The following is a 288,358-nucleotide window of genomic DNA, read 5'->3' on the forward strand; positions in this document are numbered from 1 at the left end:
TAGTCAGTAAAGCAGAAGTAGATGTTCTCCTGTAACACGTTTGCTTTTTCAATGATCCCCTGGATGTTGGCAATTTGATCTCTGGTTCCTCTGCCTTTTATAAATCCAGCTTGAACATCTGGAAGTTCATGGTTCAAGTACTGTTGAAATCTGGCTTGGAGAATTTTGAGCATTACTTTGCTAGCGTGTGAGATGAGTGCAATTGTGCTTTATGTACTTTATGCTTTGAAACAGCTATTCTTTGAGATAGAAATGAAAAGGGACTTTACTACCCAATGAGCTCTGAACTGAATGGCAGATGGTAGGTCTAAATGCAGACTGAGGACTAGTCTGGAGCTGTTGTGAGTAGCAGCTTTAAGAGCTGTCCTGCTCTTAAATGGCAGCGCTCACACTCCTGGAGATCAGTAAATGCACATTGAAGGAAACTCTTATGTGGTAAAGTTCCTCTTTTAACTAGCTGATCCTAAAGTATGAGAAAGTGAAAGTCGCTCAGTTGTGTCCGACTCTGCGACTCCATGGACTATGCAGTCCATGGAATTCTCCAGGCCAGAATACTGGAGTGTGTAGATTTTCTCTTCTCCAGGGGATCTTCCCGACCCAGGAATTGAACCAGAGTCTCCTGTATTGCAGGCGGATTCATTACCAACTGAGCTATCAGGGAAGCCCAACATATTTAAAATGATGGAAGGTTGTTTTAAATGCCTGCTTGTATGCAGGTGCGAATTCTTATCCACAGCACTTTTTATCGGTGCAATCAACATTTTTAAAAACCTAAGAAGTAAAACAACCTGCACTTTAAAATGTTCATATATGTATTATGTATTATATATATTATATGTGTATTATATATTATGTATATATATGTATTCATATATGTATTATATATGAACATTTTAAAGTGCAGATTGTTTTACTTCTTAGGTTTTTGGAACACATGTAAACCCATGGCTGATTCATATCAATGTATGGCAAAAACCACTACAATATTGTAAAGTAATTAGCCTCCAACTAAGATAAATAAATCTAAAAAATAAAAAATTAAAAAGTTCATATATAATACAATGAATTCAATAAGCTATCTCCTGAAACTGAAGACCAGAGAAAGGAAATGAAAAATTCTGATTTCTAATGCTGAGATTTCAAAATTAAAGCAGCAAAATAAAAGTTAAAACTTCAGATTCAACAGACTTGAACTATTTTCCCCCTTGACTGACTTGCTTTTGTTATTAAGTTTCCAATGACTCATGAAATCAAACATCATTCCTTTGCAATAATTTATTAAATTGGCTCCTTCCTAGTCCAGAGACATAGTTCAAGTCATTTGGTAGATTTCACAAGAGCAATTGGTGGCTGAAATTTTATGTAATGTTGAATTCAGGAACTGTACTAAGTTACTTCCTCTTGCTAACATATCTGATTTAAGACTTTCTCAATCCTTGGCTTAGGTAATTGAGGATTTCCCTTAGATTGAATTGATGGATTATTAACCTCCTATTTTCTCAACTGATTAAAAATAATCCTGATTTGGTGTGTAATTCCACCTATTACTTTTCCCCCTTTCTGTGCTCCCAAATTGCTGCTCCTTCAATTTTTTGCTTCAATTTATCATACAGTTATCATACAATTCATCATACAATTATCATAGTATCCGTAAGGAGCTTCATGGGTAGCTATGCTCATTAGCATCTTCTTTCCTTCCTTCCGCTGTTCCTTTCTTTCCTTTTGAACAGAAGGCATCAACCAGGGTGAATCAAGGCAGTGACTCTCTTGATCTGTTGACATGTTCATAATGTCAGACGTTATGGCATAAAGCAAATGACACAGGTACCCCAGAAAAGAGTGCTTTCACACAACTCTAACAGGAAAAAAGAATATTTGAAAATAGTTAGAGAATCTTAAATTTTTAATTAAAGGTAGTAGTGAGAAGAACAGCCAAGGAAAAGAAACACTTTCTGTAACAATTAACCATTCCATTCGGATTTTCCAGGCTGTAAGCTCCTGGAAAAGCAAGAGCTTTCAGCCTGCAATTGTAGGACTTTGTGTCTCTAGTCTAGCACAGTCACTCAACATGTGTTGCATGAATAAATTGATGAAATCAATGTGAATGGTGAGGTTTATTATGCCCTTGCTTGTTTCAAATACAACCACAATCTTTTCCATGTTGAGATATGAAAATCTGTACATAGCATGTAAGAAGAAAGTTATACAAATGCTTTTAATACTATGAATAGATTTTCTTTTTTTCTTTTTTTAAAGAAAGCAAACCTGACATTCTTATCAAGGTTTCCAGGGCCCAGTCCACTGGTTGATGTTTTCTGATTGGTGCTGATGGAAAAGTGTTTAATCACTTGGAAAATGTCTCCTTGTGATGAAAACAGTTTCATTTCCGAAGTCAGTTTGCTACCTGCAAATTGACTGATTCAGAAAATTTTCAAAGGAAACAGAAATGTGTTGGATTTCCACCATCTTATTTAGAACCGTGTTGACAGAAGAACAGTGTAGGAAAGGTGAGGTCTCATTTGCCCTGTGAGGGGACACCCCCACAGGTTCACTAAGTCACCCCTGTTACTGTACCTCCTTTTCTAGAGCGCAACCCACGGTGACACTTTGTTCCGATGTCTTCAGCTCCACCCTCTCCACCCACCCCACCCCCCCAAGACTGCAGATCCCCAGAGGCCAGGAGCAAGGTCCTTAATTCGAGTTGCTAGTGTCATGGCTGGCATATGGTATGTGCCCAAATTTTTAAGCAAAAAGTAACTTGGTGGCATAAAAATAAAATTTGCTCTTAATCTTAAAAAAAAAAACCCAAACCCCCTTACTCTCAGAGGTAATCCTGAGATCAACTTGGTTATTTGTCATAACTTTAAATAGGCCACCTAATAGCTGTGTGTAGACAGGCCCAGCTGTGTCCTTGTGTTTTGTCCTGTCTTCCCGTCCGATTGCTCTCAGTGAGTGCATGGGCAAGCAGACACCAGGACATATTTACTTGCCACTGAGTCTGCAATAGCACTGAGTCCAGGTGTTACACACCCGTGAAGGAGAAAGTTGGCTTCTCTTCCTTTAGTCTACTTTCAGGAAAATAAACATATGTGCATTCTTAACGTTATCTAAGAAGACGATTGCTTCTTGGCAGGAAAGCTATGACAAACCTAGACCGTGTATTAAAAAGCAAAGACGTCACTTTGCCGACAAAGGTCCATAAAGTCAAAGCTACGGTTTTTCCAGTAGTCATGTACAGATGTGAGGGTTGGACCATAAAGAAGGCAGAGCACCAAAGAATTGATGCTTTTGAACTGTGGTGCTGGAGAAGACTCTTGAGAATCCCTTGGACTGCAAGGAGATCAAACCAGTCGATCCTAAAGGAAATCAACCCTGAATACTCACTGGAAGAACTGATGCTGAAGCTGAAGTTCCAATACTTTGGCCACCTGGTGTGAAGAGCCAGCTCACTGGGAAAGATTGAAGGCAGGAGGAGAAGGGGGCGACAGAGGATGAGATGGTTGGATGGCGTCACCAATTCAATGGATATGAACTTGGGCAAACTCCAGGAGATGGTGAGGGACAGGGAAGGCTGGCGTGCTGCATTCCATGGGGTTGAAAAGAGTCGGACATGACTTGTTGACTGAAAAACAACAACAACAACAACAACAGTATCTAGTAATAGAAGGGGAGGGACTCTAAGCTAAAGCTTGTAGACTCTGGGCTGTCTGTGGCTCTCGGTCCTCCCTCTGTAGAGGCTGTTTTCCTCCCTCTCCTGCTGCCTGTAAGATTATCTCTAGGGACTCCCCTGGTGTTCCAGTACTTACAACTTTACCTTCCAGTGCAGGGGGTGCAGGTTTGATCCCTGGTTGTGGAGCTAAGATCCATATGCCACACAACCAAAACACCAAAACAAAATAGAAGCAATGTTGTAACAAACTCAATAGAGACTTTGAAAATGGTCCCACATTAAAAAAAAGATTATTTCTAAAATCCTCAGTTTAGCCATTGCCCAATGGGGACCACTCACACGAGCCGCAGGGACTTCAATCTGTCCGTTTATCCCCCTCTCAGCCACCTCTGTGACTGGGTAACCCCTCCTGCCCCTCAGTGTCAGTCTTCTCTTCAAGGCCACTTCTTCCAGGAGGCCCTCTGTGATCCACTAGACTAGGCAGTGTGCGGCGCCTCCATTGCATCATGTCCTGAATGTGAGCTGTGTCTCATGATAACACACGTTACATAACTTACTGTCCACCTTCTCTCGGGGCCTCTAAACTTTGTGAAAGCTGGGGATTTCCCTGTCTTGCCCAGCCCTGTGTCTCCAGCACCTGTACTCGGTTTACAATGACTTCATTACATGGAACAAATGAATCATGTCTTCAACATGACATAGGAGTTGCCTCAAAGTAAATGAAATGCTAGACTGGGAGTTTGTAGAAATGGGTGCAAATCCTATTTCCAGTGTGGTGTTTTCTCAGGTTGGGCTTCCCAGGTGGCTCAGTGGTAAAGAATCCGCCTGCCAATGCAAGAGACTCAGGTTTGATCCCTGGGTCAGGAAGATGCCCTGGAGGAGGAAATGGCAACCCACTCCAGTATTCTTGGCTGGGAAATCCCATGGACAGAGGACCCTGGTAGCCTATAGTCCACCGGGTCGCAAAAGAGCTGGACACGACTGAGTGACTGAGCATGAACGCACGCACAGTGTTCTCAGGTCAGTTACTTTCACCTTGGTCCCGGTCTTCTAAAAAAGAAGGTAAAATAGCTTATTTTAATAGTTTGCAGAGAGACTCTCGCACTATAACGTATAGAGCAGAGATTCTTTGGTCCCTTGAAGATGACTGTTACGTGTGCAACGTGGTTGCAAAGACCAAACAGCAGTCTTTCCATCAGGGCAGGACAAAGACTGTCCAGCAACTCTGCCTCCAGGGCTGCCCCGCCTGCCCTAAGTCCTCCAGAGTGGGTATCTGTCTGCTGTTTTCCCAGAGTGCATGCAAGACAGAATCGTTGCTCTTATTTTATTTATGAACTCCAGCCATTACTGCTCGGCGCCAGGACAACTGAAATGTACATTTATGGGTCCCTGTGATTCCCATCTAAAGCCTAATGAAGTCAGTCGAAAGTGAGGCCAAAGTCACCATTCATTATTTATCATTTGGATCCAATTTCCAAAAAGACGAGGTGATTTAGAGTAACATGTGAAACAGGCTGTTTATATTCTACCCTGAGAACAGGAAAGATGAGATACTCTTAGAGGACACTGGAGCCACCGATGGTGGGGTTAGGGCTCAAGCACGAGGGACACTGACTACAGGCTGTTGATCAGAAGTATTTCATTCTTCAATTTTCTCGCTGTTTATCTTGTAGATGTAAGAACATTTCTTTTTATTTATTTACTTGGCTGCTCTGGGTCTTATTTGCGGCATGTGGGACCTTAGTTCTCCAACCAAGGATTGAACCCAGGCATTGGGAACTCAGAGTCTGAGCCACTGGACCACCAGGGAAGTTCCAAGAATATTTCTTTTTCGATGTCAAACAACAACAACAACAAAAAAATTAAAAGCACCTCCCAGTTCCTGACCTGTAGGTCAATGCAGAAGAACTGGTGTTTCTTCTTAGGTTCCCTCCTTTCTAATTACTCACATCTTGGTTCAATAATTAAAATCTATCTGATGGCTAAATCTCTTGATGGGACAATACAGGTAATGGAAGCTCAGTCACATCTAATATGTAAGAATAACAGACAGCTCAGCCAATGTGTCTGTGGTTGTAGGTACTCAGGAAAGGGCTTATTCCCAGAGTCCATGCCCCACCACGAGTGTGAATGTTCATCAGTCAGCTTCTGTCCTCAAAACTGCCCAGTCTCTGTAGATAGGATTTGTGCTAAAGATTTCTGTTTTCTTTTTTTGTTGTTTGTTGTTCAGTCGCTCTTTGGGACCCCAGGGACTGCAGCACGCCAGGCTTCCCTGTTCTTCACTATCTCCTGGAGTTTACTCAAACTCATGTCCATTGAGTCAGCCATGCCATCCAACCATCTCATCCTCTGCTGCCTCCTTCTCTTCCTGCCCTCAGTCTTTCCCAGCATCCGAGTATTTTCCAAGGAGTCAGCTCTTCACATCAGGTGGCCAAAGTGTTTGTTTTTAAAATGCAGGAAAAGAAAATCTTGTGGATTTTTACCTTAACCTATCTAATGGAGCCTATTAAGTCATCCTCTTGGCTATGCACCTCAGTTTTATTTTGCTGACTTCATCCTGTCTTCCTAGTTTCCACCTCTTAACACTTGGCTCTTTAAAAAGACTTAATAATAATAGCCACAAAGCCAGAAACAACCAAGAAACCACGCCCTTGCTTTCAGACAACACATAAATCATCCCAAACAGGTCTCTATCCTGAGAATTTCCCCAGATGTAGATTTTACAATTCCCTCTCTATTTTTATTTGAGTCACAAAACCCAAAGTTTGTATATTTTATCATTCGAAAAGAAATCTGTATCCAAAGTGTGAAGTTAATGGCCAGTTTTTGTTGTCACTTATCATCTCTGGCAACAGAATTATTAATATCACCTCAAGACAGTAGCTATCTGTATTTTACTCAGGTGAGATACTTGTAAACCAAAAAATTCTGGTCTTAAAAAAATTTTTTCCATATATTAACTAACTTATTCTGTTTTGTTGTAGGAACATTTTATGTCATATCAGTGGGATTCCATTTACGGGATGGGTATGAGGAAGGAGTACTCGGTTTTAAAACAAATCATTAAAAAAATAAGTTAACCCCAATAAAAGTTTTTCAATAAATAAAATAAAAACAAATTAACTTATATATAGTACCTATTAAACATTCACTTTATATTCAGCTATTCATGAACATAAATCCCCAAATTAGATCATAATTCATAAAACTAGATACTCTGTCAGGTGAACAAAACCCATATTGTTCACAGAAGCTTGAACCTAAAACATTAACTAGACAAATATGGCATATAATAAGTTATTTCTCAAGTGTAGTAAAATTGGGGCTAAAAGAGATGATTAAGTAGAACATGAATTTTTTAATTCTGATAATTATGTGTTACTCTTAGTAAGTGCAGAAAAAGTAATACCACAGTCCTGTGATGTTACTGGTATCATTGTTTTGTACAAAGCTAAGCTTAACTTTATAAAAGTATATCATTTTAATGAAAAATATTAAAGCAATAATATATGTATGTGTGTGTTTATGTTCAGTCGCTCAGTCATGTCCGACTCTTTTGCAATCCCATGGACTGCAGCCCTCCAGACTCCTCTATCCTTGGGATTTCCGAGGCAAAGATACTGGATTGGGTTTCCTCTTCCAAGGGATCTTTCTGACCCAGGAATCTAACCGGTGTCTCCTGCATCTCCCGCATTACTGGCAGATTCTTTACCATTGAATCACCTGGGAAACCCACTCAGGCACCTCAGGTTCTGGTCAAAGCCCTAAGGCAAAAGCTGGTTTCTCCTCTGAGCTTAACTTGTCTGCTCAGTCTTTGACCTTAGGATCCTTGATTTTCTTGTTACCCACAGGCATATTTATAGAAAGATCATAAAGGTATTCTACATGGTATTTTCAGTTGCTTTCGTCAGCTCAGGTGGCCCTGCACCTAAATTACCATTGTTATGTGGGAGATTCTATCTCCAAGCACAGGTAGTCCTGCTTGAAGATATACTGTACACACGAAAATCTAAACCAGACTGCCGAGTAATGGCTTACAGAGTTTCTTTAAATAATGGGTGCTGCCAGAGCCTTTAAAGAGTTTGTTTTACAGGTTATTAATTTAACTACTTACAGAAAGCCTGGAAGCAGCAAGACTTCAATGATTTGGAACCATAATAGTTGAAGAATAATCAAAATACATCCATAATCTGACCTATTGTAACCACCTCCACAACTGGAATTCTCGTCCATGAGGCTACCACAAGCCCCTGTCTGGATTTTTAAATTAGCCTTACCTAACTGGTGCTTGCTTTTATCTTTGTTCCTTTCCTCGTTGTGGTTGTTGTTCAGCTGCTAGTTCAGTTCAGTTCAGTCGCTCAGTCGTGTCCGACTCTTTGTGACCCCATGAATTGCAACACGCCAGGCCTCCCTATCCATCGCCAACTCCCGGAATTCACCCAAACTCACGTCCATCGAGTCGGTGATACCATCCAGCCATCTCATCCTCTGTTGACCCCTTCTCTTCCTGCCCCCAATCCCTCCCAGCATCAGGGTCTTTTCAAATGAGTCAACTCTTCTCATGAGGTGGCCAAAGTACTGGAGTTTCAGCTTCAGCATCATTCCTTCCAAAGAACACCCAGGACCGATCTCCTTTAGAATGGACTGGTTGGATCTCCTTGCAGTCCAAGGGACTCTCAAGAGTCTTCTCCAACACCACAGTTCAAAAGCATCAATTCTTTGGCGCTCAGCTTTCTTCACAGTCCAACTCTCACATCCATACATGACTACTGGAAAAACCATAGTGTTGACCAGATGGACCTTTGATGGCAAAGTAATGTCTCTGTTTTTGAATGTGCTATTTAGGTTGGTCATAACTTTCCTTCCAAGGAGCAAGTGTCTTTTAATTTCATGGTTGCAGTCACCATCTGCAGTGATTTTGGAGCCCCAAAAAATAAAGTCTGACACTGTTTCCACTGTTTCCCCATCTATTTCCCATGAAGTGATAGGACTAGATGCCATGATGTTAGTTTTCTGAATGTTGAGCTTTAAGCCAACTTTTTCACTCTCCTCTTTCACTTTCATCAAGAGGCCTTTTAGTTCCTCTTCACTTTCTGCCATAAGGGTGGTGTCATCTGCATATCTGAGGTTATTGATATTTGTCCCTGTTAAGTCATGTCCAATTCTTTGTGACTCCATGAAGTGCAACATGCCAGGCTTCCCTGTCCTTCACTATCTCCCGGAGTTTGCTCCAACTCACGTCCATTGAGTCAGTCATGCCATCCAACTATCTCATCCTCTGCCACCCTCTTCTCCTCCTGCCCTCAATATTTCCCAGCATTGGGGTCTTTTTCAGTGAGTCCACTCTTCACATCAGGTAGCCAAAGTGTAGGAGCTTCAGCTTCAGCGTAAGTCCTTTCAATGAATATTCAGGACTGATTTCCTTTAGGATTGACTGGTTTGATCTCCCTGCTGTCCATGGGACTCTCAAGAGTTTTCTCTGCTGCTGCTGCTACTGCTGCTGCTAAGTCACGTCAGTCGTGTCTGACTCTGTGCGACCCCATAGACGGCAGCCCACCAGGCTCCTCTGTCCCTGGGATTCTCCAGGCAAGAACACTGGAGTGGGTTGCCATTTCCTTCTCCAATGCATGAAAGTGAAAAGTGAAAGTGAAGTCGTGTCGGACTCTTAGCGACCCCATGGACTGCAGCCTACCAGGCTCCTCCGTCCATGGGATTTTCCAGGCAAGAGTACTGGAGTGGGGTGCCATCGCCTTCTCCGAGAGTTTTCTCTAGCACCACAGTTCAAAAGCATCAATCTTTCGGTGCTCAGCCTTCTTTATGGTCCAACTCTCACATCCATACATGACTGCTGGAAAAACAATAGCTTAGACTATACAGACCTTTGCTGGAAAAGTGATGGTTCTGCTTTTTAATATGCTAAGTTTGTCATAGCTTTTCTTCCCAGGAGCAAGCATCTTTTAATTTCATAGCAGTCACCATCCGAAGTGATTTTGGAACCCAAGAAAAGAAAATCTGCCACTGTTTCCATTTTTTCCCCTTCTATTTGCCATGAAGTGATGGGACCAGATGCCGTGATCTTAGTTTTTTGAATGTTGAGTTTCAGTTCCTTTCCTTACCAATCCCAGAAGCAGAAACTGTGACTCCGTATGGGTATGGGTTGGGACAGGCCACCCCTTGGCACTGTTGAGGGCCCCTCATCTCATTCTAAAGCCACTGTCGTCACTTAGATCCTAATGCTCTCCCTCACTTTCTCAGCCAAAGCTCTCCTTCCTTCCTTGCTTTTTCCAAAACAAGCAGGAATGTTCTTGCCTCAGGGTCTCTGTAACCTATTGCCCTTTCAGCCTGAAGCCACCTCCACTCAGGCATCCACTATCTTTTCCCCTCAGCCCTTCAGGTCTTGTCCAGATATTATCTCCTCAGTGAGACAGTCTCAGACTCTTTAAAACTGAAAACTTCCCTCACTCCCATCCACATTCCAAATTCCACTTCCCTTCATTTCTTTCCATTGCATTTTCTCTTCTACTATCCCACTTACCGGGGTACCCTGGGGGCACAGTGGTAAAGCTGCATTGGTTGTGCCTGCTGATGCAGGAGACACAAGAGATGCAGGTTCAATTCCTGGCTCAGGAAGATCCCCTGGAAAATGGAACGGCAACCCACTGCAGTACTCTTGCCTGGAGAATCCCACAGACAGAGGAGCCTGGTGGGCTACAGTCCATGAAGTCACAAAGAGTCAGACATGACTGGGCACACATACAGGCACACACCACTTAACTAAATGAGTTATTCTTACACGCTCTTAAGATAATACTTGGCACCTAAGTGAAATACCAGCATCTGATAGCAATATATAACCATTTATATACCTTGTTTATTGTCAGACACCATGACGACTAGGATGTCTGCTCCTCTAGTTTACTGCTGTATCCCATAGTCTAGAAAAATGCCAAGCACATGATACAGGCTCCAGAAACTATTGAATGAATAGAATAGCTATAAATATACAATAAAAGACCATAAAAAGTGATTTAGTTTGTTAAAAATCTTTTTTACATAGTTTCAGAAATAGAAGCCATCCCTAAGATGAAGTTCTCAAAGACCATTCCCCCCACCCCCAAAAAATGGAATTCAAATTCAAATTTCAAAACTCCTTGCAATATGCCAAAAGATACAATTATCTAAAAGACGTCATGTGAAATGCCGGGCTGGATGAAGCACAAGCTGGAATCAAGATTGCTAGAAGAAATATCAATTACCTCAGATATACAGATGACACCACCCTTATGGCAGAAAGCAAAGAAGAACTAAAGAGCCTCTTGATGAAAGTGAAAGAGAGTGAAAAAGTTGGCTTAAATCTCAACATTCAGAAACTAAGATCATGGCATCCAGTCCCATCACTTCATGGCAAATAGATGGGGAAACTGGGAACAGAGACATAATTTATTTTGGGGGGCTCCAGAATACTGCAGATGGTGACTGCAACCATGAAATTAAAAGACACTTGCTCTTTGGAAGAAAAGCTTTGAGCAACCTAGACAACATATTTAAAAGCAGAGACATTACTTTGCCAACAAAGGTCTGTCTAGTCAAAGCTATGGTTTTTCCAGTAGTCATGTATGGATGTGAGAGTTGGACTATAAAGAAAGCTGAGTGCCAAAGAATTGATGCTTTTGAACTGTGGTGTTGGAGAAGACTCTTGAGAGTCCCTTGGACTGCAAGGAGATCCAACCAGTCAATCCTAAGGGAAATCAATCCTGAATATTCATTGGAAAGACTGATGCTGAAGCTGAAACTCCAATACTTTAGCCACCTGATGCGAAGAACCGACTCATTGGAAAAGACCTTGATGCTAGAAAAGATTGAAGGTGGGAGGAGAAGACGGTGGATGAAATGGTTGGATGGCATCACTGACATGATGGACATGAGTTTGAGTAGGCTCCAGGAGTTGATGATGGGCAGGGAAGCCTGGCTGTGCTGCAGTCCATGGGGTCGCAAAGAGTTGGACATGAATGAGGGACTGAACCAAACTGATCTAAAAGACAGTATTTTTTTCTGCAAAATGATCTATTTAGCATTGTTCCTGATCAATAACTACAATGCCATACTTCACTCTCAGTTTACATACAGGCCTAGTGGCTCAGGATGGTAAAGATTCTGCCCGAAATGAGGGAAACCCAGGTTCAATCCCTGGGTCGGGAAGATCCCTTGGAAAAGGGAATGGCAACCCACTCACTCCAGTATTCTTGCCTGGAGAATCCCATGGACAGAGGAGCCTGGCAGGCTATAGTTCATGGGATCGCAAAGAGTAGGACACAACTGAGCAACTAACACTTTCACTTCACTTTCACCACAATAACACCCATGTATGCCATGTATCCCCACAAGTGAAAAATTGTGCAACCAAAGTTCTAAATGACAGTATTTTGAGCTGTTGTGAAGATCAGTACTCTTGGCCCACATCTCCCAGGGTGGCTGTTCAAGTAGTCATTAACATAGAGACACACTTTTAAGTAAAGAGAAAATCTGTTCATTGTTGTTAGAGAATAATTGAAAGGATGATATTTCCAGGCATCAGCAAGGTGGGGAATGACATCATTGGAAAACATAATGCTTATAATTACCAGATATCTTCTCTCAATCCAGGCTTTCCTGGTGACTCAGTGGTAAAGAGTCTGTATGCCAATGGTGGAGATGTGGGTTCAATCCCTGGGTCAGGAAGATCCCCTGAAGAAGGAAATGACAAGTCACTCCAGTATCCTTACCTGGAAAATCCCATAGACAGAGGACCCTGGTGGGCTACAGTCCATGGGGTCACAAAGAGTCAGACAGGAGTGAGCAACTAAGTGTGCACACACGCAAACACACCAACACTCAATCCAGCCTCCAATCCCTGGATCATTTAGGGTGCCACTCTGCGTATACTGAGCCTCCACCTCAATTTCATTTGTATGCAAATTTCCTTATCTCCTCTGCAGTGTATGAAATGGCTTCTAAGCATAGCCTATTACTAAAAACAGACCAATCTTATTGTAACTAATCAAAACCATTCAGAAGAGGGTGCAAAGCGCTTCTTTGTTGTTCCCATTAAGTGCCTTTGGGGCTGCAGGTTGGACGAGCAGGAGACTGTCCCCCTTCCTCCTGGGTGTCTTTCTCCTGGTCCATACCTCTTCACGTCTCTGCAGAGACCCTGTTTATCCAGCTACACCCATTGTGGCACGGCCAGAGAGATTAGGTGAACTGCATCGCCCAGAATCTCAGTTCATTAATATGGAGACCTGATACCTTCAGGACAAACCAGGATCTGTCTTGGTAATATGGCTGGCCGTTGGCTCTGCGTTCTGAAAATATTCAGGAGAAAAATTCCAGAAGTTTCCAAAAAGCAAAACTTGAATTTGTCTAGTTAATGGAACCTGTTTAAATAACATTTACAATGTATTTGCAATTATAATATAGCATTTACACTGCATTAGGTATTACAAGCAATCTAGAGATGATTTAAAACATAAAGGAAGATGTGCAGAGGTTGGGCTTTCCAGGTGGCTCAGTGGTAGAGAATGTGCCTGCCAAGGCAGGAGATGCAGGAGATCTAGGTTTGATCCCTGTGTCAGGAAAATCCCTTGGAGGAAGATATGGCAACCCACTGCAGTATTCTTGACTGGGAAATCCCATGGATGGAGGAGCCTGGCGGGCTACAGTTCACGGGGTCGCAAAGAGTTGGATAGGACTATATATGCACGTGTAGAGGTTATATGTAAATATATACCATTTCACACAAGGGACTCGAGCATCTTTGGATTTTGGTCCCGGGGTCCTGAAACCACTCCCTCAGATATGGATGGACGACTGTACTGCTAATTTGTCAAACCATGACTGTGATACAACAGAGGTGGAGCAGAAAGAAACTCTGTCAGTAAGAGGCACAGAGAACCCACCTGTCATACATAAAGTAAGAGACTTGTCTAGTCACATTTCTAATTTCCCTTCAAGTATTAAAATTTCATGAAATTAAGGTATGAAATTCACAGAAGAAAGATTGAAGTTCTCGGCAGAGTGTGGTTAAATGACGTGGAAAAAGTCTTCAAAACTGAAATTTGTCAAGGTAATACAACAGTTTGTGCGTATAAACTTCCCAATTGTTGAGCACACAAGCAGTTTCCGTTTATTATCTAGGAATTGCAGCACTCATTGTGGTCAGATAAAAACGTAGAACAGTGAATCCTCTTTCCCCTGACCCTACATAAGGGTGCAGTCACCTACCTCTAAAATACTTTCACAAAACATTTAGATCTTAAAAGGCGAAAAGGTGAAGATCTTTTAAGATCTTCTAATTCAAAATGATTAAAGCATGGGGGAGAAAAAGCACTCCCACCTCTACACACATCAAGTTGTATAAACACACTGAAACTCAAAAAGGTTAGGGAAAACAAGTAAAGAACTTCATAGCTGAGGTGAAGCGGGGGGCAGTATGTAGCTTTAGTTTCTAAGACTTTTTTATTTTTTAGTGACAGAAGTACCTGATATATTTTTCATTAATTATAAAAATGATTATGTTATTTTTAATAATGGACTGTGCCTAGAAGCCTTTTCAGACATTTCAGAGGAGCTGCTGTTGTTCAGTTGCTAAGTTGTTCCGACTCTTTGTGACCCCATGGACTGCAGTATGCCAGGCTCCCATGTACTCCACTGTCTCCCAGAATTTGCTCAAATATATGTCCATTGAGTCGGTGATGCTATCTAACCATCTCATTCTCTGCCAGCCCCTTTACCTTTTGTCTTCAATCTTTCCCAGCATCAGGGTCTTTTCCAATGAGTGGAATCTTTGTATCAGGTGGTCAAAGTATTGGAGTTTAGGCTTCAGCAAGAAACATTCCAATGAATATTCAGGATTGATTTCCTTTTGGATTGACTGGTTTGATCTCCTCGCTGTCCATGGATACAAATTGCACACAAATAAAGAAACTGAGGTATAGACTGCGGAGAGATTACCTTGAAAGATGTGACAATTAGAGGCTGGAGAGGGAGTAGATAACTGCTAATTCCAAATCTTTTACTTCCCAATTATGTCATAGTGCAGGGATTCCCAGGTGGTGCTAGTGGTAAAGAACCCACCTGCCAATGGAGATGCAAGAGACTTACGTTTGATCCCTGAGTAGGAAAGAGCCCCTAGAGAAAGGCGTGACAACCTGTATTCTTGCCTGGAGAATCCCATGGCATGGAGAGGCTGGCAGGTTACAGCCCATGGGATTGCAAAGAGTTGGAAACAACTGAAGTGACAGCATGCACGCTTGTCATACTGCATCTTGCTGATGCCCAGAAAGTTCACCTTTTCTTCAGTTACTTTCTAACAAGGATATTTTCTACTCCCGTACATAAATGCAGCGTATCTTCTATCACACAATGATTCCAAATTTGCTTAAAACGTAGAGTGAACTTGTGAAACAAAGCATGTGTGAATTTGCTTTCACTCCCTGGCTCCCAGCATAGCAGGCCCTGTGTGTCAGGCACTGCATGTACCTGGGAAGACAACACCAGAGGAATGGCCTGATGGGGGTGACAGACCACTGGGTAAGTAATGTTAAGGCTGAGCCCTACATGCCACGATCAAATGCGGATGGGGGCTTGGAGAGCATGGGGCAAGGGCTGGAGTCTAAAGAGAATTGGAGCATTCTGGAAGAACGGATGTATAAACTGATTCTGAAGGATGCTTGGGAGTTTGGTGGGAGATAGTTGGTTTTGAAACCAAGAGAGTGTTCCAAGTAAGGGAATAACTGCATTATCATTATGATCCCAGAAAAAAAAAAGAGAGAACTTGACTGTGGACATAGCAGAGGCGGCCTTGCTATGGTCTTTGGAGTAAATTGGGAGGTTTGGGCTTAATTCTGAGAGCAAAAGGAGAAGCTGCTGAAGGGGTTCCAAACAAGAGTGTTAGGAGACAGAATGTGTTTCATTCACCACTTAAATAAACGGTCAAGTCAGAAGAGTCCTTCTGATTCGTGGAGTCTGAAAACAGCCCCGGCTCCCCGAGAGGCGGTATTCTATGGCATTCAATCTAGAAGTGCTTTTAAATAAGCATTTCTGCCTTCACAACACTGTAGGAGCCCATTAACCTCATCAAATGGAAGCCCAGTGACAATAGTCTTTATTCCAGATGAGCACAACTCAGGAATTACCCATCTTTTTAAGCTTATTACAGAAATAGTATTCCATGCCGGGGGCGGGGTGGGGGGGCGGAAGTATAGAGGCAGTATTTGACCTGGTTGTATTCCACATAAGAATAGAAATTTAAAAGTCTCAACCATCTATTAATGTCACAGGTCAATTTCAGAATTTCAGAACTGGAAGGGGTGTTCAAGAGTCTTTGGTCCAACACCTCCATTTTAGAAGAAGTGAACACAGTACACAGAGTATACAGAGTATTTCCTTGCAAGATAATCAGAAATGAGCAATTATTTAAGATATGGATTCTTTTTGAAAGACTTCAGCACAGCAAAATGGTAACTGAATTACTACGAATGATAAGAGAAAAAAAGGAGTATGTTGATTTCCAATGCTGTTCTTAAGCCTCCGAAGCCCCTGGCCTCCTATTATTCACACCTTTCCGTGGCCCCTTTCCATAATGCACCAGACTGCAGCTTCTGGAGTCTTCTCTTTCTCTCCCTCTTTCCGTCCCTATCATTCCCTCTGGAGGAAGCCTGATGCCTTGTCTTGAGCAACCTCATGAGACGTGTCCCACAGTAGCCAGGGAGCCCTGCTTTTAGGCCTTGGGGGTGAACTTGGAGGCAGATTCCTCCAGGCGGAGCTAAGCCATGACTGCAGCCCCAGCTGACAGCCTGGCAACAACCTCAGGAGAGACCCTGAGCCAGGACCACCCAGCTGGGAAGGAGGGTCTCAGAGTCAGTCTGGACTCCTGACTCAGGACTGTGTGAAACAGTCAGAGTTTGTTGTTTTAAAACCCCAAATTTGAAGGTAATTTGCTATGCAGTAAGAGATAACTTTGGGCTTCCCTGGTGGCTCAGTGGTAAAGAAACTGCCTGCAATGCAGGAGCCTCGGCTGGATCCCTGGATTGGGAAGATTCCCTGGAGAAGGAATTGGCAAACCACTCTAGGCTGGAGAATCCCATGGACAGAGGAGCCTAGCAGGCTACAGTCTGTAGGATTGAGGAGTTGGAAACTACTGACTGACTAAACAACAATTGCAACAGTATTCATTAAAAAAAAAAAAGAATTATACCCCTACACACCGGGACTCGCCTCATTCCTCTATCTGAACTTATATTTGCATTATGTACTTGACCTCCATTACTCCTTTTGACCATGTGGTACTGCAATCACTATTGGGCAGATAAGAGCCCTAGGTTCAGAGAGGGTAACTGACCCTGACCTAAGCTGTGGACACACAGCTCATTTTCTAAGCAGAGCTGTGTCAATTCTGCTGAGGCAGCCTGGCTGCAAATGTTGCCAATAGGCATGTATTTTATACTTTGAGTTTCTTTTAAACATAGTTAGGGCTCAGAGGAACTGTGGGCTTTTACAGCTACACACCCACTGGTCAACTTCTAATTTTGTGTCCTTTCACACATATTTTAAGTTCTCTGTGCAAAACATACAGGGGATGACAGGGTCTTCTCTGAATACCATTTCTGCCCCAAACTCCTTCTGTTCACCTTAGCAAGTAATAAGGACCACTTTCAGTGTGCACACCTGCCTGCCTGTGCTCATAACAGTACAAATAAACATTCCTATTTTCCTAATAATAAAAAACTGCGTCCTCTGACTGTGAAAAGGAGAGGACAAATGAAAGGTTTCATTACTCCTGGTGGACCTTAGCTGCTGGTTTCAAATGGAATTATTCCCTCCTGTGACTGGAGTTAAGACCCCTTGAAGGTCACCTCCTCCAAGCCCAGACTCTGTCTAGGGAAGGCAGTTTTGTGGAGGAATCCTCCTCATTTGTAAACAGCCCAAGTGAGGTCTAGAAATCATCCTGTTTCCGCTTTCCAGTTATCTAAGTCATCGGTCCCCAATCTTTTGGGCGCCAGGGACTGATTTTGTAGAAGACAATTTTTCCACAGACTTGGGTGGGGAGAGGGATGATTTGTGAATGATCCAACCTAGATAGCATATTAAAAAGCAGAGACATTACTTTGCCAACAAAGGTCTGTCTAGTCAAGGCTATGGTTTTTCCAGTAGTCATGTATGGATGTGAGAGTTGGACTGTGAAGAAAGCTGAATGTCGAAGAATTGATGCCTTTGAACTGGTGTTGGAGAAGACTCTTGAGAGTCCCTTGGACTGCAAGGAGCTCCAACCAGTCCATTCTGAAGGAGATCAGCCCTGGGTGTTCTCTGGAAGGAATGATGCTAAAGCTGAAACTCCAGTACTTTGGCCACCTCATGCGGAAGAGTTGACTCATTGGAAAAGACTCTGATGCTGGGAGGGATTGGGGGCAGGAGGAGAAGGGGATGACAGAGGATGAGATGGCTGGATGGCATCACTGACTCGATGGACGTGAGTCTGGGTGAACTCCGGGAGTTGGTGATGGACAGGGAGGCCTGGTGTGCTGCAATTCATGGGGTTGCAAAGAGTCGGACACGACTGAGCGACTGAACTGAACTGAAAATGCATTACGTTTATTGTGCATTCTATTATTATTACATCAGCTCTGCCTCAGATCATTAGGCATTAGATTCCAGAGGTTGAGGACCTCTGATCTAAATAAAAATTTTCCCAAGCACGCCTTCCTTTCACTGTTTCTCCGAAGGAGGCGCACAGATGAGCTGGGTCAGAGCCACCTGGGTACAGGTAATGCTTAGATCCCCACACGAACCTGAATTGACCCAGGAGTAGGCAGTAACTTTCTCCATGACCCAGATGACTAATACTTTTATCAATTAAATATTTCAGGTGTTTTTCATTTAAAAAAAAAGAAAAAAAAGGTATTCAGCAAAGTCTCCCTTGTCATATAGGAAAAGCAACTGATTTTGATTTAAGCAGTTGATAAAAATGCTGAGTCAGACAGTGATTTGTATTCAAGCCTTGACAGGACTCCAGGTGCTATATGTACTGGGCTGACACTCATTACTGTGCACAATTATCCAGCCAAGAACAGACCTGACCATATTGTCATCGATTCTACATTTCCCACCGTTGTTCAGTGCAAACATTGTGTGGAAATTCTGACATGAGGGCATCTATGGAATTCCCCAATGTACTAGGTACTGTAACCCAAGTCATGAAGCATATGGAGTTGGTCTGGTCAAATTCTTTATCTAGCCTGATGATTCAAATTCTCTATGTCATTCTAGAGATTTAAACAACCTTGTTTTAAAAATACTTGTTTTAAAGTACCTGCAGGTAAGAGACAATTGTACTAACAGGAAGAAGGATCCATCTTTACCTTCCCCAAACTTAGGATAAGATATCAAACTGTTCAGCTTGCATTAGGCAATTAGGCTATCTCACACGGATAACATAATCATGTGCACTCGGCAGTGCGGTGAGGTGATTGACATCTTTATTGGAAGACAGGGGCACAAAAATTATTTCCTCTGGGTGGGGCATATGAGTAAACATTTGTCAATATCCCTTCCTGGGTAATGTAAGTTTCAGGCAGAAAGGCTTTTAAAAAATACAAATCAAGGAACCTCCATGAGTGGCAAAAATCGGGACTGAATTAGGAGGCGATGAGGGTGAAGTATTGTTTTTAAGCCCTCCTCCCCCCAAATCCTCGGTCCTGAGCCCTTGAACAAGGTATTGCTGATTTAGCACCAGGTTGGCTTTCTTCTAATTAGCTCCAGGTAGGGCGACGACGTACGACACGTCTGCTTTCCAAGAGAGCTTCTGCGGTCCGGTGATACTTGCACATCACACCGGGCCTGGCGGTTACAAATCCACCTCCTTAAGGAGCCGTGTGAAGAAGCGAGAACGATCAATAAGGAAAAAAAAAAAGCCTCCCGGCGATAAATCAGCCACGTGGAGCTGCGGCAGCAGCTGCAGCCCCGACTTCCTGGTTCCCTTCCTGCCGGCCCCGCGGCTGGGGCTGGGGGAACGCGGGGAGGGGGGGACAGGCGTTAGGGCCGGAGTTACAGCCTCAATGGACAATAAAAGTTAGGAGAAACGGGCAGCTTTCAAGTGCTGAGCGGTTGGGGCCGAGGCTGAGGACAGCCCTGGGGAAGAGTGTAAGTTAGTCAGCCGCGAGGTAGCAGGACCTGGAGGGGTCGAGCGGACAGCGGCGGAGCAGGGACTGCAGACCCGGCGGCGGGGAGGGAGGGCGGGGAGGGGCGGCCCGTCCGGCGAGGGGAGTTCCGGATCGGCGGCGGGGAGGGCGGCCGCCGGGCGGCGGGGGCGGGCGGAGGCGGCGAACGCGGAGGGGGAAGGAGGGAGGGGATAGGAGGGGAGGGGAGAGCGGTGGCGGCGGCGGCTGCGCCGGGCTGTGCGCCTCTCGCCGCCGGAGGAAGATGAGGCTGAAGATCGGGCTCCTCTTACGCAGTTTGCTGGTGGTGGGCAGCTTCCTGGGGCTGGTGGTCCTCTGGTCTTCCCTGTCCCCGCGGCCGGACGAGCCGAGCTCGCTGAGCAGGATGAGGGTGAGTGACCCGCCCGCCCCCCTCCGGCGACGGCGACCTGCAACTTGTTTTGTTCGCGCGCTTGGCGGGAGCGGGGGCGGTGGGTCGCGCGCGGGCTCCGCAGGTGGCGCGGCGGGTGGGGGGCCCCTGCGCCCGGCCCCCGCCTCCCCGCCCCACGCTGCGGCGGAGGCTCGGCGGCCGCCCTCCGCGCGGGGACCGCGGGCGGGAGCGGAGGAGGGCCGGGCCGGGACCGCCGCGGCGGCGGCCGGGGACGCGGGGCTGTTCCGGGCTGCGGCCTGTGGCGCGTGCAGGCCTGACGGAGGCGAGGGGGCCGCGGCCGCCGCCACCGCCCGGTGCGGACCAGGCCCCGAGGTCCGGCAGCCGCCGCCCCCGCGCGTCTCGGGCGCCCCCCGGCTGCTCGGCCCTCGGCGCCCCCACCGTCCGCCGGGATGGGAGCGCGCGGCCCCGCCCCCGGCCCCGAGAAGAGCGCCGCCCCCTAGGCTCCGGCGCCGAGACCGGCGAGGAGCGGCCGAGGCCTCGCCCGGGACCTGCCGCCCTCGCCCACCCCCGGGCCCCCCAGTCCCGCAGCCCCTCTCCCGGCCGCCCCGTCGGGCCGGAACACCCCTTTCCCCGCCCCTCCCCAGGCTCCGGCCGAGCTCCCAAACTAACTTGAGCCGAGGGGCTCCGGACGCGCTGTCCGCCGCCCGACGTTCCCCGGCGGTTCCATCGGCGCCCCGGGACGTAGGTGACCGCTGACGCGGCCGCGCCCCCCGTTTCGGCCGCGCCCCTCCTTCCCGGGGGCAGGGGGCGACCAGGCCGCGGCGGGGCGGGGCGGGGCGAGGGGCCGAGGGGCCGAGGGTGGGGTGGGGTGGGAGACGTGCCGCTTCCAGCGCCTTCTGCAAACAGCATCTGCATTGCATCCAAGGGGTCCCCTTTATTAACTTTCCTTCTGGAAAGTTAGCGTCTGGAAGTTGAGTGAGCAGGCATCCTTTCAACCCTAAGAATCGTAGGAAGAGATTTCCTTATCAGCTCCCGCCCCTGTGTTGGGGTTAGATTTACTCTTGAGATGTACTCGAAAGTTGTAGCGTCTATTTGAAGACTTAATGGCACTGGGATCTCTGTAACGTCTTGGAGGGGTGGGGGGTTTCCCTTGAAGTCATTTAAATTAAGGATAATAAAAAGTACCCAGTTTTCCTTTTGAATGTGTTTGTCGTTTTAAGCCCTTCAGCTCTCGTGGAGTGATGGTGACCTCTTTATGATTTTGCTTTCAAAATGACTTACCAAGGACTACCGAATACTGCAGTTGTTTGAAAGTATTTTGTGATCACAAATGGCCTTTAACAGAGCTGGAGACGTTTAAACGCCATTTCCTGGGCGAGAAACTGAGGAAAGAGTGACAGAATTAGCCATATTCAGAATGTCCTGTAGTTCAGATGACAAAATCTTACAAAGGGGTGATGGAGTGTCAGCCCCAAGGTCCTGAAATACTGAAATGTTTTTATTACTGCTAATACAGGGACTGGGCCTCGAGCTCATTTAATAGCTATAGGTGGTGGTTATAACTTAATTTTTGGTCCAGCTTATTGAATATAGCTTGTCGGTGGATCCAGTATAATTTCTGTCATTTGCCAAAGACAGAAACTAGATTTGCCAAAACTAGGTTTGTAAGACTTTCAAACAGTTAACATTAAGAAGATTGCTTTATGTATCTGGAGAGCCAAACGTCTTTATTAAGTTTGCAGGTAAATATTAACTAAGCAGTTGAAGATATAGCGGATAAGTCATAAGAGTGCAAATAAGGTACTACTGCTCAAAACTAACCAAGAGCTTCTGAGATGCAGCTGCCCAAGGACATCTCACTTAGGGACGACTCCTGAGTTTCCCTTCCCTCTTCTGGTCTTTTACTTTATGATTACACATACTCCACCCATGGTGAAACATCTGCCTCTCCTTAATGCTGGTCCATTTATAGGGCTTTCTGGATTCTGATAAATGACCTGAGATAGTCTGGAATAATCCCATTTACCAAATACAAATTCTGCCTCTACTCTAGCAAGCTGGTCCTGGCGGGTTCACCTCATGTAGCTTCTTGCCTTAATCTTTCAGTGTTCCAGGCACAAAAGTCTTCTGCAGCCGGGTGCTTTTTCCTCTGGACTACTTCCTCCTTTAGATCTAACCAGCAAAACAGGTCACCTATGGTCAAGACAACAGAAACACATTTCTTTTCACTTTCTCATCTCTGGGCCTCTTGCTGTTTCTCTGATGTGAATGATGTGAAACATGATCTTACCATTCAAATCATACTCTGTTGGATAAGTTTTCATTTACTCAACAAACATTTTTGAGTACCTCCTATGTCCTGGTGCTACTTGATAGGGAAATACTCCTAAACTTTTGAATCATGTAGGCTACTGGGTCAAAAATCACAATCAAGACTTCACAGGCCTATAAATAAAAACTGTGCCACATGCTGTGGAAAAAAAAACCCCACAGCGGATAACAAATGGTGGTGCTTGGGCATGAAAGCCTTATCTGAAGAAATGGCCCTTGAGTTAGAGTCTGAGGATCTGAAGAAGAGTCACTGTTGATCTGGGAGTGGGTGGGGGGCAGGCCTGAGAGGGAGGAGTATGTGCAAAGGTTCTGCGGTAGGAGGTAGCATGGTGATCTGAGGAAGTAGAATAAGACCAGTGGAGTTAGAACATTACTTTGGCCACCTGATGCAGAGAGCCGACTCATTGGAAAAGACACTGATGATGGGAAAGATTGAGGGCAGGAGAAGTGAGCAACAGGATGAAATGGTTGGAGGCATCACCAACTCAATGGAGAGCAATTTGAGCAAATTCCAGAAGATAGTGAAGGACAGAGAAGCATGAAGTGCTGCAGTTCATGGGGTCACAGAGAGTCAGGCATGACTGAGCGACTGAACAACAACCGTTAGGACATGAAGAGTGAGGGTGCAAAGAGACCAGGCCAGGGATCAGGTCTTTAGAGCAGCCATCAACTCCAAAGACGAAGCTCATGGAAGGATTTTTATATAGAGGAGAGACATGATCAGAGTTGTGCTTTGAAGAGATCACTCTGGCGGTATTGGTTTAGAGCAGGAGCAGATGGGAATTCCTGTTGGAGGTTATAATAGCCCGGGTGGGATCTGATGTTGATGGAATTGGCAGAGTGACAGGGGAAGGGGAGAAAAGTCAGTTAATTCAAGAGCTATTCAATGGAGATGCAGAGGCACCAGGACTAGGTGTTTGCACATGGGAGTGAAGGAGAAGGAAGGTGACCAGAGGCACCCAATAAGTGATAGCAAAGTGACAGGTTGTTTATTACATGGAAGGTTCTGAAGACCGAAATCTGTACATGCCAATGTTACATTTTGCAGTTCTAATGTGAAAGCTCATCTTTTTAGGCTTTGTTCTCAGAATATTTTAAGGTCAGCTTGTACTACAACCATCTGTTTAGCACTTCCAAAGTGTAGACAGTTCTTTAATTAAATAAATTACAGTATCTCCTAGACCATTTCTCCAAGGTTCCAGCCCTGAGTGTTTAACATTGAATCATTAGCCTCCAAAAATAAAGGTCTAAAATGGAGATGTTGAAAGATCTTCTGTGCTTCTCCTATAACAAATTCAGTGCTGGTGAGAAGCTGCATGTGAACTGGTTGTTCTCAGTAGGTACCAATGTTGCTTAAGTCAAACTATTAATGCCATTTAGGTTCAGGGTGTGCAGAGTAGGACTCATTCAAGAACTGTTGCTAGATGGAGAGGTTTTATGTGATGAGCTGAGACCAGTGGAAATGAGCCTTGGTTAATGAGGCTGTGACTGAATTGACTACCCAGTTGGTCAGGTTCTACCCTAGCAAAGCCTTTTATCTCAGCTGTGATCAGCTTCAACCAGAAAAATTCTGCCCTTGACCATGATGCTGCTGCTGCTAAGTCACTTCAGTCGTGTCCGACTCTGTGCGACCGCAGAGACGGCAGCCCACCAGGCTTCCCCGTCCCTGGGATTCTCCAGGCAAGAACACTGGAGTGGGTTGCCATTTCCTTCTCCAGTGCATGAAAGTGAAAAGTGAAAGTGAAGTCGCTCAGTCGTGTCCGACTCTAGCGACCTCATGGACTGCAGCCTACCAGGCTGCTCCGTCCATGGGATTCTCCAGGCAAAAGTACTGGAGTGGGGTGCCATTGCCTTCTTCGCCTTCACCATGATATTTTATTTTAAACAAAAGCTCATTTATTAGGGATGGAGCTGTCACTTAGCAGAAGTGTAGCGTCAGAAGAGGTCACTGTTGTTTCAGTTGCCCAAGTGAAATGCCCCGAGACTGGCTTTCGTTCTCTGTTTTGCTGTCCTGTCCCACTCCTGCAATGAAAACCTCCCATGTTACCAAGTCTAAGAAATTTGGGTTCTATGGGCTTCCTGAAATTAATGCAATTTTGTGTACATGCATTCTCCTGGGTTGAGACTCTGAAGCTGTCGCATTTCTTAAAGGTGCCTGTGAAGCACTGAGTCTTTGAGAGGCAGGAGTCACGTTTCCTGCTCGTGGAATTTCTCCCTCCCCTTCCACGGTGCTGCAGCATCCACGTCTCTCCCCTGCAGGGCTAGGCGCCCTGGAAATGCAGACATCCCTAAGAATTTCTGTGCCTGTCAATTCTGTGGAAGTATTTTCCATCCGGTGGTGGAAGGTCAGACATCAGTCCTGTTAGAGCAGTGGTTGGGCTTAGCAAACACTCCATGGGTATTTGACACATCTGTTGAGGGAGTGACTGCCATGAGTACAGTGCAGATACTCTCCCACTTCTCACAGAACTCTGTCCATGCTGTTAATACACATTCTACTTCCTCACCGTCCCTCTTCCACTATACAGACCCTGACTATCAAAGCATTCCTCTCACAGCCTCAGGCTGTGTCCATTCAGCTCTAGAAATTTCACGTTCTTGATTTCATTACTTTTCTTCCTCTGTCGGATTGTACATTCATTCTTCAGGGATGAATACCCAAAATACAATTCTAATTTCTGGGACACACCACCACCCCCTGCTCCAGACCCCACTGAGAGCACCAAGCCGGCCTCAAGGAAAAGCCCTGCTCTGAAGGGATCACATCTAGTTGAAGAAAAGACTCGAGCACCCACATGGCCTTGCTTCCTTCCCCTCCTTATTCTGGTGTCTGTGTAAGGACACCTCACTCTGGGAGCAGCCACAGGATGTTCCCTTAGCAGGTGGAGAAGGCTCAGAACAGCCGTTCAGGGAGTGCACAATTACTAGTAAAGAAAGTGTGGAAACAGAGTTTGGGAAACTATTTTGTGATGGGACCAGCTGCTTGAAAAGGGAGATAAGGTACCAGCTTCAGTTTGGTTCTGGTAAAGACTGCATTAGATCAGTTAATAGTAAATTAGAGATGAGAGAGAAAGTAATGCATTAATGAACATCAGAGTTCTGAGCTTGGGCCATTTGTAAACATTATTTGTAATTTCCAACTTGAGTTATTAAAAAAAAAAAAAAAAAGCTTGGTCAGCAAGATTTGAACAGCTCTCGAACATTGGAACCGGGTTGTGATTATTCAGCTTCAACCTCAATTGTTGTCTTTGTTCGTATTTTGGATTCTGATTTTCACCCCTGAAGAAAGAATGCACAATCTGACAGAAGAAGAAAACTAGTGAAATCAAGAATTTGAAATTTCTCTAGGGTAGAATGGACACAGGCTGAAGCTATGAAAAGAATGACTTTTTTTTCTATTTGGTTGCATCAGGTCTTAATTGCAGTATGTGGGATCTCGTTCTCTGACCAGGGATGGAACCTTGGTCCCCTGCATTGGGAGCTCAAAGGCTTAGCCACTGGACCACCAGGGAATCTCAGGAATGCTTTTATATTTGGGTTCTGTAGGGTGGAAGAGGGAAGGGTGAAAGGGTAGAAGGTGTATTAACGTGAGAGCTGGGAGAGTATTCGCGCTGTAAGCAGGTAGTCACTCTCTCAGTAGAAGAGTCACATAACCCACCGAGCATTTACTCAGCACCAGGCATCGCTCCAGGCATCAGAGACTCAGTGCCGTAGAGGAGGTGGAAAGCTTTTGACGTAGTCAAGATGTTATTCAGGTCTTGATCCAATGACCACACAGAAGGTATTTGTCTATAAAAATAGCACTTTTCTTTTCATTCATGAATCAGGCCTTTTGACCGTACCTCCCAACCTCCACCCTTCCATCTACCCTAAATAGGGAATGGAGGACCCCCGAGGCACCTGGCTGGGCACGGGAGACGTAGGGGTGTCCCGGACACAGGATCCGTCCCCTCTCGCACCCACAGGGGGGTGTCGCCCCCACCCAGAGGTCCCACCACAGCTGCAGGAGGTGGGTGCTCGGAGGCCAGAGCCCGGTGTTCTGCTCCACCTGGAGCAGGGTGGGGTTGGCACAGGGAAGAGTGTTCTGGACACAAGGAATCTGGTGAGACCAAATGGAGGGTGGTTTTACTCATGACAAGTGGTGGAACTTAAGGTTGAAAGAGTAACATTCTGGGCCACATTCTGAAGGCGCTGAATGGGAGGCTAAGGAACTGGGCTGGGGTGTCACTGGTGGAGCAGGAAGAGCAGCGTTTTGGAAGCCTCCAAGGTGGAGTGGGGGCGTGGTGACATTCCGCTGCTGACTCCCTGAGTAGAAGATTGAAACCCCTCTTATCTCCTCAATACCACCATGTGCTCTGGTCATTGGTGATTCTCTAAAGCAGTAAAATGCATGGCGATAACAGATAACACAGTCAGTCCTGTGTGATGTTAATTGTAGTAATAACCCTCTAGCGTAGTCTCATGTAATCCTCACTGTAGAAGGGAGGCCCCTGAGTTCCAGAGCCATGATCCCTGCCCAAGGTCATGTACACAGTCATTCTCAGGCGTCCTGACCAGCTGTGCCCTCTAACCCTTTCCCCTCCCCTCACTCCCCCCGCCGATTTTAACAACACAGATGAGCTCCTGTGGGCTGTGCTGGAGGGGGCCACAGAGATACTGGAGCGTTCATTTCAGACAGAGAGAAGCATGTGAGGTGGTGCAGGCTGAGTGGCGGGGCGGCAGGGGGAGGGGGGGGGAGGGGGAGAAGGCAGGGGTGATGGTGGCTGAGGCCTGGCTGCAACTCTCTGGGCAGAGCCTGGCTGGCCCAGGGGACAGGCAGGGCCGCCCCGAGGGTGGAAGAGGCCAGAATGCATGAGAAGTAGACAGAAGGCCTGCGTGGTGGTGCCGAGCCATCTGGAGGGCGGGCAGCACTTGATAGGATGCCAGGTGTCCTCAGGGACGCTCCGGGTCAGATGATGAATTATGTGGTCATCGTGCTACGCGTGGTCCTAGGTTGTCAAGTTTGTGGGCCAGATGCACAAGTAACAGTAGCAGAGGGTGAAAGGAGGGTTGCAGTAGCTGCTGGTCCCAGGTCTCAGGGAAGCAGCATCCAGCCTGGGGTGGACTGGCGGGCAGTCAGACAGCTGGTCCCTGGGAGGGAGGGTTGGAGGTCAAGTGCATGGGGATAGGGAATGGGCATGCAGAAGCAGAAAGGATCTCTGCAGACCCTGGGGACAGGCACCTGGAAGAGAACCCGGAGAGAGAAACAGAGTCCGAGCCCGAAACACTGAATACTGTGAATGTTCCGAGCTGGCTCCACAGGTGATCTGGGAACAGTGCCGAGGCCGGATTTCAGTGACGAGAGAACTCTCTCTATGGCTCCTGCCAAGCCCTAAACAGGAGGGGGGCAGGAAAACGAGTGTGTGGGGAGGAAGGTGATGACTATAGAATTACCAGTGTGGCTGGTGGGAGCAGAAGCTGCGCTCACTGGACGAGGTGGTGGGGATCGGATGCTGGTTCCTCCAAAGGAACAAACCGTCTGAAGCGGCAGTCCTCAACCTTGAACAGTCATCAGAATTGCCCATAGGGTGTGTTAGAACCCGGGTCATCTGGCCTCCTGCCCAGACTTTCTGATTCGGGAGGTCCGGGGTGGGGCAGAGAATTTGCGATGGTAACTAGTTCCCAGGTGAAGCTGCTAGTCTAGGGACTGGATTTTTGAAAGTCTGGTCTAGAAGATGAGTCTCTGCAAAGACTGCAAAGTTGTGGTCCAGAGGATGAGTAGAGCTGGGGGCTGAAGATAAAACATTTGTGCGTTTTGGGCCTAAAGTGATTTCAGGTCAGTGGAGTTGGGGTGTCTGCAGGTTATAGGGAGCCCAGAGTGGGAATCAGTACTATAGACAGAAGTAGGATGACCTGGAGAGTGTTTCTTGACCAGAACTGCTGAGAAGGAGAACAAAGGATGCAAGAGCCCCTGGGGCCTGCACCGATTGCTGGCCCCAGGGATGAGGAGGGCCTGTGGCGCATCCAGTTAACAGGATGCCCAGGTACACCGGCTCAGGAGAAACATTCAAGCAGAGAACACTCACCTTCCCAGGGGAACACGACAGATTAAATCAGAGAGGGGGGTTTTACTGGAGAAGTAAAGTGTGACTACCAGAGAGGGACTGCCCACAAATGAGGTAGGTTGGTTGTTTTGTCACAGAGTCCTGTCCAACTGTTTGTAACTGCAAGGACTGTAGCCTGCCAGGCAATAATACTATCCATGGAGTTCTCCAGGGCACATTGCTGGAATGGGTTGCCATTTCCTTCTCCTGGGGATCTTCCTGATTCAGGGATCGAACCTGTGTCTCCTGCATTGGCAGGCAGGTTCTTTACTGTCTGAGCCACCTGGGAAGTGGGGTTATCTCTCTTCTGCCTTAATTAGGTGCCTCTCCACACCGCCCCCTACCCCGCCCCCAACCCATGTGTAGACATAGACACATATGTACATGTATGTTAAGCTGAACCACAGTCATGTAATTTTGATCATATATGCTGTGTATACTATATACATTATATTAAAATATGATGATAATACATATTAGGCATTTGGAGCAGTCTTTTAATCTGAAATCCAGTAACTTGTAAAGCAGTGGCTGGAACAACATTTTAATATTTGGAATTGGGAAGGAAAGGAATTTTATATTGAGGCTATTAGGCAATTTTTAGTTTTTAATAATACATTAATTTGGCTGATGTGTAACCAAAGGAAGAAACAATAACAAAGTTGTGTGCTCAGAGTTTCAGTAGTGCTAGTTTTATGAAATGAGCTCTACAGTTTAATGCTGGTTCAGTCCCGTGATCCCTAAAGCAGCTCTAAGACATGCTGAATGGCAATTACCGAAGGCTTCCTTCAGTCTTTTCTGGAGAGGGGAGAACTAACTTGCAGTTGCTTCATTTGCCAAGATCCTGAATATTTCAAAGTGAGAAACGTTCTCATTTCTGCACCATTATAAATTCCCTCCTGGGCTCCCTGGCCTTCGGAGAGTTTTAAAGAGTGGCTCCTGAGAAGCATTTAAACGCACCAGTAGGGAGGCCTGTTCCAGCTCACTGAGTGTAAGAACCGCTACACCGAAACTTGAGGAAAAAATTAACTTTGCATTATCTAATTAGGTTTGTAGAATTGCCGCAGAACGGCCCAGTCTCCCAAATCTAGAAGGTACAATTAGCTGCAGCATTATATCAATACCAACGAGCCTGCTAAGAGGCTTCCAAGCCAAGCAGTCGGAATATGTTATTACCAAGAATATTTTAAACTGGATGAATTAAAATTAAATCACATACTGTTGGGAGCCATTCTGCATGAGAATAGTATAGCAAAGATGACCTCATCTCTCTTTTTTTTAAATCTTTTATTGGGTCCCTGGGTTTAAGAATACATTTGGTCCTTTGGAGGGATGTTACTCTGCTCAATAGTAAACTGCGCATTCAGTGATTACCTAGCTTACACATCGTTTTTGCATTTGTAGTTCTTGTCTTTATAAATACGACTCAGTGCGACCCTATGGACTGTAACCCACCAGGCTTCTTTGTCCATGAGATTCTCTAGGCAAGAATACTGAAGTGGGTTGCCACTCCCTTCTCCAGGGGATCTTCCTGACCCAGGGATCAAATCCACGTCTCCTGCATTGGCAGGCAGTTTCTTGACCACTGAGCCACCTGGGAGGCCCAAATATTTCATATACATATTATTAATATCTCTTATTCTATAAAATAGCTCCTTTATCCCCCCAGAAGAAACCAAAATGATCCCTATACTTTAGTGTGTCATGTGAGCCTCATTTTTGCCAGAATATATCAAAGGTACCTGGGTAAAGATGTCCAGGTATGGAAAATTGGAGGGGAGATTCCACTGCTGTTTTAGATTTATGGCTCATTAGTCACTTGCCTAAACATTTCAAAAATGACTTAAAGACCTAGTGGGGTTAAATTAATTAAGATATTTTTGTTTGCTTGATTGTTTATTGCTGCTAAGAAAAATATGCTTGTGATGGAAAATGTTTGCCTAGAAAAATTTACCCTGTGGTAGGTTATATTGGACTGGAATTGGTTAGTCATGGCTCTTGTAACTGAAAAATCAAAGGTCTACTTTATAGAGCCATTTGAAAACTTATATGAGACATTTTCTACAATTCTTAACTTATTAGATAGAGGTTTTAATTCTGCTTACTTGGGACAATTTAAATCCAACCCACTTTTCCCAGTATTTCATCACAAAATTTAGTATTTTACCATAGCTTATAGACAATTTGATCATTATGCTTCTTAAAATTTAATCTGACAATTTGTCTCATAGTCTCTAATATAGCAAGGTGTCCCATGTAAGTCTTAGTGTTTTTACCTTGACAATCCATAGGATTTTACATCTTTTCTGTAAAAGAAAGTGTTTAAAACCCCATGTTCAAAAATCTACTAACTCTTGCCAGGGTGTTTAAAATGAATTAAAAAATCCATTTGATATTTTGGCAAATAAGCTCATTTATGGTACAGAATAAATGATGACAAAGTGCTTTTTTAGGATAATGGAATAGAAAAGACTGAAATCTCATTACACATGCAGATTTTTCTACTCTGGTAGAGGCTTTAGTTTTTTAAGCTAAATGATCACTGTCAAGATTGGAAATTTTGATCATGTAAAATATATAATTAGATTTTAGTGCTTAAGCAAAGACTTGGTAGAATGGGGAAATACAGGCATGCAATTTCATTAACTTGCCCTTCATGATGGACTTGGGGAATTCAAAATCCAGTGTTTATAAAAGAAGTTTGCAGGAGAGTGTTTCCATTGTGGTGGTCAATTAAAATAAATTTGTTTACAGTCTAGGGAGCTCTTAGTGGGTGGTCAAGAGAATAATACTTTTAGCAAATAGTTTTCTAAAATTCTCTATTCCAAATTTGTGTTAATAAAAGAGAATGGCTTCCAAATACCTTGGTATTTTAAAGGAGTACATTTTCAGTATGAAATGGAGGTAGTCTTCTTTTCGTAATTATCATTTAGCTCCAAACCATGACACATATAACTTCTATAAATGTAAGTGTGGCAGCCTGGATGGGAGGGGAGTTTGGGGGAGAATGGATGCGTGTATATGTACGACTGAATTCCTTCACTGTTCACCTGAAGCTATCACAGCATTGTTAATCAGCTATACCCCAATACAAAATAAAAAGTTAAAAAAAATAAATGTAAGGATCTGGGGAGGAGGAGTGATAGACTGGGAGGTTGGAATTGACATGTACACACTTGTTGTTCAGTCTCTTAAGCTGTGTCTGACTCTTTATGACACTATGGACTGCAGCATGTCAGGCTCCACTGTCCTTCACTACCTCCCAGAGTTTGATCAAACTAATGTCCATTGAGTTGGTGATACTATCTAACCATCTTATCCCCTATTACTCTCTTCTCCTTTTGCCTTCAATCTTTCCCAGCATCAGGGTCTTTTCCAGTAAGTCGGCTCTTGGCATCAGGTAGCCAAATTATTGGAACTTCAGCTTCAGCATCAGTCCTTCCAACTAATATTCAGGGTTGATTTCCTTTAGGATTGACTGGTTTGATCTCCTCACTGTCCAAGGGACTCTCAAGAGTCTTCTCTAGCACCACAGTTTGAAAGCATCAATTCTTTGGGACTCAGCCTTCTTTATGGTCCAACTCTCATATCCATACATGACCACTGGAAAAACCATAGCTTTGGCTATATGGACCTTTGTGGGCAAAGTGATGTCTCTGCTTTTTAATTCATTGCCTAGCTTTGTCATAGCTTTCCTTCCATGTGCACACTGCTATATTTAAAATGGATAACCAACAAGGACCTATAGTATAGCACAGGGAACTCTGCTCAGTAATCTGTAATAGCCTAAATGGGAAAAGAACTTGAAAAAGAATAGATACTTGTGTATGTATAACTGAATCACTTTGCTGTACACCTGAAACTAACATAACCTTGTTAATCAACTATACTTCAATATAAAATAAAAAAGACTTTCGATGAAATAAATAAAGTAGAGGGCACATAAACACAGTTGTTAACCTGGAAAACTTTGAAAAGCAACCTCAAACCTGCAAGGATGGTAGAGCCCCAAAGGCCCTGCTTTCCTCAGGTCCTCCTTGCCTCTCAGCTTGAGAAGCACTGGCATGGCCTGAAGAGTGGGCCAGAGGATATGTATTCCGCATGGGTATTCTTAGATCCTCTCTTCATCACCCCCTTTGAAATCTGAGGAAGGCTTTAGCGAACCTGGCTTCGCTTTCTTTTCCATGAATCACTGCCACTGGAAGAGTACCGCCGTACCTGCGCCTGAATGGGAGAAGCCACAGCAGAGCCTAGTACGCCATTTTGCAGTGCGCAGGCCTGTTTCCCTAGACGCCGTTATCATCCGCGACCTCTGCTCCATTAACTGGCAACGTGAAGAGAAAAAGTCAACACTAAAGTCTCTGTTCTATGTTGGCAAAAAAAAAAAAAAATCACTTCCTAAAGATAAAGAGTGGCTTGCAACTTGTATTCTGATTTGGATCTCCTTCTTTAGCTTAAATACCAGCTACTTGTGTCTGAAAGCAGACATATCTTGTGTAGTGATTTATGGCTTCAAAGGGCTGATAAAATGCAGACAGTACCTGAAAGGACGTTGTCGTGACCGTTGAGGAATAGATTTTTAATATTATAGAAAAGCAAACTTAAGGTAACAGCAGAGGTAATATATTCATGTTCACTCTTCTTATTTTCTAATGAGTTATGATGCCTTTCCTGCTATGTCTTTCACTTCTTCATGAAAATAAATTTACTCAACTAGTTTCTCCTCCCTTGGACAGAAGATTTCCTTCTTTGGTTATGAGACATTTGTGGAGAAGTTGATTAGTGTTTCTGGGTTCCAGTGGGTACTGAATATGAGAATAATTCCTTCAAGGTTAAAAATGTCAGGCTTATGTTTTCTCGACCACAGAGTAGCTAGAAAACCCCAGCCTGCCATTTGGGCACCTAGCATGTTGCCTCTGAATGATAAGTCCAGCAGGCTTACTCAGAATTTTCTAACACACAGAGATCACATTTTCTGAAAATACCCAGTTCTTTTTAATTAAGATAACCGAGCCTTCACAGTTATACCCATAACTCTCGTGATGAGTCAGTGCTAATGAAAAATTTAAATTTCATTTCTAAATTTAGAGACAACCCTTTTCTACACCTTTCTGCTCATTCTATTACTGCTGTGCAGCCTCTCCCCACAGCTCTTACATGCCTCACTTTTTGACAAGATGCTCTAAGAAGTTGTTGCCTCTTGTGACCTATTGACCAGAAACAGAAGTAACATGAAAGATTCAGTGTTCTTGCAGGAGATTCCTTTCTGCCAAAGAACTGCTGATTTTCCTCGGTTGGCATGGGCTTCATTTAAAACTGCCTCATATATGCAGTGATGAAAGTCAAATGAAATTAAAATTACCAAGTGGAACATGCAACATTACTTGATAACATTATTGAAAAAAAAAATGAAAACCATATTGTGATGCTTTAGTGTGTTAACACCCTGCAAGTGAAGGTTTCAGTCCACGTCCCTCCATGCCCACCATGTCTCATCAGATGATGAGGCATGAGTCCACTTGTCAGAGTCTTTATGGGTTAAAAAAAGAGAAAGATCAGAAAATGTGCAATGCCTTATTAAGTCTGGTCCTGGATTTATTTCTAGTGCCTTCCATTTAGATATGTATTCGATTTACTTACTTCTTAAATCTAGGGGCCAGTGCTGCTCCTCATAGCTGCTTTTGTTGGATGACTGACACCCTACAACGACAGACAAAACCAGCAGGCTTTGACTGGTCTGTGGTGAAGCAGAAACCTGCAGTCCTGTCTGCTCACCACCACTTGGAATCCCATTTGTCTACCTGGAGAATGTACAGTGTCCAGCGACTGGATGGTGGGCACATGGGGGACTCCTGGGGTGTTGACCCCTCTCTAAGATGCCTGCCTGACTGCTGGAGTGAAGGAAAATGAGCCCCAGAAAGAAAGATGGGGAAAGCTCACTTTGCAGGGGTGGGTAGCAGGGGAAGCTAGCATCCTTTAGGATTTGGATGACTGCAGTTACTCACGGAGAGACTTCTCTGAGGTTCTCAGAATACAGGGACTACAGCTGAATGATTTATAAGCCTTCGTAAATGCTTCCTGTCCCAGGCAGTGTAAGGGGTTGAAACGTATTGGGTATTTGGCACAAGCGGAAGAGACCTGAAGCCCAGACATACTCAGCTTAGAATTGCTCTCTGAGATGAGTTACCAGGAGGTATTGGAGGCCACGTCTGTGTTGTGGGGAGGTTTATTTCCTGGTGCAACCGCAAGTCCTGGCTCCTGTCTTCTGATCAGAACGTGTCTCTCCATAGAGAACAGACTTGTAGACACAGCACGAGGCGGGGTGAGGGGTGGCAGGGACACGAGGGGAGAGGAGAGGGTGGGACAAATGGAGAGGGTAGAAGGGAAACATATATTACCATGTGTGAAATAGAGAGCTGGTGGGAATTTGCTGTATGATTCAGGGAACTCAAACCAGGGCTCCGTAACAACTACAGGGGTGAGAGGTTCAAGAGGGAGGGAAAATATGTATACCTGTGGCTGATTCGTGTTGATGTATGGAAGAAACCAACATAATACTGTAAAACAGTTATCCTTCAATTAAAAATAAATTTTGAAAAATTAAAGAAAAAATCTGCCTCCCCTCCCAAAAAAAGAACATGTTTCGCATAAACAGGCAAGCAGGAGATAAGCTCTGTTTAGGGTCAAGAGATTCAACAGCTTTGCGTTTTTTACAATAATCCAGGGCTTCCCCAGTGGCTCAGATGGTAAAGAATATGCCTGCAATTCAGGATACCTGGATCCTATCCCTGGGTGGGGAAGATCCCCTAGAGGAGGGCATGACAACCCACTCCAGTATTCTTGCCTGGAGAATCCCGTGGACAGAGGAGCCTGGTGGGCTGCAGTCCATAGGGTCACAAATAGCTGGACACGACTGAAGTGACTGAGCACAGCACAGCACAGGGGTGGACCATGTATGCACTACTTTGTGGATTGCCTTTTTAAAAATTTTACTGTAGAAATATTTCAATTTACATACTGTTTCTAGGATATAGTTCTGTAAGCTAATCTTTTAACATCTGGTCATTTTAGCATGGAGGTGATTTATGGGAAAGAGGATATTAGGAAGAAAAAAGAAATGCCAGTGTGCTGGGAATCACAGATCTGACATCATCGTGTATAATCATATTTGCAGAGTTGTTTTTCCACCTGCCTCTTACCAAAAAATAAAAAGCATCGATATGATTCTGAGTTTTTAGATGCTTTATAAAAGTTGCTGTTTAACTAATTTTGGGTGCATCCTGGCTAACCCAACAGTTAGATGGAGAAAAACAGAAGTGATTGGAAGGTGAACACAGCTGGACAAGCCTCTGGTCTGTGCTGGACACGCACCCCTCTGTCTCCCGCACTTTCTCCCCTGGCACCGTCCATGTAGTTTTGAGCTGTGGTTGCTGAGCAGTCTGAGCTTTTAAACCTCCACTTAGTGAATGAGCATTAAGAACTTGGAGTCACCACCGTGGGGTTAATTATGAGGCTTAGTAAACGCATCATTAACTTTACTGGTCTTGGTCCTGTTGTCTCTGTGCTGTAAAGACTAAATCTTCTTTTTACTGATTCAGTTTCACCACTTCTGATTTTTCTCAGATATTGTTCCCCATACTAGGAATGTTTAAAAATGAGAATTATGCCTGTTAAGTCCTTGCATAGTGCTTCCCAGGTGGCACCAGTGGTAAAGAACCCACCTGCCAATGCAGGAGACTCACGAGACACAGGTTCGATCCCTGGGTCAGGAAGATCCCCTGGAGAAGGAAATGGCAACCCACTCCAGTATTCTTGCCTGGAGAATCCCATGGACAGAGGAGCCTGGCAGGCTACAGCCTATGAGGTCCCCAAGAGTCGGACATGACTGAGCAACTAAATAATAATGACGACTCGGTCTCCTGCTCATCAGCTGTGTCTTACTGGCTGGAGAAGACAGGCCTGAGCCCTTCTAGAAGCTGCTGTTCCAGTGACAAACACTCCTTGTCTGCAGGTGGTGCCTGCACTTCATCCTTGGTCCTCAGACCCGAGGACCCCATGATCATCTTAGGAAACTCTGGCGAGCTCCTGTGTTGCTCTCCAACAGCTCTCTGATCCTGCCGTATTATTCATCAAACATGATTTCAGTTCTGTTGTTAAATTCTCATGTGCAGCACACACTTCACAATTACAGAAAAATCCTAGCAACCAGTTCAAGTAGGTCTCTTAGAACAACCTTGCTTGGCTTGTCCTACGTCTTGCCCCATTGCTTCAGCAGCCCGATAAGTCTGAGTATTTATATTTAAGAATTTATTTTATCCAGGGAATCCCAACACAAGTGGTTCTTTGATTTGGGCTGTTAGACACATGGTTTTAGGTATAACCCATATTAGATTTCTATTCATGTAGAATTAGATGTCCAGCATATAAATTATGTTTCAGTTCCTGGGAACTATTTTCGTATCATGAAAATAATCAAAGCAGGTCCACTAAACCAAATAAATACTTTTATAGACATTTTGCAGGCACAGAAAATCAAAGCCACGTCATAAATATTTGGTGGATACATTTTTTTACATAGGCAAGGTGGAGTGAAGCTTCTAATTTTAAAATATGCATCTAATAACGTTCACACCAAAAGCACCACCTTTTATTTTGAAAACTCCCTGCAGTAATCACAGATATTCTTCCTTTGCTCCAGGGAAGTTCTGTGTTGAAAATTAGCATCATCTGTCTTGCCCATTTTCAGTGCCTGCTCAGTGAGCACAGTGCCTCTGGAGGTCTCTGAGACAGAGGGCTCCTGCCGTCTTCCCAGCCATCCCGGGGTAAAGGGAGGGCTCTCCTGGCTCCATGTGAATGTGAGGGCGGTGCTTAGATGTTTGGGGTTTATATCAAAATACAGATTTGACTAGTGTAACAGAAGTCTAAAAAGTTAGGACTTTTCCCAGCTACATAAATAGCCACACTGACCCAGCCACTCTTGGTTGGCCTGTATGACATCGTTGGCATCAGTGCTCTTTCTGCCTTGTTGCTCGGTCATTAACTCACGGTCTGCGTCCCCACAGTAGGAAGGATGGACGCAGAAAGGGCAGCTGCTCCATCGGTAGCATCACCTTCAGCCACGTCCCGCTGATCGAATGTCCTCACTCTGAGGGATGCTGGGAACGTATCTGTAGTCTACATAGCCACAAAAATGGATGAAACTGTGAGATTTGGAGGAGTTAGTTAATGAGATGGAAGAAGAGAAAGGAAATTGGGAGGAATAGTGGTCTTTGCCACAGAATAATAATGTGCTTTTTTTTAATGATAAAGTTGTAAAACGGGTCAAAAGCCCCTTGTCACTCAACCTTTAGGCCTCCCTAACTTCCCCTTCCCTGGAAAGATCATCTTGGTTTTGGTATCTGGTATCTAGTCACTAAGTCATGTCCAACTCTTTTGAACCCCATGGACTATAGCCCACCAGGCTCCTCTGTCCATGGGATTTCCCCCAAGAATACTGGAGTGGGTTGCCATTTCCTTCTCTGGGAATCTTTTGACCCAAACTTAAAATCTGTTACTTTTCTTTATGTGGACCATTTTTAAAAGTCTCTATTGAATTTGGTAACAATATTGTTTCTATTGTTTATGTTCTGGTTTTTTGGCTGGGAGGTGTATGGGAATCTCAGTTCCACTACCAGGAATCAAAACCACCCTCCCCTGAACTGGAAGGAAAAGTCTTAACCACTGGACCACCAGGGAAGTCCCTAAAATCTGTTACTTTTTGTGTCACCTGATTAACTGTTGGTGCTGAGACTCTCAGGCTTGTCTGCTGAGCTCGCATCAACAGGACAAGGTTTTACTTAGGCACCCACCAAGCAGCACTTTTTAACACAAGCCTTCAGGAAGTTTGCTGTCACGTTGAGTTACTATGAATTATTACAATCCTGACCTGTCGTTTGTTGGATTGTTAATAGATGGAATGGTTTCTTGTCTTTTCTTTTTTTTCCCTGCTAACTGGAACAGTCCCTCCTCCCTGTGTCTGATGTTTTAGGTCAGAAACGTGGAGGAGGTCTGGCCTTTGCAGGGTTGGCGAAGGTGATCCACCACGCAGAAAGGGTTATGGGTCATTGGAGGAGTAAGCAAAGGGTTCTCATAGCAGCACTGAGCAGTAGGTCTCACAGTGGAGAAGTGACGAAGCACAGTGGGGATCTTGAAACTAAGTGGTTCAAAGAAGAGCTCCCACCCTTGGGGCGGGGAGTGGCCACAGGAAGAGCTGGGGCTATCAGAATTTGGCAGCTCACAGGCGGTCTCGGGGTTCAGACCACAGGGGCAGCCTGGTGGGGGCCCTGGCCTCCTGTCTCTCTAGAGTGTCATGAGGCTGGATGAGGGTGGGGGCTGAGTGGGGTAAATGCTAGCTTCTGGAACCATCCATGCTGCTGTGGCAAAGGGCCTTCACTCAGACAGCAAGCAAACAGGGGATCTCTCCTGTCAGCCTCCCTGCCTCCCTTGTGTGCCTCCGTTGGCAAAGCCTAAAGGGGAGACAGTGGTCCAGGGAGAAAGGTTGAGAGAGTTCCCAAAGCCAGGGTCGAAGAGAGAAGGGAGGGCTAGTGTGGAGAGACAGTAGTTGAATGAGCAGTGCGGTATTTGCTGGGTCTAAAGTCCTCGTATGGAAAGTTCATGCCTGAAGGTTTTGAGCCCAGCAGCACTGACAGACAGAGAAGGCGATGGCACCCAGCTCCAGTACTCTTGCCTAGAAAATCCCATGGACAGAGAAGCCTGGTAGGCTGCAGTCCATGGGGTCGTTAAGAGTTGGATACGACTGAGTGACTTTACTTTCCCTTTCATGCATTGGAGAAGGAAATGGCAACCCACTCCAGTGTTATTTCCTGGAGAATCCCAGGGACGGGGGAGCCTGGTGGGCTTCCTTCCGTGGGGTCGCACAGAGTCGGACACGACTGAAGCTACTTAGCAGCAGCAGCAGCAGCAGCACTGAGAGAACTCAGAGAGCACGTCTGGGCTGGTTCTGATGTGGGTTTATCTTCCCCAGGAGACAGGAACAGGCTTTCTTTTCCAGGTTTCTCACCTGTCTTGCACCAGGACTGCAAAGAGCTCGCCTCCATCCCCACAGCCTCCAAGTTAAGGATGCAGCTTGGGCTTCCCTTTCTTTCCTTTTGAAACCTGTTATGAAACTACTGTTTATACATTTCCTTGAGCCTTTCTTGAGTTTATTTTATTTATGTGACTCATCTAAAAGCCACTTAGACTTTGCCGGTGTCTTGCATTGTTCTTGGTCTTGAAGCAAAGCTGATAAGGATGCAGGCTGCGTCACCGGGAAAGGAGCAGCCTAGTTTGTGGAACCAGGTGAATGTGAAGAAACTAACATTACACCTTCAGTATTAAAATAGAGGGCTTCCCAGGTGGCTCAGTGGCAAAGAATCTGCCTGCCAGTGCAGGAGCCGCAGGTTGCATCCCTGGGTAGGGAAGATCCCCTGGAGAAGGAAATGGCAACCCACTCCAGTATTCTTGCCTGGAGAATCCCATGAACAGAGGAGCCTGTCAGGCCACAGTCCATGAGGTTGTAAAGAGTTGGACATGACTTAGCTAGCAACTAAACAACAAGATTCAAATAGAGTGAATTGTACCTGGAAAGTAGAAAAGAGAAGCTTGTGGAGGAGAATGCACTTTGGGGCTCATCGTCAGAGGGAGGACTTTGGCCTGCTGGGGGGCAGGTGTGGGTGCGTGTGGCGGGAAAGGGGGCAGGTAGGAACTGCAGATTTGGAGGGAGAAGGAAGTAGTTACTATACTAAGATGGCGTGTGTTCTTATGTGTACTTTGTATTACAAAGAAGCCTTATTCAGTTACCCTAGAAACATTCTTGTTTGGACTTTAAGAAGGTCTTCTTGGTTCAGAATTTGGAGTTTGAAGGGTGTTCTCCGTCCTGCGGGTCCATTACGATTCTGTCCTTTAGCCCTGTTCTTGCCTAGATGTCATTTTTATAAGCAGAAGAGTCCTGTTACTTTTTACTTAAATCTTCAAGCTGAAGCTGTCTCATCTTGTCTTCATATTCGTTTTCCCTCCCAGAACAATTCCTAGTTTCCACACATGGGGCCTGTCCTGAGGGGTATCAGAATCGCCAGATGTTGACAGTGGCCCAGCTGCCAGGCCTGGGGTGCCAAAGCGGGCCGGGGTGGTGTCACTTCTGCCTGTGCAGGTGAGCTCTTGTGTGGTCATCATCACCTTGAGAGGCAGCAGAATTAAAGTGTAGGGAAGGGATCAGGTTGCACCTGCCTGAGCCTCCCTCCCTCCGTGTTCCTGTCTGTGCCAGTGGTTAATGTCATCCTCTGGATAGCATTGTCTCAGGTGGACCTGAGGCCACAGCCTGGTGTCTGTCGCTCTTCATGGGGGAAGCCATGGCCCTGTCCCACGGACATAGCTGATAGGAGCAGCCGTATCTGAGCTAGCTTAATCACAGCCTTGGTCCTGGGACCTTTCGGTCACATGGCATTGTCCTCTAGAGGTGGTTTGTAGACACAGCACCATGATCAGCTTTTTAAGCATCGAAGTCACTTAGTGGCAGTCCCCAACTTTAACAATTGGATAGTTTTTCTATAGACAGGCATTGGCGGGATGGTTTCAGGATTGTCCAAGCACGATACATTCATTGTGCACTTTACTTTTATTACTATTACATCAGCTCCACCTCAGATCATCAGGCATTAGAGCCCAGAAATTTGTGGACCAAAAGACCCTGATGCTGGGAGGGATTGGGGGCAGGAGAAGGGGACGACAGAGGATGAGATGGCTGGATGGCATCACCGACTCGATGGACGTGAGTCTGGGTGAACTCCGGGAGTTGGTGATGGACAGGGAGGCCTGGCGTGCTGCGATTCATGGGGTCGCAGAGAGTCGGACACGACTGAGCGACTGAACTGAACTGACTTACAGGGCAAAGTTTGGGGAAGAAAACCTAGAAGTCTTGGTGAAGAAGCCAGTCATCAGAGATAGGAATAAGGCGGACTTTCTTCCCAGAAGCAGAGGTGAAGGGTGTTCAGAGAAGGACGAGCCCAGGAAACAATTCTGCTTCTGCCTGAGAACCTTATTTCTCCAAGACCTACCCATTCTTCCTGCAAATTAGGTTCTATGACATTTGCTTGCATCCTTGTAATAAATGCCATTTTGCTTAAGCTAACTTAAATGGGCTTCTGTAACTTACACACAAATTATTTGCGAGTAACATGCACCTGTACAGAAATAATCTTCTGCTTTAACCCACATGAATCTTCTGCTTTAACCCACATGAATTACTATCATGGGAATTATAAGTATAAGCTAGAGATTTCTGAGCAGGACTCTCAGATCAGAGACAGGAAGTTGCTCCCACCCCCTGTCTCTCCCCAGACCTCACCTTTGTGTATAAGAAACAGCCATCAAAGATGAAGCATGTTTTTGTATAAGAGTATAATTTGTTTTTCCATAATTTTTTAAAGATGCCTGGATTTCTGTTGATCTTTTTTGACAAAGAATCATTAACTGTGATATATAGTATTTTATTGGAGAAGGCAATGGCACCTCACTCCAGTACTCTTGCCTGGAAAATCCCATGGATGGAGGAGCCTGGTAGGCTGCAGTCCATGGAATCGCAAAGAGTAGGACACGACTGAGCGACTTCACTTTCACTTTTCACTTTCATGCATTGGAGAAGGAAATGGCAACCCACTCCAGTGTTCTTGCCTGGAGAATCCCAGGGATGGGGGAGCCTGGTGGGCTGCCATCTATGGGGTCGCACAGAGTCAGACACGACGAAGTGACTTAGCAGCAGCAGCATATTATTTTATATGGAATTTGTAGTAATTTCTTTGTAGATGAATGATAACCCAGAAGTGAACAAAGTAGAAAAAAGGAATTACCTCTCAATGAGTTGGCATTTAGTTAATAGGGCTAACCAGCGAGTAGTACGTTTGCTTTAACTATAATCTCAAAACTTAAAATGTTTTTTCCAGTTAAGAGGAAATATCATTTTTACTTGGTGTCTGAAGAATATACACCTAATGAATGGGGAATAAATCTGTCATTTACTGGGGAGGTATCTGAGTGGATTATAAAATAGATGATTGTACCAGAGCTTTAGGCTACAGTATTAAGTATTTAAAGAAGAGGCTAAACACATTTAGTTGTTAACAAAACTCATCCTTTATTGCTGTATTTACTCTGAGTTTTTGGGTTAATATTAATATAAATTTTGTTCACAGACTATGTAGTTACGAAATTTTATAGTAAAGGTAATTAGACTTAGTTTTCAGCTTTCTTATTTGTAAATGGATTTAAGGTCTTTTTGATGGTCTAATTAAATATTTCTGTAATGGTCCAACTAATTGCTTCATGACTTTATTATTTATTTTACAGTATTTGCTTAGGGTACAGAGTGTTAAAAGCATTAAGAGCTCATAGAAGGTTAAGAAAGCTAATGATGTAAGCTAATTGGAGCTCTTATTGTCAGATTTAATGTAACTCATTAATACAGAGTATTTTTAGAGGAGTGTTTTCTACATGCCTTGGGTTTAGAGGGACAATTTAAATTTAATGTGGGCAATTCGTCTTAGTACCAAGGATTGGTAAATACCATGTTGCAACTTTTAGAAAATGTTTGGAAAGTTTGGGGAATTTTTTTTTTTTTTTTGGTCAATACTTTGATAATTGCAGTAGCTTTGAGTGTAAATTTAGGGGTTTATTACAGTTAGAAACAGGGGAAAAGATGATGTCTGCTGATGGTAAATCAAAACTCATATCAAGTTTTGAATCTAAGGCCTTTTTTGGAGATGGTTTCATGTGAGTCTTCGATCAGGATTTTATGAGAGGTAAATCTGGCTTTTAGCTGAGGGAGCATCCAGACCTGACTCTAGACCTCTCCATCTCTTGTGACTGCTGAAGAGACCAGTGAACAGCTGTGTGAACCCAGGAACTTGCAACCTAGATTTCCTTTGCTAAAGTTCAGCCAGAACCCTTGGTTAAGTGGCAGGAGCCAGTTTTCAATGCCCATTTAATACTAAAAATTCAATTTGTTCATAAGATTTGGTTTCACATGCACATACATGATGTATTTATAAAGCCATTTCTCTCCTTTAATATCAAGACAAAAGTACAAAGTGTGCCTCTGGGATTTGAAATTGTGTGTTGAGTTTGAAGAGGTGTCATTAAACAAGTCTGTCACACCTCTTATACCTTAGTGTTACTCATTCAGCCTCTTCCCTAAGTATTTGTGACCAACTTTAGTTACATCTTAAGGGGTATTTAAAATCATCTATCAGGGACTTCCCTGATGATCCAGTGGCTAAGACTCCATACTCCCAATGCAGGGGGCCCAGGTTCAATCCCTGGTCAGGGAACTAGATCCTGCATGCAGTAACTAAGAGTTCACACGCCACAGCTAAAGATCCCACATGCCACAACTAAGACCCGTGCAGCCAAATAAACAAATAAATACTTTCAAAAACCCATCTATTAAATGGATAGGCAAAACAGTCTTCCAAGGAATGAAGCGGATCTGAGTTACTGACTCGGGTTCTAGGCTAACTTTACAGTAAGTTTCATATTTGGAACACTTCTCTGGGTCTAATGCAGTTCCATTCATTCCAGAATTTAAATTTACAGGCTTGAGTCAGTTCTCCTTCTTGGATCATTCTGCAAATGAACAAAAGCAGCATGGAATACCCCTTCATGTCCTGGGGCCTTCAGTATCTGAGTGAAAGCCAGAGATATACTGAAAGCCAGAGATATACTTTCTTCTCTCGGGACACTGGGTCTGAAGATAAATAATTTCTCAGTGTAGCAACGGAGTCCTCCTTACCCTGACAAATTTCTCTGGACAGTCTGTGATCACTATGAAGGATTTTGTCATGTTCCATGCTTCCTGTGAATGTGGTTCTTGAGGTGGGGAAGGGAACCTGGGCTTGGTGTACTCAGACGAGTGGTCTTAGACAGCAGACAGACACTGGATCAGGTGTCGAATGCAAAGAAGCTTCAAAAATGTCATGTGGAATTTAACAATGCCATATGGAAAAAGACTCACCATGTGGCTTCTATCAACATTTTAATTTAAACCCCAAAACTAAAATGAGCCTCTTATTGATATTATAAAGTCAAACGTGTAGCTGCCTTCAGGCGATATGGAAATTAATAATAGCCCCAACTGCTCACTTCTTTTCACATATGGATGAGACACTTATAGTTGTTTGATAGTTCCCTAATTAACAGGAAAAAGTTAACTCTTGTACAATGCATGACATTAAGTTATAGATAATTACACTGCAGTCTCCTAGTTCACGTTTTAATAATGGAGAGTCGAGAGTTGAAATGTGTTTGACTAACGCATTTCGTGTATTCCACAGGCCCTTCTGAAAGGAGCTTGGAGCTCAAACAGGCGCAGGCACTATTAGTGTGATCATATGAAGATTGTTGTTGGTTGTCAGGAAAACAAATTCGCTTGGCGGTTAGGGTGCTGTAGTGTAATAACGCTGTTTCCCTGGTGGCTCATCGGTAAAGAATCTGCCTGCCAGTGTAGGAGATGTGTGTTCAATCCCTGGGTTGAGAAGATCCCCAGGAGGAGGAAATGGCAACCCACTCCAGGATTCTTGCCTGGAAAATCCCATGGTCAGAGGAGCCTGGCAACCTACAGTCCATGGGGTCACAAAGAGTCAGACAGGACTTAGCAACTAAACAACAAGTGAAGAAATGACCTAACCTCAGAGCCGTTTCCATATTTGGACTTTGCTTTTTGAACGTTGTCTTCATTTATGTTGTTGAAATATCAGATTAATGCATATCCAGGTTTGGTTCTTTACCTGACATCCATTATGTGTTCAGTTGCTAAGTTGTGTCCAACTTTTTTCAGCGCTATAGACTGGAGCCCACCAGGCTCCTCTGTCCATGGGATTCTCCAGGCAAGAATACTGGAGTGGGTTGCTACTTCCTCCTCCAGGGGATCTTCCCGACCCAGGGATGGAACCTGTGTCCCCTGAGTCTCGCATTGCAGGCAGATTCTTTACCTATTGAGCCATCCAAGAAGCCCACCTGACATCCAGGGGCAGATTTGTACATTTGAGAGGTGTGTGTATTTCAGAGAAGGTGAAAATTTTAGATCTTTTATTTTTATTTATTTATTTTTTACAGGGAAACAAAAGGAACTATATCATTTGAGATTGTCAAGATACAGGTAGTATGGGGTCTGATTCCATGAATGCCTTATTTTTTATAAGCTCTAAAAGTACCCCCGGAGTCTCACACTCTTATCTCTGAAATGATATTCCTATCTTAAACAAAACAGATATGCCAGGCAGGACTTCTATAACTTGAGCTTTTATAAATTTGTGCTGCATCTATCATAACATGCTTTTTTAGAACCATCAAGAAATTTCATGCAAATGAAACAAGAGAAAGGATATCAAGGGCTTTGATAACCTTGGACCAGCTCTTATGATAAAAGTAATTTATTTCCCAATCAACTCAATTCTAAAATATGAAAAAGCCTTTTCTTTCTGAAATCTTACCCTGTAGAGGCATAGAAAATGGCACTACTTGACATTAGAGATATTCCTATTTTGTTTTGAGCTTTGCTGAAAAAGGTCCTTACAGTCAGACTATGGTGTTCCCAGTAGTCATGTACAGATGTGAGAGTTGGACCATAAAGAAGGCTTAGCACTGGAGAATTGATACTTTCAAATTGTGGTGCTGGAGAAAAACTCTTGAGAGTCCCCTGGACAGCAAGGAAATCAAGCCAGTCAATCCTAAAGGAGGTCAACCCTAAAAATTAACTGGAAGGACTGATGCTGAAGCTGACAGTCCAATAACAAGTAAAAGAATTAACTCAAGGGTCCAAGGTTACAAACACTGCCAGGGACACAGCAGGTAAGGGATATGGAGACTTAGCAGCAAACATTGGCCCAAAAAGTGAAAAACCCTTCACCAATACAATTTCTAATCAATCTTTTAACTGCTCAAAGGAATCTGTATTTAGACAGTTTAGAACATCTCATGCCTCTCACAGTTGGGAGGCTCTGAGCAATCACATGTGGCCGGAAAAACCTATTCAGGCAGGCTAGAGGACTTCCAAAGGATTTTGTAGGTTGAAACACTATCAGACCCAGGAACTTTATTAACTGAAGCTGTAAGTTAACTCTTTTTTCAGAGAGAGGTAGTGGGGGACAGCCCCCTGTAAAGTCAGAGGTGTAGGTGAAAGCACAAAGCAGAAAGTAGGCAGACTCTGGTTTTGGGGGTAGATGCTCGAGAATTTCCAGGGGGACTCCTGAGGCTCGATCCCGCCTTTGCGTGTGCCGAGCCTCCTTCCTCATGACCTTTGCCACGGAAGGAGTTCCTCATGCTGGCTCCTGGCAGTGATAGAATTCCAGTTGAGCTATTCCAGATCCTGAAAGATGATGATGTGGAAAGTGCTGCACTCAATATGCAATATGCAATATGCACTCAATATGCAATATGTAGGTTCCCAGCAATTATGGGATCCCAGTGTCTCTATTGGAGAAGGCAATGGCACCCCACTCCAGCACTCTTGCCTGGAAAATCCCATGGACGGAGGAGCCTGGTAGGCCGCAGTCCATGGGGTGGCTAAGAGTCGGACCATACTCAGCGACTTCACTTTGACTTTTCACTTTCATGCACTGGAGAAGGAAATGGCAACCTACTCCAGTGTTCTTGCCTGGAGAATCCCAGGGACGGGGAGCCTCGTGGGCTGCCGTCTATGGGGTCGCACAGAGTCAGACATGACTGAAGCGACTTAGCAGCAGCAGCAGCAGTGTCTGTATAAGCAGGGTCAGTGGGAGTTGGGCTGTCCTCCACCTCTGAGGCATCCTGGCTGCCACCTCTTACCAGCCACCAAAAGCCGGGACCCTAGTGAGGGGACAAGCAGGCTGAGAGGAAGGGGGGCAGGACGCAAGGGCTCCAGAGCCTAAACTTGTGTGCAGAAGCCCTCACCCACCCTCTGGGCTTCCAGGTAGATTGGGGACTATTACATAACCTGTCAGAGCCTCACCCTTGTGTGAGATGGGGATCCTACCACCTCACCGGGCTGCCCAGAGGATTTTTTTTTTTTAACTATTTATTTGGCTGCACAGGTCTTAGTTGTGCCACAAAGGATCTAATTCCCTAACCTGGGATTGAACCCGGGCCCTGTGCATTGGATGCACAGTCTCATCCCCTGGACCACCAGGGAAGTCCCTGCCTAGAGTATTGTGTGTGTGCATGCTCAGTCGTGTCCGACTCCTTGCGACCCCATGGACTGTAGCCTGCCAGGCTCCTCTGTCCGTGGGATTTCCCAGGCAAGAGTACTGGAGTGGGTTTCCATTTCCTCCCGATCCATGGATCGAACCTGCATCTCCTGCATTGGCAGTTGGATTCTTTACCACTGAGTCATCAGGGAAGCACCCAAGTTTACTTTTAACAACAACAACAAAGAGTTCTTGAGGATTTGTAAGTCTCAAGTTTGGTTGTCTTCTATTTTGGATAAGTGGAAGGTGGTAAGAGGATTTGAGGGTAGGATGGAGCACATGAGCTCTACAGTGAGCCTCTTGTAGAAGGATGATGTGAGATTAGAGTCATGGTTCTGTAATAACAGTGAATCAACGGCACCCCACTCCAGTACTCTTGCCTGGAAAATCCCATGGACGGAGGAGCCTGGTGGGCTGCAGTCCAGGGGGTCGCAAAGAGTCGGACCATACTCAGCGACTTCACTTTCACTTTTCACTTTCATGCATTGGAGAAGGAAATGGCAACCCACTCCAGTGTTCTTGCCTGGAGAATCCCAGGGACGGGGGAGCCTGGTGGGCTTCCGTCTATGGGGTCGCACAGAGTCAGACATAATTGAAGCGACTTAGCAGCAGCAGCAGCATAATGACACTAGGCACTAAAAGAGTCATCGTGTTCCTTCTGAATCAACAGAAGTTCAAATTTAATGGGAATATTTCAGCATTTTATTGATTTCAAATTCATAGAAGATTTGGCAGTCCTAGTAGAGAATAGGAAAATATCAATTGCTGCAAGCCTTCATAACCCAAAGAATTCATGTGCTGACCATTTAGATAAATGAAGGATTTTCATGAAGCTTAGGATTCAAATTCTACTTGTACATGGAAGAAGTCATTTAGCTATCCAATTACATGTCTACCTTATGTCGCAGGCCTTTGGAATTAATTACATTGCGTTCCACTGAAAGGCTCTCGCCTTCTGCAACAGGACAATTTTATGCCAAGAGAAGGAAATGTCAGGTCTTTTTCTTAGACAGAGCCACATTCCTCCTCGATTATTTAAGGCAGAAAGACAGCCACTCAGATGAGTTGTTTTTAAAGCCTTTTTCAGTTATCTGCACATGTCATCCATGCCAACATGTTCTAAAGCACTTTGTTCTCAGATGCACTTTCTAAAATCTGTAAGCTTCTACACTTTAAGAAAGGGAAAAATGAGTTTATTACTTTACATACTGTTTTTTTTGGAAGGTGGGGGTAATCCTAATTACCACAGTAATATTAGAGATCTGACAACCTCCTACACGTTTTAAGGTTCCAGGTGTAAGACCTAGTAATTTGAATAGTATATATTCTCCTCGGCTTGCTAACAGCAGTTTTAGTCCTTTTGAAAATTAACACTATCTGATCTGGAGAGGATGCTAAGGGGTGCAAAGCCATGTTTTCTCATTAAAGATGTTGCAGCAAATATAATTTGCAGGATATAGTCATTTGTATTCTTTTTAGTACAGAGATTCTATAATCCTGAAATTCTATATTATGGAGTGCATTGAATGTTGCTTTTTATTTCAGTGAGGCAAAAGTAATGTTCTGAATAAAAAAGGGATTAGAATAGCCTTTCTCAAATACCACTTCTGAACCCCGGCTTAAAATCAGGAAATGTATCACAGCAAAGCCTAAGAGAAAGAGAGACTATTTTATGGGACAGCTTCTGTGAGCAAGGATTACACAAGGTGTTTTCACAGAGCATTTAATTCTTACGATAAACCTTCAAGATCTGTGATGTTATCCATCTCAAATAAATTTGTTCAGATTAAGTATGTTGTCTAATGGGTTTGAAAGTGATTGTTTAGACTTTGTTTTAATGTCTTTAAAGTTCAGAGCCAGATTTTTTTCACTTAACTTTTAGCAACTATATAATACCTTTTAGAATGAAGTTTATGTTTGTCTTTTTTTCCCCCCTTGATTTTACTGTCTTTGTTTCTCTTTTCTGCCTGATATTTTTAAAAATACAATTTTTTTTTAAAATACAAAAAACTGTATTTTTATGGTATGTCTTTAGGTTGTTTTTGTTTTTTTTTTAGTCACTCAGTGGTGTCCAACTCTTTGTGACTCCCATGGACCGTAGCCCACCAGACTCTTCTGTCCATGAGATTCTACAGGCAAGAATTCTAGAGTGGATTGCCATTTCCTTCTCCGGGGGTCTTCTCAATCCAGGGATCAAACCCGTCTCCTGCTTGGCAGGTGGATTCTTTACCACTGAGACACCTCGGAAACAATGTCTTTAGGTAGACCACCTCATATCCTTTTCAGTAAAAGAGTAGGATTATTAAGTTAACTGATTTTAATTAACTAATTACAAATTTGGGCAAAGTCACACAGGTAGGAAATGGAAAGTCTCAATATTAATATGATTAATTGCAAAATACTCACTCTTCCCAGTGTACCTTGCTGCCTTGTGGAATCCAGATTAAAATAAAAAAGAAAAAAACCTCGAGTGCTTTGAAGCATTCGCAGTTGTTGTAGGACAAGAATGCAATCTATTTTGAGCAAAGAGAACTGGGTTATATCCTATTTCTGTATTGAGCTGAATTGGCAAGTCATTTTCAGTCTATGGGATTAAGTTCAACACTGTGTTAAATTAATGGAAATGCCCCTCCTATTCAGAGCAGACACCAATCATTGGTATCAGAGAAGGCATCTTAGGAGGAGCATTGTTTTCTTGCTAACTGCGGGCAGCGGGCAGCGTCCTACAGCCTTTCACGTTAATTGCCCTGCAGAGCCTGGGAATGCTGCAGCCAGTCCAGACCCCACAAACATCTCTTCATCCACTCCCGTTACAATGCCATTTTGCTGCTTTTCTTCATAGAAGGCAGCGAACTGTCAGACCTCTATCTCTTAGTGGTTTTTGAAGTTTTGAGAGAAGTGACAGTCTGCCTAAGTTTATACTTCTAAAGCAAGGCAGAGAGGAAAGAGAGTTTTTCTAAGAGAAAACTCAGCAGGTCCTATTTTTATGAATTATGTTGTGTAGTCGCTAAGTCGTGTCTAACTCTTTGTGACCCCATGGCCTGTAGCCCACCAGGCTCCTCTGTCCATGGGATTCTCCAGGCAAGAATACTGGAGTGGGTTGCCATTTCCTTCTCCGAGGGGTCTTCCCAACCCAGGGATCAAAACCGCACCTCCTGCATTAGCAGGCGGATTCTTTATCACTGAGCCACCAGGGAAGCCCTTATGAATTGTTAGAAAGTCTGATTTTCACGTTCATAATATGCATTAATTTTTTTTCTTCTTTATGATAAATATCCCTGTTTCATAGCAATCTTGATATTGTATGCCAGGTGTCTTTGTTTTGCCAAAGGGTGACAGCTATCCCACGTTATTGAGACTTGAGAAGCAGATGCTCTTTAAGGCTGTTCCTGGTCAGTCCTCAGTGTGGGGTGAGGGGCTGGTGCTGAAGGGGGCCTCGCAGAAGTCCTCGAAGGAGAAACAACAGATCGGTGGGTGCAGCCCTGCACTAGACAAGGCAGACATACCACACCTGCGTCTTCCTGGGCTTGATGGGCATTGGAGGGAGGAGAGCATAGGTATGTTCCAGGGTGGTTCTGCGTGGGTGGAGCTGGGAGATCCCTTTCCGAGGGCTGAGCCCACTTCATACAGTGAGAATGGGACCCCCTTCCCCTTTTCTCCTGCCCTTCTGCCCCTGGGGGCCTGCGTCTTCTCTGTGGTCTGCATGGACCGCGTCCATCTCCTCCTGGTCTTGCAGCACTCTCGCATCTGCTCCTTGTCTTCCAAGAAAATGATGCTCTGCCTTCTGCCTTTCTCTTCCCGGTCACAGGTTTCCTCTTTGTACCTTGTCTTTAGGTCTTCCCAGGTGGCTCTGTGGTAAAGAATCCACTTGCTAATGCTGGAGATGTAGTTTTGATCCCCGGGTCAGGAATCCTCCTCCCTGGAGGAGGAAATGGCAACCCACTCCAGTATTCTTGCCTGGAGAATCCCATGGACAGAGGAGCCTGGGGGGCTACAGTCCGTGGGATCGCAGAGTCAGACACGACTTAGCAACTGAATAACCACTGCCTTGTCTTTAGTTTCAGTGGGTTCTCAGAAGGAGGAAAGCCAAACCTTACTGTGGCTTTGGAGGGATAGGATCTTAACGTTTTTTCTGTAATCACACCCACAAATGGTTTTGTTGCTACCTCTGGTACCAAGTTTAGAAAGTTCTTCAGTTTAAGACTATGTTTTCTTTCAGTACTTCTGTGAAATCCTTCTTACATTTAAATCTCAGTTATTGGAATTTCTAGAATGTGTTTTGGTGAGTGGAATGGTTTAGGGATCTAGTTTTTGTCCAGATGGTTTGCCAATTGCTCTAGTATCCATTAAACAAGCCAACATTTTGAAGTACCGCATTTATTAAATACTAAATTCTTACGTACCTTTGAGTCTGTGTCTGAACTTTGTTTCATTAGTCTGTCTTATCTACAGTGGTGCCCAGCCTTCCATTGTTGTAATTTCAGAGTTCATTTTAATATCCGCAGGGCACGTCTCTCCCCACCCCGTCCCGTCACTCTTCCCCACGCTCCTCTGACCTGGTGTTGCTGCTGTTGTGTTTACTGTTCCTTTCCGCAGGAACAAAGGTTTTCGGCCTGGCCCCTTCTGAGTGGGGTTGCCTGGGGCCAGCCCATCTCTTGGCTCCCTTTTCTTTTGGCTGCACAAGGTCTTCACTGAGGCACACAGGATCTTCAGTCTTCTTTGAGGCATGCGGGGTCTTTTAGGTTGCGGGGTGTGGGATCCCTAACCAGGGATCGAACTCAGGCCCCCTGTGGTGGGAGCATGATGTCTTAGCCACTGGACCACCAGGGAAGTCCCACATCTCCTGTCTCTTCTGGGTAACATCAAAGTGGTAGGAGAAGGAGGCACACTTCTGTGTCACATGCACGCCATCCACCTCCATGTTTTGTCTCACTCTCTACCAGTTGAAAAACCCGCATCCTCCCTGATTCTGTGAATGTTTTTGTGTAGTGACTTGGAGCCAAAAGAAAAATGGTCCCTCAGCCGGAATGGCCCTGCATCCATCCCTGCATCTCAGCGCCCTCCCATCTCTGGCAGCCTCGCACACCTCGGCATTGTGCCCTCGGGAGGGCGCAGACAGCCTTAGGCTCCTTGAGTTGAGTTCTTTTTCTACCCCACGTGCCAGCCTATCCCAGCAGCCCAGCACAGAAAGTTCCTGACCTCGTGTGCCTCTCCACTCAGGCAGAGCCTGGCAATTCTGGAAATATTTAATAACAGGCACACGGAAACACCACAGCATCAGCGCGGCTCATGCCAGCCTGGGAAATGAGTGCTTCCACCTCCTGGCAGGAAGGACGCCAGGAAACCTCTGCTTTGAGTCTGTGTGGGCTTGGCACCTGTGTTTGAGGAGCTAGAATTTCAATATCCAGAACTCACCTTCATTGATGATTTCGTAAACACACTGACAGCCACGTGAGAAACAGTCAACCCTGCACACATCTCTATCAGAAGACAATGAAAGCAGAAAATTACTTTCTCTATTTCTTTTTCCTTCTATATTTGCTATATTGGTCCCATCTTTCTTTTTTATTCTTCAAAAAAATTAAAAATTGGGACTTCCCTGGTGGTCCAGTGGTTAAGATTCTGAGCTTCCAATGCAGGAGTCATGGATTAGATCCCTGGTGGGGGAACTAAAATCCCACATGCCTCACAGCACAGCCAAAAAGTAAAAAAAAAGATATATATATATATATATATATAAACTATTTCTGTGGAAGGTACTTGATTGAAACTCTCTTCTGGTGCTATCTATGAGAAAATTAAATGCAGGTCTCATATGTAATTTAAAATTTCTAGTAGCCCCAGCAAAAAGCTTTAACCCAGGTGAAATTAATTTTAACATAATTAACTCAGTGTAGCCAAGGTAAAGTATCAGCATGTAGTCAATACTTAAATACATGAGATACTTTTTAACATTCTCCTTTCCCTTTGACATTTGCTGTGTACTTTACACTTACAGGACATGCCAGTGTGGGCCAGTTTCAAACACTCAACAGCCACACATGAGACCATCTTCTAAATGTAGGGTTATCTTACTTTGTTCTTGTACTGCAAGTAACCATTTCTAGGAGTTCTTGGGGCTTCCCTGGTGACTCAGTGGTTAAGAGTCCACCTGCCAATGCAGGAGACTTGAGTTCAATCCCTGAGTCGTGGAGATGCCCTGGAGAAGGAAACAGCAACCCACTCCTGTATTCTTTCCTGGGAAATTCCAAGGACAGAGGAGGAGCCTGGTGGGCTACAGTCCATAGGGTTGCAAAAAGTCAGACATGAGTGAGTGACTAAACTACAACAAGGAGTTCTCTAGAACCACCGGGAAAGTTTTTCAAATGTGCATTCCTGTCTGGACCCTCGTTAGGATCTGGTATGGTAAAAATCTGTGTGTGAGCCCTGGCATGTGTGTTTTGAAAAAGGTACATAGGTGATTCTGACAGTTACCTTTTTTTATTTTGACCTCTGTAATGCAGCATGCAGGATCCTAGTTCCCCAAGTGGACCACCAGGGAAGTCCCCTGACAAGTTCCTTTAATTAAAAACCACTGAGCTAGTCCAGTTTCTTCATTTTACCTATGACTAAGCACAGCCAGTGCGTCCAGCTTTCCCATGTAGGGGTACATTCACACCTGAGTCTTCCGATAACAAACTTGGCATCCTTACTGTACCCTGCTTCTCACTATTGTTAACATATATGTAAGTGAAGTGAAGTCACTCAGTTGTGTCCTACTCTTTGTGACCCCATGGACTGTAGCCTACAGTGCTCCTCTGTCCATGGGATTTTCCAGGCAAGAGTACTGGAGTGGGTTGCCATTTCCTTCTCCAGAGGATCTTCCCAACCCAGGGATCGAACCTGGGTCTCCCACATTGTAGGCAGATGCTTTACCATCTGAGCCACCAGAGAAGTCCTACATATGTGTAAGGAAGCATACTAATATTGTATGTAGATCTTCAATAACAACAAAGGGATTGGCAGCAAAAATGACTTTCAGGTTACTCTTTTGATTGCCAGGAAATTAAATGTACCATACCATACTGGTATGTGTTCCAGCTCATATTCACATGCGCATGCAGACACACACACATACACACACACTGTCTATGTGCTCTTGTTAATGCGAGTTTCATTGTGATGGACGTGACTAGGTCAATTTTATATGAACTTCCATTCCCTTGATGTCTTTTAGACATTAACATTTGTTTGCAGCATCATGAATTGCTCTTTTGAAACTGCTTTTTAAAAGCTTGTATCAAAATTGCAGTCCATTGAAATTATTTTAATGTATTTCTGGTCATCATGACCTAATATAAAAGTTCGTCAGCCTCTCAGTTTTCAAAGAGTGAAAAACATATTTAGCTCAAGGTTTTCAGGTGAAATTTCCATATCCTGCAGCCAGCGACAGAACGGACCCGTGATTTTATGCAATTCTCTGCCAGTGAGTCACATGGCTTCTTCTCTTTCTCTCAGAGCTGACAAGAGCAGCCCATGTCCTACACTGGGAGATAATAAACCTCAGGTCATCCAGAGGTAACGCCAGGATTGTTTTAGATGAGTCAAAAATACGGAGCAAATTATTTGCTAAAAAGCAAACTTAGTGTTAAAACGACTGAAGCAACTTAGCAGCAGCAGTGTTAAAAAAAACAACAACACTAATTCAGTATGACATGATTAAACTTACCGGATTATCTGACAGTTTTATTTAAGGTAAGTGACTGTAATTATTAAATATTTTCCTAGTTCTTTAATTCACATTCTTATTAAAAATCAGTTTGTCCGGGCTCCTCTTGGTGGCCCATTGATTTAAGACTCTGAGCTCCCAATGCAGGGCCTGTGGATTTGATCCCTGGTCAAAAAACTATTAATCAAGATCCCATATGCCTTGTGGCAGGGCCAAAAAAAAAAAAAACTTTTTTTTTTAATTTTAAAAAATAGTGCTAGTTAAAAAAAAAAAGCCCAGTATACGTCCACCTACAGAAATCGCGAGTGATTAACAAGGCCTATGAAATAAAATATTGGTATTCATTGCACCCTACAAGTTCTGGAGTGTTTAAACAGCCTTTTAACAGTAATTAGGCAGGTTTTATGGCTCCTAGTTGAAAGAGTCTTGAGTCTAGATTATCTTGACTGTCTTTAAAAAAAAACAGAACCTTTTTAAAGCAACACTTTTAGGTTCACAACAAAGTTGAGAGGAAAGTACAGATTTTTAGTGTACCCTCTGCCCCTTCGCACACATAGCTCCCCCCATTATCAACATCCCCCGCCCGATGGTACATTATTTGTAACTGAGGAACCTACTCCCGACACATCATCACCCACAAGTTCGTAGTTCCCCTTAGGGTTCACTCTTGGTGTGGTGTGTTCTTTGGGTTTGCACAGATGCATGATGACATGTGTCCATCATTACAGCATCACACGGCGTGTTTCCACTGCTCTCAAAGTCCTTTCTGCTCCACTTGTTCATCCCCTCGGCTCTTAGCAGCCACCGATCGCTATACAGTCTCTGTAGTTTTGCCTCTGTGTGTCTGTACACTAGTTGCTCAGTCATGTCCGACTCTTTGCGACCCCCATGGACTGTCTGTAGCCCTCCAGGCTCCTCTGTCTATGGAATTCTTCAGGCAGAAATACTGGAGTGAGTTGTCATTTCCTTCTCTGGGGATCTTCCTGACCCAGGGATCAAACCTGGTTCTCCTGCATGGCAGGCCAATTCTTTTACAATCTGAGCCACTAGAGAAGCCCTAGTTTTGCCTCTAACTGTTTACAAATGAAAAATTCCGACCAAGACATGAAGAGATCAAGGTCTCCAGGTCACCCAGGGACTCCTCCTGGTGGGCCCCCATCCTTTGACTTGCCTCACTTTTTCCTTGGTATGATGACATTCTCACCTATGAATATGTGCTACTTTGCTGTGACAGAATGATTAAAAGCATTTTGAGGCCTGACTGCTGGACTCTGGACTCACATACACAATGGAGTACAGGCGAGCAGTACGGCTTTAGCGTTTCTGAGTTCTGTCTGTCTGTCTGCTATTGGGTGTTAGAGAGCAATTATTTCTCCACAAGTAGATTTCTTAGGACTGACTTCAATAGCCAGGTTTTTAAAATATCTTTTATGGAAAATACTGAGAACTGGAACCACAACCCTGTTTTCCCTTTTAACATACTTGTTCACTTCAGGGAAAATTCCACTTTGTGAAACTAAGTATAATAAATAATGCAGTGGGTTGTATATGAATAGAGTTTGTGTTGCTCTTAAACGACTTTTACTGTATTGAATATCTGAGAAAAATATATGTATTCGTTAGTAAGTTTAAGTTGACCAAATGATAAACAGAAGACTCCTTATTTGAAATTATCTGATGTATTTTCAGTATCCAAGATCCTTTTTTCTATTTCTCTGTTTACAGTCTCTGCCTATCTGGTAGCATTTGTCTTTCTGTGCTGGAAAGTTTTATTGCACAATTAAAATGATACCCCTGATGCTGAACTCTGTGTGTGTTCAGGTAGCCTCAATGAAGAGCTGCTTCCTATACCTGGGGGTTTGTTGCTGCTGCTGCTGCTGCGTCGTGTCTGACTCTGTGCGACCCCATAGACGGCAGCCAACCAGGCTCCCCCATCCCTGGGATTCTCCAGGCAAGAACACTGGAGTGGGTTGCCATTTCCTTCTCCAATGCATGAAAGTGAAAAGTGAAAGTGAAGTCGCTCAGTCGTGTCTGACTCTTAGCGACCCCATGGACTGCAGCCCACCAGGCTCCTCCGTCCATGGGATTGTCAACCAATGCCATTTGAGAATGTTAAGAAGTGGGCTGGAAGCCAATGAGAACAATAACAAAAAACCAGCGGTGTGGCGATGTTTGCAAATCTGATCAGGCAATGAGCAGTAGTCTCTGATACAATGAACTGTGATAGACAAATAGGAATGATCACCATTGTCTTAGAAGAGTCTCAGGTTGATATTTTTATTACATACTGTCAGGAAGATCCCCTGGAGGAGGAAACGGCAACCCATTACAGTATTCTTTCCTGGAGAAACTTATGGACAGAGGAGCCTGGCGGGTTGCAGTCCACGGGGTTGCAAAGAGTCAGACATGACAGAAGTGACTTAGCACACACATGCTTTGCAATCAATAAAGGAGACTATTTGCACATATTCTGAAAACTATGATCTGATAACTATATGGCAGTTATTTCTTAGTAATTTTTGAAGGTCTTCCAAACCAAAAACCTTGTAATTAAATCCACTCTTATGAAAATAAAAATTAAGTTAAAAATACAACTGTTCCAATAAATATTAAAGCACTGACATACAGCACATCAAATCTACTTTTTTATCAACTTTAGTTTTAAAAAGTCTTCCATCTCCATAATGAATTATGTAACAGCCTTTCCTTTAATTACTAAGAACAGTTCTCCATAATTCTTTGTAGAGGTTTGATGTTAGAGTAAGGAATTTAGGTGAGTTTAAATGGATGTGTTATTGAGATGTTGATTCCTGCTCTTTGCTAATGTTTTCACTTTATAAAGTTAGTTCAGGGGCTTCCCTATGGCTTCTGGCAAATTTGGTAAACCCCAAACAATCTCCTGTTCACAGAAAGATCAAGAGGCTTCTGGAAATAACACAACCCATCGTTACTTATATTTTCTTGCAAGAAATACCTAACATGATCATTAGACTGTCTTCTCTAACCTGGTGTTTTAAAAGAAGTTCAAGTGTTGTTCCTTTAAACAATAAAGTTCAATTCAAAATGCAGAAGAAGTACCAAGCTCCCGAAAAACTCCAGAAGTGTCCATGTTGTGACGGGTATTTCAGCCCTTGGATTTTGATCGCCTAAGAAGTTTTATCCTGAGAAGTCATCAGTGTGTGTTTTGACCCAGATCACTGTGTTAGGCGGCAGTGACTTCAGGCCTCTTATTGCTGAGCAGCCTCCCCGGGACACAGAATGTGTTCCAGGAGGGAGGGCAGGATGTCTGCAGGGGACTGAGAGCACTGAGGAAACACCAGAGTGTAAGAAATCCTCAAAGGGAAAGAGCGGGCAGACGCAGGCGCAGCCTGAAGAGGAGAACGCTGGCTCCCGTGCACGTTTTTGTGTGCTCTCAATAGAGGCCTTCAGCCAGGGATCCAGGTTCTCGGCCTGATGGAGTCGAGTTACCCTCCTGGGCAGCCGAGGGTTTGCAGCCACCTGCCTGGGTCAGGCCTCACCTGTTGCCTTTGCCTTCCGCCTTGCTCCCAAACTCGCATCTCGGCGGATCGTTTTCATTCTCTTCCTTCAGCTCCAATTATTGCCCGACAGTTTCCAGAGCGTTACTTCACAGCTCTCCGTATCAGAGCCGCGCCGCGCCAGCCCATCCTGGCCACCAGCCTGCAGCCGAGCTTCAGGAACTCTCTCTGCCTGGGCCGTGGCCACGTGCCAGACCGGGGAGCCAAGTTGTGGTTTGGACGCTGCGCCCCGCGCCCTCTGTAACCTGATCATTACTGCCTGCAGCTCCCTTCTCTCCCTACCTGCCCCCAGAGCCTCCGCTCCTCGCTCCTCGCTCCTCAAAGGCAGGTACTGGGACTCTGTTACTTGCAGGGAACACGGTGGGCAGACAAAGGAAGTTAGTTGAAGTTGCAAATCCAGCTGTCCAAGAGGTTCTGAGTTAGCCCCCTCACATTTTTGTCTCTTTTTTTTTAAAGATTTTTTTTTTTTTTGGATGTAGACCATTTTTAAAGTCTATTGAATTTATTACAATATTGCATCTACTTTATGTTTTGGTTTTTTAACCATGGGGCATGTGGAATCTAAGCTTCCCTACCAGAGATCCAACGTGCACCCCCCTCAAGTCCTAACCACTGAACTGCCAGGGAAGTACCTGTTTCTCTCTTTTTAAATGCACTTGAGTCCTAGAGGGACTAGTTAAGTAAGGATCAGAGCTGCTAGCTGGGCAGCGGCCCACTGCTCATCCCAACACCTGAGATGATGTCCTGGATATGGGGAATCTTTTCAAGGAGTGATCTGATAGTCCCTGGGGGTGCTTGGCACCTGGGCTTCTAAAGAAAGTTCTAGAGCTGACCCAAAGGCTGGATCACAGTTCCAGCAGCAGTGACATTGCCGTTTTTCTCTAGCTGTAAAAACAGTAATTTTGTATTTAAAACAGCAAGCAAGACAAACAACCATAAATAAATAAAAGCCTGTATGTGAATCTCATTGGAAAAGACCCTGATGCTGGGAAAGATGGAAGGTAGGAGGAGAAGGGGGCAGCAGAGTATGAGATGGTTGGATGGCATCACCAACTCAACGGACATGAGTCTGAGCAAACTCCGGGAGATAGTGAAAGACAGGAAAGGGGTCACAAAGAGACACGAGACTTAACAACTGGACAACAACAACAACAACGTGCATCTGTTTCTCTAAACAGTCTTACAAAGGCGAAAAATTAAAACATGCCGAAGTTTTTGTTTTATGAGAAGAATAAAATTACATGAAAATGAAGTGGATATGAAAAATTCAGTAATTAGGGTCCTGTAAGTATAGAAAATCTCATAGTGCTTTAGGTTTAGTTGTCATTGAGAGGATGGCAACCTGGAGACTTCTTCAGGCAGGTGGTGCAGTAAAACCACCTATTTGAATTAACCAGGAAGCTCTATGGGGTCGCACAGAGTCGGATACGACTGAAGCGACCTAGCAGTAGCAGCAGTAACTCATTTCTCTAGTTAGTGAAATGTTAGAATTATAGCATCCTCTAAGAACTACAACTCTCTTTGTCAGTTATTTCGAAACTGTTGTTTTGACTACATTTTCCCAAAGATTCGGATCTTTGGAACCGGCTTAGTGGTTACTGACAGGGAAGGCCACATGCTGTTTCCAGGTCAGCTGGTTCCGAGCACTCACTCTCTCCTCCATTAATGTTTTTCCAAGCGCTGATTTACTCTTGCAGACACTTTGCTCATAAAAAGTGCCAGGGTAGATGTAAACCTTGTAACCAGTCAACAGGTCCACATCTAGACCAGTGAAATGTTTCACAGATCCTGTGTGTGTGTTCAGTTGTTCCAGCTCTGTGTGACCCCACGGACTGTAGCCCGCCAGGCTTCTCTGTCCATGGGGATTCCCCAGGGATTGAACCCTTGTCTCCTCCATCTCCTGCATTGCAGGAGGATTCTTTACCACTAAGCCACTGGAGAAACCCTCATACATCCTACTTTAGTCGAAAGATACCATTTTTATTTCATGTGGCATCAGTCCATTAATTTGCCCTACTTATAATTAATAACTAACACCTTTAAGAATGTAATGTTGAGGTGAAAAGCATGTTTTACTTTGTGCATTGAAAACTTTTTTAATGTATTTTTAATTAGTTTGTATTTTATTTTTTAATATTACAGTTTTATTTGTGTATGTATGTGTGTGTGTGTGTGTGTGTGTGTGTTGGCCATGCCAGACCCCATGGGGGATCTTAGTTCCCTGACCAAGAGAACCCCCTGCAGTGGGAGCACAGAATCTCAGTCACTAGATCACAGGGAAGTCCCTGTTTTGTGCATTTTAAAATAGTTTTCTAGAAAAGAAACTTAAAGTTCCCTTGCACAGCCTTCTTATTTGAGGTGGATTTAATATGTACGTTGGCCAAAGACTCAGGTGTCAGAGTCATTTACATTTCTTCACTTTAAGTGATCTGAGGGGGTGGTTTTGCTGTTGTATTTTTCCTTAAACCTTCATGCGCATATTTTACCCTTAGGTACTTAATGATATACAGTGAGAATGGAATTAATAGCCATCATAAATTGGATTTGCAGATTTGGGGAGACACAGATATTCTTCAGCCTAACCTCACTCTGACAGTCTTCAAGGATCAAGCTGATCAGTTTGCCAGCTTGCTTCTGGAAGACTGTCCCCACCGACAGAGGCTCCATCTTAAAGGGAAAAAATGCTAACAGTGCTGACAGTTGTTTATAAAATACCATCATAAAGCCATCAGGCTCCACAGAGTTCTCTGATTAAATTTCATAATAACCTTAATTTATCTGACTGAATCACTTCATTAAATTTTCTCCTGGCTTCTCAAGACAGGGTAGGAAAACAGATTAAACTCCGATACTTTATGCTATTCACTGGGCCTGGTGAAATCTCTTAAGAAGTTTAAATGATAATGAAGACAGATAGTTTACCCTCAAATCTTCACAGAGATGTTTTCTGTAGATTAGAAGTCATTTCATTTGTGAATGAAAAATGGCTTCTGATATATATATATATATATATATATATATATATATATATATATATTAGAGGAAAAAGAAACTTATTCAACTGCTCCAGGCTTAGAAGAGATTGTTGGCGTTTGGGATTAGGTGAGAAGTTCCATTCCAAGTACTTTCTAATTGAATAAATGTGAGAAGTTTTTTTGAAAGCTAAAAAGCTTTATCTTAAATGTGAGAGCATTCTTTTAATTATGGAGAACGAGATTGTATCACATTTACCTAAAATTCTCTGTGAATATTTTGTTTCCTTTGCTATAGAAACAACACCCAACCATGGCTGTTGTGAAGTGTGCGTGTGTGTGTTGTGTATTGTGCGTGCCTGTTTTTTAATGGAGGGCTGTTTGAAGGAAATTCTGTACACATACTCTAAAAGAGAGCAAGTCTGACAAGTTTCTCAACCACTTAGATTTCCTGTTTACATTTATTTTGAGCATTACTGTTCACATTGTGTGTGTTGTAGGATTGATAATATGCTGTGTAAATAATAATAGTGAAATTAAAATGTATACTAAGAGTTAATTGTAATCATTAAAATAGTTTTAGTTGAGAGTGAAAAGCGTATCTTACTTTTGGAAATTGTCCAGTGCTCCCGTCCCTCCATCCGTCCATCCCTCTGCTCATTCATTCATTTTGTCCTATCAGCACTCACTGACCCCTGCTCTTTCCAGCCCTTTAGTAGGTGCTCAGTATGCAAAGGTGAATGAGCCATGGGCCCCGCTCTTAAGTAGCCAGCAGCTTGTAGGTGCTTGGTCATTTCGGTGATTCTCTTTCTTTTCATCAACATTTGTCTTCCTGGAGATCTACTAGGGACACAGCAGTGAAAAGACAGGGATAACCTCCTCCTTTAGGAAGTTAGTCTCCAGTCCAGTAATAAAAGTCAACACGAACAAAACAGAAGCAACAAATATGGAGTTGAACTTGTCAAAGGGAGTGGATCTATCAGTCATTTAGTACACAGACCTGATCCTTTCTTTGGTGAGAAGCTAATTAATAAATGAGATGAAAGGTTTAAAAAAAAAAAAAAAGACTTTTTTAGAGCAGTTGTAGGTTCACAGCAAAGTTGAGGGAATGATACAGAGATTTCTCATATATCCCCTGACCCCCTGCACACACACAGTCTCTTCCATTATCAGCATCTCTCAGCAGACTGGTACACCTGTTATAACTGATGAATCTACAGTGACATATACCAGTCACCGAAAATCCATAGTTTATATTAGGGTTCCCTCTTGGTGTTGTACATTCCATGAATTTGGACATATGTATGACTACCATTATAGACACATACAGATTTTCACTCTCCTAAGAATCCTTGTGCTCCACTTACTCACCCCTTTATTCCCTTTAGCTCCTGATATTTTTACTGTCTTCACAGTTTCATCTTCTCCAGAATGTCACATCTGGAGGTGACATTCATAGGTGTCATTCATAGGTGACATTCATAAGGTGGATTCATAGCCTTTTCAGAGTAGTTTCTTTCACTTAAGAAGTAACTGACTTCCTTGCAACCCCATGGACTGTATTCCACCAGGCTCCTCTGTGAAATTCTCCAGGCAAGAATACTAGAGTGGGTTGCCATTCCCTTCTCCAGGAAATCTTCCTGACCCATGGATTGAACACAGGTCTTCTGCATTGCACGTGGAATCTTTACTGTCTCAGCTGCCAGGGAAGCCCTTCTTTCATTTGTGTGTGTGTGTGTGTGTGTGTGTGTGTGTGTGTGTGAGTCACTCAGTCGTGTCTGATGCTTTGCAATCCCATGTACTACATATTTAATGTCAAGTCAAGAAATGGCTTGACAGCTCATTTCTTTTTAGCCCTGCATAAGAGTCCATTGTTTAGTTGTATCACAATATATTCATCCATTCATCTACTGAAGGACATCTTGGTTGCTTTCAAATTTCAGATTACAGCAGTTGTGAATAAAACTGCTGTAATTATCCATGTGCAGGTTTTTGTGTGACCATAACTTCTCAGGTCCTGGGTAACTGCCAAGGAATGTGGTTGTTGCATTGTATGGTAAGGGTATGTTTAGATTGCTAAGAAGGTGCCAGACTGTCTTCCAGATGCTATACGATTCTGCATTCCCACCAGCAGAGAACAAGCATTCCTGTGGCTCCACCTCCTCTCCAGTATTTGGTGGTGTCAGCGTGCTGAAGTCTGGTCATTCTCATAGCCCTGTCATGGTGTCTCTCTCATGGTTTAAATGGGTGTTTCCCTGACGACACCCTCTTTGGTGAGATGCCTGTTAAGGTCTTAGGCCCACTTTTTTAAATTAGGGGAGCATTAGCTTCCCAGGTAGCCCTAGTGGTAAAGAATCTGCCTGCCAATGCAGGAGACACAGGAGACCCAGGTTTTTTGATCCCTGGGTTGGGAAGGTCCCCTGGAGGAGAGCATGACAACCACTCCAGTATTCTTGCCTGGAGAATCCCATGGACAGAGGAGCCTGGAGGGCTATGGTCCGTAGGCTTGGAAAGAGTCAGACACAACTGAGTGACTTGGCATACACACACACATTTTTTAAAGAAACTAATTGGAGTTGTGGAATCACCAACAGAGATAACAAAACCAGATTCTAAAAAAGTGATTTCTAGACTCAGTCTTGGGACATTCTTAGCATTTAACTTATTGAGAACTCTACTATTTCAAATAACCTCAGATATGCAGATGACACCACCCTTATGGCAGAAAGTGAAGAAGAACCTCTTGATGAAAGTGAAAAAGCCTGTTGATGAAAGTGAAAGAGGAGAGTGAAAAAGTTGGCTTAAAGCTCAACATTCAGAAAACGAAGATCATGGCATCTGGTCCCATCACTTCATGGGAAATATATGGGTAAACAGTGTCAGACTTTATTTTTTGGGGCTCCAAAATCACGGCAGATGGTGATTGCTGCCATGAAATTAAAAGACGCTTACTCCTTGGAAGGAAAGTTATGACTAACCTAGATAGCATATTCAACAGCAGAGACATTACTTTACCAACAAAGGTCCATCTAGTCAAAGCTATGGTTTTTCCAGTAGTCATGTATGGATGTGAGAGTTGGACTGTAAAGAAAGCTGAGTGCTGAAGAATTGATGCTTTTGAACTGTGGTGTTGGAGAAGACTCTTGAGAGTCCCTTGGACTGCAAGGAGATCCAACCAGTCCATTCTAAAGGAGATCAGTCCTGGGTGTTCTTTGGAAGGAGTGATGCTAAAGCTGAAACTCCAGTACTTTGGCCACCTCATGCGAAGGGTTGACTCATTGGAAAAGACTCTGATGCTGGGAGGGATTGGGGGCAGGAAGAGAAGGGGACGACAGAGGATGAGATGGCTGGATGGCATCACTGACTCGATGGACGTGAGTTTGGGTGAGCTCCAGGAGTTGGTGATGGACAGGGAGGCCTGGCGTGTTGCGATTCATGGGGTCGCAAAGAGTCGGACACGACTGAGCGACTGAACTGAACTATTAAATGGTTGTTCAGTTAACTGTTGTAACTTCATCTGGAAAGGGTAAAAGTCAGATACCAGTTTTAAAATCCAGATCTGACTCAGATGTTGGCAAGTGTGGCTGTTGTACCAGACTTTCCTGTATAGGCAAGGACATTAACTAACTGCACTTACCTCAGTGTCGTGCCATTCAGGTTTATTCGACTTCCCCCACTCTTCCACTACTACTGTTCAGAGAGGTTGATCCAGTGAGAGATACACCTGAACTGTAGCAGGAGTCAAAGAGGCAGACTCTTGGTTTTCCTCAGGCCGTGCTCTGTAAAGGGAACACACTTAGTTTTGTTGTTGTTGGTTTTTATTTCTATCCAGTCACAAACCAGTATTTCTATGCCATACAGTGAAAGTGAATTAACAGAAAAATGGAAATTTATCAAAACGTATTAAAAAAACATACACAGGGACATCCCTGGCAGTCCAGTGGTTGAGACTCTGCCTTCCAATGCAGGGGGTGTGGGTTCCATCCCTGGTCAGGGATCTGAGATCCCACATGCCTCCTGGCCAGAAAACCAGAACATAAAACAGGAACAATATTGTAACAAATAAAAAAATCTTAAAAAACATACACAGTTCAAACCTGTATTAGATTTGGAAGACATACTATTAAGCTATCAAATTGCTTTAAAGTTTCTAAAGACTGCCTCTTAGTCTTCTGTACTCCCCTTCTGTGGGTCTGCCCAGCAGCACAGGCTCAGCACTCACATAAACGTCTGGTGGGTTTCACAGAGAACTCGACATCAGCTTTGTGATCCCGCTATGTCCACTTGGTACGGATTTGTTTTAAAATCACCTAATTTTCAAAGTTGTACATATGAAGCAGTGGAAACTTTCACATTCAAAACACCTCTTTAGGAACTGTGAACCTCCCCTCCCCCTCCTGACCTGTCACATCTACTTCTCTGTAGAGTCCCTTCATTTGATGCTCTTGACAGCTCTGTGAAGTCAGACTCCTTCTACCGTCCCTGTTTACCAGTGAGCTGACTCAATTTACCTGAGACTATTTGAGCTTCCCAAGTGGCTCAGTGGTAAAGAATCCGTGTGTGATGCAGGAGACTCAGGTTCAATCCCTGGGTTGGGAAGATCCCCTGGAGAAGGAAATGGCAACCCACTCCAATATTCTTGCCTGGAGAATTCCATGGACAGAGGAGCCTGGTGGACTATAGTCTGTGGAGTCCCAGAGGGTCAGACACGACTTAGCAATTAAACAACAACATATAGCTAGTTAGGAGAAGACGTGGACTGGAAACTCTTAATTCCTGTCTCCTATTTTAGAGCTGAGACTATCCACCTTCTATCACTAAGGTCCAATGTTTTACATAAAATCACTACTAAGGTCAAAGCAGCAGACTGCATTTCTGACTCTGGATCTTTGGGGGGCAATAATAGTATAATTTTCTTCACAGTGAGATTCTTCCTTTAAAAAAATAAAGAACCCCGTCCTAGTTAGTGTCAGCACTTCTCTAAATCAGTTCCAGGAACCACTTGTACTGTGATGGAGCTTCCTAAGGATAAGCAGTCCTCTCGTTTTAACAAGATGAACCCTTTGAAAGCTCCTAATGAGTGAGTTTCAGAATTTTGAACTTGATACTGACTCTAATTATCAAAAAGTCATGCAGTAGCCTTTCCCACCTCTTTTAATACTGTATACTGTCTTGCTCTAACCCTTGTTAAGTGTTCAATAAATTTGATGAATAAATAATAGTAGTCTTTTTAGTATAGTAAGATTTCGAAGCTTGAATTACATGAGTAGTTAAACTTTGATCTAAGAGAAGCAGATGATACCAATTCTTACGTAAAACAACTCTTTGACCAAGAGTAAGGTATTCAACAATAAAAACATTAAATTAAAAAATTGCACAGTGCATTCTGTGGGATATACTTTCTCTGGCAATTCCTTTACTTCCCTTTTGCAGTAAAACTAACTCCCATAAATGAGGTCCCTAGTCCAAAATTTGTCAAACCTCAGAATCATTTTTAAAACTTAAATTTTTTTTCTCTTAAATTTTTTATAATGAAAATTGTCTTCAAATACACAAGAATTTAGGGTCTTCCCTGGCTGGAATCAAGATTGCCGAGAGACATATCAATAATCTCAGATATGCAGATGACACCACCCTTATGGCAGAAAGTGAAGAGGAACTAAAAAGCCTCTTGATGAAAGTGAAAGAGGAGAGTGGAAAAAGTTGGCTTAAAGCTCAACATTCAGAAAACGAAGATCATGGCATCTGGTCTCATCACTTCATGGCAAACAGATGGGGAAACAGTGGAAACAGTGGCAGACTTTATTTTTGGGGGCTCCAAAATCACTGCAAATGGTGACTGTCAGCCATGAAATTAAAAGACGCTTACTCTTTAGAAGGAAAGTTATGACCAACCTAGACAGGATATTAAAAAGCAGAGACATTACTTTGTCAACAAAGGTATGTCTAGTCGAGGCTATGGTTTTTCCAATGGTCATGTACGGATGTGACAGTTGGACTATAAAGAAAGCTGAGTGCAGAAGAATTGATGCTTTTGAACTGTGATGTTGGAGAAGACTCTTGAGAGTCCCTTGGACTGCAAGGAGATCCAACCAGTCCATCCTAAAGGAGATCAGTCCTGGGTGTTCATTGGAAGGACTGATGTTAAAGCTGAAACTCCAATACTTTGGCCACCTGATGTGAAGAGCTGACTCATTGGAAAAGACCCTGATGCTGGGAAAGATTGAGGGCAGGAGGAGAAGGGGACAACACAGGATGAGATGGTTGGATGGCATCACCAACTCAATGGACATGAGTTTGGATGGACTCCAGGAGTTGGTGATGGACAGGGAGGCCTGGCGTGCTACAGTTCATGGGGTTGCAAAGAGTCAGACACAACTGAGTGACTGAACTGAACTGAACTGATAGCTCAGCTGGTAAAGAATCTGCCTGCAATGCAGGAGACACATGAGACGTAGGACATGGGTTCAATCCCTGGGTCTGGAAGATCCTCTGGAGTAGGGCATGGCAACCTACTCCAGTATAGATAATCCCATGGACAGAGGAGCCTGGCAGCCTACAGTCCAAGGGGTTGCAAAGTGTCGGACATGACTGAGTGACTAAGGATGCATGCATACAAGAAGATGAAATAGTACAGTGAACATCCATTCCTATGAACACCTCTTAGATCAACAGTTAATAATATTGACAGACTCACCTTCTCCCCCACCCGCTCCTCCACTTCCCTCTGTACGAATAGACCTCCTCTCTCTGCGTGTCTCAGCTTGATTTAATTTAGGTAAAGCCTCATTGGTAAGAATGCTTCTTCATTGTCATGTGTGCTTCAGATCACAGCACATTAGGAGGCGGACGATGCCAGATCGTCCTGTTATTAACGGTGTTGTGCGATCGCTTGTTCATGGTAGGAGCTGCCAGTTAGATGCAGGAGTGACGCTGGGTACCATGTGCATGTTCCCCAGCAGCTGGTCCTCATCTAAGGGCTTCAACATCCTTCAGCCCCTGCTAAGATCCAGTGTTTCCTCCTCAGACCCAGCTGGCGTTCTTCTGTGAAGCAGACCATTCCCCCATCCTCTGAGGTTTGTCTACAGCTCCTTCTGAAAAGCCAGGGTAAATGCTTAATGCTTTCTCTTTAATTACCATGTCTAGAATAGCTCTCACTAAATCAGACTTTCCCACCATTTTTTCAGTTCCACTGTCCTCTCTGTCACAACCCAGTTGATTCACCTTATAATTTCCTGCCTCAGACCCAGAATCAGCCATTTATCCAATGGAACCTGGTTCCTTTTCTTGAAAGATGATATTTATTTATCTATTTATTATTATTATTATTCTTTTTTGGCCATGCTGCACAGCAGAAGGAATCCTAGTTCCCCAACCTCGTTCCCTGTATTGGAAGCTCAGAGTCCTAACCACTGGACTGGCAGGGAAGGTATGGTATTTAGAAGTAAAGAGCTGACGTCAGACACACTAATTCTATTTTAATGTCATTGCTTCTAGGTCCTTTCAGTATTAAGAACAAAGCAATGTGTGGACTTCTTTGAATCATGTGTTCATACTGGTACTCCGATTTAAATTTAACTAACTTTCTGAACACTTTTATGTCTCTTATTTTGAAAGTCTTGGTTCTTATTAATATATTTGCTTACCTCTTTCATATATACATATGTTTGAAATTACACTATCAGTGTTACTATTAAGAATGAGACCCTGAAGAGGTTGAAATTTTCTTTGCAGTTCTTTTTTGTACCTGGGGAGTTTTTAAAAGTACAAATTTCTATACTCCCCAGATCTATTAAGTCAGAGTCTTAGGCGTTATTAGTAGCTTGTAGGTTTGTGTTTTACAAATAAATTCATGCTGTCTCACCCTGGTCAGTCTCAGGATTTCTGGAAGGTAGGAGATCTGTTTGCTTTGGGTAATAAAACCCCCCCATACCTGTTCTTATTCTTTTTGAGACATTTTTCTAATTTGATTGTAATGTCATTGCTAAATAATTGGCACAGGGAGAAAAATGTAAAGAAACAAGAACGGGATTGACTGTGAAACAAAAGAAAGATCAAGAATTTGGTGGGGGGGCGGGCAGGGTAGGGAATGTAGGGAGCTTAAGAGCAACTACCAGGAAGTAACTTCATATTTTCAGAGTCTGTTCTCTCCAGCATCATCCCTACAGTTCTTCAGAGGGCTTTAAGCTGTAATCTGTCTTGAAAGACATTCTAATGTCTCTTTAATAATGGCCTGCTGTTTAGCACGTATGCTGTGTTGCTGGACACTCGGTGTTTCTATACAACACTGCACCTCTTCCTTGCGGTGACCCTATGCTTGCCTCATATTGTTCCAACTTTAACGGGGAGGAAACTGATGTAAAGACTGTGGTCTCTGCTTATCTAACGGGTTTCTCAGGAAAACACCATGCTTATCTTCATGGATTTGGGTTCTCTAGGAAATGGCCCTGAGCTCGGCTGGGTGCGGGGCTGTGTGACCGGGACTCTGAGGGCAGTGGCTTTAGGAGGGAGGGGCTGCCCAAGGCTGAGCTGTGATGGGGGCTATAGAAGTCCCAGGCCCACCCCAGAGAGCCCGGATCGCCGGTGTTCCCCTGGGGAGAGGGAGGCTGAATCTGGGACCTCCGCCTGGACAGTCACTCTGGGCCGCCGCATCCCACAAGGGGCCTTGGCCTTGGGGGAGGCAGCCTCGTAGCCCCTGCAGCAGAGGTCCCAGGGAGGTCTGGCTGCCAGGACCGTCCTGAGCCGGGCCCCCTGCAGCTGGGGTCAGAGGTCCTGGGGGTTCTCACAGCGCCCACCATATCACCAGTAAACTTGGTATAGTTTCTCTAAGACAAACTGTCCTTGACAAAGACTTTTTAAAAAAGTTTTCTGTTGATTATCCTATTCCTGTTTTTCCTATTGAAGATGCATGTTCAAAGATGTAAAGAAAAAAACATTTGCTCATGTCCCTCATTGTAAATATAAATGCTTTCTTTGTAACTCAGTTTTGTCAGCCTTTAACCCTCGTGTTATAGGAAAATGGCCAGGCCGGATGTTTACCATCAGGTTACCTTTTACCAGGCCTTCCCTGGTGGTTCAGTGGTAAAGAATCCACCTGCCAGTGCAGGATCCCTGGCTTGGGAAGATTCCCTGGAGAAGGAAATGGCAACCCACTCCAGTATTCCTGCCTGGAGAATCCCATGGACAGAGGAGCCTGGTGGGCTACAGTCCATGGGGTTGCAGAGAATCAAACTTGACTTAGCTGGCTAAGCAACAAGAAACCTTTCATTGTTGTTTGTAAACAGCAGATGTTTAGAATCTCTAATCCGGTCCTCAGAATTTTACTCCCTTTTTAACCACATGTGAGAGTTTCTCAAATAAATCAGTGCAGGAAACAGCCTTTATGCTGCCTTAGGGGACCCCGGAGTTCCAGACCTTTCTCACAGCTCCATCTTTCATCCTGTGCCTACTGAAGAAGGAAGTGACTCTCTCCGATCCTGCCTGCCTGTCTGTCTGTCTGTCCCAGCAGTCTGTCCTCTGCATGAAGCTGAAGCAGAGGGCTGCATGCTCCTTACCTGGCTTAGACACTTCCTGCCAGCAGTTTGTTTGGACCTGGGGGTACAGGGCTGAAGTAGGGTGTCCCTGACCCCCGGCCTTCCTCTCCCTTGTGTGGGGCAGTCAGCGCTGTCAGCAGCAGACAGTCCTGCTGGCTTCATCTGAATTAGTCCAGGCTGTAATTTGAAAGTGTACTATTCATTACCTTCTTGCTTTGGGGGCTATATCTATCTTCATTTCTATTGGAGGATCTTGAAATACATACATGCATACAGTATCATTTCTTGATACAAAGGAACTTACTTACAAAACAGAAAGGGACTCAGATTTAGAGAATGACCTTATGGTTGCCTGTACACACTGTTACATTTAAAGTGGATAACCAACAAGGACCTACCGTAGGGCACATGGAATTTTGCTCAGTGTTATATGGCAGCCTGGATGGGAGGGCAGTTTGTGGGGAGAATGGATACATGTCTGTCTATGTATGACTGAGTCCCTTTGCTGTTCACCTGAACAGCAAAGTCATAACATTGTTAATTGGCTATACCTCAATATAAGATTTAAAAGCTAAAAAAGAAAAAATCATTTCTCAGTATTCCAAATTTTGGCACCCACCAACATAATTTGTTTACTTTATCATATCCTCCACACTAGAAATGAAATGTCTTAAAATTATGTGTATGTGATATACTTTAATGTATGGTTAAAAGACAATATAATAAAAAATGACATCAAAATTAATGGTAAAATCCATTTTATCATTAATTACCTTGAATTTCTTCTAATTTACTGTGTGTGTGTCTACGGCTTTGGCGAGAAAACAAGATAAAGACTTTTAACTTCTTTAATTTTTAAAATTTATATCTTTAAATTTAACTCCCTTTAAAGAAGTATCTTGGAATGATATAACTGGGAGATGGTATAGGGGAGATCAGTAGAGAACAGAGTGAAGTAAAGTATTTATTTGTTCTTTTTAAAAAGAAACAGCTTCACATTACTTGCTCTGCAGTGCGCGACGTGGCCTGTTACCTCCTGACTGTCTTATTTTAGAAGATGTAATTCTCATGACATCCTTTGCTTTTAAGTGATTGATAATAGATGACTGAGTGATTAATAATTGAATTCGCATTCTGGCTTTTGTGCTTGTTTTAAGAGTTTGCTAATGCTGGGTTTTGTTTTTGTTTTAATGCTACCTAAAGTTTGGTTGTGTCCGCGAATGAAGAATGTTTCTAGCTGTGTCCTGTGTATGAACCTCTGGTTATGAGCACTGTTTCTCTGAGTCTCCTCTAAGCTGTGCTTGTTGTGTATGCTCTGTCTGTTCCATTCCTAAATCACGTATGGCAACCTCTTTGGCTATCAACAAACTTTATAGCTTACTGTGATGTTCAGCCGACTTATACAAAAGAAAAAAATCTCAAGTTATTATATGAACTGTTTTCTAGTGAGTAAGTTTTATTAGTAAATAATTATTAAAACAAATTTAAAAGGAAGCTGAACAATTCCTAAAAACTTTATACAAATGTATGTTCAATATAGAAACCAAGGAAAACCAGGACATAAGAAAAATACCATCTACAATCTCACCAAAGAGACAACTACTACTTATAACTTTCCTTCTAGTCATTTCTGTGTTTTTCTTTTTGTATTTGAGATCATATGGAGCAAGCAGTATGCATAATTAATGTATGTCTCCTACTTTTAAAAAACTAACATTATATCATGAGGATATTCTGCAAGAATTATTTTTCTTTAACATTTTTATAGTTAAGTACTATTCAATTGCATAAGTGCAGCATAATTTTCTTGACTAGTCTTCATTATGGACATTCTGTTTGTTTCTAGTATACTAGCTGGTATATGTTGCACTGAACTTTTATGCATAATATCTTCCCTGTGATTAGGATTATCCCCCTTGAATACATTCCCACTTCTGAAATTTTGTATTCAGAAGGAAGGTTATTAAGGATGTTGGTACATACAGGTTAGGTGGTTCTACAAAGAACTCTACCAAGTTACACTGTTTGTACTCCCCTCCCCATGAAGAGGGTATGAAATCTTTGTGACCCTAAAAATGTTAGGAACCACTAATGTGTATTTAGAAAAAGAGATTTTTATGTTCCTCAAGTTCACCACTGACTAGCTTTCTAGAAGCATAGCAACATGCTTCAACCAAAGTAGATATGCAGGAAATTTGTTGCAAATAGGATCTTGGTGGGACCTCCATGTGATTGAAACCAAGACTGCCTTTCAGGAAAAGAGGAATGAGGTGTCTTGTGCTGTGTGCTGTGCGCTCAGTTGTGTCTGACTCTTTGCAATCCCACAGACCATAGCCCACCAGGCTCCCCTGTCCGTGGAATTTTCCAGGCAAGAATACTGGAGGGGTTGCTGCTTCCTTCTCCAGAGCAGAAGGTATATGCTCATAAACATACATAAAATGACACTGAAAGAAACATTTGAATGCTCCCAGGTAGGGGCAGAAGACCAACAGTTTAGAAAGAACTAGAAGCCGAATGCTGTAACTCTTCCTCAGTGTCAATCTGAAAACCTTATTGCATTTACTTCATATTTGTCAGACAAATAGAAGGTTTTTGAAACCATTCTCTGTTTCTGTGAAATCAGAATAGGAGGCATAGCACCCCAGTCCTGTATGCCCGAGGAAATTAGTGCCCTAATTTCTATCTTTCTCTGCAGAAATAGTGCTTCTATGATAGCTCAGTTGGTAAAGAATCTGCCTGCAATGCAGGAGACCCTGGTTCGATTCCTGGGTTGGGAAGATCTGCTGGAGAAGGGAGTGGCTACCCACTCCAGTATTCTTGGGCTTCCCTTATGGCTCAGCTGGTAAAGAATCCACGTGCAATGCAGGAGACCCTGGTTTGATTCCTGGGTTGGGAAGATCCCCAGTAAAAGGGAAAGGCTATCCACTCCAGTATTCTGGCCTGGAGAATTCTGTGGACTACAGTGCATGAGGTCACAAAGAGTCAGACACGACTGAGTGACTTCCACTTTTTCTTTCTGCAGAAATAAAGTCACATGAAATGAGATATAGTCTGTTTTCTTACATCCTGATAGTCACCTAGGCTAGTGGGCCTCATAGCAAGTTACTACTAATTCTTGAAATGCTAATTGGATTTAGTATTTCTAGAAGATTATTTATATGAAATATATATGAAATATAAGTAATCTTCTAGAATATTCTGTATATGAAAACAGCACTTTCTGAACTATTTATTACTAATTCTAGCTGATAGTATTGGTTTGAAAGTAAATTTTTTATTGAAATTAACAGTGATTCTAAGGACTGTATTTTAGCTTTCGTACTTCAGAAATCTTAATGATATTTATCAATTTGTATAGTTATAAGGTATGAAAGACTCATGGGTACCTCGGTCCCAGGAGAGAATAAAGTGGTTCAGAATGTGGGCTCTGGCATCAGAGGCCCTGGGTCTGTGTCTCGCCTCTGCCACCCCCAGAGTGTGTGGCTTTTAAAGTCCCTCAGACCCTGTGCCTTGGTTTTCTCATCTGCAGAATGGGACAGCCCTGATACCCAGCTCCAAGGCTGATGACAAGGATGACCGGAGACAGGTGCTCGTTACGTCACCAGGGTTCTACCTCCTCCTCCCCCTGTCATCACCTTTGTGGTCATCACCTTGGAAGTCAACATTCAGTAAAACACGTTGGGTGACAGATTGGTTTACCACTGTGGTCTTTTTTTTTTTCCAACTCCTTTTTCTCTTTTAAGCCTCTGGAGGCTCTGTGCTGACTTTGTAGACTTGGGGCGTACTCTGACACCTTGGCCACTGCCTTCCCTGTGCCTTTTTTCCCTCTATCTGTAGATACCAGGATGAATGTCTTGCTTACCAAGTACAAGAAGGAAATGTTTGTTTTGTTTTGTTTTATAATTTTATCTACTTATTTCTGGCTGTGCTGGGCCTTCGTAGCTGCTCAGGTTTTTCTCTGAGGTGCACAAGCGTCTCATTGAGGTGGCTTCTCTTGTTGCGGAACAAGGGCTCTAGGGTGCAGGGGGCTTCAGTAGCTGCCCTTCCCAGGCTCTAGAGCACAAGCTCTGCAGTTGTGCTGCACGGGCTTTGTTTCTTGGCAGCATGTGGGATCTCCTGTATTGGCAGGTGAATTCTTTACCACTTCACCAGGGAAGTCCTCGGGAGTGTTTTTAATAAGGAAAAAAAAAACCTGAATGATTAATGGCAAAATACAACCGAAGCATTTAGTGAGACTTGACTGTCCCAAGTACCACACTTATTATGCACCAGAATTTTACCACTGGTCGTGAAGGGCTATCAGATCTGGTTGCAGTTGTGTTTGACCGGCCGAGGTTGGTTGGGATGTGTCAGAGTGTGACATTTAGCATCTCTGATGGACTGGCTTCCCTCTGCTCATGGAAGGTGCTTCCCATTTTTCTTCAGCAGCTATGGTTCTGCTTCCCACAGAGACATTCCATTTCCCATGAAATGGAATGATTGTTCCAATCATTTATGAGGTAGTCTAGAAAGATGCACTGAGTACCTACTGACTACACACAGACAACCATCCTCCCCGCCCCCTCTTTGCGCGGCACCACAGGGAGCCTCTGGGGGACTTTGCAGTACACGATCCCGACCTGGAATGCTCTCCCCTCCTCTCTTGACCTTGTCCTGCATAACCCTTCTCTCTCGGGGAGCCTTCCCTGACTTCCCAGGCCAGATCAGACCTCCCAGGGCACCCCGTTTGTGTGATGACTTCATTGCATGTCTCCCACAGGATGGAGGCCTCCCTGGGAGCAGGGGTGCATATGCTGTGTCCCTGCAGCCAGCAGAGTGGGGGCTCAACAATCCGTCAATCAGACGTTTCAGAACATGAAGACCACAGGACACCTATAGCACCAGGTGATAAAACAGTGGGCTCTTTCCATCTGTGGTTGCAGAGAAGATAAACCCGAGGAGTCCCGACGCCCCCAGACCCAGAGTCCTGGCTCCAGCTGGTGTCCTCATGTGTCTCAGAACCCTGAGTGAGTCCTGCCACAGAGCGAAGCTGCCCCTCGGGCCTCAGGTTCTCGTGCATTTAATAACACACCTCGTTTTCAGCCTTGTGAGTGCTGGTTCAGTTGGTAAAGAGTCGGCCTGCAATACAGGAAACTGCCTGCAGCACGGGAGACCTGGGTTCGATCACTGGGTCAGGAAGATCCCCTGGAGAAGGGAATGGCAACCCACTCCAGCATTCTTGCCTGGGAAATCCCATGGACAGAGGATCCCAGGGGGCTACAGTCCCTGGGATCGCAAAGAGTCGGACACAACTGAGTGTGCACACACGCTGGCATCGCATCTGCTGCTTCCACCCCATGTGTCCCCTCCACTCATCACACCAAGCCATCTGTAGTTCTCTGAGTGTTCCCTGTTCTTTTTAATGCTTTTGTGCCTTTGCCTTAGTCTAGAATGGCTGCCAAGCCCCACTTCTTAGCCCCGCTTCTTATCCCCCAGCCGTGCCCCCGCTCGCTCCTGTGCCTCAATGTCTGCAAACACAGATCCAGCCTCTCCCAGCCTCCCTTCCTCTGCGAAGAAGGCCGGGCCCCCTGCTAATACCTCGGAGAGCGTCTAGCAGGAAGCAGACCTGTAACAAATATTTGGATAACCAGAAGAACGGTTCTTTCGCCTTTTAATGATACATGTAAATACTGACCTGAATGCCAGATAACACTCATGATAGAGCTACCGTGTCCCTGGAGAAGCACGCCCCCTTGAGAGCAGGCCTGCTGCCAAAACTAAAATGTCAGAACATTTATTAGTGAATAACCCCAATCTACTCTGTATTTTTCTTTCTCACGTACATAGGTTTCCTTGTCACCACCTCCTAAAATGGATTTCTTGTCACGACCTGGTAGTAAATGTCCCATACTTTAATATGGTGTATCTGCCCTGGGAACATTGAGGTATTTTCTTCCTTGAGGCGATATTACTTTTTTCAGATTTGCAAGATATTATCTTATACCAATCAGCATCTGTGCTTTGAAGCCCCACATGGCAGTGCTGTTTTTCGAGCTGTGATGGAGGCAGGCTTCAGGGCAGAGCGAGGACGCCCTTCAGTCATCTCAGAATGCACGGCAGCAGCCCCTGCCTCGAGGGCGCGCCGTTCATTCCAGAACTCCTGACGCACTTCAGTCATCTCGGAATGCACAGCAGCAGCATCTGCCTTGAGGGTGCTCCGTTCCTTCCAGAACTCCTTCCCTGGAAGGATGAAAGCACAGCTTGCTCAGCTTTCTGAAGGGTATTCCCGACGGTCTCTTTGAACACAAAGGCTATGTCTGACTTCTTTCTGCTCTCCCTCAGTAAAATGCTTTGCTTCACATCCTAAGCATTATTGATGATCCTGGTGGTGGCATACTTTTCAAGACAGTTTTCAAGAAGATTTGGAAATCATTAGGTGTCTTCACTGGGATCGCCAGATGTGAAGGAGAAGGAAGAATTAAACTGTTTGGTTTTATTGGTGTTAGATTATGAAGTTCATTGTTGTGTTGTTGTTGTTCAGTTGCTCAGTTGTGTCCAACTGTTTGCAACCCCATGGACTGCAGGACACCAGGCTTCCCTTTACTTCACTGTCTCCTGGAGTTTGCTCAAACTCATGTCCATTGAGTCAGTGATGCCATCCAATCATCTCATCCTCTGTCGTCCCCTTCTCCTCCTGCCTTCAATCTTTCCCAGCATCAGGGTCTTCTCCAATGAGTCGGCTTTTTGCATCAGGTGACCAAAGTATTGGAGCTTCCGATTCAGTCCTTCCAATAAATATTCAGGGTTGATTTTCTTTAGGATTGACTGGTTTGATCTTCTTGCTGTCCAAAGGACTCTTAAGAATCTTCTCCAGCACCACCATTCGAAAGCATCAATTCTTTGTTATATTGGTGACAAAAACCAAAGGATAGGATTAAACAAGCACGTCCCTGGATTAAAAAAAGAAAAAGATTGTAACAGTGTGGTCCCTAGAGACTGATGAAGGACTTGCTCTTTTAAAATATATTAAAAATAATTTGGGGACTTCCCTGGCCATCCAGTGGTTAAGATTCTGCACTTCCGATGCAGGGGGGTTGCAGGTTTGATCCCTGGTCAGGGAGCTAAGATCCACGTGCCTTGTAACAAATTCAACAAAAGACTTTAAAAATGGTCCACATCCAAAAAAATACAAAAAATAAATAAAGATGATCTGGAAAAGAGCGTGGAGAATCTCAGCACTTCTAGGTAAGAAAGTGGAGCTGATGGGCACAGCTGAGAGAAGGTTCCACAGTGGGTGGGCAAAGGAGGAGCAGATGTGGGGGGCTCGTTTTTCTGCTGGTTCAGCTCAGTAGGTCCTCTGTCTCCACCTGAGAAAATGCTGTGGCTGTTCCTTTGAAGGGTCTATTCAGCAGGGTTAATTTCTTGCTTCTCATCCTACTAGGCTATTTGGCTTTTAAATGTATATTCCCACTCTCCACTGCATACATAATATATATGCATACATACATTATTCATGTGTTTAAAAATCTTAACAGATTTTAATTTACCATTTTCTCCCCTTGCTTTGCCTTTGTCTTTCTCTCCTCATTCTTCCCCCAATCCTTTCCTTATTTTTAGATAGGTCATTTTGTGGGAATAATGTGGTGGGACCCGTATTGTGAAATGTTGACACTTTTATTAAAATACTTTGTGTAACTTATTATATGCTGTTTTTAGGATGAAAATACCATTTAGGAGCTTTCTTTTTAAAATTCAGTAATTGCTCATCTCCCAAACACAGAGAGTTAAAATCTGCCCAACTGTATCCTTTTATGATTTCTGAGAGGTGTTATAATCTGCCTTTTATTACTTGTGGGAGATGGGGCTTTTAAATGACGTTGGTGTGACTTGTTTTTACAGTCCTGTCTTAAGGTCTGTACTCTTGCCACTGAAATCATGGCATAAACTTTGACAAATATAGCTTCATCACCTTTTGAAATCTACTACAAAATGATTTATTGATCAGTTGTTTAGTACTTATAGTTGATTCTTAAAATTCAGTTCTCATCAGCTAAAAATGTAATACTATATATTCACAATAAGAAATATTGTTTTAAATCTGTAATGAATGTATGTGACTCAGTTAATAAACTAAGGCATGAAAAATAGTTATTTGGATTTCATAAAGGTGTTTAAATTGCATGTTTCATAGACCTCTTGGTTAGCGGTGTATGGTAATTAACTTTGATCTAGGCCGTTAAACAGTCTCACAAATAAAAATTTTCTGTAAAAGGATAACCGATGTATTACCCTTTTATTTGTAGACATTAACCTATATTCTGGTCCTTTATTTGCCCATTTCTTCTTTTCATTTATTCCTTCTTGAGAACTGTCTGGTAGTTTTCTGACCTGATTTAGAATCTCTAGTTTATTTCTGTTTTAAAACAAGGACCAAATTTAACAGGAGACCATTGGTGAGATAAATTGGCCTACAGGCTCAGACTAACACCAGCAGATTTACTTCCTCGTGTTTAAATAAAGTACTCATTTTCCATGAAATAATAAATTGGACTTGCAGGCATGATTTATTCAAATCTGAAGAAGAAAAACTAAAAAAGGATTATTTAAGGTTTAGATTCATAGGGAAAGTAATGTTTTCAGTTATCTCACTCAGAGTCTCAAAATGCTCTTGTTGTTATTTTTGTTTGGTTGCTAAGTCACGTCTGATTCTGTGCAACCCCATGGACGGCAGCGCGCCAGGCTTCCCTTTCCTTCACTGTCTCCTGGAGTCTGCTCAAACTCATGTCCATTGAGTCAGTGATGCCATCCATCCATCTCATCCTCTGTCACACCCCTTCTCTTCTTGCCCTCAGTCTTTCCGAGCATCAGGTTCTTTTCCAATGAGTTGGCTCTTCTCATCAGGTGGCCAAAGTATTTTTGGAGCTTCGGCATCAGTCCTTCCAATGTATATTCAGGGTTGATTTCTTTTAGGATTGACTGGTTTGACTCAAAAATGCTACCTTAAACCGAATCCAGCAGTGACACAGCCAGCGGGCACAAAGCCAGTTTATATTCCAGCAAATAAATAGGTGCCACAACCCGGAGCAAGACATTCCTCATTTGTTCAGTCCATGAAGAAACGCACATTGAGTACCTGCTGTGTACACACAGATAACCACCCTGAGAACCATTGTCTGGGGAGAACCCTGTGAACAGATCCTAAGGCAACTCGAGAAGGGCAGTGTTAGAAATATTCTGGGATCTGAGAGGAAGGGTGGAGTTCAAAAAACTGCTGGCTTGAACTTACTTCATACTTACAGAATAGAACATTAGAGGTGATAGTGTTAACACAGAGAAGGATCTTGTATGAAATCTCCCCCTTTTCCAGTTGTAATTTTAATTTCTCTGTTGAAAATGGAAAGTTTATATTACTAAGGAATTTACAGTTTACCTTCCTTATGCATTAAAAAAAATGCAGTACATCGACATGGTTTTTAAAAAGTAAATTTTATCACAATTTTAATCAATTTTGATCAATTACTTTAATTTGGTTCAACTACATTTTGTTTAAAATTATACCATATGCTTCTGGGGAAACATGATGGATTTTATTACCCAGACTTACTAATATTACTGCCAACCACTTTTAATTTTATTTATTTGTTATTTTTATCAGAAGGTAATCCTTTTTCTCACTGATGAGCCACACCCTCCTCCATTTCCAGTTCTGCCTTTACTGCCAAGGGAGGCATTGCCATTGGTCTTAAAATGTATTTGAATAGGGTCCTTTGCCATAAGAAAATGCATCCTACATATTCAGGGACCGGTAAAGTCTCTATTTGGGTTTTCCCAGTGGCTCAGACGGTAAAGAGTCTGCCTACAATGCAGGAGACCCCAGTTCAATCCTTGGGTCGGGAAAATCCCCTGGAGGAGGAAATGGCAACCCACTCCAGTATTCTTGGCTGGAGAATCCCATGAACAGAGGAGCCTGGAGAGCTACTGGACCTGACTAACACTTTGACTTTTTCACTTTTCAAGGTCTCTGTTTAATCTTGAGTGTATCCATTTTAAACCCTGATTGAGCAAATTACTTGACAGCAACCCCCCACTCCCCACCCCCCACCTCCCAGGCCCGAAATGGACTACTGAGTGCAGAGCAGTCAGCTCTCAGCTCTCTGGACGGAGCCAGAGTGGTGGTCTTTATCAGCACAGGATGTCAGCAGGGGAAGGGTGAGCTCAGAATCTAGCTCTAGGTACCGAGAGACCGTGCCCCCACCCACATCCTGCCGCAGGCAGGGTGGGGACGCCCAGCCCATTGGCACACCCTGTGTCTTCTGAACTCCTTGACTACCGTCCTCCCCCACCTCCCTGATCTCTTCCACTTTTGGGCTTCTTGGCTTGTGATCAAGTGCAGTTAGAGAAGGGATGCTGATGTGATCTTTCTAATTAAAGGTGTTTTTTTTTTTTTTTTTTTCTATCAAGAGGGCTTTTAAACTATAGAACTTAGTTTGACCTGTTAAGTCCTAAGCTCTGTGGCTCAGGCAGGACAACAACCGAATCGCAGGCGGCCGTCAGCGGCAGCCACATTCCAGAGCGAAGCAGCCTTCTCAGGACCTCTGGTTTGTGCAGGAGCTCTTCATTACCAGCTTAGCTTTTGAGGCTTCCGTGGCGTTTCAGAGCCACGCCTGCATTACTTTCACTGGCTCTAAATTCCTTTGTGTTCGTATTATTTCTACCAGGGCATGACTGTCTCAGGAAGATATTATAAGGGTGATTTGGGGGTGATGGGGAGCTTTGTAAATTGTGAGATGTAAAATGAGTAGTCTGACCTGATTCCTGACAATCCCCTATTTCCATCTGGGAATAGGTGATTCTGTTTTTCAGTACATTTCCACCTTTATGGACATGCTGATCTTAGAAGATGACCCACCGATTCCACCTTCCATTTCTGGTCAACAGTGACCTGTTGATTTCAACTGTAAAGGGAATCAGCTGGTGCTTCTGAAGGTGTGTGAACACCAGTGAGTCACAAAGCCAACTCAAGTCTCATTCAGTATCCAGGAGGAGGAGTATGTATCCTCTCTCTCCAGGGAGCTTAGTACTATTACACTGTCTGACTGCATCCTTTGAATCACAGAACGTGACGATTTGACATGACTTTTCTTAATTGACTTGAAGTCAGGCAGATAGTTCTCAGATTGGTTTTGCCTTCGGATTTGAGAAGTGAGCAAATCCAAGTATTTTCCAGTGACTATTAGATAGTGTTACTAAGAGCACAGCACTGTGCAGGGGATATCAAGTTCTTCTCTTGCTGAATTCCTCGAGTATTGCCAGTATCAGTATTCTCTCTGATCGAGCCCCTCTTTCCTGTTCCATGTGCCCCATTCTCATCCTTCATCTCAGGCTCCCTCTCATAAACCAGGCAGAAATGGTAGGATCCAGGCATCTATTTGTAGATGGTTAGTGAGGGTCACATGGCAGGAGAAGCACTGGGGTGCAGTGGCGCACCCCACGGATGTGGTCCCTCCCCTTTCAGGGAACTTACAGTCTAGTGCAGAGTTGGAGGGGGAGGGGCAGATCCATCCCCATTTGCCTGTCTTTGTACATGAGGTTTTGCGGGAACACAGCCCTACCCATCCACCCTGTCTGGCTGCTCTGGGCACTCCAGTGACATCTTCTTTGTAGCGACCCTGTGGTCCAAGAGCCTGGAGTGCTTCCTGCTCCAGAGGGTGAGATGAAGAGGTGAGTACAGGCAGGAGCCGGAAATGTCCCAGGAAGAGCATACACTCTCTTGGGGAAGAGGACCAGCGTGGAGCCTGCAAGCAGAAGAAGGGACCTATTCATACCTGAATTTCAGGGAAGTCACTTTGGCTACGGGTTTCCCTGGTGGCTCAGTGTTAAAGAATCTGCCTACCAATGCAGGATATGCAGGAGATATGGGTTCTGTCCCTGGGTCGGGAAGATCACCTGGAGAAGGAAATGGCAACCCACTCCAGTATTCTTGCCTGGGAAATCCCATGGACAGAGGAGCCTGGGGGTCACAAAGGAGTCGACACAACTGAGCGACTAAGCCACCACCACCACCAGCACTGCTTTGGCTGCAGAACAATGATGATGAAGGACAGTGAGTGCAGCGTTGCAACAGGAGGCACTAACACCTAGGAATCAGGCGCATGGCTCTGCCTGGAGGCACGCTTCACCCTGCCCTGTACTGATCCTGACATTAGGTCATTTCTCTGTTGGCTGTTTTGTCGGTATGGTGTGTGTGCCTGTGCTCAGTCATGCCAAACTCTTTGTGACCCCATGGACTGTTGCCCACCAGGCTCTTCTGTCCATGGAATTCTCCAGGCAAGAGTACTGGGGTGGGTTGCCATTTCCTCCTCCAGGAGATCTTCCAGACCAAGGGATCAAACCTGGGTCTCCTGCATTGCAAGCAAATTCTTTACTGTCTGAGCCACAAGGGAAGAGATGATTGGATGGCATCACCGACTCAATGGACATGAGTTTGAGCAAACTCCGGGAGATAGTGAAGGACAGGGAAGCCTGGCAGGCTGCAGTTCATGGGGTCGCAAAGAGTTGGACACGCCTGAGCGACTGAACAGCAACAATAAAGATGGTGCTGACTGCTAACACTCTGTCCTTAAGTGTTAAGGACAGTGTTTGCGTCATCGCTGTTCTTCCTATTCTAGTAATCCTGTTGAGAGGTGAGTGTGGACTGTCCTAGGCCTTTGCAGTGTCCACAAAAAGTTAGTTGATCTAACAAAGATATGGGAGATTTTATGGGGGCCAGGTTTGAGGATAATAATCTAGAAAGTGCATCTGAGAACTGTTCCACCTGTTAGAAGTCAAGGCAAAGGTATGTAAGTATTTTAGACAGAGGGCTGGACATCAAATGAGGCCTTACTGACAGTTTATGCAATCCAGATCTAAGTATCATTGTGGTGGGTCACATGACCCTTACACGTTCAAGAAGGAATGTTATCTTTAAGGAGCTGTCTTGTTGATGCTAGGAGAATGCTGCTCTTTGGGACTGAGCAGGTATTTCTGCTGAAGGGGGTGGTCTGGTTGATGCATAATGCAAATACGAGATGCTCAGTGGAGGGCAGGGAGGAGGACAAAGGGCAGAGGAGAACTTTTGTGTTTAAATTTTTCTTGTCCTGCCATAAAATACGAATCTCACTCCACCACTGCGAGGATGTGGAGAAAATGGCCGGATTCTGGAGCCACGCGGGCGGTGGGACTGTCAGGAGTCAGTGATTGTTCAGATGTCGGAACAGGAGGCTGGGGATGAAGTGGAGGACTTGTGTTTGATCAGTTGAGTGTATGGGGGTTCCCAGCCCCGAGGTGGGGAAGACAGTGAATGAAGCAGGTGTGTGCCATGGAGTCACAGCAAGTTCATTCCCAGGCATCTTAAGTTTAGGTGCCACGGTGATCCCAATAGAAATGTTCAGGAAGCCTTTGACTGTGAACCCAGAGATAAGAAGCAAGATGCGGGCTGAGGACACGGAGGGAGGAAGGATCAAATGAACCTGGTCACCTTGCTGGGGAGATGAAGAGATGCTAGAGCGAGGAGGAGACCAGGCAGGCTCCTAACAGGTCTAAATGGAATACCAGGAGTCAAAGGCTAGGGACTTCCCTGGCAGTCCAGCAGTTAGGACTCTGCTTTCACTGCCAAGGGCCCGGGTTTGATCCCTAGTCAGGGAACTAAGGAGAGAAGGCAGTGGCAACCCACTCCAATGTGCCTGGAGAATCCCAGGGATGGGGGAGCCTGGTGGGCTGCCATCTACGGGGTGACACAGAGTTGGACATGACTGAAGCGATTTAGCAGCAGCAGCAGCAGGGAACTAAGATCCACAAGTCACTTGGCGTGACCCAAAAATAGAAAAGTCAAAGGTTAGACAAAGGGAAGATCAAAACAGCTTTTGAAGAAAGATGAGCATGAAGTTTGAATCCATTAAACATTTTCTTGTTGAGATGGGTGAGCCTGAGAAATGTTTATATTCGTGAGTCTCACATCAGCACCTGCCCACCGAACCACAACAGATGTCTCCTGCCTTGGGTACCCAGATTTCACTCACTGTCGTGTTCCACATTCTTCCCATAAGCAGCTTTCCTCCAGTGGAATATTAGACACCACAGAGGATGTCCTAGGACGGCTGATGACCTGTTCAGTCTACTTTTCTGAACCTATTTCCCTCCCCTCACTCTTTTCCTCTCCAGTTACTAGTTCACTGGAGCCTTGATGTGAAAAGTTGAAGGAAGAGACTGAGTCTTCCTCCTTTTTGTGGGGTTCTTGGTTCAACATCAACAACTTGAGTCTGGTATCTTAGAGTTTTATAAGGACTTCTCTATTTTAATTTGTTTATTGCAGTACTTCCCATGGGCTTCCCATGGTGGAGCTAGTGGTAAAGAACCTGCCTGCCAGTGCAGGAGACATAAGAGACAAAGGTTTGATCCCTGGGTAGGGAAGATCCCCTGGAGAAGGACATGGCAACCCACTCCAGTATTCTTACCTGGGAAATCCCATGGACAGAAGAGCCTGGTGGGCTACATTCCATGGGCTCACAAAGAAGCGGATTTGACTTAGCGACTAAACAGCAACAAGTGCCTGCTACAGGTGTGCAGTGGTCAGAAGCCTGATGCAGAAGGCATATCCACGTGTACCTGAACAAAGGTATCACCCTTAGATGGTCGGACGGAGTGCCACATGTTACACTTAGTTCTGTGCTATGGGATGAAATTTGTGGGAAAACTTTGAAATGGATCCAAAAGGCTACTGGGTGCATTTTCCAGCTCAGCTTTGCAGGTTATCTCATCCCTGCATGAACTCCAACCTGTTTCACAATCCTGTAATGACAGAAAACTGATAGTAATGGGCAAGAGTCTTGTCCATTGAAATGAAAACCGTGTCGTGTGGAATGCAGTTGGTTATTGCCCTCTGGGTATGGACCAGTTTGACCAGTTTTGCATCTATTTGTCAATTCTTTGCAGTATTCTTGATGTTTATATATTTGTCTGTTCTTCACCAGGTCATTCAAAGGATTCACCTTTAAACTGGTTGTAACATCTTATGATTCCTTCTCAAAATTAATGGGTCAGTAAAAATCTGTGTCCCTTGTTCAGCAAAAAGTTCTCATCATCCATGCCCATGTATGTTTATACCTGGAAGATTCACAAGGAAATGCTGGCTATAAGTGCCTGTACCAAAGGGAAGGTGGGAAGACTTGCCTTTCACGATATACCGTTAAGGATCCTGTGAATGTTGTATCACATGCTTAGAGTATTACCTAAACAAAGAGATTATTGTTCAGTTGCCAAGTCATGTCTGACTCTGCGACCTCCTGGTCTGCAGCATGCCAGGCTTCCCTGTCCTTCACTATCTCCTGGAGTTTGCCTAAACTCATGTCCATCAAGTCGGTGATGCCATCCAACCATCTCACCCTCTGTCATCCCCTTCTCCTCCTGCCTTCAATCTTTCCCAGCATCAGAATCTTTTCCAGTGAGTCAGCTCCTCACATCAGGTGGCCAAAATACTGAAGCTTCAGCTTCAGCATCAGTCCTTCCAATGAATATTCAGGGTTGATTTCCTTTAGGATTGACTCGTTTGATCTTGCAGTCCAACGGATTCTCAACATACATTTGTTAAGTTCCTTTTTGAACTCTCTCAAGTCAGTCCTCAGCTAGCCCTTACCAAAACTTTGACATTGACTAAATTCACATTTGAATTAGCTGACTTTCCAAAGAGACCCTTGTCTCTAAATAAACCACCACTGGACAGCAACCTGCCTATCAGCCTTACTTCTGCACTCTTGAAAGTCTTTAACTTGACTTTTCAAAATGGCTCTAACAGTAGAAAAATGTCGGTCAGACGGTATGAACTCTTTTATGACTGTCTTCAGGACTCTGGGGATCCTGGCTTGACGGGGAGGGACGGTGGAAGACCAGTTAGCCAGGTCTGCAGTCCTGGTTCTGCCCAGCTCACCCGTCCCAGACTGGCCACACACAGCCTGTAGCCTCCTTGTCTGGTTACAGCTGGCAGCCCTTCCTTTAAGCCATTGGAGCTCAAGCCTGCTGCATATTGAAAACACCTGGAGTGTTCTTAAAACTCCAAATGCTCCCACCCATTAAATCTTGGTGTCAGAGGGGTGGGACTCTGACGTCAGTGTATTTAAAGCCACTGAGGTGCGGCTGATGTTGAGAAACTTGGCTGTACAAAGAGTGGCTCTGACTTAACAGAAACTTCACATGTGACCCCAGGGACAGAAGCATGCAGGCCTTCTGACAGGAAGATCTAAGCAGCTGACGAGGAGCGTCTGGACAGAAAGGAAGGCCAACCTTCTGCAATATTCATGCACACAGAATCCGGTCTTCCTGGGGCTACCTTTGGACCAGGGCCAGCTAGGTCCTGGGTGTGGTTTAAGAGCTCTGTTAGCCTTGGTTTCGGTCGTCAGAGCTTGTTTTATAGTTCTGAACTCAGCTAAACTCTCCCAGAGCAGAAATACTGAGTGGGGGCCGTCAAGATCATACCCCAGCCCCCGTCCTCTGCCATTTGGGCCACTAAGCCAGCCTTGGGTGGGCTGACACCCAGCACCACCACCACCAGGTGGCCGTGTGACCGACAGAACGTCATACTCCTCATCCACCAGACAACTGGGAAAACCACACCGGACAACAGGACCTGTCGAGTGCCTGCTTTGGGCAAAGGTCTTAGAACCTCATTGCTCCAACCTGTAACAACGTGCTTTGAAAGTGTTAGTCGCTCAGTCATATCTGACTCCTGTGACCTGTGGACTATAGCCCGCCAGGCTCCTCTGTCCCTGGGATTCTCCAGGCCAGAATACTGGAGTGGGTTGCCATTCCCTTCTCTGAGGGATCATCCCGACCCAGGGATTGGACCCAGAGATCAAACCCGGGTCTCCTGTATTACAGGCAGATTCTTTACCACTGAGCCACCAGGGAAGCCCAGCAATGTGCTTTATTAAGGGGTTTTTGATAGAGAGTCGAGTTTATGAGGGGAGAAGTAAAAAATGCATCCACCTGTTTATTTTGGAATGGTAAGGCAAAGAATTGGGCTTCCCAGGTGCCTGAGTGGTAAAGAATCCACCTGTCAATGCAGGAGACCCCAGTTTGATCCCTGGGTTGGGAAGATCCCTGGAGAAGGAAATGGCAACCCACTCCAGTATTCTCGCCTGGAGAATCCCATGGACACAGCAGCCTGGCGGGCTACAGTCCATGGGGTTGTAAAGATTTCGACATGACTAGCGACTAAACAACAACAGAGACAAAGAATTATTCAATTGCTGGTATGCTGTTCCTCGCCAGGAATGGTTTCCTCTAATGAGGGGTCCTGGTTCATGGCCTGCTTTAGTTCCATGATTCATAACATGTTATCATTGCCTGGGCTGTTTTTAAAATGTGCACATTGGTGTCATGAACTCTGCTGTGGTTGCCTTCATGTACTCACTCTATGCCCCGCTCCCTTTTGTGTAGGAAGACAGAGCTGTTAATAACCCCCTGCCTGACAGAGGGGGCAACGGACTAGCCCTTGGGGATGACAGATTCAAACCCGTGGTGCCCTGGCCTCATGTGGAAGGCGTGGAAGTGGACTTGGAGTCTATTCGAAGAAGGAACAAGGCCAGACATGAACAAGAGCACCGCCCCGGAGGAGAGAACCAGAAAGACATCATGCGGAGGCAATATCTCACATTTAAACCCCAGACTTTCACCTACCGTGATCCTGTGCTCCGCCCGGGGGTCCTCGGTAACTTTGAGCCCAAAGAGCCTGAGCCTCCCGGAGTGGTCGGTGGGCCTGGAGAGAAAGCCAAGCCATTGGTTCTGGGACCAGAATTCAAACACGCAGTTCAAGCCAGCATTAAAGAGTTTGGATTTAACATGGTGGCTAGTGACATGATCTCCTTGGATCGCAGTGTCAACGACTTGCGACAAGAAGAGTAAGCACCCCTTCCTCCTCTTTCTAAACTGGGGGCACGGTTGTGTGGATAGATACTGAGTTAGATTGTCACTTACTGCAGGGGAATAAGAGGATCTTTGGTCCCCAAAATAGGCAGAAAGGGGAGAGCTCCCCATTTGTGTTATTTTATTTCGGGGGTGGCGTATAAAATTCTGGGGTCTTCTACACCTGTGCTGCTCAAAGTGTGGTCCCCAGACAGGCCCTGGTCAGAACGTCCCCTTCTCACAGCCCACAGTGAGAAACGAGCCTGTCCCAGGCATGGACTCACTATTAAGTGTGTTGTTTGGTTTCACCTGACAGTGTTTTAATAGCAGAGCTTTCTCAGCGCATGGCTTTTCCCTCTGTACCAAGCTCCCTGTCTCACTGTAGGATGGTAGACAGGAGAACTGCTGGGGTGCTCCTGAAACTAACTGGATGTTTGCCATCTTCCTTTTTTTTTTTTTTATTGGAGAATGATTACTTTACACTATTGTGTTAGTTTCTGCTGTACCATGTGAATCGGTCATACATATGTCCCCTTACTCTTGAGTCTCCCTTGCACCTCTCCCCCCGTCCCACCCCTCTAGGTCATCACAAAACACCCAGCTGAGCTCCCTGTGCTGTACAGCGAATTCCCACTAGTTATCTGTTTTACACTCAGCCCTGAAACTGGAAGTGGAAATTCCCGAGTACGTATAAAGGTGTCCTCAGACAGATGAAACCATGACCCACACGTTCAGGGCCTTCTCACGTAGTGTGATTTAAAACAAAGGGTTTCAAGCTCTTGGCTTTTGATTGTGGTGCCTACTGGATGAACTCAAAGCTGTTCTCTTTCAGTTTATTCAGCAACTGATTCTACTCAGAGGATCTAAGCATCTTCCAATACTGTGGATGCAAACGTAATTCATGCCACTAGGGAACTTCCCAAGTGTCTTCCCAGTGAGGCAGGGTTAACATAGTCCTCATGTTAGGAGGTGAACATGGCAGGCACAGGCATACACACAGACCCCACAGCAGCATCCTTTATGACCATGGAGTCGAATGCTGGACCTATCGGGGGCTGCTCCGGAGGCTTCATATATTGATTTGGTAGGAGTCAAAGGGGTTGCATGAAAAATGCAGAGAAAAAAAGAAAGAGAAGAAGTAGAGAACCAAGGTGTGAGAGATATAACCTCCAGTACAGAGAAGAGTTGGAGGATCTTAGAGGGGCTGAAAAGGGAGGATGTGGGAGCAGGTTGTTCCTGATCAAAGCAGAAATTTGCCTGGTTTCAGAGTTGCCACATTTAGAAAGAAAAAAAAAAGAAGTTCAGTCAAATTTAATTTCAGATAAATAATGAAAAATGTTTAGTATAAGTATACCCCCAAATAGTGTATGGGATATTCTTATACAATGAAAATATTTGTTGTTTATCTGAAATCCAAATTTAACTGTGCATCCTGTATTTTATGGCAGCTCTCCTGGCAGGGGCTGAGCTTGTTGCTAGAACTGCCGCGCACAGACCCTTTGGGACCCTAAACAGAGTCTGTGGTCCCCACTTGGAGTGCCTGCCAGTTACCAGAGATAAGACTCGAACCTCGAGTCTGTCACTGGGGTTCTCAGACAACCGCCTCCTCACCTTCTCCTGACGGGGAAGGAAAGAGGGGGTACTTACTGACTTTCTGCTGTAGGCCAGGACTTAAACTGAGAGGGTTCCCACATATGAACGTGAAGTCTGAGGCTCAGTGCTGTGACTTCTTTTCTGTCTGCCCAGCAAGATGGCAGAGCTACGGTCTACCCCCGTGGCCCTTCTCTCTCCTCCACCCACACCTTCCTGGACCACATGCCTCAGGGCAGGGTTTGCTAGATGATAAGGTCCTGAGAGCAAGGTATTTGTCTTCTCCAGCTCCTTCCAGTAACTGACATCCAGGAGCTTGGCTGTGCCCAGCAGTGAACATCTGGGGAGAGAATGAATGAGTAATAAAGGGGTGAATGAAGGAGTCTGCTGAGGTCAGACCTTGGCTCCAGTACCAGACACGAGATCTTAGACCAGCTCCTTACCCCACAGTCCTCAGTAACCTGATCCGTAACATGGGTCTACCAGTACCTACCCCCCAGGTTGGCATTGGGATTAAAGGACATAATAGACTAAGAATTTTATCATAGGCCTAGTGGTTAGAAACTTAAGAAGTAGTGGCTCTTTTTTTTTTTTTTAATTGCTATGGCACTTTCTTCAGGTCACAATTTGTCTAAACTACGTAACTTTGGGGTCCTCTGTTGCTTTTTGGAAACTGTGGGTGCCCCACACAGCCATGTCCACATGACCTGTTTCTCCTTGCACTTCCATTGATGGCAGAGCCCTCATCCCTTTTGATAATCCCTGACACACCAGGTACCTCTGAAGCCCCCGTCTCTCTGGGTCTTGCTCTTCTACAATCATCTTTCTTCCTGTCTTTCTCTCTTTTCTCCCTGCACGCTCCCTTCCTTTCTAATTTTCCTCTTGCCTCTAATCTCCCTTCCTCCCTCCTGCCAAGCCTTTTCACAGGCTGATCATCTCTTTGTTCTTTTTTCTGGCATAACTGGAGCACTGCTCAGAAATGAGATTATTACATGTTCCAGCAAAGATTGTGGCCCCAGTCAGATAAAAGGACCAAGACTATCTTAACAAACTGCTCCTAAGCTCCTTTTTCAAATTCTATGCTAGTGAGAAAACTTATAATCAAAATCTTCAAACATCATAACTCCCAGAAAAAAAGATTTTTTTAAACTGAATCCAGATGACTTTAAAAAATTTGATTCTTTCTCACCCTTTACAAAAAAATGGGATAGGCTCCTTTCCTGTTTGAACACTTTAAAATTCAGCATAGACTCATAAATAGTTTTTGAGTTGAGTTATTCACCAATTAGAATGTGCTCAGTCTTAAAGACTTTTCTGCAAAATAAAAAGGTCAACAGCAAAGAAAGTGCTGCTAAGTTCTGCATTGTTATCTACCATGCATGTTAGCACCTTCCTTCTGCTACACAGGCGGGCTTCCCTGGTGGCTCAGTGGTGAAGAATCCACCTGCCAATGCAGGAGAGACATGTGCAGTCTGTGAATCAGGAAGATCCCTGGGAAGAGGAAGGAGGAAGTTTGCTCAAATTCATGTCCATTGAGTCAGTGATGCTATCTAACCATCTCATCCTCTTCCGCCCCCTTTGCCTTCTGCTTTCAGTTTTTCCCAGCAACAGGGTCTTTCCTAATGATCCAGTTTTCTTGCCTGGGAAATCCCACAGACAGGGGAGCCTGGTGGACTACCGTCCATGGGGTCACAAAGAGTCAGACTCAACTTAGCAACTGAGCATGCACACAGGTGCTCTACAGACAGCGCTGAAAGCATCTCATGCATTCATGTCACATATGCACACCCTCTTGAATACTCAGCCCTGTGGAGAACATTCCTCACGAGGCCTGAATTTCTGCAGCTGTGGGGTCTGATCAGCCTGCTTGCTCTCTGGCCTCCGCCACATACCTGCCATACTTAGACACCCAGCTCTGGGCCATCTGTCCAGCTGCGGCATCTGCCAGGGCTCACCTGCTCGTTCCTGTGGCCGCTCCATCGTCCTTTCAGATGAAAATCTGGACAGGACGCTCGCTGCTGCTGGGGTGACTCACCCTCACGTCACTCGCAGTTTTGAATCCCATCCCCGAGCTGACTCACTTGCTGGCTGTTGATCGCTCTTTAGGAGAGTGAGTAACAGTGTTTTGAGTGAACCGGAGGCTTGCTTCTTTTTTTATAGACTTGAGCCAAGAATGACTTCACCTGCCTTCACACTTGTTTTCTATAAAAAAAATGCACATGGCTCTCTGCAGGGATCAGCAGAGATGGAGCATCTCCAGTAAGCCAGGCGCTGTGTGGTCCCTGCCTTCAGGGCGCTCGCCGTCCACCCGTGGGGGAAGGGAAAGGTCACTGTGATGTGAGAGCCTGAGGAGGGGAGGGGGCCCACGGCAAGTTACCAGGGGGGGGTACACTAGAGACAGGCCCGAGGATGAGGGGCTTTCCCGGGAGAAGGTTACAGTTTTAGAGGACAGAACAGTAGGCAGGGACTGGGAGGAAGGCAGGTGCTGCGGCTCCCGTGGATCCCGCAGCAGGTGTGGAGATACAGCTGGAAGCTTAGGGAGGGTCGTGTTTGCAGGCCCCCAACACCCTCCACAGTCTGAGCTGAACGCAGTGCCAGGGAGACCACCTCCCAGAGGTTTAAGGAGAACTTGAGGAGTGTCAGGCTACTGGGGTATCCAGATTCTGCGGAGGGTGGGGGCCTGGCATTGCCATAGGAAATTGAGTGGAGTCCACAGAAGCAGACAAAGGAGACTCAGGGAGCAAATGAGAGTTAGAACGGGGGGTGGCGGGGGTGGGAAGGACGAATCAGGGAAGTCCAGAGACACGAAGAAGGACACAACTGCCCAAGGAGGGGCAAAGGGCAGAACTGCTCTGCTGGGAGCTGCTGTGCCTGGACTTCAGCCTCAGGCAAAGCCCCACCCCACCTCTCAGAGCCCGCTGGAGCAGCCCATGTGTCAGATCAGATCAGATCAGTCGCTCAGTTGTGTCCGACTCTTTTAGACCCCATGAATCGCAGCACGCCAGGCCTCCCTGTCCATCACCAACTCCCGGAGTTCACTCAGACTCATGTCCATCGAGTCAGTGATGCCATCCAGCCATCTCATCCTCTGTTGTCCCCTTCTCCTCTTGCCTCCAATCCCTCCCAGCATCAGAGTACCAATGAGTCAACTCTTCGCATGAGGTGGCCAAAGTACTGGAGTTTCAGCTTTGTAGGAAGTGCAATTTGTGGTCTGTTAGATTTTCTTCTTGGAGAAGGAAATGGCAACTCACTCCAGTGCTCTTGCCTGGAGAATCCCAGGGACAGGGGAGCCTGGTGGGCTGCCATCTATGGGGTTGCACAGAGTCGGATACGACTGATGTGACTTAGCAGACTTAGCAGAGCAGCAGATTTTCTTCTAATAAAGTGTAGAGTTTTATTTCCTTTACTATGAACTCACTGCTGATGCAAATACATGGAAATTATTCTTGCCCTTTTCATGCCCAAGAAGACAGACAATCGGGAGATATAGAATCCAAGCTATTTTGTTTCAAACAAATGAATTAAATATTTTGACTAGTTGAGCAAATTCATCTGCTTCTCCTGTTTAACCTTTCCTCCTGCCTACACTCCTGTCGAATTTATGTTTTGTAGAAAGCTATCTCAGTCGCATTGACAGAGCGAAATAATAAAGTGCCTCAAAAACTCTGAGAGCTATGCAAATGTTAATATGATTAATTGTTAATAACTTTGTTAAGCTTGTCTGTGGGAAACTGAGGCTTTTTTTTTTTTAAAGATATTACACATTGACATTCCTGCCTTATGCACTTGGTAATTCTATTCTTACCTGATACCAAAACACTGACGTTTATACTCTAATTTTATTTAAGGTAGCTGTGCTCGTGAGCTGTCTTCATTCTACATGTTAAAGGCTCTTTCTGATGCTCTTGTTTAGAATATGGAGCTATAATTTATCAAATAGTTGCTATTAATATTTTCAAATTATGCTACAGAGTTCTTTTCTAATTTCTGTTTCTATAAATCGTGACCCATGGGTTTCAGTTAACACTGACTAGAAGTGTAAGGAGCTGCTCATAAGAATATTATTCATAAGAATAATATTCATAAGAATATTAGAATAATCTATATATGATGTACATGGGGCTTTCCAGGTGGCATTAGTGGTAAAGAACCCACCTGAAAATGCACAGGTTCTATCCCTGGGTCAGGAAGATCCCCTGGCAACCCACTCCAGTATTCTTGCCTGGGGAATCCCATGTACAGAGGACCTTGGCAGGCTACGGTCCACAGGGTTGCAAAGAGTTGGACACAACTGAAGCAACTTAGCACAGCATAGCACATAAATGATGTATGCACATGTATGTGTAAATCACATAAGTGCACCATGAACTTTGGTGCTTTATCCTAGTTTCTATTAGCACATGTGTGCTGGTTCCACACAACACCATCCAAAAACACAGGTCACGGTCACTGACACTCGCTCCTTTCCCCTCTTGGACTGCCCAAAGCACATCTCATTTCTCAGAGTATGGTATGGCAGCCGTAGAGCTAACCCTGCATGCAGGAAGCACATTTTAAATTGGTTTCGGATAACCCACAATGGACGTGCTGCTGCTTTTGCATACAGAAAGTATTGCTTTCTAACTGGCCTGAAAGTTTCTGCTCTTGGAAGCCACTTTCTGTGAGGTCAGAGATTTTCCTCATTAACTTTAAAAATAAATGGTGTTCTGATACCTAGTTTCTTCTTTCTCTTCTAAACATACACACATATATGTCTGAACATAGACGTACATCTGAACACAGACACATTTAAACACACACATCTAAACACACACACACACACTGCACTCTGGAATTTTCTGAGCGATGGGGGCACAGCTGATTGTTGTTTGAGGCCCTACTGACCACAGGAGACAAAACTGGAATTATTGTAGAGGTTGGGGTAACTTAGGTCACCCCAGCTTGCACAGCAGTTTGGAGGGATGCCTCCAGAAACTGGACACGAGGTCATCGTTGCTCCAGGCTCCCCCTGAGCAGAGCAGCAGCACCTTTGAACCCCTGCTCCTCCTCAATAGCCTGTGGGGGTGGTTCCCACCGCTTGTGGGAACCTCCCTGCGTGCTGAGGCCTGGTTTGGTAAATGAGGTCCCTCCCACTAATGTAACTTCATTTCCCCTCAAAGCTCCACCACCAAGTTATAGAAGGATACAGTTTGCCTGGTAAAAAATTACAAACCCAGATTGCTTGTTTCGTTTTTCCACAACCCTCCACCTCCAACCAGGGATTTAGAGTAAGTTCCCTGGAGGTTAGGAAGAGAAATGTTCATGAAGGTGCCATGAGGTACCCCATAGCAGCCCAGCCTGGTGACAGACCATGCCAGGGAGACCTTCTCTCCAGGGTGAGTTTCCTGCCTGTCTGGAGAACTGGCATGAAGATTAAGTGGGGGGTGGGGGTGGGGGGAGTGGTACCCTGTCCCACTGGAGCAGCTGAGTTTTGGAGCTAATGGTCTTTTCAGAGTTTGGTCATTATCCTGACCAAACCCTGAACTTGCTAGACTGAAGAAAGAGCCCGGAGTCAGCAGCTGAGACATCAGTCGTTCCATGGATGGGGGAGCTAACACACCACTAGCCAGCTCCTGGGGTGTCAGACATCCCACCTCAGGCGGCAGATGGTGGGCAGAGCAAGGTGGCAGGCTTCACTGGGGCGGGCAGGGGAAGACTGAGGTTGGCAGTCATAGGAGGGATTGAAATGAGGTGGGCTCATCAGTTACCTGAGGACTTCCCTGGTGGTTCAGATGGTAAAGCATCTGTCTACAATGCGGGAGACCCGGGTTCGATCCCTGGGTCGGGAAGATCCCCTGGAGAAGGAAATGGCAACCCACTCCAGTATTCTGGCCTGGAAAATCCCATGGACAGAGGAGCCTGGTAGGCTATGGTCCATGGGGTTGCAAAGACACGACTGAGCGACTTCACTTTCATCAGTTACCAGGGAAACCAGCAGAGGAGCACACCCCTCACAGCCCCTTTGATCAACTGTCTCAGTGGCGATGTTCTGATACAAAGATTAGAGCAACCTCTAGCCGGGCCCGGGTGGGTACACAGGCATTTACTGATCAGGCCCAGTGATGAGCAGGGGAGGTCAGCCAGGTGAGTGGGTGTAAGAGAGGCGGGATGGGTGGGGCAGAGCTGTCCTGGGGGCCTGGCGGTGTACTCGGGCAGTCCTGACGGCTCCTGCCCGGGCGGCAGGTCCCCGGGAGTCAGCGCAGTATGTTTTCTCAAGTGGGGGCCATGCGGGGAGCAACAAGAAGGACTTACAGGATTCCCGGGAGGCACTTCTTAGTCACCTTTGCTCACTTTAAGACAGATATGTAAGAAATGCACTTAGTATCAGATAGAATTACTCTTTCATCATCCTTGCAACATGTAAGGTGAACAATGCTAAACTGTAGAAAGGCCAAAGTAATTCCATGGGTTAAAATGATATAAAAATAGTTTAACTTCAGTAATATCATCCAGTTCACTGCTGGGGAATGGCCACGGTTTTGCTTTCCTCATCCCAAAATCCTAGAGGGAGTGTCCGCAGCCCCAAATGTAGCTAATGTGGAGAAGATTGCCATTTTTAGTTACCTCAGTAACTCCTTTCAGGGGCTTCTCAGGTGGCCTTAGTGGTAAAGAACAGGCCTGCCAATGCAGGAGATCTGGGTTGGATCCCTGGGTGGGGAAAATCCCCTGGAGGAGGAAATGGCAACCCTAGAGGAGGAAATGGTATTCTTAGCTAGGAAATCCCATGGACAGAGGAGCCTGGCAGGCTACAGTCCACAGGGTCACAAAGAGTTGGACAGGACTGAAGCGACTTAGCACACACGCAACTCCTTTTAGAAGGAGCACTGCCATTTCGATCAAAAGGAAAACATCCACACCTTCTCCAGAATGGCAAGCCCCGGCAGGCACGTAACTGGCAGAAAGGGCTCTGGAGAAAGATGTGAACATCTGTGCTCCGTGTTCCTAGGACTGTCCCTGCAGAGGAAGGGGCTGGGGTGGGGGGGTCTTCAAAGACGCTTGCCTCGTCTTCAGTGAGGCGGGAGCTCCCCCTAGAGGCGGATGGACTCAGTGCAGCCCTGCCGGGGCTTCTCTCAGTGAGGGGAGTAGGAGGGGGCTTCAGGAAGGCAGAGAACTCCTTCCTGAAAGTAACATGGAGGTTCTTATTGAAATCCAAGGAGAGTTTGTGCTGAGCAAGAGATGGAGCCTCCTAGATTAGGGTTTGGCCGGTCCTGTCCCTCCTTTTTTGAAGAAAGTAGGGAAAACCACTGGACCATTCAGGTATGACCTAAATCAAATCCCTTACAATTATACACTGGAAGTGACAAATAGATTTAAGGGCCTAGATCTGATAGACAGAGCGCCTGATGAACTATGGACGGAGGTTCATGACATTGTACAGGAGACAGGGATCAAGAACATCCCCAAGAAAAAGAAATGCAAAAAAGCAAAATGGCTATCTGAGGAGGCCTTACAAATAGCTGTGAAAAGAAGAGAAGCGAAAAGCAAAGGAGAAAAGGAAAGATATACCCATCTGAATGCAGAGTTCCAAAGAATAGCAAGGAGAGATAAGAAAGCCTTCCTCAGTGATCAATGCAAAGAAATAGAGGAAAACAACAGAATGGGAAAGACTAGAGATCTCCTCAAGAAAATTAGAGATACCAAGGGAACATTTCATGCAAAGATGGGCTCAATAAAGGACAGAAATGGTATGGACTTATCAGAAGGAGAAGATATTAAGAAGACGTGGCAAGAATACACAAAAGAACTGTACAAAAAAGATCTTCATGACCCAGATAATCAGGATGGTATGATCACTCATCTAGAGCCAGACATCCTGGAATGTGAAGTCAAGTGGATCTTAGGAAGCATCACTATGAACAAAGCTAGTGGAGGTGATAGAATTCCAGATGAGCTATTTCAAATCCTGAAAGATGATGCTGTGAAAGTGCTGCACTCAATATGCCAGCAAATTTGGAAAACTCAGCAGTGGCCACGGGACTGGAAAAGGTCAGTTTTCATTCCAATCCCAAAGAAAAGCAATGCCAAAGAATGCGCAAACTACCTCACAATTGCACTCATCTCACACGCTAGTAAAGTAATGCTCAAAATTTTCCAAGCCAGGCTTCAGCAATACGTGAACCATGAACTTCCAGATGTTCAAGCTGGTTTTAGAAAAGGCAGAGGAACCAGAGATCAAATTGCCAACATCTGTTGGATCATGGAAAAAGCAAGAGAATTCCAGAAAAACATCTATTTCTGCTTTATTGACTATGCCAAAGCCTTTGACTATGTGGATCACAATAAACTGTGGAAAATTCTTCAAGAGATGGGAATACCAGACCACCTGACCTGCCTCTTGAGAAATCTGTATGCAGGTCAGGAAGCAAGAGTTAGAACTGGACATGGAACAACAGACTGGTTCCAAATAGGAAAAGGAGTATGTCAAGGCTGTATATTGTCACCCTGCTTATATGCAGAGTACATCATGAGAAATGCTGGGCTGGAGGAAGCACAGGCTGGAATCAAGATTGCTGGGAGAAATATCAATAACCTCAGATAGGCAGATGACACCACCCTTATGGCAGAAAGTGAAGAGGAACTAAAGAGCCTCTTGATGAAGGTGAAAGAGGAGAGTGAAAAAGTTGGCTTAAAGCTTAACATTCAAAAAACTAAGATCATGGCATCTGGTCCCATCACTTCATGGGAAATAGATGGGGAAACAGGGGAAACTGGCAGAATTTATTTTTCTGGGCTCCAAAATCCCTGCAGATGGTGACTGCAGCCATGAAATTAAAAGACCCTTGCTCCTTGGAAAAAAAGCTATGACCAACCTAGACAGCATATTGAAAAGCAGAGACATTACTTTGTCAACAAAGGTCCATCTAGTCAAGGCTATGGTTTTTCCAATAGTCATGTATGGATGTGAGAGTTGGACTGTAAAGAAAGCTGAGTGCTGAAGAATTGATGCTTTTGAACTGTGGTGTTGGAGAAGACTCTTGAGAGTCCCTAGGACTGCAAGGAGATCCAGCCAGTCCATCCTAAAGGAGATCAGTCCTGAATATTCATTGGAAGGACTGATGCTGAAGCTGAAACTCCAATACTTTGGTCAGCTGAAGAGCTGACTCATTTGAAAAGACCCTGATGCTGGGAAAGATTGAAGGCAGGAGGAGAAGGGGACAACAGAGGATGAGATGGTTGGATGGCATCACTGACTCAATGGACATGAGTTTGAGTAAGCTCCGGGAATGAGTGATGGACAGGGAGGCCTGGTGTGCTATGGTTCATGGGGCCTCAAAGAGTCAGACACGACCGAGTGACTGAACTGAACTGTTCCTGCGGTGGAGCCTGGGTGTCGCCGGATGGGGGCTGGGGAGAGGCCGCGGGGGGCGGAGGCTGAGGAGAGGGTGTGCTGGGGTCCTGTGCCATCACCGAGGACATGAAGTTTCCAGCCCTGAGATGTTCACTTATACTTATTCCTATGGTATGAGGGAAATATTTCTCAGTTGCTTTATTTATTTATTGGCCATGCCACAAAGTTTGTGGGATCTTAGTTCCCCGACTAGGGATTGAACCCAGACTCTCAGCAGTGAAAGCAGAGTCCCAACCACAGGACCACCAGGGAAGTCCCTCTCAGTCATCTTAAAATGAGGTCTAAACTTGTCTTCTACTCCCACGTGATGAACTGTCGTGGCCATGCTGATCCGTTCTCCTTCGCTGCTGCCGCAGCTGATGAAGACAGAACACTCAGTTAACGCCTTATCCGCTTAGGGAGCGCCTGCTGGGCGTCTGGCAGGGTACTGCGTTCTCCCACACACTGTCCCCCTTCTTAGAGCTATGCTGAAACAGCGCGGGTTTTTTTTTCCCCTCTGTGTTTACAGAGGACAGAACTGAGGCTCAGAAGCAGATAAGTTGAAGGTCGTATAACTAGAAGTTTGGGGTGGTGGGACCCCGCTTCTGGCTTCCACACCCATTGCCTTGTTAGTGATGATAAACTAATGGCCAGGGGGTGTATTGTACATGTGCATGTGTAATAAGTTTGCTTCAGTCGCGTCCAACTGTTTGCAACTGTGTGGACTGTAGCCCGCCAGTTCCTCTGTCCATGCAGATTCTCCAGGCAAGAATACTGGAGTGGGTTGCCGTACCCTCCTCAAGGGGATCTTCCCGACCCAGGGATGGAACCTGTGTCTCTTAGGGCTCCTGCATTGGCAGGCAGGTTCTTTACCACTAGCACCACCTGGGAAGCCCCTCACTGCAGTATATACAGCACATTAACTTTGTTTTTTTTTTTAAGGTGGAAGGAGCTTCGTTTTAAAATGGTTTTTTAATTTATTTATCTATTGGCTGTACTGGGTCTCCGTTGCTGTGTGGCTTTCTCTAGTCGTGGCGAACAAGCGCTATTCTCTAGTTGTCAAGGGGGAGCTGCAGAGCATGAGCTCTAAGTGTGCAGGCTCGGTAGTTGTGGTGCATGGGCTTAGCTGCTCCGAGGCATGTGGGATCTTCCCAGATCAGGGATTGAACCTGTGTCTCTTGCATTGGCAGGGGGGTCCTTTACCACTGAGCCAACAGGGAAGCCTGCACTTTTTTTAAAGAGGAAAACAGAAAGTTAGAAAAAGGTAAAAGGGCAAAGGTTTTTCTCTCATTGCCGCAGAAATCTGTCCTGCTCCTCAGCCACATTTTCTCCATCTCAGCACTATTGGCGGTCTTGGCAGGCGGGCTGTCCTGTGCCTTGTAGGTGGTGAGCAGCATCTCTGGGATCTCTCCACCCGACGCCCATGGCACACACAGCTCCTCCCTGTCCCCAGCCGTGACAACCTGAATGTCCCCAGACCTCACCACATGTGCCCCGTAGAGCAGAATCTCCCCTGGTTGATCATCGCTGCTCTGCAGGGCCAATCACCACAATGTTGAGTGGAGGGGAACGGACCAGGGTCAGGGGTGGGTAACACGATGGAAAAAACAAATGAGACTTACAGCCTTGAGGGGAGACAGCAGGCAGAGATCTGTGACATAGCCAAATAAATAAATGTAAAATGAAGTTAGTTATTAGCCGTGAGGGTTTTGTGATGGACTTCAGAACACCTGTGGCCGAACACGCAGATGGTATTTCAGTAATTGTTTCTGGACACACAAAAGCTTTTTAAGAGGAAGATATAGCAACTTGAGGACATGCATTGATTATTTTTACTCTCCTGTTTCCATTAAAAAAAAAAAAAAAAGAGTCTTCTATATAATACCTGAGTAGTCACAAGGCATTTATTATTTCTGTTCTAATGATTGCAAAACTTTGAGCAGATACACGGAGGAATCAGAGGAATGCAGTCAAAGCTGAAGTAACTTAAGATGTGAGTGGTTATGATACAAGATAATATGTCCTTGACAAGATAAAACCAACCCGGCAGGGCGTTTGAACTGTCTTGTTTTTCCTGTCAGTTTCCACCATGAAGTGTGATGTGTGGGTGACATACCTCTGGTTGTTGCTTCTGTGTCTGTGCCCTCATCGGGCAGGGATTCTCTGAGGACACATTCCCCGCAGTCCTCTCTCTCTCTCTCTCTTTTTTTTTTTTTTTTGGCCATACTTTGAAATGTGGGAACTTAGTCCCCTAACCAGGGATCAAATCCACAGCCTCTGCATTGGAAGCTTGGAGTCTTAACCACGGGATTCCCAGGGAAGTCCCCCGCAGCCCACTCTGAGTCTCAGTTTCCCCATCCATGAAGAAAGGGAGTCGCCAGTGTTTTTAGCTGATTTCTGGCACAGAATCTGCAGAATCCTCTCTCCCTGTAGCTCCCTGGGGAGCATCTCCGTGCGCTGGTCCTCCCATCTCCTCGAAACCCCCAGGCTCCCCTGTCCAGTTTGGAAACCACTCGATTAGGCATCCACTGAGGTCTGTCCCCTTTTCCGGGTAGTTTTCTCTATGTTTCTGCATCCTCCCCCAGTCTTCCTAATGTGTCTATAGATGCAAAGCTGAGCAAAACTGGTGTGCAGCGGTTGCCACTCTGGCTTAGCAGGACGTGGGCGCCATCACTTATCCCTACCCCCAGCCAGGGGGGGGTACCCTGGCCCTGCAAGGTGTGACCACTCTTCTTAGAAAGTCACAACAGACATAGGATCAGGGCAGACACTTGCTGCTCTGTTTCCGGCCCTGCAGCCACAGGCGCTAGGGCTAAGGGTGGGACAAAGCCGGTGCCCAACCTTGTGCCTGCCCGCAGGAGGCATCTGGTCCTCCCGGGCCTCTCACCACCCTCATAAAAGACCAGGGAGGCCTGCTCTTCAGAGAGTCATTCAAGTGTGTTATCTGTGATGCATGTTTATGAAGCATCTTTACAGTAATAAAGTGTTCTACTTAGGAGCAAAGCAAACATAATAGTGTATTATCAATTACAAAGTGACTCTCTCTTTAACTAGAGGCACTTAAAATGCTGTCCCTCTGTAGCAGGGGCCTCTGCTTAGATCTGAGTTGGAAGAAGACACTTCAGGGAGAGCAGGGGGCAGAAGGGTGTGGTCCCTGAGCAGAGGGTCTGTGTTAAGGGATAGGGCAGATCCGCCATCAGTGTGAGGTCCTGTCACCTGGACCGGCCTCCAGCCCATGCCGAGGAGATGCTGTGAAGGAGCGATCCCCCAAATTGTCCATGGATCTCCACACCTCAGGGTGTGTTGAAGCTGGCAGCCCCCACCTGGTGGGTTCTGCAGTGGCCCTACCCTGGAGAGGGTGTAGCAGCGGGTGGAGCCTGAGCCTGAGGAGATGGAGCCTGGGAGCCCCGAGCCCATGCGTGCAGCGAGGCATGGACCTCTCACAGCTGAGATGAGTCAGAGAGCTTGTACCTCTTCTTGGCAGATATGGGTGATAGACATACACACTCTATTTCCTGGTGAGTATTAAATCTGATGTTGTTGTTGTTTAGTTACTCAGTTCAGTTCAGTCAGTTCAGTCGCTCAGTCGTGTCCGACTCTTTGCGACCCCATGAATTGCAGCACGCCAGGCCTCCCTGTCCGTCACCAACTCCGGGAGTTCACTCAAACTCACGTCCGTCGAGTCCATGATGCCATCCAGCCATCTCATCCTCTGTCGTCCTCTTCTCCTCCTGCCCCCAATCCCTCCCAGCATCAGAGTCTTTTCCAAGGAGTCAACTCTTTGCATGAGGTGGCCAAATACTGGAGTTTCAGCTTTAGCGTCATTCCTTCCAAAGAACACCCAGGACTGATCTCCTTCAGAATGGACTGGTTGGATCTCCTTGCAGTCCAAGGGACTCTCAAGAGTCTTCTCCAACACCACAGTTCAAAAGCATCAATTCTTTGGCACTCAGCTTTCTTCACAGTCCAACTCTCACATCTATACATGACCACTGGAAAAACCATAGCCTTGACTAGAAGGACCTTTATTGGCAAAGTAATGTCTCTGCTTTTCAATATGCTATCTAGGTTGATCATAACTTTGCTTCCAAGGAGTAAGCGTCTTTTAATTTCATGGCTGCAGTCACCATCTGCAGTGATTTTGGAGCCCCAAAAGATAAAGTCTGACACTGTTTCCACTGTTTCCCCTCAGTTGTGTCCAACTCTTACAATCCTATGGACTATAGCGCACCCACCCACCTCACCCCCACCGGCTCCCTCTGTCCATGGGATTCTCTAGCAAGAATACTGGAGTAGGTTGCCATACCCTCCTCCAGGGGATAAAATAACATAAAAGTCATACAACACAGTGGGTATCATGAGCCCCACTGGTCAGAAATCACTCTCAGCTGGCATAGCAGAGACCCCGCAAAAGCTCTTTCTCTGTGAGTCTCTCATCATGCAGGGGTGTGTTCAGCCCCGTCCTTAGGGCATATCAGCCTCTCCATTGTCCTCTATCCAGTCGTCCTGTTCCATAAGAGGAGGAGGCGTCCTTAATGTCAGCTTAAGATGAAGAATTAGTTTATTGGAGAGTGTGGGGTGACTGAATCTATAATTTGCATCATTAAGAGAAGTGAAAGAATTAAGATAAATTAGGGCTGTGGGGTGTAGTATGTAAATAAATACTTCATAATAATAAACACCTTTGTAATTTCTATAAACATACATCTGTTTTCCAGTTTAACCCTGTATTTCTTCTAACTCTAAGCATTATTGGAGCCTATCCTGTCACCTAAGCAAGAGAACACATAGTCCTTTAAAAGGGTAGGCTTGCTAGCAAAACAGGCTCATTTCTCTCTTGTTTTTTAGTAGCTCATTCATGTCCGACTCTTTGTGACCCCATCAGCTGTAGCCCACCAGTCCATGGGATTTTGCAGGCAAGAATACTGGAGTGGGTTGCCATTTCCTTCTCCAGGGGATCTTCCCTACCCAGGGATCTAACCCATGTCTCTTACATTGCAGGCATATTCTCTACCGCTGAGCTACCAGGGAAGCCGCATTTCTCTGTTACTATCCCTGCTAAGCACTAAAGGTCTCTCTTCTTCAGCCTCTCTTTTTGTTCTTTTGGCAGCTTCCTGCAGTATTCAGGGCACGTTTTTATACAAGGCATCTCTGAACATTTTACAGAATTTTCCCAGCTTACCCAGACTTTTTATGGCTCCACTGATTAAAGTTCTATTCTCTGGTCTAATAATTGTTTTCAGAGCATGAATCTAATTTTAATGGAGGGAATGTAATTCCGTCTCTACCTCTTATACCTTGCAGGTTATTTTGGCAGCCAGAAGCTTTTTCCCATAGAATAGAAATCCACCCACCACTCTTCCCCTTTGTCGTGGGCAGTCCAGAGTGGCAGACTTCACGGCTGGCCACCGTCACTGTCCTCAATGCTGACACAGAGCTTCTGTGCATCTGCACTTTGATGTGCAGTCCTTTTTTTTTTTATTATTATTTAAGAGTTTTTGTGATGTGGACCATTTTCAAAGTCTTTATTAAATTTGTTACAAAATTGATTCTGTTTTCTGATTGGTTCTTTTTTTTTGGCTGTGTGGCATGTGGGGTCTTAGGTCCCCGACCAGGGATCAAACCTGGACCCTTGGCACTGGAAGGCACAGTCTTAACCACTTCCGCCAGGGAAGTTCCTGCAGTCGTGGTGGTGATGCTCGTAGAGTCCTGATGAGCACTGGGCGAGGAATACAGAACCATCGCTCAGGGAGGAAACACATGGATTAGTTCTTACACGCCTCTGGCACATTTCCATCCCCAATCCATACATCACCTTGTTTTACGTGTGTTTCTATGTAAACACACATTACTTAATGTGTATTGTTACATCACAACATTGACTTCATGGCCAGCAGCCCAGGGGACTCATGCCTGCAAGAAGCCTGGGTAACACACACGCTTCCCCCTCAGTCTCAGCACAGCCTCACACATGCAGGAACCCCGCACAGCAACCCCACATAGCACTGCATCCCAAGCTCAGGGGGCCATTTTAAACAGCAAACTCAGCAACCAAAAGCATAAAAATGAGAAATAAGTGGACTAAACAGACCCTAAAAAGGAGTATCAGAGGAAGAGAATCATCTTGTGTCCACCCGATCCCATTTCCCCTCTCTGCACATGCTCTCCAATAACCACGAAAACATCCCAGGTAACTTCCCTGGTGGCCAGCGGTTAGGACTTTGCCTTCCAGTGCAGGGGTGCGGGTTAGATCCCTGGTCGGGCAGCTAAGACCCCACATGCCTCTCAGCCAAAGACTAAAACAGAAGACCAAAGCAATATTGTAACAAATTCAGTAAAGACTTTGAAAATGGTCCACATGACAAAAAGTCTTTAAAAAAAAAATGTGCCATGTACTAGTTTTGAGTTACAAATACATTTTAAGGAGTAAGTGAATTAACAAACACAGAATCCATGAAAAAATAAGGAGCCACTGTGTTCTTGCATATTTTAGTTTGGAGTACAGGTTAATCACAGAAATATTTAGTCTATAGTTAGTGGACAAAGTGCCTAGTGTACTGTTACAGTAAATGCAAATCTTGATAACACTGGAAATGGTAATCTGATAAACTAAATATGTTTACTGGTTAATTCGTACGCGAGAGAAAATCTGATAATGGCTTTTTGAAATGTCAAGACCAAAAAGCAGACTGTTAAGTGTTTCCATTCAGAGAACAGAAATAAATTGGTCCCGTTGTGGTTCAGTGTACCGGGTCATTCATCTCTCTCCCCCCCTCCCCCCACCTGCCGGCACCTCCTTCAGGGTCTTAGCGCTACAGGGCTCAGGAAGGGGGCTGGAGTGGGGCCAAGACGAGCTCACAAAGGCTGCTGTGGTCAGCGCCGGGGGTGTGAACCAGGAGATATCCTGCACTGTTTAGAATACGTATTAGACTTAGTGCTGAGATAGTCCCTGTTGATGAGCAGACCTAACCAGAGTTTCTAAGGGACTGGTGACCAGGTGAAGGTGGTGGTATCTTAGTCTCAAGCTCCAATGCATCACTTACCAATGTGGTTAGGTGCTACATTGAATCTGTTTAATTCCCTAGTAACTAGCCTCAACTTTTATCAGGAACGCTTAATATGCTCAGATTTTATCTCCCCTCTTCTTCAAGAGAAGTGATTGGAATTCTGTCCAGTAGCCCACAAACAAAGCCCAAGAATCCCTCGGTTCTTACTTCGGTCTTCATCTCAGGGGAGCACAGTCCAATCTAACGGACCACGGCCATGAAGTCACTTGTCATAATGCAGGAGAAGGGATGGACAGCTGTTGAGGAGGAAAGTTTGCAGACATAGCGCTGGGAGGTGTCACACACAAGTGGGATCCAGTATCATATCCCCCGCCCAGCTGATTGTGGGCAAGTTATTTACAAAAGTCCTGTGAAGAGGAGAGCAAGGTAATACCCATGTATGCATATTTCTAGGGCTTCCCAGGCACTAGTGGTAAAGAACCCACCTGCCAAAGCAGAAGACCCAAGAAACGCTGGTTTGATCCCTGGGTTGGGAAGATCCCCTGGAGGAGGGCATGGCAACCCACTCCAGTATTCTTGCCTAGGAAATCCTGTGGACAGAGGAGCCTGATGGGCTACAGTCCATGGGGTCACAAAGAGTCAGACATGACTGAGCATGCACACATTCGTATTTTTAGAATCTGAAAATACAGAATGTTAATGGAACGTATTTAGGAGTACAGCCACTAGTTTTGCCAGTTCTGCAGAGGTACAGAGGGTGCTATTACTGGTGGTATATAGGGATATGAATCATATCATGCATAAATCTTTAAAAATTAAGAGGAGAATACTCTGGCAGTAAATACAGACAAACTGCTTTCCTTCAAACTGTGGCAGTATCATGGTTGTCTCTGCACCCTAGAAGAGAAACTGAACAGATTGGCATCAGCTTCAGAAAACAAGATTTTGTATAGCCAAAGGATTCAATTAAATTGCTCCTCTGAGGTCAAATGCTTTTTTTTTTTTTGGATAACAAGTGTTGCTGCTGCTGCTGCTAAGTTGCTTCAGTCGTGTCCGACTCTGTGCGACCCCATAGACGGCAGCCCACCAGGCTCCCCTGTCCCTCGGATTCTCCAGGCAAGAACACTGGAGTGGGTTGCCATTTCCTTCTCCAATGCATGAAAGTGAAAAGGGAAAGTGAAGTCGCTCAGTCATGTCCGACTCTTAGCGACCCCATGGACGGCAGCCTACCAGGCTTCTCCGTCCATGGGATTTTCCAGGCAAGAGTACTGGAGTGGGGGAGTGGGTTGCCATTGCCTTCTCCACTTACAGTATTGAGAGGAATTAAAAAAAAAAAAATTCTCCTTTTATTTGTTTATTTATTTTGCCTGCACTGTGTAGCATGTGGTATCTTAGTTCCCAACCAGGGATTGAACCCACGCTCCCTGCTGTGGAAGCTTGGAGTCAACCTACTGGACCACCAGGGAAGTCCCTTGAAAGGAATTTAAAAACAAACCTTTTTACTCCTGAGAAGCATAATTGAACACCTCTCAATTTCTTCAGAACGTCTAGAACTGTTTTAAAACTGCTTCACAATATCTAGGATTGATTTCTAACGCCTTGGGTGGATTTTGAAGAAGTATAATTTTTTTCTACCGCATGAAATACTTTATTTCTAAAATGGTGGTAATTAGACATACTTTTTCAGTAATGCTGGAAACACCGTGCTGGCACGTGGAAGAGCTGACTTTCTTGCCGGGATTTGTAAATCTCCCTGGGTTGGCAGCTGACCCTCCCAGATGGCCTCTTCTCCTTACCCTCCTACCCACCCCCCCAAGCTCTCAGGCTCTCACATCTATCTCTATGGCAACCTTTTCCCATCAGGGCAGAGTGTCTGCTCCAGAGACAGCCGCCTTCCCCTTCCTGTCCTGTTCTGTGTTGTCCCCGCTCTGCCCCTGCAACAGAATGGAGACCCCAGGGAGGGCTGGGTCTGTAATCAGATGGAATTCGATGGCATAACCAGTCAGTATCAGGAGGGAAAGCATGGCAGAAGTGAAACACAGAGGCACCCACAGTTCAACGTGAGAATCTGCCCAGTATCCTCCTGTTGAATCAAAATGCACATGGGTGTAAATAGTCATGTTTTTATAAAATGTGCCCTCGCTTAAAATAGATGCATTCAGGTAAAGCTGCCCACAGAGCACATGCTGTGGGGAACGGGGGATTCTAGGACTGGGAAGCCCTCATGGGATGGTTTTAGTTAGAAAAGAGCTACCAGAGGGTACTTCCCTGGTGGTCCAGGGGTTAAGACTCCAAGCTTCTGCTGCAAGAGGCACAAGTTCCATCCCTGGTCAGAGAACTAAGATCCCATATGCCACATGATGTGGCTGGAAATTTTTTTTAAAAAAAGAAAAGAAAGAAACAGAGGCCCAACCCCTCTTGCCCAAGGGCTTGATGCTTAGGAAGCTGCCACGTGGTGTTCTGTTTGGCTGTGGTTGTCTCAAGTAGCAATGTCACTTCTCAATATTTTGAAAGAGGAAGTATCTTTAACAGAAAATTTAAAACAAGAAAGTAAAAATCACCTCGCAGCCAGGCAGGAGCTTTTACACAGATGCGCCTCGTAGTTGCCAACTCAGTGCCGCACTGATTATATCAGAGGGATGAATCCCAGTGGACCAGCCGGATCAAGGGATCAGTAACCCTTCCTCGTGCCTGGGGATGTTTCCTTGACTCTCCCCACCATTCATCACACCCTTGGTCCCCGCTGCTCCATCAGCTGCCACCCCACACAGATCAGATTCCTGTTGCCCTTTTCCTTTTTTTCTTTCTTTTTCTGGTAATTGTCTCCCTTGCGTGTGGTCTACCTGGAGACCTGCTAGAAACCTAGGGCCTCCGAGGAGAAAAGACAGCAAGCTGATGACTCTTTTATTTGTGATCTCAGAGGTGTTCAGTCCTTGGGTTCCTTTGGCAGAGTTTAATGAATACAGTGTTTCCCAAAATTGTGGCTTGAGATTTCCTGGCATCTACCTTCTTCAGGGTGAGAATGAACTTACCCTGTCAGTAACATCTTGTTGTTGTTCAGTCAATAAATTGTGTCCGACTCTCTGTGACCCCAGTGGACTGCAGCACTCCATGCTCCCCTGTCCTTCGCTATCTCCCAAAGGTTGTTCAGATTCATGTCCACTGAGTTGGTGATGCTGTCTAACCATCTCATCCTCAGTTGCCTCCTTCTCCTCCTGCCCTCATTCTTTCCCAGCATCAGGGTCTTTTCCAGTGAGTCAACTCTTTGCATCAGGTGCCCAAAGTATTGGAGTTTCACCTTCAGCATCAGTCCTTCCAATATTCAGGGTTGATTTCCTTTAGGATTGACTGGTTTGATCTCCTTGCAGCCCAAGGGACTCTCAAGAGTCTTCTCACAGTTCAAGAGCATCATTTCTGGTTCTCAGCTTTCTTTATGTAACTTACCTTATGATAACATCTCATCTCTGAGTCATAACCCTTTTAATAACTAACTTCATCTCACTTCTGGTGCACACAAGGTTTTGTTTGTGCCCTCCAAGAGTCTGTTTCCCCAGTCCTGTGTAAGTTCTGGTGGTTCTCTGGTGGGTCAAGAGCTACCTGGAGTAACAGGCAAATTTGGCCTTGGAGTACAAAACAAAGCAGGGCAAAGGCTAACAGAGTTTTGCCAAGAGAACGCACTGGTTATAGCAAACACCCTCTTCCAACAACACAAGAGAAGACTACACATGGACATCACCAGATGGTCAACACCAAAATCGGATTGCTTATATTCTTTGCAGCCAAAGATGGAGAAGCTCTATACAGTCAGCAAAAACAAGACTGGAGCTGACTGTGGCTCAGATCACAAGCTCCTTATTGCCAAATTCATACTTAAATTGAAGAAAGTGGGGAAAACCACTAAGCCATTCAGGTATGACCTAAATCAAATCCCTTATGACTACACAGTGGAAGTGACAAAGAGATTCAAGGGATTAGATCTGATAGAGTGCCTGAAGAACTACAGATGGAGGTTTCTGACATTGTACAGGAGGCAGTGATCAAAACCATCCCCAGAAAAAGAAATACAAAAAGGTAAAATGGTTGTCTGACAAGGCCTTACAAATAACTAAGAAAAGAAGAGAAGCTAAAGGCAAAGGAGAAAAGGAAAGATACACCCATTTGGATCCAGAGTTCCAAAGAATAGCAAGGAGAGATAAGAAAGCCTTCCTCTGTGATCAGTGCAAAGAAATAGAGGAAAACAATAGAATGGAAAAGACTAGAGATCTCTTCAAGAAAATTAGAGATACCAAGGGAACATTTCATGCAAAGATGGGCACAATAAAAGACAGAAATGGTATGGACTTATCAGAAGCAGAAGATATTAAGAAGAGGTGGCAAGAATACACAGAAGAACTGTACAAAAAAGATCTTCATGACCCAGATAATTATGATGGTATGATCACTCACCAACCTAGAGCCAGACATCCTGGAATGCAAACTCAAGTGGACCTTAAGAACCATTCCTACGAACAAAGCTAGTGGAGGTGATGGAATTCCAGTTGAGCTGTTGAAAGTGCTGTACTCAATATGCCCGCAAATCTGGAAAATTCAGCAGTGGACACAAGACTGGAAAAGGTCAGTTTTCATTCCAATCCCAAAGAAAGGCAATGCCAAAGAATGCTCAAACTACTGCACAATTGCACTCATCTCACAGACAAGCAAAGTAATGCTCAAAATTCTCCAAGCCAGGCTTCAACAGTATGTGAACCATGAACTTCCAGATGTTCAAGCTGGATTTAGAAAAGGCAGAGGAACCAGAGATCAAATTGCCAACATCTGTTGGATCATGGAAAAAGCAAGAGAGTTCCAGAAAAACATGTACTTCTGCTTTATTGACTATGCCAAAGCCTTTGACTGTGGAACACAACAAACTGTGGAAAATTCTAAAAGAGATGGAAGTACCAGACCACCTGACCTGCCTCCTGAGAAATCTGTATGCAGGTCAAGAGGCAACAGTTAGAACTGGACATGGAACAACAGACTGGTCCCAAATAGGAAAAGTATGTCAAGGCTGTATATTGCCACCCTACTTATTTAATTTATATGCAGAGTACATCATGCGAAATGCCAGGCTAGATGAAGCACAAGCTGGAATCAAGATTGCTGGGAGAAATATCAATAACCTCAGATATGCAGATGACACCACCCTTATGGCAGAAAGTGAAGAAGAACTAAAGAGCCTCTTGATGAAAGTGAAAGAAGTACGTGAAAAAGCTGGCTTAAAGCTTAACATTCAGAAAACTAAGATCATGGCATCCAGTCCCATCACTTCATGGCAAATATATGGGGAAACAGTGGAAACAGTGTCAGACTTTATTTTGGGGGGCTCCAAAATCACTGCAGATGGTGACTGCCGCCAGGAAATTAAAAGACGCTTGCTCCTTGGAAAAAAAGCTATGATCAACCAAGATAGCATATTAAAAAGCAGAGACATTACTTTGCCAACAAAGGTCTGTCTGGTCAAGGCTATGGTTTTTCCAGTAGTCATGTATGAATGTGAGAGTTGGACTGTAAAGAAAGCTGAGCGCCAAAGAATTGATGCTTGTCAACTCCTACAGCTCAACTCCAGAAAAATAAATGACCCAATCAAAAAATGGGCCAAAGAACTAAAGAGGCATTTCTCCAAAGAAGACATACAGATGGCTAACAAACACATGAAAAGATGCTCAACATCACTCATTATCAGAGAAATGCAAATCAAAGCCACAGTGAGGTACCATTTCACACTAGTCAGAATGGCTGCGATCCAAAAGTCTACAAGCAATAAATGCTGGAGTGGGTGCAGAGAAAAAGGAACCCTCTTACACTGTTGGTGGGAATGCAAACTAGTACAGCCACTATGGAGAACAGTGTGGAGATTCCTTAAAAAACTGGAAATAGAACTGCCTTATGATCCAGCAATCCCACTGCTGGGCATACACACTAAGGAAACCAGAAGGGAAAGAGACACGTGTACCCCAGTGTTCATCACAGCACTGTTTATAATAGCCAGGACATGGAAGCAACCTAGATGTCCATCAGCAGATGAATGGATAAGAAAGCTGTGGTACATATACACAATGGAGTACTACTCAGCCATTAAAAAGAACACATTTGAATCAGTTCTAATGAGGTGGATGAAACTGGAGCCTATTATACAGAGTGAAGTAAGCCAGAAAGAAAAACACTAATACAGTATACTAACGCATATATATGGAATTTAGAAAGATGGTAACAATAACCCTGTGTACGAGACAGCAAAAGAGACACTGATGTATAGAACAGTCTTATGGACTCTGTTGGAGATGGAGAGGGTGGGAAGATTTGGGAGAATGGCATTGAAACGTGTAATATCATGTATGAAATGAGTTGCCAGTCCAAGTTCAATGCACAATACTGGATGCTTGGGGCTGGTGCACTGGGACGACCCAGAGGGATGGTGTGGGGAGGGAGGAGGGTTCAGGATGGGGAGCACATGTATACCTGTGGCGGATTCATTTTGATGTTTGGCAAAACTAATACAGTGTTTCAGGTTTAAAAATAAAATAAAAGAATTGATGCTTGTGAACTATGGTATTGGAGAAGACTTGAGAGTCCCTTAGACTGCAAGGAGATCCAACCAGTATATCCTAAAGGAAATCAGTCCTGAATATTCATTGGAAGGACTGATGCTAAAGCTGAAACTCCAATACTTTGGTCACCTGATGCGGAGAACTGACTCATTGGAAAAGATCTTGATGCTGGGAAAGATTGAAGATGGGAGGAGAAGGGGATGACAGAGGATGAGATGGTTGGATGGAATCACCAACGCGATGAACGTGAGTTTGAGTAGGCTCTGAGGGTTGGTGATGGACAGGGAAGCCTGGCGTGCTGCAGTCGATGGGCTCACAAAGAGTCAGACACGACTGAGTGACTAAACTGAACTAAACTGATGTGTCAATTATACCACATGCTAAACAAGCAACCTGGCTTTTTAGTACTTTTACGAAGGTGAACTACTAAACATACCAGGGACTTCCCTGGTGGTCCAGTGGCTAAGACTCCTAGCTCCCAATGCAAGGGGCCCAGGTTCAATTCCTGGTCAGGGAACTAGATCCCACATGCTGCAACTAAGATTTCAAATGCCGAAACTAAAGATCCCTTGTGCCACAATAAAAAGTCGGGCACAGCCAAATAAATAGATTTGTAAAAAACTGTTTATTTTTGGCTGTGCTGGATCTTTGTTGCTGCTTGGGCTTTCACTCTAGTCGTAATGAGAGGGGGCTACTCTCTAGCTGTGGTCGGCAGGCTTCTCATTACCATGGTTTCTCTTGTTGCAGGACACGGGCTCTGGGGCATGCGAGCTTCAGTAGTTGTGGCACACAGGTTTAGCTATTCACTGAGGCATATGGAATCTTCCCAGACTAGGGACTGAACCCATGTTCCCTACATTGGCAGGCAAATTCTTAAGCCCTGTATAAAATATATGTACATTTCCTCATTTTGCTATAGGAACATCACTATAAGCTAGTGTTTAAGATCGTCCATAAGTAAATGTTGTACAGCCTATATTGATAACTCCTTCAACACCTAAAAATTCTCTGGTGGGAAACTATTTGCTCAGTCCAGAGTAAGTTTACCATGCTTCCCTGTAAGCTTATACCTTTTCTTCAGTCATTACCAGGGTCAAAATCTGCCTTTCAAAATACAAGTCCTCCGCATGGTCAAGGTGACTTCCTTGTTGAAACTGGAGCACATGGAGAAGGCATATAATCACTCACTGAGCGATGAAACATGGAACAGGGGATGACTCAGTAAACATTTTAAGGAATGTTTGCAAAGTGTGATCTTCAAATCAGTGTTGAAGTTAAATTCCCAACTTGGTCTCCACACAACTGTTACACTGACTTGTGTTTTGGTACAACGCCATTGGTCTCCACTGACAGCCTCCATGAAGACAGCCCAGGAGACTCATCACTGCCTTCACCATAAGGAGGCCCCCCAGGGGGAAAAAAAATCCCATCTGGTCTGCACGCCAAGGATATTGTACTTTTTTTCGCACAACTGGTTTGTTAAACACAGCCCTGACCAGGTTTCACTGCTGGAAAATTCAAGCCAAATTGTGACCCGTCCATTCTCGGGATGGAGCGGAGGTGGGGTGCAAGGCCACCGTGCCGTCCAGGTCAGGAGGGCAGGGGGGTGGACGTGGTCCGAGGGTCTTCTCTGTGAACGGCACTCCGGGACTGTGCATGCAGGACCCCTTGGCCTTCTGGTACGCACTTTTTTTTTTTTTGGCTGCCCCGGGTCTTGATTACAGCGTGTGGCATCTTTAGTTTGTGGCATGTGAGCTCTTAGTTGCAGCACGTGGTATCTAGTTCCCTGACCAGGGATCAAAACCAGGTCCCTGGCATTGGGAGCTCAGAGTCTTAGCGACTGGGGCACCAGGGAAGTCCCCTGGTATGTGCTTTTAAAGCCTTGTTTTTCCTCCCTCTTTTTTTCCCTTCAGCCTTTCTTTCTTCATCTTTTCCCTCTCCTCTATTTTGAAGTTTTATATCATTGTATCCTGTGTGTCTTCATAAGCTTCTTGAAGTCCTTTGTGGAATAAGGCACAGTGTAAATTAATAAGTTACAGATGCAAACCAGCATTGGTCGATGCCCTTAGCATCATTATATCCAGGCCATAGCACCCAGATCCTTACTCCTGTAGCGGCGCTTGCCTCAGCTCAGATCTATCGGTGTTTAAGCTGGTGCTTCTATAAAGTCAGAACATGGAATGCAAGCTCCTGTGTGAGCTGAGAGTCCAATAGAGCTGGAAGCATATGGCTTCCACTGTGAAATGTTCTTTCTCATTTCCCAAGGAGTTTTAGAGAAATGCACAAGAACATATGTCCAGTACTAAAATTCCCTGCCAGATTTTTTTTCCCCCCTCAATTGTGGTTTGATATTTCAGATCATTAAGTAGACACATCTGTCCGAGCATGTTTTCCTTTTCAAGAAAAAAAGATCATTTGAAGACAGCTACCCAGTGACAGTCAGCTTTCTTAGTTTTCCCAGACACACTTGGTGCCCTTGGCCCTGGAATCAGGCAGAAATTGATCCACACAACTGAGTGCCACCATCTGTTTACCACCCTGTATCCCCTGGCTGTTGAGTGAAAATAGAAATTCATTTTCCTGTTTGTTTTTAAGCATATATTGGGGAGTGTGTGTGTGTGTTAGTTGCTCAGTCGTGTCCAATTCTTCGTGACCCTATGGACTGTAGCCCGCCTGGCTCCTCTGTCCTTGGGATTTCCCAAGCAAGAATACTGGAGTGTATACCTGTGGCGGATTCATTTTGATATTTGGCAAAACTAATACAATTATGTAAAATTTAAAAATAAAATAAAATTAAAAAAAAAAAAAAGAATACTGGAGTGGGTTGCCATGCCCTCCCCCAGGGGATCTTCCCAACCAGGAGATCGAACCCAGGTCTTCCATGTTGGAGGCAGATTCTTTACCATCTGAGCCACCAGGGAATCCTGATGTTGGGGAGTATTTCTTAGTAAATCTATGGTTTAGGGAAAATAATCTTCAAGTCAAAGCATTCTCATCTAAATCTTGGCTTGTCACCAGCTGTGACTTTGAGCAAGTCATGTAACTCTAGTGCAGCCCCGACAGGAATATTCAGGTGTGACCGTGTATGTACCATACAGCCTGGTAGAAATGCATTTCCCCAGCCTGAGATGAAGTGAGATCATGGTCACTAAGAGGAAAAATACCACTTATTTGGCTCAAACATGATCCACGGTGCTAGGATTTTAGCTCCCTCAAATTTTTCCCAGCTCCTTTGAGAAAGAATCTTCTTGGACTCCTCCCTGCAAGCCCACCAGCCAGTGCTCCCAAAACCTGAGATCCCTGGTGCCCCCTACTTGGTGTCCTCCACATAGGGACAGAGTGCCCCCGTGGAATCACTCTGGCACCTGCCATCTGTGAGATCCTTGTCTTCCCAAGAGCACCTCTGAGCGTAGAGCACGCCCTTCACCCTTGCTTGGCTTGTCAGGATGCTAACTAAGCCAGAGCGCTGGCGGGACAGCACGGCAGAGATGCAAGTGTTCTCGGAGCGTCCTGCATGGTCTCCACCCCGGGTTTGTGTGCGCCATCCCAGGTCGCTGCAGAGCCCCACGGTGATGTAACCGCAGGAGGCCTCTGGCTCTTCGGGGATGGGAATTCCAGCCGCGCTCTGACTGTCTGAGGGTCACTGGCCGCTGAACTGTCGTGGGTGAGGACTGGACAGCTGTCCCCCACTGCCTTCAGGGAAGCCAGGAAACTGCCTGCCGGAGGAGGATAGTGGAAATGGAAATAGGATAGATACAGGCTTTTCAGCGGAGAAGGCAATGGCACCCCACTCCAGTACTCTTGCCTGGAAAATCCCATGGATGGAGGAACCTGGTAGGCTGTGACCCTACCATGGGGTCACTGAGGATCGGACACGACTGAGCGACTTCACTTTCACTTTTCACTTGCATGCATTGGAGAAGGAAATGGCAACCTACTCCAGTGTTCTTGCCTTGAGAATCCCAGGGATGGGGGAGCCTGGTGGGCTAACGTCTACAGGGTCGCACAGAGTCAGATATGACTGAAGTGACTTAGCAGCAGCAGCAGCAGACTTTTCAGAGCCAGAGCTCACAGGAGGCCTTGCCATTTGTTACGTGAGATACATAGAGCCATGGTTCTTTGTAGGTAATGGTCTTGCTGTTTGTTATGAGAGATACACAGAGCTGTGGTGTTTTGTAGCTTCCTGCCTTAGAAATCAGCCACGATGAACTACAGAATTTCTGGTCCAACTCATTCTGCTCTGCTAAGAATTTCCCCCTTTCCTCCAATACATCATCACTTGGACATGAGATAAACCTGAGCCCCTCAACTCTCAGCCCCAGAAAATGAAGTTGAGATGCAACTGCCCGGTTGGAACTGGGGAACTTGTCTTAAAAGCTTGCACAGGTAGCCAGCCTGTGCTTTTTAATTTAGATTGGACTGGCTGGGAGCGTGAACCTGATGGAGGTTACAGGCGTGCTGAGCTGCAGCCACCCATCAACCCTGCCTTCTGACCATTCTGGTTTCTTGCCTCCCAGCCGTGAAATCAAAAGACACTTACTTCTTGGAAGGAAAGCTATGACAAACCTAGAGAGCATATTCAAAAGCAGAGACATCAGTTTGTCAACAAAGGTTCATATAGTCAAAGCTATGGTTTTTCCAGTAGTCATGTACGGATGTGAGAGTTGGACCATAAAGAAGGCTGAGAATTGAAGAATTGATGCTTTCAAATTGTGGTGCTGGAGAAGACCACATATTCAGTCATACATATACTAATACTTGTATCCATGTTCCCCCAAACTCCCCTCCTGTCCAGGCTGCCACATGACACTGAGCAGAGTTCCCTGTGGTATATACAGTAGGTCCTTGTCGATTATCCATTTTAAATATTGCAGTGTAGTACTGTCTTAATTTTAGTCTTCAAGGGAAGACTGATTGATAAGAACATTGAGGAAAAGTAACGAGACCATCCTAGAGTTTCTAATAATTAAGGAGAGGGATACAAAACTCTTCAAGACAATAGAGATAGAGTTTTGAGAAAATGATTAAATACAAAATAGTTTATCGTGCTTCAATTTTATGTGCCAAGTGAAAAGAAAGAATATATTATCAAGAAGGGACTATTTTACATCGGGGTGAGAATAGAGGAGCCAATGAAGAGCTGTGTTCCTTGTATCCCCAGACATCCGTGGGAGAGGGGGCCCACATCTGAACTTGGTCTGTTCAGCAATCCCTATTGTGAAAGTGGAAGCAGGCAGCTTTCAAAACCATCAGGATGCTCAGATCTCAGGCTGGCCAAGCAACCTTCCAGCTGTAACTGGTTTTTCATAGTCAGCTGAATTAGATATTATTTATTGATGAAGTCTAAATACATAAAGGCTTTTTATGAAACTGCAGATATTAAAAAAAAAACACCTAGCTGGGACAGTGTAAAACAGAAGAAAATTGCTAATAAGCATGTCATTTTCTGTTATGAAATCTATTTTTGGCTTTTTAAGTTATAGAAAAGTCACTATGAAAATTCTTCATTCTGGGGACTTCCCTGGAATCCAGTAGTTAAGACTCTGTGCTTCCAATTCAGGCGGGCGGGATCAATCCCTGGTCAGGGAACTAAGATCCCACATGTCATGCAGAAGTGGCCAAAAAAAAGGAAGAAAGAAAATTCTTCATTTCTATCTTCTGATACAAGTACCTGGCCCACAGAGCTGTCATGGAAATATTCTGTAAAATTACTTTAAGAAAAACACTACAGGGTAAACAAAGTCCTACTGTATAGCACAGGGAACTATATTGAATATCCTGTGATAAACCATAATGGAAAAGGATATGAAAAAGATATATTTCATATTCCCTGGTGGCTCAACAGTAAAGAATCCGCCAGCAATGCAGGAAACGTACAAAATGTGGGTTCAATTCCTGGGTCGAGAAGGTCCCCTAGAGGAGGGCACAGCAACCCACTGCAGTATTCTTGCCTGTAGAGTCCCATGGACAGAAGAGTCTGGCGGGCTACTGCCATAGGGTCACAAAGAGTCAGACATGAATGAGAGACTTACACACATGCATATAAATCCGAATCACTTTACTGTACAGTAGACATTAACAAACACTGTAAATCAACTCTACTTCAATAAAATAAATTAAAAAACAGAAAACGCTGCAGCTTGAATCCCTGCAAACCAGTGATCTGAACGTGAGCATGTGTGGCCAGAGCAGGTCTGTGATAACTCACCCTGGAGCATGGTGCCCTGGACGTCACAGGGCCATTAAGGTCTCTTGGAAAATAGAGTGCCAGAAAGGAGAATTCACTCACGAGTCTATCACAGAATGCTCCCTTTTCATCATGGCCTCGTATTTCTGTCAGTCCTCCTTCTTAAAACTTACCGTGATTCTATGGCAGGAAAGCGAGAGAGATGCTGCAGAACAGACAGTATGACTTCAGCACAGGCTGCTTCTTCCAGCTCTGTCTTCTGGTCCAGGCTCTGCATCGTCACCAGCTCTGTGCGCCCTGCCCAGCAGCTTCCTCTCCCAACAGGAAGTCAGCAGAGCTGCCCAAAGAGCTAAGCTTTGTCGTGAGCCTGCTTTTGGGCTGATGGGGGCACCTGAAAGCTTGTGATTAAAGGTCACTCAGTCTGTGGGGGCTGCAAGGTCTCCCAGAACAGGACCTGACAGCCTGCAGCATAGACCCCCCCAGCTGCTCCTGTGCCCCAAGGGGTTGCCCTTTCTCCTGGAGCATCCAGCGACCGGAGGTTACCGTGTCTGAGTGGTGTTGGCCCCTGTACCCTCCATCTCTGCCGTCCACTTCTGGCTCCTAGATGTACTAAACTTCCTCACCTGCTTGCCCCAGTGTCCCTCCTCAAGCTTCCCCACTGTGGGCGCTCACTCATCTACACTTGGGCTCTTATGGGTACAAAGGACCCTCTGAGCCCCAGGACCAGGCCCTGGCTTGAGTCCAACAGCCCATCACTTACCTGCACTTCTTACCCCTTACGTGGTGGCTCCTGGAAGCCCTGGATCTTAATTGTGCTGACAGCAGGTGGAAACATCTATGCTCTCTGGCTCCATCTAGAGGCTAGAAGACTGCAAACAGGAGGTGGGAAGGGACTACCTAGCTCCCTGCTGCCTGAATATCCCCAGCATCATTTCTATCCTATACTGCAGCCTCCCTGCCTGGCCTCTCCCCTAAAGTTCAGAAACAGAAGCTAGGCTCAAGCCCCTCCTGCCATCTGCTTTTTTTTTTAATTGGAGCATAATTGCTTCACAATGTTGTGTTAGTTTCTGCCGTTCAGCAGAACAGATCAGCTATACGTATATATTGTTGTTGTTGTTGTTCAGTTTGCTAAGTCGTGTCTGACTCTGCGACCCTGTGGACTGCAGCACGCCAGGCTTCCCTGTCCTTCACTATCTCCCAGAGTTTGCTCAGATTCATGTCCTTTGAGTCGGTGACGCCATCCAACCATCTCATCCTCTGTCACCCCTCCTCCTCTTGCCCTCAGTCTTTCCCAGCATCATGGTCTCTTCCAGTGAGTCCTATACATATATCCCCTCTTACTTGGATTTCCTTCCCATCTAGGTCACCACAGAGCATTGAGCAGAGTTCATGTGCATACAGTAGGTTCTCACTAGTTATCTATTTTATGCATAGTAACAACAGTGTATATGTCAGTGAGTTGTCATCTGCTTTTATTCTGTCCAGTATCCATCTGCTTTTATTCTGTCCTGCCACCTGCTTTCCTCCAGATTTTCAGCCTCCCCCTGGAGAAGCATCTGCCTCCCCTTTCTTTCCCACCCCCACCTGCCATATGGACTGACTTATTCTTGAAAGTGCCTCAAAATAGGAGCGCTGTGGGGTGGAGAGTGGACATTACTCAGAGGAGAAAACACATCCAGAGGCATTTCAGATACATCCACAAAGCAATCCGATAAATATTTATGGAGCAGCTGCTCTGTGTTAGAAGGGGGTGAGCAAAACAGATGAGGTTCCTGTCCTCACTGAGCTTACAGTCTGGAGCCTTTTGTAGGAAAGAGTCCCAGGCAAGGGCATAGAGATTTACACGTGAGAATGACCACTGTCACCGTAGAGCCAACTGAAATGTCCATCCGTAGGGAGAAGGTCACATAGGTGATAGAGCAGCCATACTATGGAATGTTATGCAATAGCTCCCAAGAATTAGATACTCACATGGAAGAAGAATCTGTACATACGCATCTGAATAGATCTGTACATATACACAGACATATGTTTGCATGTCTGCGTGAGTATAAAGAAATCTAAATAAACACAACTAGTAACAGTGATTTCCTCTAGGAGGTAAGATTTGACACAGCCAGGGAGAGGGGCAGGAGGAAATTTTACCTTTACTTTATAAACGTCTCTCTTGTTTGGATTTTGTGCAACAAATTCTGTATTGCTTTTGTAATTTTTTTCTCCATTTATAAAAGAGTTTTATGTAATTTAGAGGCTAGTTTCCATGTATGGTTCTTACCAAATATTGGTAAAGAATATCCCCGTGTCCTACGATCCATCCTTGAGCCTGATTATCTTACACCCAGTAGTTAGCTCCTCCCACTCTCCTACCACTGACCCTCCCCCAGCCACTGGGAACCACTAGTTTGTTCTCTGTATCCGCGAGTCTGCTTCTTTTTTGTTATATTCACTAATTTGCTGTATTTTTTTTAGATTCCACATATAAGTGATATCATAAGTATTTGTCTTTCTCTGTCTGACTTATTTCACTTAGCATAAAGTCCATCCATGTTGCTGCATATGGCAAAATTTCATTCTTTTTGTGACTGAGTAGTATTCCATTGGGTAAATACATATACATGTATATATCTATCCCATGTCTTCTTTATCCATTCATCTGTTTATGAATAGTTAGGTTATTTCCATATCTTGGCAATTGTAAATAATGCTGCTATGAGCATTGGGTGTGCTAAGTCGCTTCAGTCGTGTCCGACTCTGTGACCCTATGGATAGTAGCCGGCCAGGCTCCTCTGTCTCACAGGTGTTAGATAATATCTCCTTGTGGTTTTCATTTGCATTTCCCTGATGATTAGCGATGTTATACATCTTTTCATGCTCTGGTTGATCATCTGCTTTTCCTCTTTGGAAAAACGTCTATTCAGCTCTGCTGCCCATTTTTTTAGTTGGATTGTTTGGTTTTTTGATATTGAGTTACATGAGCTGTTTATATATATTGGATATAAATCTCTTACCACTCATATCATTTGCTGATATTTTCTCTTATTCAATAGGTTATATTTTTGATTTGTCAATAGTTTCCTTTGCTGCACAAAGCTTTTAAGTTTAATTAGATCTCACTTATTTTTGTTTTTATTTGCCTTTAGGAGATATATTTGAAAAAATATTGTTCTTTGTGTAATTTTTAAGACAAAGAAAATAGGAAAAATATATACCAAGAGTTGTTGCTACTGGCAGGTAAACTAGTTTATGAGGGCTTCCCAGGGGGCACTGTGTGTTAATTGCTCAGTGGCCTCCAACTCTGCAACCCCACGGACCGTAGCCTGCCAGGCTCCTCTGTCCATGAATTCTCCAGGCAAGAATACTGGAATGGCTTGCCATTTCCTTCTCAAGCGGATCTTCCCAACCCAGGGGTCGAACCCAGGTTGTGTCACACTTTGCAGACAGATCCTCTACTGTGTGAGCCGCCAGGTAGCACTGGTGCTGAAGAGTCCACCTGCCAATGCAGGAGATGCAGGAAGGTCCACTGGAAGAGGAAAGGGCCCTCCACCCCAGTGCTCTTGCCCGGAGAATCCCATGCACAGAGGAGCCTGGTGGGCTGCAGTCCACAGTCACAAAGAGTCGAGCATGACTGAGCGATTGAGCTCCCACACAATCTAGTTTACATCTTCGGAGTTATTTCCATACCTTACATGGTTGAGAGAAGACGGGGAAATCGGGCAACTCACTCTCTTCCACCTCTTGTTGCCCTGTCCTGTAGGAATGCATGTCCCCTCCTGACGGTCTCCCTCTCATCTTCACTCTATCCTCTTCCTCTCCTCCTTCATCTCCTCTATGTTTTCAACTCCTCTCTGTCTCCCATTCAAAGTCCTCATCTGGCTTGTTTCCCCAAACTGTCATCTTTTGCCATAGAAATCAGCAAATTTCAAATTTCCTCCCATGATGTAAATATTTTCACCAGTTCTAGTATCTGCTGTAAATCAATATCAATATCTTTCCCATCTGGTTCTGCTTCTTTAAGCCTAGTGGAAGAAAATTATTGCCTGAATCTCTTATCAGAGTGTTTGTTTTTATAGTTGTTTTTTTTTTTCTTTTTTTGAGGGGAGATCATTGTCCCTTCCCATCCAAAATTAAACATACCTGCCCGGGTTAGTTTCTGTCCAGAAACACTCATCACATCTTTCAAGATCTGCAGTCCTCCACACTGTATTTTTTGTTTGTCTGTTTTTTTTGGTGGGGGGGGGAATGAAAAATATATTTATGCACACTTTTCTATTTCCCACACTTGGGACATCTTTATACCTTTCATATTCTTTTTATTTATTTATTTACTTTTAATGCCAATTAACAATGTTGTGATAGTTTCAGGTGGACAGTGAAGGGACTCAGCCATGCCTGTTCATGTATCCATTCTCCCACAAACCCCCCTCCCATCCAGGCTGCCACGTAACACTGAGCAGAGTTCCATGTGCTATGCAATAGGTTTTTGTTGGTTATCTGTTTTAAATATAGCATGACCTTCCCAAAGTCCTTAACTGTCCCTTCCCCCCCGGCAACCATGAGTTCATTTTCTAAGTCTGTCAGTCTCTTTCTATTTTGTAAGTTCATTTGTGTCATTTCTTTTGATTCCACAAATAAGGGATGTCATATGATAATTCTCCTTCTCTGACTGACGGACTTCATTCAGTGTGACACTTTCTAGGTCCATCCATGTTGCTGCAAATGGCCTTATTTCATTCTTTTTAATGGCTGACTAATATTCACGCACACGCACACACGTCCCATCACATCGCCATCCGTTCCTCTGGCGATGGACATGTAGGTTGTTTGCATGTCTTGGCCACTGTAAACAGTGCCTCAGTGAACGTTGGGGTGCGTGTGTATTTTCAGGCCATGTCTTTCTCTGGCTATATATGCTTCCCTGGTGGCTCAGATGATAAAGAATCTGCCTGCAATGTGGAAGACCTGGGGTTCAGTCCCTGAGTTCGGAAGATTCCCTGAGGCAGGGAACGGCTACTCACTCCAGTATTCTGGCCTGGAGAATTCCATGGACAGAGGAGCCTGGTGGGCTACAGTCCATGGGGTTGAAAAGAGTTCGATACTACTGTGCGACTTTCACTTTCACCTTTCATGCCCAGGAATGGGATTGCAGGGTCATATGATAGCTTTATTTTTAGTTTTCTAAGGAACCTCTATACTATTCTCCATAGTGGCTGTACCAATAGAGAAATGCAAATCAAAACTACAGTGAGATATCACCACATGGGTCAGAAAGGCTCTCATCAAAAAATCCACAAACAACAAATTCTGGAGAGGGTGTGGAGAGAAGGGAACCCTCCAACACTGTTTGTGGGAATGTAAACTGGTACAGCCATTACTGTATTTTTTAACTTGTTATTCTGAAAGAGCATGTGGCCCTTCCCAACTTTGGAAAGTCTGCTTTAACTTGCCAAAGGGTGTCTTGCCCTCCCAGTCCACTCCTGGGGTATCTCCAGGCTGCACAGGGCAGGGAAGAGGGGGAGAGGAGAGAGCTCCTCTCACATAATAAGCTCAGTGACTGCCTTGTATTGACATTATATTCAGTGTCATTATTAGTTCTCAGACCTTAAATCACGTCTTAACCATTCATGGATAGGTATAGGTAGTATTTTTTTTTCTTTTATTTTACATTTAACAAGATTTCCTGTTAAACCCAAGACAGCCTAGATTTATGTCCTGGCTTCATTGCTTTCTGAGTGATATTAAGCAGCCGTTCATCTCTGAGCCTCAGTCATCTCATCTGTAAAATGGGGAGATTGATAGTACTAACCTCATAGTGGTTGTTATGAGGTTAAATAAGTCAATAAAGTAAAGCACATGGGATAGTGTCTGACACATAATAAGTATATGCTAGCATTTGCATATACTTATTTCGACTGAAAATGCCCTTCCTTGTAAGTTTTCTTCTTCACTATTTTTCAGATTTTAATTCTACCTTCCAAAGACATAGCTCGTCCACCTACTCATTTTTTGTCTGAATCACATGCACACAATTCATTGCTGTGCTTTTATCTTTTCCTCCCCACTTCTTTGGTCTTGGTGCTTTTAAAATCATCCTTCTGGTCTCCCCCCCCCATGGCTCCAGGACGCCTTCCTGGCCACCTGTCTTGCAACTGAATGAGATCTACCTGTCAAATGCACCATGGTTTCCCCAATGACATAGTCAGACTTCTCTTTCATGTCTCACCATCCTGTAGGACTGTGGGCTTCATGAGAGCAGAGAGCACGTGTGTTCCTCCACGCTGAGCTAGTGTCTAGCTCAGAAGATCCCATGTACTTACGACTCCTTCAACAAGGAAATGCAGATGTAAGAAGTAAGAAAAAAACTGATTCCAGGCTCAGTCTGCATTTCTGTAAAAACAACCTCTTAAGAACAGGAGATGGTGAAGGACAGGGAAGCCTGGCGTGCTGCAGTCCATGGGGTCACAAAGAGTTGGACACGACTGAGTGACTGACAGCAACAAGGAGCACACACAACTGAGAGTTTTGAAAGGGACCCAAACACCTGGAGATAAAGTTGTTTGTGTCTCTATTGGGCCAGGTCTTATTTTAGATAATGATGGTGTAGGTTATCAAGCTGATAATGTTCGAGACCGCTTTTATGGTTTTCAATTTAACCTTGGGAATAAGCTTGTTTATTACTTCATGGAAAGCTTTGGAATTAAAAAAAACTCTTTCCTTTCCACTCATCCAGAGGAAGATAATAAGCACCAGATGCTAGTTTTGAAAACTAACTCCTGCAGAAAAAAAAACAGGTCTCAAATTGTTCTTACTTGCCTGTTGTATTCTTATTATCTTGTTCTCCCATATCCAATGAGAAAAAGTGTATGTGTGTGTGTACATACACACATATACATCTATACACATACACTTGTATATGCATAGTGTGGGCGTGATTGTACCTTGGTATCCACCAGCAGATAGGTTCCAGGACCCCTTTGAATACCGAAGTTTGTGGATACTCAAGTCCTTGATATAAAATAGCTTAGTATTTACACATAACCTATACATACTCTCCCATATACTTTTAATTGGTTATTTATAATACCTAACACAATGTAGGGCTTTCCAGGTAACTAAATGGTAAAGAATTCTCCTGCCAAGTATGAGACATGGATTCAGTCTCTGGGTTCAGAAGATCCCCTGGAGAAAGAAATGGCAACCTACTCCAGCATTCTTGCCTGAAGAATCCCATGGACAGAGGAGCCTGGCATGCTACAGTCCATGGGGTCACAAAGAGTTGGACACAACTTAGGGACTAAACAAAACACAAAAACAAGGCAAGCACTATTAAATAGATGCCCTGGCAAATTCAAGTTTTGCTTTTTGGAACTCTCTGGAATTTTTTTCCTAGTATTTTTGATTCACAGTTGGTTGACTCTTCAGATGCAGAACACACAGATATGGAGGGTTGACTGTGTGTGTGTGTGTGTGTGTATGTGTGTGTGTGATGGTTCTGTGAAATTCACTGAACCTCCCCTGGTTCCCCGAGTCTTTATCAGGCCCTGTTTTGGGATTCCTTCCAATTAGAGAAAGGCTTCTGCAACATTCTTCCCGCTACAGTTGTTTCAAGCAATTTTGTGTAAAATAGTTAAAGCCCCTTTAGCCAATCTAATAACTCTAAACACTATTAGAACTTTGTTTATTCATCCAGCAGTTAATTTTGGAATGCTTCCTGTATCCTGAAGTTCAGCCCATTTAATTTTTTTCTGAATGCTTTAGCCCTATTAGAACAGGACGGCTTTCAAACACAGCAGTACAGTGGTTTATTCACAGCAAGTGAAATAAATCCCTTGCACCAGAAGCTCGAGTTTTAAAACAGAAAATAAACTGAGCTTGAAGACCTGAAAAACAAACCTTAATACCATCCCCAGCTAAGAAGCATAAATTCACAAATAAGTTCTCTTTGTCACAGTAAGTGCTGGTTGGTGAAGAAGTAACTTGAATATGAGTAACTTCATCTCACAGCAGCTTCTCTCTTCTACTGTGGGTTTCTGTTAAAATATAAAAGGTTATATTTCATTTACTTTGGCCACCTGATGTGAAGAGCCAACTCATTGGAAAAGACTCTGATGCTGGAAAAGACTGAAGGCCGGAGAAGGGATTGACAGAGGGTGAGGTGGTAGGATGGCATCACCAATTCAATGGACATGAGTTTGCGCAAACTCCAGGACATAGTGGAGGACAGGGAAGCCTGGCTTGCTGCAGTCCATGGGGGTCTCAAAGAATCAGACAGGACTGAGTGACTGAGCAACAAATTTCATTTACTTACCTTAAAGTCAATAATATTTAATCCAACCAGAAGACATAGTCATTGTCAGTTTGGAACCAAGCATTGCAGATCTCTGAATAAATATGATGAAATGTTCCTTTTGCAGATGCAAGCACTGGCATTACGATGAAAACCTGCTCACAGCCAGCATCATCATTGTCTTCCATAATGAAGGGTGGTCCACCCTCATGAGAACAGTCCACAGTGTAATTAAAAGGACTCCAAGGAAATACTTAGCAGAAATCGTGTTAATTGATGATTTCAGTAACAAAGGTAATGGCTAAGGGATTGACATTCAATCTATAAAGTAAGTTTAAATTATAAACAGTTGCAAACATGTCATTTCAAAATAGTGTAGAATTAATGGTATCTATTGATAGCATCTATAATCAACAAGTTGGCACTGTGCCAAACATTGTATGTAAATTAGTTTCTTTAGTTCTGACAGTAATCCTTGTGAGAGATATTGTTCATTTTCATTTTGCACTCGAAACTAAGACATGTTAAGTAACTTGCCAGAGGTGACAGGTAGTAATTAACAGCTGCCTCCCAATCTATAGTCTGCACATTTAATCACAGTCTTATACTATACCAATTCTTTGGGCCTTGGATTTTATAAAAATTTAATTGTAAAGGTAATTCATTAAATGACTGAAAAAATGCAGTGGCATGTATGTTGTAATGTCACCCAAAGCCCTATCTAAATCTATATACTGAGATCTATATACATTTTAATAGCTTTATTTTGCATTTGAATGATGATGCAAACATTGAATTTGACCAGAAACCATGGGCTATTTTGTTTATAATAGAAAATATCTAGCAAAGCCTCCTTTGTTCTATATTTGATTGAGGATATTTGAATAGAAGGAAACAGTGTTTTAGTTTTTATTCTTCTTATGGAGTGAGCGCTAATGCATCTATGGTGGCATCAGTTAGTCTTGGTTCCACTTGACAAGGGAGAGATTGAGCAATAATTCTCCAGTTAAGTGGGGTGGGGTTTTTTAAGCTAATTTTTTTTTCTTCAAATAGATCCATTATTGTAAGCTGAATATATCTTCTGAGTAACATAAATATCACAAGATAGATAATGCTACAGTCCAAGGGACTCTCAAGAGTCTTCTCCAGGATGTCAGAAAAGAAGTCAGAACATGATCAGCATGAAAAAAAAAAAAACATTCAAAATGGCTTTAAAAAAGCTTCCTCCAAAACTTAATATAGAACTCTCCAAGTTCTAAACCAAGTTTATAAGCCTCTGCTGTTTTTGAAAAGACATGACCGGAATCTTGATCTTGCACACATTATATTAGCATGGAGAGAAATAGAAATATGACCTACTTACTTCCTTTTCCCCTCCTCATTATACACCTAATCACTTTCTTCCAACTAATCACAGCAGAGAATTTATAATTTTAGAGTAAAGAGCAGAGAGAATGTATAACTTTAAATTTTTCAGTCATCAAATGCCTTTAGCTGAGACATCTTGGTTGCAATTTTCTATGGTAGGAATATTTTCATTATGAATGCTATTCCTGTCTCAAGATAAATATTTGATAATATGTTTTTAAGTGATATTGTTGGTGCCAACAGTGTTTTAAATTTAGCAAAACTTAAATCTACAGAAGTAACAGAAATTCCATGTCATGCTTGTACAGATTTTAAGAACCACTACATTATTAATACAAGTTAAAAAGTTCAGCATAGTCTTTAAAAAAGTGAAGATACATCATAAGATGTTTCCCATTCTAAAATCTTGCTTTCTTGCTTGGCCCAAGGAAAGAACAAAATTTTGTGGTTAAGTTTTTTATCCAGTTTAATTTTTGTGTGATCAGTGCTTCTATTGTTCCAAATCTCTGACAGCCTTTTGTAACACATTTAAAAGGCAATTACATATAGGATCTTCTTCACTCAGAGTGCAGAGTCGTTGGTTGGGGCTACCCTTGGACAGAAGTTCAGAAAGTCTTTAATTACTTCTCCCAATTTCAAAACAACCTTGACATCTGTCAGCCCTAGCCTCAGTGAAATTATACAAAGTTTGGTGAACATGACTTGACTGAAAACTAGGTTTGTTTTCTTTCCCCAGTATATTCAATAATTAACACTTTGAGTTATAATTTTTTTCTCTGAAAGACAAAACACTTTACTAATTAATATAAAACCACACAAAAGAGGTGGCTGCTCAGAAGCCTCGAGTTTCTGGAAGTTACAGTGTACTCAAAACGCAAGGGTTTCGGGCCTTTAAACTGAGAACACCCCTCTCCACCTGTGCCTCCAGCAAAGGGCTGCAGGGACCACGCATCTTTGCAGGGCTTAGCAAAGGAGGCTGGAAGAGCACTTCTGCTCACAACGACTTATCATTTCCTCGTGCCTCTTATTGGTTACAGCAAGTCATGTGGCCCAGCGGTGGTCCCAAGCTGGGCAGGATGATCACCCCCCAGGAGAGGTGTTTCCTGTTTGGGACTGGGATCCCTCCACCTCTGTGTTGGCATCTGTGAAACCCTATGGTGGCCAAGTTATCTTATCTAGAAATAGATTTAAAGAACAGAAACAGGTTTCTGACAGTAACAATTTATTTTAGATTTATTTAGATAACATACGTGAAAATACCTAATGCAATTCAGAAGGGCTTTAGGAAAAAACCAACTTACGGCTGTATTGAACTAAAAAAAAAAAAAAAAAAGGTGAAGTAAGAGCTTTAAAAACAAAAAACCTTTTATTGAAGGGAAAATTACCAAGACTTTCTGGGGAAAAATAGTAACTCAGCATGAGAATTTTATTTATAATTCTCATTAAAACTGGATGCCAAAATAGAGAAAGGAAAATTTTTTCTTCTCAATTTTGAATACTCATGTGTGGGTGTCTTGCTAATTATAAGCTCCTTAAAAATGAGTGAAGTATTAAGTGTACAGCTTGATTTGCCCATTAACCACTAGCTCATCACTAAATACAGCTGTTTTTTGCCTTTTTTTTGTATTAGTGGGCTAAAATTTTAAACAACTTAAAAAGAACTTTTGTGATTCAAGAAACGTCTTTAAGAATCCAGGAATTAGTTGTGGCTGTGATGAACCAGTTTTATGGGCTCATAGCGATACAAACAAAAACCGTTCTGTTGCAGCTCCGAAGCCAAGATTGAAAATTTAACAAATGTATTTTGTTTTTGTAACCCAAAATTTTCTCTACCAAATTACAAACATATGTATGTATGTGTATATGTGTGTGTGTGTGTGTGTGTGTGTGTAAATATATAGGGCTTTCCTGATATCTCAGTTGGTAAAGAATCCACCTGCAATGCAGGAGACCCCAGTTCAATTCTTGGGTCTGGAAGATACCCTGGAGAAGGGATTGGCCACCCACTCCAGTATTCTTGGTCTTCTCTCTGGCTCAGCTGGTAAAGAATCCGCCTGCAATGGGAGAGACCTGGGTTCAATCCCTGGGTTAGGAAGATCCTCTGGAGAAGGGAAAGGCTACCCACTCCCGCATTCTGGCCTGGAGAATTCCTTGGGTTGTATAGTCCATGGGGTCACGAAGAGTCAGATGCGACTTCCCTTTTCTTTCCATATGTATACTTGTCTGAGTGCGTGCTCAGGTGCTTTTGTTTCAGTTGTATCCAACTCTTTGTGACTTTATGGTCTGTAGCCTGTCAGTCTCCTCTGTCTGTGGAATTCTCCAAGCAAAAATACAAGGGTGGGTAGCCATTTCCTTCTCAAGGGGATCTTCCCCACCCAGGGATTGAACCCGTGTCTCCTGTGTCTCCTGCACTGCAGGTGGATTCTTTACTATAGAGCCACCAGGGAAGTCCATATATACATCCATACATATGTAAATGATATGTGTATTTATTAGATAAATGTGTAAATATTTATTTATAAATTTATAAATATTCATAAATATAAATACATGTTTATAATATATAAATAAATACTTATAAATAAATGTTTACACATACACACTTGTTGGGGGCTTCCCAGGTGGTGCTCGTGGTAAAGAACCTGTTGGCTAATGCAGGAGACATAAGAGACACAGGTTCAATCTCTGGGCCCAGAAGGTCCCCTGGAGAAGGGAATGGCAACCCACTCCAGTATTCTTGCCTGGAAAATCTCATGGAGAGAGGAGCCTGGTGGGCTACAGTTTATAGGGTTGCAGAGTCAGACATGACTGAAGCGACTTAGTGCACACACATGCACACACATGTTGATGCTTAAAATACAGAGAAGATGGGATTTTTTTATTATTGTTATTTGCCAGCTTGATGGGTACTATATTGATCATCACATCAAGACTACTCCCTTCATCACTGATTGTAGGGGGAGGATGGCTCAGAAACAAATGTTAACCTATACCCCGTGTGGATTCCAAGAGGCTGTGTAATGTTATCCATAGACCGTGCATCTTCAGAAATCCTGAACCATTGCTTCTGCCAAAAGCCAAAGAGCTATTGTGCCTGAAAACTTCTACATAGGATATTAACATTTGAATTGTTTTAAGTTTTCTTGTCAGTTGGCATAGTCGTTATTTGTTCTGTATGTTTAGAGAGAGTTTTGATCATTCTCAGGCTAATTATTAATAGTTCTCCATAGGTGTATTAAGTTCAGAATTTTAACTTTAATAATACACTTCACCTTGCTTCTCTATACATTAACATTGAGCATGCTTCTGTGTAAAATTACTGACCTGTTGCCTATCCTTGAAAAATGATAGCTTAACTGGTTTGTAACCACAAATATAATGTATAATATTGACTGAGTTTTTTATTCATAGAACACTTAAAAGAAAAACTGGATGACTATATTAAACTGTGGAATGGCCTAGTCAAGGTATTTCGAAATGAGAGAAGAGAAGGTTTAATTCAGGCACGAAGTATCGGTGCCCAGAAGGCCAAACTTGGACAGGTAGGAAACATTCAATATCTTTGGTGTCTATTTTGGATTTTGTAACTAAAAGATCATGTACATTTTTAGGTACCATTTTAATTTTTTAAAATTGAAATGAAATTGCTAACTTAACCAAACAACTTAAATATCAAAATTGACTCTATGGCCAGCTTATCTTAGCATCTAGTTTAAAATTGTACGTGATAGATGATGTCCTGTAAGTGGGGTTTTTTTCACCCTGCCTCTTTTTTTTTTAAGGTTTTGATATACCTCGATGCCCACTGTGAGGTTGCCGTTAACTGGTATGCACCACTTGTAGCTCCCATATCTAAGGACAGGTAACATTACCTTGCTTTTATTTCCTTCCTTGGTTGAAAAGTAAACCTCATCCTAGAAGGACAAATAATATTCCCATCCTGATTTCATTTCTGTTCAGTGTATCAAGTTACGTGTTGAGTATTATTTTCTAGCTAGTTATATCCCTGAGTGGAGCTTGGCGGAAACGTGGGACTGATTCAGATGCAGGCAGTTAGACATTTGGAATAAGCCCAGCACATCTCACTTAGAATCTCCTTATGGTTGGGTCAGTAAAGAGACTTCCTCCAGCTCCACAAGCTTGCTCTAAGAGTAATGTTAACTGCCCCCTCCACACTGTGGTAACATTCTGAAGACCTGAAGGAGCATGCTTTGAAATTATGCCTATTGGTTTTTGTATGACCTTGGAAATTATTATTTTACATAGTATGGGCTAGCTGTCCTCTGTGTCAAAGCCTTGGATTTCCACATGACCTTTAAAGTTTAGAAGTGCATACAGCTGTCCCATGGGAATGTGGTGATCACTGTTCAGTTTATATCGGATCTGAAACGTTGATAGCAGTACCAGTCTTCTGGTTCCCAAAGCCTTCCCTGCTTTTAGTCCAGAATCCTTACTATTTCAGAACCTAGAAAAAATAAAGGGGACTTCCCTGGCAGTCTAGTGGTTAAGACTCCATATTTCCAATGCTGGGTATGTGGGTTCTATCCCTGGTCGGGGAACTAAGATCCCACAGCGGCCAGAAACAAATAATTAATTAAAATGAAAATTTTAAGAAGGAAATAAGACATGTCCCTGTGTCTGTGGCCTGAGTCAGAGGAAGACCTTTCGGAGGACTGTATCATCCCAGGATCTATCAACAATGTTCTCACTGCAACCCTGCAAAATAGATATTATTACCTCTCTTTAACTAAAGAGGATGCCGAGACTGAGAGAAATTCATGAATTTGCCCCAACTTGGACAGTTTATAAAGAATCCAGCTGAGATCCCTCTGGAACACCTTCCACTGCATACTTAGAAATCCGAGAATCACAAGACTCTCATGAGGAGAGATAGCCAGCCTTCCCCTCTCCTGGTGAGAGTGGGCAGTTCTCTGAGATGTAGGCAGGGTGAGTGAGGTCATTCCACCGGACCCTCGACTGGCCTGCAGGAGTCCACAGGCGGGAATAAAGCCTCTGTGTCGAAATCCTGAGCCCCAAGGATTTTCCCCTTCTCCTTGGTTTCTAAACATCTGAAACGCACCTTAACCGTGGTTGTAAAATCCTGTAATCTCCATTTTGGGAGATGCCTTTTAAAAGCCTTTCTGGTGAAATGAATACCAGAACAAGCAGTGTACCAATTATCTGAGCAGAGTTGGCACTATACCTAATTAGTCATATACCACTAGCATTTTTATGAAGCCCAGATAAAAGGTATTTTTTTTTTGCTCCAAATTCTCAGGCCACTATTTATGCTATTCAGCAGGTTTTGAGGGATTTTTGTGTTTTTGTGTGTGTGTGTGATAAAAGCTAATTTTTTTGCAATAAAAGAAGTAGGATAGAAGATCAAGTAAATGTATAGAAACAGATTTTCATAATAACTTCTTCCAAAGAAGTAAAAAGCAGCAAAGAGTTGGGAGCACTGCTGAAAGTGTAGCAGGTATTATCTTTCTACACACACACACTCATTTTTTTTTTTTTTTTTTTCAGAAACTGTAATCTTTATTTATTTATATTTGTTTTGTGTCTTAGGCCAGGCCTTATGAGGCCGGTGGGCTCTTAAATTTCCTGATAGTTCCCCGACCAAGGATCGAACCCGTGCCCCCTGCATTGGGAGTTTGAAGTCTTAACCACAGGACCACCAGGGAAGTCACACACACACACACACACACACACACACTGATTTTGAATGGAGGGGCAAGGAGGGAAAAAAAAATGGGCAGGGAAACCTGATAAATAATGTGAAGTTACCAAGAGAGCGTGCCTGTAGGACCAGAGTGACAATGAGGAAACGCTGCTAAGTTCAAGGACATGGCTCTTTGTCCCCAACGTTTGTCTGTGAGCCCAGGGACGTCCCCTCTCCCCTTCTCTTATGAAAACAGCCTCCTTGACTTTTCAAGGCATTCGTTCATGTCGACCTCCCATTAGATATTAATGTCCCCTGCTGCTGCTTAGTTGCTAAATTGTGTCTGACTGTTTTGCAACCCATGGACTGTAGCCTTCCAGGCTCCTCTGTCCATTGGATTCTCCAGGGAAGAATACTGGAGTGGGTTGCCATTCCCTTCTCCAGGGGATCTTCCTGATCCAGGGGTCAAACCTGCATTTCCTGCATTGCAGGTGGATTCTTTACTGTCTGAGCCATTAGGGAAGTCCTAAGGTCCCTTAGTGGGGAAAAAAAATAGAGCAACCCAGAATAACAAGAGATAATACAGATAGACCTGCTCAACTAGTAAGTGTTGGGTTTCTTAAATGCTTTTTCATTTTCTGTAAATGTTTCAGAACCACATGCACTGTGCCTCTAATAGATTACATAGATGGGAATGACTATTCCATTGAGCCTCAGCAAGGTGGGGATGAAGATGGTTTTGCCAGAGGGGCCTGGGACTGGAGTTTGCTATGGAAGCGAATCCCCCTGAGTCACAAGGAAAAGGCCAAAAGAAAACATAAAACTGAACCTTATCGGTAAAGCTCACTACTTCCTCTTTTTAACGTGGAATGTTTCTCTCTAAGTACTTTTTTTTCTTCCTTCCCCATGTCCTGGTGTAAACACGTGGGTCCCCACACGCCCTTGCATTTCATCTTTGCTGCCATCCATCAACAACACGACACAGAACCATTTGCACTGTGCCGCTCATAGATGTCATAAATGGCAACACATATGAGATTGTGCCCCAAGGGGGTGGTGACGAAGATGGGTATGCCCGAGGAGCATGGGACTGGAGTATGCTCTGGAAACGGGTGCCTCTGACCCCCCGAGAGAAGAGACTGAGAAAGACAAAAACTGAACCATATCGGTAATCACTAAATCACTTACCTTTTTTTCTTTTCTCCAGTCGCTGCTAACCTATTAACCTCTTGCCAAGCTAAATATATATATATATATATATATATATATAATTAACACTGTAGTTGCTGTCTCAGACTCTGAAAGGATTCCTTTCTTTGTGCTGTTTTAGGGGTTTAAATTCACCCTTTCATCTTTGTGGTTGCTTTCTTCTTAAAAGCAAGCTCCATTTGGGTGCAGACTTGGAGGGTGGGCATGTTTTATGGTATCAGTTCCAAATACAGGTGAAAAACAAGAAAAGCTTTGCAGTCTTCTCCTAGTAGGTTTTTGTTTGTTATTTTGTTTAGTCGCTAAGTCATGTCTAACTATTTTCGACCCCATGGACTGTAGCCCGCCAGGCTCCACTATCCATGGGATTCCCCAGGCAAGAATACTGGAACAGGTTGCTATTTCCTCCTCCAGGGATCTTCCCGACTCAGGAAGTGAACCCATGTCTCCTGCATTGGCAGGTGGGTTCTTTACCACTGAGCCCACCTGGGAAAGTGGACTAGACATGAAATTTTGTTCTTTTGACAATAATATAATTCTATAAGTTTAAAATGTGTAAACTTTACTTACTACCCAAGTTTTGTATCTACTTTGATGCCTTGGAGGGTAGTATTAACAACAAAAGGCAGTAACAAGATTTTTTTTTTTCTTTCTTTTGTTTTGTATGCTCTTAAATAGTAATTTTATGCCAGTTAAATTTGATGAATAAAAATACATGACTTGGGAAATGTTACACAGAATTCCTTTATGACTTCATTCTCAGAAGAGCATTTGATTAAAAGGAGACGTTTTTCCAGAATCTTCCTTTCTCCTTTCTTGTGCCTCTTCAAATAGAAAAATTTATGTTCTTCTCTCTTTTTTGGTTTTTACTAGAACATTTTTACCATCTTTTAAAGAGTGGCCCCAAATGAATTGTTTAGTTAGATGCTAATGTAGGTTTCTAAATGTGTCTAATTTTATTTTTTTGATCTTATGGTTCTGCTTTTGGTCTCTCTCTTCCTGTTGCGCTACTGATGATGCTCGAACTCAGTTTGGGGACAGTGTCTGATGTCATGCAAAAAGCTGGTGGGGTCTGGGCATGTCGTGATACCAGGATACTGAAATGGCAAACATAAGGAAATTATACAACCTTTCAGCTTTATGTGACATTTTCCAAATTTGTTTGAGTTTTTGGTTTTTTTTTTTTTTTTCCAAAAATTGTCCAAGAGCCTGCCACTGATCTGTTTAACCTGACTCACAAATAATTCTGGGAGGGAAAAAATAAGGGGTGGTGAGTACAGGTATATTCCCACCAAACCCATGGGCTAGTAAAGAGAATTTTTTAAAATGTGCTAGAAAAATTTAAGGAAGGTTTCCCTTTAAATAACTCACTGGCTTTCACATTAAGATACATTTTTCAAATATGTACTGAGATAACTGGGAATATGTTTAAAGATCAAAAGGGCATAGTCATAATAATGTTAAATGACAGTTAAATAAACGTGGTGTGAAAATATAACCGAAAATGCACCAGTGCTCTGTAGTGAGTTCAGCTGCATACTTTGAGAAGAAAAGCCTTTTGAGAGGATGACTTTCCCCTGACGTGATGACATTTCCCTTTAATGAGCTGTGTTCCCTCGTGGCACTGAACACGCAGCAGGCGAGACAGAAATTAAACAGTTCACTACACGAATGACTGTGGAGCAGCGAGTACGAGTGGTGAGAAGGAAAGCCCAGAAAGTGTTCTGAGGCCGAGCCGTGAGGGATGAGGAGCCGGCCTGTGGAGCGGCAGGAGGACGCGTCAGGAGCCTGGGCCCTGGGGCAGGAGGGGTCGGCACAGCAGGGCGGCGCTACCCGGCTGCCTGATGGGGCTCCGGTGGGGCAGGAAAGAGGACGCCGTCAGGGTTCTGTCCGTGGGCTAGGATGGCAGCAGTGAGGCTGGGAAGAAGTGGCTTCACCCTGTGAACCCACTATGTGTGTTGACGGTGCAATCAGCGGGAATCGGCGATAGATTGATATCAGGTGTGCTGATGAAGAGGCTCCAATGGAGGGACCTACCTAAGAATCGTATGCGGGGATAATCCTTTGTCCCGGAGGAACAGGATGAAAATTATTCTCCTCTAACTTCTGATGGTGGGAGGGGCTCACCAAAGAAAGCTACCAAGTCTTTTTTTTTTTTTTTTTTCTCTTGTCGCTAAAAAGTACCCAGTTCAGGATCGCACTCAGGAAGGCCCACGAGTCACCCTCTGGCATCCCTGCGTCCTGACACAGTAAATAACTCTGTCTCATTCTCCTGTGTCACTTCCGGGCCACATTTGCAAACTCACAATGAACCCAGGCTGTCCTCCCACGAGCTACATCCTTATTTGGCAAACCCCTGAGCTATAAAATTTCAAAAATGAGATACTACTTTCATGGTGTATGGTTTCACTCATCCTGGAATGACTCATAAATCATTGCGGGAACATTTAGCCAGCCACAGCTTATGGCTCAGGCCTTTTGAGGAGTGAAAGCAAAAATTCTGTTTTAACTCACAAGGCTTAATTTTTAAGTCAACCAGGGAACCAAGATGCCCTCTAACGGCGAAATGATGTAATGCTCTAATTTGTAATGAAATACCATTTCAGTTAAAAATTGTAGTGAATTCATAAGAAATTATGAACAGAATTGCTTGGTGAAGGCTTTATAATTTCTTAATGTTTGGCCATCAGTTTTGTCTCTTCTATGCATTACTTAACTGTATTCCAAAAAGCTTTGTTGTCTGTGGTTGAAGGGGTCTTGGGCGTTTGTCTTTCAAAGTTGTTTCAGCATTTCTTTCCCTTAGGTCCCCAGCCATGGCTGGAGGGTTATTCGCCATCGAAAGAGACTTCTTCTTTGAACTGGGTCTCTACGATCCAGGCCTCCAGATTTGGGGTGGTGAAAACTTTGAGATCTCATACAAGGTAACATTTCATTTAAACAACTGCAATTTTTCCAAGAAGTTACTGATTCTTGTGACTATACGATAAGGCTGGTTTCTTTCAGGTTGTGTGTGTGGGGTGGAGGAGAGGGGTGGTGGGGGGACTGTTTAATGCATTTCTCTAAATTATAAGGAATGACTAACAAACATACTTGCCTTTTGGGAAAAAATAAGGGAAAATGCAAGCTCCGACTACATATGTACACGGCTCAGCTAAAAACAGAGGCCAGCAAGCTTCAGAATAAAAATGCCTCCTTTCCCATCCCCAACACCTCCCCCAAAGGTTTTCCATCCTGAAGCCTTTTGTTATCAGAGCTCCTGGGGGAATCAGCAGTTGTCGGGGTCCCGTTTGCCCATCCACTGCTGAAGCTGCCTTTCATCCCTGTAGGATAGGATGCTTCAGGACAGAGGCAGACCCCAACAGGGACTGGGGTCCTCACACTGACACGGGAGCTGCAGCTCCCCACCCTCTTCCTGAAAGAAAGAGAGAAAACAGTGATCCGGTTTGAGTTGAACAGATAATTGTTCAACTTGTCTTAAATATCTGGAGCTCAGCCCCGTGAGGGATAAGAGGAGAAACCCAGTCCCCGCTGTCAAGGAACTTACAGTTGATAAGAGATGGGACTTCTACTTAAACTCGTAACACAATCAGAAGGTGGACCCACATTCAGCTGATGTGATGAAGGAGCAGTTGGTGGGATCCTGCTGGAGGAAGTGTTCAAGACAGAACTAGGAAGATGGGCGTGAGATTGGTTGGGGGACGCTTCTAAGCAGGTAGAATGGGAAAAGGCACAGGGTAGGGGGTATGAGAGTTCAGGAGACAGGAACGCTGGCAGAAGCTGAATGCGTGAATCAGACGGAGATTAAGGGGAAGACCATGTGGGCAGGGATATTAGGGCCACAGTGGGGGGCCTCCAGTGCTGTTCCACTGTTACTAATCCAGCAGGCAGTAGAAACCATCAGAGAGGCTGAGGGGGAGGGCATGACCCCCAGCTGCCCTTCAGCAGGATAATCTCCTACTATAAATAAATAGGGGAGCGATGGCAGAGGGGAGCAGAGGTGCAGGAGCTGGTGAGGCGTTGATCAGAACACTCCCCCATGGGAGACATGTTAGCTGGTGGAGCGGGGAGGGGGGTTACAAGGGTGTGAGGACTGGGATGTCTGTATGGCTCTGCGGGTTACCATGGGGGTATCTCGGGTGCTGCAGGGGCTCAGGAAGGGGTCCTGGGTCCCGGGCACACCTGTGTTCCCCAGCAGCCTCTTTGTTAGTATGTGAGCTCAAGAAACAGGAAGTCATTGCAGGATCTGTTCGGCATATAAATTCCCTATGGACACTGTGTCTAGTTTAGGTTTCACAAGACAGAGCTGGCATTTGAAACCGCTGCACGTGTGTCTTTCCTGACAGATCTGGCAGTGTGGAGGCAAGTTGCTGTTTGTCCCTTGTTCCCGTGTCGGGCACATCTACCGTCTTGAGGGCTGGCAGGGGAACCCCCCACCCGTCTATGTTGGGTCTTCTCCTACCCTAAAGGTGAGTCTTTTGGTTAAAAGTGGGGAGACTGGGAGCTGACACGTGTGCCACATGGCCACTTAGTGTCAACCTGACGGCTGGGTGACACCTTTGAAGCCGTCATGCTGGGTGTCACTTTTAACTTAGGCTAGATTTATTTGTGAAACTTCTTACTGTTTAAGATTATTCCTTGTATCCTACTCTGATTATCATTCCTGTATCGAGTGTTTTCTGTGAAGATACCTCAAATTAATTTGTAAAAGCTGACAACCCACTCCAGTACTCTTGCCTGGAGAATCCAATGGACGGAGGAGCCTGGTGGGCTGCAGTCCATGGGGTTGCGAAGAGTCGGACACGACTGAGCGACTTCACTTTGACTTTTCACTTTCATGCATTGGAGAAGGAAATGGCAGCCCACTCCAGTGTTCTTGCCTGGAGAATCTCAGAGACGGCGGAGCCTGGTGGGCTGCCGTCTATGGGGTCGCACAGAGTCGGACACGACTGAAGCAACTTAACAGCAGTAGCAGCAACACTGTAGGAAAATAGCTGGAAAGAAAATACCAGTTTGTATCATTCACACATCAGTAAAATATTGTTCTTATCTGATTTTTTGAAAAGTAAAGTGATTATAATAGGATTTTGGGTAGTAAACAAAGTCAGAGTTGTGAACAGTGCTTATAAAAGTTCAGTATCTTTTGTATGGCTGAGTGCCCTCTCTGTTGACTATCCCGACATTGTCAATTGGCTATACCCCAATACAGAATTAAAAGTTTAAAAATAACAGTAAAAAAAAATTTTTTAATAGTTTAGTATCTTTTGTCCCCCAAACGAGGGACAAACCAGGAGAGTTTCACCCTAGAGTCTGCAGGCCCCACTGCTGGCAGGACCAGCACCTTACTCCTTGATGGAGCAATGTAGGAGCCGTGTGGCTGCCATAGACTCTAAGAGCATGTGACTGGTGCCCTTCATCTTCTGAAACCCTTAACCAAGTCAAAAGCAGAAGGAAGTCTATTTCTGGCTACAGCTGCAACTCAGGACTGTTCCCCAAAGGGAATAGATAACTGAAGGAGAAACGAGGCTATAAGAACCAGCACAGCCCTCTGCCCAGCTAGATTATCTTCAAAATGACCATCGTGGAGCCTCGTTAGACAGAGAGAGTTCCCATTTAACACCAGGCTGGACGGCCTCGCAGGAGGAGAACCTGCCCTTGAAATCAGCCCCACAGTCACCAGGAATTCATGACATCAGGTCAGCTTCGGAGAGCCTGTGCTACGAGGAACAGAAAGAGATGAGAGAGCAGCACCCGTCACTGTCAGGTTACCGCGGGTCTTCTCGAAGCCCAGCAAGTGCAGCCGTCGCCAGCACCTCCGTCCCCTGCCTCCGTGTGTCCCCTCCGCCTGCAGGGCTGTTTCTCCAGCCAGTGGTCTCTGAACTGCAGACCTCTCACATCAGCTGTCGCCCAGAACCCTCCTCTTCTTTTAATTTTTTTGGTCTTTTTTTTTTTTTTTTTTTTTTTTTTACCGCACCGCACGGCTTATGGGGCCTTAGTTCCCCAACCAGAGATGGAACAGTGAAAGCACAGGGCCCTAACCACTGGTCCACCAGGGAATTCCCTAGAACCCTCGTCTTAGGTGGTCCTCAGATGTTTCAGACTCAGCATTGTCAGAGCTGAGCCATTAACTTTTCCTTAGAGATGGTTCCTTTTTCTGCGACCCCTGAGCCCGTGAGGTGAGATGAGGAGGCAGGTGGTCCCTTCACCACCTCCCGCCTCCCACCTCCCACACCGCCCCTGGTTCCAGTCTCTCCTTGCTCAGCAAAGGCCCTCAAGTCTCCCATGGGTGCTCACCCACCCCCTCCCCCATCCCTCTCCCCTCCGTCCCACCCCTCAGGCCATCTCCACTCCCCATCAGGGTTATTCCCTTGGAAACTGAATCTGATGTCTGCTGCCTGCATAGACCCTTCTATGCGGATGGCTGTCAGCTGAGAGGTGACATGCAAAGCCCCTAAAAACGAACACTGGTATCACTGAGAGCCGGCACTTTGTGAGAGCTGAGTGTGTACAAAAATCTAAATGCTTCACACAGATTCACTTCTTAATTATCCAAAGGAGTTTCCCTGGTGGCTCAGACGGTAGAGAGTCTGCCTGCAGTATAGGAGATGCAGGTTCAGTCCCTGGGTCGGGAAGATCCCCTGGAGAAGGAAATGGCAACCCACTCCAGTATTCTTGCCTGGGAAATCCCATGGACAGAGGAGCCTGGCGGGCTACACAGTCTTTGGGGTCGCAGAGTCAGACATGACTGGAGCGACTAACACACTTTTCACTTTAAATGGAGAAATGGAGGCAGCTTTTCTCTCAGTGAATCCTGCATCCAGAGATGGTAACAGACCTCCTTCAGGGCTCCACACACCGTGGTTTGTCACATAGCTGTGTTGCCCTTTGCTGCAAGTCCCGACCCCAACTCACTAACCACTCCCTCAAACCAAGCCAGCCCTGTCCCCCCATCCCAAATAGTTAAATGCTCCTCCTTTTGTTACTGTAACCTTATACATATGCCCTGAATTCTTCATGTTCATGAGTACCTAGAAGACACGGACTGTGTCTAACTTTGGATGCATTTGCAAGAATTCAAAATATTTAGCAATAATATTGTGCTCTTTTAGGAAGCTGCCACTTAGAACTTCTTGAGCCCACAGGCTTTTGCAGCAACAGGCCCATGGCCAGGCATTCACCCTTTGATAGTTACCTTGTAGCCAAGAAAACATTTAATCTGAATACTAGATGTTCCCGCTCCTGATATAGAATGGTCAGTCACCTTGGCCAGCGGGCCCAATGCAGCCTCTTTTAGTAAGTAAAGTTGTGTTGGAACCAAGGTCTGCTGTTGCTTTGCATGTTGCCTGTGCTGCTTTCTCACTGCAGCAGCGGAGATGAGTAGTAGCAGCAGAAACATTATGGCCACCCAGCTGAAAAGATGGACTCCCAAGTCCTTTATAAAGTTTACTGCCAGCTGATGTCCAAGTGCGAGGACCTCGCTGGGTCTGTACTACATCCATTCACACCCGCGTTCAGTACAACAGCAGAAGTTAGGTCTTAGTTATCACATGTCAGCTTACTTGATTGTTCTTCGGTTGCTTTTCAGGATGCACCACTGGGACGTGGGGAGGGGGAAATATCCACTTAATTCTGGGCTATAGTGAAGTGGTTCAGGTATAGCTGTTACCAGACGGGCAGAGGCGCCTGCAGGAATGTGTCTGAGTGAGCAGAGCTGTTGTTTATCCCTGTGGTTTCTGCAGGTGCAACAGTGTGGTGCTCAGAGAGGAGATTGTTCTGGGCAGGGGCAGGGGACAGGGTGAGGGGGTGGGGGTGGTTCCAGCCAGCTTCTCACAAACCCTTTCTTCACTCAGCTTCATCAGCAGGAGAGAACATATTGTCTTAGAGTGTGTAACCTTTTGGGGGCTTCCCAGGTGGTGCGGTGGTAAAGAACCTGCCTGCCAAAGCAGGAAACGCAGGTTTAATACCTAAGACAGGAAGATCCCCTGGAGAAGGAAATGGCAGCCCACTCCAGTGTTCTTCCCTGGAGAATCTTATGGATAGAGGAGCATGGTGGGCTACTGTCCATGGGGGTCACAGAGAATCAAACACGACTGAGCAGCTGAGCACGCATGCACGTGTGACCTTCAGCGCAGTGACACCAGATTCTGTGTCCACCGCTCTTTGGTGGAACACTCATGACAGTGACATGCCAGGGTCATGAGCTCGCTTGCACACAATGAAATATACAGTCCTCTTGAAACGAGTGTGTCATATTTCATATGTCAGGAAGAGACTGTTTATGATAGTACAAATATTTTTATAATAATGTTAATTTCTTTTTTTCCCCAGAATTACGTTAGAGTTGTGGAGGTCTGGTGGGATGAGTACAAAGACTACTTCTATGCCAGTCGCCCAGAATCGAAGGCCTTGGCATATGGGGATATATCAGAGCTGAAGAAGTTTCGAGAAGATCACAACTGTAAGAGTTTCAAATGGTTCATGGAAGAAATAGCTTATGACATCACCTCACACTATCCTCTGCCGCCCAAAAATGTCGACTGGGGAGAAGTAAGTGTCAGCTGGGTGATCATGTGTGTGTTTGGAGACTGAGCTCAGGAGAAAGCAGAGTGAGACGGAAATGTTGGGGAAGAGAGAAGAATTTGAGGCAGGGAAGTTTGGTGGAAAACAAGGCAAGTGAGTGGAAGGTGCAGGCCAGGCAGACAGCTAGTGTGGTTTTATCGGGTTGGCCAAAAAGTTCATTTGGGTTTTCCATGCAGTGTCACAGAAAAACCCGAATGAACTTTTTGGCCAAACACGATATTTGCCCAGCACGTTGGGTGGCAGCCATGGTGAGGAAGTTGCCAGTGAGGGTGCATGGGAAGGGGTCAGGAGGGCACACATGGCCTGGTAGAACCCCACTGGGCTGTCCGGGAGACCTCGGGCCCAGAAAGGAGGCTACATGTAGATCTAAAGATGTGACGTATATTTGGAGCCTGCAGCACGTTTCATGGGACTGAGTGAGAAGAATGCAAAGGTAAGAGGCTGGATCTGTCCCTGAGGAGCCCCAGCCCCTAGAGAAGCAGGTAGAGCAAAGCGACCTGACCTTTTTGGTAAGAGGTCAGTAGTTTGGGTAGCAGGATGTGCTCGATCTCTCTCTGCTCCTCTGTCCTAACAGTTCTCTGTCCTGTATTTCCATCTTCTATTTTGATGAGCTGTGTTTAACTCCCAGCTGGACCAGAGCCCCTGAAAGCCCAGACCGCATTTTGGTTTGGTTATCTTTTGCTCTCAAGAATTCCTCACTAGCCTAGAGCCTTCTGTGTGGAAGGGATGAATTCTCTTGGTGAGCTTACCCAGTAGAGGATTCAGAGCCCACCCTTCACACGCTGATGGCTCTCAGATGTCCACCTTTAACCCACACCTCTGTCCCAGAGCCCCGACAAGCCCATCCAGCTGCCAACGGACACCAGTAGTGATCTCTAATCAAGTTATAAATCTGTAGTAGTAGTTCCAAAAAGGTAGAAGATTGTTTTTGTACAAAACATGCATTCCAGAGATGGAAGCACATGTTTGCCACGTACTTAGAGTATATACAGTTTGTCCATAGGTGGTCTGTATTATTTGTCAGCTATAGCTTGACTCCCCCCATTGGACTCAGTGGTAAAGAATCCACCTGCCAAAGCTAGAGATGCCAGAAACCGGGTTTGATCCCTGGGTGGGAAATATACCCTGGAGAAGGAAATGGCAACCCACTCCAGTATTCTTGCCTGGAGAATCCCAGGGACAGAGGAGCTTGGCGGGCTACGGTCCATGGGGTCGCAAGGAATCAGACACGACTGAGCACACACGTTACAATGGCAACCCACTCCAGTACTCTTGCCTGGAGAATCCCAGGGACAGAGGAGCCTAGTGGGCTGCCGTCTGTGGGGTCGCAGAGTCAGACACGACTGAAGTGACTTAGCAGCAGCACAGCCCAGCCTGCTGGTCATAGCTACCCCTCCACACCTCCATGAACCCCAGCCCCTGAATACAGCTGTCAGGCGTGGGAGCCTTACTTCCCAGGTTCACTGATGGTCTAGATACTTAGGGCCAGTGTCTGTGACCACTGTAGTCAGGTCCCTTAGCTCTGTTTCTCATGAATCTGAAATGGTACTAATGGTATTTTTTTTTATTTCTTTCGTCTTTTATCGAACTTTATAGGCCAAGGTCCTTCATTGAAATGAGCCCCTTCCAGTGTTGACTTTCAGACCATAAGTGGTTTCACGCTATCTAACCAGTGGCTTTTTAAAATTAATTAATTAATTGTTATCATTATTATTGTTTTTTGGCTGGGCTGGGTCTCGGTTGCCGCCCGGGCTTTTCTCCAGTTGCAGCCCACGGGGGCTGCTCACTAGTGGTGCGTGGGCTTCTCCTTGCAGTGGCTTCTCTTCTTGCGGAGCACGGGCCTAGTTGCTTCTCAGTATGTGGAATCTTCCCGGACCAGGGATCAAACCCGTGTCCCCAGAATTAGCAGGTGGACTTCTGTCCACTGTACCACCAGGGAAGTCCTAACCAATGACTTTTCAAGTATAAATAATCTTATAAATCTAAGAACAACAGGAAACCCTCTCTATCTCTTTGCATGTAACAAAATTGCTTCACAAATAAATATGATAAGTAGGAAAAAAAAAAAAGAAAAGACCATAAGTGGTTTGAGAGATGACTATAGCTCTGTGTTCCCAGAGGCCTGACTGGACAGTAGGTACCAGGCTGCACATGCCCCACCCTCCATGTGGACCTCAGCCTCAAGACAAAGTTCTCTGACCTCCTGCTAGAGCTTATCAGAATCTAAACCGTGACCCGCCTGTGACCCTTGGTTCATTTCTTTCAGATCAGAGGCTTTGAAACTGTGTACTGCATCGACAGCATGGGGAAGACCAATGGAGGCTTTGTGGAGCTGGGCCCCTGCCACAGGATGGGCGGGAATCAGGTACACCGCTCGCTCAGGCTCCCAGATGCAGCTGGTGTGCACTGGGAGCCAACGCGCTGACGCAGCACAGGCTTTAGCCTGGTTTTCAGTTTGGTAACTGTGATTGTTTGATAAAGTAAAACATTCTGTGAAAAACCAACAGTGCTGAAGCATTTGCTTAAATGAGGGGATAAGAGCAGTATTGGTTTTTATGTAAGCAACCGCAATCTAGAATTTGTGTCACATATAAGAGACTAGAATATATTCTTGCTTGAGTGTATAATTGTGTAAGCCTCACTCCCTAAGAGTTTTGTTTGTTCAGCTATTGTTCAGTTTTCCACATATTCCCCCCAAGAAGCTGGGATGTTATTACCAGTTGTGTTCCCAGGTGGTTCAGATGGTAAAAAATCCGCCTGTAATGCAGGAGACGCGGGTTCATTCTCTGGGTTGGGAAGATCCCCTGGAGGAGGAAATGGCAACCCACTCCATTATTCTTGCCTGGGGAATCCCATGGACAGAGGAGCCTGGCAAACTACAGTCCATGGGATTGCAAAGAGTCAGACATGACTGAGAAAGGCAACCACAGATTGTCTTCCCTTCCTATGTGAGTATTTTTCTTGTCTCTAATTTAGATGGTGATACATTATCAGGTCTGTTTCCACATTTTCATTTTCTTACACTGTTGGTGTGATTAAAATCTTAACGACCGATTCTGTATCTAAAAGGCTAAAGAACATAAGCTTTTAATAGTTAGAAGCGGTCTTCACTACCATCAAAATGAGTAATTCCTGTCTTTGGACTTGCAGTTCTGAACATACAGAAATGTGATAGAGAAATAGGGTAGTCATTGAGTCTAATTATAAGAGTTGGGTTTCTTTCTTTTTTAAATAGCTTTTCCGAATCAATGAAGCCAATCAACTCATGCAGTATGACCAGTGTTTGACGAAGGGGCCTGATGGATCCAAAGTTATGATTACACACTGCAATCTGAATGAATTTAAGGAATGGCAGTACTTCAAGGTATTCTGCATCTTAGTTCTGAAATATATGCTGTTTCATTTTAATATATGGAATTGAGACACGTAAACGTTAAAACCTGCATTCTCACTGGCTTGCATTTCCCTCTCATTTTCCTGATCACTGGAGAATCACCGTTCGGTAACAGAGCACCCTTTTATTCTCTAGTACAATGTCATCACGGACGGGTACCACCCAGGGTCCATGCAGACCCACTGTTCATTTATCCACATAGGGAAACCAGGGTTCCCTGAGGCAGTCATCACCATTGTTCTAATATCAAAATCTGATCTTTTTAATCTAACTGATAATATATATAATTTTAGTGAATGGCTCATTTATATGTACATATGTATATATAGTTTTAATGAATGGCTCGGTTAGTTTAACTTTTAAAATATTGCTGCCTGTTGTCCAGCAGGTGGCGATAGAGATGAACAGGTAACGTGTTGGATTCCAGGCTTCACAGCTTCTCCTTCTGGCTGTTAAATGCAGGATACGTGTTGCCTGTTGCTTGTTTTAAAGGCCACATTTAGTTCTTCATTTGACTCTGTGGGAGCAGTGTTTCTATTTCAGGTGTGAATTTTCAGTGTTGTATGCCAAGCTGAGGATTCCAACATTCGAATGGTACTCTATAATTTTCGAAGTCTAGACTTGGCTAAAGTAAATCAATTTATTGTGAAACAAAAAGTTGAAAAAGCTCCCCCAAACTGAAAGAAGCTGGCAGCCCTTAGCTTTCTTTACACATCTTGTATTTGTTGTCATGCCATCCCTGCCAGAAAACACTTGTTTGCCATGTACTGACAATGTTAATGGCCTAGCTGAATATTCCCAGTTATGGGAATTGTATATGTTGCATAGATAATTACCAAGAAGCGGTAAGTTTGTGTCAGTTGCTGATGTTAGGAAGAAGATTAATATAACTCCCAGAGAACAGAGCATTTATTTCCACAAAGAAAGATGAATAATAGCAGTAAAGCCAAGGGATGAGTAAGGACAATATTAGTTAACTAGTAAAAGAAAGTTAACAGATGCAAAAAAATATGAGAAGGAATGGATAAAAAATGGAATGCACATATTTTAGATACTATATTTTAAAGGGCACAGCACCGAATATCAGTTTGTGCATCAGATGTTACTATTAATAAATATTCACTGGGGCCTTTCAAAAAATAGCTAAAGCCCATCATACTATAATGGAAGAGAAGGAAAAAAATGTAGAAATAAAAATAAGCAAAATGGGGCCTCCCTGGTGACTCAGTGGTAAAGAATCCGCCTGCCAATGCAGGAGACACAGGTTTGATCCCTGATCCGTGAAGACCCCACTGCCACAGAGCAACAAAGCCCATGTGCCACAACTACTGAGCCTGCGCTCCAGAGCCTGGGAGCCCAGACACAGCAACTGCTGAACCCCCTGCACCCTAGAGCCCAGGCTCCACAAGAGAAGCCGCCCCAGTGAGAGGCCTGCTCACCACGACTAGAGAAGAGAAAGCTGGTGCCCTGCAAGGAAGATCCAGATCAGATCAGATCAGTCACTCAGTCGTGTCCGACTCTTTGCGACCCCATGAAGCGCAGCACGCCAGGCCTCCCTGTCCATCACCAACTCCCGGAGTTCACCCAAATTCATGTCCATTGAGTCGGTGATGCCATCCAGCCATCTCATCCTCTGTGGTCCCCTTCTCCTCCTGCCCCCAATCCCTCCCAGCATCAGAGTCTTTTCCAATGAGTCAACTCTTTGCATGAGGTGGCCAAAGTACTGGAGTTTCAGCTTTAGCATCATTCTTTCCAAAGAAATCCCAGGCCTGATCTCCTTCAGAATGGACTGGTTGGATCTCCTTGCAGTCCAAGGGACTCTCAAGAGTCTTCTCCAACACCACAGACCCAGCACAGTCAAAAATAATAAATAAGAAACAAAAATAAGATATTAAAGAAATAAAGTGCCACAGGATAGGGAAAGAGAGATTAATAGGAGGCTTTATTTCTGGTGAGTTTTGGGTAGGAAGTATCACTGCACGGGATCCTGAGGTGTGATAAGACTCTTCGTGAAGGATGAATGTGGTGACAAGTGAGCAGGGTCATAGCGTCTTAGTGTAGAGAATTCTAGGAGCTGGGTGTTTTCTGGTTCCCTAAGTTGTTCTCCATGGGAAAGAGCATGGAACTTTTTATGGTCTTTGGGGAGTGACCGACCTTAGCTGAGGATCACAGTGATAGGAAACAGTGGGTACTTTTAGGAAGATAATTCTGGAAACATTGTCAAGTCTGGACTGGTGAGCAGGAGGCCAGCTCAGTCAGCAGTTCTCACTCTGCTCCTCTGGACCCGTTTACATCCTTACTAACTGCTGACACACTCCCAGGGAGATTTGTTATGCAGCTTACAGCTAATGGGGTTTCTGAATTGGGAATTAAACCTGAGAACTGTTATGAGTATTGATGTACATATTCATGTAAAAGTAATAGTCATAACCCTATTACATGTTAATATAAATAACACTTTTAATGAAAAAGAGCTATTTTCCCCACCACAGTGAGAAGAGTGGCACTGTTTTATAGTTTCACAAATGCCTTTAGTATCTGATTTAATAGAAGAACTCTGGATTCCTATTCTGCTTCTGCATTTAGTTTGATGCGAGATGTTGTTCTAGTTGAGTATCTAAGGAAAATCCAGCCTTGTCTAGACATGCAGTTTGAAAACAAGGGATAATTTAATAGCCTTTTCAGATAATTGTGCTACACAAGTGTGTAGGTGGTGGTTTCTTTTTATTCATTCATTGATTTATAGCTGTGCTGGGTCACCATAGCTGTGCCCAGGCTTTGTCTAGTTGCTGTGAGTCGGGGCTCCGCTCTAGCTGTGCTGCACGGGCTTCTCATTGTGGAGCACAGGCTCTAGGTGCCCAGGCTTCAAACAGCTGTGGCTCCCGGACCCTAGAGCACGGGCTTCAGGAGCTGTGGAGCACTTCTGGAGTTGCCAGGGGGTGTTGCTCTGCCACGTGTGGGATCTTCCTAGATCAGGGGACCCGTGTCCAGGTTATTTGCAATGTGGAATCTGGAATCCCTGTCAGTGAACATTTTGTCCTCTGTTGCATTAAACCCACTTGTCTGTCTCAAACTTTGACTGGATCTTTTGTAACATCACACTTGCACAGCTCATTTGGAAAATATCGACTCACTAAGTCATCCAGATCTTCCAAATGATGGCACATTTCATCATCCACTGCTCCTGAAATCACAAATATAACCACTTTTCACCAGAAAAGTCTTTAAATCTTGTGGTGCTGTCGCATTCTTGATGATGGATACAAGTTTTCTAAAACTCAAATTTTTGCTTGAAAACTTAGGTTTTATCAATGGCAACAAATAAGTGTCAGCTTTATATTGTTTTTCTTTTCCCCTTGAAGTGACAGGCTCATTTTATTTTCTGTAAAATGTCTCCCCAGCCCCAAGTTTGCATAATTGTAATCTGCCTGCAATTTGTCCTTTCAAGTCACATGACAAGAAAAGGCACTCGTTCAGCCCTCAAGTCCAGCAACTGCCCATGTTCTGGCCATTCTCACCTACTGTCTCTCAGGGTCAAGTCTTAATAAAACGAACACGTTTTACTGCTTCATCAAGGACATTCTAAAATGAACCTGGCTTTTTTTCTACTTGTGAGTCTGTGGCTACAGAGAACGTGATCACTTGATTGATGTTGCAGCCCCAGCTCTTTGACCCAGTATGGCTTTTGCACTGTCTGTATAAATGTCCATACAGTGGAAAAGACAGTTAGGGTCTTTGTATTGTTAGGAAATTGTTTCGACCCTACAGACCCAATCTTAGCTAGTCTGAGGACTGCACTCTGAGAGCCGAATCGAACCTCCAGCAGGTGACAAGGACTCGACTAAGACAAGGGTGGTGGGGATGGGAAAGGGTACAAGCCCAAGTCCCTGCAAATGTCCGTGTTCAGCTGGCGACTCGAAGAAAGGCGGGCATGCAGCCTGAGCTGCGCTGTCCTAAGCTCAGGACAGCTGGATTAGCTGGATAGGAACTAGGGGAGCTGGTCTGGAGGAGGAGATGATGAATTTAAGTTTGTACATGTTGAATTGGAGGTACCGGCAGTACGTCATGCCTGAACAACAAAAGGGTGTAGAAGACTGACAAGAGAAGCCCAGAGTCTGGGGTGAAGCTGCTTCACGCCTGACCAATTTGCTTAAATTGTCTTCTTACGAAAGCCAGGAGGTGACCTGTCTGATGCCAGTGACAGCACAGAGCTCACGTGTAACGCTGTGTTTCCCTGTGTTTTCCAGAACCTGCACAGACTGACTCACATTCCTTCCGGAAAGTGCTTGGATCGCTCAGAGGTCCTCCATCAAGTGTTCATCTCCGACTGTGACTCCAGCAAAATGACTCAAAAGTGGGAGATAAATAACATCCATAGTGTTTAGAAGGAATGAAAGAAACCAGTAACCTACCTACTGACACGTAAACTTACACAGGACTGAGCGCCGCCTGGAACCTGCTGCAACTGTTGTCAGCTGTACAGCTCCAAACCCAGAGGCTCCGCGGGGGCCTGAGGACGCGGAGAAACTGTGATTTTTACGATAACATGATCATCTGCAGTTACTGTTTACAAAACTGCTTTTACCTTAAACTTTGTAGATGTTTACATCTTTTTTGTTTTGTTTTAAGATGCTGTTGGTAATCTGTGCGTTTAGCTCTGTTTTATTTAGAACAGAGTTAAAAGCATTGTTGTCTTCTTTGGGATTACACTCAGGGGTCTGAAAGGCAGTTTGATTTTTTTTTTTTTTAACACACTTGAAAAAAAAGGTTGGAGTAACCAGACTTTCCTATGTAACTTGGTGATTATCAACCTGTTGTGTCTTTATTTAATTTTACATCTTTTTGAAGCACTGCCACAGGTTATTAGCCAAGGTGGCCTTCCTCCACGGTCATGCTGCTTTTTTGAAAGGTGAATTTCAACACTTTTAGTGCCTCTTTCATTTCTTGGTATACTATTTCAGGAGCTTTGAATGCAATTTGTAGGATGGTATTGATGGAATCGTTCATTACCTGTCTGAGGACTGAATTTACTCGCTGCCATTTGCTCTGAAATTGAATGCTGTATGGCTCAAAAAACAAATGACAAAATGGAACATCCAGGGCTGTTCCGAAGAGTTGGAAGATTTGTGCGGCATTAACTCCTCTACTTGTCAGCATTCCATTGCCCTCTGTCAGTCCCAACTCCTAAGGCGGGAGGGGGGCCTACTAACTTGAGAAGAAAAGTCCTCTGACATTGAGGATTGGCTTTTCCCCATTACCTGTCACTTTAGAAAACTATTAATATTTCTCAGTTTTGAAACCTTGAAATGAGAGTAACACAAAGAACACAACACCACTGTAAACACATCAAAGGTTTGTTCTAACCAAGGTGAGAATTTCCAAACCCTTGTTGGATTAAGCCTTACAAGACTACTGTGTCTTATAACCTAAGCTGTGCAATTTATATAGTCAAGGCTGAATGGACCTTTCAGTTATTTCTTCATGAAATTCCCTGCACAGTCTTTAAATTTTAAAAAAGCCTATTGAAAAATACAGTCCATGAACAAATATGAACTCCTTTCTGTTCAATTATCTGTTAGTTCCCTAGTGTTTCTTATTTTTTTTTTAGGAAGCATATTTCTTTTAGTATTTTTCCAATGAAAAGAAGACTTGTTTGAATTCACACATTTATTCAGATAGTACCTACAAGAGGAAAACCAAATACTGCAAGTGGTCAATTGATTTTAATATCTAAATAGTCTCTTATACCCCACAAGATTAAAATGCTCCATCAGAGGCAAAATAAATAAATAAAAAAAAAATTAATGAGGCAGGGAATGGCAAATAAATTAGAGACTGATCCTGTTATCATGATCAATGGAAGGAATTCACAAACTACTACCAGAGAAAAATATATTTCACTAAAGCTTAAAAAAGAAAACAGAAAAGAGCACCTACATTTACTTAAAAAGAAAAGCCCACAAACTTGCTTCTTCCAAGCTTAGCTCTTAAATTTGGAGAGTCAAAGTTAAACATCTTAAACAGAGTTTTATTTATAATTTTGAATCGTCAATTTGTATTTTGCTCCTGATCTCTGATCAACCATTTGAGCTTTCATTCATCTCTAGGGATGTTTAAAAAGGAATACATTTCTATGCCTATATAATTGCAAAATAAATCAACCATAAGTAAGAAACTAAGAATTGGTATTTAATACTTGTGTGTTTGCAAGTAGGTCGCATTTTCCTTGTTGAATAGATTATAACCTTGTTAACTATGCATAGGCCTAAGAACAGTGGCACAGAAACTGTGCATGTAAATTTTAAATGGGTATTTTGTGCAATTCATTAAGATACTCTATAAAAAATGACTCTATATATTGAAATCAGAAACCTTACCAAACACGAAAAACATCAGAAGCTGCTGCCATAATGACTATTTTCTACTGTAGGCTGTTTTGGAAATAATTCCATATCTTTGCTTTGTAAGTTGATAATATCACTATGCATTTCTACTCATTTTATAAATTTGATTTATGCAGATTTTGATACACTGTATGTTTCTGTAGAAATTGTATAAATATTCAAAATTTTATTAGGGGTAAATTTGAGAAGTTTATGTATATCTTAATTCTGGGTTGCTTGTTTTTTAGGTGAGAAATAAATAAAATATTGTATTTTAATCCATGGTTGTTTTTTTTTAGTACTTGTAATCCTTTTTATATATATCTAAACACTGCATGTTTGAAGTAATTACTTGATTTTATTGTTTATAAGGGGCTTCCCAGGTGGCACAGCAGTAAAGAATCTACCTACGAATGCAAGAGATGCAAGAGATGCAGGTTCGATCCCTGGGTCAGGAAGATCCCCTGGAGAAGGAAATGGCAACCCACTCCAGTATTCTTGCCTGGAAAATTCCATGGACAGAGGAGCCTGGAGGGGCTACAGTCCATGTGGTCGCCAAGAGTCAGATATGACTGAGAACACACACTCATTGTTTGCAAGATACAGTAGTATTGGTGCTTTCGAACTACAGTGCTGGAGAAAACTCCTGAGAGTCCCTGGGACAGCAAGGAGATCAAACCAGTCAATCCTCAAGGAAATCAACCCTGAATATTCATTGCAAGGACTGATACTGAAGCTGAAGCTCCAATACTTTGGCCACCTGATTCCAAGAGCCAGCTCATTAGAAAAGACCCTGATGCTGGGAAGGATTCAGAGCAAGAAAAGAAGCGGGCGACAGAAGGTGAGATGGTTGGATGGCATCACTGACTCAGCTGACATGAGCTTGAGCAAACACTGGGAGATAGTGAAGGACAGGGAAGCCTGGCATGCTACAGTCCTTTGGGGCTGCAGAGAGTCGGACACAACTTAGCGACTGAATAACAGCAACAACCATATATTGAGTATATGCTTGAGTGTTGGTTAGAATTTGCTTAGACTACTCAGAGCTTATATCTAGAAAGGAAACATAAAGAATTATTTTTGCCCCGGTTGCTTATGTATAGCAGTTTTTTAAAGTCACTTACCAAATACAAAACACAACCCCAGCAACATATATCCTTGGCAGTGTATTCTCCTATACCATTGCCTATTAAGACCAAAAATTTAAGTAAAGTCTTAACAATCTTCTGGATCAACTAGATAAGGAAGCCTTCCCAAATGAAGTGAGAAATGGGCTATAGGACCTCATAGCACAACCCATGACACCTCCGGAGAAGGGACTGCTGCCAGCTTTCCCGTAAGTGGCTATGTTGGTCTGGGAAGCTCTCTCAGCCATTGTTGTGGCTTCACTTCTCAGCTGCTGTGCCTGAAAAAGTGAAGGGATCTAGGACTATATATCATCATTTCTGGACAAGCTGTGTGTTGGTTTTTTTATTATTTTTTTTTAATCCACTTATAATTCAATGGAAGACCATGACAAGTACATGACCTGAGCCAGACGGCTAATGGATCAGTAATTGGGTATATGAATATTCATCCATGTGGAAAGCACTTTTAGAAGTACCGAGCCCTATGAGAATGCTTATTATTCAATAGAATCTGTTGAAAAAAAAATTGGATAAAAGAGAGAATGATTTGGGAGGAGCACTGTCCCTGGGATTAGAGATTAATAGAAGGGTTATTTCTAAGCTAAATTCAATAATTGCTTTGCCAATCTCAATTTTAAGATTTTGAAATGCCGATAACTGTGATTGGTATGTTCAGTTTTGTAAGTGGATCAGGCCTTGGGCGTCTGAGCAGCGGTGGGATGAGGGCTCCTTAATTCTCATAACAGAATGTTTACAATCTGCTCATATGAATAGCATATACAGTGGACTTGTCTGTACTGGCATCCCTGTTTCATTACAAATTACTTGTGTTACCCTGGCAAGTTATCAATGCTTCTCCATGCCTGTTTTCCCATTAGTAATATGAAGGAAATAACAGTGCCTATTTTATAGGCTTTTTATCAGGATTGTATGAGTTAACATACATGAAATGCTTAGAATACTTCCTGTCATGTAGTCAGAGTAATATAAATGGTACCTATTGTTATCTGGTTTCAAAGTCTTAAAATCAGTCGTTAATCAGAAGAACTAAGACAGCTATACTGCAGCCCCTATAGGGCTCTGTGTATGTGTGTATGCCTGTCTTTCATATGTGACATGTCATTGCCTCCACTTTCCAAGTGACGAGTTTAAGATCATAACTTAAGCTTCTTACACTGGGGTTGAAATGGTTATCCACAAGGGAATAAACGGTTACCTCTACCTCACAGCATGTATAGAATGTAGTTTTCAGTGGTCTACTTTATCATTTGTGCATCTGGAAGAACGTCTAAGAACATTCTTTCAATTATCTTTAAAGGAAATTTCTCTGGGGCTTTTGATATGAGCACATAAACTCCAGCTGCCTTAATGATTAAGTGCCCAAAACAAAACTGAAACTTTCTGTAAAAAATAGAGATGAACAGGCTTCCCTGTCTGGCCATGGCGTAGTAATTGTTACCATCCTCAACAGTATGCTGCTGTCCTAAACGGCTATAAAACTGGACAAAAAAATACACAGCAGCTGTTTTCAGGAACTGGGTAACAGGCAAAGCAGACTGTGATAACGTGAGAGAAAGGAAGCACACCGGGTGAGCCCGGGTTCAGCATGTCCGGCTGCCTCAAGAACTTTCCCAGCTACCATCCAGGAAAGCGGAGCTCAAGCCTTGGCAGCTGAGGAGGCTGCCCGAGGCAGCTGGGATTTGCGGGACAAGATCACTGGAGGGGGCTGTGCTTGAAAGCCAGGAGAACTGTATAGCAATTTTTATATCAGTGTCATTTATAAGAGCAAAAACTCCAGGACAACCTAAATACCCATCAACAGGAGAGTGGATCAATTGTGGTATTGTCACACAATAGACTGTTACAAGGCAATGAACATGAATGAACTGGTTATAAACAAGACAGTAGGGCAGTGTTGAGTGAAAAAGGCAATTCCCAAAAGACTTCATTCAACAAGTATGTTTTGGAAAATCAAAGACAACTAAAACTACAGTAAGTCACACATGAATATATGATCAAATATATGTGGATAAATAATATGGGATTAATAAGTGGTTACTTTATGGTTACCAGAGGGTAAAGGGAAGAGGTGAATGACAAATTAGGGGTATGGGATTAACAAACTAGGTAAAAATAGATAACCAACAAGAATTTACCATATAGCACAGGGAATTATACCCAATATCTTATTAACAACCTATAATGGAATTTGATCTGCAAAATAACTGAATTCACTATGCTGTACATCTGAAACTTAATACAATATTGTAAATCAACTATACTTAAAAAAAAGAAAAGTTAAATAACTTGTCCAAATACCCAAATTTAGTATTGAAGTCAAGGACATAGCTCCAATATTGAGTATTCCCAGAGCTCTGTGGGAGGAATTTCTATTGTATTTTCCACATAACTAGTTTTCCTCTCCACTTAGAGAGTTAAGAATCTCAGAAGTGAATCTGGTAGTCTTATTATGACAACTATATTAATATATATACATGTTATCATGCATACTTTTAGCTAATATTTATTTTTCTTACCACCAAGAGAAGTGTCTTGGATGTATTGCCTCATTTAGCGTTCAGAAAAAGAAAAATCTGATTTTAACACCTGAGGAAACTGAAAGGTTACACGCCAGGTCTGATGTTACCAAACTGATCAGAAAAAAGATCTCTGGGACCTCCCAGTGGTTAAGATTCCATGCTTCTACTGCAGGGGGATCAGGTTTGATGCCTAGTTGGGGAACTAAGATCCCACATGCTGCATGGCATAGCCAAAAAATAGAAAAAAAAATTTTAATTAAAAAAAATAATTCACTTAAAAAGAGAAACTGAGCCCTATTCAAAATGATCTGATTCTCAATATAAGCTCATCAGCTCACTTTTTTGAAATCAGCTCACTCTTAATTTCTTTCATAACTTTTTTTCTTTGTATTTTAGTTTGTTCTCTGTATATGCTGTTTCAGCTTTACTGCAGAAATACAGAGAATTGAAGAATAACACATGAATATGATTGAATTGCAGTTTTGCTTAAAAGTTGTTTGCTTTTAATGTGAAATACTATTTGTGCTCCTGAGCCGGTATTCTATTAGCTATGGTAACTCCCAAGATGAGGCTAAGAGAGGGTTGGGCCAAGTCCTGAAGAACAAGGGCCCAGGAGCCCAGTGACATTCTGTTTAGACTTCAGAGACTGTACAACTGGATAAGAAGTTAGATGAGTTTCCATACAGGGCGAGGGTTTCTAGACAACTGGGAAAATAATGCTTAGCTGGGAGGCCTATACATAAACTTTTACCAATAGCCCTAACTCAAGTAAATATCATTAATATTACATTTACATACACTAATTTATAGAAGTAACCAATCCGTGACCCTTGACAGAATCTTACCTACAGACATGTTTTCTTTGAATTCAACATTTGAATTCACTGCCAATGTTTACAATTCAGACTACACATTTTTAAAAATATCTAGAATTCTGGTTCCACTTAAAATTTTGGGACATTTGGGATCTTAGACTCACATTTCCGTTTAGCAACAGGACTAAGCTGAACAGCAGCTGTCACCTTTACCCTGGGCATTCATTACAAATGTTTATAGATCACCTGCTCTTTCTGGCACGACGTGTACACAAATGGCTTCTTTCTACAGATGTTTTATTTTTAAAAGGACTATATCTTATGCATTGGCAAAACAGGTCCTTTAGCTTTCTTCTTGCTATTCCCCAAGAAATAAAGGCATTACTGCTTTGTCAACATTTTTAGTGGATGTAATGAAGTTAGCTTTAAGATAATGCTGTTTGTGCTAAGACAAACATGGTTTACTACTTACAGTAAATGATTTCTGTTGAAAAGCAGAATACAAAAATGCTTACTGTCTTGCATTGAGCAACTTTGCAAGTTACTGCTTTAATATGTAGGGCACCTTAGGATCTTCTAACCCAGCTTTTATAGATTAGAAGACCAAAAGTAGTGGCTACCATCTGGAAAGAAACTTGAGACCCTACTTCAGTTCTTGTACCAAAATAAATTCCAGAAGGATCAAAGATTTAATTAAATAATAAGAAAGCAAAGATAACTTTGGGAAAGGTCTCCCAGGCCACTAAAGAATAAATTTGCCTCATAAAAATAAATCTTTGCATGAAAAAAAGCATCATAAAGTCAAAAGACAACAAAGAAAAAATACCAATATTTACAATGCATGTCACAAAGGGTCATTTTCCTTATTTCCCACAAATGACTAAAAAAAGACCAATGAGACAGAAGGCCATCGGAAATACAAATGGCTCTTTAACATAAAGAATATACTAAATTCATAATAGGAGGAACCATTTTTTATATATCAGGATAGCAAAGATTAAGAAGTTTGATAATGTTGCTGAGCAAACAGGCACTCTGAAACAGTCATTGCTGTGGAGTATGTTTCAGTAAAACTTCTGAGAGCAATTTTGGCAAGTTTCAGCAAGTTAACAGCCGGAGAGCAGGTTCCAGCATATACCAAGTACAGGTTTTAGCTATTATAATTAGCACATTTTTTAATGTGCAAACTTTTAAATGCTTTTTATAGAAATTTCTGAAATCGTACATACAAGATATTCATGGTAATGTTCTTAAAGCAAAAAAATTCAAACATAACTATCTTTAGGGAACTGGTTAAATTATGATCTATTCAGTGGAGTACTATGCAGATGGCTATTTAAGTGAAATGTGGCAATTCTTTGAGCCAAGAACCTAAAACGAGAATTAAGGGGCAGGACAACATATATAGTAAGCTTCCTTTGTGACTATTGTGCTTCCCATCTCTCTTGAAGGATGTGTCATTGTACTCCTGGAGTCACCTCTTGGGAGAAGCTGGTAGTTGGAAATCAAGATTGTAAACTACCCACTATATAGCCCATTTACATAAAGATATGACTTGTTTTTAAAAAGAAAAAGTGGAGTATGGTCTTCATAAGCACACCCACCAAGTACTGGCTGGTCTGGAATAGAACATGACTCTTACCCATATTTTAATGCTTTCCAACATAACCACTCCTTGAAGTCATTTAGTCTTAAAAACAAGGGTGTTGCAAATTTTGATCAACACTTAAGAGAAAATATCAAATGAGGACTCATCTCAAATGCTGAGATTACGCAGCTTATTTTTTTAAAAATGTGTCATTCTTAGCTTACACATTTAAAATGTATTTCATTTAAAGAAAATGAAAGTAGTCCCAAAAAAAATCCCCCAAAAAGTGACAAGGAACCTGATAGGTCTACTTCATGAATCTAATTTTAAAGAAATTCTTAAAAAACAGACTTTCACTGTATTTCAGTTTTAGAAACTAGTATCTTTTCTAAGCATTTAGGACTGTTGTAAATACAATACTTGTAAATACATTCTTGTTTAATCATTAGAACACTTCGAAGTAGATACTGACCCCATATACAAATGGAGAGAAATAAACCCAGAGGCAAAGTCCAAACAGCAGTTATTAGGTAAAGCTGGGGACTTGAGATCCAGATATGGGTATGTCTTTAAAAAACTTTACCCCACAATGTTTTAGTGTTAAGTCACCTAACATCAGGAAATCGTTTTTAAACACATAAAACTAGTTTTTACGATTGGCAAAGGCCCCCAAATAACAACTGTGATATGATAATGGAGGGCCATCACTAAGAAGTTTGAAGATTTTACCTGAGTACATCTGTTCTGGGTATTATGCTAATTAACTTACACCTCCCATTTAACAATGTTATGTAAGAAATAAATCTTAAAATATTTACTCTGAATATGGTGTAAGATAGACAGCCCAGGCTCCCATGGTTGGGTTTTAATAATTTTGGTTTCTATTGTAAAAACTAGGTAACCAAGATTGTCAGGTTTAACTGTCAAACTATCAACAAACAGGTTTCCTCTATACTCTTCCAGCCAACACTTGGCCAACTTTCACTAATAACTTGATAATGATTTGAAATGATTACCTAATTCAAATACAAGCAACTGCTTTCTCAAATGAGCATTTCTTAATAACTGCTTTCACCTGTAAATAGAAATCCTAGTGAATTTTATCTTGTTAGTCATGGAAAATCATAATAATCATCTCAAAAGCTTTCTTGGCTTAGTTACCCAGAATTCTAGGCTTAAGACCACACTGATTTTTGAAATCTTAAAATGCCAACTAAAAAGAAAAAACCCAAGGGACAAGTTAGCTAACAAATGAACATAAATGTCAAGAACAAAACTTGCTCAGTGTGTAAGACTGCATAAATTTTTAAACTTCATTAAATTCCAGAATTGATTTTTAAAGAACACTCTGTGTAAATATGAATATTGGCATGTTTGACTTTTAACAAAACATTTTACTAAATCAACCATGTCTAAGAACTATTAGGCAGAAAAACAAAAAAAGTGATATGGCTCCAGACCATGAAAGTAAAAGCTAATTTAGCATATAAGACAAGGACAATAGGAATAATATATATAATTTTATTACAAAATTTTTTTAAAAAAAAACAACGCAACATTCTCATTCTAGAAAACCCAAAAGTTGCTATTGATGCTAATTTCTATGAGTTTGCTGTGCTACCATACACAAGTCAAGAAATTAAAGAAACCATTAAATATTTAGAAACATTTAACATCAGAAGCTTGAAACTCTAACTGTATGTAGTAGCCCCTCAAAAAGCCACAACTTGCATTTTTAAAAAAGTATTTTCTCTACAAAGAATCTTATCAGCTATACAAAAATCTGTACAGTTTTTATACTGAAGCTAATATTGAGCTGCACTTGAATTCACATTCTTAGCAAAACAATTGCCTGAGCACACACGCACACTCCACACACATCATTACAAGATAGCCATTTATTCCTCATCTTCATCCTCCTCCTCCTCATCTTCATCTTCCTCCTCCTCTTCTTCCTCCTCATCTTCTGGTTCATTCTTCTTCTTGGAGCCTGTCGGCCTGCCAGGGCCCTTTTTTCCCGCTTCACTCTTGCCCTTAGCACGGTATGCAGCAATATCCTGAAATAGTTAAAAAAAATAAAATCAGCATCCGGTGTCATTACCCAACCTTGAAAACCACTAAGTTGTAAACAATCTGCGATTATTGGCCAATAACCCCAATGATAGTCTAAAACTCGGGTTTTGAGAGCATTTGATCTCCCTAGGTCTTAGAAAGCTAAGAAAGGTCTTAGAAAGCTGATGTAAAATAACTGAGGTGTATTAAACTGATGTCAGTACTTTCACTACCCTTATCTGTTAATCTCACATAGCCCCCACCCCCTAACTTCACATCTTAGATCAGATCAGATCAGTCGCTCAGTCGTGTCCGACCCTTTTCCACCCAGCATTTGGTCCTCCAGTCTTTTCAACTAAGAGACCTATTTTACTACAAATGAGTCTGAATGCACCAACCTACCAGGGCTACAGACATTGGTTTCAGTCAAAAGAAAAGTTTCAATTAGCTTGTGTTGCCTAAGTGTACAATTCTCACTAGATCTTTTCAAAACAAAGCTGAAAACCATTAACACAGAACTATGTATAGCTCCCAAATTCCTACAGTTTCTATTTCTAACATACTGATTTAGAAAATATCTACTGGATTTCACACTGGCTTAAAAAAAAAGGGAGGACAACACACCTTTTCGTATTTCTCCTTTAGCTTAGCTGCTTTCTGTTCATACGGCTGTTTATCTTTGGCTGACTGCTCAGACCACATTTCACCCAATTTTTTTGCAGTATCCCCAATGGATAAGCCAGGGTGTTCGCTTTTGATCTTCGGGCGATGTTCGGAGCAAAACAGGAAGAAGGCAGATCTGAAAGGAAGGAACAGAGTTGTAATAACCTGAATGAAAAAAATGGGGGGGAGGCAATTCGGTTGGTTTTAAAAGACACTTACGGAGGCCTTTTCGGAGCGTTGGGATCTTTTTTCTTTCCCTTCTTGTCACCTTTAGGAGGGACATAATTTTTCATCTCCCTGTCGTAGCGAGCTTTGTCACTTTTTGCCATGTCTTCGAACTTGGACTTTTCCTTGGCCGACATGGTCTGTTAGCATAAAAAAAATAGTGAATATATAGCAGGACTCGAAACCCGTATCCGTCTCCAAAAGAGCGTGATCCTCTTTAGCTCCCGGTTTTCCTCAGTAAGGACCGTTTTGCCTCAGTCACCTTAAAATAAACAAGCACCCTAAGTCCTGTACTTCAAACTCGTAATAGAACATGCGCGCGCGTCAGTCGCGAGGGGAAGTTCAAAGTCACGGCCACCCGCCCGCGTGAGGCCCCCGGGCGCCCCGGCTCACCTTCCATCTCTCGGAACATTTCTTGGAAAACTCTGCGAAATTGACTGAGGAGTCGGGGTGCTTCTTCTTGTGCTCCTCGCGGCAGGTCTGCACGAAGAAGGCGTACGAAGACATCTTGCCCCGCGGCTTGTTGGGGTCGCCCTTCCCCATGATGCTGCTGCTGCGGCGGAGGCGGCGTGTCCACCTGGCGGGAGAGCGGTCGAGCGCTGGCGGGCGGGGCTGCTTCCCGCCCAAACGCCCCCGCCCTCCCCCGCGCCACACTCGCGGGCCTGCCGCCCGCCCCAGCCTAGCCCTTCCTGACAGGAAAGCCCCGGGCTTCCACGCTGCGAGCCGCGTCCCCAGCTGCCGCCTCGCGCCCCGCGTTCAAAAGACTCCGGAGCCGGGCCCGGCCGAGCTTCCCGCCTCCGCAGCCCGGCCCGTCAGGCCCGCACCCGGAAACCACCAGCGGGGCTCGCCCCCAGCAGCCGCGGTGCCCCAGCAAGCCATGACGGAAGGAGGCCAGCCGACCGCGCACCCGGGGCCCGGAGCGGGCTCTTGCCTGGCGAAAGATTTTCCTCAGAGTTCCGCGCAGCGGCCGCGTCTGACCGCTACGCTGCTGCCCCGGCTCCGGCGTGAACTGGTTCTTCGCTAACGCAATCCTCCGCCTCTTGTTTTGCAGACTTCTCCGCGCCACTGCAACTTGACGAGCCGGGTCACAGACCACACCCCTGCCGCTCCGATTGGCCCTGGGGATTATTCAAACTCGGGGAGGCCCCGCCCCCTCACTAATACGGCTTTCTATTGGTCGGTATGTCGCCAGGTCCGGCCCCCCGGCCGCAGCCTAGCAGGTTCGGTGGGTCGCCCGGGTCGTTAACTCCCAGACCCGTTAGAACCGGTCAGGAGAGGAATGTGCTACTCGATCCTGATTGGCGGCCAGAAGAGGGTTTGAAAAATGGCGGGCCTGGCGCTGACTGGCTGAGGCAGGCGGCGGGGGGCGTGGCTGGCCCGCAGGGGAAGCCCAGCCAGATTTAAAAATTCCCAGTCGCGAGCCGCAGAGCAGATCTTCCGGGTCCGCATCGCTTGGTTTGCTGGCGCTAAGGCGGCAGGAGTAACGTCCCTGCTGGCCCCGACGGCTGCCCTGGTCCTGTTAGTCCCCCGCCCCAGCGCGGCCCGCAGCCCTGACTCCCGGCTCGGTGGTCGCCGCCCCATCCAGAGAATAACAAATGGGCAGGTTGAGGAGCGTGCGCTGCGGCCAACGGCCAGCCCCGCCGGGTGTCGCAGAGGCTTGGGTAGGACCAGAGGAAGACGGGTGACGCGGACCGAGGCGGGGGAGGGAGGGGGAGATGTTCCCAACCCATCGGGGCTATAGCCACGCCTGTGAAGTCCCTGCGGGACCCCTCTTCCCTCTCCCTTTGGGCGTCATATTCCGGGGTAAACAGGGCCGCGGGTAGGCGGTGTCTTCCCGGCCCCGCCCCTGCATCAGGGCCTAGTTCCCGGACCGCGAACCCGGGGCTAGGTCCACACCTCGCATCCATCCTTCACCCGTCACCCTTCACCCGATCGCTCCGCGGAGGGTTCTAAGCCCTGCGACCCCGGCCTTAAGGCCCGCTCGCTGTCACCGCGATGGTCCCTGTCCGGTCCCTGCAATGCGGTCGTTTTTAAAACCTTCCTGTCTAAGATCCCGTGAACGCTCTGCACCCGCCACCGCATTTAAGCATGCCCTGTCGTTTCAAGGGTTCTCCAAGCGCAAGTTAAGAACCTTCGTTTTAGTTTCTGGTGCGAGCGCGTGCGAGCGCATCCGAGCGACCTTAACTTACTCCTTCCAGGCGTCACCAGTCGCCCTTCCCGGGGTTGGAGGACGTTGACTGACATCTTAAGCTATTTTTGTGTCGTATTTAACTTGGGTTATTTTTCCTGTTGGCACATATGTTACTGTGACAGTTGGTTTCAACAGATTTTAAATATTCTGTTTTTTCTCAGTAAGTTCGCTGGCATTTGTTAGACTGCGTGCTCCTATTTGGTTTGTATACGGTTATCCTACTCGGTTGAACCTCAGTTCTGGCAGCTGTTTATCTAGATTTATTAATAAAAACTTAGGTTTTTGAAAACGGAAATGGATGTTATTTGCACAATGTTATGCATGTACTTAGTATCACTGAATTTAAAAATAAATTTGAAAACTAAGGCATTAGTGATCTTTTTGTTGCTATCTGAATAATGTAGTATGATTTTTTAAATTTGGATTTTTGTGTGTTTTTATAGCACAATTGTAACTGATCTTATTTGACAATAGGGTTATTGCAAACGTAATTAGTTACAATGAGGTCATACTTGAACTGGGTGGACCCCTAATCTAATATGACCAGTATCTTTGTAAGAAGAAAGGTTAAGTTTGGCCATAGAGTCAGGCATGGAGGTAAGATGATGTGAAAAGACAGAGAGGATGGCCATCTACAAGCTAAAGAAAGGGTCTGGAATAGATCTTTCCCTTAGAACCATCAGAAGGAGCCAACCCTGCTGACACCAGTTTCCATTCTTTATTCCATCACAGCAAAGAACAGGAAAACATTTCTATATTTAGTCTACTTTTACACTCCATGTAAGTCTTCACTCTGCTGTACTTCCTGATCTAAAAGTAACATTGAGATGCACAATGAAGTCATAAATAAGGTTTGAGTGAGATCTAGACAGTGGTTGGTTGTAGAACAGTTTTTTTAATAGAAACTATATAGAGAATCTGGTATGGACAGAGGACCCTGGTAGGCCACAGTCCATAGAGTCACAAAGAGCCGAATCAGACCAAGCAACTGAGCAAGTGCATCAGATGATGAGTTGATCACACACACAAATCTTAATCCCAAATGTTGATCAGAAAGAATGGATTAAATATACAAAAGGCCTAGTTCACTATTATGAACTACTTAGTATATTCACTATCCCATTAGTCATACTATTGTGACTTTATCAGAAAACTGAAATGTCCTTTGAAGAGATAGTTCTAAAGATGTTTCTCATTTTGCTTCTAATCCTGCAGTGGTTGTAAATGGGAAAATAAGATTGCGCATTCATTTTGATATTTGGCAAAACTAATACAATTATGTAAAGTTTAAAAATAAAATAAAATTAAAAAAAGATTGTATTTCTAAAGAAAAGGTGGTCAACTTTAAAGCCTTTTCTTTTCAGAAACATCAATTTTGTATATTCCAAAACTATTTTCCAGATTTGTTTTTTTTTAAATACTGGCATCTTTCTAAAAGATGATAAAGAGGGAAGTGTTTATGTTTTTTATTTTAAAAAATGTATAAATTACAGTCCAACAAGGGCTGTGATTTTGAATGGTACATTTAACATTTCTAGACTTTTAGTTGACAGTAAAGTGACATTTGGGGGACAACCTCTATAATTCTGTGAGTATGTGATCATGCTATGCTAAGTTGCTTCAGTTGTGTCTGACTTTTTGTGACCCTGTGGACGGTAGTCTGCCAGGCTCCTCTGTCCATGGGATTTTCCAAGCAAGAATACTGGAGTGGGTTGTCATTTCCTTCACTATGTGTGTGTGTTGTTTAGTCGCTAAGTTGTGTACAGGTCTTTTAAGAGCTCTTTTAAGAGCTCATGGAGTGTAGCCTGCCAGGCTCTCCTATCCTTGGGATTTCCCAGGCAAGAATACTGGAGTGGGTTGCCACTTCCTTATCCAGTGTGATCATAATATGAGGAATATTTTAATATTAACAATTGTTAGGTGGTTAAGAGATTATAATTAATATTAAAAGATAAATATCTTGGTTCCAGGAAATCCTTTGGTTATAAGTACCAATAAGTGTGAGCCCAGTTATTTCAGAACAGTATTTGATGAAGAATTTTACAGCTACTCAAATGTACTAAAATATATAGAACAAACTTTGGATTACACACTACTGTTCAGTCATCTTAGTCTTCTGGTAAAATGATCTTACCAGGGTTTTTTCCACTAGATGATACCATTATATCACTTTATTTGCCAAACTTTGCCTGAATTCAGCATCTCACAAACTGTAAACACTGAAAATCTTTAGCAGTAAATTAATTATGAGCTAAGATCAAAGCTGTTTGGAAAGTTTGTCCCCTATCCTATAAGTATAAATAGCTGTTCTATAGATAGACTGGAATTTATCTATAGCAATGTCAACCTGGCAGGATTGTGTAGAAGTGTGCTGGGTTGTACTACCTATTGAAATTCATGTCATTTACTCAGTCACTTATCCTAAAAATTTGTACTTTTCATAATCTAATCATCAAATCAGACTAGAAAACCTTGAGGAAAGGGAAATATATACATTTTTTTGTATCTCCCCCTCACACAAAGCAGTGAATAATTTATCAATAATTACTATTAATTTTATTAATTTATTAACTCATCATTACCTGGTGATGTACTTGCTTAGTTGTGTCTTGACTCTTTGTGATTCTATGGACTATGGCTTGCCAGGCTCCTCTGTCCATGGGATTTTCCCAGAAAGATTGCTGGAATGGGTTGCCATTTCCTACTCCAAGGGATCTTCCCGAACTACAGTCTCCTTAGTCTCGTGCAGTGCAGGTGGATTCTTTTATCATTGAAGCCCCTCAACTCATATAGTCACAAGTATACTTTCCATAAGGTAAGTTGCATATAAAATAATTGTTCTCTGAAGTGGCATAGTTAATATGAAAAACAGAAAGCTATTAATTGCTCTGCAACACATACTAGTTTCTGAAAGATGGAGTTGAATCTTATATTGGAGTTTAATATTTTCAAGTTGCTTCAAAGGCAATGAGAGAAGGATAAGCATATTAAGTGTTATCACATGGGCACATCGACTTGTGAGTAGACCACTAGTTCTGAGGCCTAACTGTTCAGAGAGTCAACTTAGTGATGTCATTCAACAGTAAATTTTTGAAGAAATGAAAATGCAGGTTAAGAAAAAACAAAAACTTCTGCTGCTGCTAGCATTTTCAATGACAAATGATAAGTAAATGAAGTTATTTATTTTTCTTAAAAAAAAAAAAACACTATTACTTTTGTGAATTAGTGTGAACTTTTCACTTTCATGCATTGGAGAAGGAAATGGCAACCCACTCCAGTGTTCTTGCCTAGAGAATCCCAGGGACGAGGAAGCCTGGTGGGCTGCCGTCTATGGGGTCGCACAGAGTCGGACACGACTGAAGCGACTTAGCAGCAGCAGCAGCAGCAGCAGCAGCAGCAGCAAATGTCCACCAAAAGAGCAGAAATGAATCTTTGATAGTCTTTCAAGGATAAGGAGACAGAGACCACTAGGACCTCAAGCAAAAGTCCATGTGACAATATCCAAGGATCAGGAGTGAGCCAGATGTGAACTTCATCTTACGAAGACTTTACAACACGGCCTGGATACATGCGATTCAGTCCCTCATTGGATTGAGATACTCAGCCCCTTATCCTTCTACCTATTAGAGAGGTTGGTTCTGTCTCAGAATAAAGGTCAAATCTCTGTTAGTAGAGGAGGTCATCTGGAGCAAATCATAATAAAAATGTGAAAACAAAATACAGATAACATCTTAGGAATCAGAGGGAAAAGACAGTAAATTTTAAAAAGCAACACTAAGTCTGAATCCTGACTCTTCAACAGAACCATGAAATCCAGAAGGTCATAGAATGACATCTTTAAGTTACTAGAGAAAAAAAAAAAAGCTAACCAAGTTCTATATGTAGAGAAAAAGCTTTCAAGAATCAAGCCGAAATAAGATGTTTTCAGACAAAAAAAGAAAAGCTGAGAATTCATTTCCTGCAATCTTGCTTAAGGAAAAGGATCCTAAATCCTCAGGAGGAGAAAAAAATTACAGGCAAGGATAATTATGTAAATTTTAAGAGAATTATTTGTTTAATACAGAATAATACTGTGGGTTTTTATCCTGGACTGGAAAAGGTCAGTTTTCATTCCAATCCCAAAGGTAATGCCAAGACTGCTCAAAGTGAAAGTGAAGTTGCTCAATCGTGTCCGGCTCTTCCATTCCATCATGTCAGCCATTTCCTTCTCCAGAGAATCTTCCCAACCCAGGGATGGAACCCTGGTCTCCTGCATTGCAGGCAGACGCTTTGTCCTCTGAGCCACCCGAACTACCGCACAATTGCACTCATCTCACATGCTAGCAAAGCAATGCTCAAAATTCTCCAAGACAGGCTTCAACAGTACGTGAACCCTGAACTTCCAGATGTTCAAGCTGGATTTAGAAAAGTCAGAGGAACCAGAGATCAAATTGCCAACATCCATTGAATCATCAAAAAAGCAAGAGAATTCCAGAAAAACATCTATTCTTTACTGACTATGCCCAAGCCTTTGACAGTGTGGATCACAACAAACTGGAAAATTCTTAAAGAGATGGGAATGCCAGATCACTTGACCTGCTTCCTGAAAAATCTGTATGCAGGTCAGGAAGCAACAGTTAGAACTGGACATGGAACAACAGACTGGTTCCAAATTGGGAAAGGAGTACATCAAGGCTGTATATTGTCAGCCTGCTTATTTAACTTAAATGCAGAGTACATCATGAGAAATGCCAGGCTGGATGAAGCACAAGCTAGAATCAAGATTGCTGGGAGAGATCTCAATAACCTCAGATATGCAGATGACACCACCCTTATGGCAGAAAGCGAAGAACTACTAAAGAGCCTCTTGATGAAAGTGAAAGAGGAGAGTGAAAAAGTTGGCTTAAAAATTCAGAAATCTAGATCATGGAAGGAATGATGCTAAAGCTGAAACTCCAGTACTTTGGCCACCTCATGCGAAGAGTTGACTCATTGGAAAAGACTCATGCTGGGAGGGATTTGGGGCAGGAGGAGAAGGGGATGACAGAGGATGAGATGGCTGGATTGCATCACTGACTCGTTGGACGTGAGTCTGAGTGAACTCCGGGAGTTGGTGATGGACAAGGAGGCCTGGCGTGCTGTGATTCATGGGGTCGCAAAGAGTCGGACACGACCGAGCGACTGAACTGACTGAAGATCATGGCATCCGGTCCCGTTACTTCATGGCAAATAGATGGGGAAACAGTAACAGGCTTTATTTTCTTGGGCTCCAAAATCACTGCAGATGGTCACTGCAGCCAGGCAATTAAAAGATGCATGCTCCTTGGAGGAAAATCTATGACCAACCTAGAAAGCATATTAAAAAGCAGAGACGTTACTTTGCTAACAAAGGTCCGTCTAGTCAAAGCTATGATTTTTCCAGTAGTCATGTATGGATGTGAAAGTTTGAGCACCGAAGAATTGATGCTTTTGAACTGTGGTGTTGGAGAAGACTCTTGAGAGTCCCTTGGACTTCAAGGAGATCCAACCAGTCCATCCTAAAGGATATCAGTCCTGAATATTCATTGGAAGGAATGATGCTGAAACTGAAACTCCAATACTTTGGCCACCTGATGCGAAGAGCTGACTCATTTGAAAAGACCCTGATGCTGGGAAAGATTGAAGGCGAGAGGAGAAGGGGACGACTGAGGATGAGATGGTTGGATGGCATCACCAACTATGGAGATGAGTTTGAGTAGGCTCCGGTAGTTGGTGATGGACAGGGGAGCTTGGCGTGCTGCAGTTCAGGGGGTCACAAAGAGCTGGACACGACTGAGCGACTGAACTGAACTGTGAGTTTTTATAGCATGTAAAAGTAGACTCTGGTGGCTCAGTGGGTAAAAATCCCTCCTGCGATACAGGAGACCTGGGTTCGATCCCTGGATTGAGAAGATCCCCTGGAGGAGGGCATGGCAACCCACTCCAGTATTCTTGTCCAGAGAATCCCCTTGGACAGAGGATCCTGGTGGACTGCCATCCATGGGGTCAAAAAGAGTTGGATATGACTGAGCGAATAAGCACAGCACAGCACAGAAGTAGACTGTAAAAAGAGATAGCACAAATAAATGGAGTTAAATAGTAAGGATCTTCTGTCTGTTGTTCAGAAAATGATAAAAGTAATCATTTGTATTAAGCTGTAATATGCCTAGCATGCTGTACTTTGGTTGGGGTCCTAGTTACAAAGATATTTCTCATGCTCGGTTAGTTGTGTCTGAGTCTTTGTGGCCCTGCAGACTGTAGCCAACCAGGCTCCACTGTCCATGGAATTTTTCAGGCAAGAATACAGCAGTGGGTTGCTATTTCCTTCTCTAGGACATCTTGCTGACCCAGGGATCAAACCTGAGTCTCCTACATTGGCAGGTGGATTCTTTACCAGTGAACCACCTAGGAGTCCCTACATAGGGATATATATGTATATATATGCACACACATACACATATATAGGGATATATGTATATATATTTACATATGTACATACATAGATATGTACATGTGCAAAAAATCATCCTCCTGTATGTAGGATACCAGGTCTTGAATAAGTCTATGCTAAAAAGCCAATGACTAATGGCTACTAAGCATATGAAAATGTGTTTTACATCATTAATCATCAGGAAAATGCAAATTAAACCTACAGTAAAATACTACTTCACACCTACTGGGGTGCCTATAGTCGAAAAGGCAGGAAATAGCAAGTGTGGGTGAAGATATGGAAAAGTTGGAACACTGATGCATCAAGGTACTGATGGATACAGTCACTATGGAAAACCATTTAGCAGTTTCTCAAAATTTGCACCTATATTTATCTGGCAATTCCACTCCTAGGATCTGCCCAAGAGGAAAGAAAACCTATATTCACAGAAATAACTTGTATATGAATGTTTATAGCAGCTTTTCTTATAACAGCCAAAAACTAGAAACAATCCCAATGTCCACAAACTGATGAACGAATAAACAAAAATGTGGTATATCTATATACTGGAATTCTTCATCAATAAAAAGGAATCAAGGGGAAAACGGACAGACACTAATACAAGCTATAACATGGATGAACCCTTAAAAAGTTTATACTAAGGCAAGCAAGACACAAAAGACAACATATTGTATGATTGTGTCTTTGTGAAATTTCTAGAAAAGGCACAGAAATCAGAAGAGTGGTTGCCCTAGGGCTGAATGTAGAAACCAGTTTGACAGCACAGAGGGACAAAGCTTTTTTCAGAAGATGGAAATATTCTGAAACTGAATTATGGTGATAGTTTCACAACTGTATAAATTAACTAAAAATCTTCAAAGTGTACACTTGAGTGGGTAAATTTGTGATATGTAAAATATGCCTCAGTAAAGCTTTTTTTCCCTCAAAGACCAATGATTTATTTTTTCCACTTGCAGAGTACTGAATCCAAAATAGTCAAGAACAATTTAAACTTTAACAATGAGAACTGCAAAATACAGTATGAAAACAGAGGGATCATTTGAGAGGAAATGACTACTATTCTTCTATTTTAGAAAAGAGCAGTGAAGAGAGTCAGCAGTTATTGAATTGGGTAATAGCATTGTTCATTTGGCTCATATTTAACCGAATATATATTGCTTTCATACAGTAGGAAAAGAACTCTTTCGTATCTTCTAAAACAATTTTTGTCTACTTTTTTGTAAGTATTTCCAGTGAAAGTCAATTTGTGATATATTAATAGTATGCAGATCTTGTATCTCGCCAATGACAATTTAAAGTTTGGTAATGATAAAAGTTGCAAATTCTGGTGTAAATACTCATAGGAGTGATATACAACTTTGCTCTCTAAATAATTTACTATGCTTAGTAATTTGATGGTATTTAAAAATATGTTTGCAAACAATATGAGATTTTTCAGATACACTTTAAAAAACATCCATCTAAATTCAAAGCCTAGAATTCTAATTAGACTAAAAAAAATTACCCATAGTTGAAGATTGGACTAAATAGTAAAGAAGAAAGAGTTATTCTTTGCCTAGTAGGACAAGCTGAAATGAAAGTTAAACTGATCTTACTTTGTGGAAAACTTTGTCATTCTAGGAATTTCTATAACCAATTCTCTGGACAATGATCCCTCCTTTGTACAGACACAGCAGTATTTTGTCTGTTCAGTAACCTCAAGGCCTTTCTCATTCCCACATTGTGTGTGTAGGGGGGTCTTTTTTTGGAGGGGGATGGTTCCAGGAGTGGGAGGGTGAGGAGGTTTCAAGGGTCTTGGGAATGGATTAAATATAACCTAGAATCTGAGTGTGTTCTCTCTGCTGAGTAGGAAATCAAAAGCAAGTCTATGCTCAAAAATCAAAAACAGAAGTCAGTTTGATAATTCCATGCAAATGTAAAATAATCTTAACATGGATAAGATTTAACCCAAAGAATCTATTTCTCAAGCCTTTCTCCTGCACAAAATCCCTGTAGCACTCCACTCTCAACAGCCTGGATTCGCGTTAGCTTCTAATGCTTGTCCTCCAGTGCCGGTGCTGCTGCCCAGCCTGCACACCCCTCCCACCCCTGCAACAACTTTCAGGGAAACCTTAAAGCTCCGTGCCTCTGGATGCCTATATTATGTCTAAAGCTGGTGAGAAAAAAACACTGAAAACATACATGCTGATTTATGACACAAGAGCAAAGGAGAAGACAAGACAGGTAGAGAGGTGACTGTAACAAGCAGTAATGATGAGGGCAGATCATGGGGCAGGTTGCACATAGTGACATGTGTGCTGGGGGATGTTAGACTTATAACATTCATGGCTAATGTCATATGTATTTAACAAGAGAATGTGATACGGGATGCCATTTATTTAACAAACATTATGTCTGCTTTGTGCCAGCCACTGTTCTAAGTGCTCTAAAAATACTTAATCCTAATAATGCCAATGAGAGAGAAATACTACTGTTATCTTCACTTTACAGAGGAAGTCACTGAGGCAAAGAGTGAGTTAGTTGCCCTAGGTCACAGTATCAGTTCGTATTCAGTCAGGAAGAGAAAAGCCACTTTGGACATTTCAGAAGGGATGTTACTCCCTTTGTTTTGAGGGAATCCTGACAGAAGGACTGAAGGACCAAAAGGGAGAGAGTGATATACAGCTCTCCGGAGGGTGCTGCAAGAACACCTAGCATCCCTGCCCTGGAGAAACAGAAGAGAAAGCTGTGTTATCCAAAACCCACAAATGTGTGCTCCTGAGATTTTTAGAAGTGAACTGTTGGATTATTAGGATGATGTCTGCTAGCTGCTTTACAGGAAGCCAGCAGCCTTCCGGGCCCCCTGTTCCTGGAGCCAGCACAGAGGAGCACAGCGCTGCTGAGGCTACTGGAGCCCCAGGAAAGGAAGAGCGCCTTCCACCCTCCTCCTGACTACTGAGCTCCCGTCAGCAGAACCCAACTGGAGACGTCCTGGCATGTGAGTCTAGGACATGTTCAGGGTTCCAGAACCCTTGCAATCCAGAGGAGAGGCTAGAGAAAGAAGCTGAGAGACTACAGACAAATAACCTACACAGTCAAACAACTGGCAAGTGGCTGAGCTTGAGTCTCAGGCAGTCTGGTTCCTGAGCCTATGCTCAATCAAGTACTGCAGTGTGCTATGGCCCTGTGAAAGAAACAAAGTGAAGTCGCTCAGTCGTCTCTGACTCTTTGCGACCCTATGGACTGTAGCCTACCAGGCTCCTCTGTCCGTGGGATTTTCCAGGCAATATTACTGGAGTGGATTGCCATTTCCTTCTCCAGGGGATCTTCCCGACCCAGGGATTGAACCCAGGTCTCCTACTTTACCATCTGAGCCACCAGGGAAGTCCTATGGCACTGTGGTATAATGTAATAAGAGTATTTCACACATTTTAAATTAATGCCTGATTATTGATGTCTTTTGGCAGCAAAAAAATTGTAGGACTTGTATGCATTAAATATTCTGCAAATATTTAGCAAGTTCCTACTTTGTCCTAGGTTCTATTGGAAATATATTGAGAGGGAGGAGAAACAAGCAAAGAGGAAAAAGAGCTCCCATCTCCCTGTTTCAGATTGAACAAAATTCCCTGGGAAGGATTCCAGCTGGCTTGGCTTGAATCCTGTGCTCACCCACTGGACCAAGTACTTTAGCTCCTGGGCGGATTTTAGGGAAATAGCCTTGTGGAAATGCCCTCTATAATCCCGAGACAAGGATTTGAGTGCAGGTAGTTTATCTGGAGGATTCAGGAAACACCAGTCAGAGGTGGGGAAGTCAGACAAAGAAGGGAAGGCAGTAAATAAAGGGTGCCTTATCAAGCCGGCTGGCTACCACTGGTACTGCCTGGAGTAATCCCATGGGAAAACTGGGAATTTGTATGAAACCCAGGCCTCAAAGTTACCCACCTGAGGGGCAAGAGAGCTAGGATATCTGTTACAACAGATCCTGTCAGTCATTAGGTGAGATCTGCTGAGAGGAGAGCCTGGCCCTTTTTCCGAAATGCCCTGACAGCATCGTCTTTATTCTCAGAAGACAGCCCTAGGGCAAAGATGCTGATCCTGGGAGCAAGAAAGCAGCCTGAGATAATGGGAAAGGCCAGACTATCATCAGTAGGCGTGACTTACAAACCTGATTATACATTCTTTTGTGGCCAGACTTCAAAAACTTCCTGCAAAGTTAGGGAAGTGGTCCATAGGAGACCACCCTCACTTCTGACACCAGCTTCAGAGTTCAGGGTTCCCAAGACCCTTGTTCGGGTTGATGATATATTTGAAGGATGCAGAGAATTTACTGAAAACAGTTATACTCACAGTTATGGTTTATTACAGCAAACGGAAACATTAAAATCAGCCAAGAGAATTGGTACACAGACAGAGGCCAGAAATCCAAATGTCCAGCTTCTAGTTGTCCTGTCCCAGTGGAGTCATGGACAGCATTACTCTCCCAGAAACAATGCGCAGTGACACACACAGAATACTGCCATCTAGGGGAGCTTATCTGAGTCTTGGTTTCCAGAGTTTTCACTGGGGCTCAGTTATATGGACATGGTTGACAGCCCTCATGGCTGATTTTTTAGTCTCCAGGCCCTCTGGAGGTAGAAAGGATACCACGTGGCCCAGGGCCCCAGGTAAACAAAGCTACTCTTCTTAGAAATTACCTCCCAGGACATGAGGGCAAAGACCAAACCAGTAAGGTTAATTCTTTACTACACATCCCCAAGATGTCAAAACACTCAATTCTCTGATTATATTCTCATAAAATATAGACATTAATAACCTATTGTCTGGCTCCCAGCTACCTGAGTCTTATGCTTATTATTTCTTTGTGATTTTACTTCACAGCTATGATTGTTTTGTTAAGCTTTTCAGATTCATATTGAAATTATACTTTCATTTGTTTTATGGTAAATTTTCATCTTCTGTAAGAAAATTGTGTTTTCTTACTGTAGCTTTCAGTAACTATTATGCATATGACTTTAACAATCCTTATATTTTAATTTTCCTAGACTTTCATCAGGAGGTAGAAAGAAGGGCCACAGTAGCCTTACAGAACTTATCTCTGGTGGGCTTTCTCCTCCTTTGCTATAGCAAATGACTTCCCTAAAATATGGCAGCTTTATGAAGTTACATTTCCTCTGCCTCTCAGTACCTAACCTGGCTTTGAAGAGCTTCTGCACAGAGTTCTCAACTTCCTGATTTATTCACAGGCTTTAGGGACCAAGGCTTTGCTTTCCAAAATAATGATATTGCTTTTAGAAAGGTATTTTACTGGTATTTTCTAAGATCTGCTATCTCTGATTAGTAACTTTCTGTCCTGTCTCACCCTCTTGGATGTTTGAACCCTATTCAAGCTCAGTTCTTTCCCAAAATGTCCTCTTGAGTTCCTACATACACTTGTACTGCTTCTGGTCTCAGTTGCCTACTACAGTGTTCACATGTAATTTGGAGTGTTGGGGTTTTGTTAGTCAGCTGTTTGCTGAAAATTGTTTCGTGTGAATTTATTTTCATTTCCATGTTGCTATGGATAGATTTCAGGAAATGAAAAAAGTTTCAGAACTAAACAGACTCCATGCTCTTACAGAATGATTATATAATTAATTTTTCTCCCATGTTCTTAAACGAAGAAAGTCTCTGAAAGTACTATAATTATTGGCTTTAGATAATGAACAAGAATGTTCTAGCTATCATCAGCCTAATTAGAGCCAGTTATATAGATGTTTGGGCTTCCCAGGTAACACTAGTGGTAAAGAACCCACCTGCCAATGCAGGAGATATAAGAGGTGCAGGTTCATTCCCTGTGTTGGGAAGATCCCCTTGAGGAAGGCACAGCAACCCACTCCAGTATTCTTGCTGCAGAATCCCATGGACAGAGCAGTCTGGCAGGCTACAATCTGTAGGGTCACACAGAGTCGGACACAACTGAAGTGACTTAGCACGTATGCACATATGGATGTCACTCCAACTATGACACTAAACCTATTGTCTAGAATATAATATGACAAAGTAGTTTAATGGAAAATCATATGAGGCCTACAGTGTAGATAAAATTTTTAAGTGAAACAGCCTCAGAGAGAAGCAGCGTTTTATTTTGATATGCTAAAAAGAGAATTGTTAGTAAAATGTTCCTCCTGGACCCAGGTGATTAGAGCATAGTGCAGGAATGTTGCGAGGGTCTTATTGGATCTTATCATAATCCAGTTGGATTATGGATGAAGAGATGTCCTGAGAATTCTTGGTTTATCCTGGGGATTTAAAGCTATAGTCAACTTATTTTTGAAGATTAATACTATTCCATCTTGGTAGTCAGCCACAAATAGTTTATTTGTAGAGCAAGCTCCTGCATTATCTGGGAATTATCTCTGCTTTTTGTATGCCTCACATTCTGGTGAGAAGAAAATCATGGAAGCAGCAGAGATAGGCTAACCAAGATGTTAAGACTCTGAACACTATTAGATTGCAGATGTTGTTTTTAACATAAGACGGTACTAGTTATAACCAGGCAACTTAAGAAAAGAGGTGAGAAAAAAAGCTGAGCATGTGTCAGTCATTTGGGTCTAGGTTTGGAGTCCAATACACATTAAAGATGGTAACCCTAGTGAAACATCCCCCAGTCTGACAGGACCCCAAGAAGCATAACCCCAAAGTGGAGATGTGGACCAGGATCATTATTTTGGCTTAGAAATCCTCAAGTATTGGCTTAGGACTATTAGCACCCTTAGGACCTGAAAGAAGGCAATGAAACTCCTATTTGGAAGAATGCAACATGATCCAGTGCCTTAAATTATTTCCATAATTACTTTTTCAAATAAAATGAATAGCAAATAATCCAAGATGATGGGATGAAAGGATAGTCATAATCAGCCAGCACCAACAGAAACCACAGACAAAAGAAAAACTTAATAACAAGCATAGTCTTTATACCACTATGCTTGTTCTATTCATGAGAAGAAGTCAAGCTTATAAATTTTGTCAAAAAACTGGAAACCATAATAAGTGACTTTTAAGATTTGAAAAATAACCAAACTGGAATTATATAACTAGAAAACAGAACAATTAAAAGGATTAAAACTCTGGGTAAATTTTAGAGCTGATTAGGCACACCTAAAGAGACAATGAGTAGGAAGGTAGGTTTACAAAGCATGCCAAATGAAGAAAGGAGAGACAAATTAAAAATAAAAAAATACTGAAGATAGAACAGGAGACAAGGAGGAAACACTGGAATGGTCTAATATACATGGAATTGGAGCCCCAGAAATGAATGAGACAGTAAGGTCCCAGATGATTGTTCTCATTGTTCAGTCACCAAGTTGTGTCTGACTCTGCCACCCCATGGACTGTAGCACCAGGTGATATGTGAAGAAATAATGGCTGAAAAATTTTTTTTAATTTATTAAAGATGTTAATCTATTAATTTAAGAAGCCAATAAAGTCCAAGTAAGAATTTAAAAAACAAAAGGCATTTTACTTTAAATGAAACTAGAAGATCAAAGACAGAAAAAAGCTTTTAAAAGACGCTAGAAAAAAAAATTCCCAAATGAAAGAGGGCAAAGTAAAGATTACTACTAGGCTAAAAAATGTGAAGAACACATAAGTTTCAGTGTTAAAAGAATAGAAACCAAGTATATAATTTCCAAACTAACTAATGGGACTATAAAAAATAATCCAAAAGAAAGCAAAAAAAAGAACAGAGAGTAGGCAAAACAAATATAAAGCACAAAAAGTGAAGAATTAGTATAGTTGGATTTAAATATATTAAAATATATTAGTAATTACATAACTCTAAATGGACTAAATGCCCTAGTTAAAATGCAAAGATTATCAGGCTAGATTTAAAAAGAAAATATGCTAAACCACATGTTCTAGAAACACATCTAACACATTAGGATACAGAAAGGCTGAACGTAAAAAGATGGAAAAATATGCCAACACCAAATAAAAGACAGGTGCTATAACTATTGATATATTGATAGCAACCAGACAAAACAATTAAAGCTAAGATCAGAAGGTCACTACAGAATGCTAAAATGTTCAGCTCTGGGTTTACATAACAGTTTTTAATATGTGTTAATAATATAGTCTTAACGTACGTAAAGCAAGAATTGATAGAACTAAAGAGAGAAATCAAACTAAGTGGGATATTTTTACTTAGTGGAACAAACAGACAAAAAAGTCTCAAAGGATATATGAGTTATTAATCCATTTAATAGTACCCAAAGGGCATAGAACACCAACCTAACACAGAAAATAAATTGTTTTTAACTACATACAGAATATTTTTAAAAATTAACCATATTCTTGGTTAAGAAGCAAACCTCATTAAATTTTAGAGGATTTAGAATTACCAGACCATAGGTATATGTTTGGAAATTCAGACATGATTCAGCAGTTCTGTTCATCAATACCCATCCTGTTAAACTGCAATCACAGATGTACCAGAGCACATGCACAAGAATGATCATGGCCTCAAACTGGAACCAACTCCTATGTCCATCAACAATAGGATGGATTAAATAAAGTGTATTTTATTCATCCACAATGAAAAGAGCTAGTTAAGCGAGGTACAAGCAGATCTTCAAATCAGTGAAGTCAGAGAAAACAGTAACGAAGTGTGAGATTCCACTTTCCTAAAGTTCAAAACCAGGCAACTAAAAAGCCTTTTTAGAGTTCATAACTGTGCCGTAAAATTATAAAGAAAAAGGAGGCAGTGACCATCATAAGTCAGCATAGCTGCTGATGGCCTGCAGACGATTATGAGGGAAAAGGAGCACGTAGGGTGCCAGCAGTCAGTCAGGGTCGGCTGCAAAAATCTTTTCCTTTGTCCCTTGGTCTGTCTCTGGACCTGCTACAGTGTTTTTCTAATCTGCTATTTAATTTTGCTCTCCCTTGGGTACAGCGGTTCTTATTGGTCAAAGGCAGACTCTTACGGGGCCTGATTCCCCACTGAGCTTGCTGGCAGGGAGAGGGAGGGACTGCCCACGCCAGCAGTCACTCCCTGCCATCAGGTCTCAGTGCTAAGGCAGAGCAGAGATGGGTGAGGAGAGCCGATAGAACCCACAAATTCAAAGAAAAGCGGTTAAGAATTTCATTGTGGTAATCACTGAGCTACAAGCAGAGTGGAGAGAGTAAGGCGGTGGCCCTGAGTCTTCTGAGCCTTAGCCCTGTTGACAGTGTTCTATTTCTTGAGCTGGGTTGCAGTTACATGGATGGTTATTTTACCACAACTGCTTAAACTGGACATTTATGTGGTATGCACTTTTTTTGTTGTGCTTATTATAATTTAAACTAGGACAAAGCATGGAGTAAAACAGCATGATCTTAGTTGCAATAAAGTAAAATTATTCCTCTATAAAGATGTTTATACTGGTATGTTAGTCGCTCAGTCATGTCCAACTCATTGCTATCCCATGGACTGTAGCCCACCAGGCTCCTCTGTCCATGGAATTCTATTTTTTTTTTTTTTTGTCCATGGAATTCTTGAGGCAAGAAAACTGGAGTGGATAGCCATTGCCTTCTCCAGGGGATCTTCTCAAGCCAGGGACTGAACCTGGGTCTCCTACATTTCATGCAGATTCTTTACCCTCTGAGCCACCAGGGAAGCCAATTTATGGTATATACACATAATTGTTTTCTTAGAAGGAAACATAGGAAATTAACATTAGTTGCTTTTAAGGACATGGATTTGGAGAGATGAGGGGAAATGGGCTTTGGTTTTTCATACTGAATCTTTTTGTGTCATTAGAACTTACAATCATGTTCATGTGAGGATTAAGGACCAATTTGCATATTTTTGAAATTATGGAATTGCTTACTTTGCAGTAAAGCTAGAAAAAAATTCAATCATATTAAAAGCCTTAGAGGGAAGAAAGGCAGGGAAACATTCTTTTTAAAGAATATTTTGAACTGTTTCAGAAAGCAAAGAATATTTTGATGATGTCAAAAATAGCCTTATTATTTAGGTTTAATCTATATTTCTTTTTTGTCTGTTGTGAGGAAGATTTACCATGAAGCAAATGGATATAAGGTTCAGAGTCCCTCACCTGGACAAGGCTCGTATCTAATTTTTCATTCATAATTCTGTATGTTTTTTCTTAAACGTCCCTCAGATTATATAAACTTTGTTGAAGTTCAGTTGCTAAGTTGTGACTGACTCATTGGGATCCGATGGACTTGAAGCTCCCCAAAACATGATTCCATCCTTGACTTGGATTATGCCTCCTGCTGAATATGAGAAGTTGTAGAAATAAACAATGAACCATGGTTGTTAAGAAAATTTCTTTGTAGAGACAACAGATACACTAAAGAGATACTTTAAATCAGGGGTGGTGAATTTACATGTCATCTACTCCGGGAACATTTTCTACTTGCCAGAGGTGAATCATTTCCTCCTGTATGCTAAGTCTATACTTTTCCTTTAATTTTATTGAGGGATGTGTCTTACTCTGTTTGTGTGCTTAGTCACTCAGTCGTGCCTGACTCTCTGTAACCCCATGGACAGTAGCCCGCCAGGCTCCTCTATCCATGGGGATTCTCCAGGCAAGAATACTGGGGTGGGTTGTCATGCCTTCCTCCAGGGAATCTTCCCAACCCAGGGATTGAACCCAGATCTCCCACATTACAGACAGATGCTTTACTGTCTGAACCACCAGGGAAGCCCAAGAATACTGGAGTGGGTAGCCTATCCCTTCTCCAGGGGAAATTCCTGACCCAGGAATCAAACCAGGGTCTCCTGCATTGCAGGTAGATTCTTCACTAGCTGAGCTGCCAGGGAAGCCCTAGTTTGTCTGTTGCTGCTGCTAAGTCGCTTCAGTTGTGTCTGACCCTGTGCGACCCCATAGACGGGAGCCCACCAGGCTCCCCCGTCCCTGGGATTCTCCAGGCAAGAACACTGGAGTGGGTTGCCATTTCCTTCTCCAATGCATGAAAGTGAAAAGTGAAAGTGAAGTCGCTCAGTCGTGTCCGACTCTTAGCAACCCCGTGGACTGCAGCCTACCAGGCTCCTCCGTCCATGGGATTTTCCAGGCAAGGGTACTGGAGTGGGGTGCCATTGCCTTCTCCGCTAGTTTGCCTAGGATACTATAAAAAATACCGTTAGCTGGTGGTGGAGCGGTAGGCGGGGGGCACTTATGAACAAAATTTATTTCTTCCAGTTCTGGAGGGTGGGAAGTCCAAGATCAAGGTGCTGATAGGTTCATGGCTGGTGAGTGTCCACTTTCTGGTTAATAGATGGCAATCTTCTCACATGGATGGCAGAAGGAGTGAGGTTGCTCTCTAGAGCCTCTTTTCTAGGGCACTAATCCCACTCCTTGGGGCTCCACTCTTATGGCCTAATCACCTCCTAAAAACCTGACCTTCAAATCTCATCACATTAAGGATTTGGTTTCAACATAAAAATTTTGTGGGGGACACAAACGTTCGTTTACAGCAGCAAGTATCGTGCTTGTTAAGGTACCTGTCTCCCCATTTAGACTGAGACCCAAAATGATTAGGACCCTCTCCCAATTATTTTTCTATCCCAAGGGCCCAGAAAAGATCCTGGCATGCCAATAAATGAGTATTTGATTGGAACTTTTAAAAACATTGCATTGTCTGTAAAGGAGGCATAGTCAGTTTATCACTTTCAGTTAAGTTCAGTTGCTCAGTCGTGTCCGACTCTTTGCGACCCCATGAATCGCAGCACGCCAGGCCTCCCTGTCCATCATCAACTCCCGGAGTCCACTCAAACTCATGTCCATCGAATCGGTGATGCCATCCAGCCATCTCATCCTCTGTCGTCCCCTTCTCCTCCTGCCCCCAATCCCTCCCAGCATTAGGGTCTTTTCCAATGAGTCAACCCTTCGCATGAGGTGGCCAAAGTATTGGAGTTTCAGCTTCAGTATCAGTCCTTCCAATGAACACCCAGAACTGATTTCCTTTAGAATAGACTGGTTGGATTTCCTTGCAGTCCAAGGGACTCTCAAGAGTCTTCTCCAACACCACAGTTCAAAAGCATCAATTCTTCGGCGCTCAGCTTTCTTCACAGTCCAACTCTCACATCCATACATGACCACTGGAAAAACCATAGCCTTGACTAGACGGACCTTTGTTGGCAAAGTAATGTCTCTGCTTTTTAATATGCTATCTAGGTTGGTCATTGAAGAAGGCAATGGCACCCTACTCCAGTACTCTTGCCTGGAAAATCCCATGGACGGAGGAGCCTGGTAGGCTGCAGACCATGGGGTCGCGAAGAGTCGTACACGACTGAGTGACTTCACTTTCACTTTTCCCTTTCATGCATTGGGGAAGGAAATGGCAACCCACTCCAGTGTCCTTGCCTGGAGAATCCCAGGGACGGGGAGCCTGGTGGGCTGCCATCTATGGGGTCGCACAGAGTCGGACATGACTGAATCGACTTAGCAGCAGCAGCAGCAGCAGCAGGTTGGTCATAACTTTCCTTCCAAGGAGCGTCTTTTAATTTCATGGCTGCAATCACCATCTGCAGTTATTGTGGAGCATCCAAAAATAAAGTCTGACACTGTTGCCCCATCTATTTCCCATGAAGTGATGGGACCAGATGCCATGATCTTAGTTTTCTGAATGTTGAGCTTTAAGCCAACTTTTTCATTCTCCTCTTTCACTTTCATCAAGAGGCTTTTTAGGTCCTCTTCCCTTTCTGCCATAAGGGTGGTGTCATCTGCATATCTGAGGTTATTGATATTTCTCCCGGCAATCTTGGTTCCAGCTTGTGCTTCATCCAGCCCAGTGTTTCTCATGATGTACTCTGCATATAAGTTAAATAAGCAGGGTGACAATATACAGCCTTGACGTACTCCTTTTCCTATTTGGAACCAGTCTGTTGTTCCATGTCCAGTTTTAACTCTTGCTTCCTTACCTGCATATAGGTTTCTCAGAGGCAGGTCAGGTGGTCTGGTATTCCCATCTCTTTCAGAATTTTCCACAGTTTATTGTGATCCACACACTCAAAGGCTTTGGCATAGTCAATAAAGCAGAAATAGATGTTTTTCTGGAACTCTCTTGCTTTTTCCATGATCCAGCAGATGTTGGCAATTTGATCTCTGGTTCCTCTGCCTTTTCTAAAACCAGCTTGAACATCTGTAAGTTCATGGTTCACGTATTGCTGAAGCCTGGAGTGGAGAACTTTGAGCATTACTTTACTAGCGTGTGAGATGAGTACAATTGTGTGGTAGTTTGAGCATTCTTTGGCATTGCCTTTCTTTGGGATTAGAATGAAAACTGACCTTTTCCAGTCCTGTGGCCACTGCTGAGTTTTCCAAATTTGCTGGTATGTTGAGTGCAGCACTTTCACAGCATCATCTTTCAGGATTTGGAATAGCTCAACTGGAATTCTGTCACCTCCACTAGCTTTGTTCGTAGTGATGCTGTCTAAGGCCCACTTGACTTCACATTTCAGCATATCTGGCCCTAGGTGAGTGATCACACCATCATGATTATCTTGGTTGTGAAGATTTTTTTTGTATAGTACTTCTGTGTATTCCTGCCACCTCTTCTTAATATCTTCTGCTTTTGTTAGGTCCATACCATTTCTGTCCTTTATTGAGCCCATCTTTGGATGAAATGTTCCCTTGGTATCTCTAATTTTCTTGAAGAGATCTCTAGTGTTTCCCATTCTGTTGTTTTCCTCTATTTCTTTGCCTTGATCGCTGAGAAAGGCTTTCTTATCTCTCCTTGCTCTTCTTTGGAACTCTGCATTCAGATGCTTATATCTTTCCTCTTCTTTGCTTTTCGCTTCTCTTCTTTTCACAGCTATTTGTAAGGCCTCCTCAGACAGCCATTTTGCCTTTTTGCATTTCTTTTCCATGGAGATGGTCTTGATCCCTGTCTCCTGTACAATGTCACAAACCTCATTCCATAGTTCATCAGGTACTCTATCTACCAGATCTAGTCCCTTAAATCTATTTCTCACTTCCACTGTATAATCATATGATTTGATTATATTTGCAGAAGATAGGTTATAAACTTTTGGGCAAGAACCACACAGTATTATACATTATTTTAAATTATATAAAAGTACCCAAAATAAGAAAATCTAACATCCTAATATGTTTGCTTTAGATTGTAAATGGAAACCACCTTTCAGCCATCCCCACATAACATCCATGGCCTCTCTCCTAACATGACCACCACCCTGAAGTTGGTCCATCCTGTTCATATATTCTCATTTTTATTATTTAAGACACTATATCCATAAACAATAAGAAATATTACTCTGCATTTTAATACTTTAAGCCAACAATATCTAATACAAACATAATGTGAGCTATATGTGTACTTTTAAATGTTACAGTGGGCATATTTTGCAAAGTTGAAACAGGTCAACTTTAATGTTATATTTTATGTAACCCAGTATAGCGAAAATATAATTTGAACTTGTAATTAATGTAAAAAAATTACTAAATTAATATTCTTAAGAAAAATGTTACTAAGTCTTTGAGATCCTGCTGGTAGTTTATATATACTGGCATATGTCAGTTCAGGTTTTAAGTTTAGACTTAACACTTAAGTCGAAAAAATAGATTGTTCCAAACATATTTAGAAGTTTTCCAATAAGTGAAATCAGTTTAAGATTTTTTAATGAATTAAAATGAACAATTCAGTTTTTCATTCACAATTAACCACATTTAAAGTGCTCGATATCCACATAAGGCAAGCAGACACCCTATTGGACGGTGCAGCTTGAAAAGAAAACACAACACTCACCATTAAGCATCTTTTGCCCACTACATTTATTTAAAGTTTTTCTTCCTTTGCTGTTTCTTAGAGCGGAAGTGCACAGATGGACTGGATGGCTATGAATATCAGGGTAGATGACAGTTTACATTTTTAAAAACTCATCTATCACTCAGTTTACTCAGCAAATATAACAGAGCTTTCAAAAAAACCCTACTGCTTTCTATTTTTGTTTAAACAATGGGATTGAACAGGATATACGTACTGATAAATGACGCGCTACCATTAGCAAAGATGCAGCTTTCGTACCAGCCACTCCCAACCTTCCACACCGCCCTCCACAGGCAGGCGTACACACGTACATTCACACGCGCGAGCACACAGACACGTACCCAGACACGCGTGTGCGCGCTCACGAGGTCGAAGCGCCACTTTCCCGGAGCTCTCGGCCGAGCGCGCGTCTTCGGTCTCTGGGAGCTCGTGGCTGACCGGAACTCGGAGGGGTTCTGCTTTTTATTTTTCAAGGGTGATTAGGTTCCTTCGAGGACAAAGTGGAGGTGCCCGGGCTGGAGGAGGAAAGCAGCCCCTTTAAGTCCACTCGTCCGGAGCTCCACCTCAGGAGGCCAGACAGAGTGCGCCCCGCAAGCCAGCGCGATCCTCGCACGGACAATGCTAGGATCTGGAGAGCCTCCAGTCCTCCTGCCGAACGGGAGGTTAGGACGCATGTCATCGCCCTGCCCACCGCCCCCGCAGGCGCCCTGATGGACCATCTCGGGCGTCAGTCGGCAGAGCTGCTACCCAGACCCCATGGGGTTAGACATGAGACCTCTGGGACCCAAAAACTGCCAGAGCGCCGTTCTCCTTGGTTTGGGTTTCCCACAAAAACGTTGTTTAGTTGCTAAGTCGTGTCTGACTCTTGCAACCCCATGGACTGTAGCCCGCCAGGCTCCTCTGTCCATGGGCTTTTCCAGGCAACAATACTGGAGTGGGTTGCCATTTCCTTCTCCAGGGGATCTTCCCCACCCAGGGGTCGAACCCATGTCTCCTGCGTTTGGCAGGCGGATTCTTTACTACTGAGCCACTTGGGAAGCCCCACAAAAGACGTATTTACATCAAAAACTTTTTCACAGATACAAAAAAGGCCCGAAACTTTTTTCCCCCACACCTTTCCTCCTCTCGTATCCCCTTCCTTCCTACCCTCGCATCCCCTCCCCTCCTACCCCCGCCTCCCGCCTTTTGTGCTTCGCTTCAGGAGTTAAGTGACCTCTTCGTCTGAAGTGCCAGCCCTGCAAAGTCCAGGAGCTAAACACAGCTCAACTTCCCGGGAGCTACCAGAGCCAGAAAACATCACAACCCCCCTCCCAACCACACGCCCCTGTTTTCTCAATGTATTACCGAAAAAAAAAAAAAAAAAAAACAAACCAGCTCCGCCTCCGCGCGATGAATGCTGGGATAAGTAGTTCCCCTAAACCATGAAGCTCGATGTCAGACTGGAGCTCAGGTTGGCTTCCCAAAAGAGAACTACAATTCCCGTGGTGCCCTGCGGGCAGAATGGAAGGGGCGGAACGGCAAGGGCGCAACGCGCTTGCGCAGATCGAGGGCCGAAGGGAGGCGGAGGTATTGAGGTCCAACTGCTGAGGAGTCTCCATGTGACAGAGAGCGGCGTCCCAGCTCCAGGCGACGCCAGATTCCAGTTCCCGATCCCACGCCCCGTCCACTGACCCTGTGCCTGCAGATAGCAGCAGGCCGGGGCCCCGTGGTCTTGGCCGGAGGACCCTGGCTCAGAGTTAATAGTCTCCGCCAAGCAGGTGCGAGGGACCGCCGAGACCCCCTGCATCTCCAGAGAGGCAGGCGGCGCGGAGAGCAAGGCTTCTGTCATCGCGGCGCTGCGAGTGCGGGAACATGAACGGCTTCACTCCCGAGGACATGAGCCGCGGTGGGGACGCGGCCGCCGCTGTGGCCGCCGTGGTCGCCGCTGCTGCCGCCGCCGCGTCAGCCGGGAACGGGGCTGGGGCTGGCGCCGGGGCCGAGGTGCCGGGTGCAGGGGCAGTCTCGGCGGCGGGGCCGCCGGGAGCGGCAGGGCCGGGCCCCGGGCAGCTGTGCTGTCTGCGCGAGGACGGCGAGCGGTGCGGCCGGGCGGCGGGCAACGCCAGCTTCAGCAAGAGGATCCAGAAGAGCATCTCCCAGAAGAAGGTGAAGATCGAGTTGGATAAGAGCGTAAGTGACGGCGGTACGAATCTGCTCTGCCCGCCCCCCGGGGCGCTCGGGGAGAGGAGCAGACGCGTGTCGGTGAGGGTGCGGGAGCCCCAGACCTGGGTGCCTCGCGAGCCCGTTCCGGGGTCCCTAGTAGGAAGCAAACAACAAAGTGCTGCAACTCGGCCCGCCGTCCGCAGTAGACACTCTCGCGCCCCCCGGACCCGCTCCCGCGCCCCCACCCCTTAGGGCCCCCACTCCTCCTCTGAGGGGGTCGGTAGTGAAACAAAGGGGGCGGCCGCGCCGAGAACCCAGAGTAGCTGTTCTGCAACCCACGGCTCCTTCTGGAACCGAGGCACCTTCTTTGTTTTGTTGCCCGAGCGGGTCGCTTCCCCGGTCCAGGAGTGGAGTTCAGCCAGGACCGGACGCTGCGGGCGATTAGGACCCTGTCTCGGGTCCCGCGGGTGCGGGGTAGGGGACCCCCGGCTGCGAGCCGCGCGGCCGTGTCATCATCTAGGGCAGCTGCTCAAGACGTGGGGAACGGGCAGCCGCTGCGGGTTAGCAGCCCTCCGTTTGGCAGCCATCAGGGTTTCTTTCTTCGTCCTTTCGCAGGTCTGTTCCTCAGACCATCTAGGAGGTTTTTAGAAACCACCGTTTCCACTTTTACGAACCCTGGGGAGCGGTAATAAATCACAAGATGTGAGAACCAGCACACGTCCTGCATCTTCTTAACTTGCACTTTAGCTCAAAGTTTAATGTGAAAGCCTGTTAGCTCACTCCTCAATTTTTTTTTTTTTTTCAAGAAGTAACTGCTGATGTATAAAACCCAGTATTTCAGAGGCTGCCGTACAGCTCTCAGAACTATGTAATTAACGTTTTTGAGAACTTTATTTGGGATACTTTCTGCCTATTCAGTTAGTTCCTCAGTTCTGTTCTTGAGAAACTTTCCAGATATACTTGAATCATTTCACATTGTTTTGGTTGGAAAAACGTATTATACATAAATGCTTTTATTTAATGCTCATGAAAGTTCATAATTCAAATTTGAATTTAGTAAGGATGTGAAATCAATTATTTGTCAAAAGTGGATGGTTTTATGTCTGGATTATAATTTGAGGATTAAGTTAGATTAGGAAGCATTCACTATGGTATTAATATTTTTAAATGCTCTTTTAAGTAAAGAAAATACTACCAAATAGCAAAATTGTGGCCAGCATCTTTTTTCTCTTGTTTAAAAAACCGGCAAAGCTGAACTAATCTAGTTCACCATCGCTGCAATTTGATGACAGAATCCAGAGCGTAGGAATTTCTCATTCTCTGCTTCTCTCCCTTCCATTACTGGCACTTCTCCCCACCCCACCCCCCAGTCCTCTTTAACAATATTGCTAGACATGATATGTTTTAACTGGGTTCAGGACTTAAGAGTAGGAAGAAACGTGCGTTGTCTTAATAATGGCCTGTTACTAATGTTTATATTTTTAATAATTCACCGTAACTATGTATTTTACTAATACATAGACACATTTTCCTGTAATCATAAGTTGTCTGTGAAACTTTTCTGTTTCAGGCAAGACATCTTTACATTTGTGATTATCATAAAAACTTAATTCAGAGTGTGCGAAACAGAAGAAAGAGAAAAGGGAGTGATGATGATGGAGGAGATTCACCTGTTCAAGATGTTGATACTCCGGAGGTAGGTGAAAGCTTTGTAAGTTAAATGTAAAACTTCTGAAAGTTTTATTTAAAAAATACAAACAAATTCTAAAAATACTTGAAGCATTTGAAAACTCTAAAAATGAAAGCAAAATTAAATATAGCCAGTTAACATGCAGTTATGCAGTTTGACTTGTTATGGCTTCAATTGATAAATTTTTTTTTTTACTTTTTAAAAAATTTACTTATTTTTTAATTGAAGGATAATTACAGAATTTTGTTGTTTCCTGTCAAACTTCAACATGAATCAGCCATAGGTGTACATATGTCCCCTCCCTCTTGAACCTCCCTACTCAACTGACAACTCTTATAGTCCCCAGTCTTTAATAATCATCCTCAAAAGATTGAAGCGTTTAATGCATTTTTAGTTTTGATTATTTAAAAGCCTTTTAGAATAATGGAATTAAATTTTCACTGTGTTGAAGTTGAAATGTTTTTTATAGCAAATATTAGTCATTAGCAAATGATATGAACTAACTCATATACATTAATTTTTTCTAGGTTGATTTATATCAATTACAGGTGAATACACTTAGGAGATACAAAAGACACTTCAAACTTCCAACCAGACCGGGACTTAATAAAGCACAGCTTGTTGAGGTATATATAAGTTTTAAACTATTTAACCTTTAATACAAAAAAAGTCATTAAATGCTAATGATATTAATTTAGTATATATAACAATACATTTTAGTTAGAAAAATCAAAGTTAATAAAATCTATTGTGGAAGAATCTAGTTGCCTAGAAATGTTTGTCTACCACTTAGGAAATTCCTTTATATAATGATTACTCAGTAGATTATATGCAGTTTTCTAAGCATCTTCTAATACTGATTTTCAGAAATAGTAAGTAAAAGGTTTTTTTTATTCTCTCTCTAGAAACCTGTTTCTTTTAAAATTTTATTTTACTCAGTAAACACTTATTGAGCACCTAATTGAGGCATAATAGTAAATTAATAAGCTTTGATGTCTTTGTTAGAATTTTTTTGAAGTTTTTGTTGGAATAGATTTTACAGATAAACCTCTGAACAGTATTCCTGTAACTTGCTGATTTAACTATTTCAGAACTTGTTCTTGTTGATGTTAGTTTGTTTTATGTGAAGCATCCCTGTTTTTATGACTAGAAAACACAAAGACTTTTATCCAAGCTTTTACTTATAGGTTCTTGAATATAGGACTTGCAGTCCTTCAGTGAATTTTGAAAAGTTGAGTGCTTGTGTTCTCAGGAAATAATAGAGCCAAGAAATCTGTGTGTCATATTAAGATATCTATAGATTTATATGTTTATACTCCTATCATGTTTAAAATAAAAATGCTTAACCTACTTGACAGACTATAAATAAATATGTAAATCAGTTTTCTCATATTCTTCAGCTTGAATTTAGAAAACTAACATTTTATAAAATGTCCATATTGAATAACATAGGTGAATAGAAGGTACACTTTTTTAGCAGAATGCTTTTTAACATTAAAGCTTTAGCCAGAATTTCTTCTTTCCTTCTTGTTTAGACAACAACAATCTAATTTTTCTTTAAATTTGATTTAAAAGGTCAAGTCCTTTTCAAGTTGTATGGTACATTAATATAACATAAACATATTTCCTGCCATGATAAATTATTAATATGTTGATATATAAACAGATACATAGTGAAGGTGCTTTTATTTTGGGACAAATGACAACCTAAGAACTGGTTATTTTAAATGTTATATTTAAATGTATATTTTTTTAAATGCAGAAGTCAAACCTGATGTTTTTGATAATCTGATCTTCTTTTAAAGATCTGTTTTCTTATTTAGAAATGAGAAATCCAAATAGTATGAGTGTTATAACTTAGTCAGAAATGCAGATATTTATAAACAATTCCAGAGTTGAGTGACCAGCCTCCGTAAGTCTCTTATCTTTTTTTTAAGAAGTTTTATCTTCTAGAATCTAAATATGCATTTCAGTGCCCCAGTTTAGTCTAATATACTTCTACTGGTAGTTGCAGTGCATGTGTTACACAAGCAGAATGAAAAGGCAAGAAGGCAGGTAGACATTCTTCAGTGGACATCCTTTCCCTTCTCATTTCTCATCCATAATTTTTATATAGAAAAAATTTCAGGGAATCTTAACAAAGAATATTTCCAATGAATGAATGAATGTTAAGTCATAGCAAACATATTTGTAAGATAATTCTTGGTTTGTTTCTATTGTACCAAAACTTTTCTGACTTAATGGTGGTTCTTTTTCCATAAGAAAAACCATAAACCATTATATGATGCATGTGGACTCTTAACATTCTGTTTTATTTCATTGATATTTGAAGTTTACAAGTAAAAGTATTTAATTCTTGATCTATGTCTCAGCTATAAAATTTAAAAGAAAGTGCAGTACACATTCTGATTAATATATACTTAATTGAGTGGGCTAAGGGGTCTTTTGAAATTACACTATCTCTTGTTCATAACATCTTATTCTTATATGCTTTTTGTCCTGTTGGTATTTTGTTAAATACAATTTATTTTTGAAAGGAAATAGCTCTTACCACACTTTTTCTTTTGATGACAGTGTTTTTTTTTACCTAGTTTATAAAATCTATTAATATCTATAATTTAATTTCCTCAATTTTTTTTCTTTATAGATAGTTGGTTGCCACTTTAGGTCTATTCCAGTGAATGAAAAAGACACCTTAACATATTTCATCTACTCAGTGAAGAATGACAAGAACAAGTCAGATCTCAAGGTTGATAGTAGTGTTCACTAGGAGAGATGGAATTAAAACTTGGATGTTCAGATGTTAAGACTGCTTACTGCTTTTTCACGTGTAGAAATGTTCCTTGTGTATTTTTTCTACAGAGGATTTTCTCTGGTTTTATTTTCTTTGTTTTGACTCTAATTAGTTGGAAGCTCATGTACAATGAGCTTTCCTAGATTAAAAAATATTTTAAATAAAGGTTATTACTATTATAGTTGCTTCAGTGTATTTATTTTGTGGAACTTGATTTTTATTTTAAACTGACTTTTAGGGAACAGTATTAATTGAAATTTTAATTTGAAGATCACTTTATTATCTTTTTTCCCTTTTTTTAGTTCTGAGAAACTAACAAAAGTAATAGATGTTGCCCATTTGCTCTCTCTGGGGCAATCTGATTTGGAATTAAGGATATCCTAAATAGTATTATTTTTTAAGTGCTTTTTAGTACTAACAAGTTCGAAATAGCAGGAAGAACAAATAGTTTGATGCCTACTTCCTTCCAAAGAAGAGTTAATGTGTCAGCAAAGGTAAATGCAGTGCTGAAAGTTGAAATCTGAATGTAGAATTAAATAGTTTGTCATTTCTTTAAATTTTGTTTTAGTGAAAAAGTATTTACATGGCACAAATATAGAAAGAACCTCTGAACTGCCCCTTAATTTTCAGTCATGTTCTGTACTGTTTACAATGCAAATTAAAACTAATAAGTTGGAGAGATTGAGAATTTATCAAGATCTTTAAATTTTGGTCATACATAGCTCTGACTTGATTTCTGTTTTATTTAGTTTTATATTTCATTCTCTGTTAGTTTTCTCTTATATATTTTTACCTCTTCTTTTCATGAGATTGTAGTATTTAGCCAAAGGCTTACAGTTACAAATCAAATTTATAGCTTGTGACATCAGAACAAAACATGTAGTGCAGATTTTAGGATGCAAATGCATGAGCCCATTAATGCAGCTCAGGATATCTCAAAGTCAACATTTGGTCCTGATAATTCTTTATTGTGGGAGGCTGTCCTGTGTGTTTTAGGTTTGGTGGCGTCACTGGAATCCACATACTAATGCAGTAGAGCTCTAAAGGTAATAACTAAAAATATCCCTAGACATTGTCAAATGGCTCTGGGGGACAAAATCACCCCTGCTTGGGAACCACTATATAGATAAGTTTAAAGAACATCTTAGTTCCACAGAAGGTGAGTCTGTGTATTTCTAAGTGTTCTGAGTGTACTGACAGCTAGAAAATATGGTGAACAGTAACACCATACTGGTGTTTAGGCCATTTAAAGATTTACTTGCAATTTTATTTATGAGCTAGAGGCTGTAATAATTAGTATATAGAAACCACTTGTTTCTAGTACTCCAGAAATCTCCATGAGAAGTTTTTTCTTAGCTGTATGAAGATAAACCAACCACACAGCTACAAAATGTGGTGGTTTGTTTGAAAAAAGTCTTACTTCTATGTTGTATATTTTTGCATAAATCTATAAAAAATTTCTTTTTCAGTAGAAACTTGACTGTAGGCTTAAATTTTATGAAATAAGCTTGAAATTTTGATCATATATAGCTCTGACTTGATTTCTGTTTTACCTTCTTTTATATTTTATTCTCTGTCAGTTTTCTCTTAAATATTTTTACCTCTTCTTATGAAAAAAGCTTGAAGCTATTTGCTGACATTAAAATCCATGTTTATGAATATAACCTTTGCCTCTCAATCTTAGTTTCATACAATTGCTTGCATAAAATGTAGTTGTATAAGAAAGTGAAATAATGAGAGTTGAGTGTTGATTTAGCCAATGAAATTAAATTTTGTTAGAGCAATTTAAACATGAAAAACAGAACTTAAGAGCCTCCCCCTCAAAGACAAGAGACTCAAGAAGCTGCAAAGTAAAACTTTTACATAGAAATTTTAATTCTTACTGAGTTTTTAAAATTATGAGTTCTATGGAAATCTTTATTGTACTTATCTGTATCTGAACAAGAAAAAGTAAATGGAAACTCATATCTCTGAAAGGATATGGATTACGTTTAATGTTAGAACATCAGGAAAAGAATCAAAATTTGACTGCTGTTGGGGTAGAATGTGTGGCAGGAGTTCAAGAAATTGTTTGGTAACTACCCTTCACGGAATTATTTAGGTAAAGGCTAAAAATTAATGTCTGAAATATATTTCTTTAAGAAAGTAAGCTCTATTATTTCTAAATAAAGGTTTTTTTTTTTTTAGTTGAAATGTACATGATATACAATTAATCACTTTATACAGTTTGGTAGTATTTAGTTTATTCACATCTTCAAGGGTCACAGCCTTGTGGTGAAGGGACTTGTGTAACTTAATGAAGCTATAAGCCATGCCATGTAGGGTCACCCAAGATGGATGGGTCATAGTGGAGAGTTCTGACAAAATGCTGCTCCTTGGAAGGAAAGGTATGTCAAACCTAGACACCATATTAAAAAGCAAAGACATCACTTTGCTGACAAAGATCAGTATAGTCAAAGCTATGGTTTTTCCAGTAGCCATATATGCATGTGAAAGTTGAACTATAAAGAAGGCTGAGTGCTGAAGAATTGATTCTTTTGAATTGTGGTGTTGGAGAAGACTCGTGAGAGTCTGTTGGACTGCAAGCAGATCAAACCAGTCAGTCCTCAAGGAAATCAACCCTGGATATTCATTGGAAGGACTGATGCTGAAGCTCTAATATTTTGGCCACCTGATGCAAAGAACGAACTCATTGGAAAGACCCCTATGCTTGGACAGATTGAAGGCCAAAGGAGAAGAGGGCGGCAGAGGATAAGATGGTTCAATAATATCACCAACTCTATGGACATGAATTTGAGCAAACTCCAGGAGATAGTGAAGGACCGGGAAGCCTGGTGTGCTGCAGTCCATGGAGTTGCAGGGTGGGACGTGATTTAGCAACTGAAAATATCAACAAAGTGTGTTCACAACGTTGTGCAACCACCAGCTCTAATTTAAAATTTTTTCATCACCCCATAGAAACACCCACAAGTAATTACTCCCAATTCCACCTCTTCCCATCCCCTGATAACCTTTAATCTTTTTGTATCTATGGATTTGCCTGTTATGGTATATCATGTAAAAGGAATCATATAACACATGTCCTTTTGTGTGGATTTTTCTTTTACTTAAGATGTTTTCAAGGTTTATCCAAAATGCAGCATATATTAGTACTTTGCTCCTTTTTATGGCTGAATGACATTCCAATGTGTGTGTGTATGTGTGTGTGACAATTTGTTTTTCCAGTCATCCATTAATGAATATTTAGACATTTTGATTTCCACCTTTGGCTATTATGACTAATGCTACTATAAACATTTGTGTACAAGTTGTGTGGGCATGTCTTTATTTCTCTTGGGTATATGTCTAGGAGTGGAGTTGCCTAGTTACATGGTAATGCTGTAACATTTTGAAGAACCTCCAAACTTTTCCATAGTGGCTGTATTAACAACTATTTCTCGAAATTGCTAATGCCTGTATTTCCTTTTTTTTTTTTTTTAATTAAAGCTGTCCTAATGGGTGTTAGGGAGAAGGCAATGGCACCCCACTCCAGTACTGTTGCCCGGAAAATCCCATGGACGGAGGAGCCTGGTAGGCTGTAGTCCATGGTGTCGTGAAGAGTCAGACACGACTGAGCAACTTCACTTTCACTTTCCACTTTTAAGCATTGGAGAAGGAAATGGCAACCCACTCCAGTGTTCTTGCCTGGAGAATCCCATGGACGGAGAAGCCTGGTAGGCTGCAGTCCATGGGGTCGCACAGAGTCGGACACGACTGAAGCGACTTAGCAGCAGCAGCAGCAATGGGTGTTAAGTGATAGCATTGTGGTTTTGATTTGTATTTTTTTCAGTTCCTTTTTTCATTTTTAAATTGGGTTGTTTGTTTTTGTTGTTCAGTTGTAGGAATTCTTTATTCTAGGTATTAACTCTATATGTGATATATGATTTACAAATATTTTCTCTCATTCTGTAGATTGCCTTTTCACATTTTTGATAATGTTCTTTGATGCAAAAATGTTTTAAGTTTTTATTTAGTATAATTAATTTTTTTTCTTTTGTTTTCTCATACTTTTGGTGTCAAGCCTAAGAATCTATTGCCAAATCCAAGGTTATAAAGATAAGTCCCTATTTTTTTTCTAGGAATTTTATAATTTGGGCTCTTAAATGTAGGTTGTTGACCCATTTTGAGTCAATTTATGTATATATGGAGTGAGGTAGAGTTCCAGCTTCATTGTTTTGAATGAGGTTATCCGGTTTTGCAGCACTGTTGGTTGAAGAGACTGTTCTCCACTGAATGGTCTTGGCAGCCTTGTCGAAAATCAATTTGCATAGATATTTGGGTTTATTTCTATATTTTCAGTTCTATTTTAGGCTGTATTTCTATTAGGCCAGTATTATATATATATATATATTTTTTTTTTGACTATTGTAACTGTGTAGTAAGTTTTGAAATCAGGAAATGTGAGTCCTCCTACTTTTTTTTTTTTCACTACACTCAGTCACAAGTCTTGTCCGACTCTTTGCAGCCCCATAAACTGCAGCCAGGCTCCTCTGTCTTTCACTATCTCCTGGAGTCTGCTCAAACTCATGTCCATTGAGTCAGTGATGCCATCCAACCATCTCATCCTCTGTCATCCCCTTCTCCTCTGCCCTCAATCTTTCCTAGCATCAGGGTCTTTTCCAATGAGTTGGCTCTTTGCATCGGGTGGCCAAAGCATTGGAGCATCAGCTTCACCATCAGTCTTTCCAATAAATATTCAGGGTTGATTTCCTTTTTGGATTGACTGGTTTGATCTCCTTGAAGTCTAACAGATTCTCAAGAGTCTTCTCCAGCACCACAATTCAAAAGGATCAATTCTTTATGGTCCAACTCTCACATGAGTACATGACTGCTTTGTCAGCAAAGTGATGTGTCTGCTTTTTAATATGCTGTCTAGGTTTGTCATAGCTTTTCTTCCAAGGAGCAAGAATCTTTTGATTTCATGGCTGCAGTCATCATCTGCAGTGATTTTGGAGCCCAAGAAAATAAAATCTGACACAGTTTGTACTTTCCCCCATCTATTTGCCATGAAGTGATGGGACTGGATGCCATGATCTTAGTTTTTTGAATGTTGAGTTTTAAGCCAGCTTTTTCACTCTCCTCTTTTGCCTTCATCAAGAGGCTCTTTCCTCTTCGCTTTCTGCCATTAGAGTGGTATGATCTGCATATCCAAGGTTGTTGGTATTCTTCCCGGTAGACTTGATTCCAGCTTGTGATTCATCCAGCCCAGTATGTCACAGGATGTTCTCTAAATAGCAGTTAAATAAGTAAGGTGACTATATACAGCATTGATGTACTCCTTTCCCAGTTTTGAACCAGTCTGTTGTTCGATGTCTGGTTCTGTTTCCTCTTGTCCTGCATACAGGTTTCTCAGGAGACAGGTAAGGTGGTTTGGTATTCCCATCTCTTTAACAATGTTTCAGTTTGTTGTGATCCACACAGTCAAAGGCTTTAGCGTAGTCAATGAAGCAGAAGTAGATGTTTTTCTGGAATTCTCTTGCTTTTTCTATGATCCAACAGATGTTGGCAGTTTGATCTCTGGTTCTGCTGCCTTTTCTAAATCCAACTCGTACTTCTGGAAGTTCTCAGTTCATGTACTGTTGAAACCTAGCTTAAAGTATTTTGAGAATTACTTTGCTAGCTTATGAAATGAGCACAATTTGTGTGGAAGTTTGAACATTCTTTGGCATTGCCTGTTTTTGGCAATGAAATGAAAACTGACATTTTCCAGTCTTGTGCTCACTGCTAAGTTTTCCAAATATGCTGGGATATTGAGTACAGCACTTTCATAGCATCCTCTTTTAGGATTTAAAATAGCTAAGCTGGATTCCATCACCTCCACTAGCTTTGTTCGTAGTAATGCTTCCTAAGGCCCACTTGACTTCACACTCCAGGATGTCTGGTTCTAGGTGAATGACCACACGATCATGGTTATGTGGGTCATTAAGATCTTTTTTGTATAGTTCTTCTGTGTATTCTTGCCACCTCTTCTTAATATCTTCTGCTTCTGTTAGATCCTTGCTGTATCTGACCTTTATTGTGCCCATCTTTGCATGAGACATTTCCTTGGTATCTCCAGTTTTCTTGAAGAGATATCTAGTCTTTCCCATCCTGTGGTTTTCCTCTATTTCTTTGCATTGTTCACTTAAGAAGGCTTTCTTATCTCTCCCTGCTATTCTCCAGAACGCTGCATTCAGTTGGGTATATCTCTCCCTTTCTCCTTTGCCTTTCACTTCTCTTCCTTTCTCAGCTATTTGTAAGGCCTTCTCAGACAATCACTTGGCATTCTTGCATTTCTTTTTCTTGGGGAAGGTTTTGGTCACTGCCTCCTGTACAGTGTTAAGAACCTCTGTCCATAGTCCTTCAGGCACTGTCTGTCAGATCTGATCTTTTGAATCTATTCATCACCTCTGTTGTATAATTATAAGAGATTTGATTTAAGTTATACCTGAATGGTCTAGTGGTTTTCCCTTCCTTCAATTTAAATCTGAATTTTTCAATAAGAAGTTCATGATCTGAGCCACAGTCTGTTCCAGGTCTTGTTTTAGCTGACTGTATAGAGGGCTTCCATCTTCAGCTTCAAAGAATATAATCAATTTGACTTTGGTATTGACCATTTGTTAATATCCATGTGTAGAGTCTTCTCTTGTGTTGTTGGAAGAGAGTGTTTGCTATGACCAGAGCATTTTGGCGAATTACTGTTCGCCTTTGCCCTCCTTCATTTTGTACTCCAAGGCCAAACGTGCCTGTTACTCTAGGTATTTCTTGACTTCCTACTTTTGCATTCCAATCCCCTCTAATGAAAAGGACATCTTTTTTTTGGTGTTAGTTCTAGAAGGTTTTATAGGCCTTTATAGAACTGTTTGACTTCAGCTTCTTTGGCATTAGTGGTTGGGACATAGACTTGGATTACTGTGATGTTGAATGATTTGCTTGGAAATGAACCGAGATCATTGTGTCATTTTTGAGATTTCACCCAAAGTAGTGCATTTCGGACTCTTGTTGACTATGAGAGCTGCTCCATTTCTTTCATGCCCACAGTAGTAGATATAATGGTCATCTGAATTGAATTTGTCCATTCCCATTCGTTTTTAGTACACCAATTCCTAGTCCAGTTTACCTTGATTCATGGACCTAACATTCTTGGTTCCTATGCAGTATTGATCTTTACAACATCAGACTTTACTTTCAGCATCAGGCACGTCCGCAATGGACTATAGTTTCCGCTTTGGCCCAGCCTCTTCATTCTTTCTGGAGCTCTTTCTCTGCTCTTTCCCAGTAGCATATTGGACACCTACTGACCTCAGTGACTCATCTTCTGGTGTCGCATCTTTTTGGCTATTCCATACTGCTCATGGGTTTCTCGAGGCAAGACTATTGAACTGGTTTGCCATTCCCTTCTCCAGGTTTTTCAATATGGTTTAGGATACTTGGAGACCCTTGCGGTTACATATGAATTAGAAGACTAGTTTTTCTATTTCTGCCCCCTCCAAAAGACCATAGACTTTTGATGAGGATTGTACTGTCTCTGTAGATCACTTGATAATTGCCATCTTAAAAATTTTAAGTATTTCAATCCATGAATATGGAATGTCTTTCCGTTAATTTTCAGTTCAGTTCAGTCACTCAGTCGTGTCCGATTCCTTGTGACCCCATGAATCACAGCACGCCAGGCCTCCCTGTCCATCACCAACTCCCGGAGTTTACCCAAACTCATGTCCATCGAGTCGGTGATGCCATCCAGCCATCTCATCCTCTGTCGTCCCCTTCTCCTCCTGCCCCCAATCCCTCCCAGCATTAGGGTCTTTTCCAATGAGTCAACTCTTTGCATGAGGTGGACAAAGTATTGGAGTTTCAGCTTCAGCATCAGTCCTTCCAATGAACACCAGGACTTATCTCCTTTAGAATGGACTGGTTGGATCTCCCCGCAGTCTAAGGGACTCTCAAGAGTCTTCTCCAACACCACAGTTCAAAAGCATCAATTCTTCGGTGCTCAGCTTTCTTCACAGTCCAACTCTCACATCCATATATGACCACTGGAAAAACCATAGCCTTGACTAGACAGACCTTTGTTGGCAAAGTAATGTCTCTGCTTTTTAACATGCTGTCTAGGTTTGTCATAGCTTTTCTTCCCAGGAGCAAGCATCTTTTAATTTCATGGCTGCGGTCATCATCTGCAGTGATTTTGGAGCCCAAAAAACTAAAGTCTGACACTGTTTCCACTGTTTCCCCATCTATTTAGGTCTTCTTTAATTTCTTTCTGTAATGTTTTCTAGTTTCCAGTGGGCAAGTCTTTTACCCCTTGGTTAAATTTATTCATGATATTTTATTCTTTTGATGAAATTATAAGTGGAAATGTTTTCTCAATATCTTATTTTGCATTATTCATTACTCGTGTATAGAAAACTGATAGTGTGTGTTGACCCTGCAGTTGTCCTGAATTCATTTATGAGCTCTAGTAGTATTTTAGTGGATTTTATGAGATTTTCTATCTACAAAATCATGTTATCTTTAAGTAGAGATAATTTTACTTCTTTTTAATTTGATGCCTTTTATTTATTTTTCTTGCAAAATTGCTCTGGCTAGGATTTATAGTACAATATTGAATAGGAATGATGAAAGTAGGCATCTGTGTCTTGTTCTTTTCCTTATGAAGACAGTTTTCAGTCTTTTACCAATGAGTATAATATTAACTGTGGGTATATCATAAATGCTCTTTGTTTTATAAGGAAAGTTTCCTTCTATTCTTAGTTTCCTGTTTTTATCATGAAAGGGTATTGAATTCAGACAAATATTTTTTCTATATATATTGAAGTACTCATGTGCTTTCTTCCTTTGTTTTATTAATGTAATGTATTGCATTAAATTATTTTCTTTTGTTGAATCACCCTATCATTCCTGGGGAAAATATCACTTGGTATATAATACTTATATTATGTTGTTGGGTTTGGTTTGTCACTATTTTGTTGAAGACTTTTTGCATCTGTATTCATAAGGGATATGAATATAGCTATCATAGGTTTGTAGTTTCTTCTACTGTTTTTATCTCACTTTACTATTAGGATAATGCTAGCCTCATAGAATGTGTTAGAAAATGTTGCCTCTTTTGGTTTTTGGAAAAATTTAAATAGGATTGACATTAATTGATCTTTAAAAGTTTGATTGAAGTCACTAGTGACCATCTGGTCTGGGACATTTCTGTGATGGAAAATTTTTTATTATTGATAGAATCCCTTTACTTATTATAAGGTAGATGAGGTTTTCTATTTGTTCTTGAGTCAGCTTTGGTAATTATGTGTTTCTAGGAATTTGTCTGTTTCATCTAGATTAGACAGTTTGTTATCATACATTTGTTCATACTGTTCACTTATACTACTTTTACTTTCTGTAAGGTTGCTAATAATGCCCTTGCTTCCTCCCCCAACCCCACCCCGTGCTGAGGCAAAGAAGACTTCTAAGGAAATTCTGAGGGAAGGAAGGAGATTTCTCAGTGAAAGAAGATTTCTGAGGGAATTTTGAAGGAAGTAAGCAGATTTCTGAGGGAAAGAAGGAAATAATGAGGGAATTCTAAAGAAAAGGAGATTTCTGAGGAAATTGTGTGGGAAAGAAGATTTCTGAGGGACTGAAGGAGATTTCTCAAGGGAAAAAAGGGTTCAGAGGTAAAACATGACAGAACCTAGGACTTTCTGAGGTAAAATCTGACAAAAAGAAGAGGGTTCAGAGGTAAAATCTGACAACCTAGAGTGTTCTGAGGTAAAATCTGACAAGCTTAAGACATTCTGAGATAAAATCTGACAGAAACTAGAGTCTGCTGAGGTAAAATCTGACAGAAACTTGATGCTTCTGAGGTAAAATCAGATAGAACCTAAAGAGTACTGAGGAAAATCTGACAGAACCTAGAGAGTTTTGAGATAGAATTAGACAAAACCTAGAGATTGAATCATCGAAAAAACAAGAGTTCCAGAAAAACATCTGCTTTATTGACTATGACCAGGCCTTTGACTGTGTGGATCACAATAAACTGTGGAAAATTCTAAAAGAAATGGGAATATCAGACCACGTGACCTGACTCTTGAGAAATCTGTATGCAGATCAGGAAGCAACAGTTAGAACTGGACATGGAACAACAGACTGGTTCTAAATTGGGAAAGGAGTAGTCAAGGCTGTATAATGTCACCCTGCTCATTTAACTTATATACAGAGTACATCATGAAAAATGCTGGGCTGGACAAAGCACAAGCTGGAATCATGATTGCCGGGAGAAATATCAATAACCTCAGATATCCAGATAACACCACCCTTATGGCAGAAAGTGGAAAACTACTAAAGAGCCTCTTGATGAAAGTGAAAGAGGAGAGTGAAAAAGTTGGCTTAAAACTCCACATTCAGAAAACTAAGATCATGGCATCTGGTCCCATCACTTCGTGGCAAATAGATGGGGAAACAGTGGCAGACTTTATTTTTGGGAGCTCCCAAATGACCGCATATGGTGACTGCAGCCATGAAATTAAAAGACGCTTGTTCCTTGGAAGAAAAGTTATGATCAACCTGCTGCTGCTGCTGCTGCTAAGTTGCTTCAGTCATGTCTGACTCTGTGCGACCCCATAGACGGCAGCCCACCAGGCTCCTCTGTCCCTGGGATTCTCCAAGCAAGGACACTGGAGTGGGCATGACCAATCTAGACAGCATATTAAAAAGCAGAGACAGCACTTTGCCAACAAAGGTTTGTCTAGTCAAAGCTATGATTTTTCTAGTAGTCATGTATGGATGTGAGAGTTAGAGCGCCAAAGAATTGATGCTTTTGAACTGTGGTGTTGGAGAAGACTCTTTAGAGTCCCTTGGACTGCAAGGAGATCCAACTAGTCCATCCTAAAGGATATCAGTCCTGAATATTCATTGGAAGTACTGATGCTGAAACTGAAACTCCAGTACTTTGGCCACCTATTATGAAGAACTGACTCATTTGAAAAGACCTTGATGCTGGGAAAGTTTGAAGGTGGGAGGAAAAGGGGATAATAGTGAATGAGATGGTTGGATGGCATCGCCTATTCAATGAACATGAGTTTGAGTAAACTCCAGTTGTTGGTGATGGACAGGGAAACCCGGTGTGCTGCAGTCCATGGGGTCACAAAGAGTCAGACACAACTGAGCGACTGAACTGAATTGAAAGGTTTCTGACATAAAATCTGATGTTTCTGAGGTAAAATCTGACAGAACCTAAAGGGTTCTGAGGTAAAATCTGACAGAACCTAAAGGGTTCTGAGGTAAAATCTGACAGAACCTAGAGGGTTCTGAAGTAGACTGTGACAGAAACTAGAGGGATATGAGGTAAACTCTGACAGAACCTAGGACATTCTTAGGTAAACTGACAGAACCGAAAGGTAAAAGGTAAAAATCTGACATAACCTAGAATGTTCTGAGGTAAAATCTGACAAGCCTAGGACATTTTGAGTAAAATCCAGTAGAACTTAGGACGTTCTCAGGTAATACCTGACAGAAACTAGAAGATTCTGAGGTAAAATCTGACAGAAACTGGAGGGTTCTGAAGTAAAATCTCAGAAAACCTAGAGGATTCTGAGGTAAAATCTGACAGAACCTAGGACGCTCTGAGTTAAAATCTTCCAGAAACTAGAGGGTTCTGTGCTAAAGTCTGACAGAAACCATATGGTTCTAGGTAAAATCTATCAGAAGCCACAGGGTTCTGAGGTAAAATATAACAGAAACTGGAGGGTTCTTAGGTAAATTTTGACAGAAACTAGAGGGTTCTGAGGTAAAAATCTGACAGATCCTAGAGGGTTCTCAGGTAAAATCTGACAGAAAGTAGAGGGTTCTGAGGCAAATCATGAGAGAACATATCCCAAGTTAGAGAGGTGTGAGGTAATATATAACAAAACCATAGGATTCTGAAGTAAAATCTGACAGAATCTAGAGACTTCTGAACTCAATCTGATAGAAAAAGAAGGTTTCTCAAAAACCTGACACAAACTACTGCTTCTAAGGTAAAAAATCTATGAGAAATTAAGAAGTTCTGAGTTAAAATGACCTAAATAAGGAGGTCATGAGGGATTTTTGTATGATTTCTGAGGGTAAGGAGGAGATTTCTGAGGCTTTTTTTGTGGGAATGGAGGTTATTTCTGAGGAGTTTCTATGTGAACGTGGGAGATTTCTTAAGTTATTCTGAAGAAAAGACAGAGATATCTGAGAGAAAGTAGGAAATACCTGAGAGATAGTTAGATATTTCTCAGGGAAAGGTGTTTTCTCAGGGAATTTTGCAGAAATTCTGTATATTTCTGAGATAATTCTGAGATTAAGGAACAGATTTCTGAGGGAATTCTCAGAGATAGAAAGACATTTCTTCAGGAATTCTGTGGGAAAGCAGGATATTTCTGAGGGAAAGAAGGAGATTTCTGATGGAAATAAGATTTCTTTAAGGAATTCTGAGGGAAAGAAGATTCCTGAGATAATTCTGAAGTTAAAAAAAATCTGATTTCTGAGGGAGTTCTGAGACAAAGAAGATTTCTGATGGAATCTGAAGGCAAGGAAGAGATTTTGAAGATTCCTGAGAGAAGGAATTTTAGAAGGGTTTCTGAGAGAAGGTGGGTGAGTGGAATTGTGCTTGAAGGAGAGTATGATAGAGCTCTGAGAAAATGAGGTTGAGAGGAAATTCTCAGAAAATGAGATTTAGAGGGTATTCTGTAAGAAGTGTAATGCCCCTGCTTTTATTTGTAATTTAGTTATATGTGCTTTCTCTCTCCTTTTTTTCAGTAGTGTTGCTAAGATTTATCAATTTTGTTTATTTTTTATTTGAGGTTGTTGAATATTGTTTTTACATTTTCTATTTCATTTATATCTGCTCTAATTTTTTTTAATTTTCTTTCTTCCACTGGTTTTGGATTAAGTGTGCTCTTCTTTTTCTAGTGTTAAAGTGCAAAATTCAGTTGATTTGAGATCTTTCTTCTTTATTAATGTATATGTTTGCAGCTATAAATTTCCCACTGAGGTCCTCTTTTGCTGCATCCCATAAGTTTGGTATGTTTTATTTTTATTTTCATTCATGCTTAAATTATTTTCTAATTTTTCTCTGCTTTTCTTCTTTGATTCACTGTTGTTAAGGATGCATTTGTGGATTTCCACATATTTGTTGATTTTCCTGTTTTTCTTCTGTTATTGATTTCTAGCTTCATCCCATTATAGTTCGAGAAAATAGCTTGTATGATTTCAATTTTTTTAATTTACGGAAAAGTGTTTTATGTGCTAACATAAATATGCTTCAGTCTATCCTTAAGAATCTTCCATGTACACTTGAGTAGAATGTGTATTCTGTTATCATTGGATGAAGTGTTTTGTATATGTCTGTTAGGTTTAGTTGGTTTAGAGTATTGTTCAAATCCCCTATTTCCTTTTTAATTTTCTGTCTAGATGTCTTTCCATTATTTAAAGTAAGGAATTGAGGTCTCCAACTATTATTGTAGAACTGTCTTTTTCTCCTTTAACTTCTGTTAGTTTCCTTCATATATTTTCTGGCTCTGTTGTTTGGTGTGTATATATTTGTAATATTAAAATCTTATTGTAGCTTGACCCTTTATTTAACTACAAAATGTCTCTTGTACAATTTTTTTAACTTAAAATCTATATTGTTTGATATTAGTATGGCCAGACCAGCTGTCTTTACTGCTATTTACATGGATTTGCATAGCTTTGATAGCAAAATTTAGATTATGATCTAGGCAAGTGATAGTGGTTCAAAAATAAATTTTTGTCATGTTATTGCTTATTCATTTATCTTAAGTTAGTTTAAAAGTGTCAAGAAATGTCTTACATATGTATATCTATTTTTTTCAAATGTGTGTACTATTTACTATAGAATTCATTTTTTTGAGATCATAAAATTGCTTATATTTATTTGTAGCTAAAAGCTGATACTATAAACTTTAGTTTACTGTATGTGTCATGTCCCAGTTACATTTATAGTCTACATGCTGCTGCTGCTGCTAAGTCGCTTCAGTCGTGTCCGACTCTGTGCGACCCCATAGATGGCAGCCTACCAGGCTCCTCCATCCATGGGATTTTCCAGGCAAGAGTACTGGAGTGGGGTGCCATTGCCTTCATAGTCAACTATAGTTCTCAAATAATAATCATAGGAATTGCTACTGGATTATCATATGTTTGTGTGCATGTGTATTGTGTGTACATCTCCTTTAATGTATATTTTAAATGGACATCAAGTCAGTTTTATATCCATAATACCCAACAGACTTATATTTTGACTTCTAAGACTCTAGAAACATAGATCACATATACTTTTTTCATTTAAAATTTACTATAGGTCTTTATTTGTAAAATTCTGAGAGTATATTGGCTACATGTGTGCCATGCATTGCTTTCCAGTTATACCACTATACAAAAATGAGAACATTTTGGTGATATAATTTTATAGAAGTAAATTGAGGGAGCTAATTCAATGTCAATTTACTATACTTTTAAAATATCAGATTCTTTTTAATTCTTTGAGAAAAAAATTTAGGTATAAGCTGTTAATGCAATATGATTTAGAAATATATGAATTTGATAATTTTTTTCCTTTTGTGAAAATTATTTTAAAGCCCATAGTGTTTACTGACAGATTATTTACATTTTAGAAGCACCTGCCATAATACTTTGCTAAAACAATTTATTATTAAAAGAATTCCTGTGTATCTATGAGCAATTATAAGGAAGTTAAAGTTGCAGAATAATCTGTGAACGTTCTTACCTGTCCTTCTCTCCCTTTGAGAATTGTTGCTCATTGTTTTATTTCTCCATATTGCTTCCAATCTTTAATAATCCTCTAGGATTAGTACTTAATCCCAGCAAACAAAAAAAGCAAAGCATCCCTATACATTATGATGAGGAAAAGAAAAATTTCATCAAGAAGAGATGAGATATTAGTAAGTATTACCAACAACCATCAACTTTGTGCTCAGCACCATGGAATTTATAGTGAGAACAAAAATATAGAAAGTCAAAGATAAATTGTTATTGTTATTCAGTAAGCATTTAGCATATATAAACTATATGAAATGTACAGTCGTATGTCTCATACAAGTAAGTTTGCTTTCCTGAAAAGGAAATAGATTAGATGATGCTATTAAGTAAAGCAGAGGTTAAGACTTGAGTTCTAGAGGAAGACTGGCCATATTCAAAACCTGGCTCTACTGCTCTGATAATGTAATTCTGGATGAACCACTTAATCTCTAAGCCTTGCCATTTTTGTCCATAGAGTAGGGATGATGGTAGTAGTACATACTTCATTCAGTTGAAAGATGGTGTTAGTATATTTTCTTTTTTTTTTTTTTTTAAATTTTATTTTTAGACTTTACATAACTGTATTAGTTTTGCCAAATATCAAAATGAATCCACCACAGGTATACATGTGTTCCCCATCCCAAACCCCCCTCCCTCCTCCCTTCCCATTCCATCCCTCTGGGTCGTCCCAGTGCACCAGCCCCAAGCATCCAGTATCGTGCTTCGAACCTAGACTGGCAACTCGTTTCATACATGATATTTTACATGTTTCAATGCCATTCTCCCAAATCTTCCCACCCTCTCCCTCTCTCACAGAGTCCATAAGACTGTTCTATACATCAGTGTCTCTTTTGCTGTCTCGTACACAGGGTTATTGTTACCATCTTTCTAAATTCCATATATATGCGTTAGTATACTGTATTGGTGTTTTTCTTTCTGGCTTACTTCACTCTGTATAATAGGCTCCAGTTTCATCCACCTCATTAGAACTGATTCAAATATATTCTTTTTAATGGCTGAATAATACTCCATTGTGTATATGTACCACAGCTTTCTTATCCACTCATCTGCTGATGGACATCTAGGTTGCTTCCATGTCCTGGCTATTATAAACAGTGCTGCGATGAACATTGGGGTACACGTGTCTCTTTCCCTTCTGGTTTCCTCAGTGTGTATGCCCAGCAGTGGGATTGCTGGATCATAAGGCAGGTCTATTTCCAGTTTTTAAAGGAATCTCCACACTGTTCTCCATAGTGGCTGCACTAGCTTGCATTCCCACCAACAGTGCAAGAGGGTTCCCTTCTCTCCACACCCTCTCCAGCATTCATTACCTGCAGACTTTTGGATCGCAGCCATTCTGACTGGTGTGAAATGGTACCTCATAGTGGTTTTGATTTGCATTTCTCTGATAATGAGTGATGTTGAGCATCTTTTCATGTGTTTGTTAGCCATCTGTATGTCTTCTTTGGAGAAATGTCTGTTTAGTTCTTTGGCCCATTTTTTGATTGGGTCATTTATTTTTCTGGAGTTGAGCTGTAGGAGTTGCTTGTATATTCTTGAGATTAGTTGTTTGTCAGTTGCTTCATTTGCTATTATCTTCTCCCATTCTGAAGGCTGTCTTTTCACCTTGCTAATAGTTTCCTTTGATGTGCAGAAGCTTTTAAGGTTAATTAGGTCCCATTTGTTTATTTTTGCTTTTATTTCCAATATTCTGGGAGGTGGGTCATAGAGGATCCTGCTGTGATGTATGTCAGAGAGTGTTTTGCCTATGTTCTCCTCTAGAAGTTTTATAGTTTCTGGTCTTATGTTTAGATCTTTAATCCATTTTGAGTTTATTTTTGTGTATGGTGTTAGAAAATGTTCTAGTTTCATTCTTTTACAAGTGGTTGACCAGATTTCCCAGCACCACTTGTTAAAGAGATTGCCTTTACTCCATTGTATATTCTTGCCTCCTTTGTCAAAGATAAGGTGTCCATATGTGCGTGGATTTATCTCTGGGCTTTCTATTTTGTTCCATTGATCTATATTTCTGTCTTTGTGCCAGTACCATACTGTCTTGATAACTGTGGCTTTGTAGTAGAGCCTGAAGTCAGGTAGGTTGATTCCTCCAGTTCCATTCTTCTTTCTCAAGATCGCTTTGGCTATTCGAGGTTTTTTGTATTTCCATACAAATTGTGAAATTATTTGTTCGAGCTCTGTGAAGAATGCTGTTGGTAGCTTGATAGGGATTGCATTGAATCTATAGATTGCTTTGGGTAGTATACTCATTTTCACTATATTGATTCTTCCAATCCATGAACATGGTATATTTCTCCATCTGTTAGTGTCCTCTTTGATTTCTTTCACCAGTGTTTTATAGTTTTCTATATATAGGTCTTTAGTTTCTTTAGGTAGATATATTCCTAAGTATTTTATTCTTTCCGTTGCAATGGTGAATGGAATTGTTTCCTTAATTTCTCTTTCTGTTTTCTCATTATTAGTGCAGAAATAAATGCAAAAGAAACAAAAGAGACCATAGCAAAAATCAACAAAGCCAAAAGCTGGTTCTTTGAAAGGATAAATAAAATTGACAAACCATTAGCCAGACTCATCAAGAAACAAAGGGAGAAAAATCAAATCAATAAAATTAGAAATGAAAATGGAGAGATCACAACAGACAACACAGAAATACAAAGGATCATAAGAGACTACTATCAACAATTATATGCCAATAAAATGGACAACGAGGAAGAAATGGACAAATTCTTAGAAAAGTACAACTTTCCAAAACTCGACCAGGAAGAAATAGAAAATCTTAACAGACCCATCACAAGCACGGAAATTGAAACAGTAATCAAAAATCTTCCAGCAAACAAAAGCCCAGGTCCAGATGGCTTCACAGCTGAATTCTACCAAAAATTTAGAGAAGAGCTAACACCTATCCTGCTCAAACTCTTCCAGAAAATTTCAGAGGATGGTAAACTTCCAAACTCATTCTATGAGGCCACCATCACCCTAATACCAAAACCTGACAAAGATCCCACAAAAAAAGAAAACTACAGGCCAATATCACTGATGAGCATAGATGCAAAAATCCTTAACAAAATTCTAGCAATCAGAATCCAACAACACATTAAAAAGATCATACACCATGACCAAGTGGGCTTTATCCCAGGGATGCAAGGATTCTTCAATATCCGCAAATCAATCAATGTAATACACCACATTAACAAATTGAAAAATAAAAACCATATGATTATCTCAATAGATGCAGAGAAAGCCTTTGACAAAATTCAACATCCATTTATGATCAAAACTCTCCAGAAAGCAGGAATAGAAGGAACATACCTCAACATAATAAAAGCTATATATGACAAACCCACAGCAAACATTATCCTCAATGGTGAAAAATTGAAAGCATTTCCTTTAAAGTCAGGAACAAGACAAGGGTGCCCACTTTCACCATTACTACTCAACATAGTTTTGGAAGTTTTGGCCACAGCAATCAGAACAGAAAAAGAAATAAAAGGAATCCAAATTGGAAAAGAAGAAGTAAAGCTCTCACTGTTTGCAGATGACATGATCCTCTACATAGAAAACCCTAAAGACTCCACCAGAAAATTACTAGAACTAATCAATGACTATAGTAAAGTTGCAGGATATAAAATCAACACCCAGTACATTTTTAATAAAATGTTAGACATCTTGTAGCTAAAAGCTATGGAAAAAAATATCTATTCATTAAATAATTGGATGAAATGTTTGCTTTTAAAAACATGTTGACCAAGTTAGAGACTGTTGCATAAGTTGTGTGAACATTCATGTTTTTACCTTTATTTGCTAATTTATAAGAAACAATGTGTGCTTTGTTTTTTATTACAAAATATTACAATGTGTGCTTTTTTTTAATTATAGAAACAATGTAATGCATTTGTTTCTAAAAGAATGTAATATAATTGGATATTACAAGTTATTTCCAGAAAGGAAAGAATATGATGAAAATCATCATATTTATTTATAAAATTCCATTTATTAAATATTCAGCCTTTTTTCAAATACTGTTTTTCTCATCAGGGTTTGATTGCAGCATTAACGGGATACTTAATAAAATGCCATTGCTGGATTGCTTTTTTTGTCTTCCTTAGAGACAGTCTCTACTGAGTAGAAAATGTTACAGATTTACTGATAATTTTCTTTGTTTACCTATTCTATGTACTGTTCCAGAAAGGATGTAAGATTTCTGTTAATGAGTTAGTTTGACTTTAATACTTCACTTCAGTGAAGGAGAAAAAACTCAATCAAATCATATGCTATGTTGATTAAACAATATATTTTAGTTTTTTAAACAATTCCACTTCATGGATTTTTGCAGAGGTCATACTATTTGAAAACATGTTCTGACTTATGCTTTTGTAACTTTTAAGAGGAACTGAATTCTGACTACCTCAAAATTATTTTGTTCAGCCCAGTAACACCTATTGAACACTCAATAGATACCAGGTACTGTTCTGGATGTGGTCTTCAGAAACAGATCAGGGACCCCAAAGGATGTATTTCAATGAAATAATGTCACTTTAATACACAAAATGGTTATCTCCTAGTTTTACTACAAGTGTTATGCTTCTCAAATGTTTCCCCACAGCAATACTTTATAAAGCATTCTATACTTCTTCTTTGGAGCAGCAGGCTTCACATTTATAAATATTTGTAATGATTACTGTTTTGGTAGAATACAAGTTCCAAGAAGAGAAGTCCATCTTATTCATTACTACATTCCCAAATTGTTAACATCCCCAAATAACTGGCACTGAGCAAGTATTTAATACATTTTTTTTTATAACATGAAGGACTTTCTGAAATTACTTCTGCTGGCTACCAGTCAGTGAACACTCCTAAGGTATGGAGCATAGTCCAATACTGCCTCTAACAACCAGAAAATATCTTTGAAAGAATCTGTTTTATTTACCTTTAAAATTTGTGTGACTTTTTAATTCTCATCCAACATCCATTTCTTTTCATATGTGTTTTGTTATTCCCCCCAAAAAGGGACATGTCAGGGGTATGCTGCATAGTTTTAAGGATACAGCTATGTGAGTATTTTGGAGCTGGAACTCTATTCAAAGTCTGTCTTGATTTTTTAGCAAATATCTTAAACTTGAGTTAGCATCTAAAAGATTGGTTTAAGAATACTTATCTTGACAATTTTGTTGTTTTTAAAAGAGCAAAATGCAAATACACTTAAAGTATTTGGCATGCATAATATTTATTCACATGTTGGCTCCCTTTTCCCCTCTTACTATTAATAGAAAATTTCTAGTTTCCCTTCCAAGAACCTCAATTTATCTCTGGTTCTCTCCATTAAGTGTACATGGTCAATAACTGTTAATGAAGAAGTGAAAGTATTCTTCATCTTTGATCCACAGTTATGGCTCTGCATCTAGAAAACAGAATTCTTTTATCAAGCATATTAAACGCCTTATAGATGAAAATTTTCTAGTGAAAAATTTTAAACAATGTCCACAGAGAAAAATTAAATTGAATTTTTATTACTACTTATTTAACACAAGTTTGCTTAGACAAGTAAGAATTTGTAGAATCTGTGCTTTATTGCACTGCACAGAAACCAGAAATACAGTTACACTATTGTAGCGCTGTTTGCGGGGAACTATGGGTGGTTTGTCTGGAATACATGAAGATGTTCAGTGATTGTTGCAAGGAATCACAAAAGAGATCTTTGGTCCAAAGAAGACATCTCTGAAAAAGAGTAGAACATGAATTAAATCCAGCTGGAAATTAAGATACATGTTAGTCTTTGCTGGGCTAAAAATGGACAGTGATTTCCAGGATTTCAGACATAACTGTTCTTTTTAGGTGTACAAAGTACAATGAGAATGAATGGGAAGACTTGCCACAGGAGCAACAAAGATTAAGAAGGTAATCAATTCTTCTACTTTTCCCCATTTGCCATTGACATGATGCTATCATTTATTGATAAAGAAAAGCAAAGACTGGGTGACTTCAAAACATTACAATCATACCAAAAAATTCATTTCTCTGTTATGGGTGGGAATGGGCATAATGTTTAAATCTACTGATAAGAAACAGAAGTTTAAAATTTTCTAGGGAAGCAAATAAATACATTTCTAGGTTTTATAGGGAAAGGTGAAATGTTGAGCTACTCAACTTTACTCTTGTTGGAAAAATCACTTAAGGTGATATGTAAAAATGTGATGCTACCTTCTGTACTAATGTTATGTGTAATCAAAATATGATCCACAGGACTTGGAATTATTAAGGTGGGAAAATATGGATAAACTAATTAGGAAAATGAGGGCTGTTTGTAATAAAATGCCACTCCATTTGAAAAAATGCATGGAATAATATCAAATTATATGTATGTGCAAGGTAGTATTATGATTATGGCTCAGTAGAAATATACTTAGCATACAGTGTACAACATGATAACCATAACTAACACTGTGTGTGATATATTTGAAAGTTTCTGAGATAATATATCCTAAAGTTATCACAAGGAAAAACAATTTTTTGACCATGTGAGGGGATTTGTGTTAACTGCACTTATTATGGTAATCATTTCATAATACAGTTGACCCTTGAACAATACAGCAATAAGGGGTACTGACCTTCTGTGCAACCAAAAATCCGTGAATAACTTTACAGTCAGTCCTCCATACCTGTAGTTCCACATCTGAGAATTCAGCCAATCATAGATGATATAGTGCTATAGTATGTATTTAGTGAAAGAAATTTGCAGGTAAGTGTACCCATGCAGTTCAAATATGTGTTGTTCAAGGATCAGCTGTCTTTCTTTCAACTCATTGTGCTATACACCTTAAATGTGAACAGTGCTATATTTAACTATATCTCAGTGCAACTGAAAAAAAAAAGATGCAAAATTTGTGTTTACAGGTTAAAAAAAAAAAAAAGAAATATACTTACCTATTTGTTGCTAATGCAACAGCAGTAACCCAAAATCAGATAGAAACTACTTTCATATATTCATACTTCTATTTCATCCATTAACAATAGATGATCACAAAATTATATCATAAAATAACTACATTTCAGTAAATCAGTTTCAAGTCTTATAAGAAAATTTTAAGTATGATATTTTAATATTAGATGGCATTTCATTTATGTAGGAAAAGTTAGGTCATTTTATGGAATCAGTTAACTTGAGTTCTTGATATCATTCTTTAATCAAGTGATTCTCACATTTTATGATGAATCAGAATTACTCAAAGGGTTTAAACCATAATTGCTTTGCTTCCTCTCCATTGTTTCTGATCCAGCTGGTTTGGTCTGGGGTCCAAGGTTGAATTACATTTTTAACAAGAACTCAGCTAATACTGGAGCTGCTGCCCTGGGAACAACACCTAAGAACCAACTGGTTTGGTAGGAAAATTACCTGGTCCAAATCAGGAGTCCTGGGTTCTAGTGTCAGAGCTGATATTAACTAGTTATGTGGTTGGTGCTGGTCATTTTACCTCTCTGCACCTTTCCCTGATAAAGCGGTTTTATCTGTCCTTTCTGTCTCACAGATTTCTTAGAAAAATGAAAAACAATGATGACATATGTTGAAAGTAATTTGGAAAAACTAATTTCAAATGAAATAGGCAAGATCACAGTATTTGAGATTCCCCAATCACCAGGAAAAGATTACATTAAAATCAAGAGCTAAAAATCTATTGATTTATCTACCTTTGTATTATACTTAAAATACATCTACTTTCCAAGTTGGTAGAAACTTCAGTTAATTTCTGGTTAACTCATATATGGAACTAGAAGGTTTTTCTCTCACTATTATAAACCAAACTTTTCCATCCTGTTACTTGATCTGTTCACTGGGATCTTTTATCCAAAACCTTTTAATAGACTGGAATGTTCTTAATTTGTCTTTCATTTAGCTTAACTAAAATCTGCCAAACTCTGTCTCTTAAATGAAAACATTCAGTTGAGTACATACATAATGTTGATGATCCTAAAAAAGAGCTCCGATCTGAATAGGATTTTATTGAAAAGGGTGACAAGTTTCAGCAAACTCCTTGTGAAGGTGTCTTAAGAAAGTTGTTATGCATGCATTTTACAACCATACGTTCTGTGACTGCATTTCCTTACTTTGGGCAGCAGAGTAGTTCGCTGAAGTTGCAGTAGCAGATCATCTCGCATCCCTTCCCATCCCAGAAGTGATCCTGGACGTTGGCATCGATCTTTGTGAGGTCAGCTACTCCTTCTGGGAGGCTGTGACAGTTGCGATCTTCTAGTATTTTTCTGTAGCAGGAGAGGCGGTTTGCAGGCATGGCTTGGACTCCTAGCAGCAAAGTTAGTCCAACGGCGACAGCAAGCACTGTAAATTTCATTTTGGCTCTTGGCTCTGAGATAAAAGAAAATCCAAACTGCGTCAGCGTGTGTTTGTTTCGTAGGTTTTTTAAAAGGATGGAGTTCATCGGAACATAAACTTCTACAGCGTCCTCATTAACTCTTAAATTGAAAGAGTAGGAATTGATTTTTTTTCTACTTTATTTCAATGTCTTTCTCAAAGTTTTATGACTATCTACAATAAAAATCACTTATTATATTTCTTTAAACTGACATTCCTGAGCGCTACAAAGAAATATTGACTGAGAGTTGTGTGAGGGAGGGAGAAGGAGAAAGTGGGAAGAGCCACTTGCATTTTCAAGTACTCAAGTTCATTAAAAAAATTTTTTTTGTTGAGTTGTAATTTTCATACCATACAATTCACCTGCTTTACTTGCACTATTCAGTGATTTTTGGAATATTTACAGACTTGTGTAACTATCAGCACAGGCGTGGATGTTCTTGTTGTTTTTTGTTTTTGACCATGAGGCATACGAAATCTTAGTTCCTTGACCAGGGATTGAACCCACGCCCCTTGAGTCTTACCTGCTGGACCGCCAGGGAAGTCCCCCAAATTCACTTTTTTACCAGTATATTCAGTAGGGGAAAACTGCTTTTAAGATGATAAAACTGAAGTAAATTTCTAAAGCAGATATCATTGTTGTGTACAGTGATTCTTGACTTTGCATATCCTAACAACATTGTCAAATAACCTGGACCCCACCCTGACAGAAACAAAAAGCCCACTCATCCTGACACTGACAGATTATATTCTATAGATATATTTACAGTTAAGTTTTTAAAAGTTTCAGACTTATTTAGGGAACTGATTTTTTTTTTTGCATAATTTTAGTAATTTATGAACACTTCTCCCACATGGGTTACATCTGAGCCTCAGTTGAAAGCAGAGGCTTGAATTCCCCATAAGAGACCTTTAGCCTGTTTTTAGACACCTACCGTGATGGGGAACTCAATTGTTGACTAAATCCACATATTCCACTGATATAGCTCTAATGTTTCCCTTCCTGGAAAATATTTTTCTGTGGCTTCCACCCATTGGTTCTAATTTGAACTCTTGTGGTCATACCAAGCAAGTTTAAATTCCTCTTTTAGGAGATAATACTTCAAATATAGTATTTGTATGGAATATTCCAAAAGAAAGCAGAGTGCCAAAGAATTGATGCCTTTGAACTGTGGTGCTGGAGAAGACTCCTAAAAATCCCCTGGACAGCAAGGTGATCAAACCAGTCACTTTTAAGGGAAATCAACCCTGAATATTCATTGGAAGGACCAATGTTGAAGCTGAAGCTCCAATATTTTGGTCATCTGATGTGAACAGACGACTCATTGGAAAAGACCCTGATGCTGGGAAAGACTGAAGGCAAAAGAGAAGGAGGCAACAGAGGATGAGATATTTGGATGGCATCACCAATGCAATGGACATGAACTTAAGCAAACTTCGGGAGATGGTGAGGGACAGGGAGGCCTGGTGTGCTGCACTCCATGGGGTCTCACAGAGTCAGGACTGGGCGATTGAACATGGAATGTTCATGATCTATTGAATTTGGCTTCTCTGGCCTCCATATTAAACGTGAAGAGAGTAGAGGCGTTTGCAGTAAAGGGAGACTAGCAAGATAGTGGGAGCCAGAATCAGACACCACAGTCATTCAGATTTCGTCTTGTAGGCAGGTGCTGAAGTATCTGAAATGTTTAGTAGAGTTCACCACGGAGCCCATCTGGCCTTGGTGATTTCTCTTTTGGGAGGTTATTAATTACTGATTCAATTTCCTTAGTAGATACAGATCTACTCACATCATCTGAGGAAGGACACTCACTGCTTTTTATGAGTTTGGTGGTTTAGGTGGTTTAGTTGCTAAGTCGTGTCCAACTCTTGCGACCCCATGGACTGTAGCCCACCAGGCTCTTCTGTCCATGGGATTTTGCAGGCAAGAATACTGGAGTGTATTACTATTTCCTTCTCCAGGGGATCTTCCCAACTCAGGAGTCGAACCCAGGTCTCCTGCATTGCAGGCAGATTCTTTTATGACTTTAGAAACTGAAAATACTCTTTCGTACTCTGACAGAGTTTTAGATTTTATTTCATATTCTGATTTGAATTAGTCATTTTTGGCTTTGCTTATATATTTTCTTAGAATTATAAATATTCAATTTAATTCTTACCTCCAAATAGTAGTGAAAGGAAAGACAAAAAAATGAGATCTATTTCACTGTATGTTTTTTTCAGATTTAAGAGAACAAGGCGCTACAGTGTTATATTACATCACAGTCTAGTATAGATAGAATAATACCTTCCAATAATAATACCTTACACTTTGCAAATTGTAACATAAGTTGTATTTTTTTAATGTAATTCTGTGAGGTGTTTTAGTTCTCAGTTACTTCTGATTCAGGCCTTCTTTATCCCCATAATGTAATTGATGTTTAAAAAAAAGAGTTACATTTCTTGACATTTTTTTCAGATTACTCTTCAAAGAAGGATAATTAAATCTCTTGTTAATTGAACATTTAATATATGCTAGGAATCACCACAGTCATTAAACTTTAAAAGACATACTGAAGTCTAAGACAGAACTCTACTATGCAAAGTTTTTTTTAAAGAGCTTTATTGAGGTAAAATTGACATATACTAAAGTACAGATATTAGAGGATACACTTTGGTAAGTTTGGGCACATGTATGTCCCCATTATACCATCACTATATTCAGGATAGTGAGGGGACCCATCAGCCCTAAGTCTCCTCCTGCCCTCTTGTCATCCACCTGTTTCACTCCTCCCTGCCCCCACTCCCATCCAGACAAACACTGACCTGTTTTCTCCCCCGAGATTAAGGTGCATTTTCTCCAGTTTCATATAAATGGAGTCATAAAATATGCACTCTTTTTTATCTGGCTTTTATCACTCAGCATACTTACTTTGAGAGATATATATCTGTCCATTGCCTGTATCAATAGCTGACTCCTTTTTATTGCTGAGAAATATAGCATTATGTATGCTATAAATTGTTATCCATCCGTCTACTGATGGGTATTTAGGTTTTTTTCAGTTTCAGGCTGTTGCAAAGCTGTTATGAACACTTGTGTACAAGGCTTTGCACGATCATAGCTTTCATTGTGTGCATGTGTGTGCGTGCTCAGTCGTGTCTGACTCTTTGCTCCCCCATGGACTGTAGCCCACCAGGTTCCTCTGTCCTTGAGATTTTACTCTCCAGGGGATAGCTTTCATTACTCTTGAGCATATACCTGTGAGTGGAATAACTGGTGGGTGTATGTTTTACTTTTTAAGGAATTGCTAAATTGTTTTTCCAAAGTGGTTGTACCATTTAAAATTCCCACCAGCAGTCTGCAAGAGTTCCAGTTTGTCTACGTCCTCTCCAACACTTGATATGGTCAGTATTTTTAATTTGTACATTCTGATAGATGTCTTGTGGTTTTATGTAGCATTTCCTTAATGATTAATGGTATTTAACCTCTTTCATATGTTTTCTTCATCTGTGTATCTTCTTTGTTGACCTGTCCAAATCTTTTCTTATTTAAAAAAGTTGGATTGTGTTCTTGAGTTGTGAGGGTTCTTTGTATATTCTGAACACAAGTTCTTTATTAGATATATACTTTCCAAACATTTCCAAACATTTACTTCACCTATGACTTTCCTTTTCACCTTCTTATTTAAAATAAGCAAATGTTTTAAGATTTTAAAAGAAGGAAAGGTTTAAAATTAATGAAGTATAATTTCTCAGTTTTTTAAAATGGAATGTGGTTTTGGTGTTATTTCTAAGGTCACAAGGGCTTCCCAGGTGGTGCTAGTGGTAAAGAACCTACCTGCCAATGCAGGAGACATAAGAGATGGGGTTCCACCCCTGGGTAGGGAAGATCCCCTGGAGGAGGGCATGGCAACCCACTCCAGTATTCTTGCCTGGAGAATCCCATGGACAGAGGAGCCTGGTGAGTTACAGTCAATGAGGTCACAAAAGAGTTGGACACAACTTAGCGACTAAATGACAACAACATATAAAATAAATAACAAAGTCCTGCTCTATAGCCCAGGGAAGTATACTAAATATCTTGTAATAACTTATAATAAAAAAGAATCTGAAAAAGAATATATAACTGAGTGACTAACACAACATTGTAAATCAACTATACTGTATTTCAACAACAAAAGTTTTTTGAAATAAAATTCTATCTTCCTTCACAGATTCTTAATCTGCCTTTCTTGCTCTAATTTTCCATGACATTTATAAACCTAAATTATTATAAAATATTCTTATTGCGTCTCCCCCAAATTGAATGGACGCTCCAGGAAGGCAGGATTTTTTCCGATATGTATCCATCCCAAGCACCCTTAACAGTGCCTGTCACGTTAGTGAAAGAATAAATAATATATCCTCATCTCTAGATGCTTACAGCCAGAGAAGGATGAGTCTCTCAGATTGCTAAACTCAATAGCTAGTTGCAGAGAGCTGTTTATATCTGGAAGAGGTTAGTGACCTGCCACATCCTTAAATTTGCATGTCATCAGGTACTATTGTTTTAATTTAAATTAATTCATTGTATTTAACTTTTTCTAAATAGTCTGACTTTAAAATGTATATCCCAATTTCTGGTTTTTGTTCATTTGCTTCATTTTTGTCAAAACTAGCATTTGTTCTGGATTACTAGCTCATATCTGACTTAAAAATATATATATTTCTATGTACGTGTACATTTATGAGAAGATTCAACAGCAAACATCAGCTGCCTTTTCTGTAACCTCCCTCCCCTGATTCCTATCTTTCAAAAGATTGGGAGTATGGGGAGGAGTTGGGAGGAGAGCTGTAAGCTCTTTTTAATCTTTTTGCCTTAATGTGTTAGAATTTTTCTGTTACTTTAGATCATTGGCATTTTTCATATCTTTTTGAGCTTTGATCTTCCTAGTTTTTACTATGTAATCATGTTCTTATTTTTGGTAATCTAGTTTAATTTTGTCTATTTCTTGTGGCTTTTGAACAAACTCATTCATTTAGCCAACTTGGGCTCCTATTGCCTTTCTTATATTTCCCACATTTAAGTGTAGTTTGTTCTTAAGCTCATTTCATGACTGTTAATATCTTATGCTTTCTTTCTATTAGATGGTTCTAATAAGAGCCATTAGATTTTTTTAAGAAAAATTATTTTTCTAAAAAAATAGTAATACCTGGAGAAGGCAATGGCACCCCACTCCAGTACTCTTGCCTGGAAAATCCCATGGATGGAGGAGCCTAGAAGGCTGCAGTCCATGGGGTCGCTGAGGGTTGGACATGACTGAGCCACTTCACTTTCACTTTTCACCTTCATGCATTGGAGAAGGAAATGGCAACCCACTCCAGTGTTCTTGCCTGGAGAATCCCAGGGACGAGGAAGACCGGTGGGCTGCCGTCTATGGGGTCACACAGAGTCGGACATGACTGAAGTGACTTAGCAATAGCAATAGTGTAAGGCATGGAAAATACAGAAAAGCACAGATAGAATAAAAGTCAACTAGAGTTTCAATGTGGAGAGGACAGTTGTTAACCTCACTTTGGACTTCTAAATTTTTTTTAAATTGTGATATAGTTGCTTTACAATGTTGTGTTAGATTCTGCTGTACAACAAAGTGAATCAGCTATACATACACATATATCCACCCCCTCTTGAGCCTCCCATGCAGTGGCAAGGATGTTGAGAAGGAGAAATGGAGATGGCCAGGGACACTGGGAAACTAACGTTTATGTTCTTGGTGGGAAGTATGTCGGAGAAAGAAGTTGATCGAAGAGATGAGGTGAGAGAGAAAGACTCCAGGATGCCTATTAGGTTTCTGACCTGAATGGTACTGACATTTATTGAGCTGAGGGGGATTTAAGAGTAAATTTCTGGACAAGTTAATCTGAGATGCCCATCAGATGTAAAATGAAGATGTTGAGTAGACAGCTGAATGCAAATCTGGAGGTATGAATTTGAGGGTCATGGGGATATTTATTGCTTTGTCTTTGTCGTGGTGGGACTGCGAGTACAGACTGGGACGAGAAGAGATGAGGGACGGAGGCCTGGGCCAGCCTCTGTGTGGGGACTGGAGGAGGCGATGCCAGTTCCGTGAAGGCAGGGCGTGCACCTTTTCCTCCTCCCTCACCTCTCAGAGGCCTGCTTCCAGGCCAGGCTCACAGGACGGGCTCACACAGCATCCGCTGAAAGAATGAACAAGTAAATTGCTAGAGAAGGCAGTGGGTATGTTGCCACACCGTGTGCCTCCCTGGCTGTGTCCAGGCCAGAGCACAGAATGGTGTTTCTGTCTGCCTTGGTCACATACTAGGGTGGAAAGTTCCACACCTGGCAAGTACTCGCTTGAAGCTTTTTTTTTTTTTTTTAAACAGTTTATAAATTACCTGTTTGAACTGAAGTCTTCTCTTTTCCTTTACTTAAGTACAGATAAATAGCTTTAACTATTATTCTGCAAGTGGGGAAATGTCTGAACCAGTATGTTCCCATGATACATTGGTTTGTTTTTTCTTTAAAAGACACTGACCTTCATCCTTAGCAATCCATCAAGACCATATATTTTCAAGTGCCAACAAGAGTGAAATTATTTTGACCAGTTTGAAGCAAATTGCTCTCTTTTTTCCCCTCGTTCTGTTGAAGGACCTCCCCTTTAAATTCCTCCTGGAATGCATGCAAATTACAACAGCAAATAAAGCTAAAAACTGAGCATCTGAGGAAATAACAAGAGATCTTTAGATAGTTACCGATTGTTTTTTTTGGATTCAATTTTATGTAACTAACGTTGTTTCTAATGTTGTAAGGTATCATTCCTATCCCAATAGGATAGTGGCATTATTTTTTTACAATAAAGTTATATTGTATCTCATTTTATGTGTTTAATAATTGATATTAACAAATACAATTCAGATGAAAAACCTAAAAAAATATAGATCACCTGATAGATGTCTGATTAATCATCAGATCAGATCAGTCGCTCAGTCGTGTCCGACTCTTTGCAACCCCATGAATCGCAGCACGCCAGGCCTCCCTGTCCAACACCAACTCCCGGAGTTCACTGAGACTCACATCCATCGAGTCAGTGATGCCATCCAGCCATCTCATCCTCCGTTGTCCCCTTCTCCTCCTGCCCCCCATCCCTCCCAGCATCAGAGTCTTTTCCAATGAGTCAACTCTTTGCATGAGGTGGCCAAAGTACTGGAGTTTCAGCTTTAGCATCATTCCTTCCAAAGAAATCCCAGGGCTGATATCCTTCAGAATGGACTGGTTGGATCTCCTTGCAGTCCAAGAGACTCTCAAGAGTCTTCTCCAACACCACAGTTCAAAAGCGTCAATTCTTCGGCGCTCAGCCTTCTTCACAGTCCAACTCTCACATCCATACATGACCACAGGAAAAACCATAGCCTTGACTAGACGGACATTTGTTGGCAAAGTAATGTCTCTGCTTTTGAATATGCTATCTAGGTTGGTCATAACTTTCCTTCCAAGGAGTAAGATTAATCATAACCCTGGATAAATTTTTTTTGAGCTTTTTATTTTGTACTGGGGTATATCCAATTAACAATGTGGTGATGGTTTCAGGTGAACAGTGAAGGACTCAGCCACACATGTACATACATCCATTCTCCCTCAAACTCCCTCAATAGTGGCCTTATTCTCAAAAGATCAGTGTAGAGGATATCGGGCTGTACGCAAGATGTTTCCAGTTAAACAATAAATCACTGCCACTGTCATATAGGGAGGGGATTGAAAATGTTGGTTGTGTAAGGGTGTTTGGCACCAGCAAGCTTTTGAATGGTTGGACTTAAAGGGAAACTGAAAAAGAAAAATTATCTCATTTAATGGCCAAAACTTGCAGGGTTATGTCGTGAAAGCATTCAGACCTTCAGGGAGCAATGCTCCCGCAGACAGCTGATGTCTGTTCTAGAAACTGGCATTAATAGCATGGAATGAAGCAGAATTGATGAATTAGAAAGGGCAGCCCTTTTTCTGATTCCTTTTGTAACACGGCCAGAAAGAAGTGAAGGCTGCAAAAGCAATGAAAATTCCAACCCAGAGCTTGACATTTAAAATATCAAAATTATAGTTGGAAGAGATGAAAACTGCCGTCCAGTCCATAATGTTTTCCATTCATCTTTCCTGGCCGATGAAAATCAATGATTTTTTTTTTTTTTAACAATTCCCTCTCTTTCTTATTAACTGCACCAGAAGAGATTTATATTGGAATGACTGAGCACTGAATTGAAACTTCTCAAAGTATAGGTTAAAGGAACAGAAGTGGTATTACAAGGTGAATAAGCCTTCCAAGCATCTTTAAAACAGACACAGTCAGCTCCAAGAGACCCTCATCAGTGGAAAAACAAAGTCCACCTCCTCCCCGAAGGTGATCTGCCTTCGAGCATCTTAGAGGATGCTATGAATATGCAGGCTTGCATCATTCTCATTATTTCCCTGAAATCATTATCACTGCAGCATTTGAGAGCTTTTCACAGCTTGTGTAACTAAGTGAAAGACCTTTAAAGAGAAATTTTCATAAGTCCCAAAGGAAAAAAGGGTTCCCTTTATTGTAGCAGTATAGACACTGTGTTGTATTCCATCCTGGGGGTGCCGAGGATAAATTTCGTGAATTCCCTCTTTGTCTCAGATATTTATACCAGTTTCTTTTTAGGAATCAGGATTTTCAAAAGCAAAAAACAAAACAAAACAAAACATTGCTTTCTCACTGTTTTTATACTTCATGTAAAGTAGGAATAAAGAGATACAGCTAGTGCCTTGAAAAGGAGCTTATATACTTCCATCAGTCTCACGTAGTCCTGAGTAATTGTTGGGCCAGATTCAGAGTAGATGGGGGGCTTTAATAAGGCTTTCATAAGGACCAGCGGTGAGGGAGCTGCCCCCCAATTAAATGCCTTTCCTGTTAAGAAATGTACATTTTCTCTCTTTTCATCTGATTCTTTCCCTCTAACCTGGGAAGTATCATTTTTCTCATCACCTCCTCTGAGGCTTTCTCCATCTCCCTTTCTCTTCTGACTAAGACACAAAAACACTTCTGCCCTATTCTATAGCAGTAGTTTGCAGCAGAAACAACAACCTAAAATGATTTTTAAGGAAAAAAGTACATACCCTTTTTCTTCTTCTTTCCTTTGGTCTTCTTGGCAGAGGAATCTCCTTAAATGCTCCAACTCACTGGGTGAGTTTGGGCAAAAGGAGAAAAGAGGAGGTGCTGGAAGGAGGTTACAAGTGGACCTTTGTCTGCTTCATCCCTCGCTAGCCCGCCTGCCAGGCCACTGCAGCCAAGACTGGGGAGAGAAGGCAGTGGAGAGAGACGGGGCTGCAAGACGGAGAACAGCCCCCTGGACTCTTCCAAACCAGGTGGGAGTGAGCTAAGAGCTTCTTGACAGAAGGAAATAGGTGGTCTGCACAGGCACCTCAGGGAGGCGGACTGTCGCAGGGATGAAGTGTAGAACCCGAGGCATTTAGAGAGCACAGAGAGTGATTTTTCCTTAGGGGGTGTGTGTGTGTGTGTGAGAGAGAGAGAGAGAGAGAGAGAGAGAGAGTGAGAGAGAGAGAAAGAGAGACAGACAGGCAGAGAGCACAGAGTGGTTTTTACCTTAGGAGAAGAGTGTGTGTGTGTGTGTGTGTGTGTGAGAGAGAGAGAGAGAGAGAGAGAGAGAGAGAGAGAGAGGAGAGAGAGAGATAAGGGCAGAGAAAGCAAAGGAGAGGAGGGAGGAGGAGCAGGAGGAATGGCCACTGTGATTCAGGAAGGCGGTTGGCCAAGGATCTTTTCCCTTTCACAGTTTCTCTGTGTTTTTGCCAAGTTTTCCTTACCATCTAGATGTCTTTTTGATATGGGTTGCAGAGTTGGACACGACTTAGCGACTGAACAACAACCATCCCAGCTTACCAGGTCCTCACCCAAATGTTATCCATCACTGTAAAACAAAACATAAAATGACTAAAAATGAAATCTATTCTGTGCCTCAAAATAAAGGCATGAAAGGAATTTCATTCTGTTTGGAGTGAAGTGGAATTGTAGCATCTGTTAACTATCCTTTGGTCATTGTTGTTTTAATTCAATTTTGAGCAGAGTTCCAGGAGTTAGAAAGATTATAATAGAGCAGGATTATCTAGATGAAGAATAGGGGGGAAAGCATTCCTGGTTGTATCGAATGAACTTTTCAGCCAACCCAGTGTGTACGTCTCTATGTGTATGTCTTATATATTTATTTATGTATATATATATATATATAGAAGGAAATGGCAACCCACTCCAGTATTCTTACCTGAAGAATCCCAGGGACAGGGGAGCCTGGTGGGATGCCGTCTATGGAGTCGCCCAGAGTCGGACACGACTGAAGTGACTTAGCAGGCCTGCATGCATATATATATATGTGTGTGTGTGTGTGTGTGTGTGTGTATACGTTATCACTCTTATGTTCAATCAAAGTTTATTACAAATAGAAAGTGTTAGTCACTCAGTTGTGTTCAACTCTTTGCTACTCCATGGACTGCAACCTGCCAGGCTTTTCCAAGTCCATGGAATTCTCCAGGCAAGAATACTGGAGTGGGTAGCCATTCCCTTCTCCAGGGGATCTTCCTGACCCAGGGATTGAACCCAGGTCTCCCACATTGCAGACAGAGTCTCTACCATTTGATCCACCAGAAAGAAAGAAAGTGAATCCTCTCAGTTGTGTCAGCCTCTTTGATACCCCATTGTCTGTAGCCTGCCAGGCTCCTCCATCCATGGGCTATTCCAGGCAAGAATACTGGAGTGGGTTGCCATTTCTTCCCCCAGGGGATCTTCCCAACCCAGAGATGAAACCCAGGTCTCCCGCATTGCAGGCAGATTCTATACTGTCTGACCCACCAGTTCAGTTCAGTTCAGTTCAGTCGCTCAGTCGTGTCCGACTCTTTGTGACCCCATGAATCGCAGCATGCCAGGCCTCCCTGTCCATCACCAACTCCCGGAGTTCACTCAGACTCACGCCCATCAAATCAGTGATGCCATCCAGCCATCTTATCCTCTGTCATCCGTTTCTCCTCCTGCCCCCAATCCCTCCCAGTATCAGAGTCTTTTCCAATGAGTCAGCTCTTGGCACGAGGTGGCCAAAGTACTGGAGTTTCAGCTTTAGCATCATTCCTTCCAAAGAAATCCCAGGGCTGATCTCCTTCAGAATGGACTGGTTGGATCTCCTTGCAGTCCAAGGGACTCTCAAGAGTCTTCTCCAACACCACAGTCCAAAAGCATCAATTCTTCGGCGCTCAGCTTTCTTCACAGTCCAACTCTCACATCCATACATAACCACTGGAAAAACCATAGCCTTGACTGGACAGACCTTTGTTGGCAAAGTAATGTCTCTGCTTTGCAATATGCTATCTAGGTTGGTCATAACTTTTCTTCCAAGGAGTAAGCGTCTTGTAATTTCATGGCTGCAGTCAGCATCTGCAGTGATGTTGGAGCCCCAAAAAATAAAGTCTGACACTGTTTCACTGTTTCCCCATCTATTTGCCATGAAGTGATGGGACCAGATGCCATGATCTTTGTTTTCTGAATGTTGAGCTTTAAGCCAGCTTTTTCACTCTCCTCTTTCACCTACATCAAGAGGCTTTTTAGTTCCTCTTCACTTTCTGCCATAAGGGTGATGTCATTTGCATATCTGAGGTTATTGTTATTTTTCCCGGCAATCTTTTTTTTTTTTTTCCAGTGTTACAGCTCTATTTTATTTAGAAGATAGCAGGAGAGTGAGAGAGAGAGAAAGAAAAGAGTGCACGCACGTGGGAGAGAGAGTCCGAGAGAGAGAGCGCTTTGGCTCCTCCTTTTATATGTTTTTTCCTCCACCTGGGCCTGCCCTATGCAAATTGGGCTTAGCCAGGAGTGCTGTTTGTTCTGTTTGTTCTGCCTGAAGTCTTCACTCTGGTCCTCGGACCTTCCTTGTCTTAGCTACTGCCATTTTGGACTCCTTTTCCCTATTCTACCTACCTAACATTCCCCCCTCAAGAGATGGGAGGCCCAATTCTTTGGGAATAGGGGCATCGAGGTCTTTCTGGCTACTTCCTGCTGAACTGGGGTGGTGAGGTGTATTGGGCCTCCCCCTCTTGCTAGTCTCAATCCTCAGAGCCCTTATAGCAGTGTCCAAGGGTGTGTGATATATTCCGTGGTTAGCTGTAGTTTTATATCTTTGTTGAACTGGCACTACATGTTGTAGCTGGTTGACCTGGGCAGAGACGAAACAGGTTAGACAATTGACAGTACATGGAATAATCATAATCATCATCAATATAGCATAACAAGGACTAGTAGGGACATTGGTCAATTTTAAATTCACATCGCCAGGATAGCTGAAGTCCCTCCTTGTTCAGGGATCAGAAGATCTATCTCCTGTCTGTCTTGGAGTACGATCTCTGTCAAGCTGTGTTGGCTCCTTAGAGTTATCCTGAGAAATGTTATCCCCAGAAACCAGATTTTGGGGGTGTTCATTAGAATGGCACTCATTTGTAGTTCTTAATAGGTATCTGGGATCTCCCAGGGGCTCACAGGTGTATTGAGTGTCCTCTTCTGTTTTCTTCCATGGCTTGACTTGGGAGTAGTGAATCCAGAAGTCATGTCTTGGTACCTTGACTGCTGTGGGGGTAGAAAGTATTACAGGGTAGGGGCCCTTCCATGTGGGCTAAACTTTAATAAGGAATTGAGTTCCTGGAGCATATAGTGGTGACTCTTTAGAATCTTTTGGGTCCTGGTTCATACCCACAAGCGTATATCCTGTTGGAATTGCCCAATGGCTATGGTATAAGACAGGAGGGTCTGAACCTCTGGCAATCTTGATTCCAGCTTGTGTTTCTTCCAGTCCAGCATTTCTCATGATGTACTCTGCATAGAGATTAAATAAGCAGGGTAACAATATACCGCCTTGACGTACTCCTTTTCCTATTTGGAACCAGTCTGTGGTTCCATGTCCAGTTCTAACTGTTGCTTCCTGACCTGCATACAAATTTCTCAAGAGGCAGGTCAGGTGGTCTGGTATTCCCATCTCTTTCAGAATTTTCCACTGTTTATTGTGATCCACACACTCAAAGGCTTTGGCATAGTCAATAAAGCAGAAATAGATGTTTTTCTGGAACTCTCTTGCTTTTTCAATGATCCAGAGGATGTTGGCAATTTGGTCTCTGGTTCCTCTGCCTTTTCTAAAACCAGCTTGAACATCTGGAAGTTCACGGTTCACGTATTGTTGAAGCCTGGCTTGGAGAATTTTGAGCATTACTTTACTAGCATGTAAGATGAATGCAATTGTGCGGTAGTTTGAGCATTCTTTGGCATTGCCTTTCTTTGGGATTGGAATGAAAACTGACCTTTTCCAGTCCTCAGCCACTGCTGAGTTTTCCAAATCTGCTGGCATATTGAATGCAGCACTTTCACAGCATCATCTTTCAGGATTTGAAATAGCTCAAGTGGAATTCCATCACCTCCACTAGCTTTGTTCATAGTGATGCTTTCTAAGGCCCACTTAACTTCACATTCCAGGATATCTGGCTCTAGGTGAGTGATCACACCATCATGATTATCTGGGTCATGAAGATCTTTTTTGTACAGTTCTTCTGTGTATTCTTGCCACCTCTTCTTAATATCTTCTGCTTCTGTTAGGTCCATACCATTTCTGCCCTTTATCGAGCCCATCTTTGGATGAAATGTTCCCTTGGTATCTCTAATTTTCTTGAAGAGATCTCTAGGCTTTCCCATTCTGTTGTTTTCCTCTATTTCTTTGCATTGATTGCTGAAGAAAGCTTTCTTATCTCTCCTTGCTATTCTTTGGAACTCTGCATTCAGATGCTTATATCTTTCCTTTTCTCCTTTGCTTTTTGCTTCTCTTCTTTTCACAGCTATTTGTAAGGGCTTCCCAGACAGCCACTTTGCTTTTTTGCATTTCTTTTCCGTCGGAATGGTCTTGATCCCTGTCTCCTGTACAGTGTCACGAACCTCAGTCCATAGTTCATCAGGCACTCTATCAGATCTAGTCCCTTAAATCTATTTCTCACTTCAACTGTATAATCATAAGGGATTGGGAAGCCACCAAATAGAAAAATTCCCCCAAATTAATGACAGTGCCAGTTCATGATATAGAACTTAAGCAATAATGTTAAAAGTATCGGTATTAAATTTGAAAAGCATGCTGATTAGTATTTCCTAAAAAAAAGTAACAGCAAAATGCTCCCAATCAGAGAAAGTCTCGGAAGATGTTTTAGGTATAAGTAATTGCAGACATTGGACATCTTAAACTTGTGGGGAAAAAAATGGGAACATACATAAACTCTTCCCCTGATTCCCACCTGGGAGCTTATGCCTGCACCCAGATTTAGGATATGCTGCTGGTCCCTAACCAGCCCCTTTCTCCCGTTTCCTCCAGGCTTAAAGCCTTCTGAAGTGGCTGAGGGTGCGGTGTGGAGAGAAGCAGCCTCAAGTTTCAACCTTCACAGGTCCCTCCCAGGAGAGAAGGAGGACCTGTTTTATGTGAGTATCTTCGACAAAAGGATTTTCACAATAATGATGCTAATTGAAAACTAATTCACAGTATATTTGTTGACATTATGAGACAAAATAGCCTTTGAAAATGTCTCTAAAAATCTTCCATCCATTAAAAAGAAACAATTAACCTGTTTTATTAACTTAATTACCTTTGAGCTCCATATAAGAGTATTCTTTTTGATGAAAACTAAAGTTTCCTCTGAACCTGGAATGTTTGTGCTGAGAATGGCTTTTGCAAGTGGATTGAACAAGATAACCTCCAGTACCCAGACTTAGCTTTCTGCTACTGCAGTGAAACAGGAAAATTGACCCACTGAGGAGCCTCCATGAGGCCCGGAGGAGACAGCAGAATTAGTCACCAAGGGGCTGTGGCCTGTGAACTTATGCCGCTGTAGCTGCAGGAAGGGACCTGCTTCCTAAAGGCCCTCCTGTTGGTATTAGGATGCACTTGGGAACTGCTAGGACCCCCGACAGGCAGCCGTGACTGTGACGTGGCTTACGGGGCTTACGGGGGGAACATCCTGCTCAGAAACTTTCATCAGAAGAGCAAACACACAATCTCCTTTGCCTGGGTGTGCACAGCAAGGCTCCCTGACCCGTAGAGGTCGTGAGCACCCTGCTGGACCTGATCTTTATTTTTTGTTCTGGAATACACTAACTTATTGTTCAATTTGTTTCAAAATAATCCCTGGTGTCCCAGACAGTAAAGAATCTGCCTGCAATGCAGGAGACCCGGGTTTAATCACCTGGTGTAGGGAATGGCTTCCCACTCCAGTATTCTTGCTTGGGAAATCCTATGGACAGAGGAACCTGGTGGGCTACAGTCCATGGGGTCGCAAAGAATCAGACAAGCCTGAGCAACTAACCCTTTAATAGTGAAATAGTTTGGTATAACAGCAATCACCATTTAAAGTGTTTTATGTTTTTAAGTATAGCTCAAGGCACGTGTATTCTGTTGCTTAGTCAACTCTTTGCAATCCCGTGGGCTCCTCTGTCCACAAGATTCTCCAGGCAATAATAGTGGAGTGGGTTGCCATTTCTTCCTCCAGGGAATCTTCCCGACCCAGGGATCAAACTCGCATCTTCTGCATGCCTCCTGTGTTGGCAGGCAGATTCTTTACCACTGAGCCACCTGGGAAGCCCTCAGCTCAAAGAACATCCGTTGCTTAAATGCACTTTGACATAATAAGACAATACTTTTATAGGCATCATTGACACCTGTGAACAATAAATAGCCTAGTAGACAGATTAAGGTTTAACCTTTCTTTTCTTTGGTGGCTATTTAGAGATTTAAAAGAACAAATAACTCATTTCAACAGGAATCTGCTACAGATATTTACCTCTATATAATCTTCAGCTCAGACATGGAATGCCAACAACAAGCTTTTGTTAGCTTGACCCCCTCCACCCCCAACAATAAAAATTATCCCCAAACCCATGTTTTTATTTTAGATGTATTGATCTTCTAGTGTAAAGCTTGTCTTTTTAAATACCAAATGCAATCTAGGGCCAACAACCTGACTCCTCCTAAAGAGTGAGAAGAAAGCAGAACTGAGAAATTTATTTGAATTGTTTGGTGACTATGTACAAATTTTAGGAGGTCAGTCAATCTTGATACATGGAGCTAAACCTGCTGGTAAATAATCAATTACACTTCTCAGACACTGCAGTCTTTATCTTATGACAAAAACTGATCTTTAAATATCATAGAAATAAAGTCAGAAAAATGGACCTCAGGAGAGAAGTGAATCGAGGAGAACTAGCCAATTTTAGGAGCCCATGGAATATTTAGAATGAATGATCATGTTCACATGAAAATAAACCCTGGCAGGAAAAGAGGCCAAGAAAGAAGGAAACTTGAAAATGAGCCCTTTGGTTTCCTGGCAGTCTAAAAGAGGCCTTGGTCTGACAGTAAATGGAATCATAGCCCAGATCCCAACAATAATTGTGTGGTTTGTTGGACACAACCTACTTATCAAACCGAGAATGAGAAAAGGTTAAGTTGCCAACGGGTGTTCTCTGTAGAGCCCAAGTGAGTGCTGAAGCCTCTACAAGCCTCTGGTCAGTTGGTAATGAGGACAATACCTGTATCAACATTAGTGATAAAAATGACATTGCCAAGTTCACCAAACACTTTAGAAGTCTTGGCTTATTTCACCCAAGCAACATTCCTTCCCGAGGTACTTTTTCAGGTGGGGAACTGGGGCTCCAAAAGGTCAGACGGCAAGACCAAGCTCACCCAGCTGATAAGCAGTGGAACTGAGACTGGAAAGAAGACAAAATTGTGCTGTTAGCCTGTCGCCTTGGTAGTAGGAGGAGTGGAATGAGAGTGAGTCTAAAATTGCAATGCAGTTGGAAACGACAACCCGCTAGGGCCACAGGGCTTACGTGCAGTGCCTTTTGCCCTCCGTTTTATAGGGTCTATTTCCAAAGTTGCTCAGGTCAGCACCTTTCTCTTCATCCCACTCTCTAGAAAGGTTGTTTTGTACATTTGTCATATAATTAGCTTGTTCTGTCACATTCTACTTTCCATCCTGCGATACCCCAACCTCTTAAATATACTTTTTAAACTTGCATGCATTAAGGATCAGTCTTCATACTGTAAAGGTCAGTGGGTTTTGACAAACACATGGTATTCACTATCCCCTATTACATTATAATACAGAATAGACTCATTGCCTTAAATATCTCCTTCTTGTTCAGTCGCGTCCAACTGTTTGTGACCCTATGAACTGCAGCATGCCAGACTTCCCTATCCTTCACCGTCTCCCCTTGCTTGCTCAAACTCATGTCCATTGAGTAGATGATGCCATCCAACCATCTCTCCTTCTGCCCTCAATCTTTCCCAGCATCAGGGTCTTTTCCAATGAGTCAGCTCTTCGCATCAGGTGGCCAAAGTTTTGGAGTTTCGGCTTCAGCATCAATCCCTCCGAATGAAGAGTCAGGATTGATTTCCTTTAGGATTGACTAGTTTGATCTCCTTGCTATCTAAGGGACTCTCAAGAGTCTTTTCCAGCACCACAGTTCAAAAGCATCAGTTTTTTGGTGCTCAGCCTTTTTTTGGTCCAACTCTCACATCCATACATGACTGCTGAAAAACCATAGCTTTGACTAGATGGACCTTTGTCAGCAAAGTAATGTCTCTGCTTTTTAATATGCTGTCTGGGTTTGTCATAGCTTTTCTTCCAAGGATCTAGCATCTTTTAATTTCATGGCTCCAGTTACCGTCTGCAGTGATTTGGGAGCCCAAGAAAATAAAGTCTGTCACTGTTTCTCCTGGACTTCACCTATTCTTCCTGGAACTCGGACAATTACTGATCTTTTCACCATTTCTAGAGTTTTATGTTTTCCTCACTGTCATATAATTGGAACCCTAGAGTATGTAATCTGTATAGACTGGCTTCTTTCACTTAGCAGTCTGTATTTGAGTCATTCATGTATTCTTAAGCTTTCTTAGCTTATTTCTCTTTATCACCAAATAACTTTCTGTGATAGTGATATACCACAGTTTGTTCATTTTTTTCACCTGTTGAAGAATATCTTTGTTACTTATAGTTTTGCAATTATAGATAAAAGTGCTATAAACATTTGTGTGCAGGCTTTGTATACACATACATTTTCAAATATTTTGATCAATGTCTTTTTAATGTTTTTCAGGTTGATTGTAATTGTTGATTTATAATCAACTAACTTTTATATGGCTTCTCAAATATAGCTATTTGAAAAAATAATTTTCATATAATAAATCTGTTCAGAGTCAGGTATCATTTTTATAAAAATATAAACAATGAGCCCATAAGTGTTTTATGGAAGAAGAGAGCTCTCAATATAGAGCAATTTAAATGTATTTAGATTTCATATTCTTTGAAATATGAGCAGACATGTGGTCTGCTGAGGCCATTTCTTCTACATTGCAAACAGGGAAATTTATAGGTGTTAAATGAGCCTCAAAATTGTTCCTTTATTGCTGTAACCTCACTAATAAAACATGTTGAAATTTACACATTTGGAAATCCAAATAAAACCACTTGCAAGTTGAAGTAATAAATACAATAGGGTCTTAGATAACTAAAAGCAGCTCCCTTTGTGAATATACATATCAAGTAGGACACAGGAAATGCCAAGAAATAATAAGCTTTGGAAATATTTTTCCTGGATATTTCATCTCTAAGTACATGATATGTTTTACATATATTATAATCCTATTAAAACATCACTTACTGGGAGTCCCCTGGCGGTCCAGTGATTTGGACTCAGTGCTTTCACTTCTGGGACCCAGGTTTGATCCCTGCTCAGGGAACTAAGATCCATAAGCTATGCGGAGCAGCCAAAAAAGTTAAATTACTTCCTGTTTCCTAGGGTAGGGCATGCATTAGAATGGAGGGCAAACATGTTCACTGTGTGTGTGAATCACTCAGTTATGACCGACTCTTTGCGATCCCATGGACTATAGCTGGCCAGGCTCCTCTGTCTATGGAGTTCTCCAGGCAAGAATACTGGAGTGGGTTGCCATTTCCTTTTTCAGGGGATCTTCCTGACCCAGGGATCGAACCCAGGTCTCCTGCCTTGCAGGCAGATTCTTTACTGTCTGAGCCACTAGGGAAGCCAGTTATACGTTCACTGAAATTAATCTAAAACATGATAACAATTCTACCCAAAAGCCTTTCTGTTACTCAGTGTTCTATCAATGGCAAGTCAGCCTTTGCCTTTATTACTGGTATTCCAAAGAGAGCTCCTTTGGGAATGAATTAGCAAAAATTGTCCCCACATTGTGACCACCTTATAGAATCTTTACTGAGTCTTTCCACAGAATCCAAGTGATTTGTACTGATTGGACCAGCAGGGCTGAAGTATAAAATATCCCACATCAAGAGAGTTCTAGCAGAGTATGCTATGTTTTAATTTGTGTCTTGTTACTCAATGTAAAGTATTTCAGAAAATGGTGTTCAAGTATCAGAATGATGGATTTAAGACCATCACACAAGTTCCATTTATTTCTCCTCTCCATAGAGATGACAGCCTTTTTAGGGTCAGAAAATTAATGAGTCCAAACCATATTGGCAAATGCTGGAATTTTTCCCCCTAACCTAAAAGTTTTGGAGATTTCTCCACTAGGAGTTTGACTCACTAAGAGGTGAGGACTGGCTTCCAAGAAGCTCATGGCAGGGTGGTGGATAGGGGGTGGGAGGGGTGGTTAGGGCTTTAATTCACTGGAAGAAATTCAGGAGAGAATTCTTAGGAACTTGATTCTCTCTGAAGCAGAACACACCTTATGATCCATCCAACAAGGGCTTCTATAGAGAGACCCTTCCCCTTTAATATGTAAAATTATAGCAGGGGAAAATATCTTCTTCTATCTCTCTTTCACAAAAATATATATTTGTTTTAATTTGTTTTTGGCTGGAGGAGCAGCAAGACATTGGCCCTCTGGATCTTCTTGGGTTATTCCCTGAATACTGTCGATGATGCCAGTACAAGTGAGTTGATATTCATGTCTCCGGTGAAGGAAGATTTACAAAGACTGTTCTCAGTATCCCCCGCCATGTGCTAAGTTGAACTTACCAAGAGTTTTCCAGAAGAGGGGTCAAGGCCCTCTTCCCTTCCCTTCTGAGATTCAGCTTCCTAAGAACTGTGGTTTTTCCAGTGGTCATGTATGGATGTGAGAGTTGGACTGTGAAGAAGGCTGAGTGCCGAAGAATTGATGCTTTTGAACTGTGGTGTTGGAGAAGACTCTTGAGAGTCCCTTGGACTACAAGGAGATCCAACCAGTCCATTCTGAAGGAGATCAGCCCTGGGATTTCTTTGGAAGGAATGATGCTAAGGCTGAAACTCCAGTACTTTGGTCACCTCATGCGAAGAGTTGACTCATTGGAAAAGACTCTGATGCTGGGAGGGATGGGGGGCAGGAGGAGAAGGGGACAACAGAGGATGAGATGGCTGGATGGCATCACTGACTCGATGGACGTGAGTCTGAGTGAACTCCGGGAGTTGGTGATGGACAGGGAGGCCTGGTGTGCTGCGATTCATGGGGTTGCAAAGAGTCAGACACGACTGAGTGACTGAACTGAACTGAACTGAAGCACTGAGATGGCCCTGGCACTGTTAGCAAGAAAATGTAAAAGTTCCCCCTACAAAAAAAGAGGGAGTCTTGGTCAGGGCCTTGGGCTCCAGACCAGAGCCTAGAGGTTTGTGAGGGATAGCGTGTTCTAGATACAGTGTGCAGCTGTGGTTAGAAACCCAGTTACACCCGGGCACCTTGGCAAAGCAGCCGTGTTTGTGGAACAGTGGCTGGCTGTGTGAGTGCAAATTGACTTGGGAGCCTGTGGCCTCAGAGCCACCCTGCTGCCTGCATGGGGTTCTGAAGCAGAAAGGACAGCCTTTCAGCCTGACAGAACCAGTTCTCAACAGTGACACCACACAGAATGGATTAGAATCAGAGCTAGTTTAAGAATTGAAATATCGTTGATTTACAAGGCTGCATGAGTTTCTGGCATGCAGCAAGGTGGTTCAGATATGTGTGTGTCTGTGTACTTTGTATCCTTTTCCATCATGGTTTATTACAAGATATTAAGCATAGTTCCCTATGCTGTGCAGTAGGACCTTGTTTATTTTACATATAGTAGTTTGCATGTGTTAGTTCCACATCCCTAATTTATGCCCCCACTTGGAAACCATAAGTTTGTTTTCTTTCTTTCTTTTTTTTTTTTTTTTAACGTATTTTATTGAACAATAGTCGTGGCACACAGGCTTAATTGCTCTGAGGCATGTAGGATCTTCCCAGGCCAGGGATTGAATTTGTGTCTCCTGCATTGGCAGGCTGATTCTTTACTACCAAGCCACCAGCGAGAAGCCCAGTTTGTAGACTTCTTTTTAAATTTATTTATTTTTAATTGAAGGATAATTGCTTTACAATATTGTATTGGTTTCTGCCATATGTCAACATGAATCAGGCACAGGGATACGTGACCAGCGTGAGGTGATACCTCACTGTAGTTTCAGTTTGCATTTCTCTACTATTAGTGTTGTTGAGCATCTTTTCATGTCCCTGTTGGCTCTCTATGTGTCTTCTTTGGAGAAAGGTCTATATTAGGTCTTCTGCCCATTTTTTTTTTTTTTTGATTGGGTTGTTTGTATTTTTTAGTATTGAGTTTTATGACCTGTTTGTGTATTTTGGAAATTAATTCCTTATTGGTCACATTGTTTGTAAATATTTTCTTCAGTCTGTAGGTTATCTCTTTGTTTTGTTTATAGTTTCACTTTCATGCCTTGGAGAAGGCGATGGCACCCCACTCCAGTACTCTTGCCTGGAAAATCCCATGGACGGAGGAGCCTGGTAGGCTGCAGTCCATGGGGTCGAGAAGAGTCGGACACGACTGAACGACTTCACTTCACTTTGCCATGCAAAAACTTGTAAGTTTGATTAGCTCCCATTTGTTTATTTTTGCTTTTATTTCTATTGCCTTGGGAGACTGTCCTAAAAAAACATTGGTATGGTTTATGTCAGAGAATGTTTTGCCTGTGTTGTCTTCTAGGAATTTTATGGTGTCCTATCCTTTAAGTCTCTAAGCCATTTTGAGTTTATTTTTGTGTAGGGTATAAGAATGTGTTCTAACTTCATTGATTAGATGCTCTCCCAGCAGAGCTTGCTGAAGAGACTGTCTTTTCTCCATTGCATATTCTTGCCTCCTTTGTCAAAGATTAATTGAACATGGTTGTGTGGGTTTATTTCTGGGCTCTATATTCTGTTCCATTGATCCATAAGTTTCTTTTGTGCCAATTCCACATTGTTTTGTAAAATCAGAACATCTAATGGGCAGATCAGAGTTTGTTCTCTCTGGAACTTTGAAACAAGACTGCTCCCTTTGGACTAACTAAGTAAATTCCCAGGTTGTGAACAATTTGGGGAATGGAGAGTCCCTGAGAGAGAGATACTGAATTACCTATAATGTGGAGGGATGGAGCTTAAACAAATAATTAGAAAAATAAAGATGCCCAAATTTTGAATCCAAAACCAACGGAGGTCCTACAGATTAGTATGCCAGTTCATTGTGACTCACCAAGAGCTCAAGTGTTTGCCAAATTTGTTTAACAGCTGAAAAAATATTTTTAACTAAGAATCTTGAGGGATGAGATTCTAAGGAACACCTGTTGGAAAATGCTTTTCGAATGGCAGAATTTTAGATACTAAATTGTGACAAAGGAGCAGTCAACGTATGGCAGGAGTTCTTTCCTGGAGCCTGTCCTTATGATGCTTACCCGTCTCAGAGTAGATCAGCCCCACCGTTCTGTGGAATTGATCACCGTGTTCTCATACTCCAGCCCGAGGAGGGCAGAGCAGCGGGTGCTGACTTGAGGTCAGAGGCTTCTCCTGGGCTCAGTCTATCCATCTTCAGCCTTTGAATAATGACTACCTACAATTCCTCATTGACTCCGGGTGTAGGTTTTTTTGTCCTTTCTGTTGTTATGCATCTTTAGTATCCAGACTCTGCCTGGCCTGATTTAGCTGCTCACTAGCGATGTGTTAAGCAGAACTCCTGGCCCTCTGTGTCCTGGCAAAGTCACTAGAAACCTAACCTGGCATTTCCTTTGCAGAGTCTATACTTGTACAGCAGGTCAGACCCTTTGGAAGGTTCAGGAGAGCAGCAGTGGCTGGGAACTCCTGATTGGGTGTGGTGGGCCCAGTCCTCAGCCACAGATGGAAAATGACATTTCACTTGTCAATCAAACAAAACCCAAAATCTGCCCAAGTCTGGTCATTCTGGGATGGTGGGGAGCAGGGGTTCAGTGAAGCCTTTCCAGGCTCCACTGGCTGAGTCACTATCCCCCAGCTTACCGCTGCCCAGTCTAACAATGATGTGCAGAGTATTTAACCACTTATATGGCAAAATACATTTTATAAACAAATGTATTTCAGTAAATCATTATATAAGTAAAAACATTAAATTTACTGTGTGTATTCTCTAAACTAAACTCATCCTGAAGCTACTTATGCTGTGATATAAGACAAAATGGTCACCAAATCATTCTAATTATTTCTAAGTCTCTTATTGATGTTTAGAAACTTCTGGGTGGGGACTTCTCTGGTGGTCCAGTGGTTAAAACTTCGCTTTTCAAAGCAGAGGGTGCAGGTTCGAAGTCAGGAAGCTAAGATCCCCCATGTCTCTTGGTCAAGAAAACCACAACATAAAACAGAAACAATGTTGTAAAAAATTCAATGAAGACTTTTAAAATGGTCCACATCAAAAAAATCTTTAAAAAAAATTACAGCTCATGGAGCCTGTACCTGGAGCCCCTTTGCTTCCGTCCCCACCTGCAGTGCTGTCCCCTGCTGGCCTCCTGCCCACCTGGGCCCCTCCTGAGGGCCCAGGGGGTCTGTGTCCATGCAGCTACCAGCCTTGAGCTGCTTGGCTCATGGACCAGCATCCCAAGTCCATTGCCACTGCAGGGTGGCCTTAGATGGCCATCCAGTGATACGTGGTCTAACCTCAGCTGTTATCAGCCCTCAGGGCCATGGTTCTGTGTGTTAACCTGCAGGAACACTGTGCCAGTGCATAGAGGCTAAATATCAGCCATGGTCTTGTCCTTTCTGAGTAGCTCAAGGCCTCAGGTCTTCTCCTCACGCCTTGCCTTGGTAACCACACATCTGATCTCTTTTTTCAATGCAGTTTTTCTTTTCAAGATTCCCCGTGTAAGTGAGGGCATACAGTATTTGTCTTTCTGTGTCTGACTCATTTCACTTAGCATAATGCCCTCAAGTTCCATTCACATCTTGCAAATGGCAGAATTTCCTTCTTTGTTATGGCTGAATATTCCATTGTGTGGCCACTTCAGTTGTTTCCATGTTTTGGCTGTTGTGAACAGTGCTGCTATGAACATGGATATCTCTTCAATGTAGTGTTTTCATTTCCTTCCGTTATATTCCCAGAAGTAAAATTGCTGGATCATATGGTAGGTCCATTTTAAATAAACCAATAGTAGAATTGGCCCATTTTTAAATTGGATTATTTGTTTGTTGTTGTTTTTTTTTTGGCTATTTAGTTGTATGAATTCTTTGTTGTTGTTCAGTCACTAAGTCATGTCTGACTCTGTGACCCCATGGACTGCAGCACGCCAGGCTTCCCTGTCCTTTGCTGTGTCCTGGAGTTTGCGCAAACTCATGTCCACTGAGTCCATGATGCCATCCAACCGTCTCATCCTCTGTTCCCTCTTTCTCTTCGTGCCCTCAGTCTTTCCCAGCATCAGAGTCTTTTCCAGTGAGTCATCTCTTTGAATGAGGTGGCCAAAGTATTGGAGCTTCAGCTTCAGCATCAGTCCTTCCAATGAATATTCAGGGTTGATTTCCTATAGGATTTTAGAATAAATTCTTTATATATTTTAGCTATCAACCCCCTACTAGACATAAGATTTGTAAATATTTTTTTCCCATTATATAGGATGTCATTTCATTTTCTTGAGTATTTCTTGAGTATTTTCTTTTGCTGTGCAGCCTGAATATTTTGACACTCTTTCTGCCCTGGGTAATACTTTTTCCCCAATAGCTTGGGCGCTTAAGAAGAGATCTTTAATTCCAAATGGTTTAAGGAAAATTTTCTTAACACACCTGGGCACCAGAATCAGCCATTTGATGAGTCCCTTTGCTGTCCACCTGAAGCTATCACAACATTGTTAATTGACTATACTCCAATATAAAGTAAAAAGTTAAATGCAAAAAAAAAAGGAAAGGAGCAGGCATTTGAGTGAGACTGAGAAATGAATACTGAAACTGCATGTGTGGACTGGGTCTGCATCTGGTGTTGAGGAGAACCTTTATCTTAGGGGTCCTCTGTTTGGGGTCCAATGCAAGCACCCCGTTTTCCTCTCCATTTGTAGACACAGTGCTGAATCTAGTGACATACCTCAGTGAGACTGAGACTTAGGAAATTCATGGTTGGTTGTTATCAGGGCCTCCTGCCGCTCTGCAAACCACCCCTAAGGAGAGTGATGCACAATTTCCTTTAGGTTAATTCCATAAGTTACATTTCAGAAAGAAAAAGTGACCTGACATCACAGGGAAACCACTTTTAGTTGCTCCATTTCCTGGAGCCTACAGCTTTTTTTTTTTTTTTTTGGTACAGCTGGCAAAACGCCTGGGACAAGATGTATTCAAGTCAAGTCAAAGCAGAGCTGTGTTCAGAGAAACAGATGGCCCACCTAAGGTGAAAAAATTACTTTCTTGCGGGGAAAGGCCGGGTGGTTTATTCACCTCTTCCTCTAGGAAGGCAGGAATGCGTGCAGGCAAAATAAATACAACGTATCGCAAGGGCATGCCACAGATGAATAGAATCACTGGTTCTGAGCCAGGCGGTGAGAGGCATCGTCCTGCTCCAGGAAGGCTGCGGGAACTTGTCACACACATATGAAAGTGCCCCCAGACCTGGAAAGTCACTCCATCAGTGGACGTAATAAGAATCAGGACATAAGGGAAGAGACCCTGCAGTCTGCTCTCTCTGAGGGCCTGTAATGACACACCGAGAAGATGGGGAACGGTTAGGACGAGCCAGGCACAGGCTCAGGAAAATGACTGAATGTGAACAGAGCAGAATTGTGTTGTGTTCCACCTGAAGAAACCCTGTCTGGGTTAATGTGGTTGGAGGTGTGGTCGACAGATAATCTGGGCTTGTTTAGAAAAGCGGAGACGTGGAATGGGAGTTCGTCGCTAGTTATCTAATACTCTCTGCAGAGGTTTGTTGTTCATTGTTTAGTTGCTAAGTCATGTCCCACTCTTTGGGACTTCATGGACTGTAGCCTGCCAGCCTCCTCTGTCCATGGAATTCTCCAGGCAAGAATACTGGTCTGGGTTTTCGTTTCCTTCTCCAGGGGATCTTCCCTACCCAGGGACTGAACGTATATCTCCTGCATTGGCAGACGGACTCTTTACTACTGAACCACCGGGGAGGCCCTAAATGCAAAATAGAAATACCAGCATTGCATATTAATGTCTTCTTTCCCTGACGGGGAGAGTTGGCCAAAGGACTAATAATGATGACTGTTGTAAAAATGATCTTGAAATAGTCACTACATAGATAAAATAAGAGATGCCTTCACTTGCAACTGAGATTTATGGAGGTTCTGTGAGATGGCAAAATGGGGTTTGCAACGCAGGATGTTTATTGCTCCCAGAGGCTGTGGCTAATCTCTCATGAAGCAAGGTTTCAGTTGGGTAGTGATTGAGAAATTAGAACAGAGCTGCATTGTGTAACTCCTTCTTCCTCTTTATTTATTGTGAACCAGTGAATATCCCTAGTATCAAGCTATAGGCCAGCTTAATATATTTGATTTTTGAATATCTCATATCATAAGAGCTCAACGGTTCTTGCAAAAGGTGCCCACAGAAAGCCATGGCCTTATATTTATCTCTGCTGATGCTGAGCTTGTCTGATAGATTCATACTAGGGCATCCTAACAGCCTCGTGTTTAAAGGGAACAGTAACTTACATTTAACCACCTTATCTTTATTTCTCATGGCTAAACTGTGAGACTGCTATTATATCCCATATGCTAAGGGTGGAATTGAGATGCAGAGAGATTAAGTAACTTTCTCCAGGCAGTAGAGTACCTTCAAAGCTGAAAAAACATGCTCTCTTCCGCTCAGTTTTATACAGGAGAAGTGAGGTGTTAATGCAGTTGTTCAGTCGCTCAGTCACGTCTGACTCTTTGTGACCCTATGGACTGCAGCATGGTCCTTCACTGTCTCCCCGAGCTTGCTCAAACTCATGTCCACTGAGTACATGCTGCCATCCAATCATCTCATCCTCTGTCGCCCCCTTCTCCTCCTGCCTTCACTCTTTCCAGCATCAGGGTCTTTTCCAGTGAATTGGTCTCCATATCAGGTGCCCAAAGTATTGGAGCCTCAGCCTCAGCCTCACTTCTTCCAATGAATATTCAGGATTGATTTCCTTTAGGATTGACTGGTTTGAAATCCTTGCTATCCAAGGGACTCTCAAGAGTCTTCTGCCACAGCACAGTTTGAAAGCATCAATTCTTCAGCCTTCTTTATGGTCCAACTCTCACATCTGTACATGACTATTTGAAAAATCATAGCTTTGACTATACAGTAGAGCTGGATTTTCAGATTTCAAACCAGGCCCATCTGACCTCAAAGTCACTGCTCCTTCTGCTGTGCTCTGTGGCCATGTTGGCATATAGGAGGCTTAAGAAATTGCTAAGGGTTTTTTTGTTTGTTTTTAAATAGTTATGCTATTCTGTATTACTTTTCTTTTTTACAGTTGTGTGTATATGTGTAAAGTACATATAATATACAATTTACCAACTCCGGGAGTTGGTGATGGACAGGGAGGCCTGGAGTGCTGCGATTCATGGGGTCGCAAAGAGTCGGACACGACTGAGCGACTGATCTGATCTGATCTGATACCACCTTACCCATTCTTTTTATAATTTTATTTATTCATTTATTTATTTTTATTTTTGCTGTGCTGGGGCTTCATTGCTGTGCAGGCTTTTCTCTAGTTGCGGTGAGCAAGGGTTACTCTCTGGTTGCTGTTTGTGGGCTTCTCATTGCTGTGACTTCTCTTGTTGCAGAACACAGGTTTGAGGCAAGTGGGCTTCAGTGGTTATAGCACATGGGCTTGGTCGTTGTGGCCCATGGGCTTAGTTACTCCACCGCATGTGGAATCTTCCTGGACCAGGGATCGAACCCATGTCCCCTGCATTGGCAGACAGAGTCTCATCCACTGTGCCACCAGGGAAGTCCCATCTTACCCAGTTTTAAGTTCAGTGATATTTAAATGCATTCATAACATTGTGCATCCATCATCACCATCCTCTGTAACATTTTGCATCTTATAAAACTAAAGTTGTATTCCTACTAAACAATAATTCCCCCTTCCCTTCTCTTCCAGCCCCTGGGAACCACCAGTCTACTTTTGTCTCTAAAAATTTGACTACTCTTAGTACCTTATACATCTACTCATGTTCTCTTTTGGTGGCTGTTTGCATGAAATAACTTTTTCCATCCTTTTACTTTCATTCTATTTATGTCTTTGGATCTAAAATGGGTCTCTTGTAGATGTAGTCATATTCTGTGTTTTTTATCAATTCTGCCAATCTCTGTCTTTTGATTGAAGAGTTTATTTCAGTTCAGTTCAGTTCAGTCGCTCAGTCATGTGCAGCACACCAGGCCTCCCTGTCCATCACCAACTCCCAGAGTTTATTCAAACTCATGTCCATTAAGTTGGTGATGCCATCCAACCTTCTCATCCTCTGTCGCCCCCTTCTCCTCCTGCCTTCGATCTTTCCCAGCATCAGGGTCTTTTCCAATGAGTCAGTTCTTCCCATCAGGTGGCCAAAGTATTGGAGTTTCAGCTTCAGATCAGTTCTTCCAATGAATATTCATAACTGACTTCCTTTAGGATGGACTGGTTGGATCTCCTTGCTGTCCAAGGGACTCTCAAGAGTCTTCTCCAGCACCACAGTTCAAAAGCATCGATTCTTCGGCCATCAGCTTTCTTTATAGTCCAACCCTCATATCCATACGTGACTACTGGAAAAACCATAGCCTTGACTAGATGGACCTTTGTTGGCAAAGTAATGTCTCTGCTTTTTAATATGCTGTCTATGTTGGTCATAACTTTTCTTCCAAGGAGTAAGCATCTTTTAATTTCATGCTGCACTCACCATCTGCAGTGATTTTGGGGCTCCCCAAAATAAAGTCTGCCACTGTTCCCACTGTTTCCCCATCTATTTCCCTTGAAGTGATGGGACTGGATGCCATGATCTTAGTTTTCTGAATGTTGAGCTTTAAGCCAACTTTTTCACTCTCCTCTTTCACTTTCATCAAGAGACTCTTTAGCTTCTCTTCGCTTTCTGCCATAAAGGTGGTGTTATCTGCATATCTGAGGTTATTGATATTTCTCCTGGTAATCTTGATCCCAGTTCGTGCTTCATCCAGCCAAGCATTTCTCATGATGTACTCTGCATATAAGTTAAATAAGCAGGGTGACAATATACAGCCTTGATGTACTCCTTTTCCTATTTGGAACCAGTCTGTTGTTCCATGTCCAGTTCTAACTATTGCTTCTTGACCTGCATACAGATTTCTCAAGAGGCAGGTCAGGTGGTCTGGTATTCCCATCTCTTTCAGAATTTTCCACAGTTTGTTGTGATCCACAGAAGAGTTTATTTACAATTAAAATAATTACTGGTAAGGATTTACTTCTGTGATTTTGCTATTTGTTTCCTAAATGTCTTGTAGCTTTTTTTCTTATTATTATTCATCTCCTGCATTACTTACTGGTTTCTTTTGGTGTATTCAGTTGATTTTTAATTTTAAAAAATTATTATTATTTTGGCCTGTTGTGTGGCTTGCAGGATCTTAGGTCCCCTTGCAATGGGATAGTACGGTCTTAACCTCTGGATCACCAGGGAAGGCCCTGTGTTCAGTTGATTTTTTGTAGTGAAATGTTTGCATTCCTTTCTCATTTCCTTTTGTGTATCTTCTATAGCTATTTTCTTTGTGATTACCACAAAAATTTCCTTTAACATCCTAAAGTTATAACAGTATAGTTTGCGTTTATGCCAGCCTAACTTCAATAACATGCCCAAACTCCTTTATAGCTCCACCCCGATCCCTTTCAGTTGTTGATATCATAAAATTACCTCTGTCTACATCATATGCCCCAAAATGTAAAATATTATATTTTTAAAATGCAATACTCTCAAGTCATGTACAAAACAAAAAGTTCAGTTGCAAACCATTGTTACAATAACACTAGCTTTCATAATTATCCATGTATTTACCTTTGTTGAGATCTTGATGTTTCCATCTTGTATAAGAGTTAATTCTTAGGTAGGTTGATAAGGAGTCTGGGGCCCTCAAGGAGGAAGGGGTCCAGGGTCCTCGAGGAGTATAAAGGAGTCCAGAGCTCTCGAGGAAGAAAAAAAGATAAATGTTTTTCCATCTGAGGGGCTTCTCTGCTGGCTCAGTCAGTAAAGAGTCTGCCTGCAATGCAGGAGATCTGGGTTCAATCCTGGATTGGGAAAATCCCCTGGAGAAGGAAATGGCAATCCACTCCAGTACAGACAATGGGGTCACAGACAATGGGGTCACAGACAATGGGGTCACAAGGAGTCAGACAGGACTGAGTGACTAACACTTGTGATTTTTCCATAGAGATTTGAGTTTCTCTTATGGCTTCAAGTATCTTTTCATTTCACCTTGTAGGACTCTCTTGAGCATTTCTTGCACAACAGGTCCACTGGTAACAGACTCCCTCGCTTTTATCTTGATATCTTAATTTCTCACTTACTCTCCAAGGGCAGTTTTGCTAGAAACAGAATTCTTGGTTGACGGGTTTTTTCTTACAGCATTTTGACTGTATCAGCCCATTGCCTTATGGTCTCCAAAGTTTCTGATGAGAAATCTACTGATAGTCCTATTAAGGATCCCTTGTGTGTGATTATTTGCTGCTGTATTGCTGCTTCCTGGATGTTTTTTTTTTTTGGGACTTTCAGCTCACCATCCTTGGACATTGTTGAACTTGCTGGATATTTATATTCATGTGTTTCATCAAGTACGGCACATTTTCAGCCATTATTTCTTCAAATATCCTCTCTGCCTTTTTCTCTCTTCTCTTTCTGGGACCTCTAATATGTGTGTGTTGGTCTGCTTATTAACACCTCATTAACAAGCACTGTTTAAAAAAAAAAAATAGGACACTGTTCCCTTTAAATCTCCTGGCTGTCACTTAAGCCCGATGAAGAGGGACTTGCATTAGTGGGGGGAGGTGCTACAACAGGGACACCGCCTTTTTGTCTGGACCTATGTGGTCAGGAACAGCGACCAGTGATCAGAGCACAGACCACTGGTATCCACCTTGCCCACCCAGGCTCCTGCGAGTTGTGCACAAGCTGCTGCAGGAATCGGGCATAGCTGCCTGCCATGGGGTGAGGATGCAAGGCTGCTGTGGTGCTGAGAGCGGGAACTGGCCAAAATTAACTGTCCACACCGCCTCCTGGACATTGCAAGCCTTCAATAAGCTGTCCAGAGTTCCACAGTAGTTACACCAAACAGATTCTGCCAGCTCAATTGTTATCCAGGGTGGGACACTGATTCTCAGAACTTCCTACTTCATCATCTTCCCAGAATTGGCCAAAATTAAAAAAAAGAAAAAGATTTCCTTTTTTCTTTTTTTTGAGCAGTTTAGGTTCACAGCAAAATTGATTGAAAGGTACAGACATATCCAATATAGCCCTGTCCCCATTATCAACAGAGAAATGCCTCTGGATTTTAAAGTGTGTGTGTGTGTGTGCGCCTGCTTAGTCATGTCCAACTCTCTGCAGCCTCATGGACTGTAACCCGCCAAGCTCCTCTGTCCATGGAATTTTCCAAGCAAGAATACTGGAGTGGGTTGCTGTTTCCTACTCCAAGATTATGAAGTACCACCATTAAAATCATGTATAAGGAAACATTTCTCGAGAAAAGGCTAGTTGTCATATTGGAGCATTTCAATGCTTTCCACAGCTGGCAAGTCTGGCCCTTTTAAGACCAATACTCATGCACCAGGGGCTTCTTGGTACCTAAGAGGCAGGAACCATCATGTTTTATTCTTCTAGGTGTGCATTTGAAGTGCAGGAATAACAGTAATACTGTCTCCCATAGTCATGTGCTGTCAGTGGGCCCAGCATCTTCCTACTTATCTAGGAGCCATCTTTCATTATGATTTATCCTATTTGAAGCCTCTTGATGTAAATAGTTGCCAAGTTTTAGAATCGGTTGCTGCACCATCTCACCCATTGCTGTGCTCACTCCCACTCTTTTGTCTCAGATCCATGAACATGGATTCCATCCTGTTATATGAGTCTGCTGAATAATTTTCCCCCATGCCAGATTCTATCACATGGCTGCTATCTGTATCATCTTATAGCACAGCTCCAATGATCTCATGCTTTTGCTCAAAAAAAAAAAAAAAGGTACCTCTCCTATTCCAAAATCCCTAGAAAAATGTGATAGTTCCCAATTTCCCAGAGTCCTTTTCCAAAGCATGAGGTCCTAGGACTAGAGGGAGCATTCGATGTTTTGGGGTGGTGTTTCCTCAAAGTGGTGCTTCCTGAAAAGCTATCAAATGCTACAGCTCTGCTTTGTAACAAATCTACGCTGCTGCTGCTGCTGCTATGTTGCTTCAGTCGTGTCTGACTCTGTACGACCCCATAGATGGCAGCCCACCAGGCTCCGCCGTCCCTGGGATTCTCCAGGCAAGAACACTGGAGTGGGTTGCCATTGCCTTCTCCAACAAATCTATAAGAAAATAATAATTCTAGACTCTCCAATCTCCGCGGAAAAGCCCTCATCTTTTTCCATTAAGTTGTTGTCTAGCGCCACCTGGTGTTAGAACTAGTCAGCAGCGGCTCTAGAGAAAAAGGAAAGAAAACCCTGTTAATGTTTTATCCCAGACTGAGGATCTTTGGCCACTTCATGCGAAGAGTTGACTCATTGGAAAAGACTTTGGTGCTGGGAGGGATTGGGGGCAGGAGGAAAAGGGGACGACAGAGGATGAAATGCCTGGATGGCATCACTGACTCGACAGACGTGAGTTTGAGTGAACTCCGGGAGATGGTGATGGACAGGGAGGCCTGGCGTGCTGCGATTCATGGGGTCGCAGGGAGTCGGACACGACGGAGTGACTGAACTGAACTGAACTGAGGATCTTTAGCCCCAGAAAGGAACCGTACAGATCATTTAGATGGATGCCTCACTTTATAGATCAGTAATTTATCCAGGATTTAGAGAAAGAACTGGATCAAGGTTTCAGTCCCAGGCTTCTCAGTTTTCCCACACATCCACTCCTTGCCCCTATAACTTCTGGTTTTTTTTTAAGCACTTTTTTTAAAGGTACATTTGGCTTATTTGTTTATTTGGTTATGCAGCATGTGGGATCTCAGCTCCCTAACCAGGGATTGAACCCGCACCCCCTGCAAAGGAATCACAGTGTTAACCACCGGACTGCCAGGGAATTCCACCCCACCTCTCACCCAACAGCCACCCAGCCCTCCAGAGGAACTGGGCCAGAGTGATGATGCAACTTCAACTTTCACTCATCCCTTCATATAAACCAGTTACGTTGCTAAGTGCATTTATAATATCTTATTTCTTCTTCACAGGTAGCCTGTTCCTATTCCTGTTTCACTGTTGGATAAGGTGAGAGACTGAGTGACTCCCCACAGTTACGCTGTATTATTTCCTCACCGTTATCCACTCCCTCCTTGCCCTTGTGTCTGGGCCACATTTACACTTCCCTGCTCCCACTGACTCTGGGCTTGGCCAGTGGGACTTTCTTTGGTCAATAGAATGTGAATAAACTTGATGTATGCCCCAAATGAGAATAGGCTGTAAGTTCCGTGGTGCAATTAGATGTACTTCAGCCCTGTCCTCCTCTGTGGGGACAACATACCCCAGAAGGTGGCTGTCTCTTCAGCTCTACCCCTGAAATAGGACACATGTGGAGCAGGGCTGAGCCCACCAGTCACAGTCGACTCAGAGTTAGCCTGCAGCCTTTACAAGATGTAAACAAAAAAATGAATATTTGTCCTTTAAACCATTGAGAATTTGGGGTTGTTTGTTGCTGCAGCAAAGCTGACTCATACAGGCTTGAACACAAGTCTGACTGACTCTAAAATCTCTTGTGAAACAGTGAAAAAGAAACTTGCTCTCAGGCGATGTCTTGTTAAACTAACTTGAGAATCTATGTGTTAGGGCTTTTTTAAAATGAATCTTTTCTTTGAAAAAGTAATGAATTGATTTGGCTGCACTGGGTCTCAGTTGTGGTATGTGGAATCTTTGGTTGCGGCATGTGGGATCTAGTTCCCTGGCTAGGAAATCGAACCCAGACCCCCTGCATTGGGAGTGCAGAAGTCTTAGCCACTGGCAGGGAAGTTCCTGTGTGTTACATCTTAACTTATTAAGATTCTCGCCTCCTTGGACTCCTTGCTTAATTCTACCCTTGCACTGACACGTATCCTGAGGGTCTGATTTAATTCTGCAGCCTGCTTCTCCAGTTCCGCCTACTCTATGCTTTTGAGTCTCTTTCCCTTGATTTCCTTTTTCCTCTTTTTAAAAGCACTTATTACCTTCCAAAATACTCTACAATCAACTTATTTACAACACATTGTTTAAACGCTGCCCAGTTGAATTTTAAGAGGGAGGGAGTTTTTAGGTCTGTTTTGTTTATTGTCATTCCTTCATCAGTGCCTGGCACATGTGTGATTAGTCGCTCAGTCACGTCCAGCTCTTTGTGACCCCACTGACTGCAGCCCACCAGGCTCCTCTGTCCATGGGGATTCTCCAGGAAAGAATACTGGAGTGGGTTGCCATGCTCTGCTTCAGGGATTGAACCCAGGTCTCCCGCGTTGCAGACTGATTCTTTACCATCTGAGCCACCAGGGAAGCCTGGCACATAGTAGGCGCTAAAAAGTGTTTGATCAATGAATGAATGAAAACACTTCTGAAATCTTGGTAGCTGTTGTGTTTTAATAGCTTGACCAGTAGAGGTCATAGCTGAGTTCTTTAAATATCTTGGACCTGCAAAGACTTCTCCAGCTGCTTTTATGTCAGGGTCTGTTCACTCTGGATATCTCGGGGATCAGTGTGGGTTGCCCTGTGGCAGTGATCAGTCTGGTGGTGGCATTTGGCATATATCTTGACAAACTGATGATGCGTCAGATCGTTTTCTCCTCCACCTTTGACCTAGTGTTGGCAGTCAGGAAAACAATGTCAAGTAGGGTACAAAATGGGGCACAAAGTGTTGGCTTTAAGGTTGTATCTATTTATAGAAGTTGCTTGTAAAAAAATGTTAAATTCAGTCAAACAACCAGAGAGGATAGTAAATGCTTAGTGTCAGTTGCAAAGCTATTTGCCTAGATTAACAACACAGCCTCCCCAAAGTGTGTGTATGTGTATGTGTGTGTATGTTCAGATACAGCCTAGAAATCCTGGAACCCTTCACTGACCATTTCCTCTCCTCTTTTACAACGAAACGTGGCAAAGCAAGAATCATGAGCCTCGACTCTGCCTATGTGTGTTTTATTCTCCTTGATTCACATGCTTAACCTCACCATGTATAACAGCATGGTGGGTAGGGGGATTTAAAGGGACGATGACACTGGATTGGAAGCTAATCGTTTTCTTCAGGTTGGCTGATTGATGGGTTTTGGTCGATTGATGAGTTCAAGGATAAGGATTTGAGAAGGAAAGAAATCTAATTTTGTGGCTTGCCTGCCACATACCAGGCACTGTGCTAAGTACTTTTACAGGTCATCTTGTCCACTCCCTGAAGTGAATGGCCTCAAAGGTCACACCTAGTACTTAGTGGAAGCTCAAAAATGACTGAATAAAGAAGCGAGCGAGTCGATGACTGTTAAGGAAAGGATCTGTTTCTTTTTTGGTTTGTTTGAGGGGGTTGCTTTGTTTTCTTTCCTCGATAGAACAAAATTCAACTGAAACCCAGAATGTGGGTTACACATGTTTGGTGTTTGTTCGTACCACATGTCCATTTACTGGGCACTGAAAAAGGATGCCCGGAATGTGGTTCCTGTCTCCAGATACTGGAAGGCGGGCATGGATGGAGCACTACAGGGGGCTGTTGCTGTTGTTTAGTAGCTCAGTCACATCCGATTCTTTGTGACCCCATGGACTGTAGCCCACCAGACTCCTCTGTCCATGGGATTTCTCAGGCAAGAACACTGGAATGGGTTACCATTTCCTTCTCCAGGGGATCTTCCTGACCCAGGTGTTGAACCCACCCAGTGTCCTCCATTGGCAAGCGGGTCCTTTACCACTGAGCCACCTGAGAAGCAAATAGCCAAGATAGCATAGTTTTATTCTATTATGAGGCTTGTTGCTAGATACATGCAAGGGTGGATTCTCCTATCTGATGATATAAAAGAATCAACTACCAACTACTCAACAACACGTTTAGTGTGGTGCATTGGGCAGGAGAGGAGGAAGAGTCCCCCCAAGGTTTACAGGGGAGGTACGTCCTCACTCTGACTTCTTCCTCTCCCCTCTCTTTCCTGCTCTCCTGTGCTGAGAGCCTTCCTGGACTATTAGGCATGTGATACAGTCAATGCGAGAGTAATTGGTACACAGAATGTAAAGACACCAAGTGTGCATGAACAAATGAGAGGTTCTTAGTCAAATCCAAACAAACATATACTTGATAATGGCTTTTGGCTGAAATTTATTTTTATACTTTATAGTATGTTCCCATTTGCCCGTGGTTAGCGAAGATTAAGCTTGCCAAGCTTTAATGTGGTACAAATGCCATGTTGAAGGCAAGTGCACGGTTACAGGATCTGGCAAGTAGAAAGCATTATCAACAGCTGCGGTTTTCCAACGCTTTGTGAGACTGGAAAACTAGAGCACATGTGCCTTTAGTAGAGTGGGCATTAACATGCCCATTAATTTTTTAAAATATAACTTGCGGTCACTGGTCGTTTTATATGGTTTTATAGTTACTATGAAATTCTGATTATGTGTGATAATGTCCAGAAGGCAGAAATTGGTTGAGTCCCTCATTAATTAATTATTGAAGGATTTATGGAGAGACTTCTCTGTTCACGGACATGTACTTGGTGCTAATTGTAGCCAGTCACGTCCCTCCCCTCCCCATCCACACGTTTGCCAGAATTGCCATGAGTGTAAGTGTTCATTTGAACCTCATCCCTTTCCTTTTATCACCATTAAAGGATACATCTTAAGAAATAAAAAGGTCGAAAGGTAGGAGAATTGTCATAAACATAATGAAGGAAAAGAGTAGTTCTAAATTGTTAAACAGTTTACTTCTGTGGAGCAGGAGGATTCTATTTAATGGTTCAAAGTATCTGATGTCAAAAACCATTTGAAATAAGTGACAGAAATTTGAAATTTTGCTTTACCTAGTGTCTTGAATTGATAAGGTTTCATCATAAATATTCTCTCACACATCTACTGAATCTCTTCCGATTGGCATAGGAACATGGAAGATTGTCAGTCATCATCTATTTCTGCCAATTTTCCATGTTCCTGTGCCAGTCATCAGAGAGAAAGCAACATATGTACTTTATGACTCCTGAACTGACAAGAATTGGCTGCTGTGGAAATACTTGCATGGTTCTGTAACATCCAGTAAACCCAGCAGTAGAAGTGTATTTTAAAGAAAAAAAAAAAAAAAAGATGGAGCTTCCCTGGTGGCTCAGTGGTAAAGAATCTGCGTGCCCGTGCAGAAGACATGGGTTCGATCCCTAGTCCCGGAAGATCCCACATGTAGCAGAGCAACTAACCCTGTGCACCACGGCTGCTGAGGCTGTGCTCTAGAGCGTTGGAGCCAGAACTACCGAAGCCCACGCACACTAAAGCCTGTGCTCCACAACAAGAGAAGCCTTGGCAGTGAGAAGCCTGTGCCGCGCAGCTAGAGAGAAGCCTGTGCGGCACCGAAGACAGCGCAAAATAAATAAAATCCTTTTTAAAAAAAGAAGAAAAGGGTTATCAGTGAGCTGCCAATTTCATGACCACCACTTTAACTTAATTTTTTTTTTTGCTCTTGTGGCATTCTTTCCATTTTCCAAAAGATCTCTCATGACTCCTTAGGAGTGTCTAGCCAGAAACTCAGAAGGTGTAAGCTGTTCGAAAAGATCACTGTATGCTTTTCTTGAGTTTCATTCAGCAGCAAGGAATTTTCTGGTTGTTTTGATTGGTAGCTGGGCTTCCTAGCAATTTTCCAGTGCCATAATACACTTAATTTAAAAGACATCCATTCCCATGTATCTCAGACATCTCCTGAATCTCTCCTGCATCCCCTCAGGAGTCAGTACAGTGGCCACTGTGTCTGCAGGCCTTAGTCCTCTGTGCTGTCAGAACTCTCTGCTCTTTCATTCCATTGGCTCAATGCCCAATGAGATGCACAAGAAGAACAGATATGGGACATTAAACCAGCATATCTCATCAGTCTTTCACCTCATTATATAAGCCCTCCAGTGCCAATCTACCCTTGGAACAATAATAACAGCTCTTATCTTCTTGCCTTCTGCCTTCCCCCGCATCTTTTCCTGAGACCTATGAGGGTAGTTCCCAATTGCTATAATAATAATAGTTGTTGTTTAGTTGCTAAGTCATGTCCAACTCTTTTGCAACTCCACGGACTGTAGCCCACCAGGCTCCACTGTCCATGAGATTTCCCAGGCAAGAATGCTAGAGCAGGTTGCTGTTTCCTTCTCCAGAGGATCTTCCTGACCCAAGGATCAAACCTGCATTTCCTGCATTGGCAGGCAGATTCTTTACCGCTGACCCACCTGGGAAGCCCCCATAATAAAAATAGGCAGTATTTATTGAACATTCCCAAGCATTTACCAGACAATTCAAGGACTTTACATGCAGAGCAGGCCTCAGTGTCCCCACCTTTGCTGCCACTTTTATGCCATCACTCCCAGCTCGGGGACTGAGGCCCCAAACTAAAAGTTCTCCTGGGATAGAATTTTAACTGCCAGATTTAACAAATAGAATTACAAAAATACCAGTGAGATTTTAATTTCAGATTAAACAAGGGAAAAAATTAATATAAGCATGTCCCAAATATTGCATGAGAGGTACTTATGTTTAAAAATTACTTATTTTTAAAGATTGTTTTTGATATGGACCATTTTTAAAGTGAGGGACAGAGAGGCCTGGTGTGCTGCAGTCTATGGGTTGCAAAGAGTCAGACACAACTGGGCAACTGGACAACTACAAGTTTTTAAAGTCTTTATGGAATTTGTTACATCTCTCCTGTTTTATGTTTTGATATTTTGGCCAAGAGGTACATGGGGTCTTAGCTGCCCGACCAGGGTTCGAACCCACAACCGCTGCATTAGAAGTCAAGTCCTAACCACTGGACCACCAGGAAAGTCCACTTTTTGTTTATATAACCTTGCCTTTTCCAAACCAGATCACTGGCTCTACCTCCCTCTCAAGCTTTCTGCAATAACTCATTCCCAAAACATAGGGAAGTGGATCCTCAGAAAGTTCTCCTCAGAGTAAGCAATTTAAAAATCCAAAAAAAAAAAAAAATAAAAATCCCTTGATTGTGCAATTGTGGGTGTGCACAGTAAGCCCATGTGCAAGCTTAGGTTGGAGGCAGCAAGACAGAGTAGCAAGCGTTAGGAACAGAACAGATCTATGTTGCATGGCAGCCCTACAACTACTGCCTGTAGGATCTGGGGAAGGTCTTTAATTGTCTTATGCTACAGAGTTCTCATTTTAAAAAAGAGAAGCAGACTGCAATTGTAAGGTTGTGCATTCATTTTCTAGGGCTGCTGTAACAAAGTTGGTGGTTTAAACAACAGAAAGATGTTACCTCCTGGTCTGGAGGCTGAAAGTTTGAGATCAAGGGATGGTTCCTTCTGAGGCTGTGAGGGAGGAATTTGCTCCAGGCCTCTGTCCTCAGTTTCTAGATGGTGTAGACAGTTGTCTTTATAGTCACGTGGCATTCTTCATGTGTGTGTCTCTGTGACCACATTTCCTTTTTTTTTTTTTTTAAAGGACACAATTATATTGGATGAGGGTTCTCCCTGATACATCATGTTGACCTAATTACTTCTGTAAAGACCTTATTTCCAAATAAGGTCTCACTTTGAAGTACTGTGAGTGTGGACTCCAGGGTATCTTTTGGAGGGAACATAGTTCAACTTACAGCATTTTGCTGAAAGAATGGAATATGGTAATTTACAGGAGGCACCTAACAAAAACACTGGATTATAAGAAATACTTAACAAATAGCAGCTTTTGTGGTTGTTATTAACAGTTTTATCTTATTTTATAATGATCTTATGAGTACATGGTTATTCTCTGGGATTAATGGACACATATATAGAAGGCAATGGCACCCAACTCCAGTACTCTTGCCTGGAAAATCCCATGGGCGGAGGAGCCTCGTAGGCTGCAGTCCATGGGGTCGTGAAGAGTCAGACACGACTGAGCAACTTGACTTTCACTTTTCACTTTCATGCATTGGAGAAGGAAATGGCAACCCACTCCAGTGTTCTTGCCTGGAGAATCCCAGGGATGGGGGAGCCTGGTGGGCTGCTGTCTGTGGGGTTGCACAGAGTCGGACATGACTGAAGCGACTTAGCAGTAGCATATAGAAGGTCTGGCTTCCCAGTGTTAAAAGAATCCTCCTGCCAATGCAGTAGACACATGGGTTCAATCCCTGGGTCAAGAATATCCCCTGGAAGAGAGCATGGCAACCCACTCCAGTATTCTTGCCTGGGAAATCCCATGGATAGAGGAGCCTGGTGGGCTACAGTCCATGGAGTCGCAAAAGAGTTGGGCATGACTTAGCAACTAAGTAGTAACAATAAACATAGAAGGTCTTGGTGGGGAAAATGTATAAATATCCAGAAAATCTTAGGCATAAGAATCAAATATTGAGAATAAAGGACTTTATGTTACTGTATGTGGTTAGAGTAGAGAAAGAGCAGGGATGTAGGATAGATGGTGAATAGAGGATATAGTATTTAATTATCCAGACTGACTGATGTTGAATTGATGAACACTCTATTTTAGTTCACTTTGAAAACAGAGAATCAAAGTTTACCCTTGGACTAGACAATCTGCCAGAAACAATCAGAATCATTATGTTTTCAGAGCAGAAAAAAGTCACCAGAGAACCAGTCACTTGATTCTGATGACAGAAAAACTCAGACTGTAGTTATCCTACAAACAGCATTACTTGGAAAATGTTTACAAGAGCGACAGTTTCAAGCCCCTGAGGGATTTGAAAGTGGTGCATTTTCTGTGGCACCTTTAACTTCACTGTATTATTTGAAGGGAAGTTCTTACTGCTAATAAAACTAGAAAGGAGAAAATTGCCCTTGGTTCATAAAGAGAGACACCCTGTTCCCTGCAGGATATCCTTGTTGGGCCGGGTAACTAAGACAGTGCAGTGGAATGTGTGGTGGGGAGGGTACGTCTTCAGTACCACAAAGAAGGGTGATTATTTAAGAAGTCTGGTCTCCATTAAGAATAGAACAAGAGGAAATATGTTTGATTTGCAGAAGGAAGGATTTAGGCTGGATCCAAATACTCTCTGTATTGGCAGTCTGTAAAATAGATACCCAAGGGAGGCGCAGTAATACCATTCCTAAGAAGGTCTATAGAATTATGATCTACATTGCATTGTTAATAGTTTCTGAAAATAGTAAGGCCTTACGAATATTCTGTCCAGCATATGAGATTTGCCTGTGAACATCTGAAAGAACATAGCCAGGGTGAGCAGCAAGAAAGAGTCTCACTGACCTTTAGCTGGGTCAGTTTTCTTGCTTTGTAACTTTGAAATGAAATCTAGAGCAGAGGACAGCCTCAGTATCAAAAACAAGGAAGCAAACAACCACTTCCTAAGGAAAGTGTGCAAAAGTGTGTCCTCTCTTCCTGCTACCTCATTGCCACCTGTCACAAAATTGAGGATGTCAGGAACTTTTTGCGCACAGCCAGAGGAAAGCACACCAGATCTGTTAAGATCAAGAAAAACAGGGATCCTGTGAAGTGGGGGCTTGGGTGCAGCGGCTCCGTGACTGTGGCAGACCGAGGGAAGGCGGAGCAAGGGGGCAGCCCTGTTCTGGGTTTGCAGCTGAAGCAACCAGTCCTGCTGACTTACCTGTATTAGTATTTTAAAAGTTCAAGCGAACAAGTTTTTAAAGGGATGAAAAGGCTACATATCTTCTAACTGAGCCGGCTGGTCACCTGTGCCTCCCAGCCTGGGTGATGCTGCTGGGGACTTAGCACGGACGGGCCCTGGATCTGATCGGGAAGCTCACCAGGCTTGCGGCTTCTCAGTGGGGGGATCTGTTGACATGAACAATCCTCAGCACATTGGGTGATTTGAGTGCACTTTCATGATTCGCTCTCATTTTACCCCGTTGCTATTTCCACATGCCACAAGAACCCCTCCACTCCCCTCTGAATTATGTGCTGTTCAAGACGGATGCTCGGACCTCCCACCCAGGCAGGGCAGCCCCAGCTCCGCGAACTCACAGGACCCATTGTTCGTCCCTTCCGTACCCAGCGCTGTCACCCCAGGCCTGCGCTCCAGCGCAGCCTGGAGGCTGGGAAACGAGCCCCCGGAGGGTCATCCGTCATGCTCATAAACGCTCTGAGTTCTACCAAGTTCCATCAGAGTTCACCTACACACCGAAGCAAAACAATCCTGCTCTGTGCATTCCTGTTTTCTTCAATGTATATGCTGCCCACAAACGTGCGTGAAGTATCTGCACGTGTAATGCGTACGCTTGAAGCTGTGCGCACATCTGGGCACTGTGCGCAGCAGGCACGGGCCGCGTGCCAGGGTGCGCGGGACGCCGGGCGCGGCGGAGCCTGCACCTTCACGGCGGCACGGAGAGGCCGCGCTGCTTCTGGGCTTGCATGTTCATGAAGCACCATTCTCCGGTTTTCTCTCAAGCCTGCCTTCATGAGCTGGTTTTGTTTTTTTTTTTTCCCTCCTAAAAATTGAAGTGTAGTTGATTTACAATATTAAATGTTATTAATATTTCAGGTGTACAACAAAATGATTCAGTTTTTTATATATGTATTATATATAATATTTATATTACATAACTGAATCACTTTGAGATATATATATATATCAGATCAGATCAGTGGCTCAGTCGTGTCCGACTCTTTGCGACCCCATGAATGGTGTGCTGCTATATATATACATTTCAGATTCTTTTCCATTATAGGCTATTAAAAGCTATTGACTATGCTTCCCCAGTGCTATACAGTAGGGTCTTGTTGGTTATCTCTTTTGTATATTCGTTGTTGCTATTTAGCTGCTAAGTCGTGTCCTGCTCTGTGACCATGGACTGTAGCCTGCCAGGCTCCTCTGTCCATGGGATTTTCCAGGCAAGAATACTGTTGTGGGTTGCCCTTTCCTCCTCCAGAGGATCTTCCTGACCCAGATGTGGGATCAAACCCACATCTCCCACGTCTCCCGCATTGGCCAGTAGATTCTTTGCTGCTGAGCATATAGTAGTGTGTGTATCTTGTGCCTTGGTTTTAATAGCCTCACTCATCTAAGCATCTCCAAAACCTGTGATTAGTTAGGGTCCTGGCCTGCTGCTGACTCCCCCCTCCACCGCTTCTGCCCCCACACCCAAATTCACCAGGAATGTCTATGGCTCGGTAATGAGGTTAAAATTCCTCTCCATGGAATCCAGGAGAACATGAAAGACAGACTGTCTTTTGTGTTAACATCAAGTACGGCTTTCACCATCTTCTTTCTACTGTAAGCTCTCTGCCCACTTACTTTAGAAAAGAAGCAAACTTTCCCTGAGCTTCCCAGAGCATGCAGTCTTGTTACTGAATAATCTTTAAACAGTTTACTATGTAAGACACCCAGAGCAACACACACACATACACACACATGCACGCAGTGTATGTTAAAACCAACCAGTCTGGCATCCTTTCCTTGTGTTTAATCTATGGCTGCTTCCCATCTAGTTTTCACCTCATGAAACTCATGAGAAATCTGAAGTCATCACCTCAGCTTCAGTCTGCGTGTTCTGCGGAGTCCTGGAGGGCAGATGTGGTAGGAATTTGAAGGCTGTTTCTCCATATTTTTGGATCCTTTCAATATGCATCCTTTAGACACAGATGTCTAGAACAGTCTTTTGGAATCTGTGGGAGAGGGCAAGGGTGGGATGATTTGGGAGAATGGCATTGAAACATGTAAATTATCACATGTGAAACGAATCTCCAGTCCAGGCTCTATGCATGACACAGGGTGCTTGGGGCTGGTGCACTAAGATGACCCAGAGGGATGGGATGGGGAGGGAGGTGGGAGGGGGGTTCAGGATGGGGAACACGTGTACACCCAGGGCTGATTCATGTCAATGTATGGCAAAATCAATACAAAATTGTAATTAGCCTCCAATTAAAATAAATACATTTATATTAAAAAATAAATAAAGTATCAGGTTAGAAAGTGCCTAAAAGTGGTAGTTTTGACGAGAAGGGAGAAGAACCCACAAATTCCTTTCTCATTCAGCTCGAGGATTTTCTAATCTCTTTCAATGTAAAACCTCTTGACTGGAATGAGGCTTCTAGTTTTACCTCTTATGAAGAGTGTTTTCAGACCCCTTAGAAGACATACTAATAGTCGAGAACAAGAAGAAATTACCACAGAACAGGTGGAAAATGATCCAGGACTTGTATCAACAAAGTCGGACAACAATGATGAAATTCCATATTTTATCTAGAATCAGCCCTAGCATCCTGGGATGATTAAGGCTGTAACAGGGGATGATCCTGTTAGAGCTGTGGTGCCGGTGGTCCAGACTGACCCACAGGTGCTGGTCACCTGTCTTTGGAGAGCGAGCCCCCAGACCCAGGGAGGCTGGAGAGAGTGCGGTTTGTGTTGCATCTCCAGACAGCTAGAGGAGAATTTGTGCCCTGGGGAGATGTTTCTGCCTTGCCTTTATTGATGACTTTCTTCTCTGAACTCTCATGTTTTTTGGTTTTCTAATTAATTTTTATTTGAGTATAATTGCTTTATAATGTTGTGTTCGTTTCAACTGTATAACAAACTGAACCAGCTGTATATATACATATATCCCCCTTTTTGTCACCAGAGAGCACTGTGTAGAGCTGCCTATGCTATACAGCAGGTTCTTATTAATTATTTCTTTAATACATAGTCATGTATATATGTCAACCCCAGTCTCCCAGTTCATCCCAGCCCACCCCCTTTCCCCCGTGGTGTCTGTATGTTTGGTCTCTACGTCTGTGACTGTGCTTTAACCTTGATGCACAGTTTATATGATTCATGCAGTGTGCCTATATGCCGTCAGCTTTCTCTCTGCGTTTCGAGGACAGAGAGTATGTTTTTCGAGCCACGCTGACTCGCAGCAGTCATTGTGCATGATGGCTGCTCCCGACGCTGCAAGGTCCCCAGGAAAACAAGGGGCAGGGTGTTAGAGTCAGGGAAGCCTTTCCCCGAGGTCTGCACCAGAAGTCCCTGGCTGAGGACGGTCCAGCACTGGCAGGATGACAAGGCTGAGGGAATCCAGAGACGAGAGAGACCCTGACGTGCCTCACCAAGCCCACTCTGATCTGGTCTCCAAACTACACGAATTAATCGATGTTCTTCTCAGGTAAACCAGTTAGCCTTTTTCCTTGCAAGAAAGCATACTAATTGATATATTTATACCTCTGAAATGTTTAAAATGATGTTAAATTGATGTAAATTAAATCTGGCTTCTCTTTGAAGAAATATTATATACTTCATATTACATTTCATTTTAACATTTATCATTAGTCTGTGCTGGGTCTTAGTGTGGCATGCGGGAGCTAGTTCCCCTAGCAGGGATCGAACCTGGGCCTCCTGCATTGGGAGCATGGAGTCTTAGCCACTGGACCACCAGGGAAGTCCCAGTTCATAATACAATTCTGATACAGAACCCAGTGTCCAACTTTTTATAGAAATTATTTTTTTTAAATGCCATGTTGAGTCAAACATATATGATGTATTTCTAGAAAGTTGTTTTTACAGAGCATATAACTGATAATTAGGACAGAATAGAGCCAATCTCTTCAAATTCAAATTCTTGTGACTATGTATCACATGTAGTTCTTGTCTTCCACCTTCATAATTCCTCCGCTGTGTTCAGTGCAGGAAGTAAGCACTCTTGCAGATCTCAGAACCGACTGGGGTTTTTAGGGGACATTTCACAAGACTCTTTGAGGAGACTTTTAAGGATATTTGGGCCCACATGATAAGTTAAGACATCATGCAAACCTACTTTTTGAAAATAGTTTTATGTATTTTTGGCTGCACTGGGTCTTTGTCGCTGTACACGGGCTTTGCTCTGGTTGCGGAGAGCCAGGCCTGCTCTAGCTGTGGTATGTGGGCTTCTCACTGTGATGGGTTTTCTTGTTGAGGACTGCAGGCTCAGTAGCTAAGGCACACGGGCTTAGTTGCTCCGCTGCATATGGAATCTTTCTGGATCAGGGATCAAACCCATGTCTCTTGCGTTGGCAAGCAGATTCTTTACCACTGAACCACCAGGGAAGCCCCAAACGCACTTTTTTAATGGAGGTATTTCTAAGCCAATTATTTTTTCACTTTATTAACTGTAAAAGTCATACAGGATTATTTCTTAAAACTCAGACAGTACAGAATAAAAATGCTGCCCCTCATGCTGCTGAGGATTATACTAGTATTTATCCTCTTTGTGATTAGGCTGAAGCCATGTACGTGTCATATTTCAGAGGATCTGTGAGGTCATAATAATGCTAACACGCTGTTTGCTTTTTCACCGCGTTGATGTTTGCACCGATGGTACAAAGGCAACAGTGGGTACACCCGCTGGTCCCTTAGTGTGAAACTGCACTGAGTATCCAGCTGTGTTGGTCAGCGTTGCATTATCCATCGCCGTGCATTCCCGGGAACCCAAAAAAGCCCACTTTAATTAAGCATGTTCTTGAAGAATTAGTAAAAATTGTGACTTTTATTCAATCTCAGCTCTGAGCATGCATACTATTCTGTGACACATGAACCACTTCCGCATGTGACGTCCTACAAGCATAAGCATTTGTGTCATTATCTACATTCCAAGATAAATGAACCTCTTTTTTCGTTAAGCAGTTTTTACTTGAAAGACAGACTACCGTTATTCAGATTGAGTTTTGGCATATCTTTTCTTTCAAATGAACCAAGTGAGCCAGTTACTTCAAGGAATGTTGCCAGTGACAGTGTGCTTTCAAGCAAAAATTTGAATTTTGAAAAATGTGTCTGCTACTGTGAGAGCTTGATAGCGTCTCAATACTGGAGGCATTTCTGATGAGTCAGTGGCGTTACTAATTACTGTGATTTTTTTTTTTTTTTTTTTTTTTGGATATAGCACTGTGAAACATGTCAGCTTTTGGAAGGAATGCAAAGTCCACTGAAGGGTTTTAAAATCACATTATGTAAACTTGAAGCAAACACTACTTGCCCAGTTGTGGTTCAGAGTCGGAGAAGAAGAGCTACAACGATCTGAGATGGCTGTTAAAACACTTCTCCCTTTGCCAATGATATATCTGATAGAGGATGAATTTTCTTCATATATTTCCCCCAAACAACGTATCATAGTAGACTGATTGCCCAAGAAGATAGGAGAACCAGCTGCCTCCCATGAAGTCAGACACTAAGGAAACTTGCAAAGGCATTTTATTTTTCTTTGGCTGTGCTGGGTCTTTGTTACTGCACAGGCTTCCTTGAGTTGCCTCCAGGGGGCTACTCTCTGGTTGCGGTGTGCAGGCTTCTCATCGTGGTGGCTTCCCTTGTTGCAGAGCACAGGCTCTAGGGTGCTGGGCTTCAGTAGTTGCAGCTCATGAGCTTCATTGCCCCACCGCATGTGGAATCTTCCTGGAGCAGGGATCAAATCCGTGTTCCCTGCACGGGCACGGGGATTCCTAACCATCAGGGAACTTCTATAGTAAATATATATCTTAAATTTCACCCTTTTATTTTCTAATATGATTCATGTCAATAAATACAACTAACAAAACCTCTTCAGGATACTTAGTATTTTTAAAGAGTGTAAAGGGGTCCAGAAACACAAACTTGAAAATGTGCTTCAGAAAATATGAAGATACTAGAAACACAATGTCAGGGGTACAAAGCAGAATGCTGAAATGGAGGTGCAGTGACTCCAGCCATGTGAAAATATATGTGCACAGAAAAGGAATAGGATGAAACTATAAAATAATAATAATTAGGTGATTTAAGTTTTATTTTCATAAAATTTCCAACTTTTCTACAATAAAAATGTTTTGCTCCTATAATCAGGAAGGATAGAATTTTGGTTCCAACCACAGAGCATATATTTATCTGCCTTCTAATAGTGGCAGCCACCAAAAGAGCATCATGTTTTCATTTTATTAGTTGTGTAGAAGGATTTAATGTGCCTGACTCTAAGACAGGGAGATTTTTAAATAAAGAAACTTTCCCAAATCAAAACCATTTCTTTCTGGTAGTTCCCTGAAGAGGTGATAAACTTATTCAAATGACATTTTGGGGGCTCCTATTGAAGAATTGGACTTCCTTTGCGGCTCAGACAGTAAAGAATCTGCCTACAATGCAGGAGACCTGAGTTCAGTCCCTGGGTTAGGAAGATCCCCTGGAGAAGGAAATGACAACCCACTCCAGTATACTTGCCTGGAGAACCCCATGGACAGAGGAGCCTGGTGGGCTACAGTCCATAGGGTGGCAAAGAGTTGGATACAACTGAGGGACTAAACAATAACAACAAATTGAAGAATTGTCTATGAAGAGTCAGCCACAGAAGAAATGGATCTCTCTCTATAGAGACACAGCATTCTCTCTCCTCCCTCCTCTAACAGCTTCAGCTAACAGTTTATATGCTTGTTGACACTGACCTTGAAAGCTGTTGTGAAAGACCATAAGGCCACCTACAGGGGAGGAGCCCAGAAGAGCCCCCAGTCTCCTTATAAAAGCAAGTCTCTTTGGAGCTAGCCTAAGTTACTTGGCTGTACTCTGCAAAGGAGAATTAAAAGAAAGCAAGGGGAACTTCCCTGGTGCTGCAGAGGCTAAGACTCCATGCTCCCAATGCAGGTGGCCTGGGTTTGATCCCTAGTCAGGGAACTAGATCCCACATGCTGCAGCTAAGACCTGGCATAGCCAAATAAATAAATATGAATTTTTTTTAATAAAATGAGGACATAATTACACTTTCCTTTTTATCCCTACTCAGTACCGAGTGCCATACTGAGCACAAAGCAAAGGCTCAATTAACTTATGTTAGTGGCAGCCTCTATGCCACCCTAGGGTCATTCAGGCTGTGGACTGGATTGTCTGTGTTGACATGGCTCAGCTAAAGAGAAGCTGAGAGTTATCAGCTTGTTTAGACTCAAAGATGATTCCGCTTTCCCCAGTAACCTAAAACTCAGTCTCCTACTGGGGTGACCACTTCAGCATTCTTAATAATGCAACTTCACTCCGTCTTGGTCTGACCTGACTTCTCCAGCTAAGCTTATTCACCCAAGGCCGACCAAAGCTGGAGAGAGGCATCTGCTGGCCTGGCCATCTGACCTCTGCCATGTATCACTGTGCTACAGATGAACAAGTCAGAACAAAGGGACAGACTGCGCAGAGACAGGGCCCTGAACGTATAATTTTCACGGGAAGTTTGGCCTCTGGCTTACCCGTCAACTCCTTTTGAAGAACAGCTGCCTCTCAGGTTGAATCATCTCCTCTCTTTTGCCTGCAACGTACAGAAAGATAAACCAACCTGCCCAATGCGACTCTCTTCAGAACGAGGTTTTCTGCCAGGATTCAGGTGCTGGAAAACTCATGTCCCTTGAAAAGAAGCCCCAGCAAAATGAAGATTTATTAGTATTTATTTTTGCATTTGGAGAGGGAGGGCGATGTCATTCCATGTTTTAGACACATCTTAATTTGCGGATTTTTCTTCTAAGACTCTTCTAATTGGATGAAAGTGCGCTGGGGCTGATTTATGGATCTCCGGAGGTGCCAGGCATCACTTCACATCTGCACAGCTGCTCTGCAGCAGTTTAACTTGGCGGAGGGTGTAAGCCTTGGAATTGTGTCATCTATTTGTACATGCTTACAACAGACTCCTTGTGCAGGTTCTTCAAGACTCTTTGCGGGCACGGTCAAGCCTGGGCGTTGAAGGAGTCTCACGGAGTGATTTATCCTATTGCGAGGCTTTCAGAGTTTCCATAATGAAGGATGAGATAGTGTTCTGTGCCATGGATTCAGTTCCCCAGGGAATTAGAGATGGGCTGAGGTGGAGAGGCTGCCAGAATGCGAGGCTTCAATCCCACAGTGGTCATCCAGCCAATGCCGGAAGTGCCCCTGTGCACAACAGGCTCACTTTCACTCTGAGGTGTCACAGGGAAGCAGCCAAGAGCAGGAGCATGGGGGTGGGGGTGTGTGATGTCGTGTGAGTCACTGCAGGTATAAATAACTTGACAGGCTCGACTGACAGTAGAGGATCTGGCCTCCACAGTAGCTAACAAGGCTATCTTCCAACTCCAAGGGCCTGAGTTCTGGCCCTGATGTCCTTTGTAGTCAAGGATGATACTGTGTGTTCCTCCCTGTAGCCAAGTGTGGCTGAAAATACCCGGGTGACAGATGATAAGGGCTTTCTGTGGGGCGGGGTGTGGGATGGGGCATGGAAAGCTTGTGTGGGGTCTGTGTGGGGGGCCTCCTAGCAGTCAGCTCAGCTTGTCACAGAGCATCAGGACTCCATCTGCGGCGACCCAGCAACCCTGGCATCATCCCCTTGGCTCCAATGGCCCACAAATGTCTCCACTCTTGAGCATCTTTCCCTGGGTCCTGTGACCAGGGATTTCCCCTCCTACCTGGCCGCTTGCTGTCCCGTGTGCCCATGCTGGGCAGGCAGGCGGGGGCCAGCTTTCTTGCTACACTGTTTTCAGGGGGTGGGGGGAGAGGCCTTTGAGGTAGGCTGGGTCCTTTGGCAGCTTTCTTGATGGGTGGTTTTATTTTGCCACTTCAGCACTGATTTGTTCCCAACCTTTAAGGCTGAAAGGACTTCCCCCGCTTTCTCAACATCTCCTGTCTTAGACCAGGGAATGCAGAGGCAGTGCTTTGGGCTAAGATCTGCCTCTCCTGTCGGTAGGCTAAGTGGACCCTTACATAGTTTATAGCCTTAAAAAAACAGTACCATACCAGCCTATTTTCAAAATCCTTTTTTTTTTAAAAGTTAGAAATTCCTAAAGGCTAATCTCAGAAACCTAGTAACGGGTTCACAAGCCACCGACAGAGCTCAAGTGAGGCCCAGGCAGCGCTGGTGGCTTCAGCCAATGGCAAGCACTGAGTGGCTGCTTTTTACTTCGCCTCTTTTGCAGATCAAAATCTTCTCACATGTGGGTTTAAGATGGGATTAGGAAAGATAGGAAAAGGGCTTCTTGGTGGTGCCTTAGCCTTAAAATCTCCTACAGGAGGAACTGCAAACTATCTTGAACAGGGAAAGTCCAAGAAGCTTACTAGCTCCTTAACTTCCTCGAGAAGCATCTGAACTGAGGGTAGCTTTGGGCATAAGGAAGTTGTGATGAGGATGGGTGAGATGAGAGGGTTGGGGCTGAGACCTACCCTGCCCACTGGGCTTCCGCGGGAGGGGAAGACAACCCAGTGCCTCCACGAGCAGCCAAGGGATACCAAGTCCCTTGGTGTCCAAGAAGGGACACCTTCTCGGGAGGGAGAAGGGCCCTGGAATTAGGAGACAAAGGAACTGAAAACAGACTTTGTCTACTTCACAATCCTGTCTCTTTGGTTTGAGGTCATCCAAGAGTCCCATCCTACACAACGTTTGAAGCTGTTTCTCCAGGGCACATCTCTAAATCAGCTTTCATCTCTTCCTGGCCCTGCGAGGATGCTGGAAGTGAGGCCCAGTCCCCAAGTCTCCAGCACATGAACCAGTGGTCTCTGATCTTGTAGGTATTCTTTTTTTTTTTTTTTTTGACAGACTAGGAGGAATGGGATTGAGGGTAACAAGCATCTAATATGTTTTGGTATTCCCATTTTGTAGATGAGGAAACTGAAGTTTGGTTATGGAAGCAGGCTCATGTGAGAGCGAACAGCAAAGCTGGGATGTAAACTGAAGCCACCTACCAGGGGTGAGCAGGTTGGCGAGTCAGCCCGAATCAGGGAGCCCCTGCATGTGACGTTGGCAGCCCTGTGTCAGAACCCTGGTCTTCTCTCTAAAGTCCTGACCAGGAACTCTGGGAAAACATTTAAGTTCTCCTCATGGTGTTTGAGAAGGAAATAGTTCCTCTGAGATTCTCCTTCTCCAAGGAAGATCCTAGTAGGTTTGGGTTGATAGACCCCCAGGAAGTCACTGGTAATAGAGGCTGACACCCCTATAAAATCAATCTATGCCCAGTAGGCTGAGCCCTTGGTTTCCTTTTTCCCACTGGATTTCTGTCAGGAATCCCAACTTCACAGCTTGTGACACGATCCGGCCCTTCTAGTTACAGAGCTCTTCCTCGTGAATTACTCAGTCAAACCTCAAAGCCCGTGTATCGTTCCTTCTCTGTCAGGTGAGGGCATGGAGACAGAACGCCCATGCATTCCTGACGGCAGCAAGGCTAGGACCCCGGGGACCGGGGTAGACTCTAGAACACGAGTGCTCTTAGCACTGCCCCGCCTGCTCCTTCTCCACATCCTACGCAAGGGTTTATTGAGGACCACGCTTCTGCACAAGGCAGCCGACGGCAGCAGTGGTCGCCTGGAGGCAAGGTCCTAGGGTGTGGTGCTGGTGGGGTTGGCCCGAGAAATGAAAATCAGGGCTGACTGGGGTACAACAGGAGGGATGCCAAGCTTGGCCGACAGGCCCGGCCTGAATTGGGCAGTGCTGGCAGATGCAGTGTTATGAAACATTTTCAAAGTACCTAAGAAATCTTTCTTAAGGTGATAAAATTTCTATGTTCAAAGTGTTAGAAAATACTTGAAACAAGCCATTCCTAAGTAGGTTGAGGTAAGTATTGCTAAGACATACTATTCACACGTGTAAGAGTAAGTTCTTCATAATAGAACTGAATTCAATTGTTTAAAATGGGTTTGCTCTTGGGTTGCATGGAGACATGCACGTGATTTAATTGCCCTCACTTTTGAGCGTTTTGACTGTCAGACAGACATAGGATGGCACCTTTCCTAGGAAATGTGATTTATAATATACTCTACTCTTACTGAAAATTGTTCGTGTATTAGTTAGGATTAGATTGCCAGAAGATCCAAAACAGCACTGGTTTAAAGGAAATAGTTTATTTTCCTCTCATGAAAAGAGGTCAGGATGGTCATGGATGGTTTGGTGGCTTCCTGGTATCAAGGACTTCTGCTCCTCCTATCTTGTTACTCACTATGCATGAATTCTATTTTCAAATTCACCTCATGGCCCAGTATGGCTGCTGGAGTGCCAACAATTATATCTGCAGTCCAGGGAGCAAGAATGAAGAAACACTCTCTTCCACTTCCACTTATGTCTCCTCAGCTAGAACTCCGTGATTTGCCAGGTCTGGCTACAAAACAGACAGAAATGTATGATTTTAGCTAGCCATAATGTTCTCAGCTAAAATGATAGGATTACTTTTACAAAGAAAAAAAGTGAGAACAAATATTTAATGGCAATTAGGAGTCTATATACCACAGCTTGATTCTGGAACCTATTCCCTTCATCTTGTTCCCTAGGCTCCAACACTTGCTCCTTGCCCACGTGCATTTAGATTTCCAGCATTAAGGTCCTGTTGAGAACTGTGGAATGTCTGCAATTCCCCCTACTTGTGAGTGAGGAGCCTGCATGCCAGTGTCCTCGGTGCTGGCAGGAGACACAGGGCCCTGGGTCAGAGATAAAGGCTTAGTTACAGCAACAGTCTGAGCGCCAGTCTTTTCTTGCGGCAGCTCCCAGCCTCAGTCCCCATAGGGACAGCTGCACAGCAGCAGCTGGCATTACAAGAGAGGCTGGGAGCTCACGGAAGGCAAGGGTTGTCTGGTGGGAAGGGAGGCTGTGGCCTTCTGCAGAGGGAAACTCCACCTCTGTACTTCCAGGCCGTCCACTGTGAGGTACCCTTGTGAAGACAGTCCATCCAGAACACCAGTGTCAGCGTCTCTGCCTGCAAGATGACAGACAGAGGAGAGGCCGTGGGGAACAAAGACCAATGTGACACAGTACACATGGAGCGGGTCACCAGGAAAGAAGCACCAGACACTCCCCGGCCTCTTGTGAGTGGGCAGAGCTCTGGGGGCTTGGGGGAGGGAGGGGCGAGGCTGGACCTGGAGCCAGGAGAGGCTCCGCCTCACGTGTCGGTGTGCAGATGGGGCCAATGCTTCACAAACCTGCCCGTGTCCTGAGGAGTATGTGGAAGTTACACCTGCTCTCCGTGGACAGATGGAGTCAGGTTCTGCTCACCCCGTGTGTCCTGTTGGCCCTCTGTCCCACCCCTCAGCATCCTCTCGTCTCCCTGAAGGAATTCTTGTGCCCTGAGTGAAAGCGTATCTCCTGTATAAGGTCTGTGTTTCTCAATTCAGGGGGCCATGGGTTGCCCTGGATTCTAGGGTTCCCTGGCAGGGCAAAAGGATCCACCAGGGACAGACCACTGCTGGTCTGGGACTGGAATACCCTCTGGATTCCCTCAGGGGAACGAGAATTTCAGGAACCTCACAGCCCTCAGGATGGCAGGACTCACTGAGGTGACCTGGGCTCAGAGCTGCAAGTGCTCCTAATAGGTTGTTAGGGGCTGGGGTGTAGCGGGGGAGTACAGCCGAGCTGACCCTGCTTTGGGGAAGTTTAAAAGCGTACAAGTGAGTCCAGTCAGGGAAACAAAAGCAGGTAAGCAACTGTTTAGTGCTCCACTTGTCCTATGGAAGTAAAATGCAAGCCATGTATGGAGTTTTAAATGTTTTAGTATGTAGCTGCTGAGTCGTGACTGACTCTTTTGTGACCCCATGGACTGTAGCCCACCAAGTTCCTCTGCCCACAGGATTTCCCAGGCAAGAATACTGGAGTGGGTTGCCATTTCCTCCTCCAGGGGATGTTCCTGGGATCAAACCTGTGTCTCCTGCATTGGCAGGCAGATTCTTTACCTGCTGAGCCATTGGGGAAGCCCATAAATGTTTTTTAGTAGCCATATCAAAAATATGAAAAATAGGTTAAATTAATTTTAACATTATATTTTATTTAACCCAATATACTGAAAATGTGATCAGTTTAGTATGCAGTCAATATAAAATTATTTGGGAAAAAGTTCATATTTTATGCTAGTCTTCCTAGTGTGGCATGTATTTTATACCTACGGTGAGTCTCAATTCAGACAAGTCACATTCAGGGGTTCAATAACTATATGAAGGTTGTGGCTTCCATACCAGACAGCAAAAGCTTAGTCCAAGATTGTGGTGTGTGTGTCTGTGTGTGTGTGCGCGCACGTGTGGTGTCAGTGGTGCTTGACACAGACAATACGTGTACTGTCCTGACCTTGTCTTCTGTGGGGGGCAAGTGTTCTGTCTTCCCAGGTGTGTAGGGTGTCCTTTTCTTTTCCTCACATCTTCCTTTGCGCACCGGAAAATTAGCTATAGGGGAGACTTGGTGCTTGTTACCTTAGCCAGGCCCACATCCGGCTGGCATAAAGAACATTTATGGACAAAGTGGCCAATCTGAAGTTTAAAAAAAAAAAAAAGAGGTTGTGGGGGGACAGGTTAAAAAGAGAAGAGGAAGCAGGAGGAGGAGAAAACCTAGTACACTGCAGAATACACCATCGCTGCTGCTCTAAGTCACGTCAGTCGTGTCCCACTCTGTGCGACCCCATAGACGGCAGCCACCAGGCTCCCCCATCCCTGGGATTCTCCAGGCAAGAACACTGGAGTGGGCTGCCATTTCCTTCTCCAATGCATGAAAGTGAAAAGTGAAAGTCAAGTTGCTCAGTCGTGTCCGACTCTTTGTGACCCCATGGATGGCAGCCTACCAGGCTCCTCCGTCCATGGGATTTTCCAGGCAAGAGTACTGGAGTGGGGTGCCATCTCCTTCTCTGAGAATACACTACACTTGCGGTCAAATGGAACAAATTCTTTACTTGGTACATAGACTTGTCCTAGGCAGTGTGCTCAAAGGGAGAATTCCCAAGAAGCAGTGAGAGGTTCGGAGTCATTCATCGACTTAATCATGATCTATTTTCTTGCCTTGCCCTCCAGTGCCAGCTGGAATATGTTACATTCTATCCCAGGAAGGGAATCCAAGGAACAATTCCCAGCAAGCAGTTGTTCAGTGTGCAGAGAGTAAAAACCTCCAAGGCCTTTCATTAGGAGTTTCACAAGATTTTTCCATCATCTTCCACCTAGAGCTGTGCAGTGTAGCAGTGTTAGCTGCTCAGTTGTGTCCGACTCTTTGGGACCCCACGAACTGTAGCCTGCCAGGCTCCTCTGTCCATGGGATTCTGCAGGCAAGAATACTGGAGTGGATTGCCATTCCCTTCTCCAGAGCATCTTCCTGACCCAGGGATCAAACCCAGGTCTCCTGCATTGTAGGCAGATTCTTTACCATCTGAGCTAAAGGGAAGATCCACCTAGACAGATGTAGTCAAATGGGAAAATTAGGACTGGAATGTTATACAATTTGGGACCCAACACTGTGTTGGTGTGAGGAGAGACTCAGATTCCAATCAGAAGGCAATTTGAGTTTTGGTACAAGACATTCACTTAGGGCAGGCTTCCCTGGTGGCTCAGAAGGTAAAGAAGATGGAAAAAACAACAAGGCAGGCCTGGTAAATTGCCTGACACAGACATGGAACAGTACAAAGACTTAACTCAGCCCTGTCCCAGGCACCTGAGATAAGTGCTTGGTCTAATGATGTTTTAGCATTCAACTCTGTAATATATCACAAAATAATTGAATTAATATGCAAAACTATAAAAACGCAGTGAACTCTATATTGTGAATGGAACTGTACACTGTGAACTGGGAAAAATGAACATCAATTTGAGGGCTATGACAGACTTAAGATGTATAATTCTGAAATATGATGTTCGTTTACTTTATCTGAGATTTTAAGGAAATGCCAATATTCTATTTGACTCACAGACCTGATGTAGCCCCCTAAACCATGAATGTCCACAGTAGGAAAAATGAACTGAGCCTATAAACTAGTTTCTCTACTTTCTGAACTATTATCAGCTATGAGTTGTCCCCCTCTTCCAAATGTGGGCCTGATATTAATACTACAGAAGGGTAGTATCTATACACATATGTATCTACAATTCCAGGAAGCTGGGAATTTTCTGGATCATGTGGACTAACAAAAAATTTCTCATGGAATATGCAGTGAATTGAAACAATGCTTTAAAATTTTTTCTTAATTATAATTTATCAAGTTAATGTAGTCTGTTCTTTATTTGGATGTGAGTAAACAGTCTACTGACAAAAGGGATTTTCCTGTTGTACTAATGAATCACATGACCCAGTTTTTGGCATTGGTCTAGAATCTAGGCATTATTGTATTATGCAAAAGAATCACTAGAATTTAACCTAATTGACTACTCAAGTCTCTATAGATTAAAAGTCAGTGAATCCACCCAGGAGACAAGCCCGCACAGGTGCACAGCAGTTGACCCATGACCTGCCAGCTGTTGCCTTTTGGGTTCACGTGACCGAGAGGAAGGTGGAAAAACTCGAATTTATTGACAAAAACTGTTAGTCACCAAAGGCCAGAATTTTTTTGCCTTGGATTATTTTGGGAGAACCCTGCCAACAATTTCATAACGAGAACTTGGACATTTGCCTATAATTCTTGTAACCCCTCCCAGCTGGAGCTAAGTATTAGCATTAAAACACTCCTGTTAAAATGGTCCTCCAAGGTTCAGTGTCTCTATGCTGCCTTAATCTGCTCCCAGTTCCACTTCACCTGAATTCCCAAAGCCACACATGTTCTTCTATTCCAGTGATGCGGAGTCACATCAAGTCAGCCAAGCCAGCAAGCTTGGGAGTTGGAGAAGAACATTTTGAAATCATCTAAAAAGAACATGTTTTTTAATTACAAGAGGGTGGGAGAAGAGATTTCTCCCCAAATAATTGAACCCAAATGGAACTAAGGCTTTGTAAAAATGGAATTATTTAAAAAATCAATAGTGATCAATGATTATTTCAATGATGTAAGTCAGTGCTCCCTACATATTTTAGGCCAATAGGCCCACAAACTCCTCCCACTTATCCCTCACTGATGAAAACCTCTCCGTAGTGTGTGCTATGTGCCGAGCACGTGGCTGGGTATCACACAATGCTCTGTGTGAGGGCGATAGCTCTGATCCCAGAGCCATTCTCTGAGCTCCAGCCAGACAAGGACAGCCACCTGGTGCCCTCGCATCTCTCCCACTGACACTCTTACATAATCCAGAAGAAGGAGACTGAGACTTAAAAGGTCCTTAGAGTATTCCATGGCTCTCCCCTTTCCAACTGACAGACATCAGAGAACGACCCTGACTGTGGAGAGCCCAGGACACTAACGACACAAAGCATGACTTGAAAGTGGATGCTTCCCTCCTGAAACCCACTGATAAACACAAACTTTGCAGATAAAACAACAGTAACGGAGAACAGGAGGCAGTTGCTAGGGGTTGGTGGGAAGGAGGGAGCTGATGGCAAAGGGCAGCAGCGGGAGCTTTCTCTGGGATGGAGTGGTTGCTTCTGGGTCCTCATGGTGGTGCATCTATGACTCTGTGCATCTCTCAAAGTGTACAGAAATGTACACACACAAAATGAATTGTACTATATGCACACTAACAGTAAACTCAAAGAAAAGGGACCAACCCCTCTACACTGTTGGTAGAAATGTCAATTGGTACAGCCACTATGGAGAACAGTATGCTCTGCTGCTGCTAAGTTGCTTCAGTCGTGTCCGACTCTGTGCGACCCCATAGATGGCAGCCCACCAGGCTCCCCCATCCCTGGGATTCTCCAGGCAAGAACACTGGAGTGGGTTGCCATTTCCTTCTCCAATGCATGAGAGTGAAAAGTGAAAGTGAAGTCGCTCAGTTGTGTCCGACTCTAGTGACCCCATGGACTGCAGCCCAGCAGGCTCCTCCGTCCATGGGATTTTCCAGGCAAGAGTACTGGAGTGGGGTGCCATTGCCTTCTCTGGGAGAACAGTATGGAGGTCCTTAAAACTCTGTATGATCCAGCAATCCCACTCCTGGGCATATATCTAAACAAAACTCTTAATTCGAAAGGGCAGCACTATTCACAATAGCCAAGATATGGAAGCAACCTAAATGTCCATCAACAAATGAATGGATAAAGAAGATGTGGTACATATGTACAATAGAAAATAACTCAGACATCAAAAAGAATGAAATTTTGCCATCTGCAGCAACACAGATAGACCTATGAAGATAAACATTTAATAGATGTACTGGACAAGAATAGGAGTCTGTCTCCTGAAAAACAGCAAGAGCGAGAACTCTCTGCCCCCAGAGACAGAGTAAGCAGGGACAGCACAGGTCAAGACCCTATTCCAACCAGGCCCGTCAAATCAGGCACTGGGCCTGACCCACCTGTGTATTGCCAGCACCATGTTTTGCTCAGAGTAGGTGCTCACAATGTCTTGTTTTACCTGAAGTGTTGGGAGTAGAAGGCTTCTGGCAGGCACATACAGAGCAGCGACTTGGAGTATCCCCAGTGCAGTGATCCATGTAACTTAGAGTTAATTCTGCCACCGTATGTAAACAAAGACTGCCCAAGATATTTTCATTTCGTTTAGTTTGGCTGTCACTCAAGGCAGAGTTCAGAATTAAGGAATTGGATACTATCTTGGATATTAGTGATGGGCCATAAAAAATAAATTAGGTCCTTTAAATAGTAAGTACTGCATAAAACCACCCAGGGATTAGCCAGAGAAAAAAATGGCAAAGCAAATCTTTAAGAAAATTTTTCTGTAATCAATTGAATCTTTTTAGAATTCAGACAATATAAGATGACTCAGAATTTGGTCATAAAAAGAAAGCTGCCAAAATAATAACACAAAATAAGTGTTGAACCCTTTATTTTTATGAATTTGTTTTCTCAAAAGAAAACAGAGGTGCTGCCAATTTATCCCTCAGTAACTTTCCAACTGGGTAAAGCATTAAAATAATATATGCTATTTAAAAATTATAAGGAATTCATTAAATGGGCAAGATCTCAGATTTCATGTATTGAGGATTTTGCTTTGATGGGAAGCAAACTCCCTATTGGGATTAGATATTTTTGGATATGAGCAGCAGTTCTCTTCTCACTGGAGGGAAAATGCTGAATAAATGAGTGAATAATAAATTCTTACCTGCGAATTTCTCTGTCAGCATCAGACACCAACAAAGCAGCCTGCAGGAAGGAGAGGCGGGGGAAGGTGGGATGGGGCTCGTGGAGTCTGGCCTTCTGGGTGTAGGTAGGGAAGAGCTGCCCTCCAACCCAGGGGGAGGCTCGCTCCTGCAGCCTGACTGTCTACACATGGCCACGGACTCTGTAAGAGGCATATGTTGTTGCTTATGCTGCCTTGTAGCTGCCAAGGCTCTGTGCCTGCACACATGTCTCTAGAGAGACAGCATTTCCAGAGGTCTTACCTTCGTCGGGAGGCTAAGCATCTGGCCCAGCCCACATGGAGAAGCAAGGAAGAGTTGGGAACAGGGTTACAGTTCATATTAGTGATCTGTCCATTTCCTTTCTTTTTTCCCTTTCCCTCTCTCTCTCTAATCTGTTTATCATTGGTAAGCACCATAATATATATTTACCAGGTGGTATAAGATGTTATCAGTTCAGTTCAGTCACTCAGTTGTGTCCAACTCTTAGCAACCCCATGGACTGCAGCATGCCAGGCCTCCCTGTCCATCACCAACTCCAGGAGTTTACCCAAAGTCATATCCATTGAGTCGGTGATGTCATCCAACCATCTCATCCTCTGTTGTCCCCTTCTTCTCCTGCCCTCAATCTTTCCCAGCATCAGGGTCTTTTCCAATGAGTCAGCTCTTCACATCAGGTGGCCAAAGTATTGGAGTTTCAGCTTCCTTCCAATGACACTCAGGACTGATCTTTAGGATGGATTGGTTGGATCTCCTTGCAGTCCAAGGGACTCACAAGAGTCTTCTCCAACACCACAGTTCAAAAGCATCGATTCTTTGGCCCTTAGCTTTCTTTATAGTCTAACTCTCACATCCATACATGACTACTGGAAAAACCATAGCCTTGACTAGACGGACCTTTGTTGGCAAAGTAATGTCTCTGCTTTTTAATATGCTGTCTAGGTTGGTCATAACTTTTCTTCCAAGGAGTAAGTGTCTTTTAATTTCATGGCTGCAGTCACCATCTGCAGTGATTTTGGAGCCCCCCAAAATAAAGTCAGCCACTGTTTCCACTGTTTCATCTATTTGCCATGAAGTCATGGGACTGGATGCCATGATCTTAGTTTTCTGAATGTTGATCTTTTAGCCAACTTTTTCACTCTCCTCTTTCACTTTCATCAAGAGGCTCTTTAGTTCCTCTTCACTATCTGTCATAAGGGTGGTATCATCTGCATATCTTATTGATATTTCTCCTGGCAATCTTGATTCCAGTTTGTGCTTCATCCAGCCCAGTGTTTCTCATGATGTACTCTGCATATAAGTTAAATAAGCAGGGTGACAATATACAGGCTTGATGTATTCCTTTCCCTGTTTGGAATCAGTCTGTTGTTCCATGTCCAGTTCTAACTGTTGCTGCCTAACCTGCATACAGATTTCTCAAGAGGCAGGTCAGGTGGTCTGGAATTCCCATCTCTTTCAGAATTTTCCACAATTTATTGTGATCCACATAGTCTAAGGCTTTGGCATAGTCAATAAAGCAGAAATAGATGTTTTTCTGGAACTATCTTGCTTTTTCAATGATCCAACGGATGTTGGCAATTTGATCTCTGGTTCCTCTGCCTTTTCTAAAACCAGCTTGAAATTCACAGTTTACATATTGCTGAAGCCTGGCTTGCAGAATTTTGAGCATTACTATACTAGCATGTGAGATGAGTGCAGTTGTGCGGTAGTTTGAGCATTCTTTGGCATTGCCTTTCTTTGGGATTGGAATGAAAAATGACCTTTTCCAGTCCTCTGGCCACTGCTGAATTTTCCAAATTTGCTGGCATGTTGAATGCAGCACTTTCACAGCATCATCTTTCAGGATTTGAAATAGCTCAACTGGAATTCCATCACCTCCACTAGCTTTGTTCCTAGTCATGCTTCCTAAGGCCCACTTGACTTCACATTCCAGTATGTCTGGCTCTAGGTGAGTGATCACACCATCGTGATTATCTGGGTTGTGAAGATCTTTTTTGTATAGTTCTTCTGTGTATTCTTGCCACCTCTTCTTAATATCTTCTGCTTCTGTTAGGTCCATACCATTTCTGTCCTTTATTGAGCCCGTCTTTGCATGAAATGTTCCCTTGGTATCTCTGATTTTCTTGAAGAGATCTCTAGTCTTTCCCATTCTATTGTTTTCCTCTATTTCTTTGCACTGATTGCTGAAGAAGGCTTTCTTATCTCTCCTTGCTATTCTTTGGAACTCTGTATTCAAATGCGTATATCTTTCCTTTTCTCCTTTGCTTTTCACTTCTCTTCTTTTCACAGCTATTTGTAAGGCCTCCTCAGACAGCCATTTTGCCTTTTTGCATTTCTTTTACTTGGGGATGGTCTTGATCCCTGTCTCCCGTACAATGTCATGAACTTCCGTCCATAGTTCATCAGGCACTCTGTCTATAGTAGAAGTTAAAAGGCTTTTAACTGAGTGTCTCCACTGTATAAGCATTCCACCGTGATGGTCATAGGGAGGTGAGGTGCAAGATGAACGGGTCTGATCCGTCTCTCCCCCTTGGCATTCACAGTCTAAATGACTGATATCAACTCACAGGCGATTTGGTGTTTAAATCATGTTAATGTGTCAGGTAGACTGGTTGCTAAGCAAGTGATCGTAAAGACTGTAGAAAAAAGAAGCAAGCAAAGACAACAACAAAAAAACACAAATTACCTTTCAACCAAAGCTAACTGTTAAATAACAAAGATCCAAACTGGATCACTTACCTTTTTTTTTTTTTTTTTGAGGAGTTCCTGACATTTATTTTATCCTTGTCATCATCCTGACATCCCACAGTTCATAGAGCCATTCCAGCCTTTACCATTCCAAATTTGCCTTTGAATTTTAATTTTTTAAATTGAAGGATAACTACTTTACAGACTTTGGTGGTTTTTTGTCATACTTCAACAAGAATCAGCCATAGGCACACCCATGTTCCCTCCCTCCCATCTCCCTCCCCACCCACCCTTCAGCCTGTCACAGAGCCCTGTTTGAGTTCCCTGAGTCATACAGCAAATTCCCACAGGCTGTTTTACATATGGTGTGGTAAATTTCTATGTTACTCTCTCCATACATCTCCCCTTCCCCCTCCTCTCCTCCCTCCATGTCCATTGGTCTGTTCTCTAGGTCTGTTTCTCCTTTGCTGCCCTGAAAATAAATTCATCAGTGCCATCTTTTTAGATTCCATATATATGTCAGTATATGATATTTATATTTCTCTGACTTAACTTCACTCTGTATAATAGGCTCTAGGTTCATCCACCTCATTAGAATGGATTCAAATGTGTTCCTTTTTATGGCTAAGTAGTATTCCATTGTACAAATTTACCATAGCTCTTTATCCATTCATCTGTTAATGGACAGCTAGGTTGCTTCCATGTTCTAGCTATTGTAAACAGTGCTGTAATGAACTTTGGGGTGCATGTGTCTTTTTAAATTTTGGTTTCCTCAGGATATATGCCTAGGAGTGGGATTGCTGGGTCATATGGTGGTTTTATTTCTAGCTTTTTAAGGAATCTCCATACTGTCTTTCATAGTGGCTGTATCAGTTTACATTCCCACCAGCAATGCAAGAGCATTCCCTTTTCTCCATACCCTCTCCAGCATTTATTGTTTGTTGACTTTTTGATGATGGCCACTCTGATTAGTGTGAGGTGGTATCTCATTGTAGTTTTGATTTGTATTTCTCTAATAATGAGTGATGTTGAGCATCTTTTCATGTGCTTGTTAGCCATCTGTATGTCTTCTTTGGAGAAATGTCTCTTCAACTCCCTTTCCCATGTTTTGACTGGGTTGTTTGCTTTTCTGGTATTGAGTTGTATGAGCTGCTTGCATATTTTGGAAATTAATTCTTTATCAGTTGTTTCCTTTGCTACTATTTTCTCCCATTCTCAGGGTTGTCTTTTCACCTTGTTTGTACTTTCCTTTGCTGTGCAAAAGCCTTTAAGTTTAATTAGGTCCCACTTACTTATTTTTGTTTTTATTTCCATTACTCTAGGATGTGGGTCATAGAAGATCTTGCTTTGACTTATGTCATCAAGTGTTCTGCCTATGTTTTCCTCTAAGAGTTTTATACTTTCTGGTCTTACCTTTAGGTCTTTAATCCACTTTGAGTTTATCTTTGTGTATGGTGTTAGGTAGTGTTCTAATTTCATTCTTTTGCACATAGCTGTCCAGTTTTCCCAGCACCACTTATTGATAAAAACAATATGATCATCTCAATAGATATAGAAAAAGCCTTTGACAAAATTCAGCATCCACTGATGATAAAAACGCTTCAAAAAATGGGCATAGAAGGAACCTATCTCAACATAGTAAAGGTCATATATGACCCTTACAGCAAACATTATTCTCAGTGGTAAAAAACTAAAAGCAATCCCTCTAAGATCAGGAACAAAACAAGGGTGTCCACTCTCACCACTGTTATTCAACATAGTTTTGGAAGTCCTAGCTACAGCAATTATAGAAGAAAAAGAAATAAAAAGGATCCAGATTGGAAAAGAAGGGGTAAAACTCTCACTGTTTGTAGATAACATGATACTCTACATAGACAACCCAAAAGAAACTATCAGAAAATTACTAGAGCTAACCAGTGAATTCAGCAATACAAGTTGCAGGATACAAGGTCAATACACAGAAATCACTTGCATTCCTGTATACTAACAATGAGAAATCAGAAAGAGAAACTAAGGAATCAATACCATTCACCATTGCAACAAGAAGAATAAAATATCTAGGAATAAACCTACCTATTCTGAAGGAGATCAGCCCTGGGATTTCTTTGGAAGGACTGATGCTAAAGCTGAAACTCCAGTACTTTGGCCACCTCATGTGAAGAGTTGACTCATTGGAAAAGACTCTGATGCTGGGAGAGATTGGGGGCAGGAGGAGAAGGGGACGATAGGATGAGATGGCTGGATGGCATCACTGGCTCGATGGACGTGAGTCTGAGTGAACTCTGGGAGTTGGTGATGGACAGGGAGGCCTGGCGTGCTGCGATTCATGGGGTCGCAAAGAGTCGGACACGACTGAGCGACTGAACTGAACTGAACTGAACTGAAAGAGACAAAAGACCTGTATACAGAAACCTACAAGATACTGATGAAAGAAATCAAAGATGACATAAACAGATGAAGAGATATTCCATGTTCCTGGGTAGGAAGAATCAATATTGTGAAAATGACTGTAATACCAAATACAGTCTACAAATTTAATGCAATCCCTATCAAATTACCAATGGCATTTTTCACAGAACTAGAACAAAAAATTTCACAATGCATGTGGAAGCACAGAAGACCCTGACTAGCCAAAGCAGTCTTGAGAAAGAAGAATGGAGCTAGAGGAATCAACCTTCCTGACTTCAGACTATACTACAAAGCTACAGTCATTAAGACAGTATGGTCCTGGCACAAAAACAGAAATATAGACCAACGGAGCAAGACAGAGAACCCAGAGATAAAGCCACGCACCTATGAATACCTTATTTTTTACAAAGGAGGCAAGAATATACAATGGGGCAAAGACAGCCTCTTCAATAAGTGGTGCTGGGAAAACGATTTTGTTTTAAATGTAGTTCATAAGAACATTTGCTTACTGAGTTTTTGCATTATACAACATTAAAGAAGCCCTATAACTTTTGTCTTTATTTCTTTTTAATATAGTTCAATGAAATTATCTGGATTTTGCACCTTGATTGTTACTTTGTAGCATTATGTGAATTTTTAGAAACAACTACCCTAACTATTAACCATTTATTAAGAAGTTTTACTTACTAGCTTTTAAAGTTAGACATGTTTATAGTTCAATACCAAAATGTGACTAAAATGAACAAATCTCATGAAGTATCAGTGGACTCTAGGAAACATGGCATTAAAAAAAAAAAACCTCTGTGAGCAATAGATTTTTAAATGTATTTTCTCCCAAAGGTCAAAGGGTAAGATTAAAATCAAATTTTAAAACTGTGATGATTTTTAACCTTTGAAGGTTAAGTATTTACAAAGAAATAAAAGCTGAAGATGTTATATATATTATGAAAATTAAAAGAAACATAGCAACTTGGCCCATGTGATGAAATAATATTGACTACACACAAAGTTTATAAAGTCTAGTTGTCCTGGATACTGAGATTTGAAATGCAATACAGACTCAGTTAGAAAAAAGAAATCAGCTGATTGAACTTAGGGGAATAAATTCCAAATTCATGAGAAGGCAAAGAATTAAAATCAGCCTCTATAATGTCAAACACATAGTAGGTTCTTAATAAATATTGGGTGCATTGGGAGAAAACAATGCATTTTTCGGTTGGATGCTTAGAAAGGCTTTTAGACTCTTCTTGGTTTCTTTTTTCTTCTTTGGGCACAGCACACAGCATGTGGGAGCTAGCTCCCTGACTAGGGGTTGAGCCTGTGCCTGCTGTAGTGGAAGCATGGCGTCTAATCCAGTGGCTGCCAGGGAAGCCCCTCCTCGTGGTTTCTTGATTGTAGTTATGCGTCCTGACCTGGATTCTGGATGAGAATCACCCATCCACAGGGCAGCTCAATATGAAAACTGGAACAGTCTCTTCTTAAGCAAACCCTCCCCCAACAAGACACTATTTTATACTCAAATGAGTATTTAACATCAATTTTAAACGTTTTCGTGGCCATTTGAGAGTTTAAAAAAATCAGGCAAACCAGTTTTTGGACTGACTTGCCTGGTTACTACACTGCACTGGTCGCCCTGGTAGCTTCTGCAAGCCCCTGCTCATGAGAGGCACTAACTCCTGGAGGTGGGGGTGGGAAATGACTTTGGAAAATGGAAATCATACTGACCTCTTACTACCTCTGCTTCTTCCTTTTCTTCCCTGTTTCTTCCTTAATTTCAACAAAAGCTTTCATTTGTTATATGGAGGGTTTATCATGGAAGAATCTTTCTTTTAAGGAGGAAAAGAGAAAAATAAAATTTAATGTCTAATGCTTGGCTGTTCATTGATATTTTATCTTTATTGTATATGCTTTTCTCTACAAGTTGCAGCTCCAGTACATTAACTTTAGAAGTATTATTTTTATGTGAAGTTTTGTGATACTTCATGGCTGAACCTGACAAAACTAGATTTCCTTTTGCCGGTGTATTAGTCAGGGTCCTCCAGAGAAGCAGAACCAACAGGACACACACGTGCGTGCATGCGTGTGTGTACGCACAAGTTTATTATAAAGAACTGGTTCAGACCATCATGGAAGCTGAGGTTATTAGATCTGCAGTCAGCAAGTTGGAGACTCAGGGGAACTGATGCAGTTCCTGTCCAAATCTGAAGGCCTGAGAACCAGAAACATTGATGGTAGGATCTCAGTCTAAAAACTGGCAGGTCTGACATCCCAAAAGAGCTGATGTTTCGGTTTTAGTTCAAAAGCAAGAAAAAACTGATACAGCAGCTCAAGGGCAGTCAGAGAGGAAGAGTTCTCTCTCAATCACAGGAGTGTCAAGACTTTTTTCTTCCACTCAGGCCTTCAGCTGGTTGGTTGAGGCTCACCCACATGAGGGAGGGCCAACTGTGTTCCTCAATCTACTGACTCAAATGTGAATCTCATTCTCAACCCCACTCACAGACGCACATACCCAGAACCATGTTTGACCAAATGTCTGGCACTCCTTGGTCCAGTCAAGCTGACACATAAAATTAACCATCACAGCAGGTGAGATTCATTATAAGATTTAATGAGTATTGATAGATTTACTTTAAAAAATTATGCTTGCAACATAAGTTCAAGTATACAGTTACAGAGCATTTGAAGATTCAATGAGCCATCTTAAGGGAAAATTAGTTGGCCTTTTCAGTGTTCCCTGAAAAACTATTGTTTCACCAAAAACAATTCTACAAATATTAGCCACTATTTAACTAGTTCACCAGTCCATCCTAAAGGAGATCAGTCCTGGGTGTTCATTGGAAGGACTGATGTTGAAGCTGAAACTCCAATACTTTAGCCACCTGATGAGAAGAGCTGACTCACTTGAAAAGACCCTGATGCTGGGTCTTTTCCTGAAGATGAGATGGCTGGATGGCATCACCGACTCGATGGACATGGGTTTGGGGTGGACTCTGGGAGTTGGTGATGGACAGGGAAGCCTGGCGTGCTGCGATTCATGGGGTTGCCGAGTCGGACACGACTGAGTGACTGAACTGAACTGGACTGAACTAGTTCATTAAATCATCTATCAACCATGCACACATGTTCAGTTGAGTATGTATTTTGTGCCAGGCACTGTGCCAGATGAAGGGTATTCAGATGCCAAAGGAGAGAAACCCACTCCTGTCAGCCAGGAATTAATGTCCTGCCCAGCAGGTGAGGCAGCCAAATACATAAATTAGAAAGTAAAGTTGATTTTTAAATTTTTTCCCCAGATATAACTGACATACAACATTATGTTAGTTTTAGAATGGAGGTAGAGAAAAGATGGTGAAGTAGGACTTGAGCTCACATGCCCTCACAAAAGCACCAAAATCACAACTAGCTACTGAACAACCATAAGCAGAAAAGCCTGGAGCCTACCAAAACCAAGATTCTACATCCAAACACAAAAAAGGCCACAGTGAAATGGTAGGAGGGGCACTTGTGCAATATAATTCAACCCCAAACCTGCAGGGTGGGTGACCCACAAATGAAAATAATTGTATTGCAGAGGTTCTCCCAGAGGAGTGAGAGTTCTGAGTCCCCTCTCAGGCTCCCCAGTTCTTGGGCTGAGGAGGCCATCTCTCGGAAACTGCTGCAAACCACACATAGCAAGGACCCACAGGTAAAGAGTGTCTTGCTGCAGGGACTCTGCAGGCAAGGACTCCTGCATGGAAGCTCCAGAATAATGTGGCTGGGCTTCCTTCACCTGTGACTCTATCCGGTGCTGTCAGTGACTTTAAAATTTTTATTTTATAAATTTAAAAAATTTTATCAATTCAACTCTTATGTATTTTCTCTTAGATGGTTGCCTGTTTGTGTTCTTGTTTGTGGGGAGGTATAGCCAACATTTTTCATCTTGATGGAAATGCATCTTTTGCTTTGTCTTTTTTCCTTACAAGAAAATGATATTAATCTGAGTATTATTTAATTGCAGACATATAGTTGGTCAATAGGCACATGAAAAGAAGCTCAACATAGCTCATTATTAGAAAGAAGCAAATTAAAATCACAATGAGGTACCACCTCACACTGGTCAGAACAGCCATCACTAAAAAGTCTACAAACAATAAATGCTGGAAAGTGAAAGTGAAGTCGCTCAAGGGAGTGGGTAAAAAGGAACCCTCTGCACTGTTGGTAGGAATGAAAACTGGTACAGCCACTATGGAGAACAGTAGGGAGGTCCTCAAGAACCTAAAACTATATGATCCAGCAATCCCACTCCTGGGCATATATCCAGACAAAGCTATAATTCAAATACACACACACACACACACACACACATATAATGGAATATTCAGTTCCCAGTTCAGTTCAGCTGCTCAGTCGTGTCCAACTCTTTGCGGGCCCATGGACTGCAGCACTCCAGCTTCCCTGTCCATCACCAACTCCCGGAGCTTGCTCAAATTCATGTCCATTGAGTCAGTGATGCCATTCAACCATCTCATCCTCTGTTGTCCCCTTCTCCTCCTGCCTTCAATCTTTCCCAGCATTAGGGTGTTTTTCAATAAGTCAGTTCTTTGCATCAGGTGGCCAAAGTATTGGAGTTTCAGCTTCAGCATCAGTCCTTCCAATGAATATTCAGGACTGATTTCCTTAAAGATTGACTGGTTTGATCTTGCAGTCCAAGGGACTCTCAAGAGGCTTCTCCAACACCAGTTCAAAAGCATCAGTTCTTTGGTGCTCAGTGTTCTTTATAGTCCAGCTCTCACATCCATACATGACTATTGAAAAAACCATAGCTTTGACTAGACAGACCTTTGTCAGCAAAGTAATGTTTGCTTTTTAATATGCTGTCTATGTTTTTCATAGCTTTTCTTGAGCAATATTCAATGAATTGGTCATTGAAGACCAATATTCTTGACCAATATTCAATAGAATATTGTTCAGTGATAAAAAAGAATGAAATGTCATTTGCAGTAACATACATGGACCTAGAGATTGTCATACTAAGTAGCTCAACAGGAGAAAGACAAATACCATGTGATATCACTTATATGTGGAATCTAAAATATGACACAAATCAACGTATCTGTGAAACAGAGACAGACTCAACAAGACACAAAGAACAGACTTGTGGTTGCCAAGGAGAGAGGAGGGGGATGACCTGGGAGTTTGGAGTTAGCAGATGCAAACTATTATATACAGAATGGATAAACAAGGTCCTACTGTACAGCACAAGGAATTGTATTCAGTATCTTATAATGTATAATGGAAAAGAAGCTGAAGTTGTATACCTGGAATTAACACGATATTATAAATCAACTATAGTTAAATTTTTAAAAATTGTAACTGTGTATGTTGATGGATGTTAACTGAACTTATCCTGCAATATATTGCATTTTGCAATATATACAAATATTGAATCATTCTACTGTACCCCTGAGAACTAATGCAATGTTATATATTTCTTGCTTAGTCGCTAAGTCGTCTCTGACTCTCTGCAACCCCATGGACTATAGCCCACTAG

General features: G+C 42.8%; 4 protein-coding genes and 1 long non-coding RNA gene across 13 annotated transcripts in view; 3 read left to right on the plus strand and 2 right to left on the minus strand.

Moving 5' to 3' along the window:
• Positions 1 to 19,404: 19,404 nt before the first annotated feature.
• GALNT7 (polypeptide N-acetylgalactosaminyltransferase 7) lies at positions 19,405 to 155,446 on the plus strand. Of its 3 annotated transcripts, none has more exons than XM_055577665.1 (12): positions 19,405 to 19,843; positions 89,089 to 89,549; positions 128,706 to 128,872; positions 133,358 to 133,488; positions 133,729 to 133,808; positions 136,262 to 136,444; positions 139,618 to 139,735; positions 141,158 to 141,280; positions 145,140 to 145,358; positions 147,658 to 147,756; positions 148,627 to 148,755; positions 153,033 to 155,446. In XM_055577665.1, exons 2-12 carry the CDS (start codon positions 89,284 to 89,286, stop codon positions 153,168 to 153,170), a joined length of 1,653 nt encoding a protein of 550 aa, XP_055433640.1. In that variant the 5' UTR covers positions 19,405 to 19,843; positions 89,089 to 89,283; the 3' UTR covers positions 153,171 to 155,446. The 3 variants fall into 3 exon arrangements, with proteins under 3 accessions (XP_055433640.1, XP_055433638.1, XP_055433639.1); XM_055577663.1 differs by lacking the exon at positions 19,405 to 19,843 and adding an exon at positions 20,047 to 20,248; XM_055577664.1 differs by lacking the exons at positions 19,405 to 19,843; positions 136,262 to 136,444 and adding exons at positions 20,047 to 20,248; positions 136,594 to 136,776.
• Positions 155,447 to 162,745: 7,299 nt separating this feature from the next.
• Positions 162,746 to 165,307, minus strand: HMGB2 (high mobility group box 2). Its single transcript, XM_055577666.1, has 5 exons — positions 165,110 to 165,307; positions 164,572 to 164,755; positions 164,173 to 164,318; positions 163,915 to 164,089; positions 162,746 to 163,295 (listed from the first exon to the last, which is right to left on the minus strand). The coding sequence occupies exons 2-5, from the start codon at positions 164,719 to 164,721 to the stop codon at positions 163,137 to 163,139; spliced, it is 630 nt and encodes a 209-aa protein (XP_055433641.1). The 5' UTR covers positions 164,722 to 164,755; positions 165,110 to 165,307; the 3' UTR covers positions 162,746 to 163,136.
• Positions 165,308 to 189,331: 24,024 nt separating this feature from the next.
• SAP30 (Sin3A associated protein 30) lies at positions 189,332 to 231,843 on the plus strand. 6 transcript variants are annotated; one of them, XR_008713298.1, is made up of 6 exons: positions 189,332 to 189,806; positions 191,278 to 191,403; positions 191,925 to 192,023; positions 214,844 to 214,906; positions 216,286 to 216,388; positions 217,124 to 217,569. XR_008713298.1 is itself a non-coding variant. In XM_055577672.1 (5 exons), exons 1-4 carry the CDS (start codon positions 189,420 to 189,422, stop codon positions 214,859 to 214,861), a joined length of 630 nt encoding a protein of 209 aa, XP_055433647.1. In that variant the 5' UTR covers positions 189,332 to 189,419; the 3' UTR covers positions 214,862 to 214,906; positions 231,759 to 231,843. The 6 variants fall into 6 exon arrangements, 5 of the variants coding, with proteins under 5 accessions (XP_055433647.1, XP_055433646.1, XP_055433645.1 ...); XM_055577672.1 differs by lacking the exons at positions 216,286 to 216,388; positions 217,124 to 217,569 and adding an exon at positions 231,759 to 231,843; XM_055577671.1 differs by lacking the exon at positions 216,286 to 216,388 and having other exon boundaries at positions 217,121 to 217,569.
• SCRG1 (stimulator of chondrogenesis 1) lies at positions 214,583 to 217,360 on the minus strand. The gene is made up of 2 exons (XM_055577673.1): positions 217,112 to 217,360; positions 214,583 to 214,726 (listed from the first exon to the last, which is right to left on the minus strand). The coding sequence occupies exons 1-2, from the start codon at positions 217,351 to 217,353 to the stop codon at positions 214,672 to 214,674; spliced, it is 297 nt and encodes a 98-aa protein (XP_055433648.1). The 5' UTR covers positions 217,354 to 217,360; the 3' UTR covers positions 214,583 to 214,671.
• Positions 231,844 to 239,121: 7,278 nt separating the features above from the next.
• The window catches only part of LOC129649813 (uncharacterized), a 55,037-nt gene continuing 5,800 nt past the window's right edge, over positions 239,122 to 288,358 (plus strand). The window contains exons 1-6 of one of the 2 annotated variants that reach the window (XR_008713299.1): positions 239,122 to 239,287; positions 242,992 to 243,072; positions 251,033 to 251,069; positions 269,201 to 269,354; positions 269,450 to 269,537; positions 271,465 to 271,638. This is a non-coding gene — a long non-coding RNA (uncharacterized LOC129649813). The remainder of the gene's footprint in view (positions 239,288 to 242,991; positions 243,073 to 251,032; positions 251,070 to 269,200; positions 269,355 to 269,449; positions 269,538 to 271,464; positions 271,639 to 288,358) is intronic. The other variant, XR_008713300.1, reaches the window with a different exon arrangement.

This window comes from Bubalus kerabau, chromosome 4, assembly GCF_029407905.1.
Source record: "Bubalus kerabau isolate K-KA32 ecotype Philippines breed swamp buffalo chromosome 4, PCC_UOA_SB_1v2, whole genome shotgun sequence".
In the NCBI taxonomy this organism is placed as follows: Eukaryota; Metazoa; Chordata; class Mammalia; order Artiodactyla; family Bovidae; genus Bubalus; species Bubalus kerabau.

What these genes read in the sequence shown, in the direction of transcription:
- GALNT7 (XM_055577663.1), top strand. Translation starts at nt 20,123, where the DNA reads ATGAGGCTGAAGATCGGGCTCCTCTTACGCAGTTTGCTGGTGGTGGGC. An exon ending in AGAAGGCCAAACTTGGACAG is followed by an intron (nt 133,489 to 133,728) that starts GTAGGAAACATT and finishes TTTTTTTTTAAG; the next exon opens with GTTTTGATATACCTCGATGC. An exon ending in AAAATGTCGACTGGGGAGAA is followed by an intron (nt 145,359 to 147,657) that starts GTAAGTGTCAGC and finishes CATTTCTTTCAG; the next exon opens with ATCAGAGGCTTTGAAACTGT.
- HMGB2 (XM_055577666.1), bottom strand. Translation starts at nt 164,721, where the DNA reads ATGGGGAAGGGCGACCCCAACAAGCCGCGGGGCAAGATGTCTTCGTAC. An exon ending in AACGCTCCGAAAAGGCCTCC is followed by an intron (nt 164,090 to 164,172) that starts GTAAGTGTCTTT and finishes CCTTCCTTTCAG; the next exon opens with ATCTGCCTTCTTCCTGTTTT. An exon ending in TAAAGGAGAAATACGAAAAG is followed by an intron (nt 163,296 to 163,914) that starts GTGTGTTGTCCT and finishes TAACTATTTCAG; the next exon opens with GATATTGCTGCATACCGTGC.
- SAP30 (XM_055577668.1), top strand. Translation starts at nt 189,420, where the DNA reads ATGAACGGCTTCACTCCCGAGGACATGAGCCGCGGTGGGGACGCGGCC. An exon ending in AAGATGTTGATACTCCGGAG is followed by an intron (nt 191,404 to 191,924) that starts GTAGGTGAAAGC and finishes AATTTTTTCTAG; the next exon opens with GTTGATTTATATCAATTACA. An exon ending in ATAAAGCACAGCTTGTTGAG is followed by an intron (nt 192,024 to 194,044) that starts GTATATATAAGT and finishes TTTTCTTTATAG; the next exon opens with ATAGTTGGTTGCCACTTTAG.
- SCRG1 (XM_055577673.1), bottom strand. Translation starts at nt 217,353, where the DNA reads ATGAAATTTACAGTGCTTGCTGTCGCCGTTGGACTAACTTTGCTGCTA. An exon ending in GAACTACTCTGCTGCCCAAA is followed by an intron (nt 214,727 to 217,111) that starts GTAAGGAAATGC and finishes ACTCTTTTTCAG; the next exon opens with AGATGTCTTCTTTGGACCAA.